General features: G+C 36.3%; 2 protein-coding genes across 2 annotated transcripts; one reads left to right on the top strand and one right to left on the bottom strand.

Moving 5' to 3' along the window:
- Nucleotides 1-2,420: 2,420 nt before the first annotated feature.
- Nucleotides 2,421-241,138, bottom strand: BIRC6 (baculoviral IAP repeat containing 6). The gene is given in 75 exon segments (XM_081254965.1): nucleotides 2,421-3,587; nucleotides 7,341-7,475; nucleotides 13,092-13,280; nucleotides 19,863-19,940; nucleotides 22,891-23,052; nucleotides 25,502-25,719; nucleotides 28,619-28,729; nucleotides 29,389-29,534; nucleotides 44,282-44,492; nucleotides 69,228-69,396; nucleotides 70,281-70,445; nucleotides 72,687-72,904; nucleotides 74,937-75,237; nucleotides 80,116-80,312; nucleotides 81,696-81,869; nucleotides 82,877-83,044; nucleotides 84,161-84,292; nucleotides 90,528-90,657; nucleotides 91,135-91,278; nucleotides 92,892-93,672; nucleotides 94,687-94,908; nucleotides 97,790-97,898; nucleotides 98,146-98,402; nucleotides 100,185-100,464; nucleotides 102,897-103,097; nucleotides 103,894-104,088; nucleotides 104,236-104,332; nucleotides 105,315-105,490; nucleotides 106,442-107,004; nucleotides 112,475-112,602; nucleotides 116,376-116,509; nucleotides 117,979-118,089; nucleotides 122,799-122,925; nucleotides 123,856-124,010; nucleotides 125,631-125,747; nucleotides 128,198-128,348; nucleotides 128,993-129,126; nucleotides 130,519-130,674; nucleotides 131,289-131,472; nucleotides 132,063-132,278; nucleotides 133,112-133,243; nucleotides 136,347-136,474; nucleotides 137,890-138,027; nucleotides 138,770-138,903; nucleotides 139,417-139,636; nucleotides 146,048-146,394; nucleotides 146,742-146,950; nucleotides 147,286-147,500; nucleotides 149,768-149,867; nucleotides 150,106-150,429; nucleotides 151,259-151,446; nucleotides 160,822-160,968; nucleotides 165,968-166,101; nucleotides 166,895-167,042; nucleotides 168,428-168,525; nucleotides 169,446-169,577; nucleotides 169,668-169,829; nucleotides 170,194-170,327; nucleotides 171,308-171,486; nucleotides 173,548-173,679; nucleotides 174,161-174,292; nucleotides 175,335-175,495; nucleotides 177,329-177,554; nucleotides 180,203-180,352; nucleotides 184,649-186,043; nucleotides 190,385-190,443; nucleotides 194,572-194,732; nucleotides 194,814-195,036; nucleotides 199,199-199,281; nucleotides 201,339-201,450; nucleotides 205,017-205,210; nucleotides 211,525-211,662; nucleotides 213,756-213,937; nucleotides 240,756-241,025; nucleotides 241,028-241,138. Coding segments are annotated over 75 exon segments (14,661 nt in total). The 5' UTR covers nucleotides 241,080-241,138; the 3' UTR covers nucleotides 2,421-3,407.
- Nucleotides 162,497-163,459, top strand: LOC308627811 (small ribosomal subunit protein eS26-like; the record flags this gene model as incomplete). The annotated part of the gene is made up of 2 exons (XM_081254200.1): nucleotides 162,497-162,613; nucleotides 162,825-163,459. The coding sequence occupies 2 exons, from the start codon at nucleotides 162,497-162,499 to the stop codon at nucleotides 163,053-163,055; spliced, it is 348 nt and encodes a 115-aa protein (XP_081110326.1). The 3' UTR covers nucleotides 163,056-163,459.
- Nucleotides 241,139-271,107: the final 29,969 nt, after the last annotated feature.

Here is a 271,107-nt window from a genome sequence, read left to right on the forward strand (position 1 = left end):
AGACTGCGACCAGTTGGCAGTGGGCTAAGTACAGAAAGTGAGTAACAACAGGACAATGCTGCAATGTCTTCATTGTATTTTATAAAGTACCGGTCTCTAATGGAAAGAAAGGTAACCAAAAACCTTGGCCCTTCACCACAGTTTGACCCACTAACTAGAATATTTCACCTCACCCATCTTACCCTAAGTAAACCAAATTATAGGACATCAAAGAAAAAAATGTTGGGAATTCCCTAGAGGTCCAGTAGTTAGGACTCCTGCACTCTCACTGCCTGCTGAGGGCCCGGGTTCGATCTCTGGTTGCAGAACTAAGATACCACAAGCAGCGGGTGCAGCCAAAAGAAAAAGAAAAAAACGTTTACAGTACTTTCTATATTTGTCTGACTTCAGGGATACTGGTCTTAACACTAAAATGTTAACTAAGCAGTTTATATTTGTACTTCTCTTTAAGATCACAACTTCATAGTTAATAGTTTTATGAACTGACCTGTTGGATTTACTGATTTCCGCACATGCTCTTGGACCTAGGCCATCCCATGTCTGCTGGCATCTGCTCCAGCCTTCTCCAAGGCCTTCACACTCACCCTTCTCCCCTGGCTCCTCAGCCTGTAAACATCCTGAAGTTATTCTCATACCAAAAAATACATATTTCCCCAAGCTCTGTCACTTGTCCCTTCCTCTCCACCCCTTCATTGTCCTAGTTTATGACCACCACCTCGACTCCAGTGTGGGCTCTCTACTGACCTCCTTGCCACCCAACAGGTGGCAGAATGATCTTCCTGAAACACCATCTGACCAGGTTGCTCCTCTCATTAAAGCTACTGGACAGCCCTCCATCACCTACAGGATGTCAAAGCTCCTTAACAGGACAACCAAGTTCTTCCATGACCCATCCCCTCCTATCTTCCTGACACCACAGCCCACATCGCACCCATTCAACTATCCCCACTTTGCCTCTTAAAGTCCAATAGTATCAAACATGGTACCATTAACTCAAGCTCTCCTTTTTGCTCTCTTGTATCTGGAATAACTTCTTTTTGCCTGGCTAACTTATTTATCCTCACCCTTCCAGACTCAGGATACCTTCCTTTTTTTGTTGTTGTTTTTGTTTTTGTTTTGGCTGCATTGGGTCCTTGTCGCTGCACGTGGGCTTTCTCTAGTTGTGGCGAGCGGGTCTACTCTTCATTGCAGTGCACGGGCTTCTCATGGCGGTGGCTTCTCTTGTTGTGGAGCATGGGCTCTAGGCGCACGGGCTTCAGTAGTTGTGGAACGCAGGCTCAGTAGCTGTGGCTCACAGGCTCTAGAACGCAAGCTCAGCAGTTGTGGTGCACAGGCTTCGTTGCTCCGCATCATGTGGGATCTTCCCAGACCAGGGATCAAACCCGTGTCCTCTGCATTGGCGGGCAGATTCTTAACCACTGCGCCACCAGGGAAGTCCAGGAGATCTTCCTTTAGGAAGCTCTTCCTGACCATATCACCTCAGTGCCCATCAACATTTTGTCCGAGGTAGGTGTCCCTCCTCTGTGCTCCCAATATACCCTGTAAATAACAGTATCAGAGAACTTACCATTTTGCACTGACATGTTTTCATGTTTGTCATTCAATCCTCAAGTGCAGGAACCTGTACCTAGACAAACTGAGTGCTCAAATGTTTGTTATAAAGTCTATATTCCAGGTGGAACCAAATTAGACTAAAGTCTCAAATTCAGACTTTAGGTCTTGGTTTTTAAAAAACATGAACTGGAACTTATAGTACTGATATTGTTACTTCGCTTTTATAAAGTTTTCTGAGGACTAGTGGTGTGAAATGGGGAAAATGACCCTACCTTATTTTAATGATTAAAAATAAAATCCCAAATTGGAGGTAAACAATATACTTGGAAGATTTTATCATCTATCCCTGACAGGACCCTGACAGACCGAAAAACAAAAGGCCTAGAGGATTGATGACTGTCCTTTTACTACTTATTGCTGCTAATTTTATACTGAGATATAAGATAGCAGGTCTGTGAGCAACATTTAATTGACTCTGCTTTCTCATAAACTGACTCGATTTTGTCATGCTTGTGTAACTCATCACCCACTAGACCTAATGCTGTGTGTTTTGGAACCTTTGAATTCCTGGTCACACACCTTATTCACTTTAAGGAGCTCTGTACCTTGTTGAGAGAGTATCACGATCCCTAGTTCCCCTTTTCCTTCAGAGAGTAACTCACTGCTCAGGATACAGCTTCTCCTTCAGGTCAGCTCCAGATTCAGGGTTTCCACACGCCAGTTTATTTTATATAAACTCTATCAAGAATCACCTTAGCTCTTCCTTTGTGATAACGGGTTTTGAAAAAATAGCCTTCCCTTTCTCATGAGTAGCTCCTGAAAGTGTCCAATTCTTTGTAGAAACAGCATTTCACACCATGGCAAACTGTTTTAGAAACAAGACATACCAATACACCTAAGTCTTTATTTATTTGGCTCTAGGAAGAATTTGCATGAAAATGAGCCTATATGGCAAGTACAGAATGTACTGTAACAGCACCAGAGAGGTACATCCTCTCTGCTCTACAGAGCCTCAATGTTTAACACATACATGTGACGTTAGTAATAAAACCAGATAGTCCAGGAAGAAAGGAGCCCTTTAGGAAAAACTCAGTTTAGAGTGACTTTTCAAATTGACCATTCCTCTCCATATACTTAATTTCAAATAACAGATACATTCACAGGCCCAATATTGGCATAGAATAAAATCAAGTTCATTTATTTTTCTGCATCTTAGAATTTTAGAAAGCATAAAATTAAATACGTTGAATGTAATAAATTCATCCATAGAAGTGCAAGTCTCCAGCTACAATGTATTTTATGGCAGATTTATCATTTAAAAAATGTACCAGTAAATCAAAAAAGAGGGAGTATGTCCATTTAACTTTTATTGAAGTGTATGTAGGAGGTCTTCAGAAATCAAATATGAGCACGAAGATATGGCCAAACATAAAATCTATCAAATTCAGTGAAAAGTTGCTGACTTTAAATAGTAGTTGTAAGAATGACCAATATATATTCTTTGTTAACAACCCTTCACTCTACAGTAAAAAAAAAAAAAAAAATTCAGTAAACATTCTTTCCTAAGGTAGTTTCCCTTATATAATCAGTGATTTATCCATTTCTTTGTATACACAAATTTGTTGAACATACCAATCAGTGGTTCTCACAAGTGAAAAATAAAAGCACAAAAAAGTTTACACTCTTGTACAGGTAAATAAAAGATCACCTTGAATTAAACCGGATCTCCTTAAGGGTGTAGTATAGTTTCAGTTTCATTACCTATTACATAATTAGTTTCTTACATACAAATATTGACATATTTGGCTTGTGCTTCAAAGCCTCTGCGTCTATGAAGTCCATATCAATGCAGCTCACAATTTGAAGTCACTGGGGAGTTCTTTACTGCTGCTGGGTTTGACCTGATCATGCATTAGAGTCTCCTCAGCACCCGCTGTGGCACTGCACATTTCCGAGGCATCATCGGCATCAGGGTCCAAGTCTTCAGGACAGGGAAGTTTCAGCAGCTCTTCTCGGAGCTGAGCAGTGTGACGCTACGCAGGGGAAAATGAGTGATGTTAGAATTGTAAACCCTGGGATACTAGCACAACATCACTGGAGGGAAGAGTTGAGTTCAAAACAAAACCCAAAGCATTAGGTCTAGAAATATTTATTAAGACCTTCCTTAAGCTAGCTGCTCTAACAGGCAGTGAACAAAGTTGGCACAAACGTCTAACCTCAAAGTAACTGATGCTGCTGATAAGCCCTGAGTACTGAGTAGCACGCCCACAGACCCTACCAATGCCCCAACACCTGTGACAAAAACAGCATTACTAATGACTTAGAGGACACCAGTCATTTGCCATATATAGTTTTAAAGAGAATAACATCTTGACTTGTAATACATGCTGCCTCTGACTAAAATTTTTGAGAGACAGTCCATAAATTAAAATAAAACCGGGGCTTCCCTGGTGGTGCAGTGGTTGAGAGTCCGCCTGCTGATGCAGGGGACACGGGTTCGTGCCCCGGTCTGGGAGGATCCCACATGCCGCGGAGCGGCTGGGCCTGTGAGCCATGGCCGCTGAGCCTGCGCGTCCGGAGCCTGTGCTCCGCAATGGGAGAGGCCACAGCAGTGAGAGGCCCGCGTACCGCAAAATAAATAAAATAAAATAAAATAAAATAAAATAAAACCACTGTTATTTTAGTGAATAAAAACTAGGCCCTATGTAAAACGTTTGAAATGTTTCATACTCATTGCCTCATGTAATGCTTGGCTTACACCTTATAAATAATTTAATCATAAGAATTTTTTAAAATGTAAGCTAATGACAAAGAAGATCTAGAGAGAGTACATAACTTTGTATTACCCCATACTGCCATTCAGGGAAGGATACAGAGATGTTAACAGAGAGTGGTTGGTTGTTTACAAACATTAAGTTTTAGTTTATAAATTTCTAGTGGGAGAGAAATGACCTCAAATCTCATACCAAGGGCTTTGAAAATTAGTTGTGTCAATAGCTGACTTTGAAAATCAACCAACATTTATAGAACAAGGCACTGTGCTCAACAGTAACAATGTAAAAGCAATGTGTAAAATAAGGAGGACACAGCTGGATAAAAAGAGCTGACTGTACTAGGCCATTTGATCTAAGGGACTGGAGCATCTGTGGATTTTGGTATTTGCAGGGGATCCTGGAACCAATCCCCTGTGGATATGGAGGACCAACTATATGATCTCTGATTTTACAGAGCCTAAACTCTGGTTAGAAGTAGAAGACATATAAGCAAGATAAGACAACACCACATTTGCAGCCATTTTTAAGGTTTCAAAGTATATTTACATACTGGTAACTCGAAATTTTTCTAGCCCCAATTTCCCTTCCACCATGGACAACAGAAGAAAGCACTAACTAGGGAAGAAAAAAAAAAAAGGACAATTATGAAGGCCCAGTTGAGGTGGGAATACTATGCCTTTATTTCGAAATTAAACTGAACAGCTGCATACTTTTCTCAAGTAGCACTCAGCAGCAAAAGTATACCTGAGATGATATAAATTTGGACTGATTCAGGATAGAGATTTCCAAATCAGGGCATTACAGAAACAAAGAATAAGAATTTGAGATAGGGCTTCCCTGGTGGCGCAGTGGTTGAGAGCCCGCCTGCCGATGCAGGGGACACAGGTTCGTGCCCCGGTCCGGGAAGATCCCACATGCCGTGGAGCGGCTGGGCCCGTGAGCCATGGCCGCTGAGCCTGCGCGTCCGGAGCCTGTGCTCCGCAACGGGAGAGGCCACAACAGTGAGAGGCCTGCGTATCGCAAAAAAAAAAAAAAAAAAAAAAAAGAATTTGAGATAAAAACAAGACACTGACTGAAATAACAAAGCAAAAGAAGCTGGACTTTAGCCACTGAGGTTTTGTGTAAGGGAAAGATATATCTAAACGATTGAGCTATAGGAACTGAGGAGAATAATGGGGAGGAGAATCCCTGTATGAAGGCAGCACTGATAGGACCTAGCACTGACCAGATAAGTATACTAGATGAAGCGGGAGTGAAATAAAATCTGAAGATTTTAAGACAGAGAAAAGTTGCTTAAAATTAAGAAAATACAGAAAGTTATAAAATTTGATTGAAAGAAAGCTAAGTTCTCTTTTTTAGATCTTCAATGAAGAGTGATGACAGGGCATCCAAGTAAAAATGCCAGTAATATGACTCTGAGAAAGCTAAGAGTAGACAACAGTTTGCAAAGTCACTTTTAAAGAGAAAATGGCCAATGTCAGGGGTATAGATACAATGATAGAGTAAGAGAATAAAATAGTCCTAAGGGCCAAATAGGAAGGCTTCGGGTACACAATCATTCAGGAGAAGGGGAAAGAAAAAACAAGCTGAAAGAATTAAGAGTGTGAGAAGAGGAGCCAAGATAGCCCACAGATGAGAAGTACAGAGAAAAAAGGAACATTAGACCAGTGTTAGGACTGTTTTTATTAAGTAGGCAACAGTGTTACTAGAGATTATACTGAAATCATCTAATTTAAAAGTCAAGGCAAGTTTCCACGAAGTGAAATTTAAGCTGAAAACTGAACAGAAGTGAGCCAGTAGAGCAGGCAAAAGTAAGCATCTGTAAAGGCCTGGAGGGGAGAGAGATGCACGGAGGGGACAGAGGTGTGTAGAGAGCAGAGCCAGGGTCACTTTGGGAACTGGATAGTGGGTAACTTCCATAGAATGGAAATTCAACTGCAAAATGTTGATTGGTGAGAGGGTCATTTAAAAGTGGAGGCAAAAGTGTTAACAGCTCTAGTTTTTGTAGTAAAAGGAGAGAAACATTTTTATAATTACAGGGGCAAAATAAAACTAGCTTAAGGGGATGCAAATGTTAAGGAGAAAAAAAATTTTCTTTTTAAAGGTTTTTATAATGGAAAATCTCAAACATATACAGAAGTAAGCAGAATATAAAATAAACTCCCATGAATCTATCACCGAGCTTCAACATTTATCAGCTCAGAGCTAGTCTTCTTTCATCTATAATACCACCACTTTTCTCATTTTGTTTTGAAGCAAACCCCAGATATTGTATGGTTTTACATTCATAAATATTTCTGTATGTAACCTGAAAAATAGGGACATTAAAAAAATTCACCAATAAAAAAACCTAATAAATCCTTATCATTATCATCTAATCATTTCAAGTGAAGATACTTTTAAAGTTAGAAGGAAAGGAGCCAGTAGAGATGACCATAATCAGTGGAGGATAAAAGCAACAGAGGTGAGTAAAGACAGGTATCTCCCAAAGCAGGGGAAAAAGGGTGGCCTTTGAAGGTATGATTCCCACATAAAAAAAAAAAAAAAAAATCTCCAAAGCCATCATGTACTGCATTTCCATTCTGTGAACGCCCTAGTTGAAAACAACAGCTCACCTCCCCCAAAACAGGATTGTATCACAGACACTTCCCCACCAATCAGCTGTTGGAGGCTCTGTAGCTACCATCTCTCTCATTACTCCAAGTAATAAAATTCTGGAAGGTAAGAGGCTCAGGGAAAAGCTAATGCAAACTGTCATGGAGCACATTTTGTTGCCATCATTGTCCAACACCTCTGTGAAACTCTGTTGGCTCAGTCCCTATACTCATTTCTAATTTTAGGAACTGCCACTTCATTGTCAAAAGGAATGTATCTTTTCTATAGACTTCTGGGTAACCTCTGAACTTAATGACTTTAATGTTTCTTTCTAGCGGTCATCACGGTTCTGTCAGTGAATATACAACTCTTCTTTTAAAGCCACCGACAAGGCTCCTGTTAGGGAGGGTTACTCACCTTGAGAGCTGCTGCATGGTGAGACATGGTCCTGCCTACGCGCTTATCACTGCTGTGCTGCTGGATGTCTGCAATCCACTCCTCACACTGGGCCATGATCTCAGCTCTTTTCAAGTAAAAATGTTTATGTATAACCTTAAGAATAAACCAAGTAAGAGAACAAAATGTGATCAGGTCAAAATTTAAAAGACAAAGTATGTGGCATTACAAAAACATGAAATTTAAAAGACATGGCATTTTTTTTCTCTCCACAAAACTCAATGTGGTGAACACTCTACATTATTAACAGGAAAGAATCAGGATTATGACATCAGATTACTTGTGTTGAAATACCCAGTTCTATAAGCAGAAAATAATGCCCAATCCCACTCAGACATTTCAGTAGTTAATCCTATCCAGAGAACATAAGACATCTATAAAACAATAGAGTCAGAAGGCAAATGTAAATAAATGAATAACCAGGAGAAAAAGTATTGACAACAGAAAAACTGTCAATTTCTATCTTTCAAAGAGAACTCAAAGAACATTTAGATGAGTAAAGAGATTCTCAATCACAGGCATTCGCACAGAAATCAGAACATAGCCCAAAATAGGCAATATTATTACTCTCTTAATTTTGTCTTCTGGTTAACTTATGAACAAGATTTTATTTTATGACGTTTAACTCCTTGTGATAAATGTGCTTTATATTTCAGATTTTTGAAATTCTTTCTTTGAAAAACTGAGTAAAATTTCTGTGTATGTAGTAAAAGTCTATTTTTGACAAATTTAAGCTAGAAAATAGATTATTTTGGAATTATTATTCTGTATTCTGGGTGAGCTACTTACTACGTTGCCCAATGAGCTTGTCTCCTCTAAAGAAAAGGCAATAATACCTACAAGGGAAAAATCATTAGGAAAAACTGGGAATGGACGTAAAACACCGATAAGTTATTGAGTTTGATACGTACAGGGATACAAAAATGAGCACGAAACCACCTGATACGAAGAACCATGGTAACCACAGAATAAGATGGGAGATGAGTGCACAAGAAAAAGATAGGCTTTGAAAAATACAAAACAACAACAATAAGAAACAAAAACAAATCCCGTGAAATTAAAAAAGTAGCAGGCTACAACTGATTGGGAAAATTAGAAAAGCATTCATGGACAAGGGGTACCCCTTTAATGTGAGCTAGGTTCTAAAAGATGAGAAAGAATTATTGTTTCAAATTATACTTATTTCCTTTTTGTGAAAGTCATGTCCCCACTCTGAGTCCCGTGTTAGCAGTTTATTCTTCCAGAAAACAAAACTTTAAGCATGAACCAACAAATTACACTGACTGTGTATACTTAACAAATTTCTTTGAAAACATTTAAAAACTGACGTTTAACATATACAGAAAAGTGCCCAAATCATGTGTGTAAATGAACGCATTTTCCCACAGTGAACACAAGAAAACAACCTCTACTTAGATAAGAAACAGAACATTACCAAGTACGCCGGAAGACCCCCTTGTGCTACTTCTTACCATTAACCCTCATCGAAAAGTATACACTATACTAACTTCTTTAAGTATGAGTTTAACTCAGTTTTGAACTTTTTATAAATAGAATCATATAGAAAGTACTCTTGTGCCTGGCTTCTTATGCTCTTTATTGTGTTTATGATATTTGTCCATCTTAATGTGTGCAGGAGTTCACTCATTTACACTGCTGTATTCCACTTTATGAAAATTCCATGATTTCTCCATTCATTCTGCTGATCAGACTGTTTCCAATTTTTGGCAATGTTATAAACATTCTCTACACCCAATATGTACACAACGGCTATTGAGCATATACCAAGGAATGGAATTGCTAGTCATAAGGCATATATTAGGCTTATTACCTGAAAGTATTGATATGTTAGAAAGTATTGATGTATCAGAGCTCCAGTTGTTCCACAACCTAACATTTGGTATCAAAAGCCTTTGAACTCTTAGAGGTGCTGAAGGATAGGTAGACAGGAGCCAGACAATGTAGAGCTTTGAAGGCTATGGTAAGGACTCTGTGTTTTCATCTTCAATTAATGGGAAGTCAATGGAGTGAGATGATCTGATTATGCATGGGGAACCATTGTAGGACAAAGCGGAAGCAGCGAAATCAGAAAACTACTTCAACAATTCAAGCAATAGGTAATGGTAGCTTGATTTTTTGTTTGGTTTTTTAAAAATATTTATTTATTTGTTTGGTTGCGCCAGGTTTTTTTTTAAAATAAATAAATTAATTTATTTACTTTTGGCTGTGTTGGGTCTTCGTTGCTGCGCACGGGCTTTCTCTAGTTGTGGGGAGCAGGGGCTCCTCTTCGTTGTGGTGCACGGGCTTCTCATTGTGGTGGCTCCTCTTGTTGCGGAGCATGGGTTTTAGGCACGTGGGCTTCAGTAGTCGTGGCATGCGGGCTCAGTAGTTGTGGCTCGCAGGCTCTAGAGTGCAGGCTCAGTAGTTGTGGCGCATGGGCTTAGCTGCTCCACTGGCATATGGGATCTTCCCAGACCAGGGATCGAAACCGTGTCCCGTGTTGGCAGGCAGATTCTTAACCCAGGGAAGTCCCTGCACTGGGTCTTAGTTGCGGCAGGCGGGCTCCTTAGCTGTGGCTTGCCGGCTATTTAGTTGCAGCATGCATGTGGGATCTAGTTCCGTGACCAGGGGTCAAACCTGGGCCCCCCGCATTGGCAGCGCAGAGTCTTAATCACTGCACCACCAGGGAAGTCCCGGTAATGGGAGCCTGAAATAGGCTGGCCATGGCAATTAATTAATTAATTAATTAATTAACTGAAGTATAGTTGATTTACAGTGTTGTGTCCGTTTCTGGATACAGCAAAGTAATTCAGTTATACATATACATACATATTCTTTTCCATTATGATTTATTACAGAACATCGAATATAGTTCCCTGTACTATACAGTAGAACCTTGTTGTTTATCTATTTTATATACAGTAGTTTGTATTTGCTAATTCCAAACTCCTACTTTATCCCTCCCCCACCTCCTTTCCCCTTTGGTAACCATAAGTTTGTTTTCTGTGTCTGCGAGTCTGTTTCTGTTCTGTAAATAAGTTCATTTTAGATTTAAGTTCAATTAGATTCCACATATAAGCGATATCATACGGTATTTGTCTTTCTCTGTCTGACTTACTTCAGTTAGTATGATAATCTCTAGGTCCATCCTTGTTGCTGCAAATGGCATTATTTCATTTTTTTATGGATGAGTAGTATTCCATTGCATATATACCACACCTTTATCCATTCATCTATCAATGGACATTCAGGTTGCTTCCATGTCTTGGCTATTGTAAATAGTGTGGCCATGAACATCGGGGTGCATGTATCTTTTTTTTTAATTAATTAATTAATTTTTGGCTCTGTTGGGTCTTTGTTGCTGTGCGCAGGGCTTTCTCTAGTTGTGGCGAGCGGGCGCTACTCTTCGTTGCGGTGCACGAGCTTCTGATTGCGGTGGCTTATCTCATTGTGAAGCATGGGCTCTAGGCATGCAAGCTTCAGTAGTTGCGGCACGTGGGTTCAGTAGTTGTGGCTCACAGGCTCTAGAGCACAGGCTCAGTAGTTGTGGCACACGAGCTTAGTTGCTCCGTGGCATGTGGGATCTTCCCGGACCAGGGATCAAACCTGTGTCCCCTGAATTGGCAGGTGGATTCTCAACCACTGCACCACTGGGGAAGCCTTGTAGATTTTTTGATGATGGCCACTCTGACCAGTGTGAGGTGGTACCTCACTGTAGTTTTTCTTTTTTTTAATTAATTAATTTACTGATTTATTTATTTTTGGATGCGTTGGGTCTTCGTTGCTGCGTGCGGGCTTTCTCTAGTTGTGGCGAGCAGGGGCTACTCTTTGTTGTGGTGCGCGGGCTTCTCATTGCGGTGGCTTCTCTTGTTGCAGAGCACGGGCTCTAGGTGTGTGGGCTTCAGTAGTCATGGCACGCGGGCTCAGTAGTTGCGGCACACGGACTCTAGAGCGCAGGCTCGGTAGTTGTGGCCCACGGGCTTAGTTGCTCCGCGACATGTGAGATCTTCCCGGACCAGGGCTTGAACCCCTGTTCCCTGCATTGGCAGGCGGATTCTTAACCACTGCTCCACCAGGGAAGCCTCCCTCACTGTAGATGTGATTTGAACTTCTCTAGTAATTAGCAATGCTAAGCATCTTTTCATATGCTTATTGACCATCTCTATGTCTTCTTTAGAGAAATGTCTCTTTAGGTCTTCTGCCCATTTTTTTGACTGGGTTGTTTTTTTGTTATTGAGTTGTATGAGCTGTTTGTATATTTTGGAAATTAAGCCCTTTTTGGTCACAGCGAAAATATATTTTATTATCAAATTTTGATTATGCTTTGAATGGTGGAACGAAATTTGTCAACAGATTGAATGTGGTATGTGAGTAAAAGAATGAAGCCACACGTGGTTAGGGTTTTGGGTTTAGACCATGGTGCTTTTACTGAGAGAAGAAAGGAAGAATCAAGAGTGCAGTTTTGCAGTGTTAAATTTGAGGTGGTTATTATATATTCTAGTAGACTTGTCAAGTAGTTTACATATCTGGATACATTATTTGAGTCTTCAGGGCACTAAGAAATTAATTTATGATACAAACAGGAGGAATATAAGTTTATCAAGGGCAGGAACTGACTTTCACTTTTCCTTGAGTTCAGAGTACCTTAGAGCAGTACCTAGTAACAGCTGATATTCCACACAGCTGCCAAATGAATTACTTAATGTAAGTAATCCAAACTTGAAAAGGGACAGAACATTATGCTTAAGAGTACAAAGAAATGCATGTTTGTATTTTCTGTAATATTAGGAAAAGCAATTACCCACAGCCTTGAATACAAGCCTTTGCAAAAGTAAAATACCCAACTATGTCATTCAAAGTGCAAATTCATTTAGTAATAACAAAAGGAAGAAACGTTTTTACATTCCTTCAGAGTATATTCATCGATACTACTTAATGAGGAGAGTTTCGCGTGTGATGCTACATAGAGTTCACACATAATATTTGCTCAACTGTATTAAAGATCAATTTTCTATCAGGTAAATATGCCAATTCTTTGTCTAAAGTGTTGTGTTTCTAGCACAACGTAAGAAACTGATGATCAAGGGAAACGATTTAGGAAAGAAAAATGTTTCATGACAGTTAAAGTAAGATGTGATGAAGTAATCTGATGTGACAAGTGAAAAATACAATCATATTTTAGGCAGACTAAGAAGAGATAACTAAGTACAGGAAAAGAGCCACACTTCAGGATGTGGTAAAATGAAAGCACGTGACAGTATCAAGACTGGTTTCAGAAACTAAGTTCAACTTTTCCTAAAGAAAAGAAAATGTCTTTTTCTTCAATTTCACACACAGATATTAGTATAAGGGCAAAGTTTCTATTTGCACGACAATTAGAAAGTATCTTAATCTCTAATAAAAAAGTATTTTTATGAAGAATATTTTAGTAACATATTCTAGCATATACTAACATAATAACTAGCACAGTATGCTAGTAGAACAGTACCCATGAAAAATAAAGAATTAATAAAACTGTCCAAAAATATAGTCAGATGCCTTTTAGGAAGTAAATGGTTTAAAAAATTCATCTGTACTATATTATTACTGATTTTTCAAGACTAAAAACAAGAGTTAACTTTAGTATACCACAGATATAAAGGGAAGTATAATACCTAAACTATATTCTATTATGTCTTTAATAAAGTATTTCATTAATTTTATTAAACATACCTCTTTAAAACATGGTGAAGGGTTTCTGATTTGTTCTAGCATTGCCCACTTAACCGTTGCTTGTCGAATGTTTCCATCATATTCTCGAGAACTCTGTGTGCCACTGGGAGTGCCTCTAGACCGTTCATATCCTGGTTCATTAAAATAAGGCTCAGCTACTAATATAAGGGACTGAACAGACACCAACACCTGAGGACCAAAGAAATAAAGAATAGTTATGACAGGACATTTTTACTACCAGTAAACTAATACCTTACTTTATCAACTAGGAGTGTCTTTTAATATGTGCTTCCACATAACTTTATCACCATAAAATTGATGTTAATAATTGACATTGAAATACTTTATTATTAGAGCAAAATTAAAATAGGTACAGTAGAATCTTATATAATATTTATATATATGTTTTATATTCTTGAATCCTTGAAAAAGAAAAATAGGTATGAAGATCCTATTTCCTGAAACTACTAAAAAAAACACTTGCTTATAAACATCCCATACCAATTTAGACATCATTTTGCTCGAACTGTCCTTACTCTTAAAGGGCATAAAGCTAACAATGTACTCCTAACAATACTCACTTGTGAGGAAAACTACACATGACACAGTCTTTACTTTCATTCCAAGGAAAATTTACTTTCATGGTATCACAAAAATATTACCAGCTTTCAATGGCAAGATGACATGGCTCTAAGACCACCTCTGACCCCCTACTTAAATACCAGACGGTTTGTTTCTCCAGATATAACCAAGATTGAGAGTTCACTCTTAGTTAATATAGTACTGCTTGCTAATATACTTATATAACTGGCTAATATGACATCTTTGGAGGCAGGAAAATATTAGCTATAATCTTCCCACTTCATAAATGAAAAACAATTAGCAGCAGTTGCATTTTCACTAGGAAAGATGATTAAACAACATCAAGGATATGCACCTTAGAAGTCAAGGGATATATTTTCTTAAAAATTTTTAAAAATGGAAAACTTGAACCTGAAATATATGACTTATGAATACACAAAGTTAAATATGACCTGAACTAACCATGTTACTGAGGCCAAGGTCAACTACAGAAAAAAAAATTAACCTGTATAATTCTGAGGCAAAGATCTCATAATTTTTAAACTTACTGAAACTAAATATATCACTAAAGGAAAGTGATTTCCCTTGGCTATATACTTTCCCCCAACTCAAATCTGACACTTCTGAAATAATCTTCCAGGGCAAATTTATTAGTTCCTTTCCTTTTCCCTTTTAAATAATCTTCCTCTTATACGAGTAGGGTATATTCCCATTATCTACAAAGGTGGAGAAAGAAATTTTGTAACATAGGATTCAGTTACTTACTTAACCTCAACTCCTTTGAGACAAAATATAGTTTTATAAATCTCAAGCAGTTGGAGATTCAAACAATTTACAAACTACTTCAGATTCATAACACATCTGGTTTTTTAAAAGAGCTAAACTATATACAGGAAATGAAAAATAGATGCTTTGTGTATAGAACAAAGAAAACTACATTTGAGAAATAAATTTGAGTTTAGTATTGTCTGCTAAAAAAAACTGAACTATAATATCTGCATTTGATAACAAATAAATTAGCAGAGATCGATATTTCTTGGAATTAAATTCAAAGAATAATTTATAACACATGCTTTTTTCTCACTGGGTGACATTATTATTTACTTTTTATGTGCATCTTCTATTTACTTTTTAAACATGTACTCTTTAGGAAATATATAAATGCCACTTTATTTTTCTTTGGTGAACTCAGCTATTTAGGAGTCAAAATATTCATTTTATGGAATTTCTGGAGCTTTGAATTATCTGACCTACTTACTCATTTTATTTCACAGCACACTTTATTGTAGCCCATAAAACACTCCCATGAAAAACCAGTAAATAAATCCTTGGGAAGAGGATTTCCCTTTTTTAAAAGGATTTGATTTTCAATATTCTAAATTGATAGGATTTATCTAACTCTGAGAAACACTATATTTTGAAGTCAGAGAGACCAAGGTAGGCAGAGTAACTTTATCCCCTCAGAATCCATTTTTTGGTCATCTGTAAGTAGAAATAATACCTACTTACATTATAGGATGACTGTGAGAATTAAATAAGGGGTTGAGGGGTGTAAAACAGTAGGGCTCATATGTGTAATTAATACACAATAGCTATTCTTTCGTGGAGTGAAAATGACAGCATACATCCAGAAGATAGCAAAATGCAAAACAAAATCACTTCTACTCTAAAAACAATATATTTTAACTTAATGTAATAGGGATATGCAAAAAAGCAGTCAGCATGAGTTCCATTTTGATCAACAAAACTTAATTAAAAGAGCTCCCTGGATCAAACCAAAAAACAAACAAACCAAAAAAACCCAACATTCATCATAGCCACATCTGGCTAAAGTGTTTTCTTAGAATGAGTTGAAAATGAGTTGGTAATTAACAGAAAAATATCTATTACGTACCATAATATACTATATATATGTTATACTTAATAATAAACAGAATATATTTTCATTCCATAGTGTAAGTTCACCGATTCTTAGTCAGTTCTTTGACATTTTCATAAAGTCAAGAGTCAAAAAAGCTTTAATTCATAGGCTGAATTTACAGTCCCTCTCCTCTTTAGCTTTATGTTAGCACACACAAAACTGTAAGATGTTCTCATTATAATTTATTCAGAGGCTGATTAAATCAAGAACCATATAACAGCCTCCTTTCACTGTCTGTGTCAAACAAAAATTTTAACCCTACCAGGCCATAACCAGTCAACAATCTTGCCTCCTATGAATGCCTTTATTTTCAAATTATAACTTGTCAGAAGATTTAATTCTTTAACCTGGTCTGGTATGTTAAAAATTTTTATTATAGATATTTCAAACACAGCAAAGTACAGAGTATACAATCCCAAATATTAATTTGCAACAAGAAACAACATTATACAAACTAATAACTTGTTTAGGGTAATGGAAAGAAACAGTCTTAGTTAAAAATGCTTTTAGCCTTTCAAAATAGTAAGTATCCTCCTCTACGGAAAATTATACTGCTGTTGAGCAGAACTATAATCAGAGGCTGATTTCCAGAACTTTCCATTTTAAGAAAAATGGTAGTATTTATATATTATTATATTATAAATATATTTATAAATGGTTGATTATGTGACATTAAATATGTTTAACTCCTCTTGCACATGACATCTTTATTAACATCCAACTGGAACAAACTATTCATAGGCATTAATATGTATTTTAGGTAGATTATAACAACATTAAAAACCCGTCACAAATGGGAATTCCCTGGTGGCACAGTGATTAAGAATCTGTCTGCCAATGCAGGGGACACGGGTGAGCGCCCTGGTTCGGGAAGATCCCACATGCTGCGGAGCAACTAAGCCCGTGCGCCACAACTACTGAGCCTGCACTCTAGAGCCCACGAGCCACAACTACTGAGCCTGTGTGCCACAACTACTGAAGCCTGAGCACCTAGAGCCTGTGTTCCGCAACAAGAGAAGCCACCGCAATGAGAAGCCTGCGCACCACAACAAAGAGTAGCTCCCGCTTGTCACAACTAGTGAAAGCCTGTGCACAGCAACAAAGACCCCACACAGCCAAGAATAAATAAAATTTAAAAAGTAAAGAAATTAAGTAATTTTTCCTAAGGCTCTGTAGTCTGCCTCTGAAGAACGAATCTAATAAACAACAAAGGGCAATGTGTTCCTGCCTAGATGCATTTGTTTCTAGTATGATGTTTATAAAGTAGTATAACACACAAAAAAATACAGGCCAATATTTCTCAGAAATATGGATACAAAAATCCTCAAGAAAAATACTAGCAAACTGGGACTTCCCTAGTGGTCCAGTGGTTAGGACTCGGCGCTTTCACTGCCTGGGCCAGGGTTCAATCCCTGGTTGGGGAACTAAGATCCTGCAAGCCGCTCAGCATGGCCTATATATATATCTATCTATATATATAGATAGATAGATATATAGATATACACACACACACACACACATATATACATATATATATACACACACTAGCAAACAATTCAGTTACATATAAAAAGAATTACACACCATGACCAACTGAGCTTTATCCCAGGAAAGCAAAGTTGGTTTATATCAAAAAATTAATATATCGTATTAATAGAATAAAAAATAAGAATAATACAATCATTTCAATAGATGCAGAAAAAGCATTTGACAAAATCCAACATCTGTTCATGTTAAAAATACGCAAGAAACTAGTAGAGGGGAATGTCCTCAACATGATGAAGGGAATTTATGAAAAATCCACAGCTATTATCACACTCAATGGGGAAAGACTGAAAGTTTTCCCCTAAGATCTGGACAAAACAAGGCGATTCACTCTTGCCACAGAAAAGATATAACCTCTCTTGTTCTTGCTCAAGTCAATTTTGTCACAGATCTGGAAATCTATATTCAGTAAACCATCTAAAATGTAGAGAGTCATATAATAATGGTATTATTTGTAAAACTAAAATAGTAAAAGTGAAATATTTAGTCAACAGCGGTGAAATCGTTCAATTATACTATATGAACTCAAAAGATTATTACATAGCATTTACAAATTATAAAATTGTAAACTGGGAAGATGGATAGGCTCTAATGCTAGGTGAACAAAGCAATATACAAATAATTATCTACTATGTTAATTATGACTATGTAAACTATGTATATGACAAAAAACCCTAAAGGGAAAATACAGAAAAGATCATACTTTATGTGTAGTAAGGTTTCAAAGTTGTAAAATTTAAACACTTCAGAATAAGTTTCTTTATTTCACAGGATTTCTGGTATATATTAGACATACTGATAACATAAAAGTTAAAAGCAAATCCAATTTTAAATTAAAAAACTTTGAAAACTGTAAATTTATTTTTAAAACTACATAAATCCAACAAAAATTTCAAAAATTGATTCCACTTCTCAGGTTAAGTCTAATTTACTTCATGAAAAACAGGATATCTCTGAGTTTCCTTTCAGAGTAAAACTCATCATAAAAATAGTTTCTGTTGACAAGAGTAACATACATGTAGAAAAATATTTTAAGGTTTTTGAACTAGAATTGACAATTTCTTTTTTAGTTTTCTAAATTGAAGTATAGCTGATTTACAATGTTGTGTTTGTTAGTTTCCGGTGTACAGCAAAGTGAATACATATATTCTTTTCATATTCTTTTCCATTATAGATTATTACAAGATATTGAATATAGATCCCTGTGCTATACAGTAGGACCTTGTTGTTTATCTATTTTATATATAGTAGCCTATAGCTGCTAATCCCAAACTCCTAATTTATCCCTCTCCCTACATAATCATTTCTCAAATGAAGAAGTATTATAGTTACTTGGGGGAACATTCTAGTAACTTCCTTAGTTACTTTGCATGGATCATATAATCTCTGTTTTTCTTGAGTCTCCATGTTAGCACAAAGGAAAAATTTATATTACAGTACTATTTAATTCATGGGGCTGCTTCAAGGTCTTTTCAGAGAACCTAAAAAAGTCACATCCTAAAGAATGATTTTTCATATCTCTTTTACTTAATTCAATATAAGAATGTAGGAAAAAAATCCTTTCAAGGTAGGTCAACTTTAACAGGCTTACCTCGGGATAATTTATGGTGGTCTTTCTTAAAATAAACACTAAACTGCAAATGTGAGTTTAAACTATTATGCAGCAACCGTGATTTATTTCTGTTTCCTCAATGATCAAGCAACAAAGTTAATTCCTATTATTAATATGTCTGTCTCTTTGCTGGAATTCTGAACTATTAAGATAAAGCATCAGCAAAAAAAAATTCGATGGGATACTATATAACATCTTATTTTATGTACTCAAATGGCTTGTGAAAATTAACTTAAAAAATTCAAGACTATGAAACATGTGTGTTAAGTGCTCTACAAAATAAGAATGGCAAATCCCAAGTTTTATGACTTCCAGGACAGTACTTCTAAACCTCAGATGAGACCCATTATTTTTTTTATTTTTATTTTATTTATTTTATTTTTGGCTGTGTTGGGTCTTCGTTGTTGCATGTGGGCTTTCTCTAGTTGCAGCAAGTGGGGGGCTATTCTTCATGGTGGTGGGAGGGCTTCTCATTGTGGTGGCTTCTCTTGTTGCAGTGCACGGGCTCTAGGAGCACAGGCTCAGTAGTTGTGGCCCACGGGCTCTAGAGCACAGGCTCAGTAGTTGTAGTGTACAGGCTTAATTGCTCTGCAGCACGCGGGATCTTCCCGGACCAGGGGTCGAACCCGCATCGCCTGCACTAGCAAGTGGATTTTTAACCACTGCGCCACCAGGGAAGCACCGAGTCCCATTATTAACTAGATTACAGAAGAACCATATCACGTGTGGAGAGACATGTAACACTAGTAGTTATTAAATTCTACTCACCTGAGTTTCAGCCTTATAGTGGCTGGGAGATGGAAAAGGCTAATCTGTCTTGCCTGATCTTGTTGCACCAGAGTGTACTTTAAGGCAAGTTAGGGATTTTTTAAAAGGGAATTTTGACAAAAAGAAAATTCTAATGTCCTAACTTAAGATTCTAAACTCAAAATGAGCTATAACTCCACTGTACTAACTGCTCACCTATAAGCTATTTAATATGTACTTCCTATCAATCTAGCTTTTTATTTTTTATGGTTTACTATGTTTATTCTTGGTCGCTAAAATAAATGTTCTTAAACCAAGATGGTTCCTTATTTTCTAAGTGAAACTGTAAGAGAAATTTGTTTACTTGCAAAAAGCTTGAGGTCTGGGGATTCCACTTCTCTTCTGGTCTTCCATGCCATGTATTTAAGATGCTTAAACAAACCTGAGGAAGAAGGGGGAAAAGTATAAACAGAATTGAAAGGAGTGCTTTTTAAAAGTAATCTGCCGGAACTAGAAATAAAATTGAAATGTTATTATGTGAAAGTATCTCAGTTTCATGTACCCCCAGAAAACCCTAAGGGTTGGTCTGTTAAAACAAATTGGTATCTTCAAATGTGATCCAAATCTGTGTGGCATTATAATTTCTTCATAATGAAAAATGAGTTAGCAGCTATTACACATTAATACAAATAACATTTTTTAATGAAAAATAACTCTTTTTTCAAACAACAACAAAAAAATTTTTGGTGAGGAAAAGTGGTATTGTTTTACATTTAAGAAAATCTCTTTCAAAATTCTGTAAATTTTGAAAATGGGTTATAGCTTAATAGAAGAGATCTTGATTTCATACCTGCCTCTACATTTGACTTGTTTTTATATATTGCTTTGGTTGAAATGTATGAATAAAATCTGGCCTCACGCAAACATGAAGTGGGAAAGGGGAGGACCCTGCAGATTCCCTGAAGGGTCCTGAGGATCCCCAGAGTTCCTCGGAACAAATATGAAGACGCATTAGTTACTTGTTCACTCAAAGAGCAAGAATGAACTCAAAGCATCTGCCAAACACAGGCCAACAGTCACTCTGGGAAAAAGAGAACCAGGGACATGTTATCTGTACTTGTAAACTAATAATTTCATGTAATGGACAACAGATTTGGAAAATAAGTGGTCCTTAAAAAAGCAGAGCAGTCCATCTCTTTGCTATTCTTTTAATGCTCTGTGAAAATAATGCAAAATACATCAATTTGTTTAGTAGATAAATTCATTAATAATTTTAAAAGACTTGTATCTGAACAGTTTTGTGAATTATCGTTTGAAGCACTATCAGACATACCTTTCCACCTGGTTTTTAGAGCGTCCCTGTGACTACCATTGGCAGGGATCTGCTTCCTAACTACAGATCTAGATCCCAAGGTTGAATGTTAGTCCCAATGTACAGACTATACAATTCTGGGTACTGGAATCTCAAACCCTAAACCTCTTCCCTATACCAGTAAGTCTTAAGGAAGTAATTTCTATTTTTTTTTAATTAATTAATTAATTTATTTTTGGCTGCATTGTGTCTTCGTTGTTGCACGTGGGCTTTCTCTAGTTGCGGCGAGAGGGGGACAGGCTACTCTTCGTTGTGGTATGCAGGCTTCTCACTGCAGTGGCTCCTCTTGTTACAGAGCACGGGCTCTAGGTGTGCAGGCTTCAGTAGTTGTGGCATGTGGGCTCAGTAGTTGTGGCCTGTGGGATCTAGAGTGCAGGTTCAGTAGTTGTGGCGCACAGGCTTAGTTGCTCCACGGCATGTGGGATCTTCCCAGACCAGGGCTTGAACCCAGGTCCCCTGCACTGGCAGGCAGATTCTTAACCACTGTGCCACCAGGGAAGTCCAAGGAAGTAATTTCTTAAATAATTCTTAACATCTACACTTAAACTCTATTCAAGTTCCAGACTCTCTCTTGAATAAAGTCAACACTGCTACTTTGTCTACTTTGCTCAGTTATAAAAGACCTGTTCTTTGCTTTCCCCAACAAAGCAAGGTTTACCTCTGGTTAAGTATCCTACAATAAACCCAGAAAATGAATTCCAGTTTTGCGATTTGAGCTTATGGTGAAGACAAAATGATAACTTGTAAGCACAGATCGGAGGCAGGCTGCACCTTTTAAAAATAGGAAGGGGCTTCCCTGGTGGCGCAGTGGTTGAGAGTCTGCCTGCCGATTCACGGGACACGGGTTCGTGCCCCGGTCCGGGAAGATCCCACATGCCGCGGAGTGGCTGGGCCCGTGAGCCATGGCCGCTGAGCCTGCATGTCCGGAGCCTGTGATCCACAACGGGAGAGGCCACAACAGTGAGAGGCCCGCGTACCGTAAAAAAAAATAAAATAAAAAAAATAAAAATAGGAAGACAAAACCAAGGGAAAACTTGGGCCATCTTTAATAAAGCAGATCAACTTCAAGCATTTATTATTCTCACATCATCAAAGAGTCTGCTTATGAAATCGAGAAATTTCTTCTGACCTTCTAGTAATTTTTAAACATTGAATACACTCAGCATGGAATTTACTACTGAAATTTCATCAAACTGTCCAAAATTACTTTGAAAGGTGATGATTATTCTTTTAAATCTAATTTTTGAAGGTTTATTGCCATATGAAATGTTTTTTTTTTTTTTTTTTTTTTTTTTTTGCTGTACGCAGGCCTCTCACTGTTGTGGCCTCTCCCGTTGCGGAGCACAGGCTCCGGACGTGCAGGCTCAGCGGCCATGGCTCACGGGCCCAGCCGCTCCGCGGCATGTGGGATCCTCCCGAACCGGGGCACAAACCCGCGTCCCCTGCATCGGCAGGCGGACTCTCAACCACTGCGCCACCAGGGAAGCCCTGAAATGATTTTTATTATACCTCTTCGTCAACTATTTTTGTGGAGACAGGAATGCATCTTCCTACTTACAAGAAAATATAAAACATTTTAACACAAATTAAACTTTAAAAATAAGTTCACAATGGTACACATCATAGAAAACATGGATAGTATCTTCAGGCAATTGTGAAAAGATAACTGGAATTGAAGATATAGAAAGTAAAGAAAGGTGAATGGCAAAGACAGGCATCTGGGTCTGTTATCTTCTGAGTGGAGATAGCTCTCAATTGGCCAAGGAATGTGTTCAATAAGCTAGTCCCTCACAATAACCCCTTAAGACTATAAGTGCTTTGTAACACTGTTGTGTTTCTGCCATTTTTGGTTCCTTCTCTCTCATTCCTCAGGCTAATTTGCATACAGGGAAAAGAAGCACAAAGAAACTCACGTACTTTTGAAAAGAAGATAACTAAAACAAAATTTCTGTTCAAATTACAAAGAACCTTTGGGTTACAATACTTTGGCATTAGAAACAAAAGACTGCAATTACATTACCTTGCCATCATTATAAAGGTTTGGATTGAATCGCACACTATGACCACCAGTCGTCTCTAGATTCACAAGAGGAGGTGAACTGGGATAATCTTGAGGAAAATAGACATCAAACTCAAAGCAGCCATTTGCATAAGGAGTGTCTGCTGGACCAGTTATCAGAACCTAGTATGCACATACAAACACAAAAGCCTATGTTACTATTCCTAAATGCTACTATTTAGAAAAACAATTCAACATGAAATAAGAACAATCTTCTTACATCCTATATACATCTCTACCAAAATGTATTAAAAATTAAGTTAAAAGTTAAAAACATACACAGGACTAGGAAACGGTTTTAAATTACAATTAAAGTGATTTGGTTTTGGTGAAAATGGGCTTTTAAAAGAGAGATGCCCAATTGGCAGCAGGAAAGTTTACCTTAACAGCAGATACCTTTTAAAATATTAAGTTACTTTTTTTTTTTTTTTTTTGCAGTACGCGGGCCTCTCACTGTTGTGGCCTCTCCCGCTGCGGAGCACAGGCTCCGGACGTGCAGGCTCAGCGGCCATGGCTCACAGGTCAAGCCGCTCCACAGCATGTGGGATCTTCCCGGACCGGGGCACGAACCCATGTCCCCTACATCGGCAGGCGGACTCTCAACCACTGTGCCACCAGGGAAGCCCTATTAAGTTACTTTTTTTCTAAGAGCTTTCCTTCATGATCTCTACATTACTGTCAACAATTTGAGATTCTAGGTATATTCATTATCATATCTCAAAGGTATGAGAGTAACTTTCTGCTTCAAATCTTCAAGTTAATGTTTTAAAAAATAGCTTACTTTAAAAAAAAATAAATTAACATTTTAAAAATAAATTTTATTTATTTATTTATTTTTGGCTGCATTGGGTCTTCATTGCTGCGCACAGTCGTTCTCTAGTTAAGGCGAGCAGGGGCTACTCTTCGTTGCGGTGGCTTCTCTTGATGCAGAGCATGGGCTCTAGGCACGCGGGCTTTAGTATTTGTGGCACATAGGCTCAGTAGTTGTGGCTTGCAGGCTCTAGAGCATAGGCTCAGTAGTTGTGGCACACAGGCTGAGCTGCTCCATGGCATGTGGGATCTTCCCGGACCAGGGCTCGAACCTGTGTCCCCTGCACTGGCAGGTAGATTCTCAGCCACTGCGCCACCAAGGAAGTCCAAGAAATAGCTTACTTTTAAATATTTTCTTCTGGGATAATGAGACAAGTAGATAACAGGAATAAATGTTTTCATGTAACAATTTATGATAAAAAGGCTCTAAGAGAACAGTAGGTGTGATGTTTCCCTTAGGGTTACTGGTAGTCCAAAAAACAGCAGAGAACCCAACAGTGAGTGTCAGAATTATTTAATGAATTATGTTTGAGTCAATCAACAGATATTTAGTGTACAAGACATGAGCAGCAAAGCCTCGGGTCCTGAACAGCTGTGTGTGGAGGCAAGTGGTACTAGAGTCCCGTTCTGTGACAACTCTGATTTACATTTTGGGGCTCCAACTTGGGATCCTTTCTGTGAGGTACAGCATAATGCTTAACAATCACAAGTTTGAACTTGTGTGGTCCATTTAGCAATAAAATACTTCCCTAGGCAATCATATAATAATCAGCTCTACTGTTTGTATCAAGGAAAAGTGTGGTCAATAGGCAAGGTCTATGAGATTTCTACTGAAAAATTATCCAAAAGAGCAAAACAAAAAAGCAAACAAGCAAAAAACCTTATTCAAATCAATGGGTCAATAGTTTTTAGCTGTGTATCTAAGGAAGACACAATATTTAATCCATGAATTAAATCAAGTAAAGAAAGGTTCCTCCCACCCCAGGTATCAAATCTTTAAAAATTACTAGCTGCAGCTTCTCTTGGAATTTAAGGCCAGATCACCACAGTGTTAAAACATAAAGCTGCTGGTTTTATTTATTATTGTACTACCATTACTTAAATCATATGAGTATGTAAATATATAAATTTCCTAAAAAAGAAAAAAAGATAAAAAAATTTGAAGACTGATAGTATAAAACATGAGATAAGTATTCTGGATTACAAGGAAGAAGTCCTGTAACTTTTTTTCAACTGACCAGCATTAAATCCTTTGATAGTATGTTCTAAAACTATGACAGGGTGCACACAGCCTTTGTTTAGGGAAGGTATCTTGGTATTTTCTTCTAAATCTTTATTTTGAATAGTACTCTCATCCACATACTCTGAACTAACATTAGAAAAGGACTCCCTTGGGCTTCCCTGGTGGTGCAGTGGTTGAGAGTCCGCCTGCCGATGCAGGGGACATGGGTTCATGCCCCGGTCCGGGAAGATCCCACATGCCGCAGAGTGGCTAGGCCCGTGAGCCATGGCCACTGAGCCTGCGCATCCGGAGCCTGTGCTCCGCAACGGGAGAGGCCACAACAGTGAGAGGCCCGTGTACCGCAAAAAAAACAAAAACAAAAAAAACAAACAAAAAAAAGGACTCCCTTCACTGATGTCCAAAATGGTCAACAGAATTTTTATTAAATTTATTTAAATTCATGTTATTTCTAGTGCTTTATATGAATATTTGAATAACTGGATTAGCCAGGGAAATAGGAAAAAAAGTTGTTTTTTCTACCTTCATGATGTCAAGTCGCTCCTCATCACAGCGCACAAAAACACTAGAGGACGATGAAAGAGGCAGTGAGGTTGACAGCGTCACAGCTTCTTGTGCAAGGCGGCGGGCTCTGGCAGCACTGTTAGCATCGTTTGCATTTTTCACCTGAGACATGTAGTGGTAGTTTACTTTAAAACCCAATTTCCCATCTTCATCTTCAGAAACCATCTCAAACGTATCTAAAAGAAAAGAAAAAAAAAAAACACTGAAAAAAAAAAAAAGAACCAGAATGGAGGATAGCTGTCATAATAACAAAAAATTACAAATAAACAAATCACTAACCCTTCTTCCCCCACAAAATGGAGAGGACTGCAATGTGGAAGAAGAGCAAACTATAAATGTTTATGTAATACCTACATATGTGTGTTAATGCTGCTAGAGCAATGGAATATGTCATGGAAGCAAAGGAAGAAATCAATTTTAATTTACAATTTGGACATGCAGGCAGATTATATAATATCAAGCATTTAAATCACAATGCAAAGTAGCAGATAATTTATTGTTAAAATGAATGGTATATAATGTTTTTTGCCAAAATAATTCAGAACATGAAACGCCAAAAAGTATTTCAGTATATTTCTTTTCTTTTTTTTTTTTTTTTTTTTGCGGTAGCGGGCCTCTCACTGTTGTGGCCTCTCCCGTTGTGGAGCACAGGCTCCGGACGCGCAGGCTCAGTGGCCATGGCTCACAGGCCCAGCCGCTCCGCGGCATGTGGGATCTTCCCGGACCGGGGCATGAGCCCGTGTCCCCTGCATCGGCAGGCGGACTCTCAACCACTGCACCACCAGGGAAGCCCTATTTCATTTTTAAAAAGAGAATAAGTCTTTATATATTTGTACTGATTTGGAATCAGAGAACAGAAATGACAGGCTGACGTTTATTTCTGTATTACTTTTGAAATTTAAGTTAATAGGATAAAACAGGATTATTAGGGAAGCCTCTGAAGTACTTTGATAGAATATAAGTAATGGGTTAATTCTTAACCATTTATTCAGGCAGATTTGGAAGGACTTAAAGTTATGATTTACTGATAAGCTATATGTCCATACAAAATAGAAAGAAAAAAGTGGATTTGAACTCTATCTCTAATTCAGATTAAACCTACCCCACCAATGGATGAAAACAAAGATATTTAAATATCTTATAAAACTAAATTAAAACCACCTACTGATACAAGGGCAAATACAAAGAAACAATGGTAACTTTTGATCTTGTGTTCACACAATTCTAAATATACAGAAAAACATGAAAACTACATTATAATTACCATTAATGCAGTAAATTTTACCAAGAACTTACTAAGTTCAAGGTCCTAGGCTAGGCTCTTTGGGTTAAATAATAAACAGGAAAATATATCTGTCTTCAGGAAGTTTATAACCTAGAAAAAAGGGGAAGACCTATAAACAGTGTCATGGGTCTGTGCACTACAAATGTACTATGTCTCAGCAAGACTACTGAGTAGTTTCTATCAGTAAACTTGTAAACCAGAGTTATTTCATCTGCTCAACTCTGCTGCCTTTCACATAATACAGGGATATATTTCCTTTGAGTTGTATAAATAGCAATCCACCAGATACACACATGAGCCTATCCCCATGCCTGGAGGAAATTTTTATGTCATATATCTATAAGAAAACAGGGTCTTCTTATACCAAAATTTTATTAAAATATACAATCGAAGATAATGGCTAGTTGCTAAAAACCTACATACTGCTTGATTCAGCAATTCCTCTTCTATTAATTTGTCCTAAGGAAATAATCCTGGATGTGTACAAATATTTATATGAAATAATGCCCACTGAGATGTTGCTGACGTTACTGAAAAACTGGAAACAACCTAAAGGTCTAGTTATTGGTTAAACAAATGACAGTACTTTATATGAGAATATTAGGCAGTCAAGGACTTCCCTGGTCATCCAGTGGTTAAAAATCCGCCTGCCAATGCAGGGCACACGGGTTCAATCCCTGGTCTGGGAAGATCCCATATGCTGAGGGGCAACTAAGCCCGTGCACCACAACTACTGAGCCCACGTTCTAGCCCCTGCTCACCACAACTAGAGACAGCCCGCACGGAGCAACAAAGACCCAGCGCAGCCAAAAAAATATATATATATATATATGTAAAGTACTTTAAAAAATAATTAGGCTTATAAAAATATTAGGTAGTCAATAAATATCAAGTTGTACAAGAATCGTGATATGAGAAAATATTTGATACATAAGTTAGAAAACGCAGTTTACTAAAAAACAACACAACAGAAAACCCGTTATTTTTTCTAAATTATTCTAAAAGTCAATAGATAGCAAAACTCAATTACATTTAAAGTCACGTCCAACTGGTAGAGTTTATGATTTTAAGTGATAATGAGAGAAGCCTCCTGGCTGACTTAACATTAATCAAAGGCTCTGGCCTATGACTCTGACAGTTACGACATAAATCTACATTTTTTTTTGGACTCCTACTTTGGTGTTCTTTTTAGTATAGTCAATGTCCTTTGGGCTGGTTCTCAAGAATGAAAAAGAGGGACATACAATAATAGTTAATAATGGTCATCAAAATTTGGAATTCTAGTGTTTATTCATAAACCAGCACCTTATGAAGGGTGCTTATATAATCTTTTCATCAGTCCTTACTTGTCAAGAGTTTTGGAATGGGAAAGGCTACATTTTCCAAAGGTATATCCCTTGGAATTCTAAAATGGTAAGAGTAACAGACTTGGTTCAAAGTCCCAGGTCTTGGCTTCCTTCAGGCAAGGATATACAGACATGGAGAGGTAAAGAAAGAAAACCACTTTCTGCCTGTTTGTTAGACATTTGGCTTTGTTTTTTTCCTGGTTTCTACTGAATCATGATTTCCAAACATAACTATAAACACAGATATAAATTCAGAGATAGAAAGATAAAAGTTTTTGCATGTGTGTATATATAAACATACATACACACATACATAGAGTATATGAATAATTCATGGTAAAAGCAAGTTTGAAATTCTTTAATTTTACTAGAACACATTTCAATAGCACTATTAAAAAATGTAAAATGAGAGCTGAAGAAATAAAAAGTACAATTTCAACTTACCAAACTGTAATTTCTTCATGACAGCCACATATTTTTCTTCAAGTGATTTCAATAGTGATAAAGGTTTGGGTTTCATAGCCACCTTCTTTGAATATTCACCTAGTTTTTTTTCTGTTATTTAACATTTCAAGATAAATAACATAAGTATACATTTTCGAAGAGTAAAACAAAAAAACTATTAACTTTTAGAGTTCAGATTTTGAATTCCGAAAAATTACGAAACTCTTCATAATTATCTTCCTATTGTACCATTTTAAAATTAAAAGATTTCTTTCTATTTCATAAAAATAATAGGGCTAAAAATCTTATCAACTTTAAAGCTTAAATTCTTAAAATGCTAATTAGATTTCATCCATTCAGGCAAAACCAGCAGAAATGAAGCAATAGATGATGAAGCATCATTTATTTCTTCCATTGGTAATATGTGAAAACGCCAATTTTAACTGAATTCTTACACACTATTAATGTACTGTTTTCTATCTAATACAGTTGCATTTTTCAATTTCATAACTTTCAGTGGGAAGAAAAGAGAAATTTATAATGCATGCTGTCAGCCTACTAAGAGTCTCAGAAATCATACACAGTAGAGATAAATATTTTAAAATTAGAGACTATATAATTAGCTTGAAAACCTGACATAGAACAGAATCTTTAAGTAAATAACTTGCTGGAAAACCATTAACATAGAGGGAAGAGAAGGCGGTTTTCAGTAAGTAAATGAAACATCTTTGTATCAAAAGAAAAGGAGCATAAAGAGAATAGTGCTGTACCTTGATTTGCTTGCCGCAAACTGGTAGTGGCTGCATAAACAATCTCAGCAGTCCTCTGAATGTCTGGCACCAAAAGAGTAAGTCCTTCTGGCTCTTGATCAGATGCATCTGGTTTTACTCCTGTTTTAACATTTTCCCTTTTAGATCTGAAAAGGTTTTTTTAATATGGAAAGAAATGCAAGGAAAATTAAGATTTTAGTAGTTTTGAAAAATAAATACTTCCATAAATCAGTAACAGTGGTTAAAAATCAACATGATAGTCTGCATTTCATTTGACATACACATGATATATACCAGGAGTAGTTTAAATTAGATTCATTTTGAAGCCATAGGATAATGCCTAGCATAATAACCAAAGTTTCGGATAGCTTGTCTCTTCATATGCAAAAACAGACAAGAGTTAAACACTGTAGAAATGTCATACTGTAAAAAGACCCCAATACCTGGTATGTCCTTCGATCCACACCTTTAAAAACATACTTACAGTAACTATGTACCTAGAAGTAGAGAAATCACTTCTATATCTAAAAGTAAAAGATCCTCTGCCTTCTAAGACTTGGGAAACAAAGATCCATAGGTGGTTTTTCAGTTTAATTCTATTTGTATTTCACTTAGAGTATATTAATTTCCAAGGGGGGGAAAAAGGAAAAATTCCAGAATAAAGTGCAGGTTCACTACTAGGTAACTTAATATAATGTGCTTCTATACACTGAATCTTTATTTAAACATTAAATTTTAGGGCATAATCATTTTAAAGATATTCTTCTGTATTCCCTATTCAGGGTCTAATATAGACTCAAATTAAATTTTATAGGTGAATGCAGTAGCATTTTATTAACAAGGTTCACTAAAAACAGCAACTAAATATCAATTTCCTTTTTTCTATTTCAACTCTCAGCATGTTTTATTCACATCAGCATTACACTACTGCTTAGATACTAAAAATCTACATCTTTGTTAATTCATTAAATAGATAATTTAAAACAAACTGAAATCACATATAAATAAAAGTGTTTAAAATGTTTATGCTAAGGTATGATCTAAACTATGCATCATTCATTTTTCTAGTTTGTACAGCTACTAACAAAAGGACATGGCTATTATATTAAAACAACATTTCACAAAGTGGGCATGGAGCCTTAGAGAACTATAAAAAGACTAACAGAAGACAGAAGAGTCCTTAACAAAATAATATCATGCAATCTATGTCCAAATAAACTGTTCTTTATCACAAAGACAAAAATCTGCTCAGAAGCCATTCAGTGCTTAACTTTAGGTAGATAATAAGAGGTAAATTAAGAAGAGCCACTCAAATGGATAACAACGGTAACCGGATTTAGTGTTATGCATGAGTCTTGAATTGGCTCCCACACTGTGTGAAAACCTAGCATCCACAGATATTTTTATACCACCTCATACACCACCTCACCTGGCAAGAGGATTTAACTTAAGAACCATAATGTGTCACTGGGTTACTGTTTCTTCTCCTACCCTCTCTTCTTATCTTCCCTGATGTATATTTAGGAGTCACAGAGAACACATGGCCAACTCTCATTTGCTACTCAGGAGCCACTTGGTAGATGTTATGCTGTGTATCATATTAGTCATCAACCTCTGTGTGTGAACATGTATATGAACATATATGTTTGCATATGTAAGTAAGGAGAATATAGTGAATGAATGTTTTAAGACTGAAATAGACATTTTACTGCTAGAATCAAATAACATACTGCATCTTTTATAGCTATGAAGTTAAGTTGAGACTACAGTTTAATAGTGAGTCTGACAATTTTTTTTTTTTTTTTTTTTTTTTGCGGTACGCGGGCCTCTCACTGTTGTGGCCTCTCCCGTTGTGGAGCACAGGCTCCGGACGCGCAGGCTCAGCAGCCATGGCTCACGGGCCCAGTTGCTCTGCGGCATGTGGGATCCTCCCGGACCGGGGCACGAACCCGTGTCCCCTGCATCGGCAGGCGGACTCTCAACCACTGTGCCACCAGGGAAGCCCAGTCTGACAATTTTTTAAATAAAGATATGATTCTGGTAGACAAGCTCAAACAGATTCTCAAATTCTGCATTTACCAATGGCTGTTCACAAACTTTGTGAAACACTGAGACTCAAGAAAAAACACTTAAGTTGATTGACAGTACCCCCTCTGAATTTATAAAGACTCTCTCTCTCCCCAATTGCAAATGATTCTCTTCCTGGGGCTTAAAAAAATTCTTAATTAGAAGGGCCACTGAACAATAGGAAAACAACAGTAAGTAGTTTGAGAAAACAGAAGAGTTATAGTTATAGCTGTAATAAAATAAAGATGGTTTCCTAAATCTATCATTAGTCAGTTGATCCATTATGTTCTCAATAAAGATGTCACTTAAAGAAACATATCTTGCCAAGCAGAGAAGGAAGATTACAGGAGTGAAGCTCATTTTTCCAGAATTAGAGTATTTTCTCCTTGAAGAAACAAGAACCTCTGGCATGGAGAGTAAACTGCCTCAATGCAATTTAGAGCAAGTTACCCTCAGAAAACTACTGATTCTAAATTTCAAGCCCTATTCATGAATACCAATTTCCTAACTCCAGTTTTTAAAAGATGATTAGTAGGAGAAATCTCTATTATTAAAATACTGCAAATAGTTAGGATAAAAATTTTTGTTATTTTTCACCACAAAATTTTAAAAATGTTTAAGAATAGTGCAAAAAAATCCACAGAAATTTTAAAAACAGCATTTTTTACACCAAATGCGTAAAAGAAATAATCATATACATCTTGAAGATAATGGCTGAATCATAAAGCAGACATAATTAGACCTTTACAGCAGGTTCTAACAAGAATTTTTTATGTGGATAGTCTTTTTGAAAAAACATACAGCAGAAAAAGGAATAATCTTCAAAAGGTAAAATACTTCAAATATATGAAGAACACACACTACCTGCCTAATGATGACTACAACTAGTCATTGTCTGACATTAAACTACAGACAGCAGTCTCTTTTCTATAAAAGCTGCAGGTTACTGTCAACCCATATGTAGGCCCAGCTCATGAAAAAAGGCCATACCTTAGCTCACATCCTGAAGTCTGTGTGAAAAGCTATTTGAGTTCAAGGCACCTAGCTGGAAGTAGGTCTTTGAGACTGACAATGGATCCAACATGGTAAAAGCAATCAGCGACGGCCGCTACCATGGTATCCGCTGCTTTGTGCATACGTTGAATCTGGTTGTGATCACTGCCCTGAAGAAATACGAGGAATCAACTGAAGTTTCTACTATTGCACAGAATTATCTGCAAACATTTTCCACTATGCTGTGAATTCCAACTACACAGCTAATAAATTAAGCAAATTTTGGCTCTGTGACATATAATCTAAACTAGGATGTGAGCAGAATGGGCAAATCTTTCTTGTGAAAACAAAAAGAAAAAAGAAACCCGTAACTCAACATTCAGTTATATTGAACTGCTTCTTCTAATTCTACCACCCACATTAAGTTGGATATTTGTATGACTACAAGATATCAGAATTATGTTCTCTTATAATCTATAAACTAAAAACAGCTTAATACAACTATTTTCTTGGTCGGACATTAGGAAAGACCACTTCAATCCCCTGCACTCCTAATTCTAAAGTCAAAACTATCAAACTGTTGAAATAAACATTTAAAAAGCAGAGCCACATTGAAGAAGTAATCAGGACACCATGTGCTGAAACATCCAGATTCAGAAGTATTAAGAATTAGTGTCTTAGAGGAAGATTCTAAAACTGTAAGAGAATGAAACTTCTATATTTACCTATAAAACAATGCACCATATCATACTCCACAGTTCTAAAGCTCTTTGCCAGGAATTATAGTTAAAAAAAAATTAAAAGTAAAAGTAAGCAGAAAGATTTTTTAAAATATTACTGTGGAGAATTATTTGCTTCTAATGTCTATAGAAAACATGAAAATAATTTTTGAAATGCACCACTAAATGGGATAAGACCTTTGTAAGATGAATGTTTTCCATGCTTATTTTAAAGCTTAGTTTTAAACTTTAGATTCCCTTTTGTTTTTACTTAAATTCTTTCCAAATGGAAGTACTGGTTTTAGTTTTCAATATGATTTAAATGAAAGTAGAAAATAAAATCTTCTTTGTCTTAAATGAAGCATAAATGAGCAATAGGAGAGAAGGGAATATCCAAAACAGAGGTATGAGAAGCCTTTGAAAATAAAACCTTGATTTTTAGATTAGATAAAAATATAATAGTTTTCCAGTCAGATTAAACATCACAGGACAAATATGGTACTGTGTGCTGCTATGGAATGGAGTTGCCACAAGTAATATGCTTCACCAGGGGACAACCCAACTGAGGCTAGGAGATATTAAAATAAATGTTGGCACTGCTGTCTCCACCACCAAGTAAAAAAGGTTGACAAACCACTGAACTTGTTCAAGGTCATCACAAAAAGAAACTTAAAAAATATATATATATGGTTGCAACAAATGCTTCTTGTCTAAGAAATCAGGCCTTTTTCACTTTGTAGGTTTGAGAAACAGAGGAAAAAGAAAAGATAGGAAATGTTTTTCCAATGAAAACAAATGTAGGAGGACTGGAACTGAAATTCTTTCTCAACTGAAGCCCTAAAGGAACTAACTTAAAAGAGTTAAAACAAGAGAGTCTGATAGAAAATATGCCATTTAAGAAGTAAATCAACTAATCTTATTGCTTAGTTGGATAAAAGGGAATTGGGTATTTCTACAAGACAATTCAGTTATTTTAAAAACTGATGAACTTTGCACCGGAAGACACTCTGGGATAGCTAAGGGAAAGGGCAATCAAGGATGCTTACTTTAATAATGCTATTAAAGAGAAGTTCAATGTTGAGAACACCTTTCACTCAACAGAGTCATTTGTGTCACGTCCTTATTAGCAATTAAGATTATCTGATTGGCAGCAAGTACCTTTTTCAAATTTTTGGTGAAGCTATCAAGTACTAAATATACAAAATATGATTATTTGTCTACTGGAGTCTAGCAGGAAAAGTCTGCACAAAAGATCAAGGACAAAATATTTGCCTTTGCTCCAACTCCAAGGAGGCTACGAAGTACCACACTTACTCAAAAGTGAAACCAAACTACTATGCCTGTACTTTGACTTCATTTTGAGAAGGTTGGCACACAGGTTGAAATGGCCAGCAGAAGATGAATTTCACCAAGAATGGTACTTAAATTCTGAAGGGCTCACATTTTCACACTGTGATTATTTTGTGGGCAACAAAATGAATTTTCACACTAGGTAATTATATTTCAAGTGGAAACAATACATATATAAAGGTTTAAAGTGTTATGTTACCGACGCCACAAATCCCTTTATTAATGGAGGTGACTGAGTTGCTTTCAAGTTCTTTCTTTTTTAAGAATCTAAAATAAAATGCTGATCGACAACTGGTCATAAATAGGCAGGAGCTGTTTTTGCTATTTGTTATTTAAATATCGAATTTTGCTAATAAACTCTTTAATTTCTTCTTGACAAGGGAGTTAAAGATATTACAAATATAGGACATAATAAGATAGTAACAAAATTCAGGAGATGGAAAACAATAGGGTGTTTAGGGGGGTGGGAAGAGGCTTCTCCAGCAACACAGAGAAAATAATTGTATCTCCAACACACCACCCTAGTCTATGCAAGTAGACACCAAATCAGCTTGAAAAGACAGTAAAGGAAAAATACATGCATCAATAACTAAGAAATTTTCAGAGGAAATGTTTTTATGGATTCTTTTGAGCAAAAAAAAAAAAAAATCAAATGGGTAAAGCTGACTTAATCCTCATTTAAGTGATAATTACATGAAGTTGCTACCAGCTCATGTTCTACAGACCACAAAACAGTTTACCTTACTTAGTGTACCTTAGTGATCTAATAATTATTACTTAGGCACCACTCGAATGGCTATGCATATCTAATGAAATATGCTGCCTTTTAACAGCTTATAGTGTTAACAAAAATTCTTCAGGGGAATGAAAAAAGATAAGCAAAAGAAAATATAAGAAAAATTCTGTAGAATCTGCATTCTTATATATACTTTTTAAATTATCAAAAGCAAAATTTTCAATTAAAAAATTTTACTTGTCAACATTAAAATTTTTTTTATGTATACCAAATTTCCAAAGCCAAATCAGAAATAAGTTCACACTTCGATTTCTAATTATTCACTGATGCATAAATCCAATTGTTCTTTGGAAGTTAAGTTCAATTTAGTAAATAAATATACTTGATTGGGACATTAGGAAATTTGAGGTCTTATCATAGCTCTCTGCCACTAAGCATGAGACCTTGGAACAAATCACAGTATTTATGGACCTTGTTTTCCTCATTTATAAAAAGGGGGATATGAACTATCTGAACTCTTAAGAGCATCCCTTATAGTTCTAAAAACCTTTGGATATTATGGGACAGGTTACTTATCGTGAAGTGCCCAGAAAGATTTACAAACTAAATCTTACTTGGCAAGAGACTTTAAATTCAGCAATTAAGATTGCTTGAGATTTTGTCAGAAGTAAGATAGTGGAAACCATCTTGAAACATAAAGCTCATCTAATGCAATCTGACAAAGAATAAATAATCATTTTATATGTTATGCTACTGAGGTAGAAGTATTAAGTCAATTTATAATTTTTAATGAGTTTATGTTTGTTAATCACTTAAATAATAGAATAAGCTGTACTTTGGTACTTGATCTAAGTGTTTTTCAGGAATCAGCTAAAGCTGAAGTCTAGCCATTACACACGCATGACACCTTAGTGATCAATGAACAATTTTGGTAAAAGGTAGCAATGGGGTATAAAAATAGAAGTATCTGGACTACGGGTCAATCAACTTGTCTTTTTTTTTTTTTTTAATTATTTATTTGGCTGTGCTGGGTCTTAGCTGCAGCATGCAGGATCTTTAGTCGCTGCATGTGGGGTTTAGCTCCCTGACCAGGGATTGAACCCAGGCTCCCGGCCTTGGGAGCATGGAGTCCTACCCACTGAACCACCAGGGAAGTCCCTCTTTCTTCATAAATGTTGTTTTTAATAATGAACACTACAGGCATCAGGAAAGTGGGGAGCTAAATCCCAGATTTATTACCTATTAGTAAGTTTTTAAATGTTAAACTCTTAGTTTCATTCTTTGTCGAACAAGAATATTTTCTTGTCTACCACACAGAACAGAAAAAACTAGTAATGGACATCTAAGAACTTCTGAAACTCTATATCCTACACAGAAGTTAGGTTATAATATTATTCCTTGTATTTTTTACACAGCTATATGCTACTACATATTTATTATAACTTCACCCACAATTTAAAGCAGTTTGGCTTATTCTTCAGAAACAAGAAGGGAAATCAATAAAAACATAGAGGCTGGAACATAAATATTACACTAATCAAAATTATTTCAAACTGACAGAACAAAAGGAATTCAGGAAATAGTTTTGTCTTTTATCTGCCTAAGTCATTAATCTGACAGTTAGGAAAATTCATTTTTACCAGATTTTGATCTCTCGTAACTGGCATAAAATTAAGTGACCTTGGACTTATGTGCAGTAAACATCTAATCACAGGCTGTCTTCGGCATGTGTCTAACAAGCACTGCTTACACCTTTATACATCCTTTACCTCCTACTTTTGTATCAGGCTGTCATTCTCACATGCGCTCCCCCTCGCCCCCCGCCCCGGCCTCTCTCTTTTGGCCCCTAGGGAACTATTTCTTCCACTGCTTGTAGATATAAAAATTAAAAGTATTAAACACAAAAATCATCAAATTATAAAACTAAAGAAAAAAACAGAAATTAAGGCTTTTTGAATAAAATAAATGAAAAACTGTTTTTTTTCTGCATTAGGCAAGAAAGAAAGGTGTCAATATTGCTATACTGAGGGTACCTGAAAAATGGAACATTTACGGTAATAAAGTTTTCAAAAACTATGCAAGGGAGTGAATTCTACTTATCCTTTATAGACAAATGTTAAACTTTTTGTTCTTCGTAAGTGTCTATTACATCAATAGACAGGCAAAAGAATTTTATTTTTTTGGAAGTCCTTTGATCTTTTTATTGCAGTGATTATTAAGGTGGCTTCTGAATAATTTCTCTGAAATAAAGTAAATGAGCTACTTAATGTTAATGAGGCAAACGAAGTTACATAGAAACAATATTTAAATCAGCCATTTCCTATTTTTGTTCAAATTATTATAAAAAATTTCAACTGAATAAGAAAAAAGTACAAAATTTCCATAGGATAGCATCATGAAATGTCCCAATTTTGTTTAAATTTTAAGTGATAGATGATGTTAGAAAATGGCCTAAGTAGAAAATTACATTTAACATTATAGGTACATTTAAGGTATGTTTTCAAAATGGTATAAAACCAGTGTACAAAACATGCTATTATATACTTAGAAAAAAATTAATTTCTGAAAAAGTCCTCATCATTAATTATCTAAATGTTATCTGTTTCAGACAAAAGCTGGAAAGTGCTGAATGTAAAAATTCTCTATTTTGAAGCAATACACTTTTGCCTAGTCTTTAGTTAGGAATGTTTCCCTGACTTATCTTAATATAAATGTTTACTAATCATCAGCCAACAGTAATATTAATCAGTTTATTTATGTTAACCATTAGACTCAAATAAACTCCAAGCAGTTATTGCAAATTGTGCGTCTTGAGAGGACTTATTAGGAGAGGTGGCAGACAGTAAAATATAGAATCATGAGTAAAAGAATATTAAAATATCATCATCTTTAGGAAGTTCTTAATGCAATTTGTACAGTAAATATTTAACAACTTTTTAAAGACAGACTAAATCACAATAAATCACTCCTAGGTGCCACCTTGCCATGTCAACAGGTTAATCTTGCCAGGAAAGATGAACATAATAAACTAGAAGTATATACATTTATTCCTTGAATAGTGCTCTGGTTTACACTAATACCAACCCCATCAGAATACTGTAATTATCTGTCACCAAACTAATCCTCATCCATAGGAGAGTGAGGATGAGAATCAAAATACCACTCTAAGTTGTAGCCACATTAAAACAAAAGCAAGGCTAGTTTGGCTTCTGCTAACTTTCGTTTCTCCCAATTAAGCACAGATAAAAGGGGGAAGGAGAGTAAGACAGTCAATGGACATACATCATCCCATTTCTTCTCCTTTTTAATTTTGTTAGTTTATATTTGCAAAATGCCATTACTTTTAGAGGACTTGATATATCCTATTAATAAAGTTTCCCAAAGCGTGAGAAAACATTAAGTGATAATTAGACATGGTATTAGTTAACTGAACCGAAGAGTGAGAAAACTAGTCTCTTTCCAATGAAAAGAGAGGTCTCAGTAAGCCTTTGGTAATTTCTTAGCATTGTTAAATCTTCCTTCTTAAAACACAAAACGGGTCTGGAGTCAGACACTAACTTTCTTTTTTTTTTAAATATTTATTTATTATTTATTTATTTTATTTATTTTTGGTTGCATCAGGTCTCAGTTGCAGCACATGAGATCTTTGTTGAGGCACGCAGGATCTTTCATGGCAGCACTTGGGCTCTTCGCTGTGGTGCATGGGCTTCTCTGTAGTTGTTGCGTGTGGGTTTTCTCTTCTCTAGTTGTGGCGCACAGGCTCCAGGATGCATGGGCTCTGTAGTTGTGGCGCATGGGTTCCAGAGTGCTTGGGCTCTGTAGTTTGCAGCACGTGAGCTCTCTAGTTGAGGTGCACGAGCTCAGTAGTTGTGGCGCACAGGCCCAGTTGCCTTGCAGCATGTGGGATGTTAGTTCTCTGACCAGGGATCAAACCAGCGTCCCCTGACTTGTAAGGTGGATTCTTTACCACTGGACCACCAGGGAAGTCCCAGACACTAATTTTTTAAATTTAGTTTATTCACTTTTAGACTTATCTTCTATTTATGGCAAATGATACTGGTCCTTCTGATATGTTAGTAATGCGAAGTTCCCTCTTTAAATAAAATGTTTGATTTAAAAAAAAACTGATCTAAAGAAAGATTCTAGCAAAAGCATGGGTGGTAAAGGTTTGAAAGTTCCTCCTCATAAATGTTAAGGCTCTTCACTCTGACAAAGAATTTCTACCAAGAAAAATTTCCTTCAGTTTTCAACCATGAAAATGGTTTGGTTTATTTTGATCCGATTAATGAAATTCCCATATTACATGATACTCTCTTAAGATGAATTCTAAAATAATATAGACAAAAGGCTCCAGAAAAATTAAATCTAAAGCCTACTTACTGTCTATAAGTTTTCCACATATGCAACTTTAGCTGGATGACAGCTTTAAGGAAATAGAAGAATTGTATGAAAATGAATGTAGTCTCACCCTGTCATTCCTGAACCTTAATATAAAAGATTTTAGATTCTCTGCTAATGATTCTGAGCTTCTGTCAAGCCAATAGATGACTGTTTTCTGTCTTCAGTAAAAATAACCTAGTAGGATTAGTACTGGAGAACTTCTGCGAAGGATTACAGACTTCAGATTCTGGTATGTCAACAAAGGAAACCATGCTCCGAAAACCATTTATTTGATAGCACTTACACTTTACTGAAGGAGATACCCAGGGATAAATCTGCAGTCACTGATACTAACACATAGGCAGAATAATGTAGTTAATAAGTAATTTAAAGCCTGAGTAATAACTTTTTTTTTCTTTTTTAAAGTCAAACATCTGAAACATAGACAGCATTTCTACCTAGGAACTTTCTTTTAAGTCCATAATTTTAGAGCAAGAATGCTAATAGACTCAAATCCTCAGTCCCCACAATGGCAGGATGGGAGAGGACACAAACAGCTCAACTGTCAAGACAGAAAGGATGAAAATCTCCTCCATGGCAATTTAGTCTTGTTCTAACTCCCACCCTAACCATTCAGCTACACTGCAAGACAATCTTTTTTATAATGCAGATCTGATTAGATCTCTGCTGAAATCCTTTCAATGGCTCATCACATTTAAGAGTAGGTAACTATGAAGTTCTTCAAGCCCCTGCTTTCCTCTCTAGCCTCATTTCCCACCCCTATCTCCCACCCGAAGGACACCCAGGCACGCCAAACTTCTTTGTTCTCTACATTTCCCTGAATACGTGATGCTTTCTTTCACTCCTAACATTCTTCACACAGCCTGGTATACCAGGCCCCTGCTCCTCTTTATTTAGCCAATTCTTACGTATTCTTTGGGCTTCCAAATCTGGGTTGATCCTCCAGTAATGTTTTAAACTTCCAATATGCCATGTACAGTGTTATTAAAACTGCCTAGTTATTGTTTCCCCCATTATCTGTCAGTCCCTTAGAAAAAGACCTAATTTTCTTGTTACGCTCTCATGAACATTCAATAAACATCCGTTAAATGAACAAATTAGTGATGCTCTTGTGACCAGGCCAGATCTCATCTATCTGAATATAAGCGCAAGCTTCTAAAACACAAATTAGATAAAAGCAAAGTAAATGATCTGCCTTTTCAGCTTCTTAATGATATTTTCCTATTTCCTCTTATAGAAGGTTTCAGGCTTGGAGGGGAGAGTCAGCTAACCTATATAATCTCTATCATTCTTTGAATTTTGAGATAAAAATTAGTTGGGTTTAAGCACTGTCCTCAAGATAGGATACTCTTAATTGGATTATTCCAACCAGTAAAAGTAAGCTTCCTCTTTAGATTTGGGCAAAACGTTTTAATTTCTTTCATCCAAAAAAGATAAAAATTTTAAGTATAACATATACAGAGGAAATAATATCAATGTAAATCATTATATGTAACCACAATTATCATCCAGAGACCTGCAAATTACATAGAGAATCTATCTTTTCTTTATCTAAGATGATCAAATTGTGCTATGTTAAATTTTCATTTGGAGGGAAAAAACTGCATGCCTTTTGTGTATGCCTGGCTTTTAGAAAGAAAAAAAAACCAGTAACAAATGAGAAATAACGAGAAGAAAACAAGGCAATACAATGATATACATAAACATAATTAGTAAACTAGTACTTGCTTTCTTGCTTTAAAAAAAAAGAAAAACCTACACTAAATAGATGTACTCTATCTACCCTTACTTTTTTTTCCCCCTGAGCCCCCAGGTGCAGATGTGGCCAGGACTTCCCAGGGAATCACCCACAGGCAACGCATCCCCCCCACCCGCCTTATTTCTTACTGAGAGAAAAAGAGACAAAAATAATGCAAAAATGTTCTGAGCTGGGGAACACCTACACATTATTTTTAAAGTCATAACTCCAAACCCTGATGAAGCACTAAAACACATCCTAAAAGTGATATGTAAACAGAATGTAATTTGCCTTGACCATCGTCTTCTCAGAGTATCCTGCGTTTTGTTTTTGTTTTTAAATTCAGTTGGGGATCAGGTAGGCAGGTAGAGGGGAGGGGGGAGGGGGAAGCTTTGCATCTTGAAACAGTGTTAAAAATAAATTTAGACCAATTTCTGTGGTTATAAACTTTACAGGAAATTGGACTACACCGTTCACTTTATTAGAGTTCTATTGTGATGAAAATATGAAAAGAAATACATTTAAGTTTTGACAGGCTGGAAAAGAGTAGATTTTCCCCTCTTTCTGTGAAGTGGAAAGTGAATTCTCAAGGTGCCAAACCTTGATAGGAAAGTAGGGACGTTATAACATGTACGTCTTTGCTGGCTTCTTTTTGTAACAGAGGCTGTATTCTATACATATATAAAAAAATAACAGATATCATGAGGAATCTTGACGAAGAGGCACATTCAAACCCTAATACAAAACTCTCTTTAGTGTTTCTTCGTCAGTAAAATAGCTTTAAAAAATAGTTAACTGCACAGGGTCACTGTAAAGATAAAATAAAAAATGAAATGATCTCTGTGAACAGTCATTATGATCTTTATGTGCATTTTTTTTTCAATTTTTAAAAAATTAACTAATGTATTTATTTTTGGCTGCATTGGGTCTTCATTGCTGCGCGCGGGCTTTCTCTAGTTGTGGCGAGTGGGGGCTACTCTTCGTTGCGGTGCGCGGGCTTCTCATTGTGGTGGCTTCTCTTGTTGCGGAGCACGGGCTCTAGGTGTGTGGGCTTCAGCAGTTGTGGCTCATGGGCTCTAGAGCGCAGGCTCAGTAGTTGTGGCGCACGGGCTTAGCTGCTCTGCGGCATGTGGGATCTTCCCGGACCAGGGCATGAAACTGTGTCCCCTGCATTAGCAGGCGGACTCCCAACCACTGCACCACCAGGGAAGCCCCCTACATGCATGTTTTGCTGGTACAGAATTTAAAAGTTTGAAGTGTCATTTTTTCTTGGTGAAAGATTTTAAAGAATATTTTGTTTCCAGGTAACCAAGTAGAAAAATAAAGAGCTCCTGTTAACTGAAACTCAGTTATCCTCTATCTGCAATTAAATTTTTGTAGTGGATCATTAATACATTTCATGCAGAAGTTTAATTTTTAAGAAATTATACTGCATGTTATGTGAACAGGATATACATTAAGAAAAGCAGCAAAAAAGGCACTCTAGGTGTACAAATTCCATTCACTTAGCTCAGTTAGAAAATCAGACCTTTAGTCTGATGATACCACACTATTTTTGTATAATTATGTTAGCTGCCTAGGTTACCAGTTAGAAAGATTTTTGCCATAATGAAGGATGGGACCAAAGATAGTATTATTTTCTTCTCTACAACATAAAGAAGTCTCACACTATCAAAGAAAATATACCTTTACATTTTACCTCCCTGGTAAAAGAGTATGAACCTACAGCTTTTTATATAGCTACCAACTGGCTCTTCTTTAATCTCTTCGCTAATTCATGATTCTTACTGCCTGGCAGTGAGCCACTAGTTCTTAAAGTGATAATGACAGTACAATAAAGCTAAAAGAGTCAGAATAATCTGAGGAGTTGATTTCTTCTGAAAAATGAAAGCTGACAAAAACTATTCCTCCAATGACCAATTCTCTGCCATCACTTGATGTATACTGAGTTTCCCAAATTTTAGGCTACTAAAAAAATAAGTGAGAACAGGTAGGACAAATATATTGCAAAGATGGTAAAGAAGATTAACTGATTCAAAAGACCACTAACAAAGAAATAAGCTTCCTCTAGCCTAATTCTGAATGTTTATGCAAACATCAGAATTTATGCCATCTTTAAGTAAAACTGACAACCATTAAACAGATTCTGCTAAGAGAATGAAAAAGCTTACCAGGAAGAGGTTTTTTAAAGTTTTTGATAAGAGGACTCATCATCTGATTTCTAGCAAGGTATAAACTTAACCAAAGATTCATTTAAAAATTCAATTTTCCACGAAGATAAAATACTAACTTTACTATAACTTCAACAAATAAATACAGAATCCTCTACCTTCTAAAAAATATTATAGCATGAATTATAACATATGTATCAAAATGAAACTAGTAATTCCTAAAGCCAACAGTTCTAATTCTATGAATCTACTCTGCAGAGATTTCTGCAAGTCCCAAAAGATGTATGTCAGAGGTTATTACAAATTAGAAATAACCCAAATGCCCACTAATAGATGGTTAAGTAAAATACAGCATCTATATACAATGCATAATCAGAAATAGTAAGAACAGTATCAGCAATATGTATTTACTGAGAGTGAAGGTGTCTTTCACCTCAATATTGAGTAAAACTAGCATCTATCAGTATAATAGGTACAATGTGATAGCATTTAAGAAAAACTCTATCTATAGCTATAAGACTGCATAGGGCAATATCTGATAAGCCACTGTTAATAAACGTTTCTGAGTGTAGGATTTGGTGGCTACTTTTTCTTTGTAGTTTTATTTACTGCTTGTGCATGTGTTTAATTAGCATACATCATTTTTAAAAAACCAACAAAGCTATTTTAAAAAAGATTGTAAAAGTCAAGGTCAAAAGAAATGAACAAAGTATAGTACCTTAAACGGTTGGTGTAGGTATCAACACAGGTCTTCATTTTGGCTAATAATGTACCAACAGAAGCTTGACACTCTGACTGTTCTTCTTCCTCTTCACCATTCTCTGCAGAAAGAGGCAACAATAGGGGCACCATGCACGTACAAGAAGCAATGGCCCGGAGCAATTCTAGCAGAGCTCGATAGAGTGGCACATGTCTTGCCATGTCGAGAACTGTAAGAAGGAAGAGGGGGAAAGCATAAAATGAGCACATGTGCAATATAAAAGTAAGTCCACAGCAATGTAGCTTCTACTTGGATCTTAAGATTAATTGCTTGGTTGGTAAGTGGACTAAAGTAGATGTTCATGAAGCACCAATGTGCGAAGTGTAAGACGCACTTTTAGGGAACAAAAAAAAAAATGAAAATGGCAGAGTTGGGGAGACAGCAAGAAATGTAATTAAGTAACTATTTAGTTATATCACACATAAAAATGATTAAATAGTCCAGATAATAAATTATGGCAGTAAATACATTTACTTATTTACTTTTAAAAAAAATTTATTTATTATTATTAATTTTTGACTGCATTGGGTCTTTGTTGCTGCAATGCGGCTTTATCTAGTTGAGGAGAGTGGGCCTACTCGTCAATGTGGTGCGTGGGCTTCTCATTGAGGTGGCTTCTCTTGTTGTGGAGCACGGGCTCTAGGTGCGTGGGCTTCAATAGTTGTGGCACGCGGGCTCAGTAGTTGTGGTGCACGGGCTTAGTTGCTCTGTGGCATGTGGGATCTTCCCGGACCAGGGCTCGAACCTGTGTCCCCTGCATTGGTAGGCGGATTCTTAACCACTGCACCACCAGGGAAGCCCAATGCATTTATTAATATAATGTAGAAATAATATATTTTTTAAACAATTTAAAGGAAGCCACTGTATCTTAGGTAAAATAGAATGATATGACCAGCTTATCAAAAGTATAATTAAACAAATCAACTTGTTAGGAAAAAAAAAAGTTGACAATGCCAGCTTTATTTGCTGTAAATCAAATGAATTCTTTTCTTAAAACTACATGCATCTAACAGTGGATTCCATACTCTAAGAACATGTATTGCTTCTATAGCATTTATAAGTTGTTTTGTTAGGTTTTGTGGCTTTCTCCCAAGTGTAATTTACTTTGGTCAATCATGTGAGACAAGGACCTAACAACTTTTTTCCAATACCAGTTACTGAATAAAGTTATTCCATAAATGTTTATTATTTATTATGTTAGTTATTCCCAATTATTTACTGAAAACCCACAGGTGGACAGGCTGGGAACACAGCAGTGAAGAAAACAACCAAAAATTCTTGCCTTCATGTAGCTTACCCTCAAGGTAGAGAACAAGTGAGTAAAAATTTTTTCAGACACTACTAAGTACTCTGAATGCTAAACAGAAGATTGAAATGGGAGAAGAACTGGGGAGTACCTGCTGGAGGAAGAAATGGTCTCACTGCCCACAGAGCTATACTGGGATTGGAGTATGGGGGTGGGTGTTGAGGCATCACCTAGGAATTCTGGACTTTGTTTGGCAAGTGATTTAAAGGGATAAAGGCCTTAATAAAATTAGTTCTGATGACGTAAAGACAAAGAGTGAGCCTGTTCAGAGTTATGGATGAGTAGGCCCTTGTTTCACATCTTCCAATAATGATACAGAGGACAGGGGTAAAAAAGTATGACTGCCCATTCTTTCCTCGCTTATTTGAAATTTTACTCTCCATCTTTATCATATATAAAACTTGTATACATACTTGGTTATGTTTAAAGCTTCTTTTCCAACTTATTATCGAATGTTATTACTTTCATAGTATAACATAGTACACTATAGTTTCAGGAAATCCAGGTTAAAATCCAGTTATTAATCAATAGGTACAAAACACAACATTAATATTTGTAAGGATATGGAAAAGCTAGACTTACATAAAGAGGTGGACATGCAAAATGATAACCAATTTGGCATTATTTTACATGCCCATATTCTATGACTTAGCAATATCACTTCTTACTATAAACCTATAAACAAGGATGATCAATATAATACTGTTTTTAATACTGAGAGTTGGAAGCACCAAGGGGCAATGAAAGGATAAATATACAATAGCATGTCCAAATGATTCTATTCTATGTAGCATTTAAAAAGAATAACAGTAGATCTATCTCCTACATCTATATTTGAGTGAATTAGGTTGCAAAAAATACATGAAGATGACATTTATGGCAACACTCACATATTTCTTTTTCATGGCTGAGCAACCATGTAGGAATACTCGAGAAAAAAATGAATTTCTAAATATTAATTTTATACACATAAGTAACATCTCAAACCAATTACTCTGACAAATAGCAAAACATTCTTGATACGGCTATAGTCTCTTTTGACCATTTCTCTCCTTCTCCACGTGTATCACTGTGGAATACATACATCTAATCTTCTTTCTATATGATGACAGTTCTGCATGTGTATTATTCTTTGGAGAAAGCATTGTGTGTGAGAAGCTAAGGTTTAGTAAGTTGCGTAAGCAGCTAAATAGAAGGCAGCAAGACCAACACTGACACCTAGGTATATCTAACCCTAGAGCTTCATTATACCATGATGCTTCCTGAGTTGTCCAATATGGTAGCTACTGGTCACATATGACTATTTAAATTTAATTAAAATGTAAAAAAATTAAAAGTTCTGTTCAATTGTACTAGCCACATTGCAAGTGATCAATAGCTACACAAGTCCATAGTGGACAGCAGAGACATAGGACATTTCCATCATAGCAAAAAGTCTCTTGTATAGTGTCATCATCAAGAGCCAAATTCCTTATATTCTGTTTATATACGCAAACCACAAGAACTATGCAGGTATGGGCTCTATCCAAAGAGATGGGTCTTTTTCTAGGGGTTATAGGTGTCACAGAGCCACCACAGCTCTGCTTAAAGGAAACAATCTCTAGACTATATGCAAAATAGCATGAATATGTTGTCTCAGGTTTATTTCAAAATGAGGGGTACATACATGTACTGGATATACCTGCACAGGTATAGAATACTGAGAATATTAACCATAAACTAGTAATGGTAGTTTCATGTAGAAAAGGACTAGGCTTTGGTGGGGCAATGTTAAGAGTCTCATGCTCTACCGACTGAGCTAGCCGGGCACCCTGTGGGGCAATGTTAGGGTAAATTACTTTTCATTATATACCTTTCTGAACTGTTTTGTCATGGTTCACACCAGAGTATATGGCATGCAATAAATATTTTATTGACAATATAGTTTAGTAATTACTAGATCACAGTAACTTGATAACACATAGATGATTTAAAGAACTTAAGATATAAGCACATGCACAAACGGAATTAAGCTATGATCTTTATTTTTTAATAAATTTATTTTATCTTTGGCTGCATTGGGTCTTCGTTGATGCGCGCAGGCTTTCTCTAGTTGCAGCGAGCGGGGATCACTCTTCTTTGCAGTGCGCGGGCCTCTCACTGCGGTGGCTTCTCTTGTTGTGGACCACGGGCCCTAGGCCCGCCAGTTTCAGTAGCTGTGGCCTGCAGGCTCTAGAGCGCAGGCTCAGTAGCTGTGGTGCATGGGCTCAGTTGCTCCGCAGCATGTGGGATCTTCCCAGACCAGGGCTCGAACCCGTGTCCCCTGCACTGGCAGGCAGATTCTTAACCACAGCGCCACCAGGGAAGCCCTAAGCTATGATCTTATCCCAGTTATAAAAAGCAACAAACAATATTAATTAATCCTAAAAATTAATCTGACCTCTATAAAAAAGAAAAATACTTAGTATTTTAGATAGTGTGTTCATTAAGAGATAGAAGATTATTTCCCAATGTTATTAAATAATGTATAGTTATAATCCTTTCCTCAGAATTTGCTGTTTCTCCTTACATTCTTTTGAATGGAGTTCTATGAATGTAATTTATGCTCCATTATTACCTCCAAATAATCCACACTTCACTGTCCTGCAACATTCTGTTGCCAGAAAAATAAAGCCAACTATAAGAAAGCATGGCTTTTTATAATATAGTAAATAACATATATTCTTACATTAGAAAAGCAGTAATACAAATTACCTGCTAAATCACATCATGTTAAGTAATTCTAAACATTAAAATGACAAAGGGTTATTATGTATACACAAAAACTGTCTTAGAGGTTTAATAACAGACACTTTGCCAGGATAACAATCAATGCAATTGAAAATGAGGCAATATTGTGTTCTTATTATAAGACAATAACCTTGGAGAATTACATCTAAAATGTTCTGAGATATAAATAAACTATTTGATCCAAAGAATATAAGAAATAATTTGACATAGGAAAGAACTTGCATGAAGAACTTGCTTAAGACTGTATAATCAGTGAAGTGGAGCCAGCAGGATGCACACACAGGTCATCCAGTTCTGAAGTCCAGACACTTAACTACTAAAATATAATGGCACTCAATAGTCACAATTTCAGAAAAAAACACTAACATGATTTACCAACAGAGAGGAAAAAAGTGTTTTAGGCATGGGAAAAAATTTAATATGGCCTGAAATTCCTCCTAACAGGTTCCTTAAAGCACACTAAAAAATGCTAGTTGCCTTTAAGCTTTAATCTATATAATTCATAATCTTAAAATAAATATTTTCAACATAACTTACAGCAGTCTCAAACTTAGCTTTTTACTACAACATTCAAATGGTAAAATAAAAAATTTGCCTCTTAATATAATTTAATTCTCTAGAATCTTTAAGTGGCACTTGTTATTAAAAAAAATCAAAACTCTAAGTAATCCAAGCAAAATCACAAAATCATTTCCAGATGAATTATTTATAACTTTCAAAATCAACCTATTGAGGCATAACTTACAATCAATAAAATGCACTAACTTTAAGTACATATTCAATGATATCTGACAATATACACTCCTGTGTAATCACTGCCAAAATGAAGATACAGAATATTTTTATCATCCCAAACACCTCTTATGCCCCTTTGTAGTTAATCATCCTCCTCTGGCCAGCTCAGGCAACCACTCCTATGCTGTCACCATAGAAAGCAGATAAGCAACAGAGAAAACCAACAATGCCAAATCGGTTCTTTTTTATTATTTTTTTTAAACATTTTTAAAAACCCCACTTACTTATTGATTGATTGATTGATTGCCACACGGTGCGGCTTGTGGGATTTTAGTTTCCTGACCAGGGACTGAACCCAAGCCCTCGGCAGTTAAAGCACAGAGTCCTAACCACTAGACCGCCAGGGAATTCCCCCAAATCGGTTCTTTAAAAATAAATAGCAAATCTCAATAGCCCCCTGTCAGTTAAAAATATTGAATTCTTACTTAAAATCCTTTGCATTAAAAAGCTCCATATGGCTTCACAGGTAAATTTTATCAAACACTTAAAAAACACATACTTTTTTGGCCACACCACGTGACTTGTGGGATTTTTCACTCCATGACCAGGGATTGACACCCCCCCCACCCCCCCACCAACCCAGCCGTGAAACCACCTAGTCCTAACCACTGGACCACCAGGGAATTCCCTAAAAAACACATACTATTAATTGTATGTGATCTACTTCAGAAAACAGAGGAAGTGGTAACAACTCATTTTATGAGGACAAAATTACCCAGATACCAAAATGAGACAAAGACATTACCAATAAAAAAAAGAAAGAAAAGAAAAAAGAAACTACAGATGAGTATCCCTCATGAACACAGAGACAAAAAAGTATAATAAATCACAACCAAGTGGCTTTTATTCTAGGAATGCAAAGTTGACTTTACATTTGAAAAATCAATGTAATTCACCATATTAACAGACAAAATAAGAAAAGCCATATGATCATCTTACCATATCTAAACAAAGCATTTAACGAAATTCAAAATTCATTGATGATAAAACTCTAACCAAACCAGAAATAGAAGAAAACTGCCTCAAGCTGATAAAGGGAATCTAAAAAAAAACCCTACATCAACCACCATATTTAATGGTGAAAAGACTGAACACCTTTCCCCCAAACTGACAACTTCTGCAAGATCTAGACAGTACAATAAGAAAAAAAAAATCTTTTAAAGAAACAAACAAAACTCATATAAATTGGAAAGAAGAAATAAAATTGTCTGTCTTTAACGTTCATGGCATGATTATCTTTCTATACAGAAATCCTAAGGAATGTAGCACAACTACTAAGTTTCACAAGGTAGTAGGATATCAGGTGAATAAATAAAAATCAACTGTATTCTTATATACTAGTAACAAGAAAGTAAAAATTTAAAAAACAGTATAATTTACCATAGCATAAAAAATGAAATTGGGATAAATTTGACAATTTCAGAAGTATAAAAACACTGCTGAGGCTCCTTAAAGGAAATTTAAACAACTAGATATACAATGCTCACAGAAGACCCAATATTGTTAATAAGTTAACTCTCTCCAAATTCATGTACAGATTGAATGCAATTCCAATCAAATTTCCAATGGGCTTTTAGTTGGGGGGTAGAAACTAACAAGATGACTCATATACATGGAAATGCAAAGGACCTAGAGAGTCAAAATAATTACAGCTGAATTTTAGTTGCCATAAGATTACAAATTCTGCAATTAATGCATCTTAAGAGTTAAGTAAACTTTAGAAGTATTAACTGGTCAAATGCTTGCCTTTTTTGAAACTATCTAGTAGGACAAAGGAACAAGAAACAAACAAATTTACAATGATACTTTGACTAATAAAATCTCTGAGAGTAGAAATCCTCTAGGTAAAAACAAAACAAAAATACTTCGCAAATCATGCAAAGCCTAATTGTTTAGCTGAATACCTATGACTGACAAAAATACTTCCATGTAGAATTTCTATTCATTCTAGCCCACATAAAAGTTACAAGGGCTTGGGAATATAATCGCTGATGTCCCAACACCAGCCTTTCACTCTTCTCTCCAATTCTGGTAGAAATAGCTAATCTGTGTAAGTTCCAAATATTTTCATACTCTCATCTTCTATTACCAATCTGTCTGTTCATACTTCTAGCTATACATGCTAGATATAATGTTACTGATTACTATTTCTGGATGGTGGTCCATGACGTAATTTATGTTAAAATTTATTTTTACTTTCTCCTTTGTGCTTTTAGGCATTGCTTAATACTTATAGCCTGCATAAAATGATGTCTTAAATTTGCTTTAAAATAACCTATTATGTGTATATATGTATGTGTTTGGAAAAAATGGGTTAGTGAGCATGTAAATGAAAAGCTTGGCCATATGTTTATCTGATGAAGCTGGTGACGGAACTCAAAGGGGTTCATTATGCTACATTCACTAATTTTACATATTTTGAACTTTTACATAATAAAAATTTTTATTAAATTGTCATGGTCATTAAAGACAAAGTTGGAGGAATGTTACAAATCGAAGAAGGTGGAAAAGGTTACTAATGATCCTAGATTAAATTTTGGACAAAAAGCATTTTTTTTCTTTGCTATAGAGGACATAACTGGGACAACAGATCAAATATGAATGGTATCTATGGATTGGATGATTAGATAGGTGTATTCTCTCAATGCTTTTTTTCTGATTTTGGTACTGTAATGTGGTTATGTAGTAGACTGCCTTTGTGTTTTAGGAAATAAACAGTGAAATACTTAGGGGTAATAGAGCTATCATATCTGCAACATGTCTCACAATTGGTGCAGAAAAAATAATGTGTATGTATAAAATTTATATATGCTTTCATGTATAGACAGACAAAAGAAAGGAAGGAAGTTGGTATCAAACTCCTAGAAAGGCATGGGGTGTGGGGGGACTTCGCTGGTAAGACTCCATGCTCCCAATGCAAGGAGCCCGGGTTCGATCCCTGGTCAGGGCACTAGATCCCGCATGCATGCTGCAACTAAGAGCCCTCATGCTGCAATTAAAGATCCCACATGCCAAAATGAAGACTCAGTGTGCCACAACTAAGACCCGGCGCGGTCAAAATAAATAAATAAATAAATAAAATATTTTTTTAGAAAAAGAAAGGTGTGGGGAAATAGCCACTCAACATTACTGGTATAATATCTATGGAGCACAAGTTACAATTTGTCAAAACAACCAATTGGCATACCCTTTGAATCATCAATTCTAGTTAATTCTGAAAACTAATCCTACAGATAAAATTATCAAGGTCACCAAAATTAGTCACTGCAACATTGTTTATAACAGCAAAATAATCCATTATGTTCATTAGATGGAGCTGTTTCGATGACTAAATATCAATTATGCAGTCATAAAAATGAAGATGTGCCTTATGCTGCACTGGAACAAATTCCAAAGTACCTAAGGTGGGAACAGGAGGAACAAGGAATAGAAATGGGGTTGTATGGGGAATTCCCGGGAGGTCCAGTGGTTAGGACATGGTGCTTTCACTGCTGGGGGCCCGTGTTCAATCTCTTGATTGGGATCCTACAAGCCTCGTGGGTGTGGCAAAAAAAAAAAAAAAAAAAAAAAAAAGAAAGAAAAAGAAATGGGGTTGTATGGTATAGTGTGATTTGGGTAAATATAACATAACAACATAAAAGGTAAGGAAAGAGAATGTGTATTCATATTTACTTGTTTTTTATATATACATATATATATATACACACACAGGATCTCTATTAAAAAATATAAGATATTAGTACTATTGATTATCTCTAGTGAGCTAAATTGGTCGGCTAGAGGACAGGTGCAGGAAGACAACTATTTATTAGATACCACCTTAAAGCTTTTGAATTTTAAAACAAGTGAAGAATATAATATTTGGATAAAGAAAACAATGTGTAATTTAATATTTAATAAAGCTGATTAATGTTACAAGTAAAAGGCACATGATATAGTACATTTAGGTATGTGTTGAATTTTTACTTTCAAGGAATTAATGGATGCAAAATATCCCACTATAAGGATACAGAACAATTAATGAGAGGTTAAAAATCTTACTAGGCTTTTGAAACCTCATTTTTTTTTCTCACCAGCATGATAGCATGAAGAGTTCAGTGAACCTGCTCCGCCATGAAACAGATACAAATTTTTTAAAAAACATCACCACTCAAGGCCCTAGAAATAGTCCAAAGAGCACACAACAAACTGAGAAAACATTCATTTAAGAAAATCTACTAAAACTCAGTAAGAAAAACAAGAACCTAAAGTATTTGAACCAAGATCCTACTCTCTTCCTGCTCTCAGCTCAGCAAGAAAGCAAATTCACTGCAGACTGGTAGAACCTGAGCTCCCTCTTCCCCTAGCCTGAGTTGGAAGATTACCTCCCCAGGAGGGGAAGATCTCAGCATTTCTCATCCTACCACCAGCTACTTGCTGCTGTGGCTAAGTTTCAGATAAGTAGAGCTAAGAGGCAGATGCTTCCTTTTGCCCAGACCCCACTTATGGGACAGGGGATCTGAAGAGATAATTCTCCAAAAAAGATACACAAATGACCAGCAAACACATCATCATTAGTCATCAGGGAAATGCAAATCAAAACCACAACGAGATACCTGCCATCTCACATGCACTAAGATGGCTGTAATTTAAAAGTCAAGGAGGGGCTTCCCTGGTGGCGCAGTGGTTGAGAGTCAGCCTGCCGATGCAGGGGACACGGGTTCATGCCCAGGTCTGGGAAGATCCCCCATGCCGCGGAGCAGCTGGGCCCGTGAGCCATGGCCGCTGAGCCTGTGCGTCCGGAGCCTGTGCTCCGCAACGGGAGAGGCCACAACGGTGAGAGGCCAGCGTACAACAAAAAAATTTAAAATAATAAAATAAAATAAAAGTCAAGGAATAACTTATTACCATGTGAACCAGCACTTCCACTCCTAGGTATACACCCAAAGAAACTGAAAGGAGGAACGAAAATAGGTATTTGTACACTCATGTTCACTGTTATTCACAATAGCCAAAAGGTATAAACTCCTCAAATGTCTATCAAATGATGAATAAGCAAAATGCAGTAGATATCCATACAGTGAAATATTATCCAGTCATAAAAAGGAAATCGAGTACTGATACATGAAACAACATCAATGGACCTTGACAACACTGTACTGAGATTAAAAATGTAAACAAAAGACTACGTATTACATGATCTGATTTATATGAAATGTTCACAGTGGGCAACTCTCTATACATAGAGAAACAGTAGATTAGTGGTTGCTTAAGGCTGGAGGGGTGGTAAGGAGAAAGAGGGATGATAGCTAAGGTGTATATGGTGTGTTTTTTTAAAATTAATTTATTTAATTTATTTATTTTGGCTGTGCTGGGTCTTTGTTACTGTGCACGGGGTTTCTCTAGTTGCGGTGAGCAGGGGCTACTCTTTGTTGAGGTGCGCAGGCTTCTCACTGCAGTGGCTTCTCTTGTTGCGGAGCACGGGCTCTAGTTGCATGGGCTTCAGTAGTTGTGGCGCACGGGCTTAGTTGCTCCGCGGCACGTGGTATCTTCCCAGACCAGGGCTCGAACCCATGTTCCCTGCATTGGCAGTAACCACTGCGCCACCAGGGAAGCCCTGGTTTCATTTCGTTTCTTCTTTTCTTTTTCTTTTCTTTCCTTTCTTCCTCCCTCCCTCCCTCTCTCCCTTCCTCTCTCTCTCTCTCTTTCTTTATGGCCGCATTGGGTCTTCGTTGCTGTGCATGGGCTTTCTCTAGGTACGGCGAGAGGGGGCTACTCTTCGTTGCGGTGTGCGGGCTTCTTACTGTGGTGGTTTCTCTTGTTGCAGAGCATGGGCTCTAGGTGCGCGGGCTTCAGTAGTCGTGGCACACAGGCTCAGTAGTTGTGGCTCGTGGGCCCTAGAGCACAGGCTCAGTAGTTGTGGCGCACGGGCTTAGCTGCTCCGTGGCATGTGGGATCTTCCTGGACCAGGGCTCGAAGCCATGTCCCCTGAACTGGCAGGCGGATTCTTAACCACTGTGCCATCAGGGAAGCCAACTCTGGTTTCTTTTTAAATTGACAAAAATGTTCTAACTTTGACTGTCATAACAGTTGCACATAACTGTGAACATGCCAAAAATCACTGAATGTGCCCTTTAAGTGGACAAATTGTATGGTAAGTGAATTATCTTTCAATAAAGCTGTTATTAATTTTTTAAAGTACTTATTCACATACCATTTGCTCCTTTTTCTTCTGGGAAGTTTAGTTTCTTCAATTGCTTAATAATATTACTTTGTATATGAGACAAAGAACACAATAAGCTTTCCAAACACTTCCCCTCATATGATGTTTTGATTTTCAAATACATGCAAACACAGATGTAAATGCATACTCATATAGCCTCTTCCAACTTGGGACCAGCTAAAGAATGAAGTCTTGGAAAAACTTTCTTTCACTCAAGTTCTGAATGGCTTCCATTTCTCTATTTAAGTACTTGAAACATTAGAATTTCTATTACTATAAATGTAGCCAGTTATCCAAAGATTTCCATTTGTACTGCTTTATAAACCTATTTAACAAAGTATTGCACACAGTGTTTTATTTTTCCCAATCCCCTTTCATGTGGCATACAATGGAAAAAAGAACAGAGTACAAAAATCATCCCAATAAAAGCCCTAGCAAGTTATTTTGTGGATATTGACCAAATGATTCTAAAATTTATATGGAAAGGCAGAATACCCAGAAGAGCCAACACAATAATGAAGAAGAAGAACAAAGTTGGAGGACTGATATGACCAGACTTCAAAGCTTACTATAAAGCTACAATAATCAAGATAATGTAGCACTGGCGAAAGAACAAATAGATCAATGGAACAAAAACAGTAACAAGAATCTGTACATGAAGGTTTATAGCAGCTTTATTCATAACTGCACAAAACTAGAAGCAATCAAGATGTTCTTCAAAAGGTGACTGGATAAACAAACTGTTGTATATCCATACAGTGGAATATTATTCTGCAACAAAAGGAAATGAGCTACCAAACCAAGAAAAGACATGGAGGAAACTTAAATGTATATTGCTTAGTAAAAGAAGCCAATCTGAAAAGGTTATACACTGTTATGATTCCAACTATATGACATTCTGGAAAAGGAAAAGCTATGGAGCCAGGAAAAATATCAGTGGTCACCAGAGGTTTCACTGTGGGGAGAGAGGGTGGGATGAATAGAGCACAGGAAATTTCTCAGGGCAGTGAAACTATTCTGCACAATACTGTAATGGTGAAATGCACAATACCAGGCATTTGTCAAAACCCATAGAACGGTATAACGCAAACAGTGAACCCTAATGTAAATTACTGACTTTAGTTAAAAATAATATGTCATGTCACTATTTGTTTACCACTGTACCATGTGCCACACTAATTCCAGATGTAACAGGACACTATGAGTGGAAGGGGGTGGTGATATGTACTATCTGCTCAATTTTCTGTAAACCCAAAACTGCTTTTAAACTAGTAGTTTATTGATTAATTTTTTAAAATATTAGTCTATTAACTAAAAAAAATTGACTACCTAAAATTATAGTACTTTACATAAAATTACATAAGAATACAGGTAATCCAAGACAGGTTGATTTTTCAAAAGCAATTAAATGGTTATGAAGTTATCAAGAACAACAAGAAAAACCACAAAATGAGAAGCTACCTCTCCATTATACGAATAAAGCCGAGGATAGCCTACCATGCTGACAATACTGAAGAGAGGGGAGAAAGAATCTGACAAACATGAAGGGTTGACAATTTTTAAAATACTTTAAAATCTGGAAATAAATGGGCATAGAGAAAATAAGACAGCTCTTCTAAAATAAATGAAACATGATACTTCTTTTTATGCTATTGTTGTTTATCTTATTCAATTAAGTTAGCAGTGAGAGGATTCCAACTGGGAATCTTAAATTATGGAAAGAGAAGATACTCTCTTCATATCAAGGAGGGATGCAAGCAAAAGCTGTGGAGGCAAGGTAATAGGCAGTGGACAATGAGATTGAAAATAGTAAAGACAGGGCAAGACAAAATTATGGGTCTGATTTACAAAGAACTTTAAATAAATGTCATTTCTTATGATACACATTTTAAACTTAAAATAGGAAGTTTTTGTATATTTGCGCTTTTCTCGACAACAGTCAGTTACATAAACAAGTGTGCTCATTTTAATGTCAAATTCCACCCAGATATTAATGCATCCGGCAATCTATGCTTATGCCAGGAAACTGGAAAATGATTATTCATATCTGATTTTACATTACTCGTGTTTTTCTTTTAAAGACTTACATCTGAATATCCCTGCAGAAGGGAATCTGGAAAACTAAGGGAGAGCTAATTTTTGCTCTCTTTTTTAAGATATGCACTTTTAAACTAACATGTGTGGGTGGTCAGCGAACAAAAGGAGTCAGTAAATGTAACAAACTCTTAATGAAATACAAACCAGTACAAAATACACCAAGTGTTTCAATCCTGAATTCCTTAATCCTATGTTTGGCCATGCAGAGCTTCATCAGAAAACCTTAGGTGTTTTTTCACACAGCACACTTCATCATTAATACAGGATTAAATGTGACCAGCCTGACAAAGAAGAGCAGGGGCATAACACTGTTATGCAACTCCATGTCTGCAAGGGTGGGTTGCAGCAACTTCTTCACTCAGCAAGTGCCAAGTGCATGTTCAATGTTACTGCTTACCACCAACCAAGCAAAGACACTATCCTTTGGATCCTCAGACGAACCTGTTTGCTGAATTATGCAATGCTTGAAAAATACCTTGGAAGTATCATCAACAACTACAGATAGAGGTGTGTGACACTACTATATAATTATTTCAGTAAGAGAAATTTTCTAATTTGAAAGTAGTTACTAGTACTAGGTAAAAATAAAATTCTCATCTTCTGTATTTGAAACAACATTTCAATGGGGAAAAGGATATTCAAATGGCTGAAAAGAAACAGAATAGTTTAAAGGTTGATAAGAAATGTATATAAGAAATAATCAAAAAGATTAGTCATTTTTTCCAAGAAACACACGATCCAGCATGTACAAAAGCTAAAAATAATTCTAAGAAAGAATGTAAAACATTTACTGCTTGGCTTACTACTGGCAGAAGCTCATCAATTCTTACCAAACAGTTACAGTGAAATTTACCACAGATTACTAATGGAAAAGACACACCCCTTCTGGAGAACTGAAAACATTTGCCATGGTCAATAAAGAAGTTTGTCCAGGTTTTTTGTTCACTTCTTTTTCTCTGAGTGTAAACAGAAGTTCTCCACAAAGAGAAAAGGTCCATTCATCACTACTGTGGACTAAAGCAGGATAACTGGGAATACTTTATTCCTGATGCAATGTAGGGTAAGGAACACTTTTCTTTTAATTATTTTAAAACTTGGACATTTATAGAAAATATTTTATAATAACTATAAATGGAATATAAGCTTTAAAAATTGTGAATCACTATTTTGTACACCTGCAATTTATATAATATCATACATCAACTATAATTCAAAAAAATAAACTCAGACATTTAGTAACTTCATTATTTTAGGCTAAAATATGTGGTGATTATACATATTAGGTATAAACTGTAATTCACATTAAATACATCAGCTTAAATATACATAAAAGACTTAAAAAATGTATTTATAGCTACTAAATATACACCCAGAATATATAAATGGCAGAATCTGTGTGCCTTTTCATTATATTTTCTATTATTCTATCCAACTGTTAAAATGATAATAGATTATTTAAAGTTCTACTAAAATGCCTCTATTTTCTATCATGTTCCACCACCTTCAACAGAGTAAAACAGAACTGCAGGCTGAAAAATTATGCAACAAAAGCTAGTACAATAAATTTTTTTCCTATTTCTCTGTAGAGTTCAAAGATACCTTTCCTAAGGATTTGTTTCACAGTCAACTTTCTTCTTCTCTAGACCAAGAGATTTTTTGGGAAAATGGGTACTCCTGTCATCACTACAACAGAAGATGTAAAGAAGCAAGAAGAGAAAGAAGAAAATGAAGAATCTGTCTTGACCATGTTAGGCATTATTGGGATAGTACTTAACCTCTTGGTAGTAGTTATTGTGTATATCTATATCACAAGCTGATAGTCTCTTTCATGGGGTTGCATTCAGGACAAAACCCAGCTCTAACAAAAATGATTTCTAAGAATAACCTTTAAAAGAATATTTCCAGAAGATTATGACAAACATTCCAAGGCAAGTGCCTGGCTCTAAGGGCAGTAACCAGGGTAAGTGCCTTACTCTAGGCACTGCAGTGAATATATTGATAATAAAGATTTATTTCTGTATGCCAGAAAACACACAAGATCCAGTAATAGAAATAAGACACAAAAACAACAATGTAATACATTTTTTTCTAAAAGTACATATTGAATATATATCATTTTCATTCCAATTGCTTTTAAATTTATGTTTATTTTAAGCCTCTAATACAGGAAAGTAAAAATTTTTCAGCATGGGAAAGAAAACTAACAAAATCTACAGAAAAATAAAGTTTTATTCAGTATCAATAAATGCTGAATATTCTCAAAAGTACTGTCTTCCTTTGGATTTATACTTAATATCTCAAAAGAAATGCATGCTTTATAATAATTTTTTGGTAGTTAAGCATTTGTAACTATAAGATTGCATAGAAAATAAATACTACATAGAAAAAGCATCTTGTTTTTTTCTGATGTTCTTCAGCACGTGTTGACTTTATTTCTCTGATCAATTTCAGGAATACAAAACGAGAGGCTCACCTAAAGTATAAAAACCTCAACTCAATCTAATAAAGTAATACTTGTTTATGGAATGTTCATTTGAGTGGACTCAAAAACTAATGTGAAAATTAAAAAATAAATCGCTCAAATATTTATTTTCAATTAAAGAATTTATTCATCCTACTTTGCCTAACTTGAAACATAAAGTCATCCTACATTTCACGGAAATACCACATGGAAATAAAGCAATCAGAGATCCTTAAATTATTTCTCTGTAAATTAAAAATCCTTTCAAGTAACTGAATACTAAAATTTAATCCATAACTATATGCAATCAATATCCCTACAAGTAGCGTGGCTAGTGTGCATATCTTAAAAGATAATCATGTAACAAATATATTCTGTCTGGTAAACTACCTTATTCAAAAGACAGCTCCATTTTTCAAAGTACCAATCCAATAATTTGACTTATTTTATACTTATAAACCTTCCTAACGCTAAACTATTTTCTTCCCTAGCAGATCAATAGTTGTAGAAATTATACTTGAACAACATACAGTTTTTTAAAAAAAGGCTGAAATAAACACTGGGTACGGTAAAGTAAGAGAGAATTTTTTCATCTAGGATCTTAAATTCTCACTAAAATGTAACTCAACGAATAAACCAAAAACTCTTCCTTGATACTATACATTTAAAAACAAAACATTGCTCTGCAATAAAGATCTTTGAAAATGAGATTACTGAAAGGATATCTTAAGTGAGCATATATCATCAAGAATATTTGTACCTTAATAAAATGTTAGTTGGAAGTTGTTTTACTGCAGAGCCATGAATTTAATACGTAATTAGTAATAACTCTATCACATACAAGTGCTGTAAGGAAAACATCAATGAGTTTTACACAAATAACTTCTGTATGTAAGGATTCATACACAATATTTCCTTTTCAATTTTTCCATTGTTTAATTTCTTGAATTTATACTTTTCAATCAAGCCTTAGCCAACAAATTGTTTTGGGGATTCATGTCAACCCCAGAACATGTTAAACTTTGGCTGAAGTTGGCAGTTAAGCCAGCCACTGGGGCAAAATAATGAAATAAACGGAAACCCTATCAAAAGGTCAAAGATTCTTGGCAGAATATCAAAGTATGAATGTTTTTTACACAAGTCAAGGCCAACTTGCTCTACTCAGCAAGAAGGATATTCTACTGGGGGCATGATACACACACACACACACACACACACAATCTTTTACAGTTTCTCATGTAAGCCTAATTCAATGATTGTTTTAACCAATTCCCTTTTTATGCTTTTAAAAAGTATTCTACTGGGAATTCCCTGCTGGTCCAGTGGTTAGGGCTTGGCGCTTTCACTGCCACGGCGCAGGTTCAATCCCTGGTCAGGGAACTAAGATTCCATAAGCCACACTGTGCAGCCACACACACACACAAAAAAAGTATAAGCATCTAGTATGTGTAATATTTGACTATGTAATGGCAACATAATTGGCATAAATAAATTTGGAAACAAATATAACTCTTAATAGGCTTACAATTTAATTAATGGGAAATTATATATATATATATATATATATATATGGCACAAGTCAAGTTGTTTATAGAAGAAATGAAGAGTTATAGTTCACTTGGCAGGTTGGTTAGGTGGAATTTTATTAAGAAGGTGTGCACTATAAACAGACTACAATGTGAGAAGTGAAAATATAAACAATAGATACACTGGCAACTAACAGGAAGAGAAGGACGACTCTACTTTGGGTAAACAAGGAAGGTATCTTTAAAAGGTTCCAGATATTTTACCCTTACAAATCTATACAAATCAAATCAACTGGAAACCAGATAAATTTTAAGCAACCTCTCTTCCCCTTATAAAATTTATGCAATGTAATCATTTAAGAGACAGAGTAATGTATTCCATACCAAAGACATTTCAAAATAGAATACCTTTGACAAACAGGAAAATTCTAGATAAAAGAAACTAGTATTTGTTGATGAGCACTTATGTGTGCCAGATACTCTGAGTGGCTACTAACATGCTCAAAATTTTGGTATTCTGTACTCTTTTACCAAGAATGAAACAGCAGACAGGATCTTGTTTTTGACTCATGTGCAGAAATAAAATACATTAAATGCAGGCAAGTGTTTCAGATTTTATTTGTACTACTCAGATAATTTTTAAGAAAACTGGGGCCATATTATAACACAGTTTGGAATTAAAAACCAAGTGACCTGCAACTTTACTTAGCAGAAGACTCTTGTAAAATCTTCACCCATTTCTGATAGACTCATTATTAAAAGTGTAAAGAAATGACAATAAAATACAATATAACTCAAAAGTTTCAAATGAACTATTACCAAGAAAACCGTAAATAAGGATATGATGTTAAGAACTATGTGTTATGACAGCTCAATAATTTCTATTTATTTGTTTCTCAGGCAATGTGTATCAACAAAACAAGCAAAATAACTATTTTCGTAAATGATAAAATAATATATTTTCTACTGATAAACCACTACATTTTCATGTAACAGAACTAATATAATTTGTAAGCCCTCTACAAACAACAGGCCCTCTTGAATTTGCTGCCCTGAGGCCTGAAAAGATAGCAATGGTTCCAACTGTACATTTACTCTGAAGGATCTTTTTACTAATAACTTTTGGATTTAAAGAATGTGGTCATATTTACGACATTTGCCATAACAACAAAATTAACTTTATTCTCTCATAAAATTAAACTTAAATACTGCATTTTTGAGGAATATAACCTAAGATATATTCCAAAGATATATTGGATTTTAACCCAAAATCCATTTTCCTGAGGAAAATCAGGTGGTATAAGAAAGCTTGCAATAATGGCTTTTGTCCCATTATAGCTAGTTACAGAACTACCATAGCAATATTATGAAATAAGGAAATTTTAATACTAGTATATACTATCACTTAGCTAAGACAACCAAGCCAAATTAGTAGATACTTTATAATGTTCTCAATAAAAAAAAAGTTTTGTGCTTGTTCTCCTTTCTTCCTTCCTCTAATATATCACATTTATTCATTTCTCTCTTCCATAGTGAAAAAATCCATTTATATCTTTTTTAAAATTTGAAAATATGTGAACTTAGTAATGGCCACATCACAGCTAAACAGTAAAACGTGGGCAACTGAATAAATTTCTCTGGATTTCATTTGCTCTTTCCTAATCTGACACTATGAAACACGCACTAAAAAGGTAGAGATTTTATAACACTTTGATAAAGAGTTTCCAGCATGCTCTACTATATTAATGGCAAGTAATTTAATGTGCTCAGTGGTGCTGTTTTCTGAACACAGGAACATGTCATTTTCCAAAATGGGAATGAGAATGATAAGGGTGAGGGACTCTAAAGTAACATTTTACCTGCTAATTCTCACATTCACACAGTTTTACAAAGTATTTCTAGCAATGAAATGAGATCTCCATCTAGTGGCCAGTGGGGTAACTGAAGGCTTACTCAACAGCATGTATGTAACTGACAGCAGCCTGAGGAAAAATGATCCTTGTTTACAACGCAGCTTTCAAAATAACATGGCTGTGACAAATGGAACTCAGAATGTTGGGAGAGAGAAATTAAAATGAACATCCTTCATATGAAGATTTTCCTATCTACCTAAGAAATCTCATGAAAATAACTACTTTCTTTAAGATTTTTATCATTCCTTTAAAATATGATACTAGAGATAAAAATAGCCTAATACAAACATATAAATCACTTATTTGTTTCAGTTACCTACCTTGAAGCTGTGGCTTCAAATTCACTGTTTTATACACAGAGTTACCTTAATGAGCATTGTTTGCCTCAAGTCTCACTCATTCACTACTTGTGCTGTGTGCACCCTTTGTTTCTATGAAAAAAAAAAGGCTCGTAAAAAGCAATTAAGTGGTCAAAGCAACACCTCAAAGGCTAAGAGGGAACATAAAGTGCTATCTCTTGACGAGAAAATTAAAATCTTAGATCATTTAAAAAGTGGCATGTCGCCTGCCAAAGTGGACTGGTAAGGTTGATAAGAATAAACTGAACGTTCATAAAATAAAACGGAAAGAAGTCAAAATTTGTGGAAGTGTTAGTGCTGCCCTTACAATAGCAAAAATGGTCTCTCTGGTTCGTGATAAAGTGCCTGCAAAGACTGAGAAAGCATCAAGTTTGTGACTAGAGGACATGTCACAGAAGCATATCCCCGTTGAAGGCAAAACAATGTGTGAAGAGCACTTGGCCTCTGTGAGCACTACTGTGAGGGGGTTGAGGAGAGCTGAGGAGAGGAAGTTCAAGGCTAGTAAAGGATGGTTGGCTAGCTACGTAAAGTGCTACAGTCTTAAGAACTTAAAGATCACAGGAGAATCGGCATTCCCAGAAGAGCTCAAGAAACTCACAGAAGAGAAAGGTTATCTTCTAGAGAAAGTCTTCAACTGTGATGAAACAGGCTTGTTCGGGAATAAGATGTCCAATCATACCTACATCCATAACAGTACCAAGCAGGCCCCGGGGGCTCTAGGCCTGGAAAGATAGCTTTACTGGTGCTGTGTGGCAACACAGCAGGTCACATGATCAAGCTAGGCCTCATCTATGAAGCAAACAATCCCCAGGTCCTTGAAAACAAAAATTGCCTGCCCGTGTGTTGGCAATGCAACAAGAAGGCTTGAGTGACACCCAACTTGTTGAGATGGTTCCACCAGTGCTTCATTCCTGAAGTGAAGAAATACCTCAAAGAGAAGGGGCTGCCAATAAGGTCCTCCTCACAATGCTCCCAGCCATCCCCAATGTCTCTGCTTTGCCAACAAGAACATGGAAGTGGGGCTTCCCTGGTGGCGCAGTGGTTGAGAGTCCGCCTGCCGATGCAGGGGACACGGGTTCGTGCCCCCGTCTGGGAAGATCCCACATGCCGCGGAGTGGCTGGGTCCGTGAGCCATGGCCGCTGAGCCTGCGCGTCCGGAGCCTGTGCTCCGCAACGGGAGAGGCCACAACAGTGAGAGGCCCGCGTACCGCAAAAAAAAAAAAAAAAAAAAAAAAGAACATGGAAGTGATGTTCCTGCCTCTTAACACTACCTCACTACCACAGCCACTTGACCAATGGATCATCAAGTGCATTACTGAGGTGACTTACACCCACCTCACCTTCAGGAGGATCCCTGCTGCCCTTGATACTAACCTTGACTTCAGCATCATGGATTTATGGAAGAGCTTCACAACTGTAGATGAAACTGTCCTTATTGCAGAGGCTGCAGATGCCCTAAAGCCCAAGACAGTCAATGCATGTTGGAAGCCACTATGGGGTGGGGTAGTCAGTGATTACCCATTATTGATGCAGAAGTCAGGAATATCTTGAATGTTGCAAGTGAAGTTGGTGGAGAAGACTTCACTGACATGATTTGAGGACAACAAGGAACACACAGAAGAACACAGAGAAACCTTTCCCAACAAGGAACTCAAAGATCTACTGAAATCCTTGACAGATGATGATGATGATGATGATGATGATGATGCAGCAGAAGATCTAGAAGAGGCAGGGCTATCAATCTGGACACTTGAAAATTTTGCAGCAGTTTTCCAAAAGGTGGAATTATTAAAGGATATGATCCTGAGTACATCCTCCAATGGAATGAAGCCTCCGTGTCACCCGAGGGATAACAACATAAGTACAACCACTGTAAGATTTGTTTGATGATGCAAAGAAGAAACAGCTTACAACAATGTTTCTAACTAAAGCACCTGCAATTGTGAAGCCTTGATCTTCAGTACTTCAAGACCCTCAGCTCTCAACCTCCACACATCAAAACATCATTATTATTGGACCTCCTTCAAAGTATCAACATCTGCAATTAGAAGCTGGTTCTTCCAACACAGATGTCCTGTCAGCAGGTTCAAGTTAGCCTGATGTCTCACTGCTTACCTACATGCTACACATCTGTCACTTCACCATAGGCATCAGACAGCAATCATCATCATCATCACATGACAGTGAACAAAAGAGAAGGAAGAACCAGGGTTTTGGTGAGTGTTAACACAGTGTGTGTGAGAAAAAGAATAAATTTATACTTTCTCGATTTATAACTATAGTTTCTATATGTACTTATAGTTTAAACACTCTATGTATTTCTCTTTCATTAAATGAAAGCAGTCTGTACGTGCTGAAAGGAAGAAAGTATTATGTTGTTGCTGGTGTGTACTATGTAGTTAGGTCTATGATGAGTGTCTCTGTACTGAACCTGTAGACTTTTTTTTTTTTTACATCTTTATTGGAGTATAATTGTTTTACAATGGTGTGTTAGTTTCTGCTTTATAACAAAGTGAATCAGTCATACATATACATACGTTCCCATATCTCTTCCCTCTTGCGTCTCCCACCCTCCCTGTCCCACCCCTCTAGGTGGTCACAAAGCACCGAGCTGATCTCCCTGTGCTATGCGGCTGCTTCCCACTAGCTATCTATTTTATGTTTGGTAGTGTATATATGTCCATGCCACTCTCTCACTTTGTCACAGCTTACCCTTCCCCCTCCCCATATCCTCAAGTCCATTCTCTAGCAGGTCTGTGTCTTTATTCCTGTCTTACCCCTAGGTTCTTCATGACATTTTTATGAATAGTGTGTTGTAGACTTTTTTCTTGTCATTATTCCTTAAACAATACAGCATAATAACTATTTATGTAACATTTACATTGTGTTAGGTATTATAAGTAATCTAGAGTTGATTTAGAGCATATGGGAGGATGTGCAGAGCTTATATGCAAACACTATGACATTTGATATAAGTGACTTGAGCTCCTGTGGATTTTGGTTTTGGAGGGTCCTGGAACCAATCTCCCAAGGGTTAATTATATTTTACTATAGCTCTCGAAAGAGCTTATTACATTAGGCTTGTGTTTTTGCACATCATCTGCTAGCAACGTAAGCAAACCATCTCTTGAATAAAACATCTCACACGAAATTATTAGCACTGCTCTCACACTTAAAAACCAACTTGCTGGATATGCTATAAAATAGTCCGTATTCTGTAAAAATGTCAATATCATGAAAGACAAAGAAAAGTTGGGAACTTTTCTGGATTAAAGGAGAACAAAGATATGACAATTACATGAAGTAACAGATTCTGTATTGGATGCTCTACCTTATCCCAACCCCCCAAATGGCCAAAAATAATATTCTACAGACCAATGACAAAACCGGAAAATGGATTTAAGACTAATTTTATAAAATAAGAATTTTACTAAGTTCCAAGAAGACTGACTAGATAATTTGTTCAGATTTTAAAATGTCACTTTAAAAATCAGCATTTTAACCAAAATTGATAATTTATATAAGTAGCATATTTACTAACATATTAAGCTACATTTTCTTGAAATACATCTATAACTCATATTTAGAATATTCTAAATGGGCATACTTAAATAATACCTTGTTCCTTAAAAACTATGGATTGGATATATCCTAAGTTCCAAAAAATTTTCTCTGATAAATGAAAACATCATTTAAGAGGTGTTCTGCCAATTATCTGACCTACTTATCTTAACTAAGTTAATTATTTTATATTAATTTACCTTAACTTAAAATCTTATTTCAAAATAATTTTTGTAACCACATTCAAATATAAATCTATCAATTAAAATTATACCACTGGACAAAGTACCAGATTCAAGCATATAAATCTCAACCTTGGGCAAAGAAATTTCTTTACTCTGGGAAAATAATCACAAAGGAAAGGCAAACATTAAATTTCTAAAGTAGTTCCAAGATAGACTATCTCAAGTCTCTTCAATTCCATATATTTACCAGAATCAAGGCTTATTTATTAAAATACACACTTAACAGAAAGTGCACCTACTTGAATAGACTATTTTAAACAGTAAAAGTAAGTAATACCAGATTTCCTGTTTGATTCTGAACCATAAAGATAAAAGCCCAGTGTTACACAAGGACTGAATTTCAGAACAAGACAAAATTAAAAATTTCTGAGACGTCATATAGTTTGAAAGTAAAAGGATTAAAAATATTTTAACAATGTGGAAGGAAGTAAAGAGAAACCTTATCTTACTCTGTTCAATTTTTCTAAACGATTTAATATTAAATTGCGGCACTGATCTGAAATACTTGTGTTTACAGCTCCAAATATTTTACTTAATCAAAAAATATATTGTGCATTTGACATCTATTTTTTCAAAAAGACAAATCTGATGGATCAAACAGGTCAATCTAAAAAAAAATCAATTATATAACACCTCAATATTTTTATGAAAAAGTTTGAGGTAGGCTGGGAAATGGTGTGTTTGGAAGCACAATAATCTTTTGAAGGTGGAGAACACAGGCAGTAAACCCTTTTCAAATACAAGTACATTTTCAATCCATCTAATTGCATTTGAACTGCTACCACAAATCAAAATAGACTACTTCAAGATTCACTTCCATTGCTTTCCTCACCTATTCTTCCTTAATAATATAATTAAATGTGTAAGTGTTTATTTTCTTGAGTAAGAATATGAATAAAAGCAGAGATGAGAAGCAGAGCAAATATTTTAAATTTTAAAATGAATAAATAAAATTAAAGGTCCTGGCTAAAAGGAGGAGATGTTAACTATTTGTTTTTCTTGGCAATACTTGTATGTCACTGAGTGTCTAAATAAAACAAACTTTCTGTTCTTATTTAGGAAAAGAATACATTTCTTGGAAGATAATTCCACAACCAAGGAAATAATAAACTAGTTTCAATCAATAATCAATTGTATATTGGCAAAGTAAGTAACTATGGTACTTTTTATTACTGAATTTGTAAAAACTAATACTCATTGTCAAGTATCTATGGACTTGAATAATTCATCTATCTGCCTTTCTTCAAATAACTACTGTCTGAAATTCTAATTTTGAGAAAAACATTAAAAACACATAGAAATTCAATTAATCGTATTCAGATCAGAATATTGTCATGAAACTGCTAGGCTTTGCCCTATCATTTTCAGTTACAGGTTATTAAAAGAAAAAAATGTACTTTCACAGTTGAAAACAAAGGGATAATGAAAACTTTTATTCTATGTTATAGATGACTACATAGTAACAAATTAGGGGCTCCCCAAAACAACTAAATGTTTCTCAAATAATTTTAAGAAATAAATCCATCAAACTCACACCTATATATATTAGGGAAGGATAATTTCAAATATTCCAATTGAACCTTATTGTTTAAACTGATAATGATAAAATAAGTAAACCAAAGTAATCATCCACTAAGATATTTCAAAGGACTAGTTACAGTGTGATTTACCTGAGTCATTTCGTAGATAAGATGACATGGCAGGGATGAGGCAGGACTGACTGAGAAGCTCTAGAAGAACAGACGGAAGGGCATTACTGTTCTGTCCTCTACTCTCGTGAGATGACTGAGCTTCTCCATTTACAGCACCACTTGCAGGATTTATATAACTTGCAAGAACCTAAAAATAAAAATTGTTGGATTTAAATTGCATTCTAGCTTCGTAGTTTAAAAGCCCATATTTTATGTTAGTCAATCTGAATATCAAGAGAATATATTTTCAACTCAATCAATGCCTCATACTACCTGTTTTAAAAATGACATTTTTTTCTTTAGATTTTCAAAAGAGGGTATGCTTTGCATGATGATGTAGTGTATGACCAGACATACAGAAGCAATCCACCTAAGAACATGAACTTAAAAGCTTAGTAGCAACTCTGAGATTATTTATTTCATTGAATAGATTCAGTTTATAGTTTGAGGGTGATGGAATCTTAGAATTTTATACAAGAATAAGCTTATCATCCTAGAACTGCAAAAATTATGTTCAAAGACTTCACCAATGCTCTAAAAAAAAAATGGACAACTAATTTTAGTCAATTAGTTGATCCAGGAACAAAAGCTAATCTTTAAGAACGTACTCTTCTCATTTCTGTGGTACTGAAGACTTTATAAGCTAGTTCACCTTGCCCAGTTCTAGAAAACTTATAGAACAATGTGAGAAACAAAGATATAAAAAATAGATTTTTTTTAAGAGTCCAGATATAGCACTTTAGATGAGAAGTTGACCAGAAGAAAGTAGACATGGCACATTCCAGTGATTTGATAATTTCATCTTTGTCACTTTCCTCTCAGTGAAGAAACTAACCAAGAGGGAAGAATTTAGAGCTACAAGTAGGGAAGAGAAATCTTTGTCCAGTATCTTAAATGTACTGAGAGCACGGAGTACAATGGGCTGTATAAAAGTAGCTTAGGATGAGATGGATAGTCAACAATAGTTAAAAATCAATACAACAAAAAAAAATTTAACTATTATCACTGACAATATCAACTTTGCAAATATACCTGCAGGAGACAGGTAACATGTTCCTCTTCCAGCCTCTGTTTAGTTAAGGCTTGTTCCACATCCCATCCAGAAGCTGTAGAGCCTGTTCCAAAGCCAGTCCCTTTGGCCCAATAGAGCTGCTGTTCTTCTGTTGATGTAGGGTTGTGAGAGCTTGATACTGGTGGCTTATAACAAAAAATAAAAATGTATTACTATTTGGTTTCATTTATCTTCAAAAATTTATCAGTAGAAATTTAAATAGTTTAGCTGCTATGGAAAACAGTTTGGCACTCCTTAAAAAATTAGACAAAGAAAGACAATGTGACCCAGCAATTCCACTCCTAGGTATACATCCAAAGACATAAAAACTGATACTAAAACAAATACGTTACTCTTATGTTCATAGCAAGACCATTCTCAATAGCCAAAGGGTCAGCCCAAAAGCCCACCAATGGCTGAATGCACAAACAAACTGTGGTTTATACATACAATGGAATATTATTCAGCCATAAGGAATAACGAAGTACTGATACATGTTACCTAGATGAAACTCAAAAACATTATGCTAAGTCAAAGAAGACAGACACAAAGGTAACATATTGTATGATTCCATTTATATGAAATATCCAGAGTAGGTAAATAAACAGAGACAGAAAGCAAAGTACAGCTGTCAAGGGTTAGGGGAAGGGAAAAATGGGGAACAAATGCTTATATTTAAGAATAGATAAATGGGGGCTTCCCTGGTGGCACAGTGGTTAAGAATCCACTTGCCAATGCAGGGGACATGGGTTCGAGCCCTGGTCCAGGAAGATCCCATGTGCCGCGGAGCAACTAAGCCCGTGGGCCATAACTACTGAAGCCCACATGCCTAGAGCCCATGCTCCACAACAAGAGAAGCCACCGCAATGAGAAGCCCGCGCACCGCAACGAAGAGTAGTCCCCACTCCTTGCAACTACAGAAAGCCTGCATGCAGCAACAAAGACCCAACGCAGACAAAAATTAAAATTAATTAATTAATTAATTTTTAAAAAGGATAAATGAAACTTTAACAATGTTTCCCAGGAATAGTTAGGTTAAAGCATTTTAGGGCCTAAAGAGTCAATAACTCAAAATTAAACAGAGAAAACAGTGAAAGGAATAGGGATATGAGCCAGATCTTTTAGGATGAATCTATAAAGGTGTCATATGTTTTCAATTAAAGGAAACTTCAACTGAGTAATGTAGACTGGCTCACCACTGTTTTGCCATTGCTAAAGAAGCTAAGAAATCTAATAATCACCTGTCAGTTTATACAAAGCATGCTTATTTAATTTTAGAACTAAATTAAACTTTGAATACATTGAAGTTTTTGTCATAAAGAATCTTAAGAGTGATTACTCCTTTGTTATCTTGAAGTGTTTTTGAAGTATCAAACTAAGATTAAATCAGAAAACCATATATATTTGAAGATTTTATTCAAAGTTTGTCAGGTTTCCAGTTAAAGATAGATTTGTTTGGAGACTGGCTAATATCAGAATCACTGAAATTATTTTTCTAAATTAAGGGTTGAACAAGGACTATTTTTCCTAATAATTTATCTTCTTCCTTCTTATTTGGTGTCATTTCCTAAAACAGTCTGTTAGGTGATGCCTTGATATTTTTTTGAGCTCTTGTTCACTGTATTCCTTTTTTTTTTTTTTTTTTGCCACAGCCAAAAAAAAAAAAAAAGTTAATGAAATGCCGTATTTTCTACTCTGTGAGAGGTAAACATGGACAGATGCTTCAGTTTATTAAAGTCTAATTAATAATTGTCTTTCTAAAAAGTTTTATGTATTTTATGAGATGTCTTATACATCTTTTTCAGATTTATTTATAGATATTTTCTTCTTCTTTTGGCCGTGCCGCCCAAAGGATGTGGGTTATAGTTCTCTGACCAGGGATTGAACCCACGCCCCCTGCGTTGGAAGCACAGAGTCTTAACCAATGGACCCCCAAGGGAAGTCCGATATTTTCTATTTTTGATACTATTCTAAAAGACATCTTTAAACAGCTCAATTGGGACTTTACTGGTGGCGCAGTGGTTAAGAATCCACCTGCCAATGCAGGGGACACAGGTTCAGTCCCTGGTCCAGGAAGATCCCACATGCAGCGGAGCAACTAAGCCTGTGTGCCACAACTACTGAGCCTGCGCTCTAGAGCCCGCAAGCCACAACTACTGAGCCTATGTGCCACAGCTACTGAAGCCCACGCACCTAGAGCCTGTGCTCCAGAACAAGAGAAGCCACTACAATGAGAAGCCCATGCACCAAAGGGAAGAGTAGCTCCCACTTGCCTCAACTAAAGAAAGCCAATGCGCAGCAACGAAGACCCAACGCAGCCAAAAACAGATATAAATAAAATGACATCTTCTTTAAAAAAAACAAACAAAAAAAAAAACTGAACCTACCTCTGTTTGATTGAGGCTAGAGTTTGGAACTCGTGGGGCATGGTGGCTCAGAGCAGAGAGACAGACAAGTATGAGGTGTAGTGCTCCAATTTCCAATGCCATCCTCCGCAGAAGCACACCATCGTCAGTCGTCAAAGGTGTAGTGCTAAACAAGCTACGAAGGACATGGAAAGGAAGGGTTGGGAGCACGTTGGCTGATGGAGATTGCAGGATATGACCTAGATTAAAAGGAGAAGAGAACTCAAAATTAAAAATACTTAAAAACACAATAAGGAACAACACACAAGCTCACAAATTTATAATGGCAATGTAATATAAAATTATATCATTATACTTATTAGAAAACAACCACAAAATAATACCAGAAATAGTGATATCTTAGTCTTTAAGAATAAAGTGTCTAGAAAAGCAGTAAGAAGACATCACATACATAAACTCCAAAAGAAAGTTGAAATATACTCATATGATATTAGTTACAGACTGTCAAAATTATTATAATCTAGAATTTAAGCGAAAACTAACAACTAAAAAAGAAGCATTAAAAGTTTTTTTACAAGAGTATGAAAGTAACTGCTTGCCTTGGAAGTAGTTTCAACCATGAATGCAAGAGTGTAACAATTTTGTTTTGTTTGCAATAAAGTTTTCTACTACGTTCTAGCTAGAGACGAGCGTTAAATGTAAAAAAACAAAACAAAACAAACAAACACCCACTCCTACATGAATGGGAGATGAGATAACTACTGTAAAAAGGTATGTCAGAATTATGCTTTTTAATAAACATTCATTGTATATTCACTAGAAATAGTTTGAAATGACCGAAAGACAATTCTTTTTCCTTTTCAGTTTAGTGTTACATCTACTATCTCGTAATAGAGTCCTAAAATACTATGGTTCTTATCCCTCTAGGTACTTAAAAAATCAGATGAAGCAATTAGAAATTCCCGATCTACTAAAATAAATATATACAATTTATATATGAAACCAAACAAGCAGGACTTATTTAGTATATAGACACTGTAATTTAATAACAATTATTACAAAAACATTTAAAATTATGTCAACATTTTTGAAGAATTCCATCAATATGAAAATACAAAAGAAAAAGTACATACAATGAATATTCAATAGCTTCAGAGTTATAGGATTCACGAATAAATTCATATAATTTTATTGGATTATATATACTTTGTACAGGGTTTAAAAGTGTATACTTTCTAAATGGCATGTGAAAGATTTCACCTCTAATCAAAACCACATGAGTTTAAAGTAAGATTAAAAAATACTAATTATCAAATGTAATGGTCATTGAAGAATCAGAGGTAAACCAAATGAAAATGTACTTGCTAGGCTACCCTATGATTTTTCTTTGTTTCCTTCTATTAACACAACTGCCCGCCCAATGGAAATAATCACCATAGCTTTCTATTATTATTCTCTATTATTATTATATTATGAAATAGATTATCATATAGTATAGTTATAATATTTTCTTCATTCTGTTCTCTTTAATCTAAATATTGCTACCAGATTCACTGAAGAATTCTTTAAAAAGATTCTCATCACATCACTACTTCACTTAACATATTTTAATAAATTTTAATTACTATTCAGAATAAAATCTGAAGTTCTTAAGAAGCCCTTCCATGATTTGTTATCAATAACAACTTTTTAAATGAGTTCTCAGTCCTGCTTTATGCAAATTTCATCAGCCAACTTATCCCCTCTCATATAATATGAGCATATAAACACTGCTCAAATCATTCCTTCTTTCTGAAATAACCTACATTGACAATTTCCTTCAAGGCCCCATTAAAAACTACAATGCTGTTTTATTCACAATGCTGGGTAGTAAGGAAATAATCTCACACTCGTAAGCCTCCATAATACTGTACTTCTCTCAAGGCTTTTGTAACTTGTTAAGTCTATATGTGTATATACATTCCTCACTGCTATTACTGGAACACATTAGCTACTTGATGGCAGGATCTAAATACCTGCTTCATCTTTAAATGCCTCCAATGATGCCCAGCAGTTTTGTAAGTACTCAATATATAACTTTTGAATGAATAAAGAAGTGAAAATGAAGCTTCTTTAGGATTTATTATATCTATTATTGGAACTAAGTTGCCAATAAGAAATTATCTAGTAGCTAAACTATGAAATAAATAAATGAAGAATAATAGGCAATGATCTGAGTAATTTTACACAACCTACCTACATTAAATTTCATTAATAACACTAAACACTTACTTCCTTCTCCATCATCTGTCACTCCCAAAACCAAGCGAAGAAGGCACTGGGCATGTTTCCTTTCTTTTAGTAGCACTTCAGCATAGCCCGGAAGACGAAGAAATAATCCAAAAGCAGCCAAAGAATGGGCAGGTATGGGAGACATGGTCTGTACTGCTGACTTGATAGGTGGAGGTTCAGCAGCAATGGTTTCTGGCGCTTCATAAACTAATTCCCCTGATTGTTCAATAGTCACCCATTCAAACTGATCACTATCCTTTGGTTTCTCCTGAGTGGTAGATGTTACAACTGGAGCACTCACCTAAAGAAAAAACAATTTTGTTTGGCTATTTGTACGTTTCAACATCAGATTCAAATTAAAGACTTGGATTCAAATGATCTCCTTAAAATATAAGAATATAAAAATCAATAAAGGATGTATAACTGATCACTTTGGTGTATACCTGAAACTAACACATTGTTAATCAACTATACTCCAATATAAAATAAAAATTTTTTTAAAAATCAGTAAAAGGACATGTTTTTTAAAATGAGTTACATGATACCATGAGTATGGTGGTATCTGCCAAGTACCTCTACTCTAAAAATTACTATTTTCTCCTTTGTAATTAGTTCAGTACCTGTAGACAGGTTCTCTGAGACTATATAAATATCCTGTTTCGCGCTAAACTTTGATCATTAGCATTTTTATGCTTGCGTGAAATAATAATTATTACAGTGGTTGCCAAATGGTGATTTTCTAATTCTACCATTCCTGCTACATTAGTTGGCACTGAACTGTACACAAAAATATTTCCTTCTTCTCCATCTATTTATTCATTCATTTATTAATTTATATCCATATGGATTCTAATTTTACTCTGTAAGTTATAATCTGTTACTATCATTTTATCTGATGCCCAAGGAGAATCAGATTTGGTCAGTGGAACCCCCTTAAAGCAGGCTTCTGTATCTAGGCTCATCTTGTACATTCTCTGCCCCAATCCTAGAATTTTTCCAAGGGGCACCGATTTTAGTGGAAACGGTATTTTAAAAAGAAGATATGGTATATAGGTATATACACACTGCTGGGGGTAGTCTGATTCCATGCCCTATAAGCAAACAAATCTAGGAAAAAATATATAGAAACATGTATATCTGTGACTACATATATAGACAAAATTTCTAGCCTGTACTCTTCCATATGCCATGGTCATGAAAAACAAAGGTAACAGAATTGTTACAGATTAAAGGAGACTAAAGAGACAACTGAATGTAATATATGATCCTGAACTGAATCTGTGACGATTACCTCCCTCAAATCATGCAAAAGAAATTGAATTTTTTTCCTTTTGTCCTTGAGAACATTAGTGGGACAACTGGCAAAATGTGAATAAGATCTGTTCACTGACTTATTTTACTGTTAACCACAGGTAACATTTTCTTATTTCTTTGCATGTGGTAATTTTTCTATTATACACCGTACATTGTTGATGAGATGTTGTAGTAACTCTTAGTTCTATAATCACACTCTGGGATGTGTTCAGTTTTATTTTAGAAAATAGTTAAATTACTGATAGGTCACCTTGAGGCCTTCTGTAAATTTATTAGGAGAGTCTATTTTGGTTTTGCTCTTATTTCTCAAGTGAATCCCTGATTACCGGGATGCCATCTATACTCTTAATGTGTGACTCATTTGCAATTCCAATAGAAAAGCCAAGATTTTTACCTCTAACTTGGAAGGAATAGAACTGCAAATTGTCTCCTCCATGCTGGATAGACGCTGAAATCTCTGGACAGCTCTTTTACCCTTCTAGTTTTCCCTCAAGAATCCTATGTATCCATAATTCAGGAGCCAGCTATGGTTGTGCAGAAATTCATGTGCAGAATTCCTGGAGCTCCCCCATCTGTGGCTCCCTCCTTTCTGAATTCCTCCCCTTTTAATTTCCAGCCAGGATGGAAGAACCAAACTCCTCTGTAGCTTTTGCATGAGTTCTACCATCCTACCCCACAGAGACTGAGGAGTATTCTCAGGAGAAAGGTCACGTAGACACTAATCTCACCCAATGTGGTTTCATTCTTTTTGTGTTTAAATCCTCTTCAATATGTGCCTACTTTTAGTCACTCTCCAGAGCCTTTAAACAGTTTTTTAAAATAGTCTGTCCAGAGTTTATATATACAGGAGAGTTAATCCTATACCTGTTATTCTGTTTTACCAATTTACCTTTTATGGAAAGAGTAGTAATGGTTGAGGGAAATGTACAAAATTTTCTTCACTGGGTATAAAATTCTAGGATGGCAGATTTTTTTTTCTTTTTACATTTCAAAGATGTAATTCCCTGCCTCCCAAGGTTTCTGATGAAAGGTTAGTTGTCAGTGTTATTGTTACTGTTTTGAAAAGAAATGAGTTGACTGCTTTTTTGGCTGGTTTTAAGCTCTTCTCTTGTTTTTGTTTTAAGCAGTTTATCATAATGTTCTTAGACATGAATATCCTGCTTGGGGTTTACAGAGCTTCTTGAATTTTGGATTGACGTTTTATATAAGTTCTGGAAATTTTCTTCCTTTCTGTACTGTTTCTGTCCCTGTTTCAATCCACTCGTTTTCTGCAACCATAAATTCACGTCAGAATTTTGCACTTCTAGCTACATGTCCATATAGCTCTTATGTTCTTTTCATTCCTTATACATTCTATGCTTCAGTTTGGATGATTTCTTTTGACGCATCCTCTCTACCACTAAATTTTGTAATCTTTAGTGTTTGATCTGTGGGAAAATCCATCTAACAGTTTTCTTAATATGAAGTATTAGAAATTCCCAAACCATTCTATAAGACGGTATTACCCTGATACCAAAATGAGACAAAAACATCCTAAGAAAGTACAGACCAAAATCTGTATTCATTTCCTATATGGTATGCTGTAACACATCACCGCAAACTTACTTAAAACAACACAAATTTATTATACTAAAGATCTAGAGGTCAGAAATCCAAAAAGAGTCTTATGGAGCTAGAATCAAAGCTTTTGATCCTAAATATCAAGTGTTCCTTCTGGAGACTCTCAAGGAGTGTGGGTTCCTTGTATTTTCCAGCTTCTAGAGGCTATTCACATTCCTTGGCTTTTGGCCGCTTCATTTGAACCTCTGCTTCCACAGCCACATATCCTCCTTTGACTTTGCTACCATTGTCACACAACTTTCTCTATTCTTGGCTTCTGTTTAGATGGCTGAGGGGATCCATGAATAATATGACTGATCTCTTCAAATAGCACTCTGTGTGACTGAATGCACTAGCATCTTGATTTTTCTGAGGCACCAGCGAAGGTTGAACAGCCATATCCTTGGCTTTTTCTCCAGAGCATGCTTTTCTGACAGCAAATCTCTAATTTTAGCATCTTTTGCAATCTGGATAGACTGAGAATTTCTCAAATTGTCAAGTGATGGTTGCTTGTTGCTCAACAGCTCTTTCTGCTCACATTTTACTATTAGCACCAAGAAGAAAACAGGTAACTTCATACTCGGGTTGGAAATTCAACTAAATATCCAAGTTCATTACTTACCCTTCCACATTCAGGACATAAATATGCTAGGATTTCTACCAATAAAAGACAGGGATACCCTTTCCTCCAGTTTCCAATAACATGTGCCTCATTTCTTTCTAAGCTGCACCATTAGTATTTTTAACATCCATATTTCTACCAACAGTCTGCTTAAGCCAATTTAGGAATTCTCTATGATACACAGGTTCTCTCTACTGTGATCCTCACTTTCATCTGGGCCCTCACTGGCAAAGGCTTTCCATCCATAGTTCTACTAGCCATCCGTTCAAAGCAATCTAGACCTCTTTTTATCACGCTCCTCAAAATTCTTCCACACTCTGACAACTACCCAATTCTAAAGTCACTTCCACTCTTTTAGGTATTTATTACAGCAGCACCCAATTTCCACTCAATATAATAAAGCATACTGAATACTGAATTAGGGAAGTCTTTTTCATTGAACAACAAAAATCTTGAGAATGTTGAAGTTTTTTCCATTTCAAACTTTTGGCTGTATCATTACATTTTCTAGGAAGAAATAAAATTTTACTCATATTTTTCTGTGACAGTCATCTTATATCACGGTTATATTATCTTAAAATAAAAATATCATAAGCTCTTTGAATAGCAGGTTAAGTAATAACCATTTACTGAAAAGGTATTATTGTGGATTGAACTGTATCCTCCCAAAGATATGCTCAAGTCTTAACCCCCAATACTTGTGAATGTAACCAATTAAGAAATGAGGTCATAATGGCTTAGGGTGGACCCTAAATCCAATGACAGTGTTGTTAAAAGGAGAGGGAGATACAGAGACACACAGATACACAAAAGGAAGACGGCCATGTGAAAAGGCAGGCAGAAACTGGAGTGATGCAGCTATAGACCACTGAATGCCATTAACTGCCAGCAATAACCAGAAGCTAAGAAGAGGCAAGGAAGGATAATCCCCTAGAGCCTTCACAGTGAGCATGGCTCTGGTGACACCTTGATTTCAGACTTATAGCCTCCTGAGCTGTAAGAAAATTAAATTTCTGTTGTTTTAAGCCACCCAGTTTGTGGTACTTTGTCACAGCGGCCCTAGGAAGTAGATAAAATTAGAGAGAATAATTCCCCTACCTCAATCAACAGAAATCAAGAGCTTGGTATTTACAACTCTCCACGCATCACACCCCTCTCATTAATAACAGAACATCGAAAGTACATACCTCAGTGACAGTAACATTAATGAACAGGAGAAGAAGTTAAATTAATGTTTTAAAAACTACTTAAATGGAAATAGCACTTAAAAAGGAATAAAAGTTAAGCCAAAAGACATAGTGTACTTGGGTAGAAGTATACACTACTATTTCACTCTCCCATTTCCAGTAATATCCGTAATTAATATCACACCTTAGGAAGCACAGAAACAAAAATGTTAGTGTGATGACCATGAAATCAAAGTAACTGCTACAGTGTGATGCCCCTGGCAAATCTGCTTGGTCTTCAACATTTCTTTACCAAATTACTTCTTACAAAGCTCCGTATAGGCTGAGCTTTGAAAGGTTTATACGCTACTCAAAGACTTTAGGGAAACGGTACTTCCAAACGTTAAGTTAAACACAAACCGGAAAACAGAAGGTCTTTCCCATGGAATGATACAATTAATTAGGAATCTTATCTTACCTGTTGAATTACTTCTGGATACAGCATGGGTAGTCTTTCTGCAATAAGAGCCAGTCCACCCATTCCTGCAAAAACTTGTAATGGTGACTGAATGGGACAGGTTTCAAGTAAAGATTCATCCAGTATCCCATCCATACATTCATCACTTGGAGTGAGAGCCTCATCATCCGGACAACTACCAAGTAAATCTCCATGATCTAGAAGAATAATCGCAAATAACAGCTAAGAGAGGATCTGTTTTTATAATACTTTTTCACTTACAAAGCAAATATTGTTGTCATCTCGCTACTCAACAAAAGAGCATAATTATCTTAAGCTATTCAGATACAGCTATTTTAGGCTAGATGCTACAAACATGTTTAGATAACTTCTGATGGTGCTCCCTACAGTCTTACTACTCGAAGTATATGGTCCATGGACTAGTAAGCATCAGTATCAGCCTGAGAGCTTCTGAAATGTAGACTCTCAGGTGCCATCCTAGACTGTGTAGGAATCTGTATTTTTATAATGTTCTAGGTGATTTACAAGCATACTGAAGTTTGAGAAGTATTGTCCTTTAGGGCAAATAAGTAAAACCTCAGAGACTCCAGAAAATATGAATGTATGTGCATGTTATGCTCTGAAGTATCCAATTAGGAAAAACTGAATAATGACAAAGACTTTTCTTACTGAAGACTGAAAATTATACCATAATGGTTAACTTCGAATCACTCACAGAGGAAAACCAAAAGTTTATGTTCCCACATAACCAGACCCTATGAACATTAAAACAGACAAATGATCCTGCTGAAAATCTGGGCAAAGAAAATGTACTAAAATTTATTAAAGAGTACAAAAGGCTAATAATTGAATCTTTCATCATGAGAAAGACTGACAATAAATGACACCATATCCACACTATGAAAATCATTGCTTAAATATCATTTATAGTAGTGAAAAATTGGAAACAATCAGATTCCTTCAACAATTGTGAAACAGACAAATTGTTATATCCATATTTAAAATAGGCAATAAAATGCACATTTATAAATATTTAATTGAATATATAAAAATAAAAAGGTAAGAAAATGTATGATCCCACTTTTGTTTAAGGTAAAAAATGTTTATGAGCACAAAATATCACTCAATATAAATTATCAGTAAATTGGAAATTCTAAATTGGGGTTCTCACTTTGATTATAAAGTTATGAACAATTCACATGGCTCCTGCAGAAATAATATTTTTAAAAATTAGGGAATTCCTTGGTGGTCCAGTGGTTAGGACTCCATGCTTTCACTGCTGAGGGCCCGGGTTCATTCCCTGGTCGGGGAACTAAGATCCCGCCAGCCACACAGTGCGGCCAAAGGAAAAAAAAAATTAAAGCATATGGGCCCATAAAATAAGTGATGCTACATAGGGAATTAACATTAATTTCCAATGGAAATAATGGCAATTTTCTATACTTACAAATAACTCTGTCATAAAGAAAGAAAAGTATCTCAAGTTGATGTAATAAAAATGTACATTAAGTCATCAGCTACAAAAATCCCTGCCTGCTCGGATTACAGACTGCAGTTTTAAAGAAATATCATACACATACCTTTTTCAGGGTGCAGTCTTTTAAAAGAATCTGTTTTTGACAGACTTGGGTCTGTGATAACTCTAGAACCCAATTTAACTGTCAGATCTATTGAACGGTAACCTTGAGGAAGTTTTCGGTCATACAGCAGAGTTAAAAGTTGGGCAAGCGTCATTTCAGCTGGCAATGGCTGGCCTAAAAATGATATAACTAAGTTAAACCTGGAATCTAAGAGGGAGACATTTACTTGATTCAATTTACTCAATTATTTAATGCTTTTACTAAGTTAAATTACAGGTAAGAGTTTCAAAGCAATTTAAAAACTGCCCACAGAAAGTTTACAAAACTCAAATCTACTTCTGACATATGTGAACAAAAATATCTATACAAAGTGTTAATCAGTTGCTAACCAAATCCCACCAAGATCTTCCGAGAGCCATGGTGAACAGAAAAAAAAGAAACATTCCCACAAATCTGGGATTGGCAAATCTTTTCCATAAAGGGCCAGATAGAAAATATTTTAAGCTATGGAGGCCATATGGTCTCTGCTGCAACCTACTAACTCTACTGTAGCATGAAAACAGCTATGGACAGTACATAAATGAATGGGCATAGCTGTATTCCTATAAAAATGTTTTTACAAAAAGAAGCATCCAGTCCACCTGCGATAGTTTACTGACCTCTGCTTTAAATCAACAATGCAAAGCTAAGAAGTAAAATCCAGTCAAAGTTAGTTGGCAATTTGATTATAATGATACAGCACAAAAATGCAGATAAAATGGTTATCACCTTGACCAACAGCAAGTATACTGGTCAAAGAATATGTTTAGGTAGAGAGGAAGCTTAACTATCAGGGCTACATCTAAGAATTCCACAGCTAGAACTAATTCTTTAAAATTCGCCTCACACTGCATCCTACATAACTTGTTATGAACACACGAAAACATTAATTTTACTGATCATTTTATGGCACATTCATAACAAAATTTAGGAAGCAAGTAAAGTATAAAAATGCAACATTATAGTGTTAAAAAGGGTACAAAATAGGTTACTCCCTTTTTGTTCTCACTTCTTTTGGAGGGAACTATATGGACAAAGTCTCACTAAATTATTTATCTCATCAATAGCACCTGATTACACAACTGATTTTTACACTTGTAAGATTAGCAAAATTTCGTATGTTTTATCACTGTGAACACTACCAGCTAAGAGTTTGTGGAACAGGTGAAACACAGGGACAGTAATTATTTTGTTGGCAGCCTCTGCTCCTGAGGAAGCACTTCCTGCTTTATCCGGCATTGTCCTCCCTCTCCTGGATGGTGGGCGAGGTGGTGTAGATGACACAGCACGTTTAGATTGGGATTTCAGCCCTGAAAGAAAAAAAATCACCAAGATTTTATATAACCAACACACTCATGAAGTAAAAGTGTATTTCTACAATATATTACTAAAGCGCCACATTCCCAACGCCAAAAGATAGAAATATTTCTTCTCATTAAATATCTATTCTCTTGGTTCTACCTGTCATTTATTATACTCCATGAATAACTGGCTGCATGTGTAACTACTTTCCAGGAAAGTATAAATTAACTCCTATACTCTCTGAGATACATATAGATGACCATCCATTTACCAGAATGTAATTTTGTGCAAATATGTACAGAAAATCTTGTGTTCTTAATTTTTCTCTGAGATAGGACGAATTAAACCAATACATAGGTCTGCTATTTGAGGAGTAAGGTAATCTAGGCTGAGCTTTCTCTTCTGAACTAAGAATTTTGTTAAGGAAAATATCCTCCAAAATTATCACTTATCATGGCCATTTTTTCTTCTTCCTGCATCTAACAGTAAAAACTCATTTTTCAACCAATTTTCTTTTGATGATCTTTATTTTCTAATTTTATGTAATAAGCACAATATCATAAGTAAAACTAGTGAATACTTTTTCTTTTTTTTAAAAAAAAGGAGGTTACAGGGACTTCCCTGGTGGTCCAGTGGTTGAGAATCCTCTTTCCAATGCAGGGGATGCAAGTTCAATGCCTGGTCGGGGAAGTAAGATCCCACATGCCATGGGGCAACTAAGCCTGTGTGTCACAACTAGAGAGAAGCCTGCGCATCGCAACTAAGACCCGATGCAGCACTCAATGAATCAATCAATAAGCAGGAGGTTACAGAAAAATTCCTTAACACTTAGTGAACTTTTAAGAGTATAATTCCCAGTATGCTGTCAAGCTGAAACAAAATATCTATTTACACATGCTGAGTATCTGATTAAAATATACTAAGCTCAAAATAAGTTTAATAATTTCAGTGCCAAAAAGTAATGGATTTCTGGTACAATTGTGTATTTAATATTAAGACATCATTATGCCAGTTTTTTGCATTAATACTTTTTATTACATGAAGTTCCTGTAAATATAAATTGTTACATTTTACAGAAACCCAAACAAAATCAAGATCATAAAAAAAAAAGCAAGCAAGCATACCTGAAGCAACAACAACACTGTAATTGTCCTGAAATCCATTTTCTGCCTTAACTTTCTCCTTCTCTTCATGGTTTTTCTTTTCTTTGTCATCTTTTTGTTCATTAATTAGTTTAGCAGTGATACTTGGTGTATCTGTAAGAAATTTTTATGTAAAATACACTGCTTTTCAAAATTGTTAAGAAGGGAAGCAATAAATATCTTGGGGACGTTTACACAAGATTATGTTATCACTAATACAAAGGCAATGTAAATGGTCTGGAAGGAATGTTGTTAAGGAAAATCTGACATTCAATTCTCATTGATTTTATCAATGAAAGGGACTCATCACTCTCCTAAGGCCAGGATACTTAAATTCCAATCTCTAGAAATTATTATGTATTACAATAGTACTACCTCTAGAGGCAGTTTTGAAAACCATTATCAAGAGCATTTGCTTTACTGTAGGCACAGTTCAATCTGTTTGCCACGTAACATCAATTTCAGTTCTCACAACATGCAAACCAAGGAAGAATATTATTTTCAAAATAGGGAAACAGCCTTATTAGCAAGGTTACTCATACAACCTGTAAAGGGCAATATGGAATTCAAGCTCAGGACTCCTCCTAATGCATTACTTATGCATTAGACTTCTATTTTTTTCTACAAATGGGAGTATAAAAGAACAAATTTAAGTAACAGAGGTTTCTGGTTTTGTTGTTTTTATTTGGTTAGGAATCTTAGATAAAGTGATATATTTTACAAGTACTTTAAGAATCAATACTAAAGACTTTCATAGATAGCTATTACTCTGAAATCATATTTTCTTTCATGCTTTTGAATATGGCATGCTATTATAAATCATGAAATAAATGATGACCATACAGTGATCTTATTTAACTGTTAAGAAGCTCAAAAAGCTGGATGAACTGTTCTGATATTAAGAATGTTTTTCACTAAGTGGATATGACTGATACAGGCTCTCTTTTTACTTTTCTAACTTAACACAGTTATGATCCAGTGCTTTATTATAATGTTAAGGTGAAATGATCACGTGATAAAACAGCATCTTTTGTATTATTTCCTATTTTGTAGCTTTCTTTGAATATCTGAAAATATCCCTGTGATCTCAATTTCTAGAACCTCTTCCAAACTAAAGATTGCCTTTAGACCATTTCTATTTTTGTGAAATTAAAAAAAAAATTAAACACTGTAAAATACAGCAGCTCCCCCTTATCCATGGTTTCGTTTTCTGTGGTTTCAGTTACTTGCGGTCTGAGGATATTAAATGAAAAATTTCAGAAATAAATAACTCATAGGTTTTAAATTGCTTCCTGTTCTGACTATAATGATGAAATCTCACTGGATCCATCCCACCTGGAATTCCCAAGAATGTCATTGTCTGCTCTGACATTCAGTCACGGATGTCAGTCATCATGGCTGGATAACCCAGGATCACCCAAAGGAGATGATCCCTCTTCTGTTCCTCCTTTGGATGTATTGTTAGAAGGTCAAAAGTAACCTAAGCCTATGTTCCCAATGCCTGTGTCATTCACCTCACTTCATCTCATCACGTAGGCATTTTATCATCTCTCATCATCGCAAAAAGGAGGGTGAGACAGTACAGTAAGATTATTTGAAAGAGAGAGACCACATTCACCTAACTTTTATTACAGTATATTAAGTAATTGTTCTAAAAGATTAATATATATATCATATTTATCATAGATATGTATGGATGAGAAAAAAACATAGTATATACAGGGTTCGCTACTGTCTGTGGTTTCAAGCATCAGCTGGGGGTCTTGGAATGTATCCCCTGCAGATAAAGGGGGACTACTATAATAAATACATAATGCAACAATACATTTTACTTTCTCAGAAAAACAAGCAAGTAACCCCAAATGGCAAAAAGAGTTACACAAGTCAGAGGGAAATATTTAAGTAATAAAAAATTCACACAATCATAGTTCATTAGGTGATAAGAATTTATAGTCTTTATTTTTATATTACTTTGTTATCTAAGACTCCTAACTAAATAAAAATAACAAAACAAGAATATATATACTGTTATCTCAATAAATGCCATTCAAACACTAAAAGGTATCACTGAGAAAGATTTTGCTCAATTTACTGTTCTGGTTTGGATTTCCACCTGTGGCCAAAATGAAATAACAAAGACCAGATTACTATCCTACCTGAAATAACTAAAAATTAGGAAAATATATGAAATAAAGTTTTCAGATACTGGGCATCAGGAAGGCAGGACAGTGATTCCTGGGTGAGTGGAAACAAATGAAGTAAGCACTAGGATTGCACCAGCTTATTTCCTGCATTTTCCCAGACCACAGCTCAGCACAACCCAGGCATCACTCAATGTGAGGATACAGAGATGAGAGTCCAGGAAGACAAAGGCAGGTTTGGCTGCAGTTCACAGGGCACAGTGCCAACGAGGAGAGATCTGTACAGAGAGTGAGCCCCAGTGATCTACAGAGGGTCTCCTCTAATCTGTAATGCATACTGACAAGCATTACATACAAGGAAACCACCTAAAGGGCAAGGAAAATACTTTTAAAAAGTAGCAAGGGGGGACTCCCCTGGTGGTCCAGTGGTAAAGAATCCACCTGGCAGGTTTTCCTGGTGGCACAGTGGTTAAGAATCCGCCTGCCAATGCGGGAGATGCAGGTTCAAGCCCTGGTCTGGGAGGATCCCACATGCCGCCAAGCAACTGAGCCCATGCGCCACAACTGCTGAGGCTGAGCTCTGGAGCCCGCGAGCCACAACTACTGAAGCCCGCGTGCCTACAGCCCGTGCTCCACAACAAGAGAAGGCACCGTAATGAGAAGCCTGCACACTGCAACGAGGAGCGGCCCCCGCTTACCGCAACTAGAGAAAGCCCGTGTGCAGCAGCGAATACCCAACACAGCCAAATTAAAAAAAAAAAAAAAAAAAAAGAATCCACCTTGCAATGCAGGGAACGCCGGTTTGATCCCTGGTCGGGGAACTAAGATCCCACATGCCGCGGGGCAACTAAGTCCGTGCGCCACAATTACTGAGCTCGCGTGCCACAGAGCCCACGTGCCCTGGAGCCTGCAAGCCACAACTAGAGAGAAAACCTGCACGGCACAACTAGAGAGAAGCCCGCACACCGCAAAGAAGAGCCCGTGTGCTGCAAAGAAAGATCTTGCATGCTGCAACTAAAACCCAACACAGCCAAAAAAATTAAAAATAAATAAATATTTTTTTTAAAAAGTAGCAAGGGGATGAATCTCAGGTTCTAAAATGAGGGCTAGAATACTTAGTATTCCCAATGCCTAGTGAATTTCTAACAGAGTTCTCAGAAGAGTATAACCTCAGCAGTGGGGCCAAATTAACCCTAGACCTCCATTTTCAAATGTGGTACTGTGTTTCTATTCCAGTAGAGTACCTCCTTAAAAGTAAGTCCATTAAAATTAAAAAACTAGTTCCTTAGTCTCACCAGACACATTCTATATGCATAAAAGCTACTGCACTAGATAGTATAGGGTTATAAAATATTTCCATCATCACAGTAAGTTCTGCTCTAAATTAACAGCTGCTCTGGTCCTACCTAACAAAGCTTATTAAAAGCTGGTCCTAAAAGTAATGTTCTGTTTTTAAGTAATATAACTACATCTCAGAAAGAAATAAAAAATATTTATCAGAATACAAAAATATCCACCACCTAGAAAGTAAAAATCACATTGTCTGGCATCCAACGAAATTTTCTAGGCAAATTAAAAAAGCAGGAGCTTCCCTGGTGGCACAGTGGTTGAGAGTCCGCCTGCCGATGCAGGGGATGCAGGTTCGTGCCCCGATCCAGGAGGATCCCACATGCCGCGGAGCGGCTGGGCCCGTGAGCCATGGCCGCTGAGCCTGCGCGTCCGGAGCCTGTGCTCCGCAACGGGAGAGGCCACAACAGTGAGAGGCCCGCGTACCGCAAAAAAAAAAAAAAAAAAAATTAGTAACACACAATCCACAATGAAAAAAAATATCAATGTAAACAGATCAATATATTCAAGACACTAGGGACTTCCCTGGCAGTCCAGTGGTTAAGGCTCCGCGTTTCCACTCCACAGAGCGCGGGTTCAATCCCTGGTCAGGGAACTAAGACCCCGAGTGCCAAGCAGTGAGGCCAAAACAAACAAAAAACAAAAAATCAAGACACTAGAAGAAAGCTTGTACACTTTAAATAAAGAGAAGGACATATATAAAAAAGAACCAGATATAACTTCTAGCAGATTAGACACTGAAGTCAATTTGAAAATAGAGCAACATAAATTACCAAAAGTTTTAAATACAGGGGGAAAATGGGGGGAAAAAGGAACAGAGCTTCAGTGAGCTGTGAAACAACTTCAAGAGGCCTAATAAATGTGTAACTGGAATCACCAAAAGAGAGGAGAGTGACGGGGAGACAGAATATATTTGAGAAACTAACAGCCAAAAAATTTCCAAATTTGATGAAATTTATACACCCACACAGATTCAAGTTCAAAAACTCAAATCATAAGAAACATGAAGAAAACTACAAGGTATATTATTTGATGATAATAATAATCAAGTTGCTTAAAAACAATAATAGAACTTGAAAAAAAAGGACACATAACCTTTATTATTTGAAAGCAGTATAGTCGAAAGCTATAGGCAGTGGGTAAAAGTATGGCTTGAATAATTTTGGATTACTTGTTTTCATACATGTTAATAAAATACACATGCACATGTTAATATATCCTAAGATATGGCTAAATATCACAAATACACCTTAAAGTACCAAAGCATTGCTAAACAAAGGTTAAATTCAGCACTTAGAAGTTTCTGATATTTGCTCAGGATAACTTTGTTGGACTTTTTACTAGGATGTACTATTCTTCCACAGCAATAAGTTTTATTTGTTAATTTTTAGTTAATAAAAGGAGCTATTTTGTTAAATATCCTAAACGACAGACAATGACATTTTAGAAAATAGTATTCATTTAAAGATAAATAAAAATGTTAAATTTCCAATTATTTTGTACTATGTCTATACTTTTCCATTATCAAGTTAAATGTAAGAAATCTCAAAAATTGAATTTTAGTACTCTTCCCCACTTCCTTCCTTCAATTAATTAAAAATTTTTTTCATCATGTAGAAGGCACAATTTCAGAAAATTGAAATTAGAAAAAAGTCTGTAAAGTCAAATTTTCACAAAAGTTTAGCTATAACAGGTAAGGTGGACATTTTCAAATAAGAAAAAAATGTTACACATTTATAATATATTCTAACATTTTACTGTGTAACATGTAAAAATGTAGGAAAGTATTATAATTTTATGCACACATTTCTGTTAGATGCAGTGTCTAAAACTGGTAAAGAATCTTTTCTACATTATTTTCTCAAAGTGATCATATCTGTTCACATGGTTTAACTTACCATCTATGTACGTATGTATGGTAACAACTCCCAAATCTCTTCAACTCAGTCTTTTATTCTAAGTTTAGATTTATATTTCCAACTAACAAATAGCGCCAGTTTTTTTTCTGGATACTCCTAACTTCTTTCAGTTATCAGTGTTGCTTAAAGACTTAGGTACCCCCTCCCTCTAATGTACACAGATAGAAACACACCGACTTATATTTAAATTAAAATGCAAACATTTAAAATTTTCAGTTTATTTTTTATTCTGACAACATACAAAAGATCATAAATACTTTGAGAGGCAGAATATATGTCCTGCTCACTTTTACAACCCTAGAAGAAATTACTGTGTTTACACATAGCAGATGCTCAATGAATTCAACACTGATTAGAATTTCTGAGAGGCAATAAACCCAAACTAACCACAGTCAATTTGTATTCTACCTCAAAAAATGCTTTTACTTTAATAACTTATATCCTGTTTAAAGGCATCATCGGAGAGCTCTTGAAAAACCTAGGGGAAACGTGCTCTCTGCTTTCTTCACTGTTATAAACAATAAGGTCACCAGTTGATTCTACCTACTGACTACTCATTTCTCCCCTAGATTTAGTAAATGTTTATTACTTAGAATTCTGTCATGCAACCTAATATACTGTAATTCATCTACTATAACACAGCCCGATGGTTTATCCTGACAAAATTCCATCAATGGCTTCCCACAGCTTGTCTACATTTCCAACTGCCCATTCTGTCATTACTACACATAACACACATCACAGCAAAAGAATTACATGCGCTGGAATGTACTGTACATTTTGTCCACTGCATCATGCTTCTAAATGTGAAGCTATCTTGACCTTTTCTAGTCATTAAATGGTTGGTGAGTGAGTGAATGCAATAAAATTATAAAAATAATAAAATTCCTATATACATCTAACATAAAGTTAAAGAAACACAAATATTTAAATGTGACTTGCCTGACACTCTGTCAAGAACTTCCGATAATGTTGTTGAGACGGGCAAATGAAGTGTACGGAACTTGTGGCCTGCTCCATACATTGGATGCTGGATGACATGGCTAGTAGCATTAATTCTACCCTTGTACAGCTGGAAATAAATTTAAAAGAAATTAAGAAGGTTTTTTTTGAAATGTGTATCATTATATAACAATTTCAGAAGCATAAAAAAACAAACAATTCAGTAATGCATACAAAAATGTAAAGAGTTTATTTTATATATTTCTTCAAATGTGGCATGTCTGCCATGCGATTTGTTCATCATACTTTGCATTAGCACTATTGTACCTAATAATCTGTCAATCCCCCCCCCAATCAAATTATACTATTCATGGCAAGTTACAGCTAGGTTATTCTGGACAGAGAGGGCTAGCTGAGATTTTTAAGTCCTATCCTTAAGTATAAAGGTTGTGCTAGTTTCACTTTGCTAGCACAACCTCTAATTTCTAATTTCATTTTATTTCATTAGAAATTAGAACGGAGATAACTGAAAGCTCTGACATGAAAACATAAAATATTTTTACACACAGCTCACCATAAAGATTTAATTTAATTGTTGAATACTCACTGGGCAGGGAGACTGAAGAAACATTGTCACTTTCTCATCCTCTAACATCAGCTGCAAAAATAATCTACGTACAAACCCTGAAATGTTCCCTGATGTTGGAAGGTTCCCTCTTTGAGGAGACGTCTGAAATAGTTCACAGAGAACCTGGCAAAGTGAGAGATTTAAAAAGTTAAATGAGGTGTTTACTTGTAGCTTTATATTTTAAAGAACAAAGAGGAAATTTAAAATGTGGATTAATAAGTGTATCTGAATTCATCAAATCAGCAATTAAAGAATATACAGAAGTAGACAAAAAGTTAAAAGTGAAATCCAAATTTCTGTGGATGAGAGAAGTTACTACTACAGGGTTTTCACATAATAAATACCCAGCAAAACCAACTTAATTTTAACTTCAGTCAATATCAATGTGGTTACAATACAATAAAAATTTTGAAAAAATATATTAAAAATATAAAACAAAGCCTTAACAAGAAGCTAAGAGATGATTATTAGGCCAGAAGACAATGGAACACAAAGTTTCATACTACCCACAGGCACAAACCAAATTGTCAAATGTCCATATTCAAGGACTTGGTTAAAATTGGTAATTTAAGCATTTCTTTCAAATTAGACACATTAAGTAGATACAGTTTCCCAATAATTAATTACTTTAGGCAACAAAGTATCTTCCTCTTCTTAAAGTTAAATCATTCAGTATTTTTTGAAAATTATGATAGCTCATCCTTCTAGATTCTAAAATTATGATAGCTCATCCTTCATTAATAGTTTAACCTGAATAAGCACTATCAAATAAGGGGGTAAAAAAAGAAGCTGGTTCCTATTTATTGGTGTCTACCATGTCTCAGACAGGCTCTATGCTAGATACTTCATATACATTATCATATTTAATCCTCTAAAAAAAAAAAACCTTCTGAGAGGCAGGTATTACTATCTCTATTTTACAGTTTAAACAACTTGCTGAAGATCACAACAGACAGAAAGCAGCAGAAACTGGCAAAAGTAACTAGAATTATGCTCCAGATAACTCCAGCTTTCAAGATTTTTGGCCTTGTGGACTTAATACAATAAAATCATCTTTCATACCTTTAATGTGATTTGTCAGGAGTCTCCTATCTGAAACTTATTCTAATGTCTGCTTCATTAGAAGCAAATCAACAGCTATAACAATCCGGTTACTACAAAATGCAATGCCTCAATGCTGTGAGGCACTTGATGGCCACCTTCAAGTGGTCAATCCTGTTCCAATAGCTGAAGCGTTGTTTTTTTGGGTTTTAAAATATTTTTATTTATGTATTTATTTGGCTGTGCTGGGTCTTAGTTGTGGCATGCGAACTCTTAGTTGCAGCATGTGGGATCTAGTTCCCTGACCAGGGATCGAACCCAGGCCCCCTGCATTGGGAGCATGAAGTCTTAGCCACTGCATCACCAGGCAAGTCCCTGAAGCGCTGTTCTTTTGATTAGGGGCGGTTTTTTAAAAGGAGGAATGTATGATCTTTAGCTAGGATCTCCATGAATTTGCCCATCATTCATCAGAAAGAATAACTGATTTATGTAACAGTTGAGGAGAGCAGGGAGGAGATATCAGTACTTAATTTTAATTATGGTTTAAATTCAAATCCTTAAATGCACCCAACCCCAAACTTCACCATCACCTGGCCTTAATACATGAAACTTTCTGAACTAATTTCAAGAGTGCCATGTCACAGCACATTAAAATAATAAGACACTGGAACATAAGCCAGTTTTTCTACTCTTACCTGGGCCATCAGCTTTTGATTATTAGGGTGACATGAAATGCACTGCAGAAAGAATGCAACAGTTGCATTCTCAATTGCTGTCCTCTGTTGAGTAGTCAATCCTGTTGTAGCAGCTGAAGAAAGAGAAGCTGATCTTGCACTGGTCTGTTGTGCACCTAAATTATGTCCTCCAGAAGTGGACCCAGAGTGACACAATAAAAACAGAAGTGCTGTCCACAGCGGATTGACTTCAGACCCACCAAGCCAGTCTTTCATAATATGGCTATTGCCAACTTCTGTCAAAAACCTAAGAATAGGAGCAACCAGGTCTGCTGTGATAGGCATCTTATTACATTGTTGTGGAACGTGATGCCGCCTGAGTTTGTCCTGGGAAATATCTATTGATTGAGCAATGCTTTCAGAATAAGAAATGTGGCTAAAACAGAAACTAGCCAGACTCCTCACAAGAAGAGAAGGCAAACCTGAGTCCAGTAATTGTTTGATAGCTTCTGGAGATTGAGAAGAGGAAGCAAGGGTTGCCAAATGTGATTCAGTTAGTGCAAGAGGTGCTTGTGCGTTTTTAGAGTCATCTGTTAAAGATGAACTAAGATCTTGCTTTTTGCTATCATCTGTCATGGACAGTCCATGGTGACACTGCATTGGAGGAGGGGTAATTCCCATCCAGCCCATAAGCAAAGAAAAATAACTTGGGTGTATGTGACACATCGAGCAAAGTAGACTGTCAACAGCTTTCTTCAAAACCATATTGCAGGAAAGAGACATGGACCAATTAAAAAGTAACCTAGGGAATAAAAGATACCATGTTAACAATATATATATATATTGAGAAAGACCTCTTTGTCAATTATTTCTACTAGAAATCACTTTCATGAAAATTATAGAGTTTGACATTCAATATAATGACACTGTAATGTTTCAGGGAAGACTAATTGTGATAAACATCATTAAGTACTTCAGTAGATTGGAAGTTAGATTAGATTTGTAAAATGAGTATAGAAAACCAAGAGATCTATATCAAAATGGTTCTACCATTCTCTGTGTGACCTCAAAAAAATGACATAAAGAAACAATTAAAAAAATTATACATAAGAAATGTCTAGACTGAATTCGACATTATTAATGGCTTTAATTCATATCTGCAAAATGAAAACTGTTAGTAAGTTTCACTAATAAGTCATGGATTATGCCAACTGACAGGACCAAATATGAAAATGACAAACTAGAGGACAAAAAGCCAACCTTTTGAGTCATGGAACTCTTCAGAAATAAATATTATATTTTGCTATAGACTTAGTAGTTATTAGGCAGTCAGCTCAACAAAGCCTTAACTGAGTATGGTGAAGAAATGTGGGTTAAGTGGAAACTACTTGTCAAAAGAACAATCATAACAGCCATCTAGAAAGAAGTAAAAACAACCAATTGTAAAAACCGTCTAAAGTAGTCTCTCAAAATTTCTAGCTACACTTTCCCTCAAAGTTGCATATTAAAGATAAAAGAATCTGGCAGGTAAATTTGCAGATGAGAATAAACATTATGACCTGCAGGAGAATATATTAAACATTCCAATTTTAGGTGGGAAAAGCAGCAATGACACTAATGTAGCTTCTTAAAACTTGAAGATAAATTAATTAAATTTGTGTAGCATCTCATTTAGAAATTATACTGATTATACTTAACTAGTACTTTTTGAAGTATTATTTTTATATAAATCAAAATGTAAAATGCTGTTTCATCAAGTAAAAATCTAAAGTGATCTAGTACTGGGGGAAAAGAGAATTTCACAAATCATACTTACTCAAAGAGCTCTCGGTCTAGCAGTGCTGGTAAATCATACTCTACCAGGAGCTCATAACTGTGCCACAGAATTGCTGCTACACAGTGCAAGTGAGAAGGAGATGGCATCAAAAGACCATACTCTACTGTTGAAGAGTTAGGACACATGTAGCTCATCCTGCCACTTCTTTTCATAGCAGCCACTCTTGCAGAATCACTGACCCATTTTAACAAGGCCTGAATTCTTAAAAGAAGAAGATGAATTTAAAAAACCAATTATATTCCAGCTGACATTTAAAACAGATAAATATCACCACTGCATGTAAGCAATGTATTTATCAGAATAATATACTGATTTTTCTCAGTAGTTTTAATATATCAATAAAATAGGAGGAAAAAGGAATTATACAATCAATAAGGTCATAGTAACTCTAATTTTCCAAAAACCCTACCAATCTTAAGCAATGAAAATGTTTGAGATAACTCAAGTCTAATTCAGCAAATAAACATTGATTCTTACCTCATTTATGACAGAATATATAAATATCTAGAATTACAGGATACACAGCTTAAAAAAACTCACTCTCTCCTCTAAATTTTCACTCACCTTGTAACAAATCCACATACCACAGAGCAGTGATCTGGGGCCAGTTCTTCATTGTGCAGAATTTCATGCAATACAGCATGAAATGTTTCACAACTCTGGCCCCCAAACATTAAATACTAGTAGTAGCCACCCACCCTCTTTCATAATAGCCCCAACATATGTTCTTTTTCAAGTGCCACTCTACACTCAATCCCCTAGAGCTGGAGACCACAAAATGAAAGCAAAAGGCTTTTTAAAGCAATGCTTTGGAGTTTGTATTTTGGGGGGGGTGGGAGTGAGATTTATTGTCAAGTTCTTAAAACACTGTATTTATCTTTGTTTTTATTTACTTTTAAATGTCTAGTTTAGAGCACAAGATTCTCTGCTTCAGGGTAAAAGAAATGGGAATTGGAATGTATATAATACTACTTAATCCCTCTCTCTACCCTGAAGGACTGAAGGGTAAGATGCTTTAAATTTCATATGACAGGACATAAGGACAAGTCATAGAAAAAGAAGGGAGATGAGGCAATTACAGAAGAGTAACATTTTCTAGAAAAACAGCAGCCAACAATCTTGTCATTAATGTTAGTTCTGAAACATTCTGAAATATTTACATTTGCATTTATGCTAAGAAAATAATTTTAAGTACAATTTTCTTATGATAAAAAAAATTTTTTTAATCACAAGAGATTTAAAGAAACCTATTCTAGAAAAACATTTAGCACGTATTTTTTTTTTTTTTTTTTTTTTTTTTTTTTTTTTTTGCTGTACGCGGGCCTCTCACTGTTGTGGCCTCTCCCGTTGCGGAGCACAGGCTCCGGACACGCAGGCTCAGCGGCCACGGCTCACGGGCCCAGCCGCTCCGCGGCATGTGGGATCTTCCCAGACCGGGGCACGAACCCGTGTCCCCTGCATCGGCAGGCGGACTCTCAACCACTGCGCCACCAGGGAAGCCCTAGCACGTATTTTTAATGTATTTTTAAGTCCCATTAACCATTATGATTTGACATAAATTCATATTTACTTTGTCAAAAATACTCCAGTATATTTTTAAATATAATACAGGTATCACATAGTTCATATAAAGCAAAAAGTTTAATGGAAAGGAAGTCAGCCTATTTAATATTTTAAAGTTACCCTGCTGAAACTAATTATACTTTGTTAAATATGTCCTTTAAATATTTTTAATCCAGAGAACATGAAAGCAATGAGCCTAAACTAAATGAAAGCTATTACATTACCAGAGATTAAGTAACAATTTTTCCGAGATGCCTTCACTGTCTGGCACTCTAATTCATATCCTTAAGTCTGACCTACGTAAATCTTCCCTTATGAGTGACACTGCTCTGTCTTCCCAATCCTGAGGGCACAAGCTGAACTCAATAAACTTTACCTCTCCAGTATTAGCACAATGCCAAGCATACAGCAACTACTCGGTAAATAGCTATAAAATGAGTAAGCATCCACAAAAAATAATCTGTTAATAATTTATGAAGTTCATACCAAATGATTTCACTTTAAACACAAACTAGTAACAATATTAAAGAATATTAATTGGATATAAAATATTCAATATACTTCAAAGGATATTAACTCAGGAAACAATCTCTAGCATGAAGATAATTTATATTATTTATAGAATCACACACTCTATAAATAAGTTCTTCAGATACGGATGATATACATAAAACCAGAGAATGCCAAAGTATCATTCAAAAATTTATCAACAAAAACATGTTTCAAAATTACTTGGAGTCCCTATCAATTTGGAGGTAAAAGACATCAAGGAAGATTTCCACTAGTAAAACGCATCTAAAATTACCTATATTGAAAGATCACTAAACATTTAGGTGAAACATTCAGATATTATTTACTTGGTATGATAGTGTTTCACTTTGTGGTAGGAAGCAGGAGAAAGAGGGTAAGGAGTATATGAAAAGTTGTCCGTGAATAATATAATCAATAGCAATAAGTAATCAATAAAAACAAACATTATTACTATTAACAAAATACTCCAAGTACCTAATATGGACACAATATTCCTATATTTCTATATGTTTAGTAACACCTAAGCTTAACTTTTATGAAAAGATCTAAAAAGAAAGCATTCCAGGACTTGCCTAGTTATGCACTAGTTAAGAATCCACCTGCCAACGCAAGGGACACAGGTTTGAACCCTAGTCTGGGAAGATCCCACATGCTGCAGAGCAGCTAAGCCCATGCGCCACAACTACTGAGCCTGTGCTCTAGAGCCCGCGAGCCACAACTACTGAGCCCGCGTGCCACAACTACTGAAGCCCATGCTCTGCAACGAGAAGCCACCACAATGAGAAGCCCACGCACCACAATGAAGAGCAGCCCCCACTCGCTGCAACTAGAGAAAGCCCACAAGCAGCAACAAAGACCCAACGCAGCCAAAAATAAATAAACTAATTAATTAAAAAAAAGAAAAATAAAGCATTCCAAGTAACATTCACTACATGTGATCATGTGTATGTGTGTCCTCATATGAAAACTGAGATCACCACATACCTACCTGTCTTTTGTTCCAGGATCCTGAGTTGTCCCAAGCTGGTAAAGAATATCTATTGTAGAGTCAGAAGAGAGTCCATTCAGTCTTCCAAAAAGTAAAGGGCTATTCAAATCTTGCAACAAAGAATCAAAAGGAAAAATTTGCTAAATAAGCAAATGGGATGAGAAGATTTGCTCAATTTAATCTTAAATTATTCATTAAAAATAACTTCTGTAAATTTCAACAACAAAAACAAAACTCCAAAAATAATGAAGCCATAATGGAAGTTAATTTCAGAAACAGAATTAATCAGAAATATCACATAGTTCAACTGTCATTATTTTGCAGATATGTAAAAATTAAAATATCAAAATTGTCACCTGTAGGATCACTGCCTGATGCTGCACAATTTCTCAGAAGAATGTCTATAAGCTTCAAGCCAATTCTAGTGGACTGCAGTCCTATCTTTACAAGCACAACCTCAATGTTGGGGGAATGCATTCCACAGTACGGAGACATCAATAAGGCAGCACAAGTCTGTAGCAGATTAGCAGTAGGTGCAGCTGCACTTGCCATCATCCCTTCCAGATCACTTATGTGAGTAAGGCAATGATGTAATAACCGTAACCATCCAATACTGAAATACACAACACAAAATGGCCTATATGGGTAAATTTAAGTAGCTTAAATTACTTCAGGGGAAAACAAAACTTCTCAAAGATATCAGCATGTTGTGGATGGGCCTAAAGATTGTCATACCGAGTGAAGTAAGTCAGACACAGAAAGACAAATATCATACAATATCCCTTATATGTGGAGTCTAAAAAAAAGGGGTACAAATGAACTTATTCACAAAACATAAGTAGAGTCATGGATGTAGAAAACAAACTTATGGTTACCGGGGGTAAGCGGGGGGAGGGATAAATTGGGAGATTGGGATTGACATATATACACTACTATATATAAAATAGATAACTAGTAAGAAACTGCTGTATAGCAAGGGAACTCTGCTCAATACTCTGTAATGACCTACACGGGAAAAGAATCTAAATAAAAAACAAGGAGAGGATATATATTTAAAAAAAAATTCCTGGGCTTCCCTGGTGGCGCAGTGGTTGAGAGTCCGCCTGCCGATGCAGGGGACACGGGTTCGTGCCCCGGTCCGTGAGGAGCCCACGTGCCGCGGAGCGGCTGGGCCCGTGAGCTATGGCCGCTGGGCCTGCATGTCCGGAGCCTGTGCTCCGCAACGGGAGAGGCCACAGCGGTGAGAGGCCCGCGTTCCGCAAAAAAAAAAAAAAAAAAAATTCCTTGTGACTTATAAAGCAGAAAAAAAAGAAAAAAACGAAAAGATCAGCATGTTGTATTTCATAAGTAGCACCAATCTACGTTAAAAAAGAATACTTTTAGAATACTGTAACATCAATAAAGAATTAAACACACAGTAAGTTTCCCCTATAACATAAAAAAATACTTAAGTGCTAGTAGCATTTAGGAATTATGAACTTCCTTTTTATTTAATTAGTCAGGAAATGTTTTTGTATATACATATATTTATATGCATAAATATAAACTGCAAAGGATCGTAGAATTGCAAAACTGTAAAGTCTTGGCAGCTCAAGAATAAAGAAGAAATCCTAAATTTTTTTGTCAGGTAAAACTTACATTAAGACAATCTATAAAATTTCCAACCATCGGGGGCCTCCCTGGTGGCGCAGTGGTTGAGAGTCCGCCTGCCGATGCAGGGGATACGGGTTCGTGCCCCGGTCTGGGAGGATCCCATATGCCGCGGAGCGGCTGGGCCCGTGAGCCGTGGCCGCTGGGCCTGCGCGTCCGGAGCCTGTGCTCCGCAACGGAAGAGGCCACAACAGTGAGAGGCCCGCATACCACAAAAAGAAAAAAAAAAAAAAAAAAAAAAAAAAAAAAAAAAAAAAATTTCCAACCATCAAACATTACCAGAAGAATGTAAATTAAAGGATATATTCAGGTCCTTCTTTGTTTGGTCAGTCTGTATGCTTCAAATCTAACCCTCTGCAGACTGGCAACTTAGGAATTACCATATAGGGCTAGGTGCCTATCTATACGATCAATTTGTATGCTTCAGATGTATTCTTGGGGATAGGCATTTGGAAATGCTTACATAAGACTACAGTCCGAAGAACTGGAACCCACACCCACATATACCACATTGTGGATCATCCCCAGGATTAAACACACATAAATCTCAATTGTAACCAGCCTCAGGGTTTTGCTTCTATAGAATCATTCTTTATTACACTTAATAAAATTATGATATTATTTAGATACCTATGGAACAAAGAATTTCCTAAACTCTAAAAAAAAAAAAAAAACACAAACCACAGTATAAACAATTTCATGAAAAGCACAGAAAGGCTTTTCTTAATAATGAGAAACCACATACCTTGTTTTGGATACCTGATCTTCAGATGGAAGAAAAGGATTATTAACTGTTGCTGAAGAAGTGGTACCAAAAGCAGTGAGGCCCAGTAATTTAATCTGTGAAAGGCCTAATGTGCTGGCATCTCGTGGACGATGAAGTCTAAGGCAGACAGCAGAAGCCACTTCAGCTTTTACAAGCTGAATTTTTATGTAGGTGAGACCACTTGTGACAACAGGAGTGGATAATGGTAGCATATTTACCCCATCTGCACTTACTTCAACAGACACTGAGGATGGGCAGGCTACAGGAAGAGAAAATTGAACAATTACTAAAGGAAAAGTAAACTAGAGTTCATATTTTAGTGGCAATCCCAGTAAAACAGCAGCTTTCAGTTATATTCATTATGAACTCATAAAAAGAAAATGTATACACCAAGTCATACTTTGTCACTGACTTTCACCGTAATTGATTTTACAGCTATTATATGAAATTCACAGTATAATAAAAATTGTATTTAAAAAATTCTAACATTAACCTAAAAAAAAGAGTAACTGAAGATATGCAATCCACATGTACTTAATTCGCTCCAAGAAAACAAAAATAGGCAATTACTTACTCTATTATTTCTACTTTACTCAGAATTATCACCAACAATATGGTGATTAATATGCTATGGTTTACTGTTGTAAATAATTTGGGAAGAATGTAACTTAAAAAGTACTTTTTCACAAACTCATTATTTCACTACTACCATATTGCTATGATTTTAAACACAGTTGAGTTTAGAAATTGCTTTTGCCTCTAATCTGTTTTTGCCTTTCAAAATTTAAACAAACATCCAGAATACTTAAAAATAAAACCATTTCCTGCTAAAATTTAAGGAGGCTCAATGAAGTAATAACTGGCAGCTGTTATGGGAAAATTTCTTCCTCACAAACATGGAAGCCCATTTAATAAATTTATCTATCAACTAAAACAACCTTTGAACTTTGACTTTAATTTCAACTGTAAAATTAGGAAGTAACTTTTATTATATGCCAATTACACTCCTGGTTTACACTGAGAACTAGACAAGTCACATCAATTTTTAAATTTAATCTTACCTTTTGAGATAAGTATTATACACATTATTTAATCTCTTTGAATCTGTCAATACAAACTGACAAAGAGATTAAATAATCCAAACCCCCAAATGAACAAAGGGCACATTTTATATTCAAGCCCATGTTTGATTCTAAAGGCTATGTTATTTCCACTGGAACACACTATATCTTCAGTTTCTGCTCCAATCCAAAACCAAAATTATTAAGCACACTTGTATTGGAGAACACCTAACCCACTGATTTTTCATAATGTACAGAGTTCTCCATTGTAACATCCTTCCTGTCCCAATTCCTATGTGCAAATTCTAGCTACATTCCAAAGCCACCATTCACACGAACCACTTTCTCCTTCTGAATAAAAGGAGCTTCTGGGCTTCCCTGGTGGCGCAGTGGTTGAGAGTCCGCCTGCCGATGCAGGGGACATGAGTTCGTGCCCCTATCCCGGAGGATCCCACATGCCGCGGAGCGGCTGGGCCCGCGAGCCATGGCCGCGGAGCCTGTGTGTCCGGAGCCTGTGCTCCGCAACGGGAGAGGCCACAGCAGTGAGAGGCCCACGTACAGCAAAAAAAAAAAGAAAAAAGGAGCTTCTTCCTCATCTTAGATTATCCCCTAAGTCTTACACTGACTTATATTTTGCCATGTAATATAGTTATTTTTGACCTGCTAAAACACTGTGCATTAGTCTATCTTTCTTCTGCCATTTTATTCATTATATCTATTTTTATCTAATGTGTGGATTCCACAACTGTATTAGAGTATAATAATCTAATCTTGCAAATAAGTGGAAAAATTGATTCTTCCAAATATGCCAGGGGTCTACAAAATTCCCTATAGTTCTTCATTAAGTTACTGAGTGACATATGATAGTAATGAGAATCAATCAATGAAGATAAATGACTGTGACAACTTCAACAATTTTGTACAAATTATTATATTTATATTGAAAGAATTTGGGGACCATCATAAACGTAAAATAGTACTTCATATTCCTTCATGAATACCTGAAGGAGTTCCTGCTCCTTTTAATGTACAACTTGTTTTCTAAAAATTCTTTTCAATTATTTAACGTTGCAAAATTACAACAAAATGTATTCAATGAAAATGCATCACATGAGTGATACTCAAAATATTAAAAATCTAAAGATCATAAATATTCAAAATATCACACTCGAAGTATTAAGATAAAAAATTCTTTGCAGATGTAGTTACCTTACAATGGGAAGGGGAATCTATGCTAATTTCACGTTACAGAGCTAGGACTGAGGACCAGCCTAGAAAAACTAAGACTGCTGTCTACAGCTGTATAAACTAACTCATTTTATCTTAATGCTATATAGATAGCTTCATAAATTTGAGGGAAGAGGAAAGGCAAAATAATATATAACTAGAATATGTTTGTTTAAATTTCATCACACACTCTATTTGTTTCAGGGGAATAGGCATGTCAGTTCATTCGATGGGAAATGATTTGGTGGTAGTGTTAAATATTATATTAAAACTGTTCAAAATTAAGCGATCTGGAAATTGTATCTAAGTTAATCACTGTTTGCTGAGTATTTTTCTCATTTTTTAAATGCTTCTAAATTATAGTTTATTTTCATGATGGATCTTTACAAAAAATATTACTCACTTGCAAGAGATGCAAGGTGAGGTTGGATATGTATCTCTTTAAGAAGCACTGCTGCAGGAAGGTGAATGGTAAGGTCGCACCAAGCCTCCTCTGGCAGAAAGATGTAGGACCAAGCAGCAGAGCGAGCTCTTCTGTGGGGTGGCGTGGCCTGCAAAAGCACCTCAGCTGGTTGGGCAGTAGGACTGCTAGATGTGATTGTACCTACAGAAGTATTTTAAATAAAATTAAAACTTGCAAAAGAAACCCAATAAGGCATCAAGAACTATTCAAACCATAATAATTACACTAGAAAAATTAGCTAACAACATGAACACTTAATACTATGAATGTACTTAGTACATTTAGCATAATTTGTTACAGTATTCACAAAACCTCAGGACATCCAGTCAACTGGCAAGGCGACAAATTCACTGTTAACTGCTGCCTAATTTCTATGTACTAACATGTCAAATGAAAACTAAACTAGCAACAACAAATCTAGCACAGTAATTCTCAAATGATTTAAGTAAAAAACAATGTCCAATACAGGCTTCAACGTGAAAATAATCACCTTTATTCTAAATTGTCAATATTCATGAGTTAGAAATATGAAAAGAAAAATATAAAAAGAAACTATGTAGAATGGAAAAAAAGAATAACTATATAAATCTGAAACTTCTTATAAAAAAAAGTACCACTCAAAATAAGAAGGAACAAGTCCTTTAAAACTAACGTTTACAATGAAAACTGACATAAGAATCTACTATTTAGTTTCATAAATTGTGTTCTATTTAAACTCAGAAATAAAAACAAATTTTACTACTAAAGAATAATTAAAAACTTCCTTCTAATCAGTAGAATGTTTGGAAAACTATTACCTTTAAAATCAATGGCTTGTAATTGAAATGGTGATACTGTTAACACAATCAACTTACTATGACAACTATTTTTGCTTCATACCAGCCAATTAACTACTTCTTAAATTCATACCCATAAGATGAAATAACTCTTTTCTTACCCAGGGGTGCAAAGTTATGGATCCCTTCTGCATTGTCAGGCTCAGAAGCTAGTATTCGTGTTTTCAAAGTGCTGTCAACAGCTTTATTCGGACCAGAGTCAAGAAATTTCATAATAGTTGATACCATACTTCTTGCAGTGTTTACAATAGCCCTTGTACTAGTAACCATATTGTTGCAAATGAGCTGAACACCACCTAAATTTAAAGACAATACTAAATGAAAATTATCTTAACATAGATGATTTGACATTGAGTCAACTTTCACAGAAGACTACAAAAATAAAAACATAATTTACTATCGAATGATTACACTTAAATGACAGTTTTGTAACTTTGTCTTACCCATATCGTGGAATGCTTTCAAGGCATCACTAGTATCCAGTACTCTCAAAATGAACCACAATAATGGTTCAGATAACTGGCAAGTAGCGAGAGAGCCCTAAAAAAAAACCATACATGTATACTGTAATTTTTAAAAGGTGATTATTAATTTCCTGTGAATTAGGACAACTAAATTTCTTATTGAATGCAATATTCTTTTACAGTTAATTATTATAAAATGGCAACCTTAACCTAAATCACTAAATACAAAATGTCTGCCAAAATATTTAGGAAATCTTAACCTGAATCAAAAAGGAAGTGAACAGTCTCCTCTCTGAACTCAGCATTTTTTGCATCTGTGTTTACCTACTATTACCATTTTCTACCTTAAATTAATGTGCATCGATTTTGTTTTCAAGTAGACAGTACTTTCATCATTTAAAAATGTATCCTTCTCAAATATCTTTGTATCTTCCAATGGGGAAATATATACACACATGCAATGTATATTTATGAAAATGATAATTATACACTGACATATAGAAGATTCCTTAAGAAATTGTTTTAAAATCTGCTTTTGAAAAAAATGGTAAATGGACTGGAAATTAAAATAATCACACTGGCTCTTAAAATCTCATTTTTTAAAAAGGAAATTTAAAGAGTAGTAACATTCTAACCTATTTCTCTTTTAAAATTACCCTAACCCCTTTGAACTGAAAGGAAACTAAATACGTAACTTAAGCTTGAAAAAAAATACTCATATTAAATTTTCATATGTAACATCTATGAAGAACATGTTGGTTTTCAACTACGCTATGGTTAGGGGAAAGGAAAGAACTACTTCTTAAGACAATGGAAAGAAAATCTAAAATTTAGAAATATGTTAAACATTTTATTCTTACATCACTGTAGTCATCTTTGACAGTTTCAAGGAAACTTTCCTCTTCAACTTTTACTAGTAATCTATAGTTCTCACCTGCTGACTCCGTTCATTTTCCAACATATAACTAGAATACTCTGTCTCTGTCTTACAAATAATTCTCTGCTCCCATTGCTAGTAACTACTTAAATTACTGCAGTTGTTGCTGGATTGAACTTACCTGTCTGCCCATATATCCACAGGCCATATAGGTTAAAATTGGCTGCAGCATCATGTGAACTGTAGAAGCTTTTTTACTAAGTGTTGTCAGTATGGTAAATAATCCATCCCCAACTGATATGGCATCTAACCCACCATGAAAGTTTTCATGTTTGGTGAGATGTAATCCACTTGCCCCTAGTTTAAATAAAAAGATGACACATTTTTAAAAAGCATATCCTTAAAAACCATAATAATTAAAATAGAGAGTCTTAAAAGCCATTTTCCCCCAAAACCACTGAAGGATGGTACATAACAGCTGTGTGTGTGTATACATATACACATATCTAGAAATTAAAATATCTATCATAACATTTAGTAGAGGACGTTTTTTGGTATCTTTTATAGGAGATACCTCTGTTGTTGGTAACAATAAAGTTGCTCTATTACATGACTGAGGAACATCATTATACATACCAAAAAGAAAAGGAGAGAAAAATAAGGGATACTATTATGTAACTAAACTTCAAAACTTTTAATCAAAAAGATATGGTTGTTTCCCTTACATGAAAAAAGAAATACTAATAATCAAAAATATATCAAGAATGGATTTTGTCACAATTTACAGAAGTTTAATTAGTTTAAAAAATTAACATAGTATATTAGCTTTCAAATAGGTAGAAAAGTAAAGCAACAATATATAAATTTTACATTGATATATGTGTCATAGAAACTGTTAAACTTGAACAAAATTTTATACTTCACTTTTTAAAAAACTGTGAATAAATAAATCTTACTCATTCCCTAATACGAAATCTGATGTGAAATTCTTCATCTTTAAAATGTTAGCGGTACATGACTATAAATTATGGTACCTAACTTACAAGACTGATTTTTTTTTCTTAATTCACTACAAGTTATTTTGTTAGTATTTTCCAATTTTTAAAAAATTCACACTTAAAAATTTTCAACTGATGGAAGCCACTCTATAAAAGTTTTCACTAATAAAAATCAGTCATGCTTAGAAGTTTACAAAAAAGTAACTCTGCATTATAAAGTAAAAAGAAAATGAATTCATACATTGCTAAAGGAAAGAGATATAGTACTAGAAACAAGTATAAGATGAATATTCTTAATATTAATACGTACCAATTATCATCGCCATGGCACTGCTATTACACAGGCCCAGAGCCGACAAAATCTGGCTCATTATCTGTTGGTTGGCTAACACTAAGTCAGCGACATATGCAGGTGATCCTTGAATACTACTACTGCTTCCATTACCATCTTTGCCTCCTGAAACTTTTTCTTCATCTGAAACACTGTCTGTCGTATTGGTGCTCACAGACACTCTTGCACTGTATTCCCTATTGCCCGAAAGAGGCAGCTGTACTAAAATGTTAACCAGTTTTAACAAATCAAACATGAGTTGGTCTCTTGTCATTTCACCACAAACTGCTTTTGCATCACCTGGACGAATGAGGTTGGCAAAGAGTCCCCCAAAGCATGCTCGAGCACCCACTGAGCTATCTGAGCCACTTCGAGACATTACTTTGTCTGAGCAAGTGATATAGTGGTGCACTAAAAAAGTGACAGACTCTATCACAGCAGAAATAGTACTAACTGAAACAACTTCAAAATTCTGCTCCAAAGTGAATTCTAAGAGCTTTACTTGGGCATCAAGAGGTCCTTGGCCTGTCTGGAAGGCACCCCTGCAGAAAAAGAGAGAGGATTAAAAATTAATCCATTTTAAATTGTTTTGAAAGAAGTAACCACCAGAATACAAGAAAGCTAAACAATAATTAAACTCCTGGTATTCACTATTTCATTTTGTAGCAAAGAGTTTCCAGATCTTCCTGAGTCCTTCTTGTTCTTGCCTCCATTTTATCATACAAAATAAAAAATGAATTCCCTTCCAAATAGAAAACTGAAGGACAAGTAAATCAAAGAGATGATTTTGAAGCTACAGGCTAAAATAATTATATATCACAAGGCACTCCTCATAATGAATGAGCTCTGGTTTGTTACAACCTCAAATGTTAATTTAAACATTTCTTACTGATTTTGATTTTCAAAAATTAAGATTCAATCAAGTAATTCTTATGCATCAAAATTGAATGCTCTCAAGTTCTACTTATGCCTAAGAAATAGAAAGCTGGAAAGATCATCGGCCCCAACTTAACAATAAAAAAAGCCAAATTAACTCTAAAGTCGTAACTTTTCTTGAACCCATCAGAGAGCTAAGGTCAAAATAGTACCAAAAAGCCTGAAATCCATAGAAAGATAGGCACCTCCTCCAAGAAGACAGAATATGAGCATTGGCTTTCCTGTCGCAGAATCTGGGAAGTCGAGATGCTGGCAATATACATATGGGTAAGAAGAATTCAGCTAAAATACTTTACAAGCTGTTAAACCCCAGGTATGTAAGGGTGGTAACACTGAACCCTTGGAGCTCATACCCATTCACAGGCACCCTCCCTCACCATCCCTCACACATACCTTGCCCTGTGCATCTATTCCATCTGGCTGTTCCTGAGCTATACTTTATAATAAACTGGTAAAATAAGTAAAGTGTTTTTCCTGAGTTCTGTGAATTCTTCTAGCAAATTACTGAACCTGAGGGGGGGATTGTGAGACCCCCTGAATTTGTAATCAAATGATACAAAAGTGTGGGTAACCTGGGGACCTTGGACTTGTAAGTGCCCTCTGAAGTAAGGGCAGTCTTGTGCGACTGAGCAGTTAAAACTGTAAATTTGAGGCTAACTTTGGATAGTGGCAGAATAGAACTGAATTGTAGGACACAGGTTGATGTCAGATAATCAGGGAAATGGTGTTAAAAAAGACACCGTGTATTTGGTGCTAGTGAAAAAACCCTCAAATACCAATAGCTGCTTCCTACCACTGGAGAGAAGGAAATGCTCTCCTCAGAAATGGCCAGATACAAGCCAGAGTTTGGCTGACAAAAAGAAGGAAAAATTTATTGAGAAAGCTCCTTCCCCTGAGGTTCAGTCACAGAGGGCCTGCCAAAGACTGAGGCTGGACACAATATCGGAAAACACCTGCCATCACTAGGAGTCTAGTGAACATTAAGAAACAAGCAACAGCAGTTGACTGCTAGAGATGGAGCCATGGAGACAGAGTCCCTCTGTGGTACAAATGTATAAGGAACAACAAAAGCTAAGGATGGAACAATAAAATTGGAAACAACCCCCTTTACCCTGACTCACATCGAAACAGAAGCTAACTAGATCATTTTGAAGCTGACAAAACACAAAAGGTAACCATAGCAAGAATAAAACCAAAGCCAGGTCAAATCTTGAAGAGAGTGATTCAAATCCTCACACTAATCACCCAGTAGAAGAGGCTTGTCCATTTCCAGGCATAAATACTATTTACTTCAGTGTCTAAAAGATATGTGATTATCCAAAGCAAAAATTGTAGGGATGTATTATGTTTACAGCATATGTAAAAGTAAACATATGATACCTACATCACAAAAGATGAGAGAAAGAAACTGTAAATTTACTGCTGTAAAGTTCTTACATTATATGTGAGCTAAGGTATAATAATATATGAAAGCAGAATGTGATGAAATAAAGACGTATATTGCAAAGCTAGGGAAACATTATAATCAAAATTTCTTTGTTATAAATAATAATACTAGAAACAAAATGAAATCATTATAAAAATTACTTAATCCAAAAGTAGACAAGAAAAAAAATTTTTAAGCGAAGATTAGATTAAATAAACAAAACTGGCAAAGTGATAAATTTTAGTCCACTAAATCAATAACTACATTAAATGTAAAGTGGTCTAACAGATCAATTAAGAGACACATATTGTCAAACACTTATACAAGGAAAACTGAAAGAAGGAAATAATAACTATTAGAGCAAAATTTAATGAAATTGGAAATGAAAAAATAAAGAATATCAACAAAGCTTTAAGTTGGTTCTTTGAAAATATCAATAATATTATAAACCTCTAGCAAGAATGACCAAGATAAATAGATTAAAATTACCAATATCAGAAATGATAGAATGAATCAAACTATATACTATAAACATTAAAAGCATAATTTTAAAAATTACAAATAATGAATTCAACAACACAGATAAAATGAACAAATTCCTTCAAGACACAAACTGCCAAAGTTCACTTAAGAAGAAAGAAAACCTGAATAATCTTTTACCTATAAAATAAACAGAAACATTTTTCTGTTAATACAAAGAAAACTCCAGACCCTGCTTGCCTCAATGGCAATTACTATCAAATATTTAAATAAGTAATAATCCAATTTATACAACCTCTCCCAGAAAACAGAAAAGGAAGCACTCATTTTAGGAGTCCAGGATTATCTTGACATAAAAACCAAAGGCATTATTTTTAAAAATGCAAATATCTCTCATAAGCATAGATTTTGAAATCTTCAACAAAGCATTAACTACTTAAACAAGCAAGATATAAAAAGTATAATACATCATGACCGAGTGAGTATATACCCTGGGAATGCATACTGATCAACACTTAAAAAAAAAATCAATATAATTTATCATACCTACAGATTTTAGAAGAAACAATATATGATCATTTCAGTAGGTGCAGAAAAAGCAAAAAGACATACATATTATTCACTAACCACATGACTGTACAAAGAAAAATCCCAAATATATATATAACTCTATGTATAACTATATTTTTGTGTCTATGTCTATATGAATAACCATATCTGTATCTATAAATATACCTACAACTCCTCCCAAATTGATCTACAGATTGACACTTATTCAGTCACAATCGAGCAGAAGTGTTTTTTTGGTTTGATTTGTTTTTGTTTTTGTGGGGGTGGTGGGGGATCAATAAGCTGATCCTAAAACTTACAATGGAAAAGCAAAGAAAGCAGAATAGCCAAAACAACTCTAAAACAACAAGAACAAAGTTGGAAAATCCACACTACCAGACCTCAAGAAATAATATAAAAATACCAAACCAGTGTGGTATCGGAAAAGAACAGACAAAAACATCAATTCTATAGAGTCCAGAAATAGAGCAAAACAAATATGGTCAATTGAGTTTTGGAAAAAGGCAGAAAGAGAATTCAATTTAAAAAGGATGTGTTTTTCAACAAATGGTATAGTAACAATTTGACATCATCCACAACAAAAAAAAAGAAAAAAAGAAAAAAAAGAACTTACACCCAAATGCAAATTTTAACTCAATATAACCTACATGTAAAACCTAAAACAATAAAATTTCTAGAAGAAAGCATAGAGGATCATCTCTATGACCTTGGGTTAAGCAAGGATACTGTTATGAAACAAAAATAATAATAAATAAAAGAAAAAGCTGACAAAATTTCATCAAAATTAAAAGCTGCTTTTTCAAAGATACTGTTAAGAAAATGAAAATATAATCCACAGACCAAGAGAATATATCTGCAAAACACTTATGTGATAAAACTGAGTGCCCTCTTCATATGAAGTCTGGGTACTTCTTTTCAACCTATAGTATTAATTGAACTAAAAAGCTGCAGGCTAATTTATACGGATACCAGACACTTTCTTAAAAACATACAAAGAAAACAAAAGCTAAGAATATATTTGGGCCAATGTTATGGACCCAATTAAAGAAAATGTGCTAGAAAATGTATGAGGTGTGTACAGGGTGGAAGGGTGTGGAAGAGGAGCTCGAAAAAAAAATTCTAATTAGTTTTTGAGGCACGTAAACCTATAAATACCTTTACTTGTAAAAAAAGATATAAAAAATATATTTTTTAAAAAGACAGCATGTTATAAACTAAAACAAGATTGATATTTCTGTAGGAAATGTTTGAGTAAATGTATTGAATTTTCATATGAAACCTTTTACTGCTAGACCCTACATAGACAGAACTATACTAAAGTCTACACCTAATGAGTGTATTTAGAGGTCTCACATACAGTTTTTAAAAAAGCCTAGTTAAAAGAAAAATGAACTCCATGGTAACTGGCTTTTGCTTCTTCGTTGGTTTTATTTATATCACACAAAAACCTCAAGTTCACGTTTTCCAAGTACACAGATGCATATCATAACAGCAGGCTTTTGGTTTTGTGAATCTACTCCTTCCCACACCTGTGCTTCACTGTGTATACACTATAGACAAGTTGAACTACAACCACATTAGTGTCTTAAAATAGTTATAAAGGAGGAAGAAAACAAAGGAGGATAGTACTATAAAATTTTCTGCAGCTATGAAAGCATACTCCATATAAATTGTTTGCATTAATTTTTATATTGGTTTCAGGCATTTTGCTACTGATCTATGAAAAATAACTTATGAATAAATTATTATTTTATGGTAACTATTATAAATCATACCTTTTTCTGATTTCTAATATTTTTGAACTAATTTTTAACGAGTGATATAATCTACAAGTGAATTTAATCATTTTCTAACATACATTAATTTTTTAAAAATTTACTGGCACTTCCACAACGAAATTAAATAATAAAGATAGCAAACAGCACCTTTAATTTCTTCCTGATATTAATGGGAATTTTTAAAATAATCAAACATACTAGAGTTTGGTTTGTTCATAATGTTGTCTTTTATAACTTTAAGATGATACTGTTTATATTTCATTAAAAGTTTTATCAGAAAGTAATGTTGGATTTTATGAAATGTCTTAAACTATGACGAAAATGATTCATTAATATATGATATCGAAGCATTCACGCATTTTAAGAATCAACCCATCACAGTCACAGTTTATTCTTTTTAACCTATTGCCTGACTTTGGTAATCAATTTATTTAGGATTTCTGTATGAGATTAGTATTTAATTTTCTTTTTTAAGATATCTTTTTTGGGTTTTATCAAATATAGGTTTCAAATAAAGTTACTGGTAGCTTTAATTCTCTACCTGTATTCTAGAAGTAAATTTGACCTAGAAGGTTTATAATTCCTAATCTATGAACCCAGTATTCCTTTCACAATAGAAGGAGTTCAGGATCTGGGAGAGTCATAATGAAAAGAACTGAAAACAACTGGGAAACATACCAATAAACCTTTCCCTCTTAATTCCTAATATTGTCCTGCTTATCTGTTCCCAGATAAACTCCCAACAAATGCTAAGGGAAAATTAATTTGGAGGATTACCTATTGCTTCTATATCAGGAATATATGTAACACCTTGAAATTTACCTTTCTGTTGAAAGTATATGAATTAGCTTGAGCAAAAATTCACTGAATATCTGAGGACATGTTGAAGAAAGATGCACTTGTAATCGGGTAAGAAATTCTTGCATAGCTTGCGTAGCTGTTGGACCAACCTGAAGAGAAATGAAATTCTGTTGACAACTGCTTACTGATCCCATCTACAGAATTATTCATTTAAAAAGTATCATCTGTATGTCTTCTTTGGAGGAATGTCTACTTAGGTCTTCCGCCCATTTTTGGATTGGGTTGTCTGTTTTTGTGATATTGAGCTGCATGAGCTGCTTGTATATTTTGGAGATTAATCTTTTGTCAACCTAAATGTCCATCAACAGATGAATGGATAAAAAAGATGTGGCACATATATACAATGGAATATTACTCAGCCATAAAAAGGAACGAAACAGTTATTTGTAGTGAGGTGGATGGACCTAGAATCTGTCATACAGAGTAAAGTAAGTCAGAAAGAGAAGAACAAATACCGTGTGCTAACGCACATATAAGGAATTTTAAAAAGTGGTTCTGGGGCTTCCCTGGTGGCGCAGTGGTTGAGAGTCTGCCTGCCGATGCAGGGGACACGGGTTCGTGCCCTGGACCGGGAAGATCCCACATGCCGCGGAGCAGCTGGGCCCGTGAACCATGGCCGCTGAGCCTGCGCGTCCGGAGCCTGTGCTCCACAACGAGAGAGGCCACAACAGCGAGAGGCCCGCGTACCTCAAAAAAAAGCGGTTCTGATGAACCTAGTGGCAGGGCAGGAATAAAGACGCAGACGTAGAGAACAGAGTTGAGGGCACGGTGGGGGAAGGGGAATCTGGGACGAAGTGAGAGAGTAGCACTGACATATATACACTACCAAATGTAAAAAGGATGGCTAGTTGGAAGCTGCTGCATAGCACAAGGAGATCAACTCAATGCTTTGTGGTGACCTAGAGGGATGGGATAGGGAGGGAGGATAGGCTCAAGAGGGAGGAGATATGGGGATATATGTATACATATAGCTGATTCATTTTGTTGTATAGCAGAAACTAACACAACATTGTATAAAGATGTGAAAAAAAATTCTCTTTCCCTGTATTAAAAAAAAAAAAAAAAGCATCAAATGTTAAGTCAAGAGCCATACAGGTGAAACCTTTCATTTGAAGAACAAAAATATTAACAGTGATAGGAGGAAACCAATTAAGCTTTTAGGTCTTGATATACTTTTTTTAAATAGAAAGTTATAGATTCTAATGTCAATATTTTTTTTCATTATGGTTTAGAATAACTTATGTTACTTTTATTTAATTCAATACAGAAAAAGACTCACCTGAATTACACAAGAATATCTTTATAATGCTTTCAAAAGCACAAAGTACTTATGTACTGATTTTCACAATCTTCTTAATTATCCCATTTCAAAACAAAAGAACTCAGACTCAGACAGGTTAAGTGATCCACAAAAGGTCATGCTTCTAATGACTAGCAGAGCAAATACTCAAGTGAATTGGGGAAAAAACCCTACAAAAAAACCCTTAAAGCTAAAAACGAACCTGTATCAATTGGTAAAAATATGCTTTCCCAAACTTCTATCTCTTCAATGAAAAAAAAATGATAGTGAGAACCACACCAAGTATCCTGAAGTATGTTTTGGAATGTTATGATCATAAAACCCTAGAGGAGTTTTGGGAAAAACAAAATGCAATGTAATTCTCCAAACCATTTTAAAGTTAACAATTTCTAACACTGAGTATAAAAATCATAACATTCATAACCAAACTACAAAACCAAAATATCTGAAGAAAGCTTGACCTTCAGTAACTTTTACTTTGCCTTTAAAAAAAAAAAAAAAAAGAGAGGAAAAAACACTACTTTATACAGCGGCATGTTCCCTGACACCTAGGCTCTACCACTAACTAGTTGTATAATTGTGGGCAATGCAGATAATGCATGTTTACTCATATGTAAAATAAAGAAGCTGGAATCAGTGATTTCAGGAATCTTCACATTCCAAATTCATGCAATCTTTTTTTTTTTTTTTTTTTTTTTTTTTTTTTGCGGTATGCGGGCCTCTCACTGCTGCGGCCTCTCCCGTTGCGGAGCACAGGCTCCGGATGCGCAGGCCCAGCGGCCATGGCTCACGGGCCCAGCCGCTCCGCGGCATATGGGATCCTCCCAGACCGGGGCACGAACCCGTATCCCCTGCATCGGCAGGCGGACTCTCAACCACTGCGCCACCAGGGAGGCCCCATGCAATCTTTATGTGTAATAATCACTTGATAACATGCCTCTGCCCTGATCAAAACTCTGGCCCAATCTAATTACAAGTAGTTTGTTCCTTCTCATTTTTTTCCTTGTCTGGTTTATTTTATGATGATCTACAAAATTCAAGTCTATTCAGTATGAGAGTACTGACTAAATGTATCCAACAGAACTTAAGCTCCAAGAAAGGCAGAGACTCGGACAGGGTAACTACTTAAATCCCTAGCACCTAGACCTAGCACATAGATAAGCACATAGCTAAGAAATAAAAGATAAGCTTGCAAGATAATCTTGAATAACATCCATTGGAAGGATGCTATGAACACTAAATATATTTTATGTGAAAAGAAATATAATGAAGAAAAGATATTTTTTAAAGCAGTACAATATAACAAAAGCTAAACTGATATAAAAGAAATCTGCGGTTAGACTAAAAATGTTTATAAGCTCCGATATATCTTTTTTTCTGAATTAACAAAAGCAATATTTTTTTTCATTTCAGTTTTGAGATATAATTGACATACAGGACTGCATAAGTTTAAAGTGTACAGCATAATGATTTGACTTAATACATCATGAAACGATTACCACAGTAAGTTTAGAGAACAGCCATTGTCTCATATAGATACAAAATAAAAGAAAATTTTTTTTTTTCTTTATGATAAGAAGTCTCAAGATTTACTCTCTCAACAAGTTTTTGCCTTCTGGCTACCTTCATCCAATTCCCCCAACCCCTGCCTCTGGAAATCACGAATCTGATCTCTTTTTCTATGAGTTTGTTTGTTTTTGAAGTAAAATTCACCTACAACACTATATTAGTTCCTGGTGTACAACACAGTGATTTGATATTTCTATACATTTCAAAATGTTCACCACAATAAGACCAGTTACCATCTGTCATCATAAAGATATTGCATTATTATTGACTATACGCCCCACACAGTACATTTTATACTGGTGATTCATTTATTTTGTACCTGGAAATGTGTACCTCTCAATTTCCCTCACCCTCCTTCCCCCACCCCCATCCCCCATTCTGGCAACCAGCTGTTTGTTCCCTGTATCTACGACTCAATTTCAGTTTTGTTATGTTTCTTCATTTGCTTTGTTTTCTAGATTCCACATATAAGAGAACTCATATGGCATCTGTCTTTCTCTGTTTTATTTCACGAATCGTAATACCCTTTAGGTCCATTGATGTCATCTTTTTGTTTTTTGTTAAATAAAATACTTAATAGTATAAAAGAATTAAGTTAGGTGACCTGTCAATCTTGATAACAGAGGTCATTTAACATATACATTATTTAAAAAAATTTGTAAATTCCCCTATTTTTTAAATGCTTCCCTAACATTAAGGTAAATATTTGTTTAGAATGTCTCTCAAATTATGTAAAATTAACACCAAAAATATATCTCTACATAAAAATCCAGTAAAATTCCAAGAGAAAACTCACTACCTGCTATAATTCAGTTTCAGCATAGCTATTATTATATGTAATTCAAAACATTTTATTACATTGATACGTAAAAGGCCATCATTTAATGCTTTAGCAATGAAAATTTTACGTATTTAGCTGTACTAAAAATTTCCCTTACAAATAAGTTTACTGTGTAATCTGGGCCTATCACTGGTTTTCAGAAGTCACATTACCTGTGGACTGTGTTGATTTGTTCCATGTGGACTGGTGCCAGAAAGAAACTTCACTAAAACATGAATCAGGTTTGGATCTGAAACCAGCAGATGGGCAGTACTCTCCTGAGTTCCAATGGCAGTACTGGAACCAGCTATAAAACATTAAAAAAAAAAGTCCTCAACAAAAGGACCCAGAAACAATGGAAATGCAGTATTTAAAACATCTTTTAGTTTCAAAGAAAACTCACATATTCCTGGGAGTTACTAAGAGGATCTGAATCTCTACTGCACTGACTGAGCCTCATTCTCTATTTTCATCTGCCATAGATCTCCTGCCTCTCTCCTAATTTGGCTGTGAAAAATACCTAGTTTAATGTGCATCTTATTCAGTATACAGTCAAGTGGAAAAGAAATAACTAAATGCTTACTGTCCTTTTGGTGAGCCTATTCTTAGTAATTATTTCCCCCTTCCAGAAATAAAGATCTATTTTTCAGGTAAATTTTAACACAGCCTTCGAAGATAAACTGAAGCAAAACCTATTCATTTTTGCAGGTCAGCTACATAAAGGTTGTATACTGTTAACTGATACACAGACAATGCACAAGTTTTCTGAAGTGAATAAAATATCCTTGAGTCAAATCTATCTTCAGTATCACACAGGGATGTTTTCAATCCCATATTTGGAAAATATTATATTCCAAATGAAAAAATGAAGTAGCATTTTGATTCTCAGCAATGATTTTAATTAATACGTCTATCAATGTGACGCTGCTTTCTAGTCAATGAAATTAAGCCCAAAGAGAATGGGGATGAAATCCACCCACCTGCTGTCATAACCTACAGATGGAATGAAGATTTCAATTCACAAATGGCTACTCCTTGCTCCCTAATATGAACTTTGATACCTACTTCCCATCAACCTCAAGAATGTCAGATAAAATCTAGACCTAAATGTAAAAAGTAAAACCAGTAAGCATTACAGAAGATAATGTATGAGAGTATCTTTGTGACTTTGAGATACAGAAAGCCAAGAAAGTAATAGAAGTTCCTTTCTTAAAAGGTTCAGAAATTAATTTTACTATCTTAAATGGGAAATAAAGGAGTGGGGTGAAGAAAGTAGGAAACTAATAGGACTTTAGAATCTGAGAAGAAGCGATTAGGTTCAGTGAATGTAGGTTTTACATGTGAAAAGCATAAACCAAGGAACCTAGTCATATATGCTCATGAAAATTATAATGAATAAATCATTTTTAACTGCTAAGTTACTTTAAAAAGAATAAATAACCAACACAAGACACAGACTAACATTAAACACTTGACTTTGTACTCTAAGAGTAATCAATTTTTAAAAACTCGTAAAAGTTTTTAGAAGGTAAAAATATAATTTGATCTTGTAACTGTAGATAGATGAGAGTATATAATCAAAGTAAAGAAGCACAAAGGGCAAGATACGTTAAGAACAACAACAAAAAGAACAAATTCAGAAGAGACATATTCAAATAAAGAATTTAATCATTTGCACAGCTATATCACTTCTTGAAAAAATCTTTTTTAAGAAACTGATAGCAAGAATAATAAAGTAAATGTCAGGGACTTAAAGGAATAAATATTTGGACTTACGATTAAGCTGCATGTTTGTCATGAGTGTTAGACTATGAAGCACAAGGCACCATGTCCGGAGCAAAGTATTGGGATACCACGCTAACACCGTGAGAAAGCTAGTTATTGATGCTACGAGGAAAAGAGAAAGGGGAAATTTTAACTCAGAAGAAGCAAATGTTTACTAAGAATTAAAACAAAAAGAATAAATTTTAAAACATGACATTATTTTTTAAAATCAATTCACTACCTCGTGTCCTCAAAACATATAAATAAAAGTTCCCCATTAAACATAACTAAAGCATTAGAGAGTCAATAACATTTTATGTCTAAGGTTAAAGCTCATCCCATGACAAATAAAATAACACGTCATCACTATACATTTGTTGTCCTTTCCAAACTAGAGGCATTTCTACTGTAACACAATTTGTGTTTTACTAAAAATCCTCACATTCTGCAAAACCAAAAATTAAAAATAATAGGGCATACTGGAAAGACAGGGATGGGGTTGACCATTCAAAACCAATGTAACTTCACAAAAACAGTACAAACTAAAACAACAACTAAGTCACCTGCAAGGCCTAAATAAGAAGCACATGTGGCAGGTGGAGAAGCCAAAAAAGTTATTAAAAATAAACAAACATAATACAGTGCCCAGTTTTTACCGTTAAAACCCTGTGTATAATGGCTGATTCCAGATCTCAGGCAGGATATATAGTTTGGAACACCTATTCTATTAAAATCTAACAAAGATATAGTTGTGTATTTCACAAAAAACAAAACCAAAAGAATCTAACGAAGCATCATCTTACTGACCACAAACAGCATAATTTCAGCATCAATAAACATAATGATTGCAACAGAAACATAAGAAATATTTTTAAATCACGAACTTATACAGATATTTACTAAGGAAACTAAGTGGTCATGATTACAGACTACCTGTGAACCAATTAATTTTTAAATTTAATTTTAAAATACAGAAACTTCCCAGCATTTTTCCTGGCTCTATATACAAACTGTACCTCCAAAGGGTGACATGATAGCGCATGAAAGGAAGTTTCTCTTTATGGAAGTATTTCAGTCAATAAATAAAACAGGGATAACAAAATTAGACTACCTTCGCTTCAAAACTTCCCGTGAACTGCTAATAATTCTAGGCATTAATCATTAGTGTCTATTAACAACATAAAAAAAGACAACCTACGAAATTGCCTTAAAAAAAAAAAACTCAGGTCCGTTCCCTAGACTTGAGGATAGGGGGAGGGGGAAGGGTAAGCTGTGACAAAGTGAAAGAGAGGCATGGACATATATACACTACCAAACGTAAGGTAGATAGATAGTGGGAAGCAGCCGCAGAGCACAGGGAGATCAGCTCGGTGCTTTGTGACCGCCTGGAGGGGTGGGATGGGGAGGGTGGGAGGGAGGGAGATGCATGAGGGAAGGGATGTGGGAACAGATGTATATGTATGACTGACTCACTTTGTTATAAAGCAGAAACTAATTAAAAAAATTAAAAACAAAAATAAAAATAAAGAAAGAAAGAAAGAAAGAAAGAAAGAGAAAGACAAATACCGTATGCTAACACATATATACAGAATTAAAAAAAAAAATGTCATGAAGAACCTAGGGGTAAAACGGGAATAAAGACACAGACCTACTTGAGAATGGACTTGAGGATAGGGGGAGGGGGAAGGGTAAGCTGTGACAAAGCGAAAGAGCGGCAGGGACATATATACACTACCAAACGTAAGGTAGATAGATAGTGGGAAGCAGCCGCAGAGCACAGGGAGATCAGCTCGGTGCTTTGTGACCGCCTGGAGGGGTGGGATAGGGAGGGTGGGAGGGAGACGCAAAAGGGAGGGGATATGGGAACATATGTATATGTATAACTATTTAAATTTGTTATAAAGCAAAAAATAAAAAAAGAAAAACAACAACAACAACAACAAAAAAAAAACTCAGGGCTGCCCTGGTGGCACAGTGTTTGAGAGTCTGCCTGCCAATGCAGGGGACACGGGTTCGTGCCCCGGTCTGGGAAGATCCCACATGCCGCGGAGTGGCTGGGCCCGTGAGCCATGGCCACTGAGCCTGCACGTCCGGAGCCTGTGCTCTGCAACGGAAGAGGCCACGACAGTGAGAGGCCCGCGTACCGCAAAAAAAAACCAAACAACAAACAAACAAAAAAACTCAAATCAGATTAAGCTCCATGTCTAATTACCAATTTATAGAAAGCAGAGAGGACATCATAGAGATACAATCACTAAAAATCGGGACCTAGGGAATCTTGAAAGACAAACAACAAACAACCAAACTTTGCAAGGGGATTTAAAAAAAAAAAAGACAGATTAGAGGAATTAAGAAACATAATTAATTAAAATGTGTAGACTCCATATGGAATCTATTTCAAATATATTAAAAAAATTCTGTAATAGTTTAGACAACTGGAAATTTGAATACTGACAAAATACCTGATGACAGTAAGAAATAACTACATTTTTTAACCTTCTATTCACTCTTGTTTATGCTTAATGTTTCTCACAATAAAAAAGTTTTAAAAACTGATGGGAGCAAAATTTATAATAATAATCATTAATACAGTGAAACAGAAGGAAACCTAATAATTAAAGTACAGCTGGCTCTTGCTGAGAGAATGCAGATGATAAGTAGGACCGTAAGCCGGTGTGGCTGTCACTAAGGCTGACAGGCCACGTGAAGGCCATGCATGATGCACATCTCTAGAGAGAAAGCATCAGGAATAAATGGTTTTTACTTTTCTTTAAATAGATTCCTATAGCCCGAGCTGAAAGCTAGTTCTATTCCTGTTGAAGGATAATATTCAACGAAAAATTGAGCTGGAGGAATCAGGCTCCCTGACTTCAGACTATACTACAAAGCTACAGTAATCAATACAGTATGGTACTGGCACAAAGACAGAAAGATAGATCAATGGAACAGGATAGAAAGCCCAGAGATAAACCCACGGACATATGGTCACCTTATCTTTGATAAAGGAGGCAGGAATGTACAGTGGAGAAAGGACAGTCTCTTCAATAAGTGGCGCTGGGAAAACTGGATAGGGACATGTAAAAGTATGAGATTAGATCACTCCCTAACACCATACACAAAAATAAGCTCAAAATGGATTAAAGACCTAAATGTAAGGCCAGACACTATCAAACTCTTAGAGGAAAACATAGGCAGAACACTCTATGACATAAATCACAGCAAGATCCTTTTTGACCCACCTCCTAGAGAAATGGAAATAAAGACAAAAATAAACACATGGGACCTAATGAAACTTCAAAGCTTTTGCACAGCAAAGGAAACCATAAACAAGACCAAAAGACAACCCTCAGAATGGGAGAAAATATTTGCAAATGAAGCAACTGACAAAGGATTAATCTCCAAAATTTATAAGCAGCTCATGCAGCTCAATAACAAAAAAACAAACAACCCAATCCAAAAATGGGCAGAAGACCTAAACAGACATTTCTCCACAGAAGATATACAGACTGCCAACAAACACATGAAAGGATGCTCAACATCTTTACTCATTAGAGAAATGCAAATCAAAACTACAATGAGATATCATCTCACACCAGTCAGAATGGCCATCATCAAAAAATCTAGAAACAATAAATGCTGGAGAGGGTGTGGAAAAAAGGGAACACTCTTGCACTGCTGGTGGGAATGTGAATTGGTACAGCCACTATGGAGAACGGTATGGAGGTTCCTTAAAAAACTACAAATAGAACTACCATATGACCCAGCAATCCCACTACTGGGCATATACCCTGAGAAAACCATAATTCAAAAAGAGACATGTACCAAAATGTTTATAGCAGCCCTATTTACAGTAGCCTGGAGATGGAAACAACCTAAGTGTCCATCATCAGATGAATGGGTAAAGAAGATGTGGCACATATATACAATGGAATATTACTCAGCCATAAAAAGAAATGAAATTGAGCTATTTGTAATGAGGTGGATGGACCTAGAGTCTGTCATACAGAGTGAAGTAAGTCAGAAAGAGAAAGGCAAATACTGTATGCTGACACATATATATGGAATTTAAGAAAAAAAAAACGTCATGAAGAACATAGGGGTAAGACAGGAATAAAGACACAGACCTACTAGAGAATGGACTTGAGGATATGGGGAGGGGGAAGGGTAAGCTGTGACAAAGTGAAAGAGCGGCATGGACATATATACACTACCAAACGTAAGGTAGATAGCTAGTGGGAAGCAGCCGCATAGCACAGGGAGATCAGCTCGGTGCTTTGTGACCGCCTGGAGGGGTGGGATAGGGAGGGTGGGAGGGAGACGCAAAAGGGAGTGGGTATGGGAACATATGTATATGTATAACTGATTAAATTTGTTATAAAGCAAAAAATAAAAATAAAAATAAAAATAAAGATAAAAAAAAGTCCCACTATTCCCACATTCCTGCATTTGCCAAGAAAAAAAATGAAAGAACACAATTTCTACAAAAAATTGACATCCTTCTCCAATTTACCAATTCCCTAGAGGTATCTCACATTTTTAAAAAAGACCAGTTGCAAAGGAACAGTCTATGAAAAAGACAATACTTTAAGGAACTACAATGTAAAGATAAACAGAACATTGTAGGTTTTATGTCTGTGTTATACACAGACATAATACAGACCAGAGAATAAGTTTTCTGTTCTCTTCCCTGCAAATTATTAAGTCAGTATTTTAAATATGTTTTTTTCACTAAAACATGACAACCCTAATGACAAAGATTAGGTGTTAACCTAATCAATATCTTTTTAGATTGTTTATGCTATGTTAATAACTTTCCTTCTAACAAATCTTACCTTGATTTAATGAAATGACAGGTATTCGATTAGCATTATGTAAAAAAATGTCTGCTCCATTTTCTTTGTTTCCAGATGAACTAGAATTCAGACTCAATGTGAGCCACAACTGGAGAAGTGATTCCAACTGAAAAAGAATGTAAATTGACAGAAAGAAAATGTACCTATTATGAAATACCATTTAAGCAAAAACCTCATGTATGAATCCTTATATGATTTATGAGTAAATAATTTTTCTATTAAATACTTCTTCTGGGGACTTCCCTGGTGGTCCAGTGGTGAAGAACCTACCTTACAATGCAGGGGACGCATGTTCGATCCCTGGTCAAGGAACTAAGATCCCACATGCCATGGGGCAACTAAGCCCACGCGCCACAACTACTGAGCTTGCGTGCCTCAACTAGAGAGCCTGCATGCTGCAAACTACAGAGCCCACATGTTCTGGAACCCACTCACCACAACTACAGAGCCCATGCACTCTGGAGCCTGCGTGCCACAACTAGAGAGAGAAAACCCATATGCCACAACTAGAGAGAAGCCCGTGCGCTGCAATGAACAGCCCGCACACCACAACAAAAGACCCTGCATGCCTCAACTAAGATCCTGCGTGCCACAACTAAGACCCAACACAGCCAAAAATAAATAAAATAAATAATAAAAATAAATGTTAAAAAAAATACTTCTTCTGGTTACTTCAATTCAGTTCACAAGCAAACACATCTTAAAATTCTAGATCAAATGAAATTTAACTGAATTAAAATTTATAATTTACCTAATATAAATGTTTTACTAAATTAAAAGACGTGATTCAAGTCTTTAAATGCAGGTGTGTGTATAATATGTAGCTGGAACAAAAGCAGTAAAGCTTAAAATCATAAAAGTTATAAATAACCTATCACTGAGGAGCTGGGATAATCAAAGTATCTCTGACATTTTTTCATCTGAGTATGACAAAGAAATCATCCCTGTCTGGTTGAGACTGATCTGCCCATTTATTTTCATCTTTTCTAGGCTGGCAATAATGTCTAAAAATACACCATTTCTCCTGAAGTCATACCTGAACGTGATGGACTTGAAGCATGGAAAAAAGTTTGTTGAAACAAACATTTAACATTGGGACAGATGATAACTGTATAATGAGCTGGCTGGATTGGTTCGCTGCTTGTAAACCCCCTAGAAGCGAATCATCTGTTCCAGTGGGAGACTGTGATACTGAAAATTAAACACAGTTATGATTTTATACACAAAGTATCAGGAGAAATGTTAACTAGCTATTAATATGTACAGGTAAGTGAAGGTATATTTTTTAAAAAATTAAAATTGCATTCTTTAAAACGGTTCAGCATTGTATTATTTGAAAACCTGTTTTTACAACATTACTTGAAAGTCCAAAAGATAATCACCACGAAGAGAAGGTCCCAAATTCACAGGACTTGTCCACCAAGGGAGAAGAACCTTAATCTCGAGAAATTTTTATTCTCAATTTTTTCCTAATTAATAAGAGGGAGGAGAAAAGGGAAAGAAAAAAGAACCCTGCCTATTTCTTGAGAAGGTAGTTTTAGAATAACCTAGACTCTAATCCATTGATTCTCAGCCTTGATAGCACATTAAAATTGCCTGGGAAGTTTTCAAAAATTCTGATGCCAGGATACACACACCAAACTAACTGAGTATATATTCATGGGGAGCAGAGAAATAAAGGGAAATTAAGAGAGTTTTTCATATATTTAGAAAGTTTTATATTAAAAGGAGAACACAGTTCTGCACAGGAAAATAATCAAAAGATAGAATATATCAAGAAAAAGAACACTAGACGAATCTTCTCTTTTTCTCCTTTTTTCTATACTTCCTAAGGCAAGAAATATAGAATGCAAACCAAAAGAATTCAATTTAACATAGGAAGATCTAAAAATCCAAATTTCTCTATTGAAATGGGTTGTGAACTTTACTTCATAGAAGAAGGACATGATGTGCTTCCTTGGTTCTAACTAGTATCTCTACACCTTTACTCATCACCATTACCCACCAGGTTTTTATTTTTCTTGGCCTAAGAAAAAAAAGTATCACCATCGCCTCAGCACAGCTCCTATCTTAAGATAGACAGGCTGCTATCTAACTATACTCACCTGACAGAAGGGGATCTACCCAAGCCTAGAACAACATCAACAGTCAGCAAACCATGTCCTAACGGCCAAATCTGACAGGCCACCAGATTCTGTAACACAGTTTCTTTAATAGCCATGCCTATTCACTTAGGTATATATTGTCTACAGCTGCTTTCCTGCTACAAAGTCAGAGTAGAGCTGCAACACACCCTGTACAGCTGCAGAAAGCCTAAAATATTTACTATCCAGTCATTTACTATAAAAAGTTTTCTCCTTTTGCTGTAGATAATTAGGTAGTAAATCCTCTCAATTCTGTAGTTCAATCAGGCCCATTTGGGCTGTCTTCATTATCTATGTCTTCCATCTTGGTCTTCAAGGAAGTTAAGGATGTTACTATTAAGAAACCCACTTTATCATAAATTTGGATATAATGCAACGAACTGCCAGGCAGCTAGCTATGCAGGCTCCCCCAGGAATTTCATTAACCACACACCACCACAATAACAAAAACATGACTCAGGTTTTTGGACTGAACTTATGAACACTACATGGAGGTATTTTGTTCCCCCTCTGCTCTCCTGATTCATTAATCCTTTGTCTTATTTCTCAACTTCCTACTAACTTAGCAAGGGAGAATTTAAAAATCCATCCTTACTGAGTGCACCTAAAAATAATCAGGAGATGAACTGTTCATGGTAATTCTCTAAGAATGGTGACTTTTACTCACAGGTAGGAGATGTATTTGTTAATGCCTGTAAAATGGAATCTGCTTCTAGGGTTGACATCATTTTCAACATAAGTTCTGCTTGTTGTTCAAGTCCAACTTCTAGGCGAGCATCTAGGGCTACAGAAAGCAATTAAAAGAAAAAACAAAACCTATTTGATAATTATTATTCACGTCCTACTTCCTACAATAAAATGTTGACATCTGAACCCAAAACAGGGTGAGGAGTGTATCTTCACGTCAGAACAACCTGGCATGGGGTATCAGAGTTACAGCAGGTAACAACATCTGTGCAAAGGAGGCTAGAGATGGGAGAGTAGATATATAAATAGAGGTAGATCAAGTAAGTGAAGTAATGATAATGGAAGCAAATAAATTAAGAATAATGAGAATCAGGTACCTCACTATCAGAGAAAAGAGAAATATGGAAAAGGAAAAAACTAATATGAAGCTTATGGAGTAGATTACTGTTAGATTAACTGATATATCAATGTGGACTCATGGCATTCTAGACGGATAGACAGACAAATATAGAAATACATATAAACACATATGTGTGTACACACTCCCTAGATTTGTCCATCAAGAGAGAGTGTGGAACAGCCAAAAATTAACAGCAAGTATATCTAGTACTCAAATCCTGAATTCTTAATCACATTTCTCCACTAAAAGGTTTTGAAATACCATTTTCGTTCATAAAGTGGCTAATTCCCAGTCTGGGGAAGGGAAAGTAAATGATGAGCCTGGGGCATTTTGTTATGCCAGAAAACAGGAAAGTGTTCAAAGAAAGATGAAGACATTTCAAAAAGACAGAGACCAGATTAAAGGAGATACTATGGTCAAATCAGGGACATTTCGAACATCAAAATAAATAATGACAACACTGCGAATGTACTTAATGCCACAGAATTGTACACTTAAAAATGGCTAAAATGGGGCTTCCCTGGTGGTGCAGTGGTTGAGGGTCCACTTGCCGATGCAGGGGACATGGGTTCGTGCCCTGGTCCGGGAGGATCCCGCATGCCGCGGAGCGGCTGGGCCCGTGAGCCATGGCTGCTGAGCCTGCGCATCTGGAGCCTGTGCTCCACAACGGGAGAGGCCACAACAGTGAGAGGCCCGCGTACCGCAAAAAAAAAAAAAAAAAAAAATGTCTAAAATGGAAAATTTTATGATCTCTTGAATTTACCTCAATAAAAACAAGAAAATAATGATAACAAATTATAACCCACTGAATAAAATAGGAAACCACTGGTCTATTCAAAACTAAGTGAATAAAATAATAACTTTTTAAAAAAAGAATAGATTCTAAGTATTATTCTGCCACTGCAACCCATCAAAATTTTCTTACAAAAGGGAAAAGAATAACTTTTCACTGGAAAATATTGGTAGACATCTCCTTTATCAAGTAATTAAACTTAAAACCACCAGCAGTGGTCCAAATTAAAATCATGAGCCACCTAATAGGATGCAGTAAGAAAACCTGAGCAGTACACTTTCTTGATATTTATGCCAAAAACACATGACCACAATCTAATTGTGAGGAAATAGCATACAAACCCAAATTGAGGGACATTCTACTGAACAACTGGCCTATAATCATCAAAAGCACCAAGGTCATGAAAGTTACCTCTGACAAACTGGGGCAGACTGAATAAGACTGATGAGATATGATAATTACAGTTGATGCTTGAACAGCACAGTTTGAGCCACATGAGTCCACTTATACATGGACTTTTTTCAACAAATATGTACTGCACCATCCATAGTTGGTTGAATGCATGGATGCAAAACCTTGGAGACAGAGGGCCAACTGTAAAGTTATACACAGACTTCCAACTGTGTGGGAGTGGGCCCCCACCCCCACCTTATTCAAGGGTCAACTGTAAATGCAACGCACAATTTTGTACTGGATCATTTTGCATAAAGGGCATTATTTAGACACAACTGCTGAAACCTGAATGGGGTCTTAAAGTTACTAATGTTAATTTCCTGATTTTGATGGAATGTGCTTCCTGATGTGTTTATGTAGAAGAAATGTTCTGCTTTGTAAAACAAACAAAACAAAAAAACATCAGATTACCAACTTACTCCCAAATGGGTCAGGATAATAAATGTTCTCTGTATTAATTGCAACTTTTCAGTAAATGTATGATTGTTTCAAAATTTAAGAAAAGATTTTAGTTTTAAAAAAAGTTATATACTCTATGTGACTAGAAGAGTGCAAAAATAATACTCAACGTGATTTCATTGTTTACAAATAAAATATAAATGTATTACTAACAATAAAAATAAAAGGAAGCACAATTAATTAAAACCACCAGCAAACCGACACAACTCACAAATATATTTTGCAAAGTGTTATTCTGAGAAACAAAAAATGGACCATAAATAGAAGCTCTTCTAAACTGACTGACACACAGCTCTGAGTGACAGTCACTCTCACGGCACCCCTGCAATAATAAACCCTCTCAGCAAACACTCAGGATCAAATTCTCAGGAGACAAAGAATACATAAATTGAGGACTTGTTTTAAGAATAGCTTATGCCTTAAAATATGAACACACACTTACCCTGAGACACTGAAACACTAACTGTCTGTGATCCATTCTTCTCTGTATTTGCTGGTGGCTTTGCTACAGGAATTCCAAGACCTCCTATGTATGGGTTGTAATTGTAGGTGCCATAATCACCCCAATAGTCGTACCATGTACTGCTTATTGGCTTAAAAGAATAGGAAAAAACTGTGGTTTATTTTTGCCTCTTCACGAAGAGTGACATATTATTTACATTACCTAAAGTCAAACAGGGCTACGAAATAAACATTCTCCTTACCCTTTAAATTTCTAAAACATAATCTTAATGATTAAAGGAATGGTTCATAGTATTCTCTCCATTTTATCCCCAAATCTAAAAAGACCTTATTTGTTAGACTCTGAGAGGTAATTAGCATCTTTAATAAAATCTCTTATACACAAAATGAACCAAAATAAAGTATTAGGGAGGTATCTCCTTTAGAAAAAGTAGCAGCTAACAAAGAAGTAGATTCTGCAATGAACTCAACTTGGATAAGCTTAAATGCTGCTTGAAAGGTCAACAGTCCATTACCATACCTCCTATGCTTATTAGTGGTTCTTATTATCATACAAGATAGTGTTAGTGGCTATATTAATAAAATGATGTAAGTCCTCCGTATACTATTCCACTAGTTCTATAAAAAATCTACTATAGTACCTAGAGGAATTTAATTTTGAGTAAGCTAAATAATGGGTTACATTAGGTGTATACTTTCATCTTTTAAGTAATTAATAAACCAGAAGTATAAGATGAAAGGTTTTAATTGCAAAGAATACTCTACTATATCGTACCTTAAAAACTTTGGCTGCCAGAGGATCCTTTTCCAAATCAATATCTAAAGGATCAATGTCAACTTCCATTAGATCCTGAAGTAGCTCAAGATCAATTTCTTTATCTTTTTCCAAAGAGGAAAGAGGAGGTGCACCTTCAAATAATTGAAAGTGATTTTTTTTGGCGGAGTATATAACATAAAATTTAACCAATATGTTGCTTTTAATTACAGAAAAAGTTAATTTACTTATACATAATATATATTTCTACTGATACAAAAATCTCTAAATTTTTATACCTGACAATTAAGTGTAAGTATGCAAATATATCACCCTATAACACACAATTAAAACACCAGTGCAATAATATGTGACTTCCTAGGGGAACAGACCGTATGATTAATCCTTGCTGAATCAAGTTACATAAACTTTGTTGTTAAAAATAATCATTAACCATTTCTAGAATGAACAATGTTATTCATTTTATTGCCTCCAATATGTAATTCATTATATTACATGCAGTAGTTAAGGAAATAATACCAGGTATTAAAGTGAAAAGCAAAGATTTCAGTTTTAAGACTGCTATTCACCTTATTTTTCTATCATGAATTGGAAATGATTTTGCTCTCAGATGACTCCAAATTTTTAACTAGGCTTTTATGCCTTACAACTCTTACCTTCCTTCCCTTCCCACCCTCTATTATTCAACATATATTTATAGAATGCCAAGAAAATACTAGCCTGTATTAGGGTCTGAGTATATAAAGATTAATAAAACAAATGTCCACCCTCCAACAAATTAACAGAGGTTCAGAGGTGAGGGTACACTACAGAAATTAAACCAACTACAACATAATAGGTGCTATCAGAGACAATGTAGGAGTTAGGCAGCGCTGTAGGCAGCACCGACGGCAGTCTCCAGCATTGCTGGTGGTAATGGAAAAAGCTTCTTGGAGGAGAGCATGCTTTATGGGAATCTTAGATAAGAAGTTCATCATGCAAACTAGAGAAGAAAGTCTACTCCAGATAAAGGGACTATCAGACAGAAAGGATAAAATCATGAGAGAATCTAAGATTAAGGAATGAAACAGATGAAATGACCACAGCATTGCAAAACAGTCTTCAAAAGTAGGGAGTACACCACAAAGGATTGTACACGCTAAGATACACACTATAGTTTTTGAAAAGGCAGAAAACTAAGAAAGAAAAAAGAAAAAGAGAAGAAGAGCCTTGCTATCTTTACCACTGTGTATCTTTAACTGTTTTCTAGGTTGTAATTCTTTCAACATAGCCAAATAAGACCATATCAAGATAACATAGACCCTGTGAAAGGATACCATTTTATTTTAATACGCATTCAGAGAATCAAAGCAAAACATACTTATCAGGAAGATAACTGATATGGTTACTAAGGCCAAAGACCTAATATAAAACTTAATTTTATACTTCATTAATATTCTTAATTTTGAAACATGTTTCATTTTTTTAAAAAAGAGCTACGGATATTTTAAGTAAAAATTTAAGTTAAAAAAATTTAAAGAATGTACCTGTTATATCATGTGTCAAAGGTTCATCTATAGTTTCCAGCAACTGAGCTGAAGACTGCTGCAGGGAGTCATCAGAGTCACCAGCTGTTGCACCTACATCATCACTCACTGTTCCTTCCTCCATGGCTTCTGCAGCTACTGGAGCCAGCAATTCTCCTGCAGGTAAGAAGAGCATCCTAACTGCTTTAGTAACTAGTAAACAGACATCCAAAACATAGTTTTTCATCCAGTATTGAGAACAGCATGTGTACTCTACCAACCACAAAATATTCTGAGGCAAATGAGTCCACACCTACCCAAGGAAATGCTAGGGCTCACTGCATTACCTTCAAATGCTAACACAAAATGTGCAATATGAACAAGGAGTTATTATAATCACTTTACACACATTAACTCACTTATTCATCAAAATAACTTCATAAGAAAGATACTTTTATTATCCTTATTTTACAGATGAAAAAACTGAGGAGCAGGGAGTACCTTCCTCAAGTGCACATAAAGAATTAGGAAGCAGCCCACTGCTGGTATTAATAAGGAAACTGACTAGCTCCAATATCCCTGTACTCTGTAACCTAACTCCTCCATAAAAACTTGCATTTATCACAAGTGCCAACATAATTAAACGCAAAAGTAATTCTAAATGGTTGCTACTGCCATAACATGAAAGAGACACTTTATACTTTTGAGGAGCTCACGGTTTCCTTTAAAGATTAGTCAAGCAGCGACAAGCTAATTTTGACATACCTTATTAAAAATAAATCCTAACAAACCTGCTAAAATATCCTGTAGCATACAAGTTAAGGAATACTGAGCCCAAGCACCACCCCAAGATATATCTCCTCTATTGAAGTCAGTTCCAACCAAAAGTAATAGCAGTCTTTCCAGTTGGGGTTCATTCACAATCTCACACAGATGTATAGTTGGCCTCGTGGCATTCGCAATGCGTGCAAGAACCTGTAATACATTTTATAAAATCATACACTTAAATAGCAATTAAATATGTTTTCTCCAAAATAAAAGCATTGAAGTAACTGCTTTCAATGACATATGCTTTTGATGTCAAAATAATTATTTGACGTAAATGCAAAAGAAATGTAATTTCATGGATCAAATATTAAAATCCAGCTAAAAACCTGAGTTGAATAGTTTAAAATAATTCCCATAAGCAATGAATATGCTACAGGAAAGCTTTCAGGGCATTAATACACCCTTCATTGCTATAATCTGACACTCGTTTGTAGATTTCCTATCCTAATAAATAGACAAAAGGTAGGCTGTAGATAGACATACCCACATTACTTACATTTCAAATCTACACTAATCTAGTTTTAACTAGGTTAAAAATATACATTAGGTCTCCTAAGAAGTGCCAAAATATTTTTAAAACCTTTCAAGGCACATTAAAGAAAAAACTAAACTGCATAAAAGGAAAACCAGTGAAAACACTTTTATTTCCCTTAAAAATCAATTAAAAACTGCATTTTTTCTTATTTCTTTTTCTTACTAAGTCTGTAATTATAAATTATGCCTATTCGTTTACTTACCTTACAAACAAATAATAAGAGATCTGCATGGCATGTAAAATCCATGGAGAGGAGAAAAAGGACAAGTTTCTGGACTACTGAAATACAACGTTCATGGGCCAGGGTAAATGGAAGTGGTTCTATCTCTGGGCTTTCCTTTGTTGTTGTAACTTCTGTGTCTAAATTAGAACGAGACCACTCTGCTGTCCGACGTAATCGAATTAAATCCTTAAAGTGCTGTACACAGAAATTTACAATATTTAAACCATTGTTTATTGAATGAAAATTCTTTGAAAATTCTTTCAGTACAAGTTTATTTGTGAAATGAAAATATTCACTCAGAAAACTTACAACTTCAAAGAACAAAATTTTTAGGCAAACCATAAGCTTCAAAAAGTAAGATTATTAAAAACTATACTGACCAATATACCTCATGTCCTATTTTAAAGTAAGGTATCAGATACATAACAGAATTTCAGAAAGGTGAAATTCTATAGAAAGGCTACATCAGGTCAAATCTAACATCTTAAATAAATACTACCAAAACATCCTAAATATAATCATAAAAGGTGAATGGTAAAGAAACCTATATATACTAAGTACAGAGTATTAATTCATTTCAAACTCTGATGGAGTAACTAATTTCATATTTATAGAAACAATATGTTAACTTGGTTGCTACATATAAATGTTATCCCCCAAATTTAAAAAAATATATCATTATTTTTAAAAATCTTATTTATAAATCGTTGAACTTAATATTCACTTAGAAAGGACACATTAGGAAAACCATATATTTCCTGAGTCCTTTTATCTTCAATTTACTGGAACACAATCCACTTTAAAGGAAATACACTAGAAAAATACTTTAAGCCCACATTAATCATATATTTACTTGAGTTAAAAGCTACCTTTCCCAAAAAAGGTACATAGAATAGATTTTTGTTGATAAGCAGAATAACATAGTTTCCTGATCGTTACTAAAAATACTTAACTATTCAAGTAACTTAAAATACTAAAAGGGAGAGTGACTTTTCTAAGATAATTACATTAAAAAGTAAAGATCATACCTTTGAGGTAGCCTGCTTTAATTTGGCTTGCTCTACCAGAAGTTTATATGATGATCCTTTGTTGCTTTGTATTTTTTCTTTTTCCATCTGTTCCACCAAAGCCTTCTGTTTTGCTTTTAGTAAGTTAAGTTGCTTAAAAAAAAAAAAAAGTTAATCTTATAGTTAACAGTGTTAAAAACAACAAAGTAAATTATTATACTCCTCAGAATCCATACATCAAACTAATGGAATAAGTAATTCTCTGAAAAATCTAGTTTAAACTATGTTGCTGATTTTTTAAAAATAACTTCCAAATTCCAAATAAAAGATCTCCCCGTGTTGTAATTAAGAAGTAATCAATTTCTTACCCATGGGAGAAGGGAAATAACTGAAATACTTTTTAATGTAAGCCACTAATGAGACTGACTGATGGAGTATTTTTTAAACAGAGGAAAAGAATTATTTTTAAATACATGGGGAAAATACTTTTATTGTACAATATTCTTAGCTTGGCTTTTATGGGAATCTCCTTCAAAAGTAAAACATTTTTTGGTATGTCTACGTTTTTTATTAATTAAAAAGTTTATTGCAGTAACTGTAAATTCACATGCAGTTGTAAAAAAATAATGCAGAGATCTCTTGTACACTTTACCCAATTTGTTGGTTCAGGTATCCACCACTACAGTTAACACTGTACACCATCACCATCACCACAAGGTTTCCTCATGTTGTCCTCTTATGCTGCCCACCCTCCTCCTTCCTATCCTATCTGCCCCATCCCTACCCCTGGCAACCACTAGTAGGTTGAAATGAACAAATCGGCCAACAAGGAGAAAAAAATTTCTGCCTAGAAAGACCTTGAAAATCTGCTGAGTGACAAAACCACTTTGCCATATATCCATTATGCAGAACATTACTCTAAACAGAAAGTCACTAGAACATTATAGCCATAATTATAAATGCACAGTTTAGTTAAGAACTTAATCTACCTTTTCAAGGAATATTTCCTGCATTTCTACTGTTGCTACATATTTTTGTTATCAGCAAGAAAAAGAACTAACATTATATTATAAAGAAATATCCATTTGGCTGTTATCTCCATTTATGAAGAAAAATGTATCATAAATTAAAACCAGCATGCATATGTAGTAAATAATCAATACACGGTATGTGAATGTGAGAAGAACAAATCAGTATTTTCAGAAAATTGTTCCAAAAGTTCTACAATTAACATATACAACAACTGCAATCGAGAAAAAATATAATCTTTATTTTGAAACAACCATAATCTTAATCAACAATTTATATTGCTGTACAAAGATATTTTTTCCCTAACTATCTGAGAATAAGTTGGCAACCTGATGACCAATCACCCCTGAATACTTTAATGTGTATTTCCTAGAAACAAGACCCTTCTCCTACAAACCATAATACAACCACTAAATTCAAAGAAGTAACATCCATGCACTGCTAACAACTAACTATTCCTCAGACCCCACTTTTAAGTTTTGCTAACTGTCCCAAAAATGTCCTTTATAATAAAGCATAAAATAGTAAAATACTGCTAAGAAAAATCCACTGGATCATTCTCTAGGTTTGTTTTCCATCTTCATATCCTAAAGTAAATACAGCAAATATAATCATTAAGTGCTCGATAAATTTTAGCTGAAATTGAAATTTTAGCTGATTATTAGTAGCACCTAAAATTAGTTAGGAGTCTCAAATGGAAAAAGGAGTTGAGGGAAAAGCTTCATATCATTTTTCTTGCAAAAGGCCAATAGTTGCTCATAGTTGAAAAATTCAGTAGTAAAACTAAATAATTTATTGCTGAGTTCATGGTTTTTAAAAAGCCCAAAAGCGGGCTTCCCTGGTGGCGCAGTGGTTGAGAGTCCGCCTGCCGATGCAGGGGACACGGGTTCGTGCCCCTATCCCGGAAGATCCCACATGCCGCGCAGCGGCTGGGCCCGCGAGCCATGGCCGCGGAGCCTGTGTGTCCGGAGCCTGTGCTCCGCAGCGGGAGAGGCCACAACAGTGAGAGGCCCGCGTACAGCAAAAAAAAAAAAAAAAAAAAAAAGCCCAAAAGCTTTCAGATCTTAAAGGCTTTCTTATAAAATCTCATTTCATCTTAAATCAATTATACAAATATTTTTAGATGACACACTAGGCTCTATACCGAGTATCAAAGATATAGTATATATTCCTGTATATACTGTAAGACAAAGAGGAAGACACGTTTTAAAATATAATTAAAATAAAGAACTGGCTCATAAGAATCTGACATCAGCTATAAACTCAGGTTAATAAAATAAAAGAATCCCAACAAAAAAGTATGATAAATATAATGAAAGGAAAAACATAGGGTGCGTGGGGAACACATTTTATGGGATAATAACTGAGAAACCAGGGAAAACGTCTTTGAGGAAGTGAATGTGAACTAACATCTGAAAAATAAGTTAGATTATCCAAGCAAAACAGTAAATGCAGTAGTTGTTGGGAAGGAGGGGAGGGATGGGGGATAAGCACATATTAAAATCCTGGATGAAAAAACTGGTGTAGGTGGTCCAGGAACCCACATTCAATATGGCTAGACCAAAATTCAAACCTGAAAGTTAGATGTGCGGATGACAGATATACTAAAGCTATGTTAAGGAGTTTGACCGTCATCTAAAGTTCAACTGGAAACCACTAATAATTTAGAGAAAGAGTGATATGATTAGGTTTGTATCTAAAAGAACTCTGTAGGGGCAGCATGAAAAATGGATTGGATTGAGAAAGAACAAAGGCAGATAGGCCTTCCGACTAGGCAAATGACGGCTGCACTTAGAATGGTAGCAACAGACATGTGAAGAGGTAGACAGTTTTTTTGTTTTTTGATGTGTACCGTTTTTAAAGTCTTTATTGAATTTGTTACAATATTGCTTCTGCTTTTTTATGTTTTGGTTTTTTGGCCGTGAGGCATGTGGGATCTTAGCTCCCAGGGATTAAACCCACACCCCCTGTATTGGAAGGCGAACTCTTAACCACTGGACGGCCAGGGATGTCCCTACAGTTTAAAGGACATTACCAAAAATCTGTAAACTACATGTTGTTGCCATCTTACAAATAAGGAAACTCAGACTCAAAAGGGTCAAATAATTTCCCTAAATTAACTGGTTCATTAAATATCATACCTAAGGTCTGATGGCAAGTCTATCTCATGCAATGTCTCAAACATTAAAACAAACCAAACAAACAAACAAAAAATACTGAAAATTACCTGTTTATGATGAACTAGCTGCTTTCTTATTTTTCTGGAATATAATCTATCAAGGCTACTGCTGCCTTTGGAAGACCTATTTATGTTCTGGGTGTGCAGATTATTATTAATAAAACTCCACTGGTTACCTACAGGGCAAGGAAAAGTTGTATTAATAATTCTGTTAAATGAGATGTTAAAGTACTATTGACACCCAGAAAACATAAAAGTGATAAATGTGTCAATAACGACAAAGCAATTTTTTAAAAAATTAAGGAAACCATCGTAAAGAAATTGCTAAGAACATCTGACGACCTTAGAAAAGTTAACCTAGATCCTAAATGACTTTATAAGACCACAGTTCTCTCTGCCTCCAATCCTTTCAATAACAGCCAACTTTCTCCACAACTGTTTAAAATTGATCTCTGTACAACACAACTTTGATAATGTCGCTCAACTGTAACAACAACGAAATGCTCACTATTGCCTATTTCGAACTCATATGGCTTTTGTGCAGGGACCCAAAAAAAGGGATACTGAATAATCTGACTTAATGACTGCAAAAATAAAGTTGGATAGTTCAGAAACCATGCTGTGCAGCTCTACTTATTCTCATTTTGGAATGTGTCCAGATTATTCCTTGTCACTCTGCTCAGTTCAGGCTTAATCCCACACTTTAACCATCCTCAATGATTTTTTCATGTCTGCTTAACCTAATGACATCTTTTTCTGTTCTCTATTATCCTTTTGTCGAGTCAATTCAAATTCTTCAAGCCCTAAAAAAAAGTCTTCTACTAATGTATTTCCATAATACATGAATACTGTAAATAAAAACTAAGTCCTCCCATACCATCTGTTACATTCCAACTTTATAGGTAGTTGTATTTAATTGTGTCTTAATTCTACATCCTATAACTGAGACATAAAGCATTTGTTAAAAAAATTTCCTGTACATGAAAAGAATTCCCCACCCTATTCTCAAACATAATGTGTACCATAAACAACTGATTTATTGGGCTGGCCAAAAAGTTCATTCAGGTTTTTCTGTAACATCTTATACTTATAAAACATCTCAAGTGATCTTTTTTTAATATTATAATCCTAATATTGTATAAAATTCTAAGTTTTAAGGCACTTACTATCTGTATTTACATATTAGATGTAGCTACTTCATAAAGTCTTGTTAACTTGGAAGAGGAGAAGAAAACAATTTGTCTTGCACTTTGTCTTTCATTTTAAAAAGTTCTGTGCTTTAAGCTTACGAAGAAAGATTACAACTCGCAAAAATCTGAGAATTTCTATATCTAAGCATAAAAGTCATTTGTAGTTAATTAGTAGAAACATTTTATAATAGTAAATGGAATGATATACTAAACTAAATACAATAACTCTTCACAGATTTCCTTTTTATAAACTTCACCTATATGTATGTTATTCCTGGTAAAGTTAATTAATATTTTACATAAATTACATACAGCTGGAATCTCCAGGCCAATGCCAGTTCTGGAAAAACTGGGTAGTCACTCAAAATCCCCACCAAGAGATGATTATAAACTTCTGATACCTGTCATAAACCTCTCCCTGTCTTTACCATTCAAAGGTTTCTTTGCAGCTGCTGCTTCATCTTCTACAGTTGCCACATAATCCAGCAACCTGGACACCAGCATAACAACCCAACTGATCATGGGAATATCTAGTACTCCTGTATAGAAATGTGAGGAGAAAAAATAATCAGGTGACTCTAAGAATCCTAATGAAGTCTGATAAAATAATTATAAAATTAGGACATTTTATAAATCCAAAATACACCATATAATTATGAACACTAATATTTATTTATAGTAAGCCTCAAAACTGAAACCTATGGCCAAAAATGAAGTACACATCAAATCAAATGGAAGACTTGACAAATGCTTCTTGGTACAAAAATAGATTCATAAGTGTAGCTTCAATCTAACAGGTAATAACTTATAAACTAGAAAACAAGGTATAAGAAGATATTCTTAGACTCACAGATGACTGAAATTTAAAAAGTCTCTCAAGTTATAATTCATCCAGTGTTAAACTATGCTCTAAAGTTTTTATTCCAATAACAATTTTCTTGCTCAAATGAAGCTCATTATCCATGATCAGAACAGCAATGCTATCTTAAAGCTTAAACACAAGAGTTTGATTTTATCTATGATAGTATAAAAACAACATACCCACACCAATTCCCAAGTTCAAAATTCACATAAAGAAAAGGTAACATATTTTTAAAAAGCAGTAACCATATGGCAGTCAATCACATGAAGGCTGGTCATTCTAAAAAGTCTACATCATAAAAATATTAAACTGTGCAGCAAAATGAATAGTAAAATAAATATTTCAGACTAGTCGTTTTATAAAAGCAGTATTTACAGGAATCTTACGTTTTTACTAAAGATCACTAATTTAAATAATACCTTCTGTCCTCCTATGCATGGGTAACTGTGGCTGAAGAGGTGACAATAAATTATCCAACAGATTAAGTAAGCTTTCTAATACTCCACTATTACTAAGTGATCTCTGACCAATGCAGGAAAGTAACATGAAGACCCTAAAAAAAAAAGATACAAATAAAACAGCCAATATAAATCAATTTAAGTGTTCATCTTAAAAATAATTCACTTTGTAATCTAAGAGAGTAATGATAGAATATCTGGTTATTAGTAAGGTTTATATCTGGAAGTATAATGTTAAAATTAGCTCTTCTTCAGCTACTGCTTATATTTTCTAATTTTATCTACAAGAAATCAAGTAAAGAGAACTGTATAATAGACTCAAAAATATACATTTGACACATAAAGTAACATGATCTGATAGGAAATATTTGTAAACACAGATCTATAAACTCCATAGATTCAGTTAGGAAACTAAAGAATACAGTCCAGTTACATCATGTAGAATCTTCTTCAATATGCCCTTCACTGGGCATTCCTCAAACTGTGAAAAGACATGCTTTAGTTCATTTCTCCACACTCAGTATCCACATACACAAGATTTCCAAATCTGAACACTGCAGGAAGCATAAATCACTAATAACAAATTACTCCAATATTTTCTGACTTACCTATCCTGTGGAAAGATGAGAAGCTGCTCTGAATTGTACAGTTCCTGAAGAACATTAGAAAGAAACTGGCCCCACCATCTTTCACCACCACAGAGTTGAACCAGTAGAAGGCCAGTATGTAACCGTATCTTTGGGGTTCCACTGATGCACAGGTGTTTAAAAAGCTCTTCACAGGCCTGGGCATGGAATGTACTCTGCAAAACTGCAGGAACAGAGTGTCCTATTACAAGAAAGAAAACAGTAAAATTTCCTATTTAAGAGTATGCTGTAGTATCAAAATCAGCATCCCTAAATAGGCTTTCTTCTTTACCAGCAAATTTTTGGTCTATTTATTTTCCTATTCATTTATTTACTCCTTATATGTAGAATATTAACTGTCAAATACTTGGAGAAAAGAAGAATTAGCCATTATATCAATTATATTTCTTTTCTGTGGAATTCGGTGTATCAGATGGCTGTGTGTGTGTGTGCGCGCACATTACATCATATATAATAAGCAAAACTAGCTCCTGGTTAGAAAATGACAGTTCTGTATTAGATTAGCAATTTATTAACACTTTTCACTGTTGCGCTTTCAAACATTATTTATTATTTTGCTAGTAACACAATGATGTGACACATCAGTAGCAGAAACTCAAGAAAAATATAATCAAAAATCAATTTAAGAGATAGCCTCATCCACCAGAGAGCAGATAGCAGAAGCAAGAAGAACTACAATCCTGCAGCCTGTGGCACAAAAACCACATTCACAGAAACAGAGACAAGATGAAAGAACAGAGGGCTACGTCCCAGATGAAGGAACAAGATAAAACCTCAGAAAAACAAGTAAATGAAAATAGGCAACCTTCCAGAAAAAGAATTCAGAATAATGATAGTAAAGATGATCCAGGATCTCGGAAAAATAATGGAGGCAAAGATCGAGATGATGCAAGAAATGTTTAACAAAGACCTAGAAGAATTAAAGAACAAACAGAGATGAACAATACAATAAGTGAAATGAAAACTACACTAGAAGGAATCAACAGCAGAATAACTGAGGCAGAAGAATGGATAAGTGACCTGGAAGACAGAATGGTGGAATTCACTGCTGCGGAACAGAATAAAGAAAAAAGAATGAAAAGAAATGAAGACAGCCTAAGAGACCTCTGGGACAACATTAAACACAACAACATTCCCATTATAGGGGTCCCAGAAGGAGAAGAGAGAGAGAAAGGACCCGAGAAAATATTTGAAGAGATTGTAGTTGAAAACTTCCCTAACATGGGAAAGGAAATAGCCACCCAAGTCCAGGAAGCACAGCGAGTCCCATAAAGGATAAACCCAAGGAGAAACACGCTGAGACACATAGTAATCAACTGGCAAAAATTAAAAACAAAGAAAAATTATTAAAAGCAGCAAGGGAAAAACGACAAATAACACACAAGGGAACTCCTATAAGGTTAACAGCTGATTTCTCAGCAGAAACTCTACAAGCCAGAAGGGAGTGGCATGATATACCTGAAGTGATGAAAGGGAAGAACCTACAACCAAGATTACTCTACCCAGCAAGGATCTCATTCAGATTCCATGGAGAAATCAAAAGCTTTACAGACAAGCAAAAGCTAAGAAAATTCAGCACCAGCAAACCAGCTGTACAACAAACACTAAAAGAACTTCTCTATGTAGGAAACACAATAGAAGAAAAGGACCTACAAAAAACAAACCCAAAACAATTAAGAAAATGGTCACAGGAACATACATATCGATAATTACCTTAAACGTGAATGGATTAAATGCTCCAACCAAAAGACACAGGCTTGCTGAATGGATATAAAAACAAGATCCTCCGGGAGGATCCCACATGCCACAGAGTGGCTGGGCCCGTGAGCCATGGCTGCTGAGCCTGCGCATCTGGAGCCTGTGCTCCGCAGCGGGAGAGGCTGCAGCGGTGAAAGGCCCGTGTACTGAAAAAAAAAAAAAAAAAAAAAAAAAACAAGACCCATATATATACTGTCTACGAGAGACACACTTCAGACCTACGGACACATTCAGACTGAAAGTGAAGGGATGGAAAAAGATATTCCATGCAAATGGAAATCAAAAGAAAGCTGAAGTAGCAATACTCATTATCAGATAAAATAGACTTTAAAATAAAGAATGTTACAAGAGACAAGGAAGGACACTACATAATGATCAAGGGATCAATCCAAGAAGAAGATATAACAATTATAAATATATATGCACCCAACATAGGAGCACATCAATACATAAGGCAACTGCTAACAGCTATAAAAGGAAATCGACAGTAACACAATAATAGTGGGGGACTTTAACACCTCACTTACACCAATGGACAGATCATCCAAAATGAAAATAAATAAGGAAACAGAAGCTTTAAATGACACAATAGACCAGATAGATTGAATTGATATTTATAGGACATTCAATCCAAAAACAGCAGATTACACTTTCTTCTCAAGTGCGCATGGAACATTCTTCAGGATAGATCATACCATGGGTCACAAATCAAGCCTCAGTAAATTTAAGAAAATTGAAATCATATCAAGAATCTTTTCTGACCACAACGCTATGAGATTACAAATGAATTACAAGGAGAAAAACATAAAAAACACAAATACATGGACACTAAACAATACGTTACTAAATAACCAAGAGATCACTGAGGAAATCAAAAAATACCTAGAGACAAATTACAATGAAAACACAATGATCCAAAACCTATGGGATGCAGCAAAAGCAGTTCTAAGAGGGAAGTTTACAGCTGTACAAGCCTACCTCAGGAAACAGAAAAATCTCAAATAAACAATCTAACCTTACACCTAAAGGAACTAGAGAAAGAAGAACAAACAAAACCCAAAGTTAGCAGAAGGAAAGAAATCATAAAGATCAGAGCAGAAATAAATGAAATAGAAACAAAGAAAATAATAGCAAAGATCAATAAACTAAAAGCTGGGTCTTTGAGGAGATAAAGATATTGATAAACCATTAACCAGACTCATCAAGAAAAAGAAGGATAGGACTCAAATCAATAAAATTACAAATGAAAAAGGAGAAGTTACAACAGACACCGCAGAAATACAAAGCATCCTAAGAGACTACTACAAGCAACTCTATGCCAATAAAATGGACAACCTGGAAGAAATGGACAAATTCTTAGAAAGGTATAACCTTCCAAGACTGAACCAGGAAGAAATAGAAAACATGAACAGACCAATCACAAGTAATGAAATTGAAACTGTGATTAAAAATCTTCCAACAAACAAAAGTCCAGGACCAGATGGCTTCACAGGTGAATTCTATCAAACATTTAGAAGCTAACACCCATCCTTCTTCTCAAGATCTTCCAAAAATTTCAGAGGAAGGAACACTCCCAAACTCATTCTATGAGGCCACCATCATCCTGATACCAAAACCAGACAAAGATACTATAAAAATAAGAGAAAATTACAGACCAATATCACTGACGAATATAACTGAAAAACTCCTCAGCAAAATACTAGCAACAGAATCAAACAACACATTAAAAGGACCATACACCATGATCAAGTCGGTTTTAACCCAGGGATGCAAGGATTCTTCAATATACACAAATCAATTAATGTGATACACCATATTAACAAATTGAAGAATAAAAACCATAGGATCATCTCAATAGATGCAGAAAAAGCTTTTGACAAAATTCAACACCCATATATAACAAAAACTCTCCAGAAAGTAGGCATAGAGGGAACCTACCTCAACATAATAAAGGCCATATATGACAAACCCACAGCAAACATCATTCTCAATGGTGAAAAACTGAAAGCATTTCCTCTAAGATCAGGAACAAGACAAGGATGTCCACTCTCGCCACTATCATTCAACATAGTTTTGGAAGTCTTAGCCACGGCAACCAGAGAAGAAAAAGAAATAAAAGGAATACAAATTGGAAAAGAAGAAGTTAAACTGTCACTGTTTGCCGATGACATGATATTATACATAGAGAATCCTAAAGATGCCACCAGAAAACTACTAGAGCTAGTCAATGAATTTGGTAATGTTGCAGGATACAAAATTAATGCACAAAAATCTCTTGCATACCTATACACTGATGAAAAATCTGAAAGAGAAATTAAGGAAACACTCCCATTTACCACTGCAACAAAAAGAATAAAATACTTAGGAATAAACCTGCCTAGGGAGACAAAAGACCTGTATGCAGAAAACTGTAAGACACTGATGAAAGAAATTAAAGAAGATACCAACAGATGGAGAGATATACCATGTTCTTGGATTGGAAGAATCAATATTGTGAAAATGACTATACTACCCAAAGCAATCTACAGATTCAATACAATCCCTATCAAATTACCAATGGCATTTTTTACGGAACTAGAACAAAAAATCTTAAAATTTGTAGGGAGACACAAAAGACCCCGAATAGCCAAAGCAGTCTTGAGGGAAAAAACCAGAGCTGGACAAATCAGACTCCCTGACTTCAGACTATACTATCAAGCCACAGTAATCAAGACAATATAGTACTGGCACAAAAACAGAAACATAGATCAATGGAACAAGATAGAAAGCCCAGAGGTAAACCCATGCACCTATGGTCAACTAATCTATGACAAAGGAGGCAAGGATATACAATGAGAAAAGACAGTCTCTTCAATAAGTGGTGCTGGGAACACTGGACAGCTACATGTAAAAGAATGAAATTAGAACACTCTCTAACACCATACACAAAAATAAACTCAAAATGGATTCGAGACCTAAATGTAAGACCAGACACTATGAAACTCTTACAGGAAAACATAGGCAGAACACTCTTTGACATAAATCACAGCAAGATCTTTTTTGATCCACCTCCTAAAGTAATGGAAATAAAAACAAAAATAAACAAATGGGACCTAATGAAACTTCAAAGCTTTTGCACAGCAAAGGAAACCATAAACAAGACGAAAAGGCAACCCTTGGAATGGGAGAAAATATTTGCAAACGTATCAACAGACAAAGGATTAATCTCCAAAATATACAAACAGCTCATGCAGCTCAATATTATAAAAACAAACAACCCAATCAAAAAATGGGCAGAAGACCTAAATAGACATTTCTCCAAAGAAGACATACAGATGGCCAAGAAGCATATGAAAAGCTGCTCAACATCACTAATTATTAGAGAAATGCAAATCAAAACTACAATGAGGTATCACCTCACACCAGTTAGAATGGGCATCATCAGAAAATCTACACACAACAAATGCTGGAGAGGGTGTGGAGAAAAGGGAACCCTCTTGCACTGTTGGTGGGAATGTAAATTGATACAGCCACTATGGAGAACAGTATTGAGGTTCCTTAAAAAACTAAAAATACGGCTTCCCTGGTGGCGCAGTGGTTGAGAGTCCACCTGCCGATGCAGGGGAAATGGGTTCGTGCCCCGGTCCGGGAGGATCCCACATGCTGCAGAGTGGCTGGGCCCATGAGCCATGGCCGCTGAGCCTGCGTGTCCAGAGCCTGTGCTCCACAATGGGAGAGGCCACAGCAGTGAGAGGCCCGCGTACCGCAAAAAAAAAAAAAAAAAAAAAAAAAAAGTCTGGAGTCTTTTTGGATGAACCCAGAATTTCTCTAAAAAATTAAGTTAAGGGACTTTCCTGGTGGTGCAGTGGTTGGGACTCTGTGCTCCCAATTCTGGGGGTCCGGGTTCGATCCCTGGTCAGTGAACTAGATCCCACATGCATGCTGAGACTGATGAGCCCGCGAGCCACAACTAGGGAGCCTGCCTGCTGCAACTGGGACCCGGCACAACCAAATAAAATAAATATTTTTTAAAATTTTAAGTTAAAAAAAAACAAAACCTGAAGTCCAGAGGTCCAGAAACAGGTGAGCCAATGGTAGCAAAAAAAAAAAAAAAAACTAAAAATAGAATTACCATGTGATCCAGCAATCCCACTACTGGGCATATACCCAGAGAAAACTATAATTCAAAAAGACACATGCACCCCAATGTTCACTGCAGCACTATTTACAATAGCCAGGTCATGGAAGCAACCTAAATGCCCATCGACAGACAAATGGATAAAGAAGATGTGGTACGTATATACAATTGAATATTCCTCAGCCATAAAAAGGAACGAAATTTGGTCATTTGTAGAGACGTGGATGGATCTAGAGACTGTCATACAGAGTGAAGTAAGTCAGGAAGAGAATAACAAATATCGTATATTTATGCATATATGTGGAACCCAGAATAATTGTACAGATTAACCAGTTTGCAGGGGAGAAATAGAGACACAGATGTAGAGAACAAATGTATGGACACCAAGGAGGGAAAGCGGCTGTGGGGGTGGGGGGGATGGGATGAATTGGGACATTGGGATTGACATGTATACACTGATGTGTATAAAAAGGATAACTAATAAGAACCTGCTGTATAAAAACATAAAGTAAAATTCAAAAATTAAAAACAAAAATCTATTTAAGAAAAACAAAAATAAGGGGAAAAAATGAATTAACCTAAAAACACATTACATAAATACATCAGAAAGGATACCAAAATAAACAGAACCCAGGAGATATTAATACAACAAAACATGCAACAAAATCACATCAAATATATTTCCGGCCTTTTTAAGTACTTAAGTCAAATACAAACCATTGGAAGAGTGAAGAAGGCTGAGCAAAGTGTCCAATAAATATCTGATGATAGTACGTAACTGCTCTGTGGAAGATGTCTGAATTATATCTTTTGGCTCTGAAGTTTCATTCAACATCTTCCTACTTGCTCCAAGAGCTACTCTGAGCCTCTGCACTGCATTATGAGCCAAATTTAATTGAAGCTGTAGCTGAATACAGTCCTGATAGGCAGAAAAGACTCTGCTATCCTCCTCAACGGCCTTGTCTGGCTTTCGCAAAAAGTACTGTGCGTTGTTAGCACTGTTGAGAGGAGGAAGATCAATACTTTGCAAAAGAGTTTCTAGTCGATGACAAGCCAAGTTATACCTGTAAGTAAAAAATAAACGAACAAAATAATTCCTGCAATGTTCTCTTTGACATACATGTACGAATACACACTAAAATTAAATCTCTAAAACAAGTTAACACACAACCATTAAAAAGAATTAATCAATTGGTCAATTAATCAATTGGTAAGTACTAAAAAAATAGAACCAATTATTTAATCACAATATATTAATGCATTAAACATTATTATAACATGCTAGTGTCCTACCGCCTTTTGCTCTTTTCTATACACTTATGAAAAGTCATTTCTTGACAAGTATGTGGGAGACATTATAGAAAATATAAGGTTTCAATAACACTAAAATATATTGCAATTTTCTACTAACCTGCACTGTATATCCTCCTGTAGAGCAACCATCATTGTTAAATGCTGGTCAATTTCTGGCTGGTTTGCAGATTCTCCCTCTCCCCTCAGAGGATCATGCATTAATTTCAGTTCACTCTCCCAAGGCAAGATATAGGTATGACCATAGTAAAATCCTAATGGGATTTTAGCTCTGGCATTTGTACTTCCATAGCGTCCAATGACAGTGATCTGAAATGAAAACTTATAAATATACATAACCACCCATCTACCACAATAAAAATCTGAATCATGTATTTTAAAAGATAATTATATTATAAATTATAAAAAGATACTTTCATTTTTATTTTTTAATTGAAGTATAGTTGAATTACAATGTTGTGTTAATTTCTGCCGTACAGCAAAGTGATTCAGTTATACATAATTTTTCCATTATGGTTTACCACAGGATATTGAATATGGTTCCCTGCGCTATAAGGATACTTTTAAATTATATGTCTGAATATTTTTCATAACTTATCAGAAACATGGAAAGCATATCAATTCATTTTCTTGAAGTTCTTTACCTTCATGAATCTACACACTGGAGGTGGTATCAAATCATGAAGAATTAGTGAATGCGTGCTTATATCTGTTGCCACTACCAATCGCCTCCCATCAACCTCTTCTCCTAATGTCCAAATGTCAATTGACAAGGAGGCCAAGTCTCCACAAGTGGGTATCAATACGTCTGTCAACAGTATTGGTCTACCAAAATCCAAGGTCACAAATCTCCTTGCTCCTATGAGAGATAGAGAGCAACAGCTGACACAAATACCATGTATCAATTAACCAAAAGACACATTCTGAAACAATCTGGAACATTCATCTTAAAATATGAAATCAACTTACTAAACTACAAACAAGAAGAAATGCTAATAATCTCATTAAAAAACTGTCTAAAACCTCAATTTATATTAGTTTGAACCCCAAGATTTAAGTAAAAAATATACAAGAATAAGTTTGCTACTATGAAGGCAATCAACTGTACATATAAGCTTATTTTAAAACTTTACAGCAGAAAAAGGTAAATCAGCAAAAATATAGATTAATTCAATGAAGTACCTATCGGTTCTTCTTTCAGTCATTTGGTCTTTTTTTCTTTTAATTTCACAACTAAATGTATTTATTACTCATACCAAATTTTATTATTTGATTTTGGTTTTCTTAAGCCTTATTTAACATCTTTTGGAGTTGCATCTTACATTGGGGTTAAGATGTAAAGGACAAGCGTAAGGCTGAAATCACATGTAGTCATTACTACCACACTAAAAAATCTCTGAGGAAGGTCCTCCAATGGAGACAGATAAAACTTATCTCAAACAATGCTTCCCTCCCATACTGACACATCACTGTCTCTTCAGCTCAGTTCCAAATGAAGTAGAAGGCTTAGTCTTAAGGGCCACACTAAAGAGACAGTATGTCTTTTATGTGTAAGCTCATATATTAACAAAAGAATGATCTGAGAGAACCAGAGGAGCAGATTTGCATCTCTCAACTCACACACATTTCAGGAATAAGCTCAATTAAGGAAACAGCAGGCATTAATAAAATCCTACTTATTTTTCTTCTTTATTGTGTTAGGGGCAGATAGTAACCGTACCAGTTACATTTTACAGTGAAGGAACCCAACTAAATTTAACTTGTGGGACTAGAGCCATCTCCATAGAGCCATTTTAAGGAAAACAAGGCAGTATTTTCCTAAACAGAAAGACTACTGAACAAAAAACATAATTCTCCCCCCTTTAGGGGGCTTACGTGCCACAGTCGAGTCCACAGATAGAAAACCAAATCATAGTGTAAACAACTGCTCACATTTCATAAAGACTGGACAACAACGAATTTCACTCTATATGCCATGAACACTAATTATTGTTACCAATGAATGATTAGTTGGGCAGAAAACAGCATGTAACACTTTATTTTTTTAAAACTCTCTCTTCCAAAGGGGAAAAAACCCACTGCAATAAAGCAAATATGGTTCAACTCTTCATATGATGAAAAGTGATACAGTATGCACTATATTCATGTGAATTCCTCCTATAAAACACACCTAAGGACTTTGTCAAATTCTGCTGCTGTTCAAGCCTAGAAATAACATTTGGTAGGATAATAAGGCAAATATTGCCTACAATGTATTTAGTAAACATGCTCTAATTAAAAGCACCTATCCTGATCATAGGTCTCTAGCATATAAGCATGGTACAAGCCTAAGTAAAATATGAACTATCCAGAGACCATGAAATGTTAGTAATCCTACTCAGTTATTTTAATTAGCAGTAATTCTGTCAGCTATTCTCAAAAAATGGTTCCAACATTAGAATGCTAGTCTTAATGAATACTTCTTTAAGCATAATTTTTAGTGTATTGGTAATTGAGCAGCTATAATAAAGACAGATATTTATGTCAACCATAGTTCAACAGATGAGATTCTTTTTTTTAATTAATTAATTAATTTTTGACTGCGTTAGGTCTTCGTTGCTGTGTGTGGGCTTTTCTCTAGCTGCGGTGAGCGGGGGCTACTCTTCGTTGCGGTGCGCGGGCTTCTCATTGCAGTGGCTTCTCTTGTTGCAAAGCACGGGCTCTAGGCGAGCAGGCTTCAACAGTTGTGGCTCGCGGGCTCTAGAGCACAAGCTCAGTAGTTGTGGTGCACAGGCTTAGCTGCTCCACGGCATGTGGGATCTTCCCAGACCAGGGCTTGAACCTGTGTCTCCTGCATTGGCAGGCGGATTCTCAACCACTGCACCAGCAGGGAAGCCCCAGGTGAGATTCTTATACAGATGAAACCCACTGTTTGGATAGAATTAATGAAACCACTCAGCAGCACTCTTCCATCCAACTTGGTAAGTACACAGCTTGAGCCTTATGTAATACTTATTCTTGGTAAAAAGCACTTTCCCAAGAGCAGATGTGATTTATTTGCACAAGAAAATCAAACTACAAAATATTAAGTCTTCAAAGGGCCAGCAGACAAGGCAAAAAAAATATTTTAAGAAAATCAAAGATTACCTGAATGCATTCGTTCTATAATAATGGACTGGTGAGGTGGAGGCTGAAGAAAATGTGAAGCATGAGAAATTGCAAGGGCTAGACCAGAGCCAAGTGGATTCTAGAAAAGAAAAAAGTATAACTCTATATTGATATCACTCTTGCTCTATAAAAACTAATAACCATAATATAAAGTTAACAAGTCCCATTTCCTGATGTATATTCTGTAACATTAAATAAAATAATCTAATTTGATATAACAAGTTAACATAATAAAACTTTGCTTTCCAAAGTTAGCGTATACATCAAAATATTTTTAAATGTCTAAGCGAACACCTATTTAAAATATAGTAATTTACCATTCTGGACTTGTTGGAATTTTTGTTATGTGCAGCAAGATTGACTGTAGGGGGATCAATAACTGAGCCTGGGAAAAGCTGTGCAAGTTCGGCATTAATCACAACGGAAACTGCTTCATTGGGTGGGGTGAGTGGTGGAGTCATAAAAAGTGGTGTTGTTTTTGGAGTGGGTGGAATAACATCAGATGGATGAATGAAGAATCCAGGGGCTGCCACTGGGTTGGAAGGCACAGAGTTGTGAACAGGACCTACTGCTGATGCTGCTGATGCTGCTGCAGCTGCTGCAGCTGTTGTCTGATGTAACTTGGCTTCCAGCTTTGCTTTCTGTAAAAGAAGTAAAAGCAACAAATATAGACTAATCCTGCCTATCTAAATTGTGGGGAATACTACGTGGGTATATATTGTGAAAATAAACATGATTAACTGGATCCTAGTTCAATAAAAATGAAATTAAGTAAAAAATGGACTCAACATGAATGGAGTACTTCTATGCTATATATGTGTGTGTATGTGTGTGTGTGTGTGTGTGTATAATACACACACACACACACACACACACATACTTCCTTAAATATTTGATATAAACTTTCCTGAGTATCTGGGAAATAGGAATTTCTCAAAGCAAAGGCAGAAAGGAACCAGAACAATTAAATGTAAATAAGGAAACAAAGTTCTCCTCAAAACAAAATATTAACAGGAAATGGTTTCTCATGTTGCCTAACCTGATACAATTTGTCACCTGGAGTTGTAAGAAGTTTCCAAACGTCTGCTATTATTACTAAATTTTAATTCACATTAATTTAATTGGTCTTTAAAATGTTGTTTTAGGTTTTTCAATCCATTAAAATAGTAACTTTTAACTCTTATGTTTGACCAAGAGTGTTTATAAACAGAGTAAAGAATGGAACTTACTTAAAGACTGCACAGAAAATATCAATTATATTCCCCCAGATATGTATCAAAGAAAATGCATTTATATAAGTTTTAAAAAGTTAAGTATATCACAAAGATGGTACCTCAATTTTTGTAGAAAATGATTAGCTCAGATCGGTCAACCTAATTTCCTTTACAAAAATAATGGTCATTTTTACAGTATTTTTTCAGCTTTTGAAGTTTAGAGACAGCATGAACAAAGAGCCAAATAGTCTCCAACCTGTTGCTGAAGCTTCAAAAGCTGCTGCTGTTTCTCTTGCAGCACCTGTAGCTGTTGCTCGGCTGAAGCCATTGCATGAGAGAGAGACTGCAAAGCTACCTGGGCTGCTGAACTCAGGGCTGTCGAAGCTTCCCCAACTGTCCCAGATGATAGTCCACCTACTGCAGGAGTAACCCCGAAGGAACTCACTGGCATAAGACAAGGGGGGAAAAAAACAGGATGAAGAAAAGGTTCACAGAGAAACACAGACAAAGTATATACTACTTTCACACTAAAACTACAGTTAATTTTCCTTTAAAAAATAAGACTCTTTAGAGGAAATCTTAATGGTAAAAGTATATCGATAATAATAGTATTCAAATATAAGGATCCAGGAATGACGCGGGCCTCTCACTGCTGCGGCCTCTCCCGTTGCGGAGCACAGGCTCCGGACGCGGAGGCTCAGCGGCCATGGCTCACGGGCCCAGCCGCTCCGCGGCATGTGGGATCCTCCCGGACCGGGGCACAAACCCGTGTCCCCTGCATCGGCAGGTGGACTCTCAACCACTGCGCCACCAGGGAAGCCCCCAGGAATGACTTTTGATCAAAGAAAAATTAGTATGCTTTTGAGATTAAAAATATTGTCAGCATGAAAGAAATTTCATTTAATATGGCTAAACTCTTACGCAATTTGGGCATAAGAAACAGGCTGAGTTTCCTTTACTAAGTTTCTTACAGCAACACCACCTTCTTCTCCCTCCCCTAAAAACCTCAAACAACTTTCAGTTACAAGAACATCATTTAACAAGACTGACAACACCTATTTCCTCATTTAAAGCATAGCCTGGAAAGAGAATCTTGCCCACAAATATGCAAAGCAATGTTTCCTACCATATGCTCCTCAGAACACTAAGAAGAAGAGAAGCATGTCAGATGCACAGTCAAATAAGTCTGGCACATACTGTTTACCCATGAACATTACCATCATTACAGTTCTCTGAAATCGCACGAAGTTAAAATCTTTTTACTCCCCTTTTCAATGTTATTTAAATATACAGCATAAAAGAACTTTTTCCCCATTATATATTTACCAGTATCTGTGTAAAACATTTTGGAAAAAGCTGAAATAAAAACTTAATTTCATAAACTCACACAATTAATCTTCGACAAAGGAGGCAAGAACATACAATGGAGAAAAGACAGTCTCTTCAGCAAGTGGTGCTGGGAAAGCTGGACAGCCCCATGTAAATCAATGAAGTTAGAACACACCCTCACACCATACACAAAAATAAACTCAAAATGGCTGAAAGACTTAAATATAAGACATGACACCATAAAACTCCCAGAGGAGATCACAGGTAAAACATTCTCTGACATAAATTGTACCAATGTCTCCCAAGGCAATAGAAATAAAAGCAAAAATAAACAAATGGGACGTAATCAAACTTATAGGCTTTTGCACAGCAAAGGAAACCATAAACAAAACAAAAAAACAACCTATAAGAAAATATTTGCAAACCATGTGATAAGCAAGGGCTTAATTTCCAAAATATACAAACAGCTCATACAATTCAATAACAAAAACAACCCAATCAAAAAATGGGCAGAAGACCTAAATAGACATTTCTCCAAGAAGACATACAGATGGCCAATAGGCACAAGAAAAGATGTTCAACATCACTAATAATTAGAGAAATGCAAAACAGAACTACAGTGAGGTACCACCTCACACTGGTCAGAATGGCCATCGTTAAAAAGTCTACAAATAACAAACACTGGAGAGGGTGTGGAGAAAAGGGAACCCTCCTACTCCTACACTGTTGGTGGGAATGTGAATTGGTGCAGCCAGTATGGAAAACAGTACGTAGGTTCCTTAAAAAACTAAAAATAAAATTGCCATATGATTCGGCAATCCCACTCCTGGACATACACCCAGAGAAAACTCTAATTTGAAAAGATACATGCACCTCAATGTTCATGGCTGCGCTATTTACAATAGCCAAGACATGGAAGCAACCTAAATGTCCATCAACAGATGAATGGATAAAGAAGATGTGGTACATATATACAATGGAATACTACTCATCCATGAAAAAGAATGAAATAATGCCATATGCAGCAACATGGATGGACCTGGAGATTATTATACTAAGTGAAGTAAGAGAAAGACTTACTTATATTAAGGAAAGATAACTGCTACAATAATAACAAATGTTTAGTATGTATTACCTACTACCTTACACTGTTTTAGTTAATTACTACATTCAACAAATGAACCCTGAAGGGCAGGTAGTATGATTCTGGTCTTTAGTTGATTAAGTAAAGAATGGCTCAGATAAGTTACCCTGTAGAGCTACCTAATGGTAGAACTAGGGTTAGAACCAAGGGCTGTGTGACATCAAACCTAACATGAGGCATAGTGCTAAGTATGGAACTTACATCAACTCATTTAGTCTTTGCAATGGCACTTGAGTAGGTAATATGTTATCTCATTTTACAGATAATGTATCTAAAATTGAGGGAACTATATGGCAGAAACTAACACAACATTTTAAATCAACGATACTCCAATAAAAATAAAAATAAATAAAATAAAATTGAGAGAAGCAATTTGCTCATAAAAACCTGAAAAGGGGAGAAAAAAGGTAATCTGACAGCCTATCTTAACATCTAACAATGACTATATTATGCCAGAATTCAAATAAACTATTTTTAAAAACTAAGCTATAATCACAAGATTGAAATAACAACAAAACTGTGCATAGCCTCTTAACAATTAAAAATTTCCTCAACTTAAAAAAAAAAACATGATCATTACAGTGTAGCCATCATACACCTCATTTAACTTGCACAAATTCAACTATATAAGCTTGGGCAAAGAAAAAGCAATCATAACTCATATAAGTTGTGTGCTGTAAAATGAAATCCATTTGCACCATCAAGCGTTCCACCAAAGCAACAGCAGTTCATTCCAACCCTAGAGGGAAAATTATTAGACTTACTAAGGCATTTATGTTGTACTTGTACTTTGGGGTAATTTAAGTGATTTTTCAATATTAACCATGTGTATTTTAGCCCTTTACTGATTTTAAAAATCTAATGCCCAAATAACATTTAAAGGAAAATGAGCTAAGTCACAAGAAACACATAAGAGACATAAACAACCCAAGAAAAATAAGTCATCCTGCTACTACAAAACTAATTTTTAAATCTTTTGTACAGTCTGAGCTTTCAATATCATTTTCTATTTTTATACTAAGAGCCTCTAAAACTAGATATAAAAAAAAAGAGATGAGAACAAGACAAAGATGACTACTACCACCATTTCTATTCAGTATAAATGCAGGAAGTCTTAGGAAGCATGATAGAGCAAGAAAAAGAAATGAAAGATATAACACCTAGAAAAACAACAAAGTAAAAATCTCTTTATTAACAGATGATGTAATTGTGTATATTTAAAATCCCTAAAAAAAAATCCCTAAGAATGTACAATCTACAAGAATTAATAAGTTAATATAGCAGTGTCACCAGGTATGAGATTAATATACACAGATCAATTATACTTCTACAGACCAGCAAGAAAAACCTGGAAATAAAATTAAGAAAAATAACACTTATAATAGCATAAAAAATTAAATAGCTAGGTATAAATCTAAAAAGGATGTGCAAAACTTCTAGTGCACCAAGAACTATAAGACATCACCAAGATAAATGAAATACCTAATTTAGCATAAATATATACTAAAGAATATTACCATGTTAATGCACTGAAAGTCTTAATGTTAAGATGTCAATCCTCCCAAACTGACTTATATTCAAACCCCATATTAAAATACAATAAGTTTTTTGAGTATAAATTATCAATCCAGTTCTAAAATTTAAATGGAATTACTGAGATCTAATGTACAGCACATTGATTATAGATCATAATACTGCATTATATACTTGAAAGTTACAAAGAGAGTAAAACTTAAATGTTCTCACCACAAAAAAGAAATAGTAATTCTGTGACGCAATGAAGTAGTATTAGCTAATGCTATGGAGGTAATCATTTTAAAATATATAAATTTTTCAAAACAACACACTGTACACCTTAAACTTGCTCACTATTATATGTCACTTATATTTCAATAAAGATGGAAAAAATGGAAATACAAAAGACCCAGAATCTTTATGAAAGAGCATCTTTAAGAAAAAGAATGTTGGTCGATTACACTCCTAAGTATACACTCAAGAGAACTGAAAACATACATCACAATGAACACTTAACACAAAAATGTTCACAGCAGTATTTTTCTTAATAGCCAAAAAGAGGAAACAACCCAAATGTCCATTAACTGCTGAGTAGATAAACGAGATGTGGTACATCCAAAAAAATTTTTAAGTGGTAAATATAAAATGGAATATTATTCAGCTACAAAAATGATGCACTTAGACATGCTAAATGGAAAAACCTTGAAAATATTAAACAAAGTGAAAGAACCCAGACGAAAAGGTCATATACTATATGATTCCACATTTATGGGAAATGTCCAGGGTAGGCAAATCCATAGAGACTCAAAACAGATTAGTGACTGCTAGGAGATGGGGGAGAGGGGAATTGGGAGTGACTGTTAATGGCTACAGGGTTTCTTTCTGGAGTGATTAAAACGCTCTGGAATTAGTGGTAATGACTGCACAACACTATGAAAACTTCATATATAAATTTTCTAAATCTACCAAAAAAGAAAAAAAGTTGGTAGATTTGTACTAGCAGATTTTAAGACTTAACATAAAGTTACAGTAATTAAGACAATGAGGTATTGGCATAAGGCTAGATAAACTGACCAAAGGAACAGAAATGACCCACACAGATAGCAAACACATAATTCTGAAGAGAGGTGACACTGCAGTAGAACGAAGGAAAGATAGCTTTTCCCCCACAAATGATTACACATTGGAAGAGAGAAACAGTAAACTAAGATGAATTAGAAGAAAATATCCATAGTAAAAGAAGAGATTTAAAAGTTGAAATTATGTCCGTTATAGTGATGAAGTGTAACATACATGAAATTGGAGACGCAAAAAGAAGATAAAAAACAGGGCAGAGGCAGTGTTTCAACAGTTAATGGCTGAGATCTTTCTAAAGCTGATGGAAGATACGAAGTAAGCATTCAAGAAGCCCTGTGAATCCCAACCAGGATAAATACAACTGAAACCAATGTAGGAAATCAGGAAAATGCTGAAGACACACAGAAAGGAGGTGAAGGGGAGAAATAAAGGAGGGAGGGGAGAAGGGAGACAGTATGAATCTCAAAAACACCTTGAAAACTGACAACGACATTAAAAAAGGAATAATAAGACTGACAAGTGATGTCTAACAAAAACAGTGTAAAGTAAAATGAAAGATTACCTTTAAATAACTAGAAGAAATAATAGCTGGCTTACAATGCTATAACATGTGAAATACTCTTCAAGAATGAAGATGGGGGCTTGCCTGGTGGCGCAGTGGTTAAGAATCCACCTGCCGATGCAGGGGACATGGGTTCAAGCCCTGGTCCAGAAAGATCCCACATGCCGTGGAGCAACTAAGCCCATGTGCCACAACTACTGAGCCTGCGCTCTAGAGCCCACGAGCCACAACTACTGAGCCCGTGTGCCACAATTACTGAAGCTCGCATGCCTAGAGCCCACGCTCCACAACAAGAGAAGCCACTGCAATAAGAAGCCTGCACACCGCAACGAAGAGTAGCCCCCGCTTGCCGCAACTAGAGAAGGCCTGTGCACAGCAATGAAGACCTAACGCAGCCAAAAATAAAATAAATAAAATAAATTTATTTAAAAAAAGGATCAAGATATGTCATCTTGATCCAAACAAGCCAAATGTAGAAAGTTATTATGATATTCAGAAAAATTTAATTAAGTATTGAAAATTAGATGATACTACGACATTGATTATGCTAATTTATTAGATTATGATAAAGTGCACCATAATAAACCATAGTTAATTTAGATAATTATAATAAAAATGGAATCAGTTATTAAAGAGGACATCCACATTGTTTAAGATGCTATGTATAGGGGGCTTCCCTGGTGGCACAGTGGTTGAGAGTCCGCCTGCTGATGCAGGGGACACGGGTACGTGCCCCGGTCCGGGAAGATCCCACATGCCGCGGAGCAGCTAGGCCTGTGAACCATGGCCGCTGAGCCTGCGCGTCCGGAGCCTGTGCTCCGCAACGGGAGAGGCCACAACAGTGAGAGGCCCGCGTACGGCAAAAAAAAAATAAAAATTTTTTAAAAATTTAAAAAAAGATACTATGTATGGATAATGACTGTCGTTTATCTAATTTTTCAAAAAATATTTGAAATTTTCCCACAAAAACCTAAGTTAATTCATCATCAGTAGACAAGAACAAAAAAAGTGATCTTACAGGGTTTTCAGACATAAAGAAAAATCAAACCACAGAAAAGCTCAAAAGCAAAGAAAGAAATAGAGAAATGAAAATGGAACTATGAAATAAATCCAAATGAATACTGAATATAAAAACTATAATAATAACCATGGAATTAAAATACATATAAAATTAAGGTATAAAGCCACATTGCCATATAAATTAGAAAGGTGATAAATAATGTTCAATATATTTGCACTGTATGGTAAAAAAAAAAAGCAACTGGATTTCTGGATGTCAAGGATATGTGTATATTATGCTCTCTGGGATAACTGCTAAAAATATTATAATAAAAAGTAGAATAACAGCTCAATAAAAATACAATCACTAATAAAACGGAAACAAAGGAGAAAAAGAAACATCTAACAGGCAAGATGAGAAATCTAATAGAATATGTGAAAAACATGGTAGATCTGAATCCAAATGTATTACTAAGTACATTAAATGTAAATAAACTAAATACTCTAATTGAAAGAAAGGGGGGAAAAGCAACTACATTCTGCTTATAAAAGACATGACTAACATGAAAGGAGATGCTGAAAAGTTGAAAGTAAAAAGAAGGAAAAATATATACCATACAAACAGTAACCAAAAGAAAGCTGATAACTGGTAGAGAAATATCAAACAAAGTAATTTTAGAAAATCAGTCTTAGAGAGAGAGATAATACCTAACGATAAAAGATTCAATTCACAAGAAAGATACAACCATTCTAAATTTATATGGTAGCTTCAAAATGTATAAAATAAAAATTGTTGAAACTAAAATAGACAAATCCACAGGTATTAACGACAAGAATTTAACATGCTGATCTTATTAAAAACAAAAACAAACAAAAAAACAGATAAAATTATCAAAGACAGAAAATTTGAAGACCACAATTAGCACACTGTATATCCAAGTGGATATACAGAGCACACTTCACCAAGTGCAGAGTAAACATTATTGTCAAGCATTATTGCTGATCCTCTGCAACTCCCTATAAATTCTGCAGACTGACAATCAAAGTATTTCTTTTGACCCCACAGCATTTTAAATAGAAATGAATAATAAGATGATAACTAGAAAATCTTAATATACTTGTAAATTAAGGAGTGCATTTCTTTAACGTTACTTACTAAAGTTGAATATATGAAAACCCTATAAAGCAGCAAATCAACTTCTACATTCATACCTAAGAGAATAGTGTATCCACTAGTACTAACAGCACTACAATATAACAACCCAAATGTCACTCAACAGTACACAAATCAATAGTGGGTACATAAATTTTGTTTTATTCAGAGAGTAGAATCGTAAACAGCAATGAAAATGAACCAACCAATGAACCAGCCTTCAGACGCGCAGGCTCAGCAGCCATGGCTCACGGGCCCAGCCGCTCCGCGGCATGTGGGATCTTCCCGGACCGGGGCACGAACCCGTGTCCCCTGCATCGGCAGGCGGACTCTCAACCACTGCGCCACCAGGGAAGCCCAAAATCTTTTTTTAGAGTACTGGAAATGTTATTTCTTGACTTGGTGGTCACATGAGCAGTTTGTGTTGTGATAAATTGCTTCACTATACAATTGTTTTCTGCATCTTTCTGTATGTGCATTATATTTCACAATTAACATGTTTCAAAAGAAAAGGAGACAGGAAGCTGAGAGACTACAGTCATCTTCTAGCACCTTATAATCACTAGTCAGGACTTTGCCCTAACATTTAATAAGTATCCCTCTGCTGGTGGTGGTTTCAATCTGGGTGGAATACAGAGGTGAATGCTTATAAAAGCATAGACTACCTTTGGAAAGACAAGAAACTGGTCCTATTGTATGATTTACAGGAGTAGAAATGGTTAGGAATGTGAGGGAATACTTTTCTTTTTCAAACCAGATCTTTTATGTTTTAAATTTTATAACTTCTGAAAGTATTACTTATTCAAACACATTAATTTTCTTAAAATAAAAAATTAATTTCATGACAGTTCCAAAAAAAAAAGTCTGATTTAGAACCAAAGAGTTTTCTGGAAGTTTAATTTCTTGCTATCGCATGTTTCCATACCACTATAAATATGTAAGTTTCTACAAAATGACTGCAATAGTCCAAGAAAACAAACACAAATGAATTTTGACCCTTCTGGCATCTCCATATGAAAGAAATACAAAATTTTATTTTTAAGTTAAAACTCTCAGCTACATAAGCAATGAATTTCACTTAGTGGTTACTTCTACAATTGCAAGATATAAGATGATTCTGAATAAAAAGGCACTCAAAGGACTGTTAATTTCCCTTTAAAACACTTTGCCATTCTGGACCCAAGTGCAAGATTAAATTTTTCATGACTTCTCAAGCAAACTATTTTTACTTTCTGTTAAACAGTTGAAGAAACAAAAAGACACCTACTTACAAAAAACCATCAACAGCAGAATTCATTCAAGACAATATTCAAAAACACTTCTGGGACTGTAATATAAATGTAAAACCATATACCAATGTTTTTAACTATAAAAACTTCAATTATTTGTGCCCAGATAGAACTAACTGTAAATAAACACTGATCCTACAATGTGAAGAAAAAACACAGGAAGTAAGATATATAGAATAAACACAAGTTCTTCTCACTGATTATTCATTTAAAACATCAACAACACCATATATTCAACACACACAAATACTGGCTCATATATCCAAAGTGGTTTTAAGCTAGCTGAAAAAACAGTATTCCCTCTTCACTCATCTCAACCTTCTCAAAGACATTACCAAATATACCTTTAACTTTAAACGCAAGAAATTACACCATGATGCCAAATTGACCATCAAGACTGATTGCTGAAGGTGGGTAATGAAAATACAGTCTATTGTACTCGTCCCTCTGCTTTCGCTATGTTTCACATTTTCCAAATTAAAATGTTTCTAAAAATGCACATACATAAAACAAAAAGATTTAACATAGGGTTCTAGAGGGTAGGAAAAAAACCATGAATAGACTTAGAAAAGAATATGAAACCACTTATGATTTTTCCCCAAAATGTGCCTTCTACCAATAAGTTTCTACTAAACATGACAGCAAAGGAATTTACATATACTATAAACTGATATGTAAATACTGATATATCACTTTATTACAACATAAAATATGTAATAAAAGAATGTATATAATAAGAGAAGGTATATACCAGTAAACGTACTTGCATCATCCCTTTCTATTCTGGTTCCATCACTAGTTGACACACAAGTAAAGTGCAGAGGTTCAACTTCTAGAAGTCCAGTGAGAGATGTGAAACTACCTTCAGCAGCTGTGCAACTACTGACCTTTCCATTTCCTAATACAAAAAAGAGACAAGTTTTATAAAACGTGAATTAATCTTAAAAAGGCAATAGTCATATTGAGAATTATAGCTACTATTTCAATTTTAAATAGAAAGATGTATAAATGCATAAACACAGGGTTTACACAGGGCTTCAACAATGGACATGGTATTAAGAAAACACACAAATAGATACTAGTCTCCTAGCTACAAAAGCAGAGTTGCAGAGACGCAACCTAGTGGCTCTTCACATTAACAAGAAACTACTATAACAAGTGATTTAGATTTTAAATGAGGAATAGAAGACAAAAGAAAAACAATAAATAAATAAATAAAATAGATTTTAAATGAGGGGGAAAAATAACCAGCTACTCAGATTAGCTATTACTCAATCTGTTTAAGTATGCAAAATATCAGAATATATTCTATGATGTCAACGGTACAAATGACACTTATTAAAAACTAAAGAAATATTCTAAAATATTAGCAAGGTTTATCTATAAATTTTATATTTTGAATATAATATCAATATCCTAGAATGAGATATGCTACCTTATAATCATAAAAAGTTTAAGTTAGCACATGTAGTAGTAAGAAAGAAAAATCAAATGGTCACAACTATGCGAATCATAAAACCACAGTAAGAAGACTGGACAGAAGAACACAGAAGAATGAAGAGTGGTGTATATCGTACGAGGGGAAGAAGAGGGAAGGGTTATTTTTAGTACTTTTCAAATGTTCTAATCAGAGCACTACTTTTAAACAGAATTCTTTAACACACAAAGTAAAACAGAAAGAGAAGATGGAAAGAATGGAGAGATATAAAAAACATCATCAAACATCTGAAGGAATAAATTAAACGCAAGACTAAACCGTCAAAACCTTGTTCTCCAATGTCCCATTGGCACCCAGCATAGGACCTGACACGTGTGTTAAAAAAAAATTTATTGAGCACTTATTCAATAGAAGACATGGGAGATACAAGAATAAAAGGACAGGCCCTAGTTGTCATGAAACGCATATTCTGTTCAAGGTTACCAGGTATTAAATAATTATACAACTGAACCTAAAAAAAGGTGCTATGCTTTACTTAAGAGAAGTTCAAAGGATAAATAAGTCAAGGGGAAATCAGTCTATGCCAGGGGTAATAAAATACTTCCATGATGAGGTGATGAGATATATGGGAATAAAAGATTTTTATGTATTTATTCCACTGGGACGGGAATCCAGGCAGAAGAAATGACATGAGTGAAATCCCTTCAGTAGGAAGGAACATGACACATTAGAGAAACTGAAAGAAAAGTGTGCCTAGAGGAACATTTCTCAACCCTAAAACCCCTCTACACATCTTTAAAATAATTAAAAGAACTTGAAAATTGAGTTTTCATTTATGTTGGCTCTGTGTGTGTGTGTGTGTCTATATAGAAATATTTATCAAGGTAGAAATTATAAGATGAGAATACTTTAAACATTAATTTGTATAACAGTAATAAACTCATTAGGTATAAAAATAAATAGCATATTGTAATGAAAAATGACTGTTATGACCAAGAAAACAAGGAATAATGGTCGTGCCAAGAAGGGCCGCAGCCACATGCAGCCTATTCGCTGCACCAACTGTGCCCGACGCGTGCCCGAGGATAAGGTCATTAAGAAGCTCGTCGGGGCTTCCCTGGTGGCGCAGTGGTTGAGAGTCCGCCTGCCAGTGCAGGGGACAAGGGTTCGTGCCCCGGTCCGGGAAGATCCCACAGGCCGCGGAGCGGCTGGGCCTGTGAGCCATGGCCGTTGAGCCTGCGCATCCGGAGCCTGTGCTCCGCAATGGGAGAGGCCACAACAGTGAGAGGCCCGAGTATCGCAAAAAAAAAAACCTCGTCATTTGGAACATCGTAGAGGCCGCAGCCATCCGGGACATTTCCAAAGCGAGTGTTTTCGATGCCTATGTGCTTCCCAAGCTGTATGTGAAACTGCATTACTGCGTGAGTTGTGTCATTCACAGCAAGGCAGTCAGGAATCGTTCTCGGGAAGCCGGGAAGGACGGAACACCTCCACCCAGATTTAGACCTGCTGGTGCTGCCCCACGACCTCCACCAAAGCCCATGTAAGAAGCTAAGTTCTTAAAGACTAAAGAAATACTGTCCCCTGGAAAGACAATAAAATGGAAATTATACTTAAAAAAAAAACCAAAAATAACTTAATGAGAAGAGTGGTGATGTTTTACATTCTTGCATATCTCTTTAAAATCTGGCTTATCAGAAGGTAGCTGGATTTGCCCACCTGCCTCTGCATTCAATGTATTACAATAGGATGCTCTGGCAGAAATACATGAAGAAACGCTGACCCAAAACAAATATGTGATTGGAAAAGAACAGAATATTTTAATAAAGTATTAAATATTCAAAAACTTGAAAAGTGGTAGCTTAGGATTAGTTGCAATATGGTATCTGAAATCTTAAAAAAAGAACTTCTCAAACTCTATTACATTAAGATTAATTGGCCTATCTTATGCTTTTAGGTAATCTTCTGCCCATGCTTGATGTTGAATCACCATGCATCAATCATCGGGAAAATACTGGTCCACTGCTATATACAGATCTTCCAAATGTTAACACATTTCATCATATAATATCAGAAAATGACACTCACTAATATCATCGTAGCCCATCAAAAAAGTCATTAAAGCTCACTTTGGAGGAAACAAGTTTTCCAAAATTCTAATTTCTGCTTAAAAGTCTACTTCTAAAATTGGCAACAAATATTATCAACTGGATGGATACTGACAGGCATTTTTTATTCATTTTTGAGAAAATACCTGCCAAATAATCAAATCTGAATAAACGTATTTTATCAGTCATTCTCGCAAATAAAAATGGTATACCATGAAATAAGCAACTAGTTCAGCTTATAACTCTAACAACTACACAAGTGCACTTCCTTGAAACAACCATGGTTCTTCAGCATGCAGCAGAAGTGTTTCATGCACACTTCCCATTTCATCACAGGACAGTTAAAAGATGCATACTCGTGGGTTCAAAATTTAATAAAATTAACAATTTTTACTGTTTCATCAAAGGTATTTCTAAGTGAAACTGCCATACTTTTTACTCTAAGTGCGTGGGGAAGAACATCATGCTTTTGCATAATCAGTATGAATGTCAATGCAATGAAAAAAGGCAAGTAACATTGTTTTATCATGAAAACATTTAACCCGTGGACTCCCTGAAAGGATCTCAGGAACCCTGAGGGGACCTATGGACCACACTTTGAGAATCACTGGGCCACAGAAAGAAAACTAACAGGGCAGATCACACAAGATGTTCTCTGCTGTATTAGAGACTCTGGACTGCACAATTATGGAAAGAAATGAAAAGTATTTTAAGAAGAGAGAGAGGATGATCAGATCAGGTTTGCAGTCAAAAATGATTACATTTTTGCATTGTGGAGAATGTAAAGTGAGCCAAGAACAGATGCAGAATGACTAGTTAGAAAGCTATTACTGTAGCCCAGGTTCAAAACGACTGTGGCTCAGACCGTAATATTGTGATTGTGGGAAGTAAGAGGATGGGCAGATTTGAAATATATGTTGGTGGAAAAATAGACAGAATCTGATGACAGCCTCACTGTGGAGGATGAGAAACAGAGGATAACATTCAGATTTCTGTTTTGTGCCATGGATGCCATTAGCTGAAAAAAGGAATGCTGGATGGTGAGAAATAAAATGAAGAGACGTTCATATGGAGACGTATATCACGACTTCTAAGTCCCTTCTTCTGGGACTATAATACTCTATAATGAGTATGGCTGCTCTTACTTGTTTAACCCCCAGGCTTGGCCTGAGCTTTATGGTCCTCTCCTTACATTCTCTCTATAAGGAATTTCATTCTATCCTAAGGAGTTCAAAAGGCATCTACAGGTCTAGTTCTAACCCCTCCTCTGAGTTCTACTCATAATTAGACAAGTCACTTAGATAGAGACACACTGGCAGTAAGGTAGTCAGGAGCCTAAGTCATCAAACAGAGGTGTTAACACCAATAACTAAGGCAGAATAAGTCATTAAAAAGCAAGTAACAGACCAGAAGTATAGTATGACCTCTTTCATTAAAAATGCTCATAAACACGTGTAGCAAGTAAGTCTAAATAGCTAAGCATCCTGTTAACAATGGTGATCTAAAAGGATGAAGAGGTGAGACATTTTATATTTTATTTATATTTCTATATCTGATTTTTCTCTTTTGCTTTTTTCACAACTCATAATTTACAAACCTGAGACTAACTCCCAAAATTTACTTATAATTAATGTAATTATAATATGTTTACAAATAAATTTTTTAACATTTTGGTTTACCAATACTTGCAGTAAGTTCGGTAAGATGGAAGAAAACAAAAAATAAAGCGATCATTGCTCTATCTGACAAAACTAGAAAAACACCAAATTCTAGCACCTGAAAAGATTACACAAATAGTGCTATACATTCAATCCTAAAAACATATTCTTTAGAAATGCATACAAGAATACATGTAACATGGTGTACCAAGTTCACCTCAGGAGAGTGTGATAGAAGATGCAGAAAATTATTTTTTCTTTCTGCATCTTTGCTTATTAAAGTAAGTGTAAATTAATTTTATTTTCATATCTTGTAATATGAAATAACATGTTCTTTGAGTTTATGAACAAAGGCACACCACATAAAACTGAAAGGACTACAACAAATAACCAAATTTTAATCTCTTATTAGCATTAAAGTCATACTGACATGCAGTGAAACACACACACACACACACACACACACACACAAACCAAATTTGCAACCCTTTCAAAAATATCTTCAATATTTTTTGAGGGGGGAGTTAAGAAACAAAGGCAAATAGTTTAATGACTCACAGATACTAAAGTTAAGTTCTAAAAATTTTAGTTCTCAAAGATAGAATGTAGTGACTACAATCTATTAAAAAATCAACGGTAACTTAAACCCAAGATATAAAATTCAGAAATTCCTTTAATAAAAGACTTTACTACCTGAAAGGACATCTGATAAATCAATTTCATCTGACTGGACACCAATGCTGCTGTTGTATACATTTTTACAAGAAGAGCCACTCATCTCCAAATCAAAGAGGACTGGATCGAATGGTGAACTATATAATCCATATCTGAAAAATAAAATAATGTCCTAACAATTTTCCTGTCAGCCATCTAATTAACAAATTATCTATTTACTTAGTTTTCAAAGCAGTTTTTACACAGGGCAGAAGGAAACACTATTAACTCCTTAAATTCACTGAATCTCAACTGTGTTCCCTGAAAACCTATACTCCAAAAGATATAGTCCAGAGACTCAATAAATCTGATTTCAATTAAGCTGATAACTAATGAACCAAGACAACCTTCATCTGCAGTCTGAATCAAGAAAGAGCTATCAAGCACCCCTCCCTTGCCTCAATCATTACATTGACTCAGCAGAAGGTACAAAGGATTTGAGTACCATCTCATCGAAATCAAGATTTCTAGTCTATAAAGATTATAAAAATCCTTGCTTTAAATAAAATACTTCAAATAATGAAGATTAGGCAAGAACTCAAATCTAACCTTTAGCTATTTCTTATTTCATTATGTTTAAGTTTTAGAAAATCAAACAGCAGATAAAGAATATTAGTTAAGGGCAGTAAGTGATTTACATAATTTTGCTTACAAAGTTTTAACAACAAAGAAACAAATTACCTTAAGTGCTTCTACCATTAGCAAGATACACCACTTTTAAGTATTTTAATATAATTAGCCCTCTGAATAACCATCTCCAGGACTTCCAAAGTTGTTAAAGGGAATTATTTTCAGAGAAAATAAAGGGAAGAAAAACTTAAGCAAATATATATAATAACAGTTATGTGCAAAGGTGGTATCATATCCAGAAAGGCCCATGATTAGTCATTTCATAGATTAAAATACCTTGTCTGAAGCAAAGCCTCCATTGGTGTTAGCCTGTCCTGTAACTGTCTGGACACAGCAGTAAGCAGAGATGCACATGTGGTACTGCACCCAGCCAAATCTTCATCTTTAACATAATTCAGTAAGACAAAATACCAGTAGACAGAACCTGAAAACAACAACAACAAATCAGTTGTTTAAATCACTGTTTCTTTTCCTCATTTTTCTCTAATAAAGAGAACTTCAGATTTCATATTTATCAGTATGTCCCCTTTTCCTAGAAGGATTTTCTGGAAATAAAATCTGTAAGGGCAAATTACAAAGAAGGACTAACTCCTTGGAGGACTCTAAGAGGACAATGACAAAGAATTGCAATCATATTTTTGAGAAGTGTATAGGATCAACCTAGTCATTTAGGTTTTCAGTAACGTGAGATGACTCTGAGGGACATTTTATAATAGCTAGAAAAGCAGAGATGTCAGGTCCTTCAAGCCATCTTTCCTAAAATACTATTTCTCTGTACCAAAAATTTCAAAACCAATTGATGGCAGTGAGCTACAAATAATATACTTTAGCAAGTGAATGAAGTATAGTTATTCCATACTGCCAGTTAGATACAGACCAAAGGTGATATTAAAAGGTGACCATGATGATGTATTTTAAGACTCTAACTTAAGATATCTAACTAAATACACCCCATAATTTAAGCACCCTACCTCTAACACTATCCTCAGGAAACTGTTTTAAACACCAGAGACTATTAAAGTGAGCAACCAAGTCCAAAACATTCTACTCTATATAACAAACAGTTCATAGTTTTAGTCAATATATGTTCAAGGTAAATATAAACAGACTCTTTGTCTAAATTAAGGTATTGATAAAATAACCATTTATCAACTAACTTTGAGCAAGCTTTTTTTCTGGTATACCACCAAGATCAAATCCTTGTGGAATATGTTTATCTCATTGAGATAACTTGTTGAATGGTTATTTATAAAATAAAAGACTGTGAGAAATGCCTACAAAAAACTAACACTAGGTAAAGGACAAATTAGTAGCCCTTCATAGTAAATTCCTACCTGATAACTACATTCATTTTTGAATGGAATTTCCACAGTCTTTAGGTGCTGTAAAAAAAAAAAAAACAACCCACTGGCTCCTTTTAGGGAATCAGAATTTGCCACAGACCCTACTATTCTCACACAATATGTGTATGAACCATTCTTCTTATTTATGTCATCTCTCTGGCACTTACTGACATTTTAGTTTGTGAACAGCCAAGCAACTCAATTATTTTAATGAAGTACAGAAAATGTATGAATTGAGATGACCTGGTTATTTACTTAAATCTCCCATTAACTTTTTCCTAAAAATAGTATCGAACAGAGTATCTGCCTACCCAATCACAATTTGAAACCCCTTAAAAAACCGATAAGCTACAGAAAAAAAGAAAACTAATTGAGAAAAAAAAAGAAAGTTACTACACAACCCCAAGCATACTGTGAGATATTTCCTAAGGCTACAGCTATTTGTGATTGAACTAATTTCACATACCACCAGTTGCTGCTGCAGGTAAGAACGACATGTTATCAAGTAAGGCCTTCAACAGAACAGATCCAAATCCTGGTTGACATGGGTCACATTTGCCATTACTGAAAACGATTTTAAAAGAAAAAATTTAAACACATTAGTCAAGGTCTAAATCCAACTCTAAACATGGTGTAGTACTTTTAAAATCTTTAAAATGTGTTCATACAAATTGAAAGAAAATCTGCCTTAAAGCCCTACAGACATGCAGAAAGATAGTAGGGATTGATTATACTAAGGGTCTTTGTAACTGTTTTCTTACGCATTAAACCACCCTTTTTTTTTTTTTTTTTTTTTTTTTTACCAAAAAGGGCTAACAAGCAGGTATAGTCAATATAGACTATTAGCTTTTAAACACTTCCTAGATAGTTTCAGGGTTTAGAGAAAATGATCTGCGTAACACTACAAATAAGTCTGGTAAAATTATTATATAACTGGGAACAAGGCCTCAGGTGAACAATCCAAAGACAATCAGGGACAGTAAGAGTGAAAGTGGGGGAAGGGATCCCCTTACCAAACTCCCCAAAGTCTTCCTAATAGGCAAAGAAGCCTAGTAGAATTCTTTTATTACTAGATTTATTTAACATGACATTTTGCCCAAAAAAACCCAAATTTTTTCTTAGAATCTCAATAATCCTCATCAACTTTTGAAAATCCTCTTAAGTTATACGTATATTCAACAGGAACCAAATAACACTATAGACAAGGTATCACCTGCCAAACTGCAGGTGCACCTACGAAGTATATTTTCAACTTAAAAAAAAAACCAGGGGCTTCCCTGGTGGCGCAGTGGTTGAGAGTCCGCCTGCCGATGCAGGGGACACGGGTTCGTGCCCCGGTCCGGGAAGACCCCACATGCCACAGAGCGGCTGGGCCCGTGAGCCATGGCTGCTGAGCCTGCGTATCCAGAGCCTGTGCTCCGCAACGGGAGAGGCCACAACAGTGAGAGGCCCGCGTACCGCCAAAAAAAAAAAAAGAAACCAACCTGATACACAAGGCTAGAAATCGTGCACACTTATGGGCTATGCTGCGTCCGGCCTCAAAGAAGCAAACATGTACAATGTCTAAAAGACATTTTCGTGTTTTTGAAAGCAGGCTCTCATTTCCTTCCTTTGAGCTGCAAAACAATAGCAGATGTTTAGGCTCATCTTGAACTTCCAATCATAACATCCAAAGGGCAATCCGTGGTAAATAAAATCTTATTAACCTTCCAGGTCCATTTGAATGTACTCCAGCTAACCAACAAAGAATGTCTAACACAAGGCTCTGGGCATGTTCTGTGATTTGGCCATCATCTGCTTTTCTACACAAAGTGTTAAGAAGTTTCTCATGAAATTCTGAAAACTGTAACATGGCACATCGTTGCACTCTACAAAAAAGAATATATAAACACATTAACAACCAAAATAGAAAAGTTAAAACTAAAGCTATTTCAGCCCGGTTGGACATATAATGTTTCATTTGAAATCATTACTATCACAATTAAAAAAAAGAACTTTTGAAAATTCCCAAGCACTATAAAGACACCAGGGATGAACCAATGAAGTGGAAAGACAGTATATACCATCACTGAGGTAAGTTCTTAAGAGAAATGAAAAGCAAATAAAAATTTTCAAGTAAAAGTTAGGATTTAAAAATTTTGTTTATTTTGGTATATTTACTGGAATTCTTCCTTTGTGCTCTTATTACTTTAAGAATAGTAGAAGAAAATGAGGTTACCAAAATGAGGTTACCTTTCCTTAGAAATTGAAGTTTTCTTAAATCTTCGGATGGTGACTGAGACTTCCTGAAGTAAGTCACAGCCCCGGAGGTTTTCGGATTTACGGGTGCCACTTGCATTTTCATTCTTAACATTAGAGGATTTTTCCTAAACATACAAAAATAAATAACTGAATGAACAAACAAATGAAACAAAAAAAATATTTACTATTAAAGTCTATAAATAAAAGAATATAACTGAATTATGGCTATCAAAACATAAATCTCAAATTAAAATGACAGCTTTCACCCTCATATTCAGTAAATGACTAATTTAGCCCAGAATTATAACAGGGAAAGAAAGATAGACATAGTCACTGTTTAAAGGTAATAACCCAATGAATTAAGATTATAAAGCCAAAGTCTTGAGTCTAAGTCCCAGCTACAGCTCTACAAGATATGCCAGCTCCCCAATCTCTAAGGTTCACTCACTTTCAACATGAAAAAATGGAGGTAATAACACCTGCTCTGCCTACCTCAGAGTTATTTTGAGGATTAAATCAGATAAAGTACACAGAAGTCCTTGAAAAATTGGAAGACCTATACAAATATAAGATGATTGGTGTTACTGATACTGCTATTGTTGCTTATGAATAATGATGATAGAGAAACAAAATCTCCAGAGTTCGGGAAAGTCCAAGATCAAAGAAGTATGAAGAAACTGCATGATATATAGCTAGCTGTAGAAAATGAACCATGAAAATTAAGATACATCTCTAAAATCACTTCTCAACTTCTGTTCCTGCAGTCTCCCAAATGCTTACCAAAAAAAAAAAAAAAAAGTGGTGCATTATCAGTAGAGGGCAGAGAAACCCAAGGAACTAATAAGAATAATTATACAGGGAAGTACCTGCTAACAATTATTCCCTACTGAATGTACTTTATATAAGCTAGGTAGTCGGCTTAAAGTTAATTCAAATATTTTCTCCTTGATTATATATTTTTAACTTGCTGCAGAGAAAAAATACAAACAAACAAAGTGTCTACTGATAAATCAATTATGGGCCATACTACTTCTAACAGTGTGTCAAATCTCAACCACCATGTTTAAAACAGCATGTTACAGTTCAGAATGATACTGTTTCATACCTTGCCTGCTGCAACTTTTGCCAAGAGTGAAGCAAGTGAATAACCCTTGTTACTCTGGTGTTTTAGGGATGGAAGTCTTACTACTGGACGTATACCACCATTACAGATCTCATCTGTTCCTCTTTCATTCACTGCCTTGACATGGATTAAAAATGAACGATATTTTCCTCCTGCCATACCTAGAGGAGTGGTACAGAAGGGGATAAATTATTCAATCACCAAAAAATCAAATTGTTTTTTGTCTTCCCAGAGCAAGTTAAATTAACTCCACAAAAAGAAAAATACACTTGGCCAGAATTTTTGAATTACACTGTTTGCATACAATATGGCTAAATAACCTTTGGTAGCAAAAGAACAAAAAGCACAGGAGTTATATGAACAGCGTAAGATAGAAAGTTTTGACACCTGGCATGTTTTACCCCAATCAAAGAAGTTATTCATTTTAATAACAGAAATTTTGTGAACTACAGAAAAACACAAAGAAAAAACTGTCATTAAAGCACTGCCCAAAGATAATGATGTATCATATGTGCATCCATCCAGTCCTTTAATTCACGCATGCACACACATACATATGTGAATGCATACATACACATAAGCATTATAGCATTACAGTTGAAAAAGCACAGGCTTTGAAGCCACTACCTGGCTTTGATAATGGTTCTGCCATTTTATTAGGCATGTGACAAATTAACCTCTCCATGGTTCAGTTTCTTCAAAAGTAAATGAGAATAATAATAGTACCTACCTCAAAGGTAACTGAAACACTTATAACTGCATGGCACAAAGGAAGCACTAGATGAATATTGGTTGTTATTATCACTAGCTTCAATTTTATATGGTTTTAACTAAGCTGAGATCGTACTATACAATCTATATGTAAAATTTATTGCAAAAATACCCTCAAACTAATATACCCATGAACAAACCATAAGCTGATTGTTGCCTAAGCAGTTATGAAATCCTTCTGTAATTACAAAAGCTACTTTTGTTGTTTTCCACTGATCTGTCCGCCTACTGTGCTAGTGCCACACTGTTACATTCTTCTTACTGTTGCATTATTCTAGGTTCTAGAATCTAATAAGACCCTCCTCCTCAATCTTCTTTTTCTAAATGTCTCTGGCCAATATCATCCTTTTATTCATCTACAAAAATTTAGCAATCATTTTCTCCAGTTCAAAGTTTTAGGAATTTGATGGGAAGAATAGTCATTTCTACTAAATTCTAGGAAAATTAACACTTTTACATTATTGAGTCTTTTGAAATACATGTTACATAATTTTATCCCCAATTTTGTCAAAGCCGACATTTTAATTTTCATATAAAATTTTCAGTTTCACACTCTCATTCAACAAAATTAACTTATACTCTCAGCAATATGAGAGAAGAGATGTTATTAGTTTTGCTCACCACTGTAACCCAGTATGTGGCCTAACACATCATAGGGTCTCACAAAGTTAATGAATGAATGAATAAGATGTAGTCAAGGGAGTACATTCAAACTTGTGTATATACTATGTCTGCAGCTAAAGGTAAGTGTGTGAATGGGGAGAAACATTATGAAGGGAATGTACACAAATTAAAATAGTTGTTACTTAGGTGGTCAGATATGTTCTTGGTTTAGGGAAGGATCTCCACACCTTACCCACCTCCAATTTTACTTTAACAATCAAGGTAAGTGTCTCATTTGTTGGCTTTTTTTATTCACCCCTGAGATACAAAGGTGAAATAAATGTCCTACTACTGCAATATCTAATATCTTACAGATATAAGATATAAAATATACATTAATTATAATTTGTGCTTAAGACACTCAGATCATTACATCTGATACTTTCAAAACTCCTCTATAAAAATCCCATAAAAGAAGATATTATAACAATATACAACACTCTGAAGACACAGGACTTTAAATTGATGGAAAAGGCAAACATGGCAGAACATGATGTCTGGTTATTTGAAGAATTCTGTATGTCATGCTAAGTCATCCTACATTCATCTTCTTTATGCTTTTTTAAAAAGCACTGAGACCTTCAAGACACAGAAAGTAGGATCTCAAGTTTCACATAACAATAATCACTTATGAGAGGAAATTACCTCAGCTACCAGGAAACTGATGGAATCACTAATGAAAAGTCCCCCAAAAAACAATACCTTACTTTTCTGAAATCAGTTTTTTCTAATCTACTTTTACAATTGTGGGATTATTTATTCTGCTTTTGTAAAATATGTTACTTCACCTTTAACAAGTTTGGGGCTTGTTAACGTCAACATCCCAGCATGCCCTGATAGATCAAGGCCACTAGCAAGCCATACTGGCCCACACAGAATGTCTTCTTTATGATCTTCTAAAAATGGACATAATCTAAGACCTAAAAAGAAAAAGACACATTTTTCTTTTAAATTAGCTTATAATTTAAAATGTAATATTTAATAAGCAAATATCCATCCCATTTACATGTAACAGCACCACACAAAATTCCATATTTGAATGTGTTCAAATAAGAATTCACTATCATGCTAAGGAACTATAATCAATTATCTGATACATTATGTTGCTTTTCCACTCCCATATTATTTACATTCACCTTGATTAAAAAAAAATTATAGAACCATGACATGATTTCAAATCTCAAGATATTAAAAAACAAGAATGCAAGTATTAGTGCAGCTGTGTTCACAAAGATGAGCTGAAAGTTAAAGCATACTGCCAAAGCAGAATTATAGGTTATTTTTAACTGTGTTCTTAAAACCATGTTTTTGCAAGCCATAAGGAAATCTTTGCCCAACATGATGCATTTGGATCACTACTCCTTTTACTGTCATGGACAACAGCTCTATAATTTAACTCACACTGTGATTCCTCTACATCCATGTGCTGCATTTCTTCATTCAAATCAACCAGGGACGGTTTCCCATTTTGTTCCACTTCAATGTTAAGAGCTGGAGACAAAGGAAAGGTGATCTGCCTATCTACTGCTGTTTCTAGAGGATAAAAATATTAGGAAACTTAATTTTGCTTAATATCAATGATTTATGTGCCTAAAATTCTAAAATTCTCAGTTAAACTGGGAACTGCAGTGATTTTTACCACAGATGCTAAAATGGTTGTTAGGAGAAGAAGAAAATTAGATTCAATTGTTTCATACACTCTTCTCTCTTTTAATGGTGGATATTCACCTGAAGAAATAATCTGCTGGCAACTAAACTAAGAATTCTTACCCTAGGCTACACAGTACCGCACCTGAAGGCTTTTGAAAATACCAACACCTAAGTCCTAACCCAATTACATCAGAGGCTGTCATGATTCAAAATAATACACACACACACACAAATACACACATATATATACAAACACACATATATACACAAACACATACATACATATTTGTGAAATAGGAAACTTTTCAGGTTTCAATGTTTTTACCCCTGATGTGAAGTAGCCATTTTACTCTTAAAGTATCCCCAGTTTTTTAAATTACCCTATTAAGAAGAAAACACTGAGAAATAACATCTAGTTTCCAATATGCCAAGTATGTACAATCTATTTTAATAACTCAATACATCAAATTCGGAACTTGTAAGAAAGATAAATAAAGATGAATATATTTCTGGCATTACCTTCTGGGTTTTACTAATAACCTTAAAAGAATATGTGACTCCATTAACAAAGCTCTTTTCCCAATCAAGTCTCCTCTTAGGAAGAGAAATGTGTAAGTCTACTAATGCTAAAAGTGAAACTAACTCACAAAGGAACTAACTGCATTTCCCAAGAACCATAATTAAATTACTCAAGTTTATGCAAATCTGAACAACAATGAGTTACTGAAAAGCTCTTAAATGTTCTCTGGATTAACTTTTCTAAATAGAACCACAAAAAGTAAAGAAGGAAAACAGCACAGGGGTGGGGGTGGGGGGTGGGGGCAAGGAGGGACGTCAAACCTAGACAGCCAAGTTGAAAATTCATTTTTTTAAGAAACCAACTACAAGATAAAATCTTCAAATGTAAAATTTGATCCGTTCTTACCATTGACTTTCCCTAAGCCTGGAGCTTTATTTTTCAGCAGTGTCACTTGTATCTGTGGAATATTGGTGATGTTTGAGTTCAAAACAAATTTGAAGTCCACATGTCCAACCATACAAGCTTTAGGTAGAACCAATTCAAAAACGTGTTCATCCCAGCTGTTGCTGTCAAGTAAGGGAGAAAATAATAAATAATGCGAAAATCTTTCTTCAGCCGTAACCATTTTACCACTAATATCACCTTTCGTACTCTGATTTGCAGCCTCCAACAAAACTTAGTGCTTCTCAATCGGATCAGGAGAGAAGGTAAGCAGTTCTATTGAGAAAGATTAAACTTAGGGCAATGAATAATCTTACCTCAGGAATCTCTACCTGCCTTCGGAACTGTACATTCCAAAAAGCCCTTGTTCCTGTAAGTGTGAGCTACTGTGCATCAGAATTATGTGCAGATTCATGGGCCCCACCCTGAATCTAAGAGTGGGGTCACAAGAATTTGTATTTTAAAATAAGAACTTTTTGTATTTCTTATACATGTCCATTCTCTGATTTTAAATTCTACATATATGTTGAAAAATAAAACTCCACTAAATTCCAGATTCATATCCAAATGCCTACCAGGTATCTCAAACTTTTCATAAATAAACCCAAATTACTTGATAACCAACTTCAATATCAGTAAAAAGAAATTCCATTTTTCAATTAGCTCAATCCAAAACATTAGAGTAATCCTTAACTATTCTCACTCTCACCAGATGCTCAGTACATTAGCATACACTATTCCTTCTACCTCCAAACTATATGTGACCACTCTTCTCACTTTACTCCATCAACTATCATCATGGTCCAAGTTACCATCAACACCACCAAAGTTACCTGAATTACCACAATAGCAATCAAGTTAGAATCCTTGCTTCTATCACTTCCCCCCAGTACACACACCACAACCACTCATAATCTACTACCAACACAGCAGTCTTAATGTATCCTTCTAATATATAAATTATATTGCATCACTCCTATATTCCAAACTATCTAACATCTTCCCATCTCACTCAACATAAAAGTCTCACTATGGCCTATAAAGATGGTCATGATCTGGCTACCAACTATTTCCTTTGATCTCACCTCCTACCACTCTCCTCCATGTTCACTGCACTCCAATAGTAGTGTCCTTGCTCTTCCTAAAATTCATAAAACATACCTCTCAGGGTCTCTGTACTTACTATTGTCTCCAAATTGATGTCTTCATGGAGGCCTTTCTGAGGGCCCTTATATAAAAAATATTACACATATTTTCTCTCCTTCTCTCACTCTCACACACATGTACACCCAACAACTATTCTATCACCATACTGTTTTAACATGTTTCAGAGCTTTTATGACTATATGACATAGTAGGTATCTGCTACTGTCTGTCTATCCCCATCAGAATGTAATTCCATGAAAGCCATATTATTAGTGCCTTCAAAAGTACCTGCACAATTGGGAGATTGGGATTGACAAATACACACTGCTGTATATAAAACAGATAACTAATAAGAACCTACTGCATAGCACAGGGAACTCTACTCAGTACTCTGTAATGGTCTATATGGGAAAAGAATCTAAAAAAAGAGTGGATATATGTATATGTATAACTGATTTACTTTGCTGCATACCTGAAACTAACACAACATTGTAAATCAACTATACGCCAATAAAAATTTTAAAAAAACAGAAAAAAGGAAAACTCATATTAAAAAAAAAGTACCTACACAAAAGAAACATTTAAGTATTTAGTCACACAATCCACAAATTTATTTAACAAACTAACTGCAATGATGGATTACTCTTAGCGTTTTATCCTACAACTAAGAGTATAGTAATTTCTAAAATTAAGGTGACAAACGAAAGGAACAAAGCTGTTAATATGCAAAAGTTAAGAGAAAGAGTAACATATATAATAATTCTATGTTGTGTCTAACAAATATATAAGATGAGCTTGGAAGAATGTTTTACCTGTCAGTCTGTAGTTTCCAAGTTCTAGTATGCTGAGCAGCATCTCCATGATGTTGCTGATGCAAATGCTGAGGATGCCTCCTTTGCTGCTGTTCTTGTTGAACTTCTACCCAGCATGGAGGAACAGTAGCTGAAAACCGTGGAGTCAAAGTCTCAAAGCGGGTTAGCTCCACTAGAGACGTCAAGATGTCAAGGGTAAATGGCTGGTCCACCAATAAGTCAACTCCTTAACAATAGTGAAAGTAGAATTTGAAACAGGTTTTAAAAAAAGAAGTTTTACCATGTTTTTTGTATAGTCAATTACAACATTCACCAAATAGCCTCAAAGTTAATAATGTAGGCTCAGATACCTATATACAACTAAAGTAACGAGCACTGACTACACAACTAGCATTAAGAAAAATCCATCTTGAATATTTTAAATTATAGAAAGGGTACTTATTGGAGAAACCTAAACTCAACCTGTCAGAAGAGCCCTGACTGAGCTTTAACGAGCGCCAGGTTAACAAGGGCAACAGAAGTAGTGGTGCTGAAATGCAAGCCTGACTTACATCAGATCAGTAATTAATTTTTACACTTTGTTATTTACAAAACAAAATGCTAAAGATCTGCAAGCACATACTACCTGCCCCGTTTTACTGTATTAAAAAGTAATTTTTAAGAAGTCAAAGCTATACTGACGGCAAACAAATACTTACAAACCAAAAGCTTAAACAGCAATTTTTCCACTTCTGGGTAGTCAAGAATACCTTGTACACATACCAGTATTATACGAGTAACAACCTGCTTCAGAGAGATTAGTTTGCATTTACAAATATATGTATTCACATCTGTGAAATGCCTAACATAGGACAAAGCTGAAAAACTGGTGTTCTTATTCCAATTAACAAAAATAACTTTTAAAAAAGACTAAAATATGGGGCTTCCCTGGTGGCGCAGTGGTTGAGAATCTGCCTGCCGATGCAGGGGACACGGGTTCGAGCCCTGGTCTGGGAAGATCCCACATGCCGCGGAGCAACTGGGCCCGTGAGCCACAATTACTGAGCCTGCGCATCTGGAGCCTGTGCTCCGCAACAAGAGAGGCCGCGATAGTGAGAAGCCCGAGCACCGCGATGAAAAGTGGCCCCCACTTGCCGCAACTAGAGAAAGCCCTCGCACAGAAACGAAGACCCAACACAGCTATATAAATAAATAAATAAATAAATAAATAAATAAATAAATAAATAAATAAATAAATAAAGGTACTATTTTTTAAAAAAAAGACTAAAATATGAAATCTGGTAAGTTTAGAATAGTTTCACAAAGAAAGTTGACACTGCATTCTATATAATTATTACAAGTGTACTTCAAATTACATTTTTCCTCAAAGCTTAGAGCTTTTAAAAATCTGACTGAAACTGTATTAAATGTTGTTTGTAAACATTAACAGCGTATCAATGCTCCTTCTTTATTTCTTTCTTTATAATCTAATTCACCTTTACTAAATAGTATTTTCATGGAATTTATATGAAAACTCTTATTACACAAATACCCTATAAAATATGAAAATATTCAATACGTTAGCTTTTTAAACCAACTTGTGTAATCAAGACAATCAAGTCTAATTATACATAGCAAGAGACATGAGTCACTTTATCTCAACCAGAGGATAATCTTGCCTCTCCAGGGCCGTTTGAATGAGGATAACTGTGTGTGCTACAGGAATCAAGTAGGTAGAAGCCAGAGATACTGCTAATACAGCACAGGACGGCCCTCCCACAACAAAGAATTACCTAGTCCGAAACGTCAATAGTGCTGAGAATGAGAAACCCTGCCCTACGGTAGTAAAGACTGCTATATATTATACAAGTAATCACTAAAATTAAGATATATTATACTAGTAATCACTAAAAGTTTCCCTTTGATGCAAAGAAGAATGATCAAATGCACAAATATAAGTATTCATGAAGAACAAATACCAACTTCATGTATTATTTGTTTGGAATACATTTGAGTTTAAACACATTTTTTCTTTAAAGATTCATTAAATTTCTTTTAAATGCTAGGTTTGGGGAATAAAATGTGGTAAGCGCTAAGAATAAAACATAACAGCACAGTGGAAGTACAAAAGGACTGTGGTATAGGGAAAGGATAAGGAAAGAGAGCTTAGTGTAACATATGAAGAGCATGAAACTGAATACACTTAAGAAATCATGAAAAGTTTCCTATAATTGGAGGTTGAGAAAAAGACTAGAGTTATTAGCCCACAGAGCAAGTAAAGATTTTTAAGCAGGAGTAACAATGCTAACATTACTTCTTTTGAAAAACAAGTTTTGGAGGGCAGTAGAGAAGATGGGTAGGAGAAAAGGAGAAAAAACAACAAACAAAACCAAACCTATCTAAAGGTTCACAATGGGGCAATGAGAGTCTGAATATATCACCCCTGGGAAAGAATATTTTTTCAGCATTTTTATTCCAGTAGTAATATTAGTAATATTAGCCATTCCACTCACTTTACACTTACTTAATGAACTCTTCTCTTTTTCATACGCTTTGTTGCTCCCTAACTAGACCGAAAGCTCCTTAACGACCAAAATAAGGTTTTTACCTCTTAGGTGACTTCACCAAAACTGATCAACCTACCACAGGTTGAGAACCATTTCTTATTCTAATGTTTACAACATTTTCCAGCTACTGAAAAAATAGTGATAAACAATAGACAAAAACAAGCCCGGCAAGAGAATGTCAACAAGGAAATGAACTCTCTCAAAGTAACCAAGAATTGACTATAAAAAATGAAATAATGTTTAAGATTATATAAGAAAGATCCAGAAAACTTTGAACATCACAAGAATTTGCATTTTTAAGAATCATTTTAAAAAGTTAATACCATACCTGAAATGCCAGGACTTGAAGGATTTGATAAAGGTTTGGAACCTTCTGAAGACGGTTCTATTCCTTTAGAAAGAGATCCATCCACTAGTATGTCAGCTTCATCAATATCATCACAGGTTCCTCCAATTTGGAGAAAATGAAGCTCACCACCTACAGTGTAGTAAAATTCCATCAACGTAGGTACGTGAAAAATAGGTAAACAGACAAGTGCCTACTATTTAGTTAAGAAACGATTTATTTTAATATCACTCAAAAGGCAAAAAAAGAGGGCTACCAAAGTGACATATCTCTAAGAATTCAGAAATCAAACTGTCAAGGAAAATTAAATTTAAATTTAATGATGAAAATGGCAAATACATAAACATATGTAAAAATAGTTATTTATCTAGTACTTACATGTGTAAGACACTATTTTAAATGCTTAATTCATTTAGTCTTCACAAATAACCTTAAAGTAGGGAGTATAATTGTGGCCACTTTACAGATGAGGAAACTGATGCACTAGCTACATTGGAATCCATAGCCCAATCTCATAATCACAGCAGTAACAAAATGAACAAAGATTCTTAATTTTTTGAAGCATTCACAATAAAACGAAATCAAATTTCTATTTTTCATATTTCTATCACAGAAAAGAAAATGGAAAACAAGCTTAGCAAATATTTAAGACCAAAAAAAACCACAAGAATATTTGGAGATTCGCTTCCAGAATAATAAGGAAGACAAAAATCTTATTCGTGAAAAGCATCTATAAATTGGACAAAACTGTAATTTAAACAGAGTGGGTCAAACGGTGAAAACCAGCAGATATGCTACTACTGCCACAGGGGACTCTGATTTGGAAAGCTTGTCTGCTTAACGTGGCGAAAAGAAGGCCCATCTACTCTACTATCTGAAGTCAGAATCCTGTGCAGGGCAAGCACAACACTAGAAATAACGAGAGATTAAGGAAGAATTACAAGAAGTGAGAGAAACATAGGGGGCTTGGTAAACATTCCACATATCCCACATTGATCAGAGGTTGCAAATATGTGCAGCAAAGACCAGATGGGGTCCAAGCCATCAACACATTCTCAGTCAACCAAGTCGCCATGCCTATGCAGAAAAGACCTGAAAGGGCACAAGAGAAAATAAAAATAAAGAAAATAACAGCCAGGGCACACCTGAACACAACCTTACCAGTAAAGGTGTTTCGTCACAACCAATTATCAAAATCATTGGCTGAATACTAACCTATGTGGACAGAGAGGCAACAAATAAGATACAAGTCTTAAAAATAAAAATCAGAGGGTTTCCCTGGTGGCGCAGTGGTTGAGAATCCGCCTGCCAATGCAGGGGACACAGAGTCGAGCCCTGGTGCAGGTAGATCCCACATGCCATGGAGCAACTAAGCCCATGCGCCACAACTACTGAGCCTGCGCTCTAGAGACCGTGAGCCACAACTACTGAAGCCCGCGCACCTAGAGCCCGTGCTCTGCAACAAGAGAAGCCACTGCAATGAGAAGCCCACGCACCACAACAAAGAGTAGTCCCCATTCGCCGCAACTAGAGAAAGCCCGCCCGCAGCAACAAAGACCCAACACAGCCAAAAATAAATAAGGAAAATAAATAAATTTTTAAAAATAAATAAAAACCAGAGGGGGGAAAAAATGAAAGAAACATCAGTGGCTGCTCACTGCAGAAGAAACAGATTTCACAGATATAGGCCAGGTGGGTTACCAAATAACCAATGCAACAACCACCTCCAAAGGGGGGTAAATCATAGTCCAGAGTTTCTACATTATTTAAAATGTCTAGTATTAAATAAAAAATTATAAAACATGTGAAGAGTGACACATGCTCAAGAAAAACAAAATCAATGAGAAATATCTCTGAGCGCCCATATTTAGATTTAGCAGACAAATACTTCAAAGAAGCTATTGTAAATATATTATAGAATAAAAGGAAACCAGGGGGCTTCCCTGGTGGCGCAGTGGTTGAGAGTCCGCCTGCCGATGCCCGGGACGCGGGTTCGTGCCCCGGTCCGGGAAGATCCCACATGCCGCGGAGCCGCTGGGCCCGTGAGCCATGGCCATTGAGCCTGCGCGTCCGGAGCCTGTGCTCCGCAACGGGAGAGGCCACAACAGTGAGAGGCCCACGTAACGCAAAAAAAAAAAAAAAAAAAAGGAAACCAGGTATAGAGAATTAGAAGAACGGACGGTGAAAATGACTCAACCAATAAAGAATCTCAACAAAAAAAACAGAAATTATTTTAAAAGAACAAAAGGGAAATCCTAGAGTTGAAAAGTATCTAAACTGAAAAAGTTCACGAGAGACTCGACGCAGATTTGAGATGACAGTAGCAGGATTCAGTGACATAAAAACAGATGAATAGTTGTATGTTATACATGAAAGTTGTTGAGAGAAAATCCCAAGAGCTCTCATCAAAAATTAATAATAATAGGGAATTCCCTTGTGGTCCAGTGGTTAGGGCTCCACGCTTCCACTGCATGGGGCACAGGTTCGATCCCTGGTCGGGGAAGTAAGATCCCACATGCCGTACGGTGTGGCAAAAAAAAAAAAAAAAAAAAATTTAACTTATAACATTAATTGTAGATTTTTATCAAAAGACTCAATGTTTCTCCATGAGAGTCTTATACTATTTGAATATACTCATAAGACAGAGTCAAATCCATTTGATTTACAGGCTACAGCGCTTTTCAAAAATCTACTTTATGGGCTGTCATACATACATTTCAAAACATCAACTTTTCTGTCCTCTTTATTGTTATTAATCTCATCTTTTCAAATGCATCTTGATCAGTCAACCCTTAAAGAACTGGGGTATAATTTTTAAAGTGGTTAACTTCTCAGGCTTTCTCTTGTCCTTCAATTCATCTAAATAAATTCCATCACATGAGATCACTTCCTAGAAATTTTCATTGTCCAAACTCCATGAAAACATTAATCTATTTCATAGCTTAAATACTATTTCTCCTCTGAATCGCCAAAAGCTATCTCATCAAATAAATCAAATCATTAAACTCTGATTGCATTTGTGGAAACTACTAGTATCTTATGAATATGTGCCCTGGGACCGGGTAACTCAGGTTCCAAACCCAGCTCCACTTCCAGATGGCCTACAGCAAACTATATTGTTTTCATTTTTTAAATCTTTCAGATTAAAATATTCCCCAAAATTCAATGCATGGGTGTTCTGCTTTTATTACATTCTGGCAGTTTAATGTAGTTTAAGCACTCTGATGACAGACTGCCCAGATCTGAACGCTGACTCTGTCATTTATTAGCTCTGTGACTTAGGCAAGTTACTTAACCTCTTTCCCTCGGTTTCCTTATCTGTAAAATGGAGACAATAACAGTACATAACTCATAAAGTTGGGTGTGATGACTAAACAAATTAACAGGTAAAACTCTCACAGAAATGAACTGGCATATATATGATTAATAAGCTCAAATTACCCTTGTAATTTTAATGGTTTTTCGGAAAGTTCTATTATTCTAAAGTTATTCTACACTGCTCATTTTTAAAAATAATCTAGTGGGATTTTGATGTTATTTGAAGTTTTTTTCCCCTTGTTATTTCACTAGATGTGTTTCAAAGAAGGCAACCCACACCACCATGTCCACCGTTATCCTTCTTAGCCAAACTCTTAAAATCTTTTTAAAGAGAGGAAAATTTCAGGTTAATTTCTACCAGAACCACAAATGAGATGCATAACTCTTCCCAAACCCAATTCCTCTGCCAAGCATTGGTTATAGTTACTTAGGCTTCAAATATTTCCTGGCCCTAAATTCCTACTGAACAATCAATAGGACTGTTCATTTTGCCTGATATTGTCAGTAATTCCTTAGTAACACTATCTGTTACTCTGTATGGAGCCTCAAATGTTGCAAAACTGATTCACTATCAGCAAAAGGTTAGGAGTAAATTAGACAAGAAAAATTTATTTGGCAAAACTAAAAATTATTTACTAAATACTTTTATTTCAGAAGGAAATAAGGACATGTATTTGTGCCAGAAACTTTACATACATTATTTCATTTAATTCTATCAAGCCTGGAAATAGGCTGCCTTGTCCTAGTTTATAAATAAAGAAACAAAGGTTTACTGAGTTTAAAGTAACTTGTCCAAAGCCACAAATTTGAGCAGATGCAGAGTCAGGACTCACAGAAACAACAGCAGGTTATTTTCTTGAGGTTAAAGCAGAGAAGATACTTTCTGAGAGACTTATTAACTTATTTAAATTAGAATCCTTACCTAGGGCAGTAGAAAAAAGTTTTAAAAACAGTTAAAACAGTAGAAAGATTTACGACTTCATTATAAAAAAAATAAATTTCTCTCCATCTATATGGATCTAAAATTCATGCTAAGTATGCACATAAATGAATGCCATATACATTGATTTTATAAGATTTGTAGAAGAACCAAACCAATCAATAGCTTACCTTTGGTGCATGCACACAGCCTGTCTGTGCCCGAGCAGTAAATGACAGAAACAAATGTGTCTTGTTCCTCAGTGCCCTCCTTTTTAGGAGGTTCCACTTTGGCCAAAATTTCAAAGTTTGAAAGATCTAATATTTTTACATATCCTCCCTGAGTGGTTATTACCAGGTGTCCAAGAGTAGAAATATCAGATTTTTTCTCTCTCTCAATGCCATTCTTTGAGGTTAACTGCATTTCCTCAGCAGGTTCCTCATAGTCATCCTCTCGATTATCCAGTATATCTGGTGGAAGCAAAATGAGCGAGGTAATTGTGTCCTGGGGATCTTTGATATGTTGGATTTTTATTGGCTCCTCTTCTAAAGTCACTATCCGAGTGGCATAATTCATTTTATAAAGTATTAAATATCCACCACTAACATTCCTCTGCTCAGGTTGAATTATCAAAGGAGTCTGTACATCTGCTGGTGATTCATGTTGGATTATACTAATATTTGCACCATTCACTACAGCAAGAGTTGATTCCAGCTCACCTTTCCGTCTATTACATAGTGCAGAGTTTAACTTATTTAAATTATTCAAGGCCTCTACTTGATTTATTGCACTCAAGGATTCAACAGGGCATGTCCGCAGTCCTACTAATAAATGAATTCCATCAGCACAAGGAGTTATTGAGTCTATACAAAGATTCTCCTCCTCCGCAAACTTTGGCAGCCTCAAACACTGAACCAAAGTCCCAGGCTTGGGAAACACAGAGTTCCACTTCTCAGAATCTGGAGAGGTAAGGTTGGCTGCTGCATCTGCAAATTGCTGAATGTAAGTCACAGGAGGATCCTGCAACAACAACTGCTCCTGACTATCCAGCTCCATTTCAATAATCTGTGGAACTGTAAAACCATCATCATGCAAACTTTTACTCATTATATTGTTCATCTGTGAAAAGATTTTTCCTGCTTTCTCATCAGATTCCTTGATGCTATAAAGAAGCAAAATGGGTAAAGTCCTTCTTACCAGAGGAAAATTTAATTCTGAATTAGTGCAGGATTCATTGTCAGTTGACCCTTGTTCTGATATACTTTCACCCTGAGTTCTGCTTAAACCATCCAGTGACCTGTGAGAATTACTACTAATGGGTGAGGTAGCAGGAGATTTATATGTTAATAAACCTCCAGCTAATAAACATGGAAAGGGAATGTTGTGTTGTTCCTGGTGCTTTTCCTTTGTCTTTTCACTCTTAGAGTTGGTTAAGCAAGGATTTGCCCCAAGTTCTTCAAGATCCTTAACAGTATCTTCAAGAACATTTGCAACAATCTCCCACTGAAGTTTTTCTGGCTGCTGGAGGATGCTGAGTGCTGTTATATCAAGGCTCACGTCCATGGCTTCCTTCTGTGATGCATGCCCTTTGAAAAGGAACAATATTCATTACAAATGGCCTTGTGAATATAAATCAAAATCTGTAGTGTAACATTTTCATTAATTTTCTTTTTTTTTACTCATCCAGTTGGTGCATTTTAATTACACTCGTGGAAGAATTCAAGACCTTTTAAAGGAAATTTAATCAAACCTGAGATGAATCCTCTCAGAAAAACCACAGAGGTATTAAAGAGTTTCAAAAATCATTTTAAATTCAGAATACATTCTCCTGGCAATCTGTGAACAAAATCCTTTTTAAAAAAAAAAAAAAAAAGGGTTAAAGAATGAAGACATAATTAGTATCAAAATAAAAGATTTCTGTCCTTCAACTCTAAACCAAAAATACACTCAATACTATGCATATGTCATTTATGCGCTTTGAAGAATACCCATGAAACATTACTGTAATCTCAGTTCATCACCTCTCTCCCACCCTACCCTGCTAATGATCAGTTGACTGTCATAGTATGCAATTTAATTCTAACCTCAGCTCAGAAAAAAATAATAACTAGAAAAAAAAAGTTCCCAAAATTTGTCATTTTAAGGGAAATATAAGTATCTTCTGTATTATCCTCTCATTTTTAGTTCATTTCAAGTCAACTACATAACATTACCCTTACTGACCTTTTGTCTACCGTGTGATCTTCAAGCTGTCCCCTTACAAATAGTATAAAGGTCATTCCTCAGTCTCAATGCTCCAAAAATAACATCTCTCTCAACACAAAACCCTGAAGTAGATGTCAGTCAACCTCTAAACTAGGTATAATCTCTTGATACTGAATGCAAAGTTTCAATCAATCTGTTTTTCTCCTCAATAGCACAAACTATCAGGCAACAACGTTATTAGCAATAATAATGTAAAGCTCACTCTATGTAACTTGTGGAAATACCAAAAAAACTGGAATTGGTTTTACAATTTTAGATTAAGAAGAACATAGAAGAGTAAGGAAATAAGTATAAAATAACTCAAGGTGATTGCATGGAAGTTTGAAAGTTACCCAAGTACAAGAATGAGCAACAGAGATTCACGGAACATCCAACACTTGAGATATACTGAAAGCTCTGTTTACACCATTTTTGTTAACAATTTCATAAGCAATATCTTCAAAATGCTCATGGACAGCTTAACCTAGACTTTCCCATTTTCTGAGCATAAACTTCTCATTTCACACAATGTCACTATTATCATCTAAAGCTAAATCCATTTCTAGCAAAGCAGAAAAAACTTTAGTTATAAACTTAACAATTTAACTGTACTAATGAAGCTGTTTAACCACTCATTTGACTATATTCACATGCAGCCTTTTTATTGCCATGCAATATTTATATATATTTACTTTACAAATTTACTCATTTAGATATGAGGCTGAAAGTTGAAACATTATTTTGAGTGAGATTTTTATAACATGCAATACACTGTAATAAATCTTGAGGATGCTAACTATCTACTGGACTAAACTGAAACTTACTTAACTGGTTTTTTTTCAGTTATGGTAGGAAATTGCCAAGAAAAAGCTATTATGTACATATTAAAACAAAGTAAATTAACCGTAAGTTACATATATTAACACACATTTAAGACAATATTCAAAAGACATGTGAGATGAGATTATCCATTAAAAAAGAAAATGTAACAAGTGGCATTACTACTCTGTTTCTTCCCAACTATTTAATCGATGTCTAGGAAACAGCGTATGCAGTACATTCTCCTCAGAAGATGGACGACCACTGTTAAATACTGCAGTAAGGAAAACTATTATCTTTACTTGTCTCAGAATTTCTCAAACCTGTTGGACCACAAAATAAATGTTTACAGAACATAGTTACAAATATCCTGCAGTATAATATTCTTCAGATAATCATACTGGGAAACGCTTCTCTATTCTGCTTACTTAGGTAGTGTCAACCCACAATTCTGCCAGCCAAACTTCCAGAGGTTTACATCAGGCATTTTCCTAAAACCATCAAATTTCAATTTGAACTGTTCTTCAGTCTCTTGCCAAACATTCTTCTCCTTCTACACAAGAAGGTATGTTCCATAATTCTGATATATGAACCAAAGAGCAAACTTTTCTCTCTGACACCATCTACTTACAAAAGTCATAACCTTCAACTAAAAAAACAGATAAAAGTCTCTTAGTCTCCACTTACATTTCTGAAATTAAGAAATATATTCTACAATTTTTCAGACCATATCATTCAATTTGACAGGAAGAACTTGGAGTTAGTAAATTTAAGTTTTGAAATAGCATCTATGACATATTTTAGATACTTCAGGAAGAAAATACATATCCCATGAATATCACAAGCCTCCAAAATTCACCAACAGTCTCTCAATATAAAAGAATTAGCTTAGAAGATACATATTTTACTGTAAATGAATGAACTACTTACAAATCCTCAAATAAGGGAATTAAAAATTCTGAACTGGAAGGATTTTTTTCTCTTACCATGGTTACCTTTTAATACTACATGAGGACACCACTCCCAACCCTGAATGAGGTATCATAAAAAGAGTCGACAGAAATATACGGTAAGTGGGAAGTGAAGTAAACAGGACTACAGAATCTAAAGGAAGTGTGAAAGATCAAACAGGCATAGATGAAAAAGATAAAGGTAGAAAAGGGATAAGGAAATAGATCAATATATAAGTACTATAATTACAAAAATACCTACTGAGATCCTTAGACCCAGAGGAAAGAGCTAGGCCACTACATACAAAGGAAAGGATAATAGCTAGAATCAAAAAATTTAAGAGCAGAAAAAGGAACATTTAGTTCAAATACTTCACTTGACAAAGGAAAAACTGAAGCCCAGAGAGTTTAAGTGACTTGACAAGACCAAAGACTAATTTTGCAAAAGAGTTCAAGCTCTAACCAGATCTCCAGATAACCAGTGACCAATGTATTATTCTTCATCAGATTTTTCAAAATGCAATAGTAGCCCTTTCTTTTGCAAAGGGGTAACAAAGTGGAAAAAGAGCACTCTTCATCCGACTAAATTTTTTTAATGTAATCAATTATTTTTCCTAGAGCTAATTACACATTTGTATATTATTCGGGGCAGTTTCCTACATTTCTCTTGATTTTTTTCATTGCTAAGAACTACCTTAAAAGACAAATGAGGGTTAACCCAAAAATCAGTGCAGTATTCTGTTTGGTGGCTTTAAAAATATTTTACAACAAATTAGAATTGAGAGCACCTGCTACTCTGTACTAACTTTAGACACATAACTTTTAACAACTGAACTATACAAAACCAAGTCTCCCCTAAAGAGATTTAATAAGTCAAATATGTCCTTATTTCATGACATTTGCCATTAGAAAATAGCCAGAATTTAATAATGGTCACTTCTTTAAAATAGTGGCTACTTCCCAGGTAATCTGTTTACATATTTTTATCTTAATCAATTCCCCAAATTTTAAGTAACAGATGTTAATATCACTATTTTATATATTAGGAAGTGCAATCAGACTATCATAAGTGACAGGGTTGGGCTTCCCTGGTGGCGCAGTGGTTAAGAATCCATCTGCCGAGGCAGGGGACACGGGTTCATGCCCTGGTCCAGGAAGATCCCACATAGCACGGAGCAACTAAGCCTGTGCGCCACAACTACTGAGCCTGCGCTCTAGAGCCCACAAGCCACAACTACTGAAGCCCGCGCGCCTAGAGCCCATGCTCCACAACAACAGAAGCCACCTCAATGAGAAGCCCACGCACCGCAACTAGAGAAAGCCCATGCACAGCAACGAAGACCCAACACAGCCAAAAAAAAAGTGACAGGGTTAGAATTCAAATTCTGAGATGCCTTGCCTATAATATAACTACATTAAAATATGAAGCATACTCTTTTGCCTTAATATTTCATAAGTTAATGAACAAGGCAGCATTTACTTGATGGCTTAGTCTATGATTTTATACTTTAAAATTTATTCTCTATTCACCTGTGTTTTGGGAAGAATAAGAAATCATTAATTAGTAATTATTCATTTAAATGTTACTTTTATTTAATAATACAATACACTATACAGATAAGCTGAACACATTTGGAAGAGTTTAATGTCCCTGAAATATGTGACAAAGATTTAATAAGATTCATTTTAATTCCTTTGGCTCAAATAGGTACTATTTAAATTTTAAGTACGAAACTCTATGAACACACTACTAATTCAAGATCTCTGATACATAATATTTGAGATTTCTTTGTGCATTAATGAAAATTTAGAGTTTGCACTAAGAAATATAGAATTAAGTGGTATTTAGCTTTACCTAAAAACTATATAAATGCAAGGATATAAAAAACAGATTATCTAGTATTTTTTACATACCTGTCACAGAATCTGATCTGGAGTGCTCTTCACTGTCTGAATCCTCTAGTAAATCATCACTTAAAAGATAAAGTAAAAATTAATTTCCATTTCAAAAAAAGTATACATAACATGAGACAGCAAAGAAAAAAGGACAATGTTACAACCATTGTTTTGCATCTCAAACAAGCATCACACAACTAGCTTAAATGATATATAAGTAGTTTGAGACCCTAACTGATTAACAATGCTAATAATGAATAATCTTAAATCATTAAATAAATGCTTGCCTGAAATAGAGTGTGGTAATCTCTAAAAACTTACAACAGAAGCTATGGGAATTCGACAAATGAATAGGTACGACTAGGGACAGTCTGGGTAAATAAAATGAAAAAAGAGAAAAACAGCTAATAAGATCAAGCACAAGCTTCCAGTAGTAAAATTTTAGTAACTATTCTATTACTGAATTCAGAAAAGTTACCCTAAAACCAAATAGAATAGCTGTATAAATATGTGTGTATGTAAGTGTTTTCACACAGATATGCATTTCATTTGTGTTTTGCTTTTCATTTTTTTTCCTTGTTTGGGAGGGGCTGTTAAGACCGCCTTGATAAGCAGGAAAACTACTAAAACTCATAACTTAGGAGTCACGACAACAAGATTCTTTTTCCTCTTCACTCAGGTGGCCAAGAAATTGCCAGCCTCTCTTTGCATCTAATGTTATCCTTAGTCTCCATTGTTAGCAAACAGGAAAAAAGATATAATTACAGACCACTCTAGCACATTAGGCAGTGTATGAACTAACAATCAGCACATTTACAGCAGTTCTAAAATTTTGATAACCTAAACTACAAAAATTAAAAGATGCATTTCACAAGAAGAAAAAGTAATTCTCCCTTTTTGAAACAGTATATTGCACTTCCATCTGAAATACCTAGGCATTTATAATGTTATTTTATTATGAAATGTAACCTGGTAATGTCCCTTAAAAATGCTTAAAGTAATGTCTGAAATTGGGGTGGGAAGATACTTGCTTAGATATTTTTGACATAATTTCTGTGTTTCAGTTTTTTCAACTGGTAATAATTAACCATAAACAAATTTTGTGCTATAATTTAAAAATAACAAAAAGAATGTGAATAAGATGAGCTGCTAATTAGTCTCAAGCCACTAACTGGCTAGTTTCAGAAAAATAATAAAGATATTTGGAAAAATAAATCCTAAGAGGAAAAATTAATGATTGGGAATTATCCAGAATGAAGAAGTCCAAACCAAGAAGAAACGATAGGTTTTGAGGGCTTTTGCATTAAGAAAAATAGCCAAATATTACCCAGTTACACTGAGACAAAAGATAAAATCTAGTAGTAGTATATTTTAAAGAAGGAATTCAGCTGTCTTGAAGTTACAGAGAATGTTACAAAGGGTTGCCAGATAATTGCCTTAATTAGCCCACACACAAAAAAAGCTTTATTGTTAAATTCTTCAAAATAAAATAATATTTTAAAAAACATTATTTCTTGACAGAAAAATGCTCATACTACTAAGTGATAAAATCATATGAGTAAAACCACTAAACTGTACACTTAAAGGGTGAATCTTCTGATAGGTAATTATGCATCAATAAAGGTTTTTTAAATCACATGGGTTTAAAAAAAACTATACACACCTAAACGTTAACATGACTAGATGGTATGAGAATGGGGACTCCACTTTTCTTCAATTTACTTCCATTATTTTCTAATATTTCTACAATAAACATGCATTACAGTTGACCACTGAACAACACAGGGGTTAGGTGCACCAACCCTCCATTAAGTGGAAAATCTGTGTATAACTTATACTAATTGCCCTTCTGTATCCGTGGTTCTGCATCTGCAGATTCAACCAACCGCAGATTGTGCAGTATTCACTGTTAAAAAAAATACACACATAATTGGATTCACGCAGTTAACCCATGTTGTTCAAGGGTCAAATGTACTTACTTATATAATAGACACTAGATTTACTAAAGTCTTTTACATGATATAAAACCTTTTCCAAAGTAATAAACATGCAAAAAAATATATATGGTAAGTTTAAAATGCTTAGTTAAGATTACATATGCTAATACTACAGGTGTACCTTAGTTTTGATATATAACTAAGATATACAATACTATAAGCAACTTCAAAGTTAAACTCAGGAAATTTTTGCAAATTTGAAAGACATAATATACAAACGAGGCATCCAGACAAAAATGTTAATTCATTAAAATTAAATGTGTCCCAAATAAATATTCTTCCTTAAATAAATTCAGAACAAAGACAAATGTTGCCTCCTAAGTAGAAATAGACAAAAAACAATTGCCAAGCAAGCTATACTGCTAATTACTTTAAACTTCTTGGTCAAGCTTTAATTTCTTCAATTAATGTATTCTTCTTCAAGCTAATGAAGCACAGCATATTTTAAAACAAAATATACTATATCTCGTGCCACAGAAGCAGAGGTAGTCTGGCTCATTATATCCACTACCAATTCAACAGGAATCCTGCTACTTCTGGAGGAAAAGAAGGGGAGAGAGAGGGCTTGAAGCTCCATCTCTTCAGCTTCCTCCTACCACCCTGACACACAGTAATCTTTGTATATGACTCATTTCACACTATCTTGGGAGAAAAGGGTCATTCTACCCTAGAAAGATTTTAAGTCTCTTAAAAAAGCAGGCAGAGAGATTTATATCTCAACCCTAGCACACAAGCTCAGATAATACCTGTCCACAAGAAATACTGGACAAGTGTTTACCTAAAATGTACATTTTACCAAGGTGTGTATATGTGTGTGATCTTAAAACTACATCTTGATTCAATTTTTAATCCTCAAATTACAAAACTGAGTCAAAAGTTCTAGTTAAAGTCAGTGTTCAGCACATACCAGTTTCATTATCTTCCATGAATAATTTTCCACTAAGTTCGAAGTAAATCAAAGAGATCACGCATGCTTACTTTTCAGTCTTACTGGCAAATATGGTCAAACTCAAGACAACAATGGGCCAGCTGCTTTCCCATCAAGCTCTCACAGGGACTTAAAATAACTGAGAACACCATGAAGCTTTAATTCAGTCTGTTCCAGAACTCAGACCACATTCATTTACCTACTAATAATTTCCACCTACTATTAGCAAGAGGGACTAGACAGAGGTAAACTTCCCATTTTATATGTTGTGAATTCTCCATTAATTTAAATAATGAAATCATTTCCATTAGTAAAGTTTTATATTACTTCTTAATGAAAGTGCATGCCACCAAATAAATAGATTGTGAAATAAAACTGATAAATCACTGTGGTGTAACACCAATCACACATCAGTAACACAAGAAGCCCTGCAAGTGAAATGATAGATCTCAGTATACCAGGACACCTGATCAGTTACACAGGCTCCATTTCACATGGCTACCATCAGAATCTTAAAAAGTAGTAGCTGCTATTGCTTAAAACAAGCTGAGTGGCTTATGGACCCCTTTCTTCTGCCTACATTGGGAGTATCGCAAATGTTGTTCTATAATCCTACCCAGTTCAGAGTTACAACTGCAGAGCTTCTTTGGAGACAAGTAGGTAAGATGGGATTTTAATTTGACTCTCTTTCCCCCACATAGGTCAAATACAGCCACAGCAATCATGAATCTCCGGAAAAGCTGAATAGAATAGAATCCAGCACAACAATTCTACCAGAATCTTTCCTTAGCATTAATTATTGTACCTCAACTCACTGCTGACTACTGATACATTTATTGTTTTAAATAATTAGATCACCTTGCCTAGCCATGGGTTATTTCACTATTCATTACCACTTCTATATTTTAGCTGCTAATGAAAAAAGGGGAAATGAACCAAATGATTCAAATGCTCTATGAAAAGATTTAGAAGAAGGCAAAATTACAAATCTAATCCAAGGATTTCATTTCATTATTTAGACTTTACTTTTCAATGGTGTGATTATTCGCAATTGGCATAGACTGAGATAGAAAATAAAGTATATTTTATAGACCATGTTGTTTGTGAATGACAATTTCTTTCAAGAATCAATTCTTTCAGATGTCTAACCAAACACTGAGTCTCTCATCTCTTGAGACTAACAATGTTTTCTACCTCTTTAATTAGAATTAAGAGAATATACAATTTAGGAAAAGAAAACACTTAACTTCTATAAATATTATCAAAACAAATTTACATACCTATCTCCTTCCAATTTTGGAATATCTGAGCAACTAGAGGAGTCTTCCAGCCATGCCAAAGTTGGTCTCCTAGATTCAACTGCTGAGCTTGGTTCTCCCGAGAGAATAAGCTGTTGTACAATTGCTGGATCATATGCATTAATTTCAAACTTTAAGTGCACCTAAACAAATAAATGAAAAGCCTAAATTTACAACGGATTTTTTCTCAATTACTAATATGTTTCTCCAAAATTAGAACATACCTTCATAAGTTTGGAAACATCCCATATGCAGATCTTTCCTCGTTTCGTTGCAGCAGCTAAAAAGTGAGGGCAGCTCCCGGACCCAAAGCAAGATATTCTGTCAGTTCCATCCGTGCAAGGGAACTGCGCGGGACTTGTTGCAAGAGTGACTGACAATGGCACATTCTGTGTGTGCTCACCTTTCACAAACGGGCAGTTTGGGGAATGTCTCTCGTGTTCAGACCTTTACACAAATTAAGGAAGAGAAAGTTTACTGAACAACTAAGCTGTTAAGTCTGTACACTAAAAGAGAACTGCACGATATTTTTTCTTTAAAAAAAAAACAATTAATTGAACTTAAAGTATTCTTTAATTAAAGACTTAAATAGCAAATTGTTTCATTTTACTGAGATCACTCTAACATGTTAACTACTCACTTTAACAGCAATTGTTCACTTCAACTGATTACAAATAAAGCCAGTCTCAGTTGAAACAGAGATAAATGATACAGTAAAATTTATATCATATTAATATACTGATAAAACTGTTTAATCTCCTTATATTTCTTCACACTGGTTTCCCACAGCTTTAAATAAATAACTACTTTGTTTCAGTTTCAAATTTTCTATGTATTCTACAGCATGGTGACAAAAGATAACATTACCATGTTGTGTATTTGAAATTTGTGAAGAGGATGTATCTTGAATTAAGTATTCTTAACACACAAACACACACAAACTGGTAACTATTAGAGGTGATGGATATGTTAATTAACTTGATTATGGTGATCTTTTCACAATGTGTATATATACTAAAACACCAGACTGTACACCTTAAATGTATGTAATTTTTACATGTCAAAGGTATCTCAATAAAGCTGTTTTTAAAATAAATAAATAAATAATCCATACGTAGATACAGACCCACCTATCTATATAAGTGGCCACAGCTGTAAAGAGCATACAATAAAACTCTATAAATGCCATTCATGCTGCAAAAAACTTTTTTAGTAAAGACCTGAAAGCAGAAAGATCTCTAGAGTATGGATAAAATGACATATATTAAAAACACAGAGATATACCTTTCACATTCACTATCAGACTCCATCAGACAAACAACTTCAAAGAAACTTGGATAATGTCTATAGATTGTACATTATTTCCTTCACATAAATACTTACTGAGCAAAATGAAATGGTAAATTAGTTTACTAGAAAACCCTAACGTGTAATAAGAATAAAATACTAGGACCTCAGATCAAGACTGGTATACTGACTTGAAGAATTTTCTCAAATATTTAAAGGAGGATCAACTTAACACTTAAAATTTATCTGCCCAACTTTGTGACTACTTTATTTCTTTTTGGTTATTCTTTTTTTTATTTTTTAAACTTTCACTAGCTATAATTACAAGGCATTATTTGAAATGTGAGAATGCTGCCACCAAAAAAAAGAGGCTTTTTTAAAAACCCATTTTTATACTTCCATGTCAAAGAAAGGAAAGCTATACTTGTAAAATATTCCATGGGGTATACATATTTCTTTTTACACTGCACCTACAACTTACCTATAACCATATATAAATCCTGGACAATTTACAATACACAAGGTGTCTTACGTTAATGCTTTTACATGGCATCTGCAGGCACATGATATCTGAACTGGATTCCCTCACATCCAAACCTTAGGGTATTTTTCCTCTTTCCATCTTTCTCTCTTAACCTGAGTTTTAACTTTTTAATTAAAATTTTATTTACGTGACATATGACTATCTGAAATACAGCAAAAGACCCACTTAGGTTATAATATCCAACCCCAGTAATCTCCTATCCCACCTCCAGGTAACCACTATTACGAATTTCATATACTTCTAAAATATCTTTATAAATTTATACATGTACGTTCAGAAAATATGGGTTTTTTCATTTTAAATAAACAATATTATTATATGAATCATTCTACAACAGCTTTCTTTTTGTCGTTGTTGTTCTTTTTATAAATTTACTTATTTATTTATTTAATTTTTGGCTGTGTTGGGTTTTTGCTGCTGTGCGCGGGCTTTCTCCAGTTGTGGAGAGCGGGGGCTGCTCTTTGTTAAGGTGCGCAGCTTCTCACTGCGGTGGCTTCTCTTGTTGCGGAGCACGGGCTCCAGGTGCTCGGGCTTCAGTAGTTGCGGCACGTGGACTCAGTAGTTGTGGCACCCGGGCTTAGCTGCTCCGCGGCATGTGGGATCTTCCCGGACCAGGGCTCGAACCCGTGTCCCCTGCATTGGCAGCCGGATTCTTAACCACTTCGCCACCAGGGAAGTCCCTACAACAGCTTTCTTGACACAATAACATATCTAAAAGGTACTGGTGATTAATAGAGAGCTAACTGTTCATTCCTTTAACTGCTGGATCATAGTCAATTACATGAATATATTTTATTTAGGTAGTCCCCTCCTGAGAGGCATGTAAGATTTTCCCATTTTTCACTACCATGGCCATTTTGTGCCTCCTTGCATATAAGAGCAATTAATTCTCTCGTGTAAATTAGAAGTGGAACTGCTAGATAATAAGGAGCCCATTTTATTTTATTTTTTTAAAGTTCAATCTCCCTCCAAAGTGGCTCTATCAACTCCCACCATCAAAATATGAGTCCCATCTTCCCCTAAAAATGAAAAATGTTCATTCTTTTTCTCCTTTCAGATTCAGAAGGTACAAAGGCTCAGTTCCCCAGCCCCCATCAATCCCATTCCCTCTATCCATTTGGAGCACTGGCCCTAGGCCCTCAGAGACTCTACCAACTGCTTAAGAGTTTGAGGAATCCTGAATCCCAGGGCAAAGAAAAGGTAGAACCCTTGATTTCCTGACCATATCAAGAAAAGACGGGTTTTAAACAGCCCAAGTTGGAAATGTGCATCAACTTTCCCACAGAAAAATATTTATGAATAAAGATACATTCTATAATGTTATGGTATAATTTTTCAGGTGTGTGTTAAATAAATTTCTGAGGATCAGCCTAAGAAACTAAAATATACGTGTTAAAATGGTTGCTATACATATAAAGATGGTTTCTAGGGGAAAAGACTAAATTCCAAACAGAACCTTAACCTAAATTGGAAATTGCTCATATTCAACTCTCAGCAGACGCAATTTCAATTTTTCATATTTTCAGTATTTCCCACTTCAACCTGGAATCCACATGCACACTCTGATAGGCTTTAGCAAGTTCATATCAGCTGATTAACATTCAGAAATCTCTAACTAATTGCAGTACAAAATAAGTGGTATATCTTAAAACCAAATCCTGCCTCCATGACTTACTAGCCAAATGCTCTTCACCAAATTTTATTTTTTTTTATTTTAAAATGGTATAATAATTCTTATCTCATAGAGTGACTATAAGGATTAAACTGGAGAATATTCTCAATTCCCTCCTATAAAATGGAGATGATAATAAATACCTACACCTCATAAAGCTAATGTGAGAGTTAAATGAGTTAAAAATATATAAAATGCATAGGATGGTACCTGGTAAACCATATTATACAAATATTTGCTATTATTACTATTTCATTTATCTATCTATCTATTTATTTATTTATTTTTGGCTGCGTTGGGTCTTCGTTGCTGCATGCCGGCTTTCTCTAGTTGTGGCGAGCAGGGGCTACTCTTCGTTGCAGCGCGCAGGCTTCTCTCTGTGGTGGCTTCTCTTGTTGGAGAGCACGGGCTCTAGGCGTGCAGGCTTCAGTAGTTGTGGCATGTGGGCTCTAGAGCACAGGCTCAGTAGTTGTGGAGCACAGGCTTCATTGCTCCACGGCATGTGGGATCTTCCCGGACCAGGGCTTGAACCCACGTCTCCTGCATTGGCAGGCAGATTCTTAACCACTGCGCCACCAGGGAAGTCCCACTATTTCTATTAACAGGGCCTCAGAATAGTTATTTCTAAAAATGAGGTTCCCATACATGATCTCTGTTGTTTAACCAAGTTCTAAACTTTCATGCACTAGAATTCAAAACCACCACAGACTCCCTAGAATTACTTCAAAATTAGAAATGTAAATCATAAAGGCCCTCCTTCGTGGATGCCCTATTGGTGACCTGCCCTCAAAAGAACAAGGCTGAAGTGCTTAATTTAATCATGCTTCTTAAACTTATTTTATCATAGCCTTCTGGTTTTCAGTCAGAGCCTAGTTCCACTCTTTGGCGCTTCTCCCGTGTATACATCTTGGAAAGTCACACATGAGAGATCCTGTGTGCCACGTGATGTGACACAGCATAGACAGCATTGCCGCATCCTCTGAGGACAGAGGCAAACATACAGATGACAAAAGGCAAGAATATTAATATACAGATATCAGAAAAATCAACTTTAGAGGCACATTCATAGAACTTAGCCTAGTACATTCAGAAATATCAAGACTCACCAAGGTTCATCCGTAGGTTCCCAACAGACGAGACATACACTACAAGTAAAACACATGGCTCTATCATCTCCCGAGGAGGCAGGCTGCAAATTTATAAAGAAGACAGAAAAGGTTTATCAATATTAAAACTGCTTCATAGAAACTCTTCTAAATAAGTTCATAATTTTAGGTAAAAGTCCATACTGAGAAAAAGAAAATTAGCCTATACTATTAGGACTCAACAATATACTTTTAATCCCCAAATGTTTATAAATTTGCTGCCTTATTTGAAAAATTATGTTTCATCAGCAAATGACCACTAAATCAAATATGGAGACACACACATCCTCAATCTCTGATCTAGCATCTTCTAATTATATTACTAAAGTATTTTAAATATAGTGAAGTATATGAAAGGAAATAGTCTAACAGGTTTATTATTAAAAACTGAATTCTATACTACTACATAGGAAAGGGCAAGTAAAAAGGAAACGCAAACTAGTGAATGTAATTAAGGTAACATTCTTTAAGTAAGGCACATATGACAAAATGACATTTATATATATATATATATAAAAAATCTAAATCTGAACTGAAATATACCTCTAAAAACTAACATTAATATTTCTGAATACTTACTCTACTTAGCACTTAGTATGTCTACAGGTGTAAATATATTATATTTTTTAGAAGACTGAGAATAATCAGCACCTAATACAGGTAGAAAATTCTAGAAAACCTATGATTTGATCTTTGCAAAAATGGAATACAAGGACTTCCCTGGTGGTCCAGTGGTTAAGACTCCGTGCTTCCAATGCAGGGGGCATGGGTTCAATCCCTGGTCAGGGAACTAAGATCCCACAAGCCGCATGGCGCGGCCAAAAGGAAAAAAAAAAAAAAAAATGGAATACAATGAACAAGAGCTCAACAGAAAAAATATCAAGGCATCACCTAACAGACTGTTTTAGGAAATGACACCAAATAAGAAGGAAGAAGATAAATTATTAGGAAAAATAGTCCCATTCAATCCTTAACTTAGGAAAACATATTCAGTGATTTTAATATTAGCCAGTCCCCAAATAAATCTATCTTTAACTGGGAATTTGACAAACTCTGAATAAAATCTTCAAATATATAGAGTTTTCTGATTTAATCTTAGTTTAAGATATTTCAAGAACACTTCAGGATAACAAAGGAATAATCACTCTTAAGACTGTTTATGACAGTAACTTCAACATATTCAAAGTTTAATTTAGTTCTAAAATTAAATATGCATGCTTTATGTAAACTGACATGTAATTATTAGATTTCTCAGCTTCTTTAGCAATGGCAAAACAGTGGTAAGCCAGTCGACATTATTCAGCTGAAGTTTCCTTTAACTGGTTTATTATGCCTATCTAAACTCATTTTTCTTAACTTCCTCTACTCCACGAAGCTTTCTATCATGTCCCATTCTCATGTCTTTTTGTCACACTCATCCTTACCTGTACACCCTCCTCTTTTCCTACATAAAACCATGACTATTTTCCCTGATTAATTCTTTCTCTTTCTAAATAATTTCTTAATCAATTCTTCAATACATATGTATTCAAGTCACACTGTACTACCCACAAGGCTGCTTCCATAGTTATCTAATATATGGGTAATTTTTAATCCCAATAAAACTAAAATTTCAAGAGTAACTGCAATGTATTGCTTTTATTGCATTACCCTAACATGTACTACTCTGTTATGAATGCATAAGTCAAAACTGAAAATAAACACACACCCAGAGGGAATACTTCTCAAGACACAAATCTGGAGAATACTGCCTGTTTGCTGATTAACTGTATACATAAACATATTATATATATCATACTTATCATATATATAATCTGAAAGAAAATAGTTATAAAGCATTAACTCAGTTATTGGTTACTTTTTTTTCTTTTTTAATGTTTTCCCCTTTCATACACAGTATGTGACATAGGAAACAGCCAGTCAGTATTAAGATCAAAAGTATAAGAACAAAACTCACATTACATATATACATACAAGCACAGAGCCTGGGTGCAGAAAAGAGTATAATGACTGAAAAAGTATTAAAATGTTGACAATTTTACTAAAAGCTACAAAGGCTACAAAGTCATATTGAAAAGAAATTTTTGACAGCCTTATTTACCTGATGATAAAATCCAGCTTGAGCCATGGGATCTGGCTGTGCCCATCTATAGCCTACATGAGGCCATGAGGTAAATGTCTCCCGTCTGTTAGCTTCACTATACATCAATGATCTAAAAGTAAACAAACTTTATGTAACCGAAGTTGGGCATCAAATTACAGTGACACTACTATCTACCACTGAAGAAAAAAGTTTACTGGATTATCAACACAAACTGGGAATGTCTAATTACCAATTCAAATTTGTGTTTTAAATTAAAAATGATCAGTTTTAGGAACTTCCCTTGAACAGAGTAGGGAAAAAAGAAACGTGATAAGATAGCTACAACTGATAAACAATTCCCGGGGAGATTAAATTAACCAATGTTGCATAATTAGCAATCAGAGAGCAGAAAATCTGAAAATGTAGAGGCACAGAACCCTACACTTTCATCATGTGACGAGTTTTGCAAAAATGGATAAAACCACAACCAAAGGAATGGTAGTTTTATCTCAACCATATTGAGAAAGTATATTCTAGTTTAGTTTTTTCTTTTTTAAGTAGAAAGCAATTTATATGTTCTTTCTCCAGAGAAATCCTTTTCCAGGAAACTTGTACTCTCCAGGGAATTATCAAAAAAAAAAAAGAAACCTTCACATATGTTTTCATTAAAATACATTAGCTCACTAAGAGTGAACCTGTGACAATACTAGAGTATCTTTTTAAAGGAGACTACCAAAATTAGAAAAAGTCCAAACAGCTTCAAATAAGAAAGGACTGATAAGCAGAGCTTCCTCTTCCTAACACAGAAGGGCAACTGATTTTTAAAAAGAGAGAGAAAGTGGTAAAGGTCACCACAAAGAGACCACAAAAATACTTTCCTTTAAATTCTTCCCTTAAATTAGTACATGGTTTCCTATAATATTGCTAGAGAGCTTTAGGTTTAACTCATAGCTGTGTTCTGATTTGAAAAAAAAGAAAAACAGGCACTTCGCCGGTGGTGCAGTGGTTAAGAATCTACCTGCCAATGCAGGGGACACAGGTTCAATCCCTGGTCCGGGAAGATCCCACCTGTCATGGAGAAACTAAGCCTGTGCGCCACAACTATTGAGCCTGCACTCTAGAGCCCACGAGCCACAACTACTGAGCCTGTGCACCCCAACTACTGAAGCCCATGCACCCTAGAGCCCGTGCACAGCAACTACTGAGCCCATGCGCCGCAACTACTGAAGCCCACGCACTCTAGGGCCTGCATGCCACAACTACTGAGCCCGCGTGCTACAACTACTGAAGCCCACGCACCTAGAGCCTGTGCACTGCAAAAAGAGAAGCCACCACAATGAGAAGCCCGTGCAACGAAGAGTAGTCCCCGCTCACTGCAACTAGAGAAAGCCCTCACGCAGCAACAAGGATCCAACACAGCCAAAAATAAATAAAATTTAAAAAAAATAAAAATTTTAAAAAAATTGTTTAGTTAGAAAAGTTTTATCATCTACAGGCTATAGATGTCTTCAAAGATCTGTGTCAGTCTCAAAACAGAAAACCTGTCCATTTAGTTATATTACCAAACAAAACAGCAATAGCATCCAGTAGACCCTTACTCAAACCTCCAACAGAGTTCATCAAGGTTTTCATAAGGTTCCTAGATTCATATTTAATGAAATAAACACCACAGGCTATATCAAAATTAATACTTTGAGACATTTTAACACCTCCAGAAACACTGACAATCCCATCTAATGAATGCATTTTCTAAAATAAACCATTTATGACAGCTTGCACTGAGTTCTTCAGATACTCTCCTACTGATTGCAAAGAAAATAGCTCTGAAATTATAGTGTCAAGATAGGCATGGCTCTCAGATAAGAAACATTTATTCTAAATACATACTTTTCCTTTTTCTCCCCCTCTCCAGACATATTCCAAAGAATATTTTAATGATAGCCACAGCACATATCATCTGACAGTTATTAAAAATGAAAGTCTCCACATTTTGCCCAAAAGTTAGAGATACAATATTACTATGGAATACAAAAATTCTTCCCAAATGTTAACAACCAAGAGAAGTTATTTACATAATAATAAAATCACTTAACAAAACAAGGGCAATTGATTAAGCAGTTTCAGTTTACAAAAGGATAAACTAATAAATATCGCAAACTAATATAAGAGCTATACGGGAATTCCCTGGCTGCCCAGGGGTTGAGACTCCATGCTTTTGCTGCCGGGGGCCCGGATTCAATCCCTGGTCAGAGAACTGGGATCCCACAAGCCACACAGTGCAGCTGGCGGGGAGTGGGGTGGGGGGGGCAATACTTAAGATAACATAAGTTAGAGGTTAACTCATTCAGTAATACTTTTGCTACATCAGCATGTACTCTTTATAAATGTACTTCAGAAAACAGCATAGGCAGTTACAATTCACATTCAATGAAGGAGTGAAAATGTAAAATGCTACATGGAAAGGGAAATGTGAACTTATCAAAACTGCTAAATTTAATATCTCAGTAAAGCATTTCTGAACTTCAGTACTGATAAATTTTATTTCAAATAACAAATCATTTAAGTTTTTCAGTGAATGCATTACTGACTTTTTAGTTAGTTTTATACAAAGCAGAACTCCAATAAATCTCTAGTGAAGAAAATAATGATTGAGTTGTGGTTTTTTATAATACTGCTTAAATCCAGGGCAGGCAGCATAAAAATCTTAATTCAAAATTGCCCTAGGGCCTCCCTGGTGGCGCAGTGGTTGAGAGTCCGCCTGCCGATGCAGGGGATACGGGTTCGTGACCCGGTCTGGGAGGATCCCATATGCCGCGGAGAGGCTGGGGCCGTGAGCCATGGCCGCTGGGCCTGCGCATCCGGAGCCTGTGCTCCGCAACGGGAGAGGCCACAACAGTGAGAGGCCCGCATACCGCAAAAAAAAAAAAAAAAAAAGACAAAATTGCCCTAAAAAAACAAAAACAAACAAACAAAAAAACCACAAAATTGCCCTTTTTTTTTTTTTTTGCGGTACGCGGGCCTTCTTACTGTTGTGGCCGAGCCCGTTGCGGAGCACAGGCTCACAGACACGCAGGCTCAGCAGCCATGGCTCACGGGCCCAGCCGCTCTGCGGCATGTGGGATCTTCCCGGACCGGGGCACAAACCCGTGTCCCCTACATCAGCAGGCAGACTCTCAACCACTGCACCAGGGAAGCCCATCCCTAACTGCTTTTTTAACTCTGTTCATTTTTTAAGTAGGAAATAATATATGGCTCTTTTTTGGGTTTTTTTGTTTTTTTGTTTGTTTGTTTTTTATATGGCTCTTATATTCAGATTCTGGCAGAGTCTTTTAATTTACCAAAATTTATGCCAAAGGTCACAAAATTTCATCAAGGCAAAATAATTCATATATATTTAATAATTATAATATTTTTAAATTGACTCAAATATTTACTAAGCATGTACAAAGATGGAATTTTAAAAATATAGTTTCATAATCCTTTTAAATACTTTCCAGGCATCAAAAGAAATTGTTTAACAAGTCAAGGAGTAGTTTACTTCACTTCAGTACTTTAAGAGAAATAAAAATCTGAGTGGTTTTCAAAAATATTTTGAAATTTTTTTAAATCATAATCAAATTTTAAGTTATTCTTTGTTAATCAAAAAACTCATCAATTCAATCTCACTGTCACACCTTTTTATAAGCAAGGTCATACCTGTCCACAGAACGACCTGGCCCCACCCCAAGTTCTGGACGTGCACTAGGTAAGAGGTAAGACAATCTGTCCATCACTGAGGACGCCACAGGTAAGGCAGCAATATTTTGATTTATTTTCTTAAGTTCATTCACAATGGCACTGGCAATGGACTTCAACACATGATGAGGAAGATGAAATGTAACTGTGGCCCACTGAAAGAAAACAGGAGTGTAAGCAAAGGAAAACATACTCAATAGTTTTCACCAAAACCATGACTTATACATTATAAGATAAAGAACTATTTATAGTCTCAAGTGAGTTTACTCCATTAATTTATCATTTAAAGTAAGAACCTGCAATTACATAAAAAATGAAACTAACCATCCTGAAAAAGAAAGTTTAGAACGAAATGGTAGCACATCTTCTTACATATCTCATCCACAATTAAGGATAACTAAAATCATCTGTAGTGAGAAGCTGCTGCATAGCCCAAGGAGATCAGCTCAGTGTTTTCTGACGACCTAGAAGGGTGGGATAGGGAGGGTGGGAGGGAAGCTCAAGAGGGAGGGGATATGGGGATATGTGTATACATACAGCTGATTCACTTTGTTGTACAGCAGAAACTAACACAACATTGTAAAGCAATTATACTCCAATAAAGATGTAAAAATAAATTAATTAAAATTAAAATTTTAAATAAATAAAATCATCTGTCATTTTTCACATTCCTCCAGCACATACACAATGTTAAGCATAAACTAGGCACTTAAATATCTCCACTCATAAATATATAGCTGTACAATTCATCACTACTAGGTTATACAAAGATTTACTTCATATGCTGTATTTTTTGTTGTCACCATAATCCAGCAAATTATCTAAAGCATAGACCTTATTGTCACACAGGCTTGGATTCTAAGCCCAGCTTCTCCATCAACCATGAGACCCTAGTCAAATTAACTTCAACTTCCTACTTCTGTGAAATGGGAAAAAAACAAAAAACTATTCACATAATGTTTTTACAAGAATTCAAGTGAGGACTGGTGGTGTCTAACAGAGTAAGCCTTCAATAAATGTTAACTACAATTATTTAATATTAAAATAATTACTTAAGAAGTTAGACTGCAAAAAATGCTAAGTATTAATCTCCAAGAGAAATAAGTCTATAAAGTAATTTCATCTTTATATCCTGTTCCTGCTTGCCTATGAATGGTTTCCATTCTGTCTAATACACTCTAGGCAGCCTACTAAATTACTACTTATCTATATTACTGGAAAAACTTGTGGCCAGAAACATGACTTCAATTACCTAAGAGACAGAGAGAGAGAAGCTCTTACTTTGTTTCTAGACCTAATCTGCTCATAGACCCAGAGCCTCTTGGTTGAAAGGGAGGCCAAATCCCCTTGAGAAAGGATCCTACAACAATGCCCCAACTCTACACTATAAATCATACTCCAAGCCTTCCCCAAAGGCACCTGTGGACATTCACTGTAGTCACTGTGCACTAGGGAATAGAAAATATTGTGATCTTTCAGGCGTCACAAGATAGTAACACTGAACTGACCTAAAACATCACTGTGGTCCACTAGTGAAAGTGGGGACATGATGGTGAAGTGATTGATGGAATTTTGGCCCAAAGCTGTCTCAATGAGCTCTGTGGATCCCCAGACCTATCTTGTAGCTATTTCTCTACTTCCCAAATGTACAACTGGAAGAGAAATAGAATAGGCAACTAGAAAAATTCCTACACTGTTTCTCTGATCCTCTTGGAGTACTACTAAAGTAAGAAAGGCCAAGTGGAAGCCCCTAGAACTTTCATTTTTTTCTACAAAGCTACTAAACAAAAGTAATGCCACATCCTGAGGAAATTTCTGAGATTAATGTCACTATACTAGACCTGAAAGATACAGGGGTAATCAAATTATCTCATCTCATTTAACTGACCTATTTGGCCCATGCAAACATAAATGGATCTTGAAGAATGACTGTGGACTGTAAAATCAGGTGATGACTTCAACTGTAGCTGCTGTTCCAGAGGAGGTATTTTTACTGAAGCAAATCAACAAATCCCTTGATATTTTGTAGGCAGCTACAATTCTGTCAAATACTTTTTTGTCTATACTAATTTTTAGGGCCATCCAAAAGTAGACTGCTTCTATCTGGCAGAAACAATAAATCTGCAGTCTTACCCTAGGACTCATGCTTTTTACCATCGTCTAGTCTGCAGAGATCCTGATCAGCCTAACAACCTGCAGATCATCACCTTGGTCTACTACATTAGTAACATCACACTAACTGGTCCAGATGAGGGGGAAGTAGCAAGGAACTTAAATGCCTTAGTAAGACACATGCAAGCCAGAGAGAATCAATAATCCCCAGAAAAACTCAGGGTCCTACAACCTCTTTGAAGTTTCTAAAGGTCCAGTAGTCTGGGCATGACAGGATATTTCCTCCAAGGTGAAAGATAAGTTACTATAACTTGTAAAGGCCAACAATGAAAAGAGGCACAATGCTCGGTGGGCCTAAGTGGATTTTGGACCCCAGCGTTCAGCATATTTGAGTATGCTGCTCTAACTCAATCATCAAATAATACATAAGGCACAAGAAGCTCTGTAGCATGTCCAGGCTGAATTGCAAGATGCTCTACCACTTGTACCTTGTGAGCATATTCAATGACACTAGAAGTGTCTGCCGCAAGTAAAGATCCTATCAGGAGTCTCTGGGACAATCACGTAGCAGAACGCTAGGGTAAAGCCATGCCCGCTCCTGTAAATAACTCTTCTCCTTTTGAGAAACAGCTCCTGGCTTCTTAGTAGTCCCTGATAGAAATACCTACCCATGAGACAAATGTCTATGCAATCAGAGTTGTTCACCACAAACTAGGTGTTATCTGACACACCAAACCATAATACTGGGTATGAGGGCTAGCCTTTATTAAGTGGTTTATAAGAAATCAGTCTTGAGAAATCCAAAAGGCAATTCAATTTCGGACCAGTTGAATAATCGAGTAGCTCACATTTCCACAATACCTACTCTTTATGACTCCTTTCTCATTCCACATTGATGGCTTCAGAGGGAACTCCTTATGAGACAATTGAGGAAGAAAACCTTTAGCTGTGACATACAGATGGTTCTGCGTATTATGTTGGTACCTCCCAAAGTGGATGGCTGCAGCATCACAGTCCCAATCAGGACAGTGGTGAAGGTGAAATCTTCTCAGTGGTCAGAACTTCAACCAGTTCATCTGGCTGTTCTCTTTGTCTGGACTGAGAGTTGGCCAGAAGTAAAGGTCCTCAATGATTAATGGACAGTAGCTAATGTTTTGGCTAGATGTTCAGGAATTTGGAAGGATCAGGATTGGAAGATTGTTAACAAGGAAGTCAACGGTTAAGGTCTTTGGACAGACCTCTCAAAATAAACACAGTGTGAAAATATTTGTGAAATACGTGAATGCTCATCAAAAGGCATCCACTCTAGAGGAAATGGGCAAATTATACGCACTATACGAATGTCACTCACCCTCTGGCCATAGCTACTCCAGTGCTTGCTCAATGGACCTGTATGCAAAATGCCATGGCAACAGAGACAGGGGGTATGTACAGGCCCAACATTAATTTCCTCTCATGAGGACTGAGCAGGCTAATGGCAGGTTAACCTGCCAATGGCAAATATCAAAGCTGAGGCACCAATATGACACCATTTTCCAGAAGAAACAGACAACTATGCAGGTTGATTATATTGGATTCCTTCAGTCACAGACTGGGTAGCAATTTGTCTTCACTGTAATAGACACATATTCCGGATGTGCATTTATATGTTCTGCCCACAATGCTCTGCCATAATATTAAACCACTACTGTGGACTAATAGAATGGATTATGTACCAACAAAGTATTCCATACAACTTTGCTTTTTGCTTCTGACCAAGAAAGCACTTCAAAGGAAAAAAAAAAAAAAAAAAAAGGCAGCAATGGGCTCTTGCCCATGAAATTGACTGGTCTTACCAGGGTATCATACAGAAGGAGCTGACCTGACAAAAAGGTGTGATGCCTTACCAAAGACTTATCTTCAGTATTAATTGAGAGAGACATCTGAAAGTCTGGAGTTCTACCTTACAGGATTATGTATATGCTTGCAATCAGCAAAAAACACATGACACAGTTTGTCCTAGCAGGGTTGCTATTATATGTAATAATCCATTCACAGACTTTTTTTTTAAGCTTTAGGCTCTAGAGGTCTTGTGTCAAGGAAGGAATGTTCCACCAAGGGTACAATGGTTCCATTGAATTAGGTGTTGATACTGCTAACCAGCAATTTTGGGTTCCTCTTGTCACTGAATCATCAGGCAAAGAAGGTGGTTATTCTACTGGTTGGTATGATGAAAACTGACAAACACAGGGAAATTGGATTGATGCTAAATAACAGGAGCAAGGAGAACTTAATTATAATCCAGGAGATTCTCTAGGGTGCCTCTAAGCTCTTCCACATCTAATAGTAACAGTGAAAGGACAATTACAACTTAACACAGTACCACAGAAGATTTGGATCCTGCAAGAGTGAAGCCTTGAGTCACCTGACCATGTAAAGACACCAGACCAGTTGAGGTGCTGGCTGAGGACAAAGGGAATACGGAATACGTAGGAGAAGAAAGAGGCTGCAAATATCAAATATATCCTCTTGATATTACAGACCATTATAGAACTGAGGGATACAGCAACTATATATATTTTCTTCCCTTATTACATAAATGATAGATGGATATATATTTAGATAGATACAGACACAGAGAGATACACTATTTTACGTAAAAATTTTTGGTTGTAGTTAATTTAGTCTTTAGGTAGCACAGTTCTGTTACCTAAACCCTTGAAACTATAAATTCTAGGAGTAGTTAATATCACCTAGGGATGGATAAAATATCTGTTGGAACTTTGTGTCTGTTCTGGGGACGGGGAGAGAATATCTTCATTTGTAAAAAGGAACAGTACGTCTTGCTAAGTAAAAGCATAATATTTTTGTTGTATGAAAGTTCAAACACACGTAGATGGTACGTATGGAGATGCGGAGTAGCCAAAAGAGTGGCATGTGCCAGTTATTAAACTACTGTCTCTCGGGTCCGAACCTACCCTTTTCTTTCTTCTCCATCATGTTTGGGCTGGGATTCTGTAAACTATTATTTCTTCTTTGCCAACCAGTTTCCTGGCTGTTAAGTTCTGACAAAAGGAACACAGGGTGGAAATTGGACAGCATGATGAGGGGAGAAAGACTCGTTCCTTGCTATTACTTGTCATTACTATCAATATTGTTTTAGCGAAGGACCTGGTGGCAGCAGTTGATTCTTCTGGTCTTTAGAGGTTTTTTGTTTTGTTTTCTTAGAATTCCCAGGACCAGTTTCACAGAGCTCCCTCAGAGACACTAACATTAGCCTAGTAGCATCTCTCTTCAGAAATCTGAGGCTCAGTTCATCAAGTTCCAATCTCCAAGCTCCTGAGGTACCTACTGGATAACAGCTCCTCCTCAGAAGTCTGAGTCCCAGACCCATGGGGCCTATTCTCTAAGTTTTTAAGTATCTAGGTTCTAAAAATCCTAACCTCTTGTTCCTTCAGACTGAGGTGAGTGCTGATTCCCATAGCTAACATCTGTGTATTACCTCAGGGTTTCCTTTTCACTTTTTTAGTTCTCATACACATATTACGTCAATTCCTTACAATAAATTCTCTCTGTTGAAATACACAGTATGATTTCTGTTTTACTAAATAAAAATGTTCCATCAATGGAATAAGCATTCATAAAATCATGGTAAATCTATAAAAATAAACTTCAACGTAAATATTAGGAAGAATACAGATGATCTATGAGGACTGATATGAAAAGATACTCAAGATACATCCTTCAATGAAAAAAAGCATGGTATATGCTATAATCTGAATGTTTGTGTCCCCCCCAAATTCATCTGTTGAAATTCTACCCCCCAAAGGGGAGGGTTATTAGTAAGTAGGGCCTTTGGGAAGTACTTAAGTCATGAGGGTGGAGTCCTCTTTATAAAAGAGGTTCCAGAGAGATCCCTTGCCTTTTCCACCATGTAAGGACACAGTGAGAAGGTACCAGCTATGACCCAGGAAGAAGGACTTCACCAGAAGAAATATCACTCAGTCGGTGGTATTCCGTTATAGCAGCCCAAACAGACTAAAACAGTACATCACAATATTTTAGTATAATTTCAACTGTCCTCGAGAAAAAAAGATATTTATAGATGCAAAAGTTATTTTTAGGAAAATAGCTTTTACCTTCTACCTCTTATACCTTCAATATAAAAATTGTATATGTACTACATTTACAACTTAGAAAAGATGTTAAAAGAAAAACACAGAAAAATTAATGAAATATATCCAAGGATTTAATTCAAAGCACCATCTCCCACAGACATCCTTAGTTATCAATGTGGGGAGGACGGAGAAAGGCCAAAGTATAGAGGTGTTCTTTCTATTATAACCCCAAACAAGGTAATTTTTTTTTAACTTCTTACCTTAGCAACTTTGTGGTTTGCTGCAGTCTCATGAGATGTATTTTTCAAACCATCTTTGAGCTGTGTGATGAACAAATCATAACCCTCCGTACTAGAAATATCTACCTTTTCTAAACATGCAGATAAGAGCTGTTGTGCCTAAATAAAAAAGATGATCACAAAAAATTAACCATAACCAAAAATGTTAAATTCAGATTCTTATACAAATATTTTAATTCTGATAGGTACTACACTAAAGCTTCCTACTTTTACGTTTTTTAAACAAACTTAGTTAAATCAAATAATGACTTGAAGGGCTGTTACAAAATTAAATGAGATAAAGCAACGTATTCAGTGTAGTACCACATAGTAAAGTTTTAGTACATAGAAGCTTTTATAAGCCAAAGCAAGACAGAAAAACTGGTTAAGCTGAAACCATGAACAAAAGTAAAAGAGATAAAAATGTAAAGACATAAATGTAAAGTCCTCCAATGAGCTTTAAATACTCAAACTATGCAAAACCGTTAAGAGGGGTCACTCACTAAGTCAGCAGGTAATAAAAAAAAAGCCCTTTGCATTGTTACCCACATATTCAATATGAACTACGTTAATAGAAATATTTGGGCAATATATGGAAAAGAACACATCCACACTAATCCAACCAAACCCAGGACCCCATTCTTTAGGCAAGACAGTAACAAACTAGTGTGATGCAGGAAAGGATGCCTGGGATGCTGGAAGGACTACAAACAATATTACGTGAACAAGAGAGCTGTAATTATTTATGTAGAAAGAAAGAAAACCAGCAACAGATATTATGAGCTGGCAAGGTGGAGGAGGTGGCAGAAGCTGGCTAAATATCTAGCATTTAGGTCAGAGTAGTAGGAAAAATATTGACTTGACGGTCCATTTCATATAAATGTTCAACTATTTGACTGTAATTCTGTAGTTCCTTTTAAAACCCAACAGTTTGATACCATCTTTCATTGTAGGCTACGATGTATATCCTTTATTAAGCTATCACCTGGTCTAAGTTCCTTAAAGTAGGAAAGGAAAAAATGTTCAGTACAAGTAGAAATCATTAATTCTCTGTCCAAAGATTTTAGACATGCCCCCAGATCCAGATATTCTGATGACAGAAAGATGGCTACTCTGTTTTCAGAACTCAAACCTTTAGCAACATGCTTTCAATATTAACATATACTAGATGACTGTGATATGACACTAAATATGAAATCTAAGTAGATATACGTTGGTACTTTTTTTTTTACAAAAAGCCTTCCAAAGAGGGAATAAAACATTTAAACTGCACTTAAAATTCACACATTAACACTTTTCATGTCCTAAAAATGGGAAATATGCTATATTGATTTTTATCAATTAATCATATCAGTTTGCCAAATGCAAAACAATTAATAATCAACAACTTGGGATGAAGGCAAATAATATCCCACTTTATTAGCGTGTACAGCATTATAATCTTTTATATTCTGAGATGATTTAAAATCTGATAAATCCGAAAAATGTACTTTCAAATTACATGATATGAACATCAACTCACACAAAAGGATTTAAGTTAGGATAGACTTACAAATTAAGTAATGAATATGTAACACAGAAAAATACATATAGCTAAAATTTTAAACTGGAATTGTTAATGACACATAGCAAAGATTACTGGTTGTCCATTACTATTTATTCCTTCTTTTTTAATATTAAAGAAAAAAGAACCACCTCAGCTTAATGTGGCCATGTGACTGAATTCTGGCCAATGGAGTAAATATGAAAAGGGCATATATGAAAGAGTTTGTAAAAGAGAACAAGAAAAAGGAAGGAGGGGAAGAGAGGGAAGGAAAGGATGAGGGAGGTAGGTGAAAGGAAAAGGAGAGAAAGAGGGTGGGTAATACTAGTGTGCTCCCCTGGCCTTTTTTGCCCACCTTTTCCTTAAGACTGGGAAGTAATGAGACTTGAAGCAGCTGTCTTGGACTCAGGAAATGGAAGCTAAGTGTTGAGGCAAACAAAGCTGTCCCTATAACTTAGCCCAGTACTGTTACTGGAAAGAAACTATCTTGTTTAAGCCATTGTATTTTGGGGCCTCTGTTACAGTGGTATAACCTGTACAGTTCATACTTCTTTGTTTTTATAGGGATACATATATAATATCCTCAAAGGACAACCTAATTTCATTTAACAGCTAGTAAGTCTGAAACTACATTAAGTAGAAAAGCATATTGATACTTATTTCAACTTACCTCTGTGACAGGTAATTCAAGCTGAACCACATCATCCTGCTTTGAAACTGGAGTTTGCAGAGCAGTGTCTAACAACAAGATTCCATTAAGGTCCTTTCTACACCCTACTGCATAATCATCCACAAAAATAACTTTATCCACAGCAGAAATATACTGACATTTCACCTGTCCACCTGGTTTAGCTGTTAAAAGAACAAAAATTAAACACTTAAGATTTTAAGACCAAAAGTTCATTTAAAATAAATGTTTACATGGCAACTAAATATAATAAGCTTTGGCTGAAAAAAACTGCTCTAAAGGACATTAGAACTGATAAATTGGAATATGTACTGTAGCTTAAAGTAACAATATGAAATTATCAGAACTTGAAAACTATATTGCTGTTATAAGAGAATATCATTATTCTTAGAAATACACATGGAAATAGTAAAGGGTAAAGGAACATGATATACGCAACCTATTCACAAGAGAGCAAAAGTAATATGTATGTATGTGTGAGGGAATGATAAGCAAATGTGGTAAAATATTTAAAATTAAAATTAGTGAAACTGGGGGTTTCCCTGGTGTCACAGTGGTTAAGAATCCACCTGCCAATGCAGGGGACACGGGTTCGAGCCCTGGTCGGGGAAGATCCCACATGCCGCGGAGCAACTAAGCCCGTGCACCACAACTACTGAGCCTGTGCTCTAGAGCCCACGAGCCACAACTACTGAAGCCCGTGTGCCTATAGCCTGTTCTCCGCAACAAGAGAAGCCACCGCAATGAGAAACCCGTGCACCGCAATGAAGAGTGGCCCCCACTCACGTAACTAGAGAAAGCCAGCACGCAGCAACGAAGACCCAACGTGGCCTAAAATAAATTTAAAAAAATAATATATAAATTTTAAAAAATTAGTGGACCTGGGTAAAGGTTGTAGAGAAGTTCTTTGTACTACACTACTTCAAAATAAAGTGTTTGGAAAAAATTTTTAAATATTCAATACTGTACAACATTGTAAATCAACTATACTTCAATTAAAATAAATAAATACTCAATATTTTCTTTACATCTTTTTTTCTTTTTTTCCAAAAGTCATTAAGCATAAAGTCAATGTGGACAGTTTCTAGGTAACTACCTCAAAAGTTCTTTAGGGCTTTTATGTCTGAGATAAAAGTATGGAAAATGGTTATAACCTAAGCTAAGAGAACTAGTAAAGTCTCTAGTTCAACTACCACTGAAAAAACAGTCAACTATCACTGACAATCAATGTCCCCTGAAGTTTCTGCTAAATCAATTTCAGAAGAGTATTTTAACAGAAATAAAATTTCTCAGAATAAATTAGAGTAGAATTTCAAGCAGTATTACAAAAGACAGTAAAACACAGAAGCTTTAAATACCAAAAAGTATTGGAAAAGATAACATCAATTTCTACATTTTAATTTATAAGAGATTTATAAGGAGACTAATGTTAAGTATTCTGCCATGAATACACAGTCTCTGTAAAAAAGACTTGAAAGAATGATCAACTGTGAAATTTTATTGCACTAATGAAGAAACTTCTCTGGGAGCAAGCAATCCTGCTGCCAGTATACCTTATTCTAAACCCCCACCAGGACGCTACAGAACATTCCTGATAATAGTACGATTATTGTCTAGTGATACAAAAGCGGAAAAGAGGAGATAAATCAGGGTCCTACTCATCAATCTATAGGACAACTATAAAACATGTTATAATCAATGAATATTAGGGTTGGCTTTCTTAATCCCAGATTATTACAGCTCTCTCAAGCTCCTGGAGACATTACATAACTGATTAGGAACTAATTCATTATCTACATAAAACCAAGAAAAATTCATGGAATTTCTATAGTTCATTCCCAGATCTTTTGGTTTGAAATATATGTTAGCATATAGGAAAATAATCTCTGTAATACAATAAAACAGGAATATTTACCTAGCACTTTTGATCTCTAGGTAAAATCACAAGAAATCATACACATTATAGGAACTGAGTAAAATTATGTAAGAACTTGTAAAGATAGTTTCAAAACTCATTAACTATAGTTTTTTAAAATAGACTATTCTTTTTTTACAGCAGTTTTAGGTTCACAGCAAAATTGAGCAGAAGGCAGAGATTTCCCATATGTGCCATGCCCCCCCCCACATAACTATAAAATTTTTAAAAACAAAACTACAAATTCTGTTTTATTGTTTTAGGGATAGGTAATTAGGTAAGGAACTGTAAAAACCATTATTTTGTGAAAAGTTTCCCAGAGAGGTATAAAATGTGAGAATCTACACAAAGGTTTTCAACTCAGTTTCCATGCAACCCTAGAATTCCATATAATGTCACTAGAAATTCCTCAATAGGTCATGACAAAAAAAAGTCAACACTTTTTTGGAACTTCTTATACTATACAATATTAGCACTCAAAGTAATGCACAGTGACCAAGCAGCCTTATTGGCAATTTCTTCAGAGGTCTTCCAGGCCCACAGAGCAGCATGTAATAGGACCGTGTTTATTCAGATGAGTCCATTCTCGATTTTTTGACCTAAGTTACAGAAGACCATTTGTAAGCGGTGACTTGCTGTACTACACACCGGAAAGACAGTAAACTTATTATCAGCCATACTACCCCAAAGGCTCTTTGAGTTCGTATGACCTCATCTTAACTAATTACATTAGCAAAGACCCTATCTCTAAATAAGGTCACAATCTGAGGTCCCATGTGCACATGAATTATACAACCCACACAAATTCTTTCTCTGAATCTTTTACTCAGCCTGAGAACTTTATTTCGAGAAAAAGAGCTTTGCTAATGTAGGCTGATAGTACGCTCAAGATTTGATTTACATTTGTCCCTAAACAAGTTCTAGATTTCTGTGAAGAAAAAATATCCTGCAATGAACAAAGAATATTTTATGGAACTTTTCACCTTCTAGCACGTTTGGGCACGTCTTTTCTTACTTAACAAGAAATAAGACCAAAGACACAAAATTCTCTAACTTGGGATAAAAATGAAATCCATGTGTGCTTAAGTCTGACCCAGAACTGAGTATTTGTACAGCAAAAAAACAAGCATAGGTTTCACAATGAGAGGTAACAATCGACATTTTTTAGTTATAATAATAACAATTTGGGGGCTTCCCTGGTGGCGCAGTGGTTGAGAATCTGCCTGCCAATGCAGGGGGCACAGGTTCGAGCCCTGGCCTGGGAAGATCCCACATGCCACGGAGCAACTGGGCCCGTGAGCCACAATTACTGGGCCTGCGCGTCTGGAGCCTGTACTCTGCAACAACAGAGGCCGCGAGAGTGAGAGGCCTGCGCACCGTGAAGAAGAGTGGCCCCCGCTTGCCACAACTAGAGAAAGCCCATGCACAGAAACGAAGACCCAACACAGCCACAAATAAGTAAATAAATATATTTTTAAAAAAAGAATAACAATTTTAAGTGCATAAAGGTTCATAAAAGAGATGAAACCAAGAAACCTATGTTCGAGCCAGGATGTGTCACTCAGTAAGAAAACATCTTTCCAAAGGTTTGTATGAAATTGTCTCTTAAGTTATATGTTTATTCATATTGCTTTGTTCCACGGTTTTAGTAGTATTACTACACAACACTGTCGATAAATTTTAATGCTGCAAATAACATTAACAAAAAACTTACAGGGCTTCTCTGGTGGTGCAGTGGTTAAGAATCCACCTGCCAATGCAGGGGACACTGGTTCGAGCCCTGGTCCGGGAAGATCCCACATGCCGTGGAGGAACTAAGCCCATGCGCCACAACTACTGAGCCCACGTGCCACAACTACTGAAGCCCACACACCTAGAGCCCGTGCTCCACAACAAGAGAAGCCACCACAATGAGAAGCCCACGCACCACAACAAAGAGTAGCCCCTACTCGCCCCAACTAAAGAAAGCCTGCACGCAGCAACAAAGACCCAATGCAGCCAAAAGTAAATAAATAAATTTATAAAAAATAAAAAACTTATAACCTGTACTTAAACTAAAACTCCCAAGTTTACCTTTAAAAGACTTAAGTCCCATTTTGGCATAAGTCAGTTATTTAATAGAAATTTATTTTGTTTGCCTTATGAGCTTAAAATGTCTGAAAATAAATTTCTCAAAGAAAGATAAGTCATGCTTAACTAATGTTTAAATTTTCAAGAAAAGTCAGCTAAAAAGTCATTTTTGGTTTTTAAATACAGGGGAAAAACTCTTACACCTACCCTCTACCACATGTTACACCTTGTTAGAATTTTCTATAGAAGATACTTGTAAAATGACTTTGAACCCTACATGGATAAAGTTTAAAAAGAAATTCAAGCAGAAAATTCTAATAGAAGAAACACTCAAATTTCCTCCAACTATACCAGAGATCAGCGAGCTTCTTATAAAAAGGTCAGATAGTAACTATTTAAGGCCTCACAAGACATATGGTCTTTCTCACAATTACTCAACTCTGCCACTGTAGTGCAAAAGCAACATGTAAATAAACCGGTATGTGTTCCAGTAGCATTTTATTTGCAAAATCAGGAAACAGGTTGAGAGCTACCGAGGTGGCAGGCCATAGTTTGCAGACTCCTGCCTGACACTAATGACTTGCATCAGTACAGATTTTCTTTTGGGGCAGGGGAAATTTCACAAAAATAGTAGCTTAAAAATTCACAGCCAGACACAGTAAGCTGCTGAAAACTAACACAGAAAAATCTTGAAAGCAACCAGAGGATATGTTACATACAAGCAAGTAATAATTACAATAAAAGCACATTTATCATTAAAAACCATGGGGGGCTTCCCTGGTGGCGCAGTGGTTGAGAGTCCACCTGCCGATGCAGGGGACACGGGTTCGTGCCCTGGTCCAGGAAGATCCCACATGCCGCAGAGCAGCTAGGCCCGTGAGCCATGGCTGCTGAGCCTGCGCATCCAGAGCCTGTGCTCCGCAACGGGAGAGGCCACAACAGTGAGAATCCCGCATACCGCAAAAAAAAAAAAAAAAACAACAAGCAGAAAGAGAAAAAAATAGAGGAAAAAAGAGGAAACAAATAAATAATCAACTGGAGTATCTAAATCAAAATATCAACAATTACATTAAACATAAATGGCCTAAGTATGCCAATGAAAAGATACACTGAATTTAAACACACACACAAGCCAATTCTATGATGTCTACAAGAAACTTTCACCATTCTAAAAGGGTAAAAGGAGGGAAAAAAGATATATCATGCAAATGTTATCAAAGAAAGATGGAATAGTTATATTTAGATCAGCCAATGATCATAACAAAGAAAATCACCAGGAATAAATGAGGACATTACATGATAAAAGGGTCAGTTCATGAAGAACAAAAAGCAATCCTAAATATATATACATGTAGGAGAACTCCAAAATACATTCAGCAAAAATTAACAGAACTGAAGGGAGAAATAGTAATCCATAAATACAGTTGAAGACTTCAACTTTCAGTAGTTGACAGAACTAGTAGATAGAAAACAGTACCATCAGAAAAAAAAAAAAGAAAAAAGAAAACAGTACCATCAACCCATGACATTTTAAAAATATTCCACCTATCAACAGTAGAATGCATATTCATTTCAGGTGCACACTGAACATTAATCAAGACATATCATATCCTGGATCATAAAACAGACCTTAATATGCAAGAAGTGAAGTTAAAAGTATGTTCTCTGAGAGCCCAGAAATAAACCCATACACCTCCGGGTCAATTAATCTCCAACAAAGGATGTAAGAATATACAATGGGAAAAAGACAGTCTCTTCAGCAAGTGGTATTGGGAAAGTTGGATGGCCACATGTAAATCAATGAAGTTAGAACACACCCTCACACCACACACAAAAATAAACTCAAAATGGCTTAAAGACTTAAATATAAGACATAACACCATAAAACTCCTAGAAGAGATCATAGGGAAAATATTCTCTGAAATAAATCATACCAGTGTTTTCTCAGGTCAGTCTCCCAAGGCAACAGAAATAAAAGTGAAAATAAACAAACAGGACCTAATCAAACTTATAGGCTTTTGCACAGCAAAGGAAACCATAAACAAAACAAAAAGACAACCTATGAACTAGGAGAAAATATTAGCAAATGATGTGACTGACAAGGGCTTAATCTCCAAAATATACAAGTAGCTCATACAACCCAATCGAAAAATGGGCAGAAGACCTTAATAGACATTTCCCCAAAGAAGAAATACAGATGGCCAATAAGCACATAAAAAGATACTTAACATCACTAATTATTAGAGAAATGCAAATCAAAACTACAATGAGGTACCACCTAACACTGGTCATAATGGCCATCATTAAAAAGTCTACAAATAACAAATGCTGGAGAGGGTGTGGAGAAAAGGGAACCCTCTTACACTGTTGGCAGGAATGTAAATTGGTGCAGCCACTAGGGAAAACAGTATGGAGGTTCCTCAAAAGACTAAAAACATAATTACCATATGATTCAGCAATCCCACTCCTGGACATATATCCAGACAAAAATTATTCAAAAAGATACATGCACCCCTATGTTCACAGCAGCACTATTCACAATAGCCAAAACATGGAAACAACCTAAATGTCCAGCAAAAGATGAATGGATAAAGAAGATGTGGTACATAGATACAATCAAATACCACTCAGCAATTAAAAAGAACAAAATAATGTCATTTGCAGCAACAGGGATGCAACTAGAGATTATCGTACTAAGTGAAGTAAGTCAGAAAGAGAAAAACAAAATACCATATGATATCACTTAAATGTGAAATTTAAAATATGACACAAATGAACCTATGTATAAAACAGAAACAGACTCACGGACACAGAAAACAGACTTGTGGTTGCCAAGGGGGAGGGGATTGGGGGAGGGATGGGGGCAGCAGATGTTAGCTATTGTATACAGAATGGATAAATAACAAGGTCCTACTGTACAGCATGGGAAACTATATTCAATATCCTATGATAAACCATAATGGAAAAGAATATTTAAAAGAAGAATGTATATATGTATAACTGAATCACTTCAGTGTACAGCAGAAATTAACACAATGTTGTAAAACAACTATACTTCAATAAAACAAACAAATAAGCAAAAAGTATGTTCTCTGACCACAATGGATTTAAGTAGAAATCAGTAACAGAAATATAATGGGAAACCTCTAAATACTTGTAAGTTAAACAACATACTTCTAAATAATCTTTAGGTCAATTAAGAAGTCTAAACATTTTTAAAAGAATGAAAATGAGGGAGTTCCCCATGGTCTAGTGGATGGGATTCGGTGCTTTCACTGCCGTGACCTGGGTTCAATCCCTGTTGGGGAACTGATACCCCACAAGCTGCAGCACAGTCAAAAAAAAAAAAGAATGAAAATATAATATCAAAACATGTCATATGAAGCTAAAACAGGGACTTCCCTGGCGGTCCAGTGGTTAAGAATCCGTCTTCCGGGGCTTCCCTGGTGGCGCAGTGGTTGAGAGTCCGCCTGCCGATGCAGGGGACATGGGTTCATGCCCCGGTCCGGGAAGATCCCACATGCCGTGGAGCGGCTGGGCCCGTGAGCCATGGCCGCTGAGCCTGTGCGTCCGGAGCCTGTGCTCCGCAACGGGAGAGGCCACAACAGTGAGAGGCCCATGTACCGCAAAAAAAAAAAAAAGAATCCGTCTTCCAGTGCAGGGGACGCGGGTTCAATCCCTGGTCGGGGAACTAAGATCCCACATGCCACAGGGCAACTAAGCCCTCATGCCACAACTACTGAGCACACGGGCCACAACTAGAGAGCCTGCGGGCCACAACTAGAGAGAAGCCCATGCACCACAACGAGGAGCCCACATGCCGCAACTGAGACCCAATACAGCCAAAAATTAAATAAATAAATACATAAATAATTTTTAAAAACAAAAGAAGCTAAAATAGTGATTAGAGTAAAATTGATAGGAATTGAATGTTTATACTGGGGTGAGGAAGGAGGCCTTAACTCAATAACCTAAGCTTCCTACTTAAGAAAACCAGAAAAAGAGCAAAAGAAGAGAAACAATAAAGATAATAGCAGAAATCAGTGGAAGTGAAAATAGAAAAACAACACAGAAAATCAATATAAGCAAAAACGAGTTCTTTGAAAAGATCAATGAAATTTATAAAGCTGTAGCAAGACTGGCAAAGAAAAAAAAAAGAAGACATAAATTACCAATAATATCAGGAATGAAAGAGGAGCTAGACGACAGATCCTGCAGACATCAAAAGATAAATAATACTATGAACATCTCTATGCACATAAATTTGACAACTTAGGTCATCAAAATAAACAAATTTGACACTACAAATGTTAAGAAGATAACCGAGGAATAATACGGGTAGATCTATACACATAAATTTTGAAACAGAAGTGAGATTCTTTAAAAACCACAAACTACCAAATTATCCAAAATGAAACAGATAATCTAAATTAAGGAAAGTGAATTCACAGTTTAAAACTTTTCAAAGAAATCTCCAGGCTTACCTGATTTCTCTGGAGAACTTAAAAAGTAACACCAATTCTACACAATCTCTTTCAGGAAACAGAAGAAGAGGGAACACTTCCAAACTCATTTTATGAGGCCAGATTTAACCTGATATCAAAACTAGAAAAAGACAGTACAAAAAGAGAAACTGCATACTATTATTCCTCACGCAGATTGATGCAAAAATCCTCAACAGAATAAAAGCAAATGGAGTTTAGCAATATATAAAAATAACAATACACCAGGACCAAGTAGGGTTATTTATCCCAGGGATGCAAAACTGGTTCAATATTCAAAAATCAATCAATGTAAGCTATCATGATAATTGCTTAAAGAAGAAAAACTACATAATCAACTCAGCAGATGCATTTGGCAAAATACATCTTTTCATGATTTAAAAAAAAAAAAAAAAGCCCTCAGCAAATTAAAAGGTAATTTCCCCAATCTGATAAAGGACGGCTACAGGAAGTCTACCACTATCAAACACTTAATGGTAAAAGACTGAACACTTTCCCCCTAAGATCACGAACAGGACAAGGATATTACACTCTCACCACTCTTATCCAATATCATAATGGAAGATCTAGCCACTGCAATAAGAAATGGGGAACCAGACAGATAAGAAAGGAAGAAATCAAACTGTCCCTATTCACAGATAACATGACTACCTATACAGAAAATCCCAAAGAATCTAAAAAACAAACAAAAACTCCTAGAGCTAACGAGTTGAGCAAGGTTTCACTGAACAAAGTCAATACACAAAAATCAAACAACTGTATTTCTATATACTAGCAATGATCAATCTGAAACCAAAATTTACCCACAAAATTAAGTCTACAAGAGCTCTAAAAACATAAAATAAAATACTTAGATATATATCTAACAAAAGGTATACAGAATATGTATGCTGAAAAGTACAAATGACCAGGGAAAGAAATCAAAGAAGAGCTAAATAAAACCATGGTCACGGAATGGAAGAATCAACATAGCAAAGATGTCCTCTATAAATGTAATGCAATTTCAATCAAAATCCCAGCAGGAGTTTTGAGATATAGATAAACTGAGTCCAAAATAATTTGAAAAGGCAAAGGAACTGGAATAGCCAAAACAATTTTGATAAAGAATAAAGCTGGACAAATCACATTATATGACTTTAAGACCTGCTATAAAACTTATATTACCACAAGAATGTGTGCTATGGAACATTAGACCTATGGAACAGAACAGAATCCAGAGACAGAACTGCATAAACATGACCATCTGATTTTTTTAATGATTTTTTTAAATTGTGGTAAATTATACATTACATAAAACTTACCATTTTAACCATTTCTAAGTGTACAGTTCAGTGGCATTAAGTGCATTCATGTTTTGCAACCATCACCACCATCCATCCACAGAACTCTTTCCATCTTGCAATACTGAAACTATAACCATTAACACTAACTCCCCACCTCCATCCCTATAGAGCCTGGCAACCACTATTCTACTTTCTTCTGTCTCTATGAAATTGACTAAGTACCTCATGTAAGTGGCATCATATTTTGTGACTGGCTTATTTCACTGAGCATAACGTTTTCAAGGTTCATCCATGATGTAGCATGTGTCAGAACTTCCTCCCTTTTTAAGGCTAATATTTCATTGTATACATACACCATATTTTGTTTATCCATTTATCCACTGATAGACACTTGGGTGGCATCTACTTCTTGTCTAGCTGGGAATAATGCCACTGTGAACATGGCATACAAATGTTTCTTCAAGATCCTGCTTTCAATTCTTTATACCCAATACTCAAACGCAGAATTTCAAGTTCATACAGTAATTTGTAATTATTTGAGGAACTGTATTACTCAAATGTGGAACTGCAGGTTCATCTGGTAATTTTTAATTATTTGAGAAACCTCATACTGTTATCTACAATGGCTGCACCATTTTATATTCCCACCAGTATGGCAAAAAGGTTCCAATCTCTATATATCCTTGCCAACACTTACTCTTCTTTTTTCTTTTTTGATAATAGCCATCCTAATGGGTGTGAAGTGATACCTCATTGTGGGTTTGATTTGCATTTCCCTAATGATTAACGATGCTGAGCATCCTTTCACGTGCTTGTTGGTCATTTGTTTATCTTCTTTGGAGAAATGTCTATTTAAGTCCTTTGCTCATTCTTTAACCAGGCTATTTGTTTTTTGCTGTTGAGTTGCTTCTCTGTAATTGTCTAAATATATCTGGCTATATCTCTGGATATCTGATTGGCAAATATTTTCTCACCTTCTGTGTTTTGCCTTCTTACTCTCTTGATAGTATCCTTCAATGTGCAAACGTTTTTCATTTTGATGAAGTCCAATTTGTCTATTTATTCTCTGGGTGTCTGTGCCTTTGGTATCATATCCAAGAAATCACTGTCATATCCAACATCTTGAAGCTTTTCTGCTTTATTTTCTTCTAAGAGCTTAAGAGTTATAGCTCTTACATTTAAGTCTTTGATCCACTTTGAGTTAATTTTTGTATATGGTGTTTTGTATATGTTTGACTGTGGTATATATGATTGTATAATGGTCGAACTTCATTCTTTTGCATGTGGATATCCAGTTTTCTCAGCACTATTTCTTAAAGAGATCGTCCTTTCCCCCTTTGGATGGTCTTGGCCTCCTTGTCAAAACTCATTTGACCACATATGTAAGGGGTTACTTCTGTGCTCATTAGTCCATCAGTCTTTATGTCTGTCTATGCCAGAACCACATTGTTTTGATTACTGTAGCACTGTAGTAATAAATTTTGAAATCAGCAAGTGTGAGTTCTCCAACATTTTTCTTTTTTTTTTTTTTTTTCAAGAATGCGTTGGCTATTTGGGGTCCCTTGAGATTCCATACAAATTTTAGGATGGATTTTTCTATTTCTACAAAAAAAGTCATTGGGATTTTGATAAGGATTGCAATCTGTAAACAGCTTTGGGTAGTACTGACTTCTTAACAATATAGAGACAATACCAAATGCTGGCTAGGATGCAGAGCAAGTGGAACTCATAAATTTCTAATGGAAATGCATAATGGCACAGCCACACTAGTTTGACAGCTTCTTATAAAGTTAAATATACACTTACCAAATGGCCTTGCAATCCCACTTCTATGTATTTACCCTAGAGACATAAAACCTTTATTCACACAAAAACTTGTACTCAGTTGTTTATAACAGTTCTATTCATAATTATCAAAAGCATGTCCTCCCAAAAGTGACTGACTAAATAAATGGTGATACATTCATATGATGGAATACTATTTAGCAATAAAAAGGAATGAACTATGGATACATGCAACAACTTGATGATTCTCACAGGCTTTATGCTATGTGCAAAAAGTCAGTATCAAAAAGTTACATACTGGGTTTCCCTGGTGGTGCAGTGGTTAAGAATCCGCCTGCCAATGCAGGGGTCACGGGTTCGAGCCCTGGTCCAGGAAGATCCCACATGCCGCAGAGCAACTAAGCCCGCGCGCCACAACTACTGACCCTGTGCTCTAGAGTCCACGAGCCACAACTACTGAGCCCACGTGCCACAACTACTGAAGACCGTGCTCCACAAGGGAAGCCACAGCAGTGAGAAGCCCACACACTGCAACAAAGAGTAGCCCCCGCTTGGTGCAACTAGAGAAAGCCCACGCACAGCAACAAAGACCCAACGCAGCCATACATACATACATACATACATACATACATACATAAAGTTGCATGCTGTAGGGTTCCATTTCCATACATTCTAGAAAAAACAAAACTAACAGTACAGAGAACAGATCAGTGATTACCAAAGGTTGGGGCTGGGGCGGGGAGGCTAACTACAAACGGACACCAAAGTGGATACCACAGGGAACTTTTCAGGTGTTGAAACTGCCCTGTATCCTGATTGTGGTGATGGTTACATGAATCTATGCATGTATTACTAGTATACACACATAAAAGGCCATTTACTATAATCATTAATCAAAATTTATTTTTAAATTATATAAAAGAATAAAGACATAGGAAAATATTTACAATACAGTTTTAACAAAGTAAAGGGGGGAAACAGTTCATAACATATCTTACCATCCAAGTTCTATAAAAGTATATTAAATAATAGAAAAAGACAAAAAGAACCTGTTACACACCAAAATGCTAAGACTGGCCATCTCCAGGCAACGAAACCATAGGTAATTGCACTTTCCCTTAGTCTATCTGATGTCCTATAATAAGGTAAATCACTTTTAAAATGGAAATTTTCAAAGGAAGAAGATTGCAGGGTTTTTTAATTAGTTATCAATTTTAATACCCACATTAAGAAATAGTCAACTCTTTAAAAATACACCATCCATGTGCATCCCTATAAATCTTCGAAAAATACTATCAGAAATACATTATCTTTGCAAACTGACACAACGCACTGTAAAAGTCCATGTCCACTGAGATATCATCAGACTTCAATGCTTAAAATAGTCTACCATAACATACAAACATACAAATATCATTCAAAGTCAATAAAGAGGGTGCAAAATTAATGTTAGGTTCTTATAAAGCCCTTAAAATTTAATTAAAGTTACCAAAATAAAATCGTTTAACAAAAGTTGTTAGTATGCTGTATTATTCAAAGCCAAAATGAGTATTCCTATAAAAGAGAACTTGGTGCAAAGCAAAGGAAGTTTGGGAAAGTTCAGTGGCTAGGTCATGAAGAAAAAGTAACAAATGGATAAAATATAAAGCAGGGATAGTATTATTCCAAGCAGGAAAACCAACATCTACCTAAACATGGAAGAGGTTCTCCGAAATATACAGAATTATTGGAATTAAGAGATCCAAGTTCCAATTCTCTCTATTCACTTTATCCAAAACTACCACCATACCACTTATTTTTACAATAATCTTAAGTATCCGACATCAATTGAGAAAGTTTTGAGAACATAATCACCACTGAAAAATTTCCATGGATGGGACTCAATCTTTAAGGACCTATTTCCTGTAAGAAAGCGTGGGGCCCCTTTCATATACATTACTCAATTTGTCACAGTTAAATCTCTTAACCAGTCTGGGATATATAGGTTACATTCTTCCTTCAGGATTTTGACCTGGCTATAATTAAGTAAAATTTGGGGACTAACTTCCCTATCTGATATTACACAGGAGAACCCCTAACCATCTGTAAATAAATTCCTGTTGCTACACAGGAAGTTGCCCATGTGAGAAGCAACTCAGCTACAAATCAATATAATTCTACAATTTGGAACATGTGACCTTGTGAATTTCTATTTGGAGCTCATATGTGAAACTTCTATTTTCTGTTTAACATAGATGGCACGTATTCATCATGCCTCACATAGCCTACATTTTAAGTCAGTTCAAGTCAAATTCCATCCAAATAGGATGAAAATCCACCCAGCAGTTTTTGCATACTACAGTAGCAGGCCAACAAAAACTTCCCCTGGGTATCCTCCTTGCTGCTCTCTCACATCACTGGGACCTTTGCTCAAGTGCCATCACAGAGAGACCCCCACCCCCACCCCGCCAGACCACCACACAGCACAAATTTATCCACCATCATCTCATATCAGTTTTGATATCTTATGGCATTTATCACCACCTGATATAGTGTATGTGGGTGTGGGGGTGTGTGTGTGGTGTGTAATACACCTCTTTCCACTAAACCATGAGCTCTAGGAAAGCAAGGACTTTGTTAACTGCTATATCACCAGTGCTTGACACACAGTAAATGTTTTTGAATAAATGAATCATTTTCTATAGTTGTGAAGAACTTTTTAATGGATTAAAAGTAAGCTATACTGGGACTTCCCTGGTGGTTCAGTGGGTAAGGCTCCACGCTCCCAATGCAGGGGGCCCGGGTTCGATCCCTAGTGGGGGAACTAGATCCCGCATGTATGCCACAACTAAGAGTTCACATGCCGCAACCAAAAGCCCACATGCCACAACAAAGATCCCTTGTGCCACAACTAAGACCCGGCACAGCCTAAATAAATAAATCATTAATTAACTAAAAATTTTTTTTAAAACTAAGCTATAATGTGATAAAATGAAACATTCTAACAGTTAGCTTTTTTCTTAATACAACATGAAACAAAGACATTTGAGGCATGGAACAGTTGATCTGGTAGATAATCCCAGCCATTTCTACCCTCTGTAGCCACTTTTTCCCCTGCCCTCCTTCTGCCCTCAGTATGAGGTCACTGTCCTTGCTATAGCGGCATTTTGGTGAAAAAGAATCAAAGCACTTAATTGGTTCCAAAAAATCAAACAAAACTGAATTACATGAGAAAAGGACAAAATAGAAAGCAACAGGAATTTGGCCCTTGGTATATTCCTGCTGCTTACAAGCATGTTTCATTATATATACACTAAATACAATTTAAGATACAGTGGGGTAAGTTTTATTAGCAGACTAACTTGGGAGGTTTTCTTACCAAAAAAAAAAAATATATATATATATATATGGCTAAATACAATACTATTCAATTCAAATAAAATTTGTCTCTCATTCATCCCAGGCATATGAAATAAACTTGCTCATTTAAGATTCTAGGTGAAGTTTGAACCTCTAAACCTGGCTGCCCATTAGAATCATCAGGCATGCTCTAAAACTTTTTTTAATTTTCTTTTAAAGTATGCTTGGGCTCCACTCTAGGCCACTTAAGTGAGAATACTGGGACCCAAGCAGAATATTTTTTTAAAAGCTCTCCTGATGATTCTAATGAGCAAGTGGCGCTGAGAACCACTGCCCTGTGCCATCACCCCAGTCTTACTTGTCTCTCTCCAACTTCATAACTCAAAGTAAAAGCACAGAACAAATCATAAAGATTTAAATACCTGGTGCCCACAATAAATCTCAAACAAGACATTTCTACCTGCCCTACTCTAACATTTCAATCATTTCCTCTAAAAAGTAAGAATATTTATTTCCTCTAAAATACATCCTTGATTTAACATACTCAAGTAGAGCACAGTTACTTCTTTTTAGGAGTGCTGCCCTTGTCACAAACTGTTTTATATAGCAAATAACTTATTCTTTTTGTCATTTGTACCTCCATTTTCTCCTCTCTATACCAAAGGAGTTTGGCTTAACTTTTTTGTATCCCTCACATTTGAAGTACAATTTACAAAGAATTTCTACATTCATTATCATATCACATAATGAAGTAGTCTGGGCAAGAATTACTAGCCCATTTTAGAGATGGTAACCCAGAGAAGTGTCTTGCCAAATGCACCTTTGCATGAGGCTATGATCAGTACAATGCACATATCAGAGAGGTACCTCCCACAACCTCCCCACTATTTTTACATACTCCATTACAGAAATCTATTATTGTTTATATTCTATCTACAGTTATAGAGAACATTCCTAAGGATAGATTTCCAAATGTTCAACAACTTAAGTACGGTTACAACTACAGATTTCCAGTTAAACAAGGATATAACGCACACACATTTACCTCTGCTCTCTGCCATGCTCCCACGGAAAGACAGGAAAGACACACTAAAGAGGGCATTAAACAAGCCCACAAAGACCAAGTGAGAAGATGGTAACAACAAAATTTTTGAAGTCAGAGGGCAGGTAGAAGAGTATTAACTGACTTGTTCCCCCCCATAAAAATTTCAAGGTTAAGTCAGCAAGAAGGAAAGCTCAAATTACGTGTTGTAGTATTTTTCAAATTACACAGACAATAATAAGTCTAAAATAAAAATTACTTAAAAGTAGCAGCTTTTGGGCTTCCCTGGTGGCGCAGTGGTTGGGAGTCCGCCTGCCGATGCAGGGGACACGGGTTCGTGCCCCGGTCCGGGAAGATCCCACATCCCACGGAGCGGCTGGACCTGTGAGCCATGGCCGCTGAGCCTGCACGTCCGGAGCCTGTGCTCCTCAATGGGAGAGGCCGCAACAGTGAGAGGCCCGCGTACCGCAAAAAAAAAAAAAAAAAAGTAGCAGCTTTTTGCAATATTTTCTCAATTAACTAACACTAAAAACATACCTATCGTAACAGGGCCCTACATTTTTTACCTTAAATTGGGAGTTCTTCAACTGAAAAATATGGGAGCCATAGCCCAGGAGGGCCAAGTCCAAGATCCTCAGGCTATCCCTCACTCCCTTCCTCATGTTCTGCACTCTAATACTAAACTGCTTATAATAAATATTACCTGCTTCAGGCCTCTGCTCTTGCACATGCTGTTCCCTCTACCTGGCTAACTCCATTTCTTTCAAGTCTCAGCTGAGGTGTCACTTCTTTTAGAAAGCTTTCCAAATTTGGGAGGAGAGTGGACTTACAATTCATCTTATTATCCCCATGTGGCAGACAAACACTTGTTGAAATGAACTATATAATTTAAAACACCAATACAAAAAGTAACATTTACTGAGTGCTTATGGTGGGTCAAGCAATGTCTACATGCATTAGTTTACTTAATATCTTTCCAAAAACCAAATGAGTTAGGTACTAATTATGAAGTGCAGAGAGAGGTTAAGCATCTTGCCTAAGATACAGCTAGTACATGATGAATCATAGACTGGAACTCAGTCTGGCTCCGGAGTCAATATCCTTAACCACTAGACTAAGCTTTGTCTATAAATGCCAATGCCTTCCAAGTCTGTATACCCAAATCTTCAAGCTTCAACCCTGACTTTCCAAATGTCTTCTGGACATCTCTACATGGATGTCCTTCAAGAACCTCAAAAGTAACACAAGTGAAATCACTATGTCCCTCTTGCTCCTCGGCATTCGCCAACAAAAGCTACTCACCACACCTTCTTGTACTGCTATTCAGGTTAATTCATTCATCCAGTTACCCGAACTAGAAAGCTAAGTATGAGTAATTTTCACCTTGTCAATCCCTCTCACCACCACGTTCACCAAATTGTTGTTCCTACCTCTCAAACTAACTTACATGCAGCTCTCATCACTTCTCACAACTGGGCATTAGCTTGGAATCTTTCTTTCTGACAAACAAATACCATATGCTAACACATATATATGGAATCTAAGAAAAATAAGAAAAAAAATAAGAAAAAAAAAAGGTCATGAAGAACCTAGGGGCAAGACGGGAATAAAGACACAGACCTACTAGAGAATGGACTTGAGGATATGGGGAGAGGGAAGGGTAAGCTGTGACAAAGTGAGAGAGTGGCATGGACATATATACACTACCAAATGTAAAACAGATAGCTAGTGGGAAGCAGCCGCATAGCACAGGGAGGTTAGCTCGGTGCCTTGTGACCACCTAGAGGGGTGGGATGGGGAGGATGGGAGGGAGACGCAAGAGGGAAGAGATATGGGGATATATGTATATGTATAGCTGATTCAGTTTGTTATAAAGCAGAAACTAACACAACATAATTCTAAAGCAATTATACTCCAATAAAGATGTTAAAAATAAACAAATGAATAAATAAATAAATAAATAACGACTGTGATTCTGTCATAACCTACAATGGCTCCCTACCATTGATATCAACTCCAAACTTCTTAGCAAAACATATTACGATCTTGTCTCTGCCAATCTCTCAGCTTCAACTCTAACCATCCAACCCCAACTCGTCTTCCCCCCAAAACTTCCCTGAATTTACCATGCATTTATTTATGTATTATTTATTTATTTAATTTCTTTGGCTGCGTTGGGTCTTTGTTGTTGCACGCGGGCTTTCTCTAGTTGCGGCGAGCGGGGCTACTCTTCATTGCGGTGCGCCGGCTTCTCACTGCGGTGGCTTCTCTTGTTGCGGAGCACGGGCTCTAGGCATGCAGGCTTCAGTAGTTGTGGCATGTGGGCTCACTAGTTGTGGCTCGCAGCCTCTGGAGCACAGGCTCAGTAGTTGTGGCACATGAGCTGAGTTGCTCCGCGGCATGTGGGATCTTCCCGGATCAGGGCTCAAACCTGTGTCCCCTTCATTGGCAGGCTCATTCTTAACCACTGCACCACCAGGCAAGTCCCTACCATGCTTTTAAAGACCAAAATGTCTCTGCATAAGCAAGTACCTTGGCCTAAGATGATCATCCCCCCCCAACTATGTCATCTTCCCAACCCGATCATAAAGGCAACATCCTTTGAGAAGCCTTCTCTATTCTGCTCAGGTTGAAGAAACTCCCTCCTCTATGCATTTAAAGGTCAAAATGTTGCCTTAATTATTTTGTGCCCCCATGACTAGCACATGTTCAATAAATGTGTAAATGAATACCAATCAACCAGCTCTTCACATCACTGTGCTCTTTTAACAATTTCAAGTCCAAGATCAATTAACTTACATAATTTTTTTTACTCTCCTGTAATACAAAATTACTGCTCTTATGTCTATTCGATTTCAGTGGTCGCATTTCCACATACGTGGGAAACTGGAAGAAAAAAATACTGCAGTTTCAACAGAGTATCTATAGTAAAAACATCTACTACACTCAGCAAACTTTCAAACAGCCACTGCTACCACAAGAACAACTTACAGAGCACATACTATATACCAGGCACTATTCTATATATTTAACGTATGTTGACTCATTTTAATTCTCACAACCACTTTATGAGGTAGATAGTATTATTATGTTCATCTTAGTGATGAACCTCAAAATCAAATAGAACCAAGACTAAAGCTCAAGCTATTTGGTTACAGAGCCTGATCTCTTATACTGCCTCTCATTAATAAGTCTAACACTACTAAAACAAAGACTAGGATAAATTCTTTCCTAGAGCCAAGCCATCTTTGAGCATTGAATAGTTAGGAAAATGTGGGAGGTAAATGTAAAAATTTGGGTAGATATAGAGGATCTTGAAAACATAGCAAAATATTTTTAAGAATATTAATTCACTTTAATTAATTATAGAAAAATATTCTGCTAATAAAACACCAAATCTCTGACATAAGATAGGTCATTCTGTAGCATTACTAAAGTCAGTCAACTGAAACAGAGCCAAAGTATGTAGTCATAGCCCACAAAGATACTTGCCGAATTAAGTTTTTATAAGGAACTCAGATGTACCCAGAAGACAACTATCTTGAAGGGCTACTGAAATCCCAACTCTATACCGTGTTTATAACTGAAACTAGGAAGGCTTCATGCACCAAAATTAGTCAGGAAATAGCAAGTGATCTGTATCATTTACAATTTCCAAAACTGAGATCTACAGGAAGATGTTGCATTTTACCCAAATTGATGCATGCCCAATTCAGAAGTAGTAAGAAAAATATTTTCCACCTCTAAACAGGTGATAAATGAGTGTCATCCATAAAATTCATTTCGTGAGGACTATGCAAGCTAACCTAATTAGTTTTCTATATTCCAAGACTTCTTGGAACAGGTATCTCTGAGTTCTAAGTCTGAACAAGAAGCCGTTATACCAGACAATCAATCAATCAATTAAAATTCACCCAATCTGAACTTCACTGCAACTGGAGTAGAGTACAACCTTTTTTCTCATTGATAACCACTGTACAAACTTCTCAAGTCAAATCAAAGTCAGCGTCTTAGGGACTTCCCTGGTGGTCCAGTGGTAAAGATTCCGCCTTACAATGCAGGGGATGTGGGTTCGATCCCTAGTCAGGGAACTAAGATCCCACATGCTACGGGGCAACCAAGCCCAAGCGCCACCACTACTGAGCTCACGTGCCTCAACTAGAGCCCACGCGCTCTGTACCCCGCGCACCACAACTAGAGAGCCCATGCACCCTGGAGCCTGCACGCCACAACAAGAGAAAACCCACACGCCACAACTAGAGGGAAGCCTGCACACCACAACGAAGAGCCCAAGCGCCGCCATGAAAGATCCCGCATGCCACAACTAAGACCCGGCACAGCCAAAAACTAAATGTCTCAGAAAAGGAAAAGGGGAGATATTCATTTAAAAAATATATAAAACTAGAATGATTGTCTAAAAACACTGAGCAACTCTGGAGTTTCCTCTTCTTCACTATGACAGAGATCTGTAACCCACTTCAGAAGCTGAAGAAACGTGACTTACTCTTACACATATACTACAATACTCATTGATTAATACCCATATATATCTTCATTTACTTATGTACATATATTGCATGAACAATCTGCTGGGTTGGCCAAAAAGTTCATTTGGGCTTTTTCTGTGGAAAAAACCCAAATAAACTTTTTGGCCAAATATGTGTGTCTGTGTGTGTGTGTGTGTGTATGTGTATACACACACACACAGAACTAGTAATACAACAGTCTTGACTTCATTCTGACATTTAGCCAAACCAACACAATGAAAGATATTTATCCAAATATAGATCATATTTGTTACCAACATTTTTATTTCCATCTACATTTTAATGAAATCTATCCTCTGTAATATAAACACTAAGTCAGTGAACAATTTTTAAAGTAACAGTGAGGGGCACGGCAATACTAAGCACCCTGTGGCTTAAGAGAATTAGTATTCACTGTGTATCTACTTAGACATATGCCTAGTAGTGTTAGGCACTTTAAAAATGTTTACCTCTTAAATCTTCACAACCATCCTATTAAATATTAATCATAACTTTAAAATGAGGAGGAAGCTGGGGTTCAGGAAGTTTAGGTAGTGAGCTAAAATTCAAAATTCAAGACTACCTAAAACATAAAGCCCATTTTCTCTCCACATGTCCTCAGAAAAGCTTGTTTAAAAATATAGGGCTTCCCTGGTGGCGCAGTGGTTGAGAGTCCGCCTGCCGATGCAGGGGACACGGGTTCGTGCCCCGGTCCGGGAAGATCCCACATGCCGCTGAGCGGCTGGGCTCGTGAGCCATGGCCGCTGAGCCTGCGCGTCCGGAGCCTGTGCTCCGCAGTGGGAGAGGCCACAACAGTGAGAGGCCCGCGTACTACAAAAAAAAAAAAAAAAAAAAAAAAAATATGTATATAGGGCTTCCCTGGTGGCGCAGTGGTTGAGAGTCCGCCTGCCGATGCAGGGGACACGGGTTCGTGCCCGGGTCTGGGAAAATCCCACATGCCGCGGAGCGGCTGGGCCCGTAGGCCATGGCTGCTGGGCCTATGCGTCCGGAGCCTGTGCTCTGCAATGGGAGAGGCCACAACAGTGAGAGGCCCGCGTACCACAAAAAAAAAAAAAAAAATGTATATATACACAAAAAGAAAAAGAAAAAAAATATATGTATATATATTATACATATATATAATGTACTACACATTTAGTGGAGAAGGGACTCTATTTCAGGAAGCAAGAGAAAACACCACCACCAGTAATTAAATAAATAAGAAAATACTAAACAAATTAACAATACCTTACTCTTACACTGAAGCAAAAACTAGATGGATTCTACAAGATGGTGAAAAGTGGTAAATCACAAAAAATTCCTAAGAAGTTCAAATGTGGTGTTAAGTTCAAAAAACTTAACGATATCAAAATGGTTTAAGTAAAAAAAAGAGATTTACAAATAAATAAAAAACATGTTTTGAACAGTAAATACACTATTCTAAGCACTTTACATGTAACACTTAATCCTCACAATTAATACAGTTATCACCCCCTTTTTGCAAATGGGGAAACTGGAAAAGAAATGCTAAGTAATTCAAAGTTGCACAGTTCAGGGAGGAAAAAAAAACAAAACAGAAACTAGGATCTTAACTCAAAACTTTGCTCCTTCCTATTATGCTAAATGGCATTAACAAACAACAGTTAAAGAGAGGGACATATCTAGTAATACAAACAATATGGTCAAGTGGTGTACGCAGAGCTATTTTGATTTTTAAAACCCAAAGTCCACAAATAAGCATAAGAAAACATGTTCAACATCATATGTCATTAGGGAATTACAAATTAAAACAATGAGATATTACACACACATTAGAATGGCAACAATCCAAAACACTAACAACGTCAAATGCTGATGAGGGATGTGAAGCAACAGGAACCCTCATTCATTGCTGCTGGGAATGCAAAATGGTACAGCTACTTTAGAAGACAATTTGGCAGTTTCTTACAAAACTAAACATATTCCTGGGACTTCCCTGTTGGTACAGTGGTTATGACTCTACACTTCCAATACAGGGGGCACAGGTTTGATCCCCGGTCAGGAAACTAAGATCTCACATGCCGCGCGGTATGGCCAAAAAATTTTTTTAAAAAAGAAAGAAGGGCTTCCCTGGTGGCGCAGTGGTTGAGAGTCCGCCTGCCGATGCAGGGGACACGGGTTCTTGCCCCGGTCCGGGAAGATCCCACATGCCGCGGAGCGGCTGGGCCCGTGAGCCATGGCCACTGAGCCTGCGCATCCGGAGCCTGTGCTCCGCAACGGGAGAGGCCACAACAGTGAGAGGCCCGCATAACACAAAAAAAAAAAAAAAAAAAAAAAAGAAAGAAAACAAATTAAACATATTCCTGCCATAAGATCCAGCAATTATGCTACTTGGTATTTACCCAAATGAACTGAAAACTTATGTCCACACAAAAACCTAGACATAGATATTTATAGCAGCTTTATTCATAACTGTTACAACCTGGAAGCAACCAAGATGTCCTTCAGTAGGTGAATGGATAAATAAACTGCGGTACATCCAGACAATGGAATATATTATTCCATGCTAAAAAGAAATAAGCTATCAAGCCACAGAAGGACATGAAAGAAACTTAAATGCATATTATTAAGGGAACGAAGCCATACTGAAAAGGTTACATACTGTATGCTTCCAACTATATGACATTCTAGAAAAGGCAAAATTATGGAGACAGTGAAATGATCAGTAGTTGCCAGGGAGCAGAAGGGAGAGAGAGTGAATACGCAGAGTAAGAGGATTTCAACGAAACTATATTCTACAATACGTCATATACAGTCAGAACCCATAGAATGTGCAGTACCAAGGGTGAACCCTAACATAAACTATGGACTTTGGGTGATAATGATGTGTTAATGCAGGTTCACTGATTGTAACAAACATACCAATGTGTGTCAGATATTCGTGGGGGGGTGGTAAATAGAGGAACTCTGTACTTTCTGCTCAATTTTACTGTGAAACTAAAACAGCTGTAAAAAAAAATAGTTTATTTAAGAAAGAAAGAAAAAACAAAAATCACCAAAGCCAAAGAAAGTGTGTTTACTTAGCAGTTGATATGTAAAGAAGCATCCATTTAACATACTCATTCGTATACATATACCAAATGAAAAATATTTATTAATATATTGTACTAGGCATCCTGGGGAGGGGATATAAACAAGTAGACAAGGCTCCTTGTGACAAGGAGTTTGAAGTATAGTTAAACAGACATCATGTACTCACAAAAAAACTAAATAAAATGGAATTTAAATAGTTCAAGACAGAAAACATACCACAAAGAGTTAAGTTGCCAAATTACTAAAATAGGAATTAATAGAACAATATGTGCTTAGGGGTTCGGTGGATCACTTCAGGCTAAAAGAATCAGGAAGTCAAAGATATGCTCTAGGTCTCGAAAAATGGGTAAGATTTGTCTAATTTTCTGGAGGGAATTGGTGAATTCCAAGAAACAGTAAAACTACTGGAGTTGGGAAAGAAAATTAAATGAACCAGTTTCACAAAACAAAATAGGGAGACAAGAGTAGAAAGACTGCTGGAGGCCAGATCATGGAGGTCACTGAATGCCAGGCCAAAGAATGAGCACAGAGACTCAGAAATCTTAACTCTAAAACACTAACAGGGGGCAAATACTTGCCTAGCCTAAGTATATACTGATGACTCTTAATCTAAAGAAAATGCATTTATAAACATTTTTTGTGAGATACAGATAATTTAAACATATACAGTAGTCAACAACGGTGGTTTAAAATTCACCATCTTTGCCATCCAAGTGAATACATATACATACAAGTCCTACTCCCATTTTTCGATTTCCAATCAACACCAACAGGCTACCCATAACCCCATAAACTGAACCTATCCATAAGACTACTCTATCACCCAATAAAACTCTCTATCCCCTTAAACCGCTTACATCACCACTCTATCCCCTTAAACAAAGATGTCTTTCCTCTGGGGTAGAAAAGAAGGTGGCTCACTGCCCATGAACTGGAAGGAGGGGTCATGTTAGGGCCATCATCACTACCGGCACCTTCTGCCCATTCTATTTATAGGACTGTCACCCTCTATTCATCATTAAAACCAAACCTACTAAGTACCTACATATTCCAGGCAAAACATAAAATGCAGCATTCCTTCCCCAATCATCTGAAGAAATGACACACACAGGACCCTATACAACCTCTGGTCATTATTATTAATAAACTGCACTTCTCATATACGAAAACACTTCAGAATTTGTCCAGTGTTAATTTGAAACTTTTTTTGTAATCCTGTTGTTTTATTTGCCATAAACTCTTCTACATAATTTTAATCACATACTACTCAATTCTCAATGCATGGCCATCCACCATTGTATCCAATCCCACACTTTCTAATTAAATGTTCCAACATACCTCAACTAAGGTATCCCAAATCAGTGCTATAGTTTGTATCTACCTTTACACTTACATTATGTATCTAAAGCCCTCCCCTTAAGTAATCTACCATTAGTGACTGTTTTCTTCCCTTTCATGAACAGGCACATTCATATTTGTCCAATTTCCCCAATCATTTATAACTAACTCTGGCACATATAATCTTTCTGAAATACGGCTTCCAGATATAAAATCACCCTGTGAGAGTACTCTTTCTACTGAAAACATTTTAAGACTTTTGTTAATGTGGCTTTTTATAGAAATTCAAGTACATGTACTATGTTAACACTTATTCAAAATTTAAAGTCATGAAAGACAGTAATAGATACCGTTTAAAGATAAAGGTATATACTAAAAAACATAAAGACACGTATAAGAATGATAAAACCAAATTAAGGATAATGCTCATGGGGGAGGGAGAGTTGAAGGAATGCAATCCAGGAGGGACACACAAGACTTCAACTCTATTTGTGATGTTTTATTTTTTTTAACCGAGTCGAGAATACATGGTTGTCTGTCACAATTGTTCTTTATACCTTTTCATATGTGAAATATATTTAAGTGAGTTTAAGAGGAAAGAAATCCAGCTATTAATGAGAAGCACCCTCTCATACAGAGTGACAAACCGTTATGTCCAAGTTGCAGTAAATGCTCATTGCTACATCTGGGACACCACTCCTGCGCTTTACCTAAGCCAAGAAGAGAAAAATAACAAGACTACAATACAAACTTTCCCTTAGACATATTTTAGATGTGTTCCAGGTTTATTTTCTATAGCTATACACAACCCATTTCTTTCACAACGCTCACAAAAACAAAAATTAAATCCTTTAACTTTGTATACCTAGAGTCCCATTTACTCTTAAGTGCCTCAGACAGTAAATCAGAATAACGACCTTTCCTTATTTGTCTCTGTTAAAATACAAGTGAATGGGTAAGACCACTTTACTACTTCCACTTGGCTAAATATGGACAGTCATACACATTACATCTCTGTGCATGAGTCTAACTCACTTGTATACTAACTTTTCAATATCAATTCGTAACATCTAAATTAAGCCACTCATCATTCAACCGCAAATGAAATGTCGTCTCAGCCAAACGTAACCTAGCCAGGGCAATTCCAAAACACTCCACCCCAGCCGACCGAGCGTTCACCTCATGCATACTCTAAGTCCCATCCCTGGACCAACGTTTACAGCAGCCAGAACTGCTCTCCTCCAATGGTGAGCCTCACACGCGCCTCCGTATCCCAACTTTCAGCTCGCAGTGGTAAAACCAGCAGAGAGGGCCGGAAGTTTCACCTAGTTCGGAACCCAAAGGAATCTATAACTCATACACCGCAGGTGCCGAGTTTCTTGTCCCTGCTGAGTAGAAGGTGGAAGCCCCGAGCTAGGGAACAAGGGCTAGTCTTCCATGGCGTCCTCTCGAGTTCTAAAGTCGTCGACGGAACAGTTCAGGCACCTGGCCCGCCTACTTCCCTCCCCGCCCCCACTCCAGACCCACCCCACCCCCAACCCGGGCGCGAAGCCTGCTGTACATCCCAGCACCTGCGGGTCCCAGGAACAGACACGGATCCACTTCTCTCCACAAGAGGGTAGGGCTTGGATGTCGCCTCGGACGCTCGCCTCTGGCCACCGGCCTCTCGCGTCGGGACCAACCCTGCGACCCTGTCGCTTTCTGATCTAACAGAAGGCAGTACCGACACCCTCTCCAGGACCTAGCAGGGAGCCTAGGCTTCTCCGGTGCTGAGCTCCTAGGCCTCCTCACCTCTCCCAAAGGACCAACCTACACCGGACGCTCAAAGCCCGAAAGGCAACTCCCACCACTCCCCGCCTCACCCGTCTTTTCTTCCCAGCTGCCGCCGCTTAAAAAGCCAAGTCCTAAGGTCCTCCTCAATCAGCTTCCGGGCCTCCCTTCACAGCCAGGCCTGAGCCCCCAGTCCTGCCCTCCGCCACCCGCTCCAGTCACGCCGCTTCCCTCCTCCGGAGGCCGAGCCCCGGGGCTGGGCGGCTTCCTTCCCCGGCATCCCGGGGCCCGGCTCCTCCCGCGGCCGGCCCGGCCCCCGCCCGGCGTGCGGCACACTCACCGCTGAGCGCCGAGGCCTGCAGGGTGGCCCCCGAGGTGCCGTCGATGACTTTGATGGTCCCGCGACTGGTGACGGCCAGGATGGCGTTGAGCGCCGGGTGATAGGAGAGGCTGTGCAGCCCTTCGGCGTCGCAGCGCATGCAGCCGTCCCGCAGCACCAGCCACTCGGAGACCCCGGCCGCTCCCGCCCCCGCCGCCGAGGAGCAGCCCGGGCCCGAGGCCGCCGCAGCCGCAGCCGCCATCTTCCGGCCTGCGCTCAGCACAATCACACTGGAAGCGGCTCAGTGACAGTCCCGGGAGGTGCAGCACCACCCCCAGTCACCATCCGGGGCCAGGGGGCAAGCCCAGCGCGTTAGCCGGAAGTGAGGTCAGGCGCCGGCACGCACGCGGGACGTCGGCCGCGCGCCCGGAGGGGCCAAGCTCAGAGGGAGGCTGGCGAAGGAGGGGGAGAGGGAGATAGAGAGGCGGGACCCGGGGCGGGAGGGGGAGGTGGGCGGGCAGAGCATGCGCGGGAGGGCTAGCGCGTGCCACGCGCCTCTGGTGTGGCCAGCTACGCGTCCGCAATGTCCCAGGTTTTTTTCGAGCCCGGGGAGTGGCCGCAGCCTGCGCCCCGCCCAGCTCCCGTGCTCCGGGCCGCGGCGGGGTGGGGTGGGTGGATGGAGAGTGGGGGGTTGGGACGTGTATTTCCGCTAGGCGAGGACCCCGGCCGGTGCGACCTGGACGAGACGCTTAGAGGCCCGTTGCTGCGGTTCCAGCTGCGCCCGGACTGTTTCCAGCAGCGCGGTGCAGCGGTTTGGCTCTGGCCCAAAGGAGACCTCAGGTCTGGGCCTCGGCTCAGCAGTCTGAAAAACGTCTAGTCTGGATTTGGAGAAACCGAGCGACTTCCCCAAGCCCACGCGTATTACATCGCCCCCCGTCCCATCCCCAAATCTTTCTGTTGAACAGAAGTGCCAGATACTAGGTGCTGGAAGCATATAGTTAAGCTTAGTTTCTTTATCCACATTCCAAACGCAAAACTTGTTAATCGGTGTGTATGGGTGTTTTGGGACTGCAGTTAAGTAAATTTACAAATCCCCCTCTGGAGCATAACAATACTTTTTTTTTTACTTTTTATTTCAAAATAATTATTATTCACAGTTAGTTGCAAATATAGTACGGACTTCTGTGGTCTGTCACCCCAAAACCCGTAACCTCTATCTAACTGTGAGAAAAACATTGGACAAACCCAAACTGAAGGTCATTCTATAAAATACCTGACCAATACTCCTCAAAGATAGAGAGGTCCTACTTACCCAGAGTCCCCTAACAGTTACATAATTGTAGTACAATATCAAAAGCAGCGATTTGACGTACGATGTGTGTATAATTCTTTGTCATTTTATCACGTGTAGATTCATGCAGCACAATCAAGGACTATTCTGTGTGTTTGGGGAACATTGTATTATCCCGGAAAGCCTAATTTCCTCTTCCTTAAAACCTAATCAAAGTGCTACTGAGAGGCTTAAGAATCATTTGTTAAATGTGTAGAATAGGATCTGACATATAGTAGGTGCTCAATAAAAGTTGTGAATGTTAATTACCTTCCCACATTCCTGCAGACGTCCTTCAGGAAATCTTCATGAATTATCCCAACTACATCGTAAACCTGTTTATTCATATGCAAAGTTGTATTTATATAAACTATATATTCATTCCATTTTAGAATGGCGAATATGCCATTTTTATCCGATGTTGGGAGGTAACATATAATAAACTGGGAAAAATACCCAAGTATTAAAGTCTAAATGAATATCTGATATTGAGTCACTGTGGCTTCATTTATCTGTGAACTCGGGCAAGTCACTTACACATTCTGAAAATGTTCCATCAAGAGTCAAATGGAGATGATCAAATTATTTCCCCTACCTTGGCTTGTTACGAGTCTGTGAAAGTACCTGTAAACTGTAAAAATGGAAACACTGGGAGGTTAAATGGCTTGTCCAAGGTCTCACAGCTTGTGAGGAGGAGTTATAATAGCATACTAGAGTTTGAACTCAGTCAGTTTGACTCCAAAACCCATACTCCAAACTTAAGCCTCCTGCTTAAAACTTCAGTGTCTTGAGGTAAATAAAGGAGTGCAAACGATCAAATCTAAATGTAACTGGAGGTATCCTTCCAAAACAGTTTTTTAAATCAGAGGATTGAAGCTGAAACTATAAAAACTGCCATTTCAAAGATTTTCTCTCTCAAGACCCATTTGGGCCAAACTTTTCCATTCATCTGAAAGGTTCCTCTGAATAGGCCTTTAATACAAATCAAGCCCCCCATCTTGTTGGTAGGGAAAACAAACTAGTAACCTGAACACTAAATTTAAACTTAGTGTACTTTAATGTGCTATATTGAATAAAAGGCATGGTTTTTTCTGTTAGGCTATGTTACATTTTTTCATTGGAACAAAAATATATATATAATTCTTTCTGTGAATTTAGATTTCTTTCACCTATAAATTAGCTTTCTCCAAAGCTCATTACCCAGAAGATGTCCTGAAATACAACACTTTCATAATCAAAACCGTTTGAGAAAGAACTCCCTCTGTATTTCTCCTCTTGGGAGATTTATCTTACACACTAGCATATCAATACTGTTTACCCTCCTGTTATCAACATTTCACAAACTCATATAACCATAGAACCCTGAAAAACCAGTGTTGCAAAGAGCAATCTTTAGTGTAAATTGCTGCTTGTTTTTGTGAGTGTGTATTTTTGTTTGAGCACTGGCTGAGACCTCCAGACTGCAGGGAAGTGTTTCAGGACCCAGGGTAAGATTCTTGGAACTGATCATGGAAATGAAATTAGGCAAAACTGGGTGAAGTTTAGCATCAGCTGTGTTGTTAATGTCTTTCTGCTCGCGGGGTTGAGAGCAAATACTCCTGACATTGAAAATGTGCTGATTTTCATTGGTATTCTATTTTGAAGCGGTGGCCTTTTGAGGGCCTTCAGCCCAACCATTTTGGGCATAGGTGGTGATCACCTAAAGGAAGTAGAAATTCTCACAGACAATCATTCTGGAAAGAGAAATTTGCTGGAATCAGATATGTGGACTCAAAAAACAGGCCTTATTGATACAGAAAAAGCATTTTTGTTTGTTTGTTTGTTTTTGCGGTACGCGGGCCTCTCACTGTTGTGGCCTCTCCTGTTGCGGAGCACAGGTTCCGGACGCGCAGGCTCAGCGGCCATGGCTCACAGGCCCAGCTGCTCCGCGGCATGTGGGATCTTCCCGGACCGGGGCACGAACCCGTGTCCCCCGCATCGGCAGGCGGACTCTCAACCACTGCGCCACCAGGGAAGCCCCAGAAAAAGCATTTTGATAAAAATCCAACATCCTATTTGTAGTGAGGTGGATGAACCTAGAGACTGTCATACAGAGTGAAGGAAGTCAGAAAGAGAAAAACAAATACCGTATGCTAACACATATACAGGGAATCTAAAAAAAAAATGGTTCTGAAGAACCTAGGGGAAGGACAGGAATAAAGACGCAGACATAGAGAATGGACTTGAAGACACAGGGAGGGGGAACGGTAAGCTGGCATGAAGTGAGAGAGTGGCATGGACATATATACACTACCAAATGTAAAATAGATACCTAGTGGGAAGCAGCCGCATAGCACAGGGAGATCAGCTTGGTGCTTTGTGTCCACCTAGAGGGGTGGGATAGGGAGGTTGGGAGGGAGACGCAAGAGGGAGGAGATACGGGGATATATGTATATGTATAGCTGATTCACTTTGTTATACAGCAGAAACTAACACCATTGTAAAGCAATTATACTCCAATAAATATGTTTAAAAATCCAACATCCATTACAAGGAAAAAGAAAAGCCTTTCAGCAAACTAAAAATAGAGGGAAATTTCCCCAACTTGAAAAAAAAAAAGCATCCACAAAAAACCTACAGATAACACCATATTTAACAGTAAAAGACTGACGACTGCTTTCCCTCTAAAATCAGGGACAAGTCAAAACATCCGCTCTCATCAGTCCTTTTTTTTTACGATAGGGCCTCTCACTGTTGGGGCCTCTCCCGTTGCGGAGCACAAGCTCTGGATGCGCAGGCTCAGCGGCCATGGCTCACGGGCCTTGCCGTTCCGCGGCACGTGGGATCTTCCCAGACCGGGGCACGATCCCGTGTGCCCTGCATCGGCAGGCGGACTCCCAGCCACTGCGCCACCAGGGAAGCCCTCATCAGTCCTTTTTAACACAGTACTGGAAGTTCTGGAACTTAATGGAAGTCACTGCAACAAGGCAAAAAAAAAAAAGAACTAAAAGGCATAGAAAGAGAGAGAGAGCAGAGTTTCTCACCCCCTCCTGCCCCTCTCTTTCCCTTGCGCAGTCACTGGTGATGGGGAACCAGCCTGTAGTAGGAGGAATAGAGGCGAGGTCTAAAAGAGACAAGCTTCCCCAGAACTGCAAGATGATGATTGGCAGAGGAGTAAGCAGGGGCTCTAGCTGAGTTGAGGCCTGTCTGGAGCCACATAGGAACAGAGAGAGAGGTAAAACTGATTCTGGAGCTTACAGAGCAAACACTATCCCTGAAGATTCCCTGGTAAGTACTAGAGAGAGTCTGAATGGATGCCTGAGGTCATGCCATAGGAGCTACAATTGGGGCACATTTATAACATACTCCAGTAAAACCCACAATACACACACACACACACACACACACACACTTAAGCTATATACAAAATTGCATAAAACAAATGCTTTATGCATTTGCATTTGCTTAATGCTTTGATATAGTAAGGGAATCTGAATTTAGGGAAGAAAAAAAAACTTTGATGACAATAAAGAAATCTTTAAACTAAAAAAAGAAAAAAAATTGGAAATCAACAGCCTAATGCCCAATTAACTTCTCTGCTGAAGTTTACAGGGAGATTTGCCTTGTCCCAAAGCAGAATACAATGAAGTTCTAATGATTTCTAATGGAAAGGCTGATCTCCTACAAATTCTTTCTATCTGGCCTGATACTGACAGCCAGTATATGTATCACTAAAATTCACTCTAAGTACAAAAAACACAATGAGATACTACTTCACATTCATTAGTATGGCTACTATAAAAAACAAAACAAAACAAAAGAGAACAAAAAACAAAAAAACACAGAAAATAAGTGTTGGCAAGGATGTGTAGAAATTGAAACTTGTGCACTATTGGTGGGAATGTAAAAGGGTACAGCTGCTGTGGAAAATAGTATGGCTGTTCATCCAAAAATTACAAATAGAATTACAATATGGTTCAGCAATTCCACTTTGGGGTACATACTGAAAAGAACTGAAAGCAGGATCTCAAAGACATTTGTACATCCATGTTCATAGCAGTATTATTCCCAATAGCTAAAGTGCAGTAGGAACCCAAAGTTTCCATCAATGACAGAAGACTGATGACTGTATAAGCAAAATGTGAGACATATATCTATATCTATATATGGATATTATTCAGACTTAGAAAGCAAGGAAATTCTGAGTCATGCCACTACACAGATGAAACTTGAGGCCATGATGCTCAGTGAAATAAGGCAATCACATAAAGACAAATACTGTATGATTCCACTTACATGAGGTACTTAGTTAAATTCTTAGAGACAGAGAGTGGAATGGTGGTTGCAGGGGCTAAAGGGAGGAGGGAACGTGGAGCTGTTTAATGGGTACAGAGTTTTAGTCATTCTAGATGAAGAGCTCTGTGGATTAATGGTGGTGATGGTAGCACAAAATGTGAATGTACTTAATGCTGCTGAACTGTGAACTTAAAAATAATTAAGATGGTACCACTACATACCTATTAGAATGGCTAAAAAATTTTAAACTGACAATAACAAGTGCTGATAAGGATGTGGAGCAACAGGAACTCTCATTCACTGCTAGTAAGAATACAAAATGGTAAAACCACTTTGAAAGACAGTTTGGGGGCTTCCCTGGTAGCCCAGTGGTTAAGAATCCGCCTGCCAATTCAGGAGACACGGGTTCGAGCCCTGGTCCGGGAAGATCCCACGTGCCGTGGAGCGGCTAAGCCCGTGCACCACAACTACTGAGCCTGTGCTCTAGAGCCTGTGAACCACAACTACTGAGCCTGCATGCCACAGCTACTGAAGCCCATGCGCCTAGAGCCCGTGCTCCACAACAAGAGAAACCACAGCAATGAGAAGCCTGCGCACCGCAATGGAGGGTAGCCCCCGCTCACCGCAACTAAAGGAAGCCCACGCACAGCAACGAAGACCCAACGCAGCCAAAAATAAATAAATAAATTTATTTTTTTTAAAAAAAAGACAGTTTGGTAGTTTTCTATAAAGCTAAACATAGTTTAACCATATGAGCCAGCAATCACACTCCCAGATATTTACCCAACTGAGTTGAAAACTTATGTCCACACAAAACCTGTACACAAATATTTATAGTAGCTTTATTCATAGTCACCAAAACTTGGAAGCAACTAAGATGCCCTTCAATAGATGCATGGATAAGCAATCTGTGGTACATCTGTACAGTGGATTGTCATTCAGTGATAAAAAAGGAATATACGACCAAGCTATGAAAGACTTGGAGGAACCATAAGTGCATAAGGCTAAGTGAAAGAAGGCAAACTGAAAAGGCTACCTACTGTATGATTCCAACCATACAACATTATTGAAAAGAAAGAAGTGTGGAGACAGTAAAAAGATCAGTGGTTGCCAGTGGTTAATAGGAAGGGAGGAGCAATGAATAGGTGGCGGATGGGATTTTTAGGGCAGTGAAACAATTTTGTGTGATTCTATAATGACAGATACGTGACATTATGCATTTGTCAAACCCCACAGAACTGTACAACACAAAGAGGGAACTTTAATGTAAACTATGGGCTTTGGTTAATAATTATGTAGCAGTATTTGTTTATTTACTAAAACAAATATGCCATATTGATGCAAGATGTTAATAATAGGAGAACTTAGTACAGGGGAGCAGTTATATGGGAATTCTCTGTACTGTCTGCTCAGTTTTTCTGTAAATCTAAAACTGTTCTAAAAAACTAAAGTTTATTAATTTTTAAAAATGGTCAAAATGGTAAGCTTTATGTTATATGTATTGTATCACAATTTTTTTAATTAAAAAATTTACTGTCAGGAGAAAACAGAAGCACAGTCCACATTTGTTTCTCATCACTGGGAAGGGATTAGAGTCTCCCCAGTTATTCCAGATTCAGTTTCGTTTCGCATCAGTGGTATCCTAGTGTCCTGGAAAGAGGCCAGAGCTAGGGCTGTTACAGGATGTGTATATTTGGGATGTGAATATCATGATTTCTAGGAGGGAAATGCAGTCACAGGGAACAATAGCACGCTAGCTCCAAATATTGGGTTAGTGCCAAAGATCAGTCTTCATGAAGTTAATATGTATCTAGAGGGTACTGTTTTTTAAAAAATTACTCTCTGTAGTAATTTGCATAAGCTTACTAGATTGGTGTGAGGTTTTCTGTACTTCAAAAATTGGAGGAAGGGCTTCCCTGGTGGCGCAGTGGTTGAGAATCTGCCTGCCAATGCAGGGGACATGGGTTCGAGCCCTGGTCTGGGAAGATCCCACATGCCGCGGAGCAACTAGCCCCGTGAGCCACAATTACTGAGCCTGCGCGTCTGGAGCCTGTGCTCTGCAATGAGAGAGGCCACGATAGTGAGAGGCCCGCGCACCGCGATGAGGAGTGGCCCCCACTTGCCACAACTAGAGAAAGCCCTCGCACAGAAACGAAGAGCCAACACAGCCATAAATAAATAAATAAATAAATAAATAAAATTAGAAAAAGAAAAAAGTTAAAAAAAAAAAAAAAAAATTGGAGGTAATCATCTTTAAATGTGCCAGTGTTTCTTGCTTTCCTTCTTCTACATGATTTTACTGTTTTTCTCACTTCTGCTATCCTCATAGTTTTCTTGCCCTTCCTATGAAAAATGTGATACAGTGTAAAGATGAGAAATCAAACAAATTATCTCACAAGATGCAGTGTTTGGGAGACGTACTGATATGTGCAATTTACTTTGAAATGCATTAAAAAAGATAGATTGGGGATGGATGAATAGAGGAATGGATTGAAGTGGATAGATGTGGGATAAAGCAAGGATAGTAAAATGTTAATGGTGGAATCTTTTTTTACTATGTTTGCTATGAAAATTCTATCAACTCTCCTGTATGTTTGAAACTTTTCATAATAAAATATTTTTTTAAATACCAGAATGAAAAAATAAAATTAAACACTTGTAATCCCCCTCCAAAAGAATTCTTTTCCAGTGGAGCTTTATCACTAGTGACTAAGAGCAAGCTGCTAAAGCTTCCTAACTCAGTCACCTCCTGTGTGAAATTATAAAGCTGGACAAAATCAGCAGTTCCCAAAAGTCATTTTATGTGTTGGCGGCACCAGAGTCATTCTGGAGCCCCACCCTAAACCTATAAAATTAGACTCTCACGGAATCCATATTTTTTAGACAAGTGTCTCATGGGGTTTTAGTACCAACCAGGTTTAGAAACCTTTGGACTACAGAGTCTTTTCCCATTCTGAAGTGGGTAGTTGTTTATACTAAACCCATACTAGGATCACATGTTCTTTTTTTTTTTTTTTTTTTTTTTATTTATGGCTGTATTGACTCTTCGTTTCTGTGTGAGGGCTTTCTCCAGCTGCGGCAAGTGGGGTCCACTCCTCATCGCGGTGTGCACGCCTCTGACTATCGCAGCCTTTCTTGTTGCGGAGCACAGGCTCCAGACGCGCAGGCTCAGTAACTGTGGCTCACGGGGCTAGTTGCTCCGCGGCATGTGGGATCCTCCCAGACCAGGGCTCGAACCCGTGTCCCCTGCATCGGCAGGCAGATTCCCAACCACTGTGCCACCAGGGAAGCCCCGGATCACATGTTCTTAATTTTTTTAAGGCCCAGGGATCTTATTAAAATATAGATTCTGGGGATGGGGATCTTAGATTCTGCATTTTTAAAAAAATTATTTATTTATTTATTTATTTATTTATTTATGGCTGTGTTGGGTCTTCGTTTCTGTGCGTGGGCTTTCTCTAGTTGTGGCAAGCGGGGGCCACTCTTCTTCACGGTGCGCAGGCCTCTCACTATCGCAGCCTCTGTTGTTGCGGAGCACAGTCTCCAGATGCGCAGGTTCAGTAATTGTGGCTCAAGGGCCCAGTTGCTCTGTGGCATGTGGGATCTTCCCAGACAAGGGCTCGAACCCATGTTCCCTGCATTGGCAGGCGGATTCTCAACCACTGCGCCACCAGGGAAGTCCTAGATTCTGCATTTAACAAGTTCCAGCTCTGAGGCCAATGCCGGTGATGCCTAGACCATATTTTGAGAATCAAAGAGCTAGAAGATCAGAAAAAAGAGATGGGGAACCCCCTATTTTTTCATAGGTTCAATTCTTCTTTTTTGGCCAAACCACACTCACAGGAAGTGAAGCATGTTGAACACCTTCCATTTTCTGAATTTGATATAGAATAATCATATGGAAAAGACTAGTGCCTTTTTGGTGTGAGCAGTCATTATTTCTGGAGAAAAGCTCAATGTGGCATTTAACTGAAAGTTTGGGATACCTGATCCACTTACCTTTGACACTTTCAGGCAACAATACAAAAGTTCACCAGGCTGTTCTGGATTAAGGATAGACATCTTCAGGAGCCATAGATATAATAAGGGTAAGCATAGGATTGCAGCCTGAGATTAAAGGAAAATCTGGTTTTTCATGGACTGAAAAAACAAACCAAAAAATAGTGGGAACTCACTGGAAGTTGACTAAAGTACCTGGAAAGTTCATTTGCTTTCCTCCTTGCTTTCATACGCTACCTGACTTACCTTTCTAATAATATTTTGTGAACAATTATTGAGAATTTATTATGGTCCAGTCACTGTGTTAGGTATTTATTAAGCACTTACTACAACCTCACCACTAGTGCTAAAGATGAAAGAAACAACAGAACAAAGAAACAGGTGTCGGAATTCCCTGGCGGTCCAGTGGTTAGGACTCGGCGCTTTCACTGCTCGGCCCGGGTTCAGTCTCTGGTCAGGCAGCTAAGATCCTGCAAGCCACAGAGCATGGCCAAAAAAAAAAAAAAAAACAGATATCATTGCTGCTCCTTGGGGATTACAACTAAGTGAGCTAACAGACATTAATCAAATCATCATCAAAAAAATATGTGATAAGTGTATGAAGGAAAAACTTATAGTGCTATGAAAAAGTGACTAGAGCGTGAAATCAGGCTTTTCAACAAACATGGAAGTCAAGCTGACATCTAAAACCTGAAGAGGAAATACCAGTTGAATAGGAAAGTGTTTAGGAGTATTTTGGAAAAGAGAATCTTCTTCGGCTGTATGAAGGCCCTGCGGCATTTGGCTTTTTCCCACCAGTGTAGCTGGAGCTGAGTAGGCCGTGGGAAGAATGGCACAGATGAAGTTCAAGAGGAAGGCAGGGGTCAGCTTATGTCAGAGCTGGTAGGTGTGGGCCACAGTAAGAATTTGGGGCTTTATATTAAGTGCAAAGGAAAGCCATTTAACAGTGGAGTGACAGGATCTGATTTACCTTTAAAGAGACCACTCTGACTGCTATGTAAAGAGTAAATTTAAAGGTAACAGCAGGGGGTATTCCCTGGTGTTCCAGTGGTTAGGACTCCACACTTGCACTTTCTCTGCCAAAGGCCTGGGGTTCAATCCCTGGTCCAGGAACTAAGATCCCACAAGCCAGGCTCAACCAGGAAGCGGCACTCACCTTGGGTAAGGCACAAGGGTAAAGCACTCACCTTGGATGCGAAAATTAAAGAGCTGCCAAAACACTCAGTGATCCAGATTAGTCATACTTTAAAAGCAATATTTAAAAAAATAAAATCTACCAATTATGGCCTACAGTCCAGCTCCCTGTTTTTGTAAATAAGTTTCTCTTGGAACCAGGGCTGAGATCAGCTTAAGAAAATACAACAGGATTGTGCAAGTGCAGATCCTGTCTTTACTAAAAATTTTGATGCTTTTCCACCATTTTTTTTTGCATTTATTTTGATTTTTAAAAAGACTTCATTAAGGGTCTTCCCTGGTGGCACAGTGGTTGAGAGTCCGCCTACTGATGCAGGGGACACAGGTTTGTGTCCTAGTCCAGGAAGATCCCACATGCCGCGGAGCAGCTGGGCCCGTGAGCCATGGCCGCTGGGCCTGCGCATCCGGAGCCTGTGCCCCGCAACGGGAGAGGCCACAGCAGTGAGAGGCCCGCATACCGCAAAAAAAAAAAAAAAAAAAAAGACTTCATTAAAACATGATTTATCACTGAGGTTTTTGGCACCCCCATAGGTTTTGCACCTCAGGCGAGTGCCTAACTTGCCTCACCCTACAAGAGTAGAAATAGGAAGACCAATGAGGAGATCATTCTCCTATTCATTCAGATTTCACATAAAAAGTCCAAATTGATGGTTTTGCTTAAAAGAATCAGATCTATCTACCTTGAACCTGCTCTCCCATATGGCAACAGTTCCAACTCAGTAGGTCTGTTGTGGGACAAGAAAGTTCCCCTAGAGGCCTGAGGGGCTCCTGTGATTGAGAATTACTACTCAGAGGGACAGAGTGAGGGACACCTGGGAAAGCCAGAACTAGTGCAAGATCCTCTGACCCAATCCGTCCTCTCATTGCCCTGTTTCCTTTGAGCATTAATATCAAATTAATAAAATTGAACCTTTCAAGATAAACAACAAGAATTTACTGTATAGCACAAGGAATTATATTCAGTATCCTGTAGTAACCTACAATGGAAAAGAATTGGAAAAAGAATATGTATATCTGAACCCCATGATGTGACATGCTACTGGGAAGGATATCACTTTGAAGTTTCTTGCTAAAAATGCATACCTTCAATCTAATCATGAGAAAAAGATCAGGCAGATCCAAACTAAGGGACGTTCTACAAAAGAACTGTACTCTTCACAAGTTTAGTACTCTCCAAAAGTTTCAAGGTCATGAGGACAAGGAAAGACTGAGGAACTGTGACAGGCTGGAGGAGATTTAAGGAGACACAATGACAAGATGCAATGTGGGATCCTGGATTGGGTCCTAGAACAGAAAATAGATACTGATGGAAAAGCTGATGAAATCCAAATAAAGTCTGTCATTTAGTTAATAGTATTGTACTGATGTTAATTTCCTGGTTTTGATAAATGTACTATGGTGATGCAAGATGTTAACATTAGGGAAAACTGGGTGATAGGAACTCTGTATTATTTTTGCAACTTTAACGTGTCTAAATTACTTCAAAATAAAAAGTTAACACACACACACACACACACACACACACACACACACACACACCTTAAAGGCCGCTTTAGATTGATTGAGGCCCTCTGGAATGGACTGAGAGGCAAAGAGAGAGCCAAACTGCTTTGCTCAAGAAATTCACAGGACTTTGGGGAGTGACACTAGAGGACAGGGGAGAATGTCAAAAAGGAGACAAGTCCCCAACTACAAGGCTCTTTGTGGAGAGGCAGTCATGAGGAGGGAGTGGCTGAGGGACTTTTAAGAACAGCATCCAAGCTGAGGCTCTTTGTTGGGCCATAATGGGCTACCACGTACCCCTTGAGTAAAAGTGTGTTCCGTGAAGGCTTGTGGTTGTATTTTGGGAACTGAATGAATCAGGAGGATGCACAGCTGTAACACAGGACAACAAAGGGACAACACTGTGTGGCAGGTAAAATGGCAGAGAAAAAAAAAGTCAGCAGAAGCGAGAATTCAAAGATAGAGTCAAACAGGAAATATGTGGGTACCATAAGAATTTCCAGAGGTTTTGAAGGAATACTGAGTTTCCCAGGATATTGTGCTTCTGGACTATTTTACTTAAAGCTTATTTTATTTTACACTTTGTCTTTAAAAATTCATTCCCTCTCCCTCTCCCTCTTCCTTACCCATCCCACCTTCCCCACCTCCTTCTGTCTTCTGTTTGCCTGGCTTTTCCTCCTCTTCCACTAACAGTTAACCACCATTGTTAGTTTTGTAAGTATCATTCTAGAAATTTTAAATATTTAGTTATTATCGAATATGAGTATATGTTGTCCTTCTTTTTACTGTTATACAATTAGAAGCATACTATACCTAGTTATCTGCACCTTGCTTCTTTTGCTTCAGGATGTTTCTAGAAAATCTTTCCATATCAGTTCATAAACAGCTTCCTCATTCTTCTATACAACTAACAGTAAGCCATTGATTCTATGCATCATAATGTTTTTAACCAGACCCTCTTGCTAGATATTATGGTGATTCTAGTGAAATTGCTAGGTGAAATGTACATGTATTATTTATCTTGATAGATACTGCTAAACTGTCCCACAAAAGGGAATTTTACTTAACTAATTTTACTTAATTTTAAAGGACCAGTTGATCATAGTAAATTGGAGTCTTAAGGGACAAACATGCAAGTAAAACCTGGTTTTCACAAGGTCCTAATGAAAGTCCTAGAGGATCTATCATAGGGTGACCCAAACCTAAGCACATTAGGGCTACCTTCCTCTGCAGAACTGTCTCAGTGCTTCCAGGTCTTCCTCATCATTTCTAGTCCATGTTCTTCATTAAATAATGAAAATACCAGCAATTCCACATCTAGGAATGTCTTACGGATATGCCTGCAGACTTGTGAAGTGGCATGTGTATAAGATTACTTCTCAAAGCATTATTTGTAATAGCAAAAGAAGCAAGCAATCAATGCATCCATCAGTAGGGGACTGGTTAAATAATGATTAAAAATCATACAATGGAACACTAGGCATCTGTAAATAAGAATGGAGAGGCTCTTTTTGTGGTGATAGAGCATAATCTCCAAGATCTATTGGGAAGTGAAAAAAATACAGTGCAGACCAAGGCCTATAAAGGCCACCACTGTGGGAGGGACGAATACGATACACATATATGCTTGTATTTGCATTAAATATCTATGGAAGCATACATACGATTGTTTACTTCTAAGGAGAATAACTGAGTAGCTGAAGGACAGCCTTGTGAACATTTCAAATGTTGAACCATATGGATGCAATACGTATTCACAAAATAAAATTAAACTGTCAAATAATCTTTTTAAATTTATTTTATTAAATAAATAAATATTTTTTAAAATTTTTTTATTTATTTATTTTTGGCTGCGTTGTGTCTTTGTTGCTGTGTGCGGGCTTTCTCTAGTTGCAGCGAGCGGGGGCTACTCTTTGTTGTAGTGCGCAGGCTTCTCATTGCGGTAGCTTCTCTTGTTGCGGAGCATGGGCTCTAGGTTCACGGGCTTCAGGAGTTGTGGCATGTGGGCTCAGTAGTTGTGGCTCACGGGCTCTAGAGCACAGGCTCAGTACTTGTGGCACATGGGCTTAGTTGCTCTGTTACATGTGGGATCTTCCCGGACCAGGGCTCGAACCTGTGTCCCCTACATTGGCAGGTGGATTCTTAACTACTGTGCCACTAGGGAAGTCCCTCAAATAATTATTTTGAAAGGAGAAAAGATTGACCAATAAGGCCATAGTGATTGTAAACACCATAGAGAAATGTTTGATCTTGCCTTCAGCACCCCTGCACAGCACCTGGCCTCTAGCTGACACCCTGAGTGGTCCTTCCTGTTTCTGCTCAGTGTACTTCCTTGCACCTTTAAGATGATGTGTCATTTTAGTGGATGATGTAGATTGGTTCACTCAGCCTGCACTGTACCCTCCTCCAGGGTACCTCCCCGGACTGGAGAGGCTAGAACACTAAAATCTACGGTCTGGCTCCTTTGCAGGTACAGCTCTGGATGTGAATTAGCTTCCACCAATTCAAAACATTCGAGTGAGATTTGGAAGGCAAAAGTGAGGTAGACGCTATTTTCCTGTTCCTCTTGCTTATTTTCTTGCTTCAGGTGAGGTCATGGGAAAGTGGGGTTTTATTTTTTTACGGTAGCACATTCGGTGTTCCTTCTACAGCTTCCTGGGGTTTAGGGTGCAGTTACTGTGGCAATAGGAGCCATGTTGGATTCCTGAACCCTGGAATGTATATGTGATGTTGAGGTCTTGTACTCAATCATGCAAAGTAGTGGCCTCAGAAGGCAGTTCCCTGGTGAGTCAGTTTGGTATTGTTCTAGGACTCATTACTGAAGTCCCAGCCTAGAACCTGCTCCTTCAGCCCTTTCAAAGATTTTCTAAGCACATAAATCTGCACAATAAATCCCTTCATGCTTAAAATACTTCCAGTGGTTTCTGTTTCCTGAACTGAACCCTAGCTGGTACAATCAATAAGATTTCAGAGAATAATAATATACTGAAATGTTCTGCCCAGACTTTCACGTTCCAATCCAGGTTTTCTAATTACCGCCACTCCAGGGTCCTTCACTGTGATTCCAACCTTGACCCCATGCTGATAAGATATGCAGAGCTCAAAATCGGTAGCCATCTGACTTTGCTACTTCTCCTGATCCGACATTTGTTCCAAGTTTCTCATCGTTTGGCATAATCTCCCCTCTGGAGCTGAGTTTCTACACTTGTGACTCAGTTTCTGACTTTTGCCTAACACCCTGGAAGCTGAGTTCCTAAAGAGATGGTTAGAACACTGTCTGGATCCCTGATCCCTGCAAGCACTTCAGGCTGGAGACCAACTCGAAGAGACAGGACTCACCAGCATGGCTGTACAGGTAGTTAAAATACTGAAACAGCCACTCTCCTTGATACCCCAGTGCTTCCTCACACTTCCCCTCCCACCTGGGGGTCACATGGGCCCTCCCTACAATGCATCCACTGAAGATCAATGCTGTATCCAGCAGAGTCCTCAAGGCATGGGTTCCAGAGCCATGGTCAGGCTCAATTCTGGTTAGTCCTTGACTGTTCCTTATTGGTGGTCAAACACTTGAAGATCATTTCTGTGCAGGTCTGTAGTGTCTTTGCTGATTGGGTGACCTCTTTACCTCTATTATTTACTTGCAGCTAGGAAACTTGCCTCCTATTTATTCCATGAATCTTTACTGTTCCATCTCTTGGTTTTAGATTCTAGTTTCCACTGATGTCCAAGACTTTTTTATATTATCCATTATATCTTCTGACAGATCTCTTAACTAGCTCATGTCTTACTATAGAAAAGACTCCTGGGATTATGGATCCCTTTTAAAAGACTCAATCTTTACCTGCCTTTAGTCCCAGCTTCCTGAATCAATCCTATTCTAAACTATATTTACAAGAAAAAATTAACATTCTAAGAAACGGTATTTTTAAAACACTTTAAACATTAAAATATGCTTAAATTCTTTAAGCTAAACAAAATTTTATCTCATGACCATTATTAAAAAATAAAATCTGTGGTTATTATTTAGGTCTTCTCTTTATATAGTGACAATAATTGTGTCCACACACTTAAATTGAGTTAATCTATGTTATTGGAAAATACTGTTAAAATCAAGACAGTCTGACAAAATTAGTCAAACTCACACTCGATTTGGCAAATTTTATGTTGCAAAATACATATTAGGTTTTTCTATATTATTTAGATTATTTCACCAAACAGGGAACCAATGATTGCACCATACAGAGAACCAATGATTGCTCCAAGTTATAGGATTCATAATACACTTACCTTTTTTTTTTTGCGGTACGCGGACCTCTCACTGCTGTGGCCTCTCCCCTTGCGGATCACATGCTCCGGACACGCAGGCTCAGCGGCCATGGCTCACGGGCCCAGCCGCTCCGCGGCATGTGGGATCTTCCCAGACCGGGGCACAAACCCGCATCCCTTGCATCGGCAGCAGACTCTCAACCACTGTGCCACCAGGGAAGTCCACGCTTACCTTTTAAAGAAGGATATTTGTGCTTCTCTTGTAAGGAATCTAAGAAAGAAGTTGGAAGGTAAGTTCAAAAGGAAGAACATTTAAAGTAGAAGAAATTCAAATGGGTGCATATCACTTATTTTTTTCAGAAAGGAGAACCAAGGAAATGTCCTAAATCAGAAAACAAGAAATCCTTGTGGAAATCTATTGACATATGCCAGTAAAACAAGGGCAAAAATCAAGAACAATGAATACATGGGATACAAGAAGACAGCAACCAACCAAAAGTCCAGTGAAGAACAATGCCAAGATGTGGCAGAGCTGGAAACAACCTGTCTCCATAGGACGTAAGTCAGTGGGCTCCAAGGAGCATGTATTCAAGAATGAGAACAGAATGCCTTTCATGCTGTAGATGGATAAAGGAGGTACATATTTCCTCTTTCAGTAGGGAAAAAGAAAGGCAATTAGAATTTGTAGAAAAAAACAGAAAAATTCACAAGAAAGCCACAGTCCAGATATGAAGCAAACTAAAATGTGGCTTGATTTTGAACAGTTGATGGGATTTAAGGAAAGGGACATTCTCTTAGGTGGCAGAGGGGTCAAAAAGTGGACTCACGAAGGAGGAAATGTCCTGGCATAGCACCTGCCGCTGCACTGAGTAATATTTACATAGTGATAATAAAGCAAATGTTGCTTACTGCCGTTCAAAGTTTAGAATCAGTTATAGACAAAACACTGCATGTTTATTTATAGTTACAGAACAGAGTGTAGTTGTCATTAACCTTGCTGTCATAAAATTAAAAGACAGAAAGCAAAAGTGAAGCTGACAGAGGTTGGGTGGAAGAACAGGAGGAGAAAAGGAAAGGAGGGTGTGATAATGGCTTCATCTTACAGGGGAGACAAAGCTATTATAAAAAACAAGCTGATGAGGGACTTCCCTGGTGGTCCAGTGGCTAAGACTCCATGCTCCCAATGCATGGGGCCCAGGTTCAATCCCTGGCCGGGGAACTAGATCCCACATGCCACAACTAAGAAGTTTGCATGCCGCAACTAAAGATCCAGCGTGCCACAACTAAGAGATCCTGCCTGCCACAACTAAGACCTGACACAGCTAAATAAATAAATAAATAAATATATGTATATGTATATATATATATTTTAAAGCTGATGGGGACTTCCCTGGTGGTGCTGTGGTTAAGAATCCACCTGCCAATTCAGGGGACATGGGTTCGAGCCCTGGTCTGGGAAGATCCCACATGCCGCGGAGCATCTAAGGCCGTGCGCCACAACTACCAAGCCCGGGCTCTAGAGCCCATGAGCCGCAACTACTGAAGCCTACACGCTCTAGGGCCTGCATGCTGCAACTACTGATCCCGCATGCTGCAATTACTGAAGCCTGTGCGCCTACAGCCTGTGCTCCACAACAAGGGAAGCCACCGTGATGAGAAAGAAGCCCGCGCACCGCAATAAAGAGTAGCCCCCATTCACCACAACCAGCGAAAGCCCGCGCAGCAATGAAGACCCAACGCAGACAAAAAAAAAAAAAAAAAAAAAAAAAGCTGATGAACAGGAAATAGGAGTTTATCTTAAGTTATAAAGACTTCCAATAGAATAAAGTTATATTAAAGATAATATAACTACTAAAAATGGAGAGAAGGGAGAGTAGTTTAAGTAAAGTCCCTACCTTTCAAAGGTAGGAATAAATGTCTACAACTGATACATCAAGAAGTATTAACATAGGAATATTATTCAGAGTTATAAAGATGACTACCTGGAAAACAAAAAGAGTTGCCCCAGAGAAGCAGAACTGGGATGAATGGAGAAGGAATGGCAGGGGGGCTGTGGCATTTCATTTTAAGTCCCCTGGACTGGCTAATTTTTCTTTACTAAATAGCGTTAGAGATTTGCACAGCATGTGAACCCTTGCAGGGCTGAATTCTTATCCATGTTTTTAATATCATTTGAACTTTTTTTGTTTTTAATGAGATTTCCTAATCAATATCTTCATTACATTTAAAATTCTTTCATAATACTAGAAGCTACACAAATTGGTTCTCTTTCAATCTCTAATGAATATTGGCTTTTCTACAATTTCCTATAACCTAGTTTATGTATAATGGTGTATAAAAATCTCTCCTTTGCTATTTTATGAGACAAGGGTGGGATATTTATGAAGCAGGTGTAATGAAGTTCTGATCAGTTTTAGTGCCTACAAAAATGAAGGGAAAACCATAAAAATACTCATAGAATAGATTCAGTAAACAAATATATGTCATGTACATATTACCTACCAGGCACAAGACTAGCTCATAATATCCTATATCAAGACAGGACTAGAAGCATTATTATATCCCTCGTAGCACTTTATCTGAAATTTTAGAAAACGTGTTCATTTAGTGCAGGATTTCTCAACCTTGGCACAATTGACACATTGAACCACGTAATTCTTTGTTGTTGAAGGTCTGTCCTGTGCCTTATAGGATATTTAGCGGCGTCCCTGGTTTCTACCACTAGATGCCAGTAATATGCCCTCCCCTCTCCCCAACTCCGAGCAGTGACAACCAAAACTGTCCCTAGACTTTGTACCTGGTTGAGAATCATTGGGTGTGATCATATTTTCAAAGATTTAAAATTTATTTAATTTTAGATACTATTACTGTGCCAACATTGCTTATTTCTTTTGTGATGAATTTGTCTTGCATACCGATGAACGTTCGAATTGAAACATATAAGCCACAGTGGCTTCTGATTCTTAGATGAGATAAATGGAATCTTTTAGCACTGCAGTTGAGTGGCATTTTCAACTAACTTATGAATAGCAGAACAAATATGATTCGCTCTTTTTAGCTTAGGGAGTCTATCTTAAACCATACATGGCTGGTAAAAATGTGAAATCTAAGCTTTTAGGATTTCTCTTGAGTTAACCAGATGGCATGCTTATGATCTGCCTACAAAATCTTTCCATTCTTTTCAAATAAAAAGCTATTTTTCACTTTCCACTTTAAGATCATATGCTTTTAGATTCTTTCCAAGTGAGAAAAAAAAGTCCAGGCTACATTAGACACTAAAGTAAACCATCACAAGTCCTGAGATTCCTGGGACTTCTAAATTTAAGGAAAATATCACCTACCTTCATGTTCTTTACCCTCACCTTCTTATATCTTCATGTAACCTAAGCTTCTAATCTATCCTTACAGTAACAGCAAACACATGTACACTCCTTATTTGCCAGGCCTCATTCTAAGCTCCTTCAAATTTATTTACATTAAATTGTTTTCCACTTTATTGAGGTATAACTGATATACAAAAACCTGCACATATTTAAAGTATACAATTTGATAAGTTTGCACATATGCATACAACTGTGAAACCATCAGTGGAATCAAGGCAATAAACATATCTATCAAAATAAAATGTTTTATTTTGACTTAAGTTCAGACAGAAAAATTACAAGAACAGTACAAAGAGCTCCTGAATATCTTTCACTCAGATTCACCAGTTGTTAGCACATTACTAAATTTGCTCCCTCCCCCCCATGTGTGTGTGTGTCTATAGTATGTAATTTTTTTCTGAACCATTTAAGAATAAGTTACATTATGACATTTTTACCTCTAAATACCTCGGTGTAGTGGTTTTCCTAAAATCAAAGAAATTGACATTATTATGATACTATTATCTAATCTACAGACATTCAGATTTCACCATTTGTCCTAAAAATGTCCTTTAAATCAGAGGAAAATCCAAGATGAATTTGCGCATTCAATCGTCATGGCTCTTTATCATCCTTTAGTCTGGCACAGTTTCTCAGTCCTTATTTGCAGTAAATGACATTGACATTTTTGACGAGTACAGGCCACTCATGTTGTAGACTGTTCCTCAGTTTGGATTTGTGTGATAGTTCATGATTAGATTCAGGCTATGCAATGTGGCAAGAATACCACAGAAGTGATGGTGTTCTTTTCAGTGCTTCGAAAGACATATGATATTGGTTTTTCCAAATATTAGTGATACTGTCTTTGACATTGGTTAAGGTGTTACCGGCCAGGTTTCTCCACCATCAAATTATTAATTTACCCTTTGTAGTTAATAGGTATCTTGTAGAGAGATACTTTGAGACTATGTAAATATTCTGTTATCCTCAAACTTTCACCCACTAGTTTTAGCACCTGTAATTTTACGATTGTGGTTGCCAAATAATGATTTTCTAATTTTTAATTTCTTCTACATGGCTTTTCTTTCTACTTTAAAAATGAACTTTTTTTCCCTATCTGTCTACCTATGTATCTACCTGTCTATCTAGTTCTATCATTGTGGTCCTGCTCTTTACTCAATAGGTTATATTCCTTTGCTTTCATTTTTTATCTTGATGTCCAAGTTGTTACAGATTTGGTCAATAAAGCTCCTTCAAACAGCCTTCTGTAATTGACATAGCTCTAAAAGATGTTCCAGGCTCATCTTGTATTTTCTCTGTCCCAGTCCTGGAATCAAGCATTTCTTCAAGAAGTCTTGGTTCTTTTTAATGGAGCATGGGATTTCAAAGCCAGCATCTGGATTCTGTGTGCTTGCTGCTACTAGGCTCAATGAACAGACAAATGAGAAATAGATGTATTTATGGGCATTTATACCTACATATTTGTGTGTATATACATACATGCATACATATACATATAAAGGAATATATCATCTTACTGAGCTTCACAGATACTGCATTTTTAATAAATTGAAAGTCTGTGGCAACCCTGCGTCAAGCAAGTCTATCACCGCAGCATTTTTCCAACAGCATTTGTTCATGTCTCTGTGTCACATTTTGGTAATTCTCACAATATTTCAAACTTTTTCATTAGTATTATATTTGTTATGGTGTTCTTTGATGTTACAATTGCAAAAAGACTACGATTCGCTGAAGACTCAAATGATGGTTAGCACTTTTTAGCAATAAAGTTTTTTTTTGTTTGGCCGTGTTGTGTGGCATGCGGGATCCCCACCAGGGATTGAACCCATGCCCGCTGCAGTGGAAGTGTGGAGTCTTAACCACTGGACCACCAGGGAAGTCCCAGCAGTTAACTATGTATATTGTTTTTTAGACATAATGCTATTGCACACTTAATACACTATAGTGTAAACATAACTTTTATATGCACTGGGAAACCAAAAAATTCACGTGACCCTCGTTATTGCAATATTTCCTTTATTGTGGTGGTCTGGAACCGAACCCGCAGTTATCTCCAAGGTATTTCTGTATTAACATTTACTCATCATTACAATCCTATGAAATATGTACCACTTTTACTATTATTTTCATTTTACAATTGAAGAAACTGAGGCACAGAAGACGTTAAATAACTTGCTAAAGGTCTCCCAGCCAAATGATAAGGCTGAGATCAGAACCTGGGCAGTCTGGCTGCAGGCTTACCCTATTAGCATGACTATTTTTTTTTAAACAACTTTATTGGAATATAATTGCTTTACAATGGTGTGTTAGTTTCTGCTTTATAACAAAGTGAATCACCTATACATATACATATATCCCCATATCTCCTCCCTCTTGTGTCTGCCTTCCAGCCTCCCTATCCCACCCCTCTAGGTGGTCACAAAGCACCGAGCTGATCTCCCAGTGTTATGCGCTGCTTCCCACTAGCTATCTATTCTACGTTTGGTAGTGTATATATGTCCATGCCACTCTCTCACTTCGTCCCAGCTCACCCTTCCCCCTCCCCGTGTCCTCAAGTCCATTCTCTACGTCTGCGTCTTTATTCCTGTCCTTAGCATGACTACTTAAAGATAAAAGTATTTCCAGGGTTGAGAAGGAAGTTTATCCAATATGATCTAAAATTTTTTATTGAGTTCTTTGACTTTAATGTCATATCCCGTTTTCTACTTGGGGAAGAGGTAGGGAATGTACTGCTGACCTGGGAATCAAATCCAAGCAAGACGACACACAATTCCTTCTTCACTCAGAAAACTAAAGGGTTTTTGCCTGGTTCTCTCTTTCCTAAGGCTGTCTTGCCCTTTGAGGATTTTCAGGCCGTGGTGGAAACAGGCTTCTGGTGAGCCTGCCCATCTATCCAGTGTATGTGATCAGACTTCACCTCAGGCTAAGCTGAGGTTCCATTTCCTGCTACTTATTCACACTTCAAAGTACGCATGCAAAGCAAGAAAATTAGTGTCTTTTTAAGTGGAGGATGAATAGGATTGTGGATTTTTTGATAAGGTCAAACGATATTTATTACTTTAAAAGTAATCAAGAAATACCTCATGGTGGGATATTGGAAAGTTTTTAATACCTATCCAGAGAGCTCTTGCCTAGCTCATGACTCTGTTGCTCTGAAGGAAGCAAAAATTTTAACAATGACTTGTAAGCCAAATTTAATTCTGACCAGGAGGGTAGACTTTGCCATGACACCAGTGTGAATTTATCCCTGGAAGATTTTGTAAGAGCAAAAAGAAGAAGGTTGAATATAAATTAGACACATACCTTATGTCTAATTTTGTGAGTGATATCATGAAAATTTAAAAAATTCATCATGTGACACCATGGCCAGTGATTCTTGAAGGAAATACAAAGGGATAGGGAAGCTAAATGATATTCTAACAATATAAGCGCCAGTGACTCAACTGAGTAAGAAGGGGAGGTGTTCAAGGCAACCAAAGTGCCATGAATGGAGCTCTCAGATGAACTCAGACAAACCCAAAAGATCACGGATGAATAAAAAACATAAGAGAGCTTCCCTGGTGGCGCAGTGGTTGAGAGTCCGCCTGCCGATGCACGGGACACGGGTTCGTGCCCTGGTCTGGGAAGATCCCACATGCTGCGGACCAGCTGGGCCCGTGAGCCATGGCCGCTGAGCCTGCGCGTCCGGAGCCTGTGCTCCACAACGGGAGAGGACACAACGGTGAGAGGCCCGCGTACCGCAAAAATACATAAAGATTCCACTGACATAAAATTTTTAAACAAAGAAATCCTATATATATTGCTTAAGGACACACACACACACACACAAATGTAAATTATAATAAAATACATGGAAATGAAAATCACCAAATTTAGGAGTTGGCATTTTTGTTGGGGTTGGGGGGATACAAAGGAAGGAAAATGTGATTATGGAGTACAAACTATTAGTAACGCTTTATTTCTTAAGCTCTTTACTTTTTTTAACATAGGTGCTGGTTACATTAATCTGCATACTTTTTATGAGTCTGAAATGTTTCATAGTATATTTAAAAGATAAATCACATTGGTCTTATTTTCCTGACTGTAGGCTCATCATGATACAAACATTCCTCATCATGATAGAGAGGTATTACCCCTTTTCCAATCAAGTCTTTATGTTCTAGAATTTGGGCTCTTCCCCATTGGTGTGTGTGTGTAGGAAGAGGGGAGGGTCTGTTGTGGATCTTTCGTATTTCAGTGGCTCAGGGAAAATAATTTCTTCTAGGCCTTTGTTGGAAAGGAACTAATCTGGTGCTGAGAATGGAATAGGGATGTGGGAGATACTGGTACTGGGATGGAAAAAGTAGTCTGATTAGACTGGGAAGGTGATTGGGTTTGGGGGATCTTCTTAAGATGTTTAGACAAGTCTCTCTTATGTGGCCATGTCCAGTGTGGTCAAGGCTGGTGTAACTGCAGGGGCCTTGAGAGCAAAGCAGAATCCGTGCTGTGCCAGCCTGGTCAGTGGGGAGATGGCAGTGAGGGCATCTTGGTGATCCTCACAGAGGTCTACTAGATAGAGGAGTGCCATCCCCAGCAACAGCATTCTCTAGAAGGAGCAATGCAATGGAAACAATGAACCACACCCCATCCTTGGCATCAGGTAAGGCCAAGGGTTCTTTTAGGAGCCAATGAAGGGGTTAGGAAATCCCATTTCCCACCCATATTGGAAGTTCTTTAGCCAGCCCTGAGGAAGCTCAGGTTAGATTTAATTTACTTTAGAAAAACAGCGAAATGTGATGTTTCTTGTACCTGAATGATTACACATTCATGTCAGAAAGCAGAATAAGCAAAGGCTAGAGACTATTAGGAACAGGTCCAAATCCAAAGAACAGAGTACATTGTTAGCAGATAATTGGAAGCAAACAGAGCTAGGAGTCTCTTTTTCCCATCTTCTCAAGGGAAAAAAATAACCTCCAAACCAATGGGCCAGACCAAAGGTAAAACAAGGAAACTTAGGTTCCCAAATAAGTGTATAACAGAAGCATTAGCTGAATCTATAAGCTGGGTTATCAGTGTGATGCAGCTTCCAAGAAAATAAACCCCACAGCAGACTGCACTGACAGACTTAAATGGTCAGACCACCGGAGAGAGAAAAATCCCACTGGATGCCAGTTAGGCCACAGCCAGATTTGAGGAACAGCCAAAAAGTACTCAGAAGTGAGTGAAATTGAACTTTCAGATAACCATATTCTATGTCAAGCTGTTTACATGTATGCCAACCCACCTACAGAAAACCTTGCATTCCTTATGCTTTAAAAAGGTAAGTATAACTCTATTTTATCTTATATAGGTTTCTGAAAATCAATGAGCACTAAAGTATACTTAGAAAAGATTACACAAAAGTTACTTATATAGAATGTCCATGTTTTAAGAGTATGTATAAGGAACAAAGAAAGTGTATTAGGGTTCTCCAGAGAAAGAGAACCAATAGGAAGTGTGTGTGTGTGTATATTTTGCTCTTATAAAAAAGATCCCAGGGCCTCCCTGGTGGCGCAGTGGTTGAGAGTCCGCCTGCCGATGCAGGGGATACGGGTTCGTGCCCCGGTCTGGGAGGATCCCATATGCCGCGGAGCGGCTGAGCCCGTGAGCCATGGCCACTGGGCCTGCGCATCCGGAGCCTGTGCTCCGCAACGGGAGAGGCCACAACAGTGAGAGGCCCGCATACCGCAAAAAGAAAAAAAAAAAAAAAAGATCCCAGAGAGGTTCCTAGTCCCGTCTGCCATGTGAGGATACAATGTGAAGTCTGAACATAAAGAAACAATAGCTGCCAGAGACAAACACTTTAAAAAGCATATCTATGATCCTAAGAAGCCCAGAAGTCTAGGGATATTTACTATAACAGCAAAAAGCTGAATACATCTCAGTGACCTCTGAGAAAGGGCTAAATTATATTGTAAGTTTTACTTAACAGTAGCAATAATAAAATCCCTCTATACATATTTGTTTCTTTTAAAATGTGAGGCCTAAACTCTCACTGACACATACATTTAGACATATATATAGATGCAAAGAGATTATTATAAGGAAGCAACTCACAAGATCATAAAGGCTGACAAGTCCCAAGACATGCAGGGTAAGCAGGCAAGCTGAAGACCCAGAAGAGTCAAAGGTGCAGCTCCAGTCCAAAGGCCAGCAGGCTCAACCCAGAAAGAGTTGAGTCCAAGGCCGGGAAAAGACAGATGTCCCAGCTGGAAGGCAGTCAGCCAGGAGGAATTCTCTCTTACTGGGGGTAGGGAGAGGAGAGTAGGCCTTTTTGTCCTATCCAGGCTTTCAACTAATTGATTGAGGTCCACCCACCTTAGGAGGACAATCTATTTTACTCTGTCTATATTTAAACATTAATCTCATCCAAAAAACATTCTCACAGAATGTTAATATCTGGGCTCCATGTGGCCCAGTCAAGTTTACATATAATATTAACCACCACAAAATGGAATACATAAAAATGTTATCAATTTATTAGATAATAGTTTGACTTGAATTGGCCTTATATTATCTCAAATGGCATATTATATTTCCATATTTTATTTTAAAAAATTTTATTGAGTTATAATTAACACACAATATCACATGTATTTCCATAGCTTGTTTTTCACGTTTTTGGTTTCAATCAGTTTTAGTTCCTGTCAAATTAATTTATAAATCTTAATCAATAAAACATTCTATTCTGGAAAACCTAAATAAAGAATTGATACCTTCACTAAATACTTTTAGTAAGGACAAATTTCTAAAAATATTTTCATATTCTAAATGTTTGCTCTGATTTCAAAATCTCTAATGAAGAAGATACACAAGGCTTGATAAGATTTCCAAATTACTTTTGTAGTTCTAGCACTACAGGCTGATGCTGAAACCAAAATATAATCCCAATTATCATTATTACAATTCTAAGCTCTTCATATATTATTTAACTTTCTCAGAAAAATTTTACCTTTATTTGCTATCACAAATTTATGATAGTAAATATATAGTTTACAGGGAAAATACTTAAAAGTGATTCATTTATTTACATCTTTATTACATCATTTGGAGATATTTGAATTTAGTGTCTTTGGGCCAAGTTAAAACATCTGGAAATCTTTCTAAAACTTTGGCTAAATTTCCAGATTTTCCCCCTAGCATTCCATAGTACTGGCTGTTCAAAACCCAGTAAAATTTCTATATAGTTTTTATTGGAATCATTTCCCTTGAACGCCTGTAATAAATTTTGATATCTTCCCCCAGATGTTACTTTTAGCTCCACAGCATCTAAATCATATTTTGCCTTTTAAGTAAATTAAGACAATTTTATGTGTAACAATTGAAGCTGTGCAATAACGACTGAAGTTTTTCTTTCCTGTTTGTCAGATACGTTTTACAAGACCATAAATCTAAATTGCAGTAAGTCTGTATTAATGTTTTGTTAAACGTTTCATGCCTAAAAGTCTTTTGATTGTACTTAACATTAACAACATAGTAGATGGTGTTAACAGTTTGAATGGTATTTAAAAATATTTTTTTGTTTGATCAGTTGAAACTCTTAGGTGAAATTCTCAGAAGTCATTATTTCAAATTGTTTATTGTTGAAAATGATTTATGATTATCCTTTTCTTTTCTCACTGATGATTGCAAATCTTTGTTTGAACCATGAGCTTTAAGTGAACATGATGGCTTTTTGGATGAAACATTAGTTTAGCACTTTCAACACTACAATTTTGAACAGTTTGCATTCGACATTCATGTCACTTGCAATGTCATGTTTTCATTTCAGAAATGAAAATCATTTGTTTTATTTTATATTAATTCTTACACAATATCAAAAGACATTTCAGGACGTTTTAAGAAATGTTCCAAGCTATAGTTCATTATCATGTTCTTCCACAGTTTTAGAATATGAATATTTAAAGCATTTAAAAGGAACGTTAAGAAGCTTAACAACACTTTGCTAACACTCATTCTGGGTGTTTTTTTCTCTCTCCAATTTACAACTTTTAACTCAAACACAATACCTTTACAGAAAGGTGTACATGTTACAATTGTATAGCTTGATAAATTTTCATAAACTGAACACACCCATATGATTAGCACCCAGATAAAGAAATAGAACATACCAACATCCCAGATGCCCCAATACCCATACCTTCTCTGTTATTTCCTTCCCACTCAAGAGTAACCAACAGCCTGTTTTTGTACATTACATAAATAGAATCATAAAGTATGTATTTTTGGGGGTCTGGTTTCTGTTGCTCAACATTAGGTTTTTGAGATCATCCATAATCTTACACGTAGTTATACATCTTTCAATCTTATTGTAGTCTATTGTGTGACAACACCATAATTTGTCCATTTGGGTTGTTTCCAGGTTTGGATATTACTAATGGCACTGCTATGAACACGCACTGCTCTGACCAATACGGTAGCTACTAGCCAAAAGTAGCTAAGTTTGAATAAAATTAAATTGAAAATCAGTTCTTCAGTTGCACTAACTACATTTCAAGTGCTCATTAGTTACGTGGCTAGTAGCTACTGTATGGATAGCACAGAATAGAGCACTTGCACCGCTCCAGCAAGTTCCATTGCACAGTGAATTCACGTGTTGGTGAACATATGAAACTGCTGGGTCAAAAGCTATGCATATGTTCAACACTGACAGAGATAATGTCAAATAGTTTTGGGGTGTTCATTATTATTTTGTTATAAATTCTTCTATTTTAAAATATTAAACCACTGTATTTACTTTTCACCTAAGAATTACAATGCACTAAAACAGTAAAACCAAATAAAAAATTAAACTATTTAGGAGCAGTAGCAACTGTTAGAACATGGAATGATTTGTAGGTAATGCACAAGGCAGTGACATTATTTACTATTATTTACCATAATTTACAGAGGCCAAGCTAACAGATGTTGCAAACGTTTCTCAGATGTCATTACAACAAAAGGTCTGTTATCAATGGCTGTCACAGAAGAACTAATGAACTTATATTAGAATTTAAACTATTTATTTTAGTGCTATGACAGTTACAGTAATACTGTTTACCACTGGTACAAATTTCAGTACTTTAACTGAGACAGCCATGCTGGTGTCTATCAGCTAAATATCAGATCTGCTCATAATCCCAACCAATTAACACTGGATATTATCAATCTTTTAAAGTTTTGGCAAACTGAGAGGCCAATTTTGTTGTTGTCTAAACTGTATTTAACCATGAATGAATTTGTGCACCTGTACATATATATGTTGGTCTTTATCATTTCTCCCCTCTTGAGTTGCTCATTTATATTCCTTGTCCATTTTATCAATTTATACTTTTACTATTATATATTATATACTATATGATTGCCCATGTATATCCTTTGCCCATTTAAAATTACTAATTTAGGGCTTCCCTGGTGGCGCAGTGGTTGAGAGTCCGCCTGCCGATGCAGGGGACACGGGTTCGTGCCCCGGTCCGGGAAGATCCCACATGCCGCGGAGCGGCGGGGCCCGTGAGCCATGGCCGCTGAGCCTGCACGTCCGGAGACTGTGCTCCGCAACGGGAGAGGCCACAACAGTGAGAGGCCCGTGTACCGCAAAAAAAAAAAAAAAAAAATTACTAATTTGTAAATGTTTTTTATATTAAGGAAATTAGCCTTTTGTCTACGTCTTACAAATATTTCCCTCCAATTTGTAGTTTATCTTTTTTCCTATAGAATTGTTTTAAATGATATGTAGTCAAGTTTCTTAATCTCTTTTTTGGCTTTTGTATTTTATGTCATGCTTTGAAAGCCTTACCTTCTCAAAGAGTATATGAAAAATTCCTGTTTTTTTCTGCCTTTGTTTTTAAAATATTTGATATGTCTGTAATTTACTTTGGCATAAGAAGTACAGATCTAGCCTTGTATTTTTCTAAGTGGCCTATGCTTTTGTTAGACACTGCTAGTTACCTACCTGGCATCCATTCTTCCTTACTAACACAATGTGACTTTGTTTAGGGCAGCAACTGTGCCCAGCTTAAAATACTTTCCCAGACTCTCTTGCAGCAAGGGGTGGCCAAGTGATTCAGATCTGTCCTGATATTTAAGGGGAAGTCACTGAATGTGGCTTCCAGACAGATTTTTAAATAAAGACAATTTTGACTGACATGCTCCACTTGACCTTCCCCTTTCTTCCTGCTTGGAATCTAGATGTAATACCTAGAGGTGAAGCAGCTATCTTGAGACGACAAGGATGAAAGCCGCTCACCAAAAATGGCAGAGTAAAAAGATAAAAGGAGCCTGAGTCCTTGACGACATTAAGCTGCCATGAGTCCTGTATTATACACGCTTGGATTACTTATGAGAAAAATAAACTCCTATTTACTGAAGCCACTGATCATAGGGTTGTTTCTTGCAAACAAATACATGCCTATTGATGCAATATCTC

The sequence above is a fragment of the Mesoplodon bidens genome (assembly GCF_964165515.1).
Source record: "Mesoplodon bidens genome assembly, chromosome: 14".
NCBI classification, from domain to species: domain Eukaryota; kingdom Metazoa; phylum Chordata; class Mammalia; order Artiodactyla; family Ziphiidae; genus Mesoplodon; species Mesoplodon bidens.